The following is a 281,609-nucleotide window of genomic DNA, read 5'->3' as shown; positions in this document are numbered from 1 at the left end:
CACTTAACAGTCTGGTAAAATGACCCCTGTTAACCCCATAAAACATAGTAAACCGCAAACGTAATAAAAATTTGCAGCTTTTAATGTAATAATCCCATAAATGTAATAACTTTCCCACAAATGTAATAACAGTCGCCTACCACAAATGTAATACCTTAATTTTTCTACAGTCTGCTCCTAAACTCTCCATTTTTATCATTATCGTATCCAGTCATTTTATTTACATGGTTCAAACACAGGCTTCTATTAGAATATATAATATCCAGTTCATACTGAAGCTTTTTTAATAAAACTTTTACATCATTTCTGCCCGTTCTGTTTTGTTCCTCCACTTGTATTTGTACTTAAACACCTATTAAAGGTAGGGTAGGAGATGTTTTCCCGGAGCATGTTTTACTATATTGTTTAAAATCCCCTTCACACCCCGATTGCAACCAATTAATTAAATGCTCTAACACAAAAATAAAAAATTTTAGTCACCTGTGGAATGGACAGGACTGAAAAAACACCATCCAATCATTTTAAGCGGCCCACCGAAGTGATTGAATGGTGATTATGTCTATCAAATTCAACTGCTATTTGTCCCTCCCCCCTTCCCCCTCTGCGAGTACGATCAATACAATGGAGGCGTGGCTTTGGGGGAAGTCTGAAGAAAGGGGTTTGGACTTTTGAATTGTGTATTTTCAAAATGTAGCTTGCTCAAACTGTTTTTCCAGGATCTTCTACCCTACATTCAATCTGCAATTAGTACCATGTGGTGTAACTGCAACATTTGATCATTCTAAAAAAGCAAGTATCCAACAGACAAAAATAGATAGGAAGAAAAAAAAAGATGAGTGAATAGTCATGCATGCATTACTTAAATGTATGTGATGTACTACTTTATTACATTTGTGGGAAGGTATTAAAATCTTTTAAACTGAAGATTTTACCATCCCACAAAATGTAATAAAATGTAATAAATCATGTCTGTTTATGGGTTAGCAAGATAACTCAAAAAGTTATGGATGGATTTAGATGAAATTTGCAGGAAATGTTGATACAGGCACAAGGAACAAATGATTAAATTTTGGTGGTGATTGCGGGGGATAGGGGGGAGCGGAGTTTTTGTTTGTTTGTCTGTTAGCAAGATAACTCAAAAAGTTATGGACAGATTTGAATGAAATTTTTAGGAAATGTTGATACTGGCACAAGGAACAAATGATTACATTTTGGTGGTGATTGGGTTGGGGGGGCAGACGGGGGGGCAGGATGGGACTGATTGAGATGAAATTTTCAGGAAATGTTGATACTGGCACATGGAAGACATGATGAAAATTTGGTGGTGATGGGGGGGTGGGGTGGGGGGAGCTGATCTGCCTTGGCGGAGGTCTGCGCTGTCCGAGTGCTTTTCTAGTTATCCATCCATCCATCCATCCATCCATTATCTTCCACTTTATCCGGGGCCGGGTCACAGGGGCAACAATCTAAGCAGGGATGCCCAGACTTCCCTCTCCCCAGACTCCTCCTCCAGCTCTTCCGGGGGGACCCCGAGGTGTTCCCAGGCCAGCCTAGAGACATAGTCTCTCCAACATGTCCTGGGTCTTTCCTGAGGTCTCCTCCCGGTGGGACATGCCCAGAGCACCTCCCCAGGGAGGTGTCCAGGAGGCATCCGAAACAGATGCCCGAGCCACCTCAGCTGGCCCTCCGATTGATTCGCCACCCACCAATGGAACCTTAGAGGCCGGATGCAATGTGGATTGGGCGGCAGTCAACGGCAGGGGGCTTGATGACCCGATCCCCGGACACAGAATCTAACTTTTCTAGTTATGTTTGAAATAATTATTACATTTGTGGGGTTATTACATTAAAAGCTGCAAATTTGTATTATTTTTGTGGGGAGTTATTACATTTGTAACCCCCCCACCCCACCCCCTGGTAAAAATCACCTCTTCAGCTGTAATTAAAACCTGCAGACTCTTCTGTTAGGCTCATCATTTGAAACTACACGATACAGACAATTATTCCTCCTAAACAGATGTCTACCCAGCAGTCATCCCATTATTTAGCTTCAACGTAGGCTCCTCAAACGAAGCTGCATGCGTCACATCGGAAACGGCTGACTCTCCGTTCCAAACAGCCGGTGAGTACATATACTGGATCCACCCTCCAAACAGCAGATGAGGTGTGCAGCACCAGCCCAGACGCTTTTAGTTCTGCAGAAACTTTCTGTGATGAGCGTCAATCGAACGCATAAGCTGACAGGTGTGACTGTGGTAACTTCTAGAAGTCCTTCAGAAGTAATCGTCAAATGGAAACTTTCTATGGGATCCAGACCTGGAGCCTGTAGGTTGAGATTCTTGTACTTTTCTGTCATCAAAGCCTCTCCTCTGCTGTCTCTGATGTTCCCTATATAGCCCATACTCCAGTGGGATCTGCTCTATAGTCATCACAGTGTGTATGGGAAGTACAGACTATAACCACACACACACACACACATACACACTCACAGGAATGACATGAAATTCCTCAGAAATCCATGGGAGGATGGGTGTGAACAACGGCCTCAGTGAGTCAGAAGAAACCACAGGGGTAGACTTGACATTTACTGATTAAAAAAAAAGAGGAAGTTGAGAATAAACACACAGTTGAACACAATACAGAGAGCAAAGTTAACACCTGTTCACATTCAGACGGCTGCTTCCTTGTGAACGTCAGAACAAAGCCGGGTGCCTTTCCTCATTCCTAAAGTTCACAGTCAGTTAAAGTCAATGAGAAGGTCAGGGACATCTCTGTCTAGGAAAGTGTTTCTGACATTTGGCCTGAAGTGAATGGAGTGCTGCAGATAATGTCAGCCATGACAGCAGATGTGCTGATAAGCTGGTTTCAGGTAAGACTTTAAACTTCCTTGAAGAAAAACTCTTGTCTCGTCTCCTCAGACCGCTCTTTTGACCCCGTCTACATCAATTGATTTTTTATTTTTTTCTGCAGCTACAGTCACCACCTGTCAAAAGGTAATGTCAGGACAGGTTTTATGGTAGCTAAAATATTAAAGTGCTCGATACCACAGAGACTGCACGAGTTTTCAGACTGTGCTTTGCAGTGTTGTGAACTTTCCCTTTGAAATGTAGTAGAATAGTAGTTATTAGCCTGTACTTACTCCCATTGTACTGAGTAATGGTACTATTTTATTTACTTTATCATAGATGGGCGAAGTCAAGGGAAGGTTAACATCTGGCCAAAAAAATTTAATTACAATACTCTAAACCAAACTTATATTTTTGGGTAGGGAATTACTTATATTTTCAGGAAAATGTATTCTGAGATGAGAAAAAATTTGTGGAAAAAAAACCCGAGATTTATGAGTTTGAATGTTTGGAAAGTGATAAAGTTTTCTGCCATCATTCTGAGTACATTTTATAAACTCTCATAAATAAACTAAATTTATTCCAAATACATTGATCTTTGACTATTATATTATTTATGTCAGTTAAATAAGACTCATAAACCTGACAACAGCAGAGATCACTGATAATTCTCAAACTTATGTTGTTGTGAAATGTATGATTTCCAGCCCTGACAGGGTTTAGTCCAACAACAGGACCAGTCATCTAGGCATGGTGACTTTACTAAGCAGCCATTTTTGACCAGAAAGTAAAAAATTTGAGGAGTTTTATGAATGTGAATGTTTGGAACATGACAAAGTTTTCTGCCATCATTCTGGGTTCATTTAATAAACTCTCATAAATAAACTAAATTTATTCCAAATGCATTGATATTTGACTATTATATTATTTATGTCATATTCTAAACACAGTTTAAAATTAATAAATGCATATATTTATGCAAAATACATTTGAATATAATGTTAACATTGTTTGTACATTGTAAATATCATTTAAAAAATGTATATGATATTGATAATTGATATAAAAATGTTTAATTTGATATTTACTTTTGTTGTCCATCTGTGACGCTGCCATTTGTCAAAACTCTTGCTATTTAGATATGATCAAGTATTTTTTTCTTCTAACCAATTATTAGGCTGTAAAATAGAAGGTTTAAGGTATATACTGGATACATTTTAGGATGAAAATGTCATAGGAACTTGATTCTTGCCAAAAATAGACGTTAATTTTAATCCGTATGTGACGCAGTAGTTTTTTATATTTTTCTTTTAAAAATATTTGAAACTAAATTTTGCCCTTTGAGTATGTTTAAGATGACATTTAGAGTTTAAATTATGTGTAATATTTGTCTTAGACTTGTCTGCTTCAAAAGTTATGAATCAACAAGTAGCAGGCTGTCCATCTGTGACGCCCTTGACCTCACCCAGTTTCCTTTCCTAACAAATGTTGTAAACTGGGTGATAAGTCCTAAAACTGCAGTTTTAACCCATAAAGATCCAAACATCCACCGTCGACCAAAAGCATCTACTGATCTAAACTGTTCATCCACTAAATCTATCAATCCACGTTAATAATTGGCGTAAAATGCAGTTTTTCATCTTTCAATGGTCATCAGATATGACCCATTTGGACGTTCAGAGGGTCCATAGTGAACGTGGATTAATTGATTCACCAGTAAAACCCATGGAGTTTGATCAATGACGCCTGTTTAGACTGGCTTTTAACCCTTAGTGCTGAGTAGGTTTGACTTTGACTTTACTCTGGGTGTTTATGAACATCTACATGGTCAGTCAGTTAAACATAGGAAAACAGATGATTTTCACTGGATAAAATGCAAAATTGAGAGGAAAATATTATAATAAATAGTGATAAATCCCTTAGGAAAGGTTAAATTGAGAGGAAAATTCATTCGGGAACTGACACAAAAGTCACACCGGGTCCTTATGGGTTAAATAAGACTCAAACTCAAACTTATGTTGTTGTGAAATGTAAGATTTCCAGCCCTGACAGGGTTTAGTCCAACAACAGGACCCTCTCATCTGGGCATGGTGACTTTACTAAGCAGCCATTTTTGACCAGAAAGTTAAAAATAAAAAAACATCTTGATCCTCAAAGTTATTTCAGCCCTTTTAATCCAGATACCACTGCATATTTAGTCTGAACAGTATCAGTGGGTGACACAGGAGAGGATTTTCACTCCTGTCCCATCCCACTCCCATAAAAATACTCCTGTCCCCAGACACAAACTAAAACAGGAATTCATGTCCCGTCCCAGTCTTAGAATGATTCCCATCGTGATGTTGTGTTGTGCTTTGTTTTCTTAGAGTGAGAACAGTCATTTTATTTCATTATTCACATTAGAAAAGAGTAATTATTCCCACTTTTTTCCTGTTGTGTCCCAAAATTTCATTCATGTTTTCCCACTATTAAGTACTACTACTAGAATCAGGAAAGCAGCTGACCTTTGTCTTATCTTTTTTGGGCTGTTCATTTATTTTCTTAGTGCAAATGATATGTCATAAAATAAAACGTCATCTATTTTGAAAATAACTAGTTAGCACAGCCATTAGGGAACCGGAAAAATAGGGTGATGTAGAGTAGAATTCACACTTTAACCAGCAATGAATGACAATGATATGAAAAAGTTAGACATAGACAAACTTTATTGATCCACAAGGGGAATTACTTGGTCACAATAGTTCAGTTACATATAAAAACACTGTTGAAAAAACACTAGGGAAAAAAAGGCAAGTAAGTGTGAAGAGATAAAATCAATAAATCATATAAATAGAACAGACTAATAAAGCAAAAATAAACAACATTTGCATACAAACCTACAGGAAATGAAATATTATGTTACTTTATATTACTATTTGCTTTATATTTAAATAAGTATTACTAATTTCACATAGCAACGCTGTCGGGCAGAAAGCTCCTATGTCCAAAATGGTTATTTTTCAGGAAACTGGAAAAAACGATGTATATTCTAATTAAATCAATGAAGTTAAGAGATATAGTCACAAGCCATTTTCAACACTTTTCATTGGTTAAATATTTATAAAACTAGCCAACATGAAGACTGACCAATAGAATCATTCTATGACAAAAAAAAAAAAAAAAAAGACAAAAAGTGGACTTACGAGGTTTCCACCCGACAGCAATAATATGTAAAAAGATAGTGGATGCAGAGCTGGGAAGAAGCAGGCTGTTGCTTAAATTCTATATACAAACTTCAAATCGAAAAGAATATTGTGAAATGTAATCGTATTCGTGTCTGTAATGTAAAGGTTCCAACATGATATATGACTTTTAATTGGCATGTTATCTGTATGCATTATAAGCTTTCTGCATGTATGTTCATGCCACGTCAAATACCACATGACTAGTGGGTTGAGGTTAGGGTTAGGGTTAACGGTTATGGTAAACCGGAGATCTTGGCGTTCAATGACACACAATCAAATGGCGTTGAATAACATCTGAAAGGATGAAAATGCATACGTACAGCACGCCACATGCCACAAGAACTGGCGTGACACACAACGCAATTTCATGAGATCAGTGTGAAAGGTTCAGTGTCATCATATGTTTACATGAAACTTGTGTTGGAGTGTTTTATGTATTGTCGTCCATTCGTCGACATTAACCTCCAGTTTCAACTCTGACCAGGAATAAAAGCTGAGAATGAACAAAACAAACTCAGTCTGTGAAGCAGACCTGCCTTAGGTGAGGGTGTCTTCGCCTTCACCACTAATGTCACTAAATATTACACTGAACCTTTACATAACACGGAGTATCTACAAATTATTAGTCCACCTTTGTTTTCTTCAATTTCTTGTTCATTTTAATGCCTGGTACAACTAAAGGTATATTTGTTTGGCAAGGCAAGGCGAGTTTATTTGTATAGCACATTTCAGCAACAAGGCAATTCAAGGTGCTTCACACAGGACATTGAAATAAAAGAAACAAAACATTTAAAACATTACAAAAAAAACATGTAAAGGGTGATTAAAAACAGCAAGTAAGAAAACAACACATAAAATTAAAAAAAAAAAAAAAATAGAATAAAATAAAATAAAAATAAAAACACACACATATTAAAGTAAGAGTTGCAGTGCAGAGTTTCAAAGAGAATATAAAATTTAAAAAGTCAAAAGCCTTTTAGTCAAAGGCAGCAGTGAACAGGTGAGTCTTTAACCTTGACTTCAAAGAACTCAGACTCTCAGCAGACCTGATATTTTCTGGCAGTTTGTTCCAGATATACGGAGCATAGAAACTGAACGCTGATTCTCCATGTTTAGTTCTGACTTTGGGAACACAGAGCAGACCTGCACCAGACGACCTGAGTGGTCTGGATGGTTCATACTGGACTAGAAGGTCTCTGATGCATTTTGGGCCTAAACCATTCAGTGCTTTATATGCTAGTAAGAGAATTTTAAAGTCTTTTCTCTGAGAGACAGGGAGCCAGTGTAGAGACCTCAGAACTGGACTGATGTGGTCCACTCTCTTGGTCTTAGTTTGGACAAATATAATGATTGTGCTGCCCCCTGGTGGACACAGATAATTCAGTTTGGGTTCGTGCTTTTTGTCTGTTCAGAGCTACCGTAGTTGCTAAACCGCTACAGAAGTCTTGTCAGTTGGGTTACAGTTACAGACCAGCTACCTGTTTTTTGGCCCTACAAACACATCTGTCTGTAAGTATTGGGATATATTAAGATGTTAAAACACTGTACTTAGTCGGTTGAGGCTCTTTGTGTTGTTTAATACTTTGTTTTTGTGCATTAACGGAAGACGCTAATAGCGTTAGCATACCTATGGGATTTTCCATGTATTTTATCATCGTGCTAATTGCTATCATTAACCGCCGTTTTTTTTTTTTTTGTATTTTGGAACTGTAGCTCATTATAGGTGAATGTTGTGTATGAATTACATATGGAAAGCACTAATAGATTATGTTGTAATGTTCTACACGTTTTTTGCACACACAAAATGAAAGTATGCATGATTGTAACATACATTTTGTTTTTGTGTGAACAGTTTTACAGTCATCAAGTAAATATCCAGAACAGCTAGAGGCTTCCTGGGTGTTTTTCTTCGAAGAACTGTTAGCTATCTGTACAGCTAGTTCACAAACACTAGTGAAGACAGAATAATGATAACAACAAAAATAGCTCAGAACAGTTTAATTTCAGAGTTGATATCTATCCATTTTCCATGTTTTCTTGATAATAACCAAAATCATTTCAGTTCTTACATCAATAGCTTTGACATTGTACTGACAAAAACAGTGCTTTTAGGCATTCCGTGTTTTCTTTTCTGTCTGTTTTAGTCACATGATACACACAGGAGTTAGTACTTGATTGCATAACCATTGTTTTTGATGATTTTTGATGGTCTAATAATTTTTTCTGTGACTGTACATACAGGTGTATGTATACAGTGTGTATTTATTTTATAGTACTATATGTTTTATATTTAAATAATAAGTATTATTAATTTCACATAGGATCGCTGTCAGGTGGAAAGCTCTTATGTCCAAAATGGTTATTTTTCAGGAAACTGGAAAAACACTGCATATGTTCCGCTCCGGCCTAGGGGTTTACCAGGGCGAACATAATATGCTCACTTTTGTCCCCTCCCAGCTCCCAAGCACACAAGTCGGTCAAAAAAACTAAAGTTCACAATATTAATTTTTAACAACTAAAAAAGGGTTAGGGAAGGGTGCGGCTAAAACAACAAACAAAAGTCTTCAAAGTTCAAAACTAAATTTCCTAACCAAAAATAAATGCAAGAAATAAAATTCAGCAAACTAACCTAAACTCCCTAACCAAAAACAGGAGAAAAGGTGAAAATAAAAGAGCCTACCTCCCCTACCAGAAAAAGGATCAAATTTACCAAAAATGCTATTTACAACTGTGTAAAATATCAAATTAACCACACACGAACACATGACGACTGACGAACACACACGCAGGAAACTCGTTTGGAAACTGGCAGGAGGCAAGAGAGAGAACAAACTGGAGGATCAGTGCCATTTTTGAAGGGGCCGGACAATCACACTCCACCAATCAGCAGCTTCCTACAAAGAACAAGATGGACACAAAAAGGACACAGCACACCCACAGGACTGGGGAGAACACACACACGAAACAGAAAACATATATACATAAATAGACATAAAGTATGACCTAGGGTCATAACACATATTCCAATTAAATCAATCGAGTTAAGAGATGTAGTCATGAGCCATTTTCAACCCTTTTCATTGTTTAAAAATCTGTAAAACCATTAGGCCAACATGAAGACTGACCAATAGAATTATTTTATGACAAAAAAAAAAAGGACCAAAAATGGACTTACGAGGTTTCCACCTTTTGATGGTCTAATAATTTTTTCTGCCACTGTAGTTAACTCCACACACCGGTACTGTATATCCTTTGTGTTCGATTTGTTTAACAGAATTAATTAACATATGTTTTAATCAGTGCCATAAATGAACTTCATACAGTCAATGTTTTTCAACATGTTTGAGAACTTTAGATATTTGCTTCATAAATCAACATCAAGCAGCATAAACTTAAACACTAAACGGTCTGATGTGTTTCCAGTGTATGTGCTGCCTTTAAACTCCCTTGTGTTCCTTTTGAAGCCAAATCATTTTGGAAGCCAACACTGTACAGGCTATCTTTCTGTTTGCTAAAGAACACAATATAATACTTACACAAATCATAAATTCTATTCAGTATAAAATGCAAAAGCTTTCAGACAACATAGAATTCATCTTGTTTTCAGCGTCCTCGCCTCAGTTTTCTAGTCTTTCAACATAAATGTAATGTCACTGAACACAATCTGCTGCCGTGACCTCTTGTATTCACTTATTAAAGAAGAAAAAACACACCCTAACATATGTTATTCCCATTATCTTGGACAGTTTGGTCTAGATATGTTTCCATGGAAAAGACTCAGTATGTGCCAAACGCTGACGAATGCCAAGACTTTTATCTCGATATCATCAATTACAGTCTGGAGCTGCTCAACTGAGTTTAAAGGCTCTATGAAAACATATGTTCAGGTCAAAACCCTGCGTGGTTCAAATTATAACAAACAATTATATAATCCTGAAGAATCATTTTCATTTTTGCCCTAAATTTTATGGAAGTTTGGCTGCTTGTGTGGCCAGAAAGGACCAGACTTCAGCCCTTTAACAGATGAAATATTTACAGTTAGAGGCATTTTTTACTCCAGAAGAAGCACAGATACTTAAGGCTTGATCTTCCAAAGTAGAGGCACTGATTCAATATGTTTAATAAAAGTGAAATGTACAGGCTCTGAAATGTACTTAAATAATGTAAAAACCCAAATTATGTAAAAGTAGAAGCACTGATTCAACATGTTTAATAAAAGTGAAACGTACAGGCTCTGAAATGTACTTAAATAATGTAAAAATCCAAATTATGTAAAAGTAGAAGCACTGATTCAACATGTTTAATAAAAGTGAAACATACAGGCTCTGAAATGTACTTAAATAATGTAAAAACTCAGACTGTATAAAAGTTGAACTACTGATTCAACTTGTTAATTAACTAAAAGTGAAACATACAGGCTGATGATAAATGAAGATAAATGAAACAGAATCTCATATTATAATAAAGTAAAGATGATAAAACCATAATGATGAGAGTGAAATGAAAAATACACTGAAATTAGTAAACAAATGAACTAAAAACAAACTTTAAAAAAAAACATATGACACCATTTTCCCTCCCAAAAACATTGTTTTTGGTTGTTACCTACTTGCCTTTTCTGAAAATGTACAAAGTAGTAACTACAAATATTAGTGTTAAAAGGGAGGGACTAAAAGTGCAGATACCTTAAAACTCTACTTTAGTACAATAAGAAAGTATTTGTACTCGTGTTTCACATCTGAGTTACAGGATTAGAGGAACTGTCCAGATGTTTTGTGAAATTATTTGTCAAATCTTTATTATTATATTAACCCATAAAGACCCAGTGTTACTTTTATGGCAGTTCCTAAATGAATTTTTCTCTCTATTGAGCCTTTCTTAAACTGGAGCCTTTATTGGTTCTTCTGAACAACCCAATTTTTTTTTTTTTTTCAAGTATCAATTTCCATGTATGAGTTTCAGTTTTGTATCATATTTGATACATCAGGTCTCAAGGCTCAAATATTATTATTTTTGAACAAACAAAAACATAATATAACACAAACATGTCTAACAAATTGGTAATTCCTTTTCAAAACTGGCAAAGTTCTGCCTCCTTCCTCATTAATAACATCTTGTAGTGCCACTGGAAAGGCCTCTGGTGAATGACCCCTCCACCCCCACCCCCAGTGGATTATCTGTGTATTACATGTATTTAATTGTATACATCAGGTTTAAAAAAAAAAAAAAAAAAATCACATTGATCATGTAGAGGGCTTCAAACCTCAAGTATCAAATATGATACATTTGGCGTTATAGGGTTAAGTGATTTATTATAATTTTATGCTCTGTATTTTGCATTTTTTTCAATGAAAATCAGGTATTTTTCTATATTTAACTCACTGATCATGTAGACATCATGTTGATAAAAGCTCAGATTAAAGTTGAGGATTATTATATCAGAAACAGAAAAAAAATGAAGAAAAAGTGAATAATTCAGTAAAATCTCTCATTAACTGAACATAAACCCAGTGTGTCCATTCACTGTCATTGATCCAACTCCATTGGTTTTACTGGTGAATCAATGTTGTAGAAGATGATGGTGTTTCCATGGTAACTATGAAGGCTCTGAACGTCCAAAGGGGTCATATGTGATGACCATAAAAGATGACAAACTGCATTATACACCAATTATTTACACAGATTGATAGAATAAATCGATCAATAGCTATTAAACATTGTATATCACTGAATGATTTTGGTCACCGGTGAACATTTGGGTCTTTATGGGTTATGTAGCCTCATTTTTGACACTAATGAAACATCTCTTACCTGTTCTTGTCTCTGTGTAAACACACCACAACTCTTATCACATGATGCCGTGTTTGTCACGTGCTCTGGACGCCTGAGGTCATCCACCTTGTTAAGTGTTACCCTAAAGTTCAACACAACAGGCGTGTAAGTTGAAGAAAACCTAAGCATGTCATTAAAGTCTGCGGGCTGATCCAGAGGGTGTCCTCGTAGCTGATGAGGTCACGTCACATGGTGTTTATAGAGATGAGATGGGGTGTGTTGAGAGCCAAGACGCTTGCATCATCATTTTCTGCCGCACGCAGCCTTGGCATGAGCATGCATATGTACACAAATATACACAAATAGCAACAGGGATATGGACTATGTACATACTTTAAACCACATTTCAGTTGTGTTTTCTAAAGTAATCCCTCTGGCTTTAAGCACTGTTCTGCAAAATTGAGTAATTTGCAGCGCCTTGTTCACTAAAACCTGCTTTGTTTGGCTGTGTCTTGTTTTCCAAAATGAGTTAAGGCAGTTTCAAGCACGGCTGTTACATTAAGGAATACATTTGGTGCAAAATGATGAGTATCTTTTGCTTTTTGTCTTTGCAGAAAGTGGAAGAACCTGTCTGTGCCTGGAGCATTATGGTAATATGAGTGTGTTGACTGTTCTGATAAGACAGGGGTGTCAAACTCATTTTAGTTCACGGGCCACATTAAGCCAAATTTGATCTGAAGTGGGCCGGACCAGTGAAATAATAACATAATAATATATAAATAATGTCAACTCCAAACTTTCTTCTATGTTTTAGAGCAAAAAAAGTAAAATTATGTGATGAAAATGTTTCCATCTACCAACTATCCTTTAAAACAATGTGAATAACATGATCAAACTGAAATTTCTTAAGAAAACTAAGTGCAATTTTAACAATACTATTTCTGTTTATCATTTACACATGTACATTACAACTTACAGATCACAGTAGATCGACAAATACACAAAACATTTAATAACAGGCAGAATGTTGTTAAAATTATACTTCAGACATTTCCAAATGTTCATATTTGTTGAGGTTATTTGTGTTTTTGTGAAATGATAATTTGTTTTAGCATAGATACAGTAAAATGACATGAACATTTTTACATTTACAAAGAGAAAAATTTGGAGTTGTGAGTATTTATAGATTATTATGATTGTATTTTACTGATCCGACCCACTTAAGATTAAATTGGTCTGAATGTGGAACCTGAACTAAAAGGATTCATGTCTTAGTGTAATTTTTGCATTTCACACATTCATCCCAGGGGCCAGACTGGACCCTGTGGCGGGCCGGATTTGGCCCCCGGGCCACGTGTTTGACACCTGTGTGATAAGAGAACGCTACTGTCCTGGGTAGTGTTGTATCAGAGTCATAAATTGGAAATGAAAAACCTACTCGAAGCCAAAGCGGCAAATGATGTTAGGTTCAATTGTACGGATCCAAAAGAGATAATTCAGATATTTATAAATCACTCCCATTGGATCAATTATATTAAAAAGACGTCTAACACCATTGGCTTTTAGAAGCTCACTGGTGCTTTTTTCATTCTCCTTTTCATAACCTTCTGCCCTCAATTGTTCCCTCAAATCAGCACATAAAACACCAGTCTGTTTTAATCTTAAGTCGGCGTGCCCCCCCGTGTCCATCTCTACGTCTCCTCTCAGGTGTCATGACCACGGCGGCGTCTCCAAATGACACCACTTGCCCCGCGGACAATAAAGAGCAAATTGAACTTGCAAAATAAAATTGGATCTTTGGCTCTTTGTGTTACCCCAGAGGCCTTTGCTCATTGAATGGTTAAATTACTGCTTTTGACTGTTATCTGGCAGCAGAAGATAAGGAGAGGAGGATGAGTGGTGGGCAGCGACGGAGGACAGAAGACAAATACGATGACAAGTGCGAGTAGTTATAACAGGGTCCAAGCGCCCCCATGCAGTTTGGACCTGAAACTAGACGCAAGTCTTGTTTGTCAAACTGAACACCCACAGTCAAAGCTGAAAAATGTGCCTAGAATCTAAAATAAAGTCCTAAAGGAGACAAGGCAGCTTTAATGTAGGCATTGTCTCCTCATATTCATTCATTCATTTATTTGTTTTAAGCAGAAGAAAAAAAATGTGTACAAGGAACTAATATCCTAGCAAATGCATGAATAAATAAAGATGATCATGACAAAATAGCAATTGCCATGTACACTAGTAATAACAAAATCAATTCAATATGTACTGCTCAAAAAGGAATGGGAAGAGGAGATATAAGTATATAGGTCTCATCATCATCTACTGCATATACAGTCGTGGAAAAAAATATTAGACCATCAAAAGTCATCAAAAACAATGGTTATGCAATCAAGTTCTAACTCCTGTGTGTGTCATGTGACTAAAACAGACAGAAAAGAAAACATGGAATGCCTGAAAGCACTGTTTTTGTCAGTACAATGACATAGCTACTGATGTAAGAACTGAAGTGATTTTGGTTATTATCAAGAAAACACGGAAAATGGATAGATATCAGCTCTGAAATTACACTACTATGAGCTATTTTTGTTGTTATCATTATATTTGTCCAAACAAATGTACCTTTAGTTGTACCAGGCATTAGATTGATCAAGAAATTGAAGAAAACAAGGGTGGTCGAATAATTTTTTTCTGTGACTGTATAATGTCTAAAAATTACCACCGGTAGCTATTATGAAAGGCTTTACAGCACCCCCTAGAGGTGTATTCTTACGAAATTTGGATGTCATATGGAGGTTTTCTGGCGAACTTATGTAAATCAAACAAAGAGGCAAAAATAGTAAAGATATCTGTTCATTATGAGGTTATGAAGAATCACTATGTAACGCGTAGTTCCAGTTCTTGGTGTTGATTGGCTGAGTTAGTCGTAGTAGTGGCAGTAGTAGTAATGGTAGTAGTAGTAGTAGTAGTCGTGGTAGTAGTAGTAGTAGTAGTAATGGTAGTAGTAGTAGTAGCAGTAGTAGCAGTAGTAGTAGTAGTAGTGGTAGTAGTGGTAGTAGTAATAGCAGTAGCAGTAGTAGCAGTAGTAATAGCAGTAGTAGTAGTAGTAGTAGCAGTAGTAGTAGCAGTAGCAGTAGTAGTAGTAGTAGTAGCAGTAGTAATAGTAGTAGTAGCAGCAGTAGTAGTAGTAGTAGTAGTAGTAGTAGCAGCAGTAGTTGCGGTAGTAACATATCCATTGTTCCATATACAATGCGATCAAAAGGGTTTAGGCTGAAGTTCAGACTTATTTTGCATAACCCTATTAACAATTAACATGTTTCCACATGAAAACAAACAAACTGAAAATTTTCAATGTAATCATTGCTAAATATACAACAGAAGAGAATATATATTTAATTTCATTCAGGTAAGTCATGTCCTTATCTCAACTACCAACAGTTGCTTCATAAACACCTGTTACTACATTATATCAGTATTACTGCAGCTTTAAAATGTTAGTTTTGGTTTACTGCAAGGGTTAAACTGTCAGTAAAATGAAAGTAAAGAGCTGAACATATCAAGATGCAAAGCTACGACTTCAACTGCCCTAATTTACATTATGTCATGGCTGTGTTATTTTTCTATAATCATTACCCCACCCACCAAAGGGGGCGGGGGGGGGCAAGGGCTATTGTTTTTGGTTCAGTTTGTTTCTTTGGGTAACACTCTAGCAGCAAAACTATTGGTTAAATTCATACCAGATTTTGTGTATAGATTGCCAGTGACCCAGAATAGATTACATTTTGGGAAAAGTAGGTCAAAGTTAACATTTTTTATGAATTTGTAATATGAGGGTTCGTTGGTGGTTAATGGTTTGTTCTTTATAAAATGAGACAGCAGGACGGAGACAGATTTCTTCTTAAACAGTGCTTTACTTTTCACACACGACAGCTATCGCCATAACACTTCCTGACACATATCCTCACATGACTGAGCTAACCAATCAGGAGCTAGCAGTATTTAGATCAGTAAATGTAAGTAATTTAGAATTCAACAGATTCAACAGATTATTGTAGCTGCTTGTATACAGCAAATGAGAATAATAAATAAATGTGTAACGGAAAAGTTTTAGCATATCTGTGTGTGGTGTTAAAGTATGGAATAGATTGAGGGAGGAGCACAAGGAATGTTCAAACATAAGACAATTCAAAAACACTTATAAGAAAATGTTTTTCACAAGATATAGGGATGAGGGTTATTAATTGTCACCATATGTGCACTGTTGTTTATGTATATATTTCCTTCCTTGAGTTAGTTATTATATGTTTATTTATTTGCCAGCACAACTAAGAAAGGCATTGGAAAAAAGATTATATGTGTATTTGTATGTTGTGTATATGTACAAACGTATGTATGTGTATATGGATGAATGAGTGTGTATGTTTGTGTGTGTGAATAGATATATAAATATAGAAGAGTAATGTAAATGGGAGAAGGATTATATATTATTAATAATATTGTAGGGAGAGGGGGTGGGATTAAATAAGTTGCACTTCTTCCCACCCCTTTTCGGGCATGTAAATGGAACTATTGTGCTTTTCTTCTGTCTAAGATTGTTATGATTCTTGATATTTGTATTATTATGTATGTTTTGCTAGTGCGTATATGTTAAATTTCATTGCATGTTTGGAATAAATCACAAATCACAAAATGTGAAAATAATAATTCTGCTAACAAAAATGTAAATAGTTAATTAGGTAAACAATGTCAATATATTTTTAACAAATACAGAAATTAACTTATTCCCTGTAATTTACTTCACTGTTAAACCTTACATTTCTTCAACATAAATTACCTTAACTTCTGAGCCTTATAAATTTTTCAAATCTTTTTTTCTCCATTTACTTATAATGGGCAAAATTTAAAATGTCTGTAGCAGCAAAGCTATTGGTTGAATTCATACTAAATGGTTTAAAGATTGCCAGTGACCCAGAATAGATGTCATTACATTTTGGGAAAAGTAGCTCAAAGTTCAAATTTTTTATGAATTTTTTTTTTTTTTTTTTTTTACCTTTTTTTCTCCCATTTACTTATAATGGGCGAGATTTCACATGTCTATAAAAACATCAATTTTGTATATATAGAAGCAATTGATATGCTGACATCAGCACACACATAGACATGATGACATCAGCTGGATCGATGCCAAAATAATCTACAATATGTGCTAGGGGTGGGGTTGGTTGTGCCTGGCACCACTTGTTGTCATATATTATTGTGGATTATAAAACGAATATATGTTTGCACTTTGTGTCGCACATTTAAGTGTTACACAGCAAGTGGACATGATTGTGCCGTGTGTATTGTTTCTGTGTTAACACAAATTAATGAAAAGAAACTCAAGATTTGTTGAGACTTTAAGAGGCATTGCGTTGCATCTAATGAGTTAATAATTTTTTTTATGATAATTTGTTTATTTTTTTAACCTTTGAACTTGTGCAGAGGAAGTTATCTCCCTCTTGATTGTGCAGCCACTGAGGTGTGTATTTATATTTATGCACAAATGAATAATGTAAAATTTCTCTATCTGTTCTGACAGTGATTTGGAGACTTCAATAAATCCATCAGTGTGTCGAACAGTGGTATTTCCTGGAGGGTAAGAAAGCGACTTAAAGTTAATAACTGTGTTTCCATAAAATGTCAAAGAAAATTGGATGTGAACTTTTCAGAGGTCAAAAAAAGCTAATTATTTACGAATTATGTGGAACGAAGCAAATAATCTAAGCTGCATTGTATCATCAGCAGGTGGTGCTGTAGGCTACATTATACTTGGTTATAATAAACAACATAGAAGAAGTAGAACACAAACAACTAAGATGTCTTTTACACAGATGAGACTGAGGAATAATGTGGTCTAATGTGGTGTTAAATGCATCAGAATATTTGAAAAAGGTGTTTCCATTTTTCCTTTCTTGTGAAAAACTGTAAAAAAAAAAAAAAAAAGTAAGCACAAAACGTTTTTTGCAAAGTTTGGTAAGGTTTTTGAGTTTTGCAACAAATCAGGCAGAAGTGCACATCAAATATGTATTTTTAACTCCTTAACCCCTGAGACGTTATTCCAGGTAAAGGTGTTGCTGTGAATTGTCATCTGTTTCAGTGTCATAAAAGCTGCTGTGAGTATGTGCTTGTGTTCCTTTTCTTTAGTGGTTTTGTTTTACTGTGTGTTTTAGGGTCAAAACAGGTGGAATAACAGAAAAAGACAGACGAATTGAAGTTTGACAGGTTTTGACTAAATAAGGCACTGGAATGTACGTCAATAAGAGATTTAAGATGTTGAACTCGAACTGTGAAGTGGAACACACTGAACAACCAGTATTTGAATTTTAGCCCATTTTTACTTTTTTCTAAATCAGTCCAGCTGCTTTTTGACACCTGGTTGAACTCCAAAAAACAGTTTCACAGTCAGAACTTGGTAAAAACACAGTAAAAAAAAAAAAAAAATAAAGGAAAATCACCACAACAAACAACAGTAAAAATAAAAAAGCACAAGGAAAACGGTGTTAAAAAAAAAAAAAAAAGCCCAAACCGTCTATTTTTACAGTGAGTCGGTCTCACTTACCACTCTGTTTTACTCCCCATTACACAGGTAGCGGGGGTTGCACTGAGCATGCTCAGATGTCTATGGAAAGAACAAGGTCTATTCTATCGGCACATTTTGAAATTTTTTCTAATGAGCAAACGGTTGAATTTTTATGAATATTTGATATAAATCATACATTCAGAATGCTCACCACAGACACGTCAGGGGTTAAAGGGTTAAGAAATAGAACAGCATGTCGGAGCTAGCTGCTTAGTATGTTAAGTTGAAGTCTCTACAATACAATATGTTAAGAGCTTGGACACAATATTAAAACTGTAAAAACCAAAATCCTCCGTGCAGTATTAATATCATCCGAACTAAATCCAGATTCTAATACCATTAATTCTGCCATTACACTAGTAAAATGCATCTTTCCTCAATAAAACAGCCGGTACCCAGTAAAAAGACATAAGTATTCATGGAAACCATCGGGTCTATTTGCTCTGTGCATCTGTAGAACTGCACCGACTATTCTGCTAAATTCAACTAAAGTTTACTATGAATGCACTGCTGCGTTTTTTTAAGGCTGTGTGTTCATTTTATGAAACTCCCAGGTATGTGTAATAACTGTTCTATCAAACCAATAAACCACTAGAGGCTGTGATTTACAGTGACTTTACCACGACTAAGAGGATTTAACAACATCCTTTGGCTGTGGAATCATCAGTGTAAACCTCAACCGCTCTGTATTGCTATATTTGACACTGGGTTTGTCCCTCTACCTTCAAAATTCACAGTCATGCTTGTGAAAGGGTTTTTTTTTTTTAATGACTTGCATTTTTATTAACTTTTTCCAAACATATCACATCATCACACATTAAATACTAACATTAGAGAATTGGTAAATTAACCACCCGTAACCAGAAGGGGTCTTCTTATCGATATTGTGGCTTTTATCCCACACACATTGAGTATCCATGTATATAATATATACACCATAAATATCTTCACAGAGCTGTCTAATCATAATATACACACATACATACATAAGGTATGTGATCGTTGTCTTTTCCGTGTGAATCCTCTTAGCCTTTAGTCTTTGAGATCTAAAGATTCCAAGTATTTGCTCCATTTCAAATGATATGTTTCTGTCTTGTCCTGCATTCTATATACATTCTTTCATACTTTTACAACTTCCATCATCCACTTCTGGAACAGGGGTTCTCCATATTTCTTCCAGTTGTTAAAGGGGGTTTTATATACTTATTTTGCAATTTTGTGAAAAAAGGACACTTCACTTTTGTGTTTGTCTTCAGTTTAGTTTAGTTGCTATAACCAGTCTTAGGCCTAATTCCAGTTCATCCTTTGGTCCTCCCCCTTACCCCTACCCCTTGGCCCTTGCACTTGGCACTACCCCTTGAAACAGAGCTGCAACCGGTAGGGGTTGAAACATTCCCCAATGAAATGGGACAACCCTTCGAGACCTGTTACGTCATCAACAGTCATCGATGCTGCTAGTAACAGATGCGAAAACTTTGTTTCTGAAAGTATTCACCATTTTACCATTAGTAGCTGTAACCCTCTTTGTTCCATGGGCTTCGGTCAACTTTTTATGACTATAAACTATAAACCACAGAAATGCGATATATAACACATTTAAATGGCATTAAATGGTCGATCAAATGATTAAGTTGTTTACGAAGAAAATAGGTACATTTGTGTGTTTCTTGAATCACCCTGCTGCACTTTTTGGCTGTGTTTACCTCCATCTTGCCAATAATTTCAACCAAATTATGGGAAATTTCTCCTACTCCTCCATTCGTAGTGTGGTCCTGGAAAATCTCCGATTCGAGGGCAATACAGCCTTCCCCAGATTTCCTTTTCTTTTTTGTCAGACAGATGGAAAAAGAGTTAATTCTTTTACCTTGACATGTTTCGGCTACAACATGTAGCCTTCCTCAGAAGGGTCACTTGTTGTTCCTGTGATGTGTCGTCAGCTGTTTTATCCTGGTTTTCCAGGCAACAGGGGGCGATTACGCCCCCTACTGCCCGGCATCCCACAGAGGACTGAATCCCAGGTGTGGGATAAGGTGTAGAATCCCTCATCCCTGTTCATGGACCTCGGGGTCCATTTTCTGATTTCTATGGCCTCCCCGATCCATCGGTGGTATTTGTTGGTTTCAGAGCTAGACTACTGCAACAACACATCATCAGTAGGGTAAAACTAACCTGTCCACAACGGTCTAATTTGTTGGTTTCAGAGCGAACAAAAACGAAAAGGAAATCTGTATAAGTTCTAGTAGACAGTATGAACCTAAGTGGACTATACAGCCCTCCGCCGTAGCCCTTCCCCTCTGTCTAATCGAGAATCTGGACAACACTACCCCATCACATGTACACGCAAAACGAAGGGGTAGGGCCAAGGGGTTAACTGGGATTCAGCCTTACTGTCAGAATAACAAAATGGAAGAAGAAAAAATGTCAGTAAAAACAGTAGAACGCTAAAACATGCAGAAAATGACTCGTAAAGTGTGTGTTTCAACATTTCCAATACTGTATTCGACAATGAAAATCTAAGAAGTTCAGGAGACGAGGAGGGTAATGCAGATTTAGAGACTCCAGTCAATCCTTTCTAATGGCAAAGGTGACTTTTAGTGTAACATACCTATCATTCAGCTGTCTGGCTGCTACGATGGAGATGGATTTAGTTTGTGCAGGCTAATGGTGTGTGGCTCCATTACTGAGTCTTTTTCCCAGTGAGTTGTTCTAAAATCTGAAGAATTGAGTACACCCCTGAGTATTAACTTTGATGCAGGATCGGCTCTTCTTCTGAAAACCCCGCTTTCACTCCTACAGAGCTGCTGCCTGTGGGCAAAGTGAAATTAAATGTTTCTACAGAGTTGGTTGAATGCTTGATAACAGGGAAGGGAAAATAAAAAAGACTGACTACATTGTATACCACAGACATGAAATGTTTGTATTAAACACTGTTTTCTTTGTTCTCTGCAGTGAACATCTGTAAGATATTACAAAATTCATACTTCTTGTGTCTTCTCAATTGCTGTTTGCTTTAATAGGGTTATTTGTTATATCTTTACTTCAACCCATAAAGACCCAAACATCCACTGGCGACCAAAAGCATCTACTGATCTAAAGTATTTTATATCTACTGATCTATTTATCCTATTAAAACATGTAAATAATTGGTGTAAAATACAGTTCGTCATCTTTTCATGGTCATCTGATATGACCCATTTGGATGTTCAGAGGTTCCATAGTTACCGTGGAAACACTGTCATCTTCTACAACATTGATTCACCAGTAAAACCCCTTGGAGTTTGATCAATGACCTTTGTTTTACATTCAGTTATTGATATTTTTGCTGAAAAAGTCACTTTTTCTTCAATTTTCTCTACTTTGATATATAACTTTTGAATTTACACTGAGTTTTCATGAACATTTAAATTAAATATAGGAAATTAAATACTGGAAAATACATGATTTACAGTGAGAAGTGTAGAATACAGTGTATAATATTGTAATAAGTAGTGACAAATTGCTTAAGAAAGGTTAAATCGAGAGAAAAATTCTTTTTGGGGCTGCCACAGAAGTAGTCCTGGGTCTTTATAGGTTAAAGGGGCAATAAATGAACAATTTATAATCACAACTACTAACAGCAGGAGAAGTCATGCAACAGAAAGCAATCATTTTCTGACTAAACACAAGATCGTAGTGTTTAAGTCATTGTCACATCACTGTCTTAGGGTAACTGTAGCTATTGGAGAAGTGGTTCGGTTCACTAAATAACCAACAATTTTGTAAAAACTGTTGGTTTCATAACAACAACACAACCTCTGTGATCTTTAACATTTTATCCATATACTAGTGTAACGTGAGGGTTCGTTGGTGGTTAATGGTTTATTCTTTATAAAATGAGACAGCAGATTTCTACTTGAAGAGTGCTTTACTTTTCACACATGGCCGCTACCGCCACAACACTTTGTGACACATATCCTCACATGACTGAACTAGCCAATCAGGAGCTAGCAGTACTTAGATCGGTAAATGTAAGTGATTTAGAAAGGCAGATTCAACAGATTCTTTTAGCTACTTGTATACAACAAATGAGAATAATAAAGTGTAAATGTGTAAATAATGATTCTGCAAACAAAAATGTAAACAGTTAACTGGGTAAACACTGTCAATATATATTTTTAACAAATACATGAATTAACTTATTCCCTGTAATATGAATTTACTTCACTGTTAAACCTTACATTTCTTCAACATAAATTACCTTAACCCTTTGGGGTCCATGGTCACGGCCCCGTGACTGAATCACATGACATTTTCAACACATCGTAGCGTTGCAAGTCGGTCACATAGATGACTGGGGCCAATTCCATTCGAAAGTGCAGACTTGAAACACTCTCCCACTTTTTATTTGCTGTCGATAGAGCAAATACGACCGGAGATATGTCACCGTGAGTAAAAGTAGGAAAATGAGGTGGGGGGATGCTATATTTCTGACTATATCTTTGTAATTTTTTGTCCTTTCTCAAAGTGGAAAAAAACAGGCCAAATCTGCGACTTCTAGTACACAGACTGTATTAGCATTGCAGGTAAAGGTGACGATGACCGGGGAGGGTGAGAAAACGGAGAAAATGCCAATGTAAAGACATATGCTTTTATGTCAAATATTTGAGAGTATAGTTTTAATTTACTACAATTTTGATTGTCTATACCTAATATTTTGAACCAATAGTCACTTTTAAAGTCTTTGAAAAGGTTCGTTAAGCATCTTTGTGTTATTTATGTAATAAATTATATACATTTTTCAAATCGGATTTTATAGTAGGTTAAAGTGAAAAAATAATACACAGATGATATAGATGAAGTTGTGCTGAAAAAAAAAAGATACCAAACATGGGTATAATAAACATTTCTTTATATAGTATATAAAGGGAAAATCAAAACTACTCAAAAACGGCCAAAATAGGCTCAGACCTCTAAGGGTTAACTTCTGAGCCTTACCCTAGCAAAACATGACGTCCCCTGATGGGATCTAACATTAACAAACTGATCGTTTTACGAATTTTACAAGTTAATGTTTTAAATTTTGCAACAGTTGAGGCCCATTTACAGCAGCTCTGGAGTCTATCATGAACCAAACAGACATGCGTTCCTGTTTATATCGTCAAAACAAAAGGTAAAATAATAAAACTTGCACCTTCACCACAGGCTAAGAAATCCCTTCCACAAGACTAATTCTCTGCCATCCGTACACTCTGAGCACTTTCAGTCACCCCCCTCCTTCTGGTACTCTATAAACCCATTGTCCATCCCCTCCCCCCTGTTTCTTCACCATGCTGTCAGCCCCCAACAACAACAGACTCATCCAGATCACACATAAACCTGCTAAAATCATAGGACTCCCCACCCCTCCAACCTCTCAGACCTCAATAGCACAGCCACCGCACGCAGAGCACACACCATCACATGTGACCCCCGTCATCCCCTTAATCCATATTTCATACTGCTTCTTCCTGGTCACCGCCACAGGTCAATAAACGGAAAAAAGTTAAATTCAGCAGAAGTTTCATTCTGAATGCAATAACAGAACTGAACAAATCATTAAAGAGACTGTAATGTGTTAGTTGGACCTGTGTGGTGGTGGGTATATGGTGGTGGAATGGTTGTCTTTGCTGCTTTGGGTGAGTATATGGTGTGAAATGACTGTTTTTGGGTTGTGTTATGTCATATGTTTTGTGAGTGATGTGCTGTATTGTTGTGGCTGAATGGTTTTAACAATTTTCCTGTGAAGATCAAATAAACCTATCTATCTATCTATCTATCTATCTATCTATCTATCTATCTATCTATCTATCTATCTATCTATCTATCTATCTATCTATCTATCTATCTATCTGTCTGTCTGTCTGTCTGTCTGTCTGTCTGTCTGTCTGTCTGTCTGTCTGTCTGTCTGTCTGTCTCATAAACATTAAACAGTAGTTCCTTTATGTTTTGTGCTGACAGGAAATTGATACAATTGGCTCACATAATGGAGATAATTAGCTGCAGGTTCACTGTTACGCTTTCATCCACCTTGAAAACAGATTGTGATGTATTGTCTTTAGTTTAAATGTCTTTACCCACAGTGACCAAAACCACCAATGAATCAATGCTACATCTCCACAGACTCACTGTTTACACACATCTGGAATATTCTCTCATTCAGATAGCTCTTTCAAACAAAAAACCTTGCTGTCTAATGTGCACATGTTGCATCAGCTGATAGTTTACATTATAGCTCTGTTAGCTTAGCTCTGATTTTAGACAGAAAACAGCCACAGTTAAAAACACCAATCACTTGTTTTCCCTATGGTTTGTGTTGTCAGTAGCTGAACTAAAGAGCTGTTTGTTATCGTCCAAACAAGGTCAGAACTGCCATAGTTTAATCTGAACTGTGGATCAGCAAACTGTAAACTAAGCAAAGATAATAACATCCCATAACAACCTTATACCTTCATAAGCTTCATAATCTAACTCAGTGTTTCCCAACCTTTTTGAGCCACGGCACATTAGAAAAATCAGAAGGCACACCACTAAACAAAAATGTCACAAAAAGTATATTTATTGAAATATAATGCAAATCTGGTCTCAGTTTACTTACTCAGTGTGAAACCTGGGCCTGTTTAGTTGAACACAAAGCTGATATTCTTGCAGTAACTGAAGAAAGACACACACAAATCTTCCGCAACAGTGCTGAGTCTGTCTTTTTTTCATCTGTATATCAGTCATGCTTACAGCCACCTTGCATAGATAGGTTGTGGAGAAAGGGAATGGGGGGGGTGCATGGGTGACATTGTCGTGGAGCATTTGGAACAAGAAAGCTGAGAGCGATGTGTCAGTGACCCCCCGGATGGACCCCCAGTTTACAGTTTGAGGTCCTTCATATAATAGTAATGGGAGGCATATCCCCCCCGCCCCAACCTGATACCCAAGGTTCACAGGTAAACCGCTAATCCACACATCACTAGTGACGGGGGCGTCATCAACAGCATGCACCGCATCGGGGCTGGTTCACTTTCACTTTTATTTTTAAAAGGGAAACATTTAGACTGTTGTTGTAGAGTGGATCATTGGTGCATGCGGTCGTATGTATCTGTATCACACTACTTGCTTACAGTACCAGTCAGGTGAAATTGCATAATCTTCCACAGCACATCTGATGATTTCTCACAGCACACTTATGTGCCACGACAAACTAGTTAGAAAACATTGATCTAACTCACCAGTGAAGAGGAACTGCAGTGTGTCGTTATTATTTTATTTAACCACTACAAACCAGCAGACTCAAGGATATAGTGACTCACTACTCCCTCTAGTGGTCGTATACATTAACGGTGACACTTATCGCAGCTGTGAATAAATTCACTTCATATCACTGAAATAAAATGTACTGACATCTTTAACTCTTTTTTACAAAATATTCTAATAATAATTTTGGATTTTTAAACATATTTTAAAGTAGAAATACTACATATAGCTCCTTTAAAACACTCAGAAATCACCTCAAACGTTGTATTTATTTCGCACCCACAAATATCGCTCATATACAGGGTGGGGAAGCAAAATTTACAAAATTTTGAGGCAGGGATTGAAAGACAGTGTATGACCAATTAGTTTATTGAAAGTCATGAGAATTTATTTGTCACAAGAAAATTTACATAATAGAAAATGTTTTTATTCTATGTGTCCTCCTTCTTTCTCAATAACTGCCTTCACACGCTTCCTGAAACTTGCGCAAGTGTTCCTCAAATATTTGGGTGACAACTTCTCCCATTCTTCTTTAATAATACCTTCCAGACTTTCTCGTAATAATTTTGCTCATAGTCATTCTCTTCTTTCCATTATAAACAGTCTTTATGGACACTCCAACTATTTTTGAAATCTCCTTTGGTGTGACGAGTGCATTCAGCAAATCACACACTCTTTGACGTTTGCTTTCCTGATTACTCATATGGGCAAAAGTTTCTGAAAAGGTATGGATAATAGTGTTAGGTATGATTATGACATCAATATATGTTTGGCTTCAAAACAATTGACGTAGTGCCTGCTGAGAAAAAACAATTAAATGTTCATTGGAAATTTTGCTTCCCCACCCTGTATGTTGTTTTGTTAGAGGGTAGAAACCTGTATATTCTGGTGTTAAAATATGAGGACAGATTGATTTTAAGACATTACTATGAAGTAGTTTGTCCCTCCTCAGGGACCTCTTAAAAGCCTGGGGCCCCATGCCGCTGTCTGTCTGGTCCATTCACAAACTGCACCTCTGTGGAAACTATGACAGTCAACAGTATAAATAGTGTATTGTCTCTACAGCTGTTTTTAATGCCACTCAGTTATGCCTATTATTATTTCCACAAGTGACACGTCCAACTATCTTCTTTTACATCTTAACAGTGACTGTTGTCTTTCTGCTCTATTCAGGTCCGCTGTTCTATAAATAAGAAAAAAAAAAGAGGCAAAGTCAAACTTTTTTGGTCATTATGGACAATAGATGCCATATTTCCTTCTAATTTAATTAAAGTTAAATAAAATAAGGATAATTGAAACTCCATCTTCTTTCATAAAATGCATTAAGCTAATTAAATATTGATTTTTTTTTTTCTTTTTGGATTTGAACTGAGCATGTCATTAGTTCAACACCGTGCTTTTTATGAGTAGTGTACAATTCAAAACAGAGACTCGCGTTATAAAGAGTGCGAAGGAGTAGTGATTGATCAGAATCTGAAACTCATTAATTGTGGCTGGCAGGGCAGTGAGATGATGGATGGTTAATATCTGCTTCAAATCTAATTAAAAAGGCTGTCTTTGGCACTTTGTTTGACTGGTCCCAGGCTTCACACTTAAAAATGAACAAAAAACAGTCAAAAAAATGATGTCAGTGTGAGCCGCTATAAGAAAACCTCTTTGGTGGGATATTTTAAAGAAGTGACAAGGCTGTCTGTTCCAGCAGGGACTGAAAGGCTTTGTGGATAATTCCTCTAATCTGACAGATCTTCTACAGTAATCACATGAAGTATTTTGACAACCATTGTCCCAGAATGACTCATTGTAAGAGAAACACAGTTATGCCCTACGGAGTGCATAATAGCAGAAAAAAATGGGTTCTGCTTCACACTGGTTTCTCTGTGAAAGGTTATTTGTATTTTCACGCAACAAAAGATCTTGATTACAGCAGGTATGCTCACAACGCACTCACAATGCTTTGAGACTTAAATGAACCTGTGAACTACTGTGAATCAACTGCAAAGAAAACATCTTAATTGTAATTTTAAACAAATTGTTAGATTACACAAAGCGAGCCACTTATTTTACTTCATTTGGACAAATGCAACATTGTCATTACGTTATTATTGTATGTAAGTGTGACTGAATACTGCTGCCAATCACTCTGCAATTATATGAACACTATATATATGTATATCTCCTTTATTTAACCAGGTAAAAAAGCCTCATTGGGATTGCAAGTCTGTTTTTCAAGAGTGACCTGGCCAACAAAAGCAGCATAACACACAGTTTCTGACAAGACAAGACATAATCAACACATAATACAAAAAACTTACGATCAGTAGCTACAAAACAATCATTTGTGCAAGTTTAAAAACAGTTACATTGACCAAGCTCATTGATTTCACACTCCTTTAAAATAGCTTTAAATTCACCTATAGCACAGGTGTCAAACATGCGGCCCGGGGGCCAAATGCGGCCCGCCAAAGGGTTCAGTTCGGCCCTCGGGATGAATTTGTGAAATGCAAAAATTACAGATATTAACAATCCTTTTAGTTCACGTTCCACATTCAGACCAATTCAATCTCAAGTGGGCAGGATTCAGTAAAATGCTATCATAATAACATTTAAATAATGACAACTCCAAATTTTTCTCTTTGTAAATGTAAATATTTTCATGTATTTACACTAAAACAAAGTATAATTTCACAAAAAAAAAAAAAAATTGAATAACCTGAACAACTATGAACAACCTGAAATGTCTTAAGAGAAGTAAGTACAGTTTTAACAATATTCTGCCTGTTATTAAATGTTTTGTGTATTTGTGGATCCACTGTGATCTGTAAGTTATAATGTATATGTGGAAATGATAAACTGAAGCAGAATATTGTTAAAATTACACTTATTGTTTGAAAGGATAGATTGTAGATGTAAACCTTTTCATAATGTAATTTGACTTTTTTTGCTCTAAAACATAGAGAAAAGTTTGGAGTTGATTTTCTTTATGTATTATTATATTTTTATTTTACTGGTTCGGCCCACTGCAGATCAAATGTAGCTGAATGTGGCCCCTGAACTAAAATGAGTTTGACACCCCTGACCTATAGTAACAGATAGATAGATTTAGGTTGTTTTGCAGGACAGTCCACACGGGGGGGGGGGGCAGCATATTGAAATACAGTCGTCCCCATCTCTGTTCTGGCTCTAGGAACCACCATCAGTATGTTTTTCTGCGAAAACAGAGCATACTATTGGGACAATTGATAACTAGATTGAAGGTACTAGTTATTGGCGTTAGGTGCATGGCCTATAAAGGTACAGATCCACTTTTATGTTCTATTATTATTAAGTCAGGAGCTTAAAATAGCCATGGCTTTGAAAATGCAGCGTGAACAGTGCAGACTTTGAAAAGTAATTGCTTTACATTCCCATGAAATGGAATTTAGTCCTTTACTATCTTGTGCCAAATGTCACCTATACAGCAGTACTGGGTCCAACTGTGTGTGTTTTAGAGCTCATCTGATGGTTTAGTCACCAATGCTGATGGAGCGGGTCTACATGTTTGTTTATGACCACAACTCAAACACTAATTGAACTAAGATGATCAAACTTGACATCATGATTGACGATGAACTGACCAGGTCATCTATAAATTCAGGTCAAAAGGTCAAGTTCACAGGATCAGAGAATTCCTTCAAACCAGTGCACCGACAGTGTAATATGCACTATACTTGTACTATAATAATTAATTAATTCATTTTCTGAACCCGCTTTATCCTCACTAGGGTCACGGGGGTCACTGGAGCCTATCCCAGCTACTTATGGGTGAAGGTGGGGTACACCCTGGACATGTCACCACTTCATCTCAGGGCTGACATATAGAGACAAACAATCATTCTCAAATTCCCATCTATGGGCAGTTTAGATTAACCTATCAGTGCATGTCTTTGGATGGTGGGAGGAAGCCTGAGTAGGCGGAGAGAACCCACGCAGACAAGAGCAGAACATGCAAACTCCACCCAGAAAGGTCCCACCCCTATAATAATAATATGATAATTTATATGGATATAAATATTTGTATGTTATACTTTAGAACAGGGGTGTCAAACTTGTGGCTCAGGGGCCAAATCTGGCCCCCCAAAGGGTCCAATCTGGCTCCTGGGATGAATTTATGAAATGCAAAAATTACGCTGACGATATTAACAATCATTTTAGTTCAGGTTCCACATTCAGACTAATTCAATCTCAAGTTTGTCAGACCAGTAAAATACTATCATAATAACGTATAAATACTCACAAGTCCACAGTTTTGTCTTTGTAAATGCAAACATATTCATGTAATTTGACTGTTTTTACACTACAACAAACTATTATTTCACAAAAAATGTCAATAACCTCAACAAATATGGACAACCTGAAATGTCTTAAGTGCAATTTTATCAATATCCTGTCTGTTACTAAATGTTTTGTGTGTTTGTAGATTCACTGTGATCTATAAGTAGTATGTACATGGAGCCATAATATTGTTGAAATTGCACTTATTTTTCAGAAGAAATTGTAGTTCATGTTATTGACATTGTTTTAAAGGATAGTTTGTAGATGTGAACATTTTCATCATGTAATCTTACTTTTTTCACTCTAAAACAGGGGTGTCAAACTCCTGTTAGTTCAGGGGCCACATACAACCGAATATGACCTGCAGTGGGCCGCATGATTAAAATAATAACACAATAATACAAAAATAATATCAATTCCAAAATTTGTATGTCTAATTTCTATGTTTTAGAGTGAAAAAAGTAAAATTATATGATCAAAATTTTTACATCCTTTAAAAAAATGTGGAAAAACATGAACAAACATGACCAAAATGAAATTTATTAAGGAAAAAAGTGCAATTTTGACAATTTATGCCATTATTTGGCCTCAGCTTCTCATTTTCACATGTTGATTACAACGTACAGATCACAGTGGATCTACAAATGCACAAAACATTTAATAACAGATAGAATATTGGTAAAATTACTCTTAATTCTCTTAAGACATTTCAGGTTGTTCAAATTTGTTCAGGTTTTTCACATTTTTTGTAAGAGGCTAGTTTGTAAATGTTAACATTTTTGTGTAATTTTACTTTTTTTTTTACACTAAAAGAAAGAGAAAAATTTGTGGTTTTCATTATTTATAGGTTATTATGATAGTATTTTACTGGTCTGACCCACTTTAGATGGAATTGACCTAAAATTATTTTGAAATCCTTGATTGTTAATATCTTCAGTGTGATTTTTGCATTTCACAAATTCATCCCGTGGGCTGGACTGGACCCATTGGCGGGCTGGATTTGGCCCCCGGGCTGCATGTTTGACACCCCTGCTCTAAAACATAGAGGAAAGTTTGGAGTTGACATTTTTTATATATTATTATCTTGTTATTTCACTGGTCCGGCCCACTTCAAATCAAATTCAGCTGAATGTGGCCCCTGAACTAAAATGAACTGCTTTAGAAAATAGATTTGAATCTAATAAAGGAATGTGGATTTGATATTCCAGGTACCAGACATGGGTCAGCTCCTCTTTTCAGTACAGTTCAGGTAAATTTGAGTCCAGTGAACGGCTTTCTTACATTTTTGTGCGCCTTCCAGTTATGAGTTGTTCACTGGGTTATTATGGGTTATCATTCCACAGGTGGAGTTGACCAATCAGAGCAGACTGGGCTTCATGTGAGGTAGATTCCTTCTTTTTTTAAAATTTTTTTTTAATGTTTTTAGGAAATGTAAAAAGCACAGAGGCTCTAGTCTTCTTACTAGGGCTGTATGTTATGTAACAGTATTGTAATTACAAACTGTTTATATTGTAACTAACTAAATCCATTTAGACGTACTTTCTATTCCAACAGTGTGTGTATCAAATGAAATTGGTTAGGGGTCACATTTAAGAGTTATTCTATCAAATACTTCAATCAATACCAGATTTAAGGTCTAGATGTTTTCTTATTTCACACTACTTTAAGATGATTATGAAGAAGTGTTACACTTGGCCGGGTTCAATCATGTGAAATGTGCATGAGGAGTCCATGCATTTATTTCCTCCCTTGACAAGCAAAGCCTGAACAGAAGGTTTCATATACACACACGTCCACCTCCCTGAATGCGTCTCACAGTAAAGACAGAAACAACCCTAATGAGACAAAATCCACCATGTACTGTTTGATAGTCACTTGGAAAAAAAGACTTACACAAGAAAACCTCACATGAGACAGAAATGGGAGCAAACATACAACTCAAACACACACCGTCAAGAGGCACACACATTTTGATGTAATGCATTCATGGCAGATAAACCACAAAAGACATGTTTTTCTTTCTTGTGAGCTCTCATGCAGCTCTGTAGGCAGCGTCTGATGTGTGTGTTTCGTACTTCACACTGCGCAGAGTAAACAACAAACCACATGAATTCAGTGTTTGATTAGTGCAGCAGAGGGACGTAGGAAAAAATATCTATACAGACTGTATCGGGGAGTGTGTGTGAGTGTATGGCAGCCATCTGGCCATGTGTGGAGATGAGAGGCAGCCGGTGGTTTGGAGCGAAGGATCCCTTGCACCGTTCCATTCCTCTATCGTCACATCTCCGTGTTTACCCGGCTCACCATGGGGACTGAGGCACCTCGTTCTCCCTAATCCAAGCAGCCTGCGCAGCTCCTCGTCTAACGTCACTGCCTGGAAGGATGTTTATGTTTTCTAAGACTTTAGGAGGAGGGACGGGGTCAAAGGAGCAGGAATGCCAGGTAGACGTCTGACAGAGAATCCTTCCTCTAGTGTTTTAATGAAGAAAAAGAACACTAATTGTACCTCAGAGAAGAACCAGCGCAAATTAACCTCTGAACTCCATGGATTCTTTAATGGGTTTGTTCAGATCTGTACCCAACCTCTGCATTTAACCCATGTATGTCTCTGCGAAGTTGAACTTCTACATTTAACTAACTTGACTTTTGTTCCGCACAAAATCTAACTTTTTATTTATTAATTTTTTAATGCAACCTTTATTTAACCCATAAAGACCCAGAGCTACTTTTGAGGCAGTTCCAAAATGATTTTTTTTCTCTATTTAGCCTTTCTTAAGTGATTTATCAGCATTTATTATAATATTATCCTCTGCATTTTGCATTATTTAACTGAAAATCCGGTATTTTCCTACATATAATTCACTGATCGTGTAAATGTTCAGAAAAACTCTGATTAAAGTTGAGGGTTATTATATTTAAAACAGAGAAAGCTGAAGAAAAAGTGACTTTTGAAATAAAATATATCTTTAACTGAACACAATTTAAGTGTCAGTGATCCAAGTCCATGGGTTTTACTGGTGAATCAATGTTGTAGAACAAAGGTGTCAAACATGCGGCCTGGGGGCCAAATCCAGCCCGTGAAAGGGTCCAGTCTGGCCCGCAGGATGAATTTGTGAAATGCAAAAACTACACTGAAGATATGAACAATCAGTGATGTCAAAATCATTTTAATTCAGGTTCCACATACAGATCAATATGATCTCAAGTGGGTCAGATCGATAAAATACGATTATAATAAGTTATAAATAATGACAACTACAAATTTTTCCTTTGCCTTAGTGTAAAAAAGTAAAATTACATGAAAATGTTGACATAAACAAACTATCCTTTACAAAAAATGTGAATAGCCTGAACAAATATGAACAACCTGAAAATGTCTTAAGAGAAGCACAGTATATGCAATTTTACCAATATTGTGCCAGTTATTAAATGTTTTGTGTTTTTGTAATTGTAATGTAAGTTGTAATGCACATGTGTAAATAATAAACTGATACATTGAGGCAGAATATTACTAAAATTGCACTTGTTTTTCTTAAGACATTTCAAGTTGTTCATATTATTCCGATTTTTATGGAAACTTCATAGATGTAAACATTATTATCATATAAATTTATGCTTTTCGCTGTTATTATTTTACTGGTTACATGAGATCATATTAGGAGGAATGTGGCCCCTGAACTAAAATGGGTTTGACACCCCTGTTGTAGAAGATGACAGTGTTTCCACGGTAACTACAGAGCCTCTGAACGTCTAAATGGGTCATATCTGATGACCATGAAATTATGATAACTTGTATTTTACATCAATTCCATGTATTGATAAGATTAGTGGATCAACAGGTATCACTGGTCACCAGTGGCTCTTTGGGTCTTTAAGGGTTAATCAGGTTGGTTCCATTGAAATGGGGGATCTCTTCTTTAAGGTAGACCAGGCCAAGACAGCAGTGATACAGTCACATAATTACAGTTTACATTAATAAAAGCATGTGCAAACAGAAAAAAAACATATACAGTCAGTCGAAACATTTACAGACCAACAGTCTTGTTTCCAGAGATTTAACCCATAAAGACTCAAACAGTAACTGGAGACTAAAATTATCTACTGATATAATATGTTTAATAACTTCTGATCCATTTGTTCTATCAAAACATGTAAATAATTGGTGTAAAAAAAATACAGTTTGTCATCTTTTCATGGTCATCAGATATGACCCATTTGGACGTTCAGACGCTTCATAGTGAATGTGGAAACACCGTCATCTTCTACAACATTGATTCACCAGTAAAACCCATGGAGTTGGATCAATGACAGTGGATGCAGACACTTAGTTTATGTTTAGTTATTCATATTTTTGCTGAAAAAGTCACTTTTTTTGTCAGTTTTCTCTGTTTCTGATATTATAACCCTCAAGTTTAATCTGAGCCTCTATGAGCATTTACATGATCAGGAAATAAAATATCGGAAAATACATGATTTTCACAGAAAAAATGCAAAATTTGGGGATAATATCACAATAAATGGTAATAAATCATTTAAGAAAGGTTAATCCTGGAGGAAAATCCATTTGGGAACTGCCACAAAAGTAGCTTATGCTTTATGGGTTAAAATCAGTCAAAGGTAACAGTGTTTGTAGATGGAGCTCAGACTGAAGCTTCTTCCAGGCATCATGAGCTGAAAACTTAAAAGATTTCTTATATAAACTTGTGTTGAAAATAAATAAATAAAAAATAAATAAATAATGGTATATTCATCACATTTAAATTACATTTTGTGGCTGTAGCTAAAGAAAAATATTGATGCTGGTGTCAATAAAAGATTATAATCTACTTTTAGAAATAGTAGTACTAATAGAATTTTATGGTGGAATAATTAATGAATTTACTTGCAACAAAATAGAGTAATTTACTTGCTTTTCTGTAAGGAGAAAAAAAGTACAATAATAACTAGAAGCACTCGGAGAGCGCAGACCTCCACCAAGGCTGATCAGTGGCGCCCCCCGTGGGGCCCCCCCACCCCCGATCACCACCAAAATTTAATCATTTCTTCCTTATCCCATTTCCAACAAACCCTGAAAATTTCATCCAAATCTGTCCATAACTTTTTGAGTTATGTTGCACACTAACGGACAGACAAACAAACAAACAAACAAACAAACCCTGGCAAAAACATAACCTCCTTGGCGGAGGTAAATATGCATTTATCAAAAGTAAAAAAATCAAGTTGAATCAAAGTAAGGAACCTTGTCTAGCTTTTATAAAAACAGTTTTTAATTTGTTTCAGTAATTATTATTGCATTGGTTTACATAAATATGTTCACTAATCTTAAATCAAAATTATGGTTTAACCAAAACACGAATAGAATTAGAGAAAAAAACAATAATTTTAGCTGTAATAAATTAGTTTCTCATTTTCTTCTGCATAATAATCACACAAACTCTGTCTGATCTATTACAATCCCTCAGTCAAAGGCACTGACACAGAAATTAACCTCGAATGAATGTTTTTAATAACGGTGTAAACTCACACTGCATGTGGAGTACATGCAAACTCCACACAGAAAAAACCCTGGTTCAACTGGAAATCACTCTCCAAACCTTTATATGAGACGACAGTGTTAACTACCTTACCCTATTACCCAAAGCAACAAAAACACACACAAAAATTAATTTCAGATGATTTATCACTAATAAAAACAGTTGTGAATATAATATTCCATTTCTGCACTTAGATTCCCCTACATTTCTCACTCTGTTGAACTTAAAGGTACTTTAAATCAATCTCAGGAGCATTTGTTTCATTGGATTAATCCCACTCACATTAAAAATTTCTAAGAAAACACAGCTGCTGCAGACGATTATCCAAGTGAGACCAAATGATTAACAATAAAAATCCCAAAACTGAACATTTAACCTCCAAAAAAGACTATGATGAGTAATCTCCTTTGGTCTTTGTTGCATTGACTCTTCATTTCCACAGTCCTTACTTCCAAAATATTCCAGCGCATTCATCAGAGGAACTATATTTGGTAACTTTTCCACCACTGTTCCTTTACTAAAGATTCCTGTCCTATAACGCATGTCGGAAACTTCAAGCCACACAAGTCAAACCTGGAGGATGTTCTAGTCTCTGCGGTGTGTAGTGCATCCAAAAGCTAACCTCAGCATTGTATTGAGCAATGGCTGTTGATCTTTCAACATATTTATTAGGCAATCATTCTTCAAGCTGTTACTGGGACTGGCAGTGCTGCACAAGCCCTGACATGATTTACTGTTTTTGTCTTTTTTATCAGTGCAAATCTGCAACCAGCCTCTGTGCCTCCAGAGACTGGGCTGCCTGAATTCCCAAACTCACTGGCAGGAAATGCCCTTTTAACCCTCTCAGCTTGTGGGTCCATGTGTGTTTGCATCAGTTTTCCCGCGTTGGCCACCGTGTCTTTTTCAACCTGGAAACAGTGACTCATGGTGTAGCTGTGGAAGTGTTTGCTCTAGTAGGGGTGCACAGTGGTACAGTTGTGAATTAAAGACTATTACAGACTAGACCACTGTTTCCACTGCTTCTTACTCACAGCTACAGCAGCAGAATAAACCATTCAACCCAGAGGTGTCAAACTCCTTTTAGTTCAGGGGCCATATTCAGCTAAATTTGATCTGAAGTGGACCGGACCAGAAAAAGAATAACATAATAACCTATAAATAATGACAATTCCTAATTTTTGTCTTTGTTTTAGTGTAAAAAAAACCCCATTAAATTATGAAAATACTTACTTTTATAAACTACCCCCCCCTCCCCAAAAAAAAAAAACTGAAAAAATTGAAATTTAAATTAAAAAACAAAAGAAAATTTAGTGCGATTTTAACAATACTATTCTTCAACTTCTCATTTGTCCATGTGCATTATGGGTCAGATCTACAAAGACACTAAACACTGAGGAACAGGCAGAAAAGTTGTTAAAATCGTGCTTAATTTTCTGTAGACATTCCAGGTTGTTCATATTTCTTCAGGTTATTCACATTTTAGTGTTACAGGATAGTTTGTAAATGTAAATATTTTCATAATTTAATGTTATTTTTTATACTAAAACAAAGAAAAAAAAATTAAGTTGTTAATTCTAGATTTTTTGTTTTTTGGCTTAACTGAAGATTTTTTTTACTTAATTGAAGATTTTTTTTTTGGCTTAATTGAAGAATTTTTTTTACTTAATTGAAGATTTTTTTTTTTGGCTTAGTTCAAGATTGTTTTTAACTTAATTGAAGATTTTTTTTGTTAATTCAAGATTTTTTTTTACTTAATTGAAGTTTTTTTTTTGGCTTAATTCAAGATTTTTTTTACTTAATTTAAGATTTTTTTTTTGTTTAATTCAAGATTTTTTTTTACTTAATTGAAGATTTTTTTTTTTTTTGGCTTAATTCAAGATTTTTTCCTTAATACAAGCTAAATATTTTGCTTAATTCAATTCAAGACTGTGGAATTTTGGCAAAAACATCCCCTGATTTAACTCTGTAACCCCTGATGTGTCTGTGCTGAGTGCTCTGTATGTATGATTTAATTTAAATATTCATTAAAATTTAACTGTTTACTCAATAGGAAATATTTCAAAATATGCTGATAGAATAGACCTTGTGCTTTTCACAGACATCTGAACATGCTCAGTGTTTGTCCCCACTGTCTGTATAATTGGGGGAAAAACACAAAGCAGTGAGTGAGTTTGGACTTCTTTTTTTTTTTTACACCTTTTTCCCTGTGGTTTTTTTGTTTTTACTGTTGTTTTCAGTGTTGTTTCCTTTATTTTTTTTTTTTTACTGTGTTTTTACAAGTTTTGACCGTTTAACTGCATTTCAGAGTTCAATCAGGTGTCAAAAAGTAGCTGCCCTGATTAAAGAAAAAAAAAAAAAAAAAAAGCTCCAAAACTAAACCTACTGGGCCTAAATTCAAATACTTGTTGTTGTTCAGTGTGTTCCAGTTCACACTTCATTTTAAACATCCTAAGGCCGTGTCCACACGAAACCACATCTTTTCTTATCCGATCTTTTTCTTTGTTGTTTTCAAAAAAGTGCTCCGTAAACACTGAGTCATTTCAGGAAATATCAGCGTCCACATGAAACCACTGAAAATGACAGAAAATGATGTAGTACAAATGCCAGGCCTGTAACTCCAAGCTGGACTGACTGTACATATCCTGACCAAGGAAAATCAAATCCTCACTTTGTGCAGGAATCTACACCTGGCTTTTCTGCCTCCGTCCATAATAATATACATTATATAGACTAAATGTTGTCTAAAATTAACGTTTATTTGCAACATAATATAGCAAACTATTACATGATCAAAAACAAATTAATTTTAGCCAGAAAAAATGTCTCCGTTTTGAATGTCTGGGGTTGCCAGAAATTTGGGATCTTAAAATGGGGTCACAAGGCAAAAAAAAACAAAAAAACCACAGTTCTACCAGGTCTGATCCAATATTTCCTCCTGGTTGCCCCTCTTTGCAGTAGATCCAAGAGCATGTAGTGCATGTTGTTAGCTATGGTTGGTTGTTATCTCTGCCAGGAGGTATTGTATCACTTTGCTTTGTGTGTTTGTTTGTTAGCATCTTTACGGGAAAACTATTCCAACCATCTTTACCATATTTTACCCACAGATAGGCCTTGGCCCTGGGACCAACCCATTAAATTTTGGGCCAAGTAGGCCAAAGTTCAAGGTCACAGCAAGGTCACAAAATCTCAAATTTTCCCTATCTCTCATCATTGAGCAATTTTCCAAAAGTCATAAAAAATTCAAAAGGACTCCGATTAGCCTCCAATTTGATCCACCTGTAGCTTATAACAATATCTTGTATCTGGCACAAAATTGTCCACATCCACTGTGGAATGTGGACTCTGTGGGCATTTCAATTTAACATTGAAAATCCCATTTACGACACATTTTTCATTATAACTCAACAAATGTTGATTGGAATTTAATAGAATTTGACATACACATACCGGTACCAAGCTTCAACTTTTTCTGCTGTATGGAACAACCTTGAAACTGTTTAATTTACAAAGAAATAGTCGATCCACACATGCACACCGTTTGGGGTGCTAGGCGGAGGTTTGCGTTCTCTGAACACTTGTTGCTCATTGTAATGAAAGAGTAGGCGAAGATTTGGATTCAATAGTTCCATTAAGTTCAACAGCTGTTGTAGCACAGGCACTACTTTGTAGTCTGCTGTTGTTGTTATTGTTGTGAAGTGGCGTCTTGCTTCCGGGGTGAAAGGTTAGAGAGGTGAGGCTATGAAATTATCATTTTAGAAAAACTGCGGTTTGGTTGTACAGACGAAGGCGCGAAATCGGTGTTTTCAAATGTATCCACTTTGGGACCTGGTTTCAAAAAGTTGTGGTTTCAGTGACTGAAAATGCTGGTTTCCTGTGGACAGAAGGCCTATCCAATACAAAACTTTTGCAGATGTGACTGAAACCGTCTTTGTATGAACAGGGCCTAGGAGTCTGATGCAGTGCCTTATTTAGTCAAATCAAATTAAAGTTTATTTATACCCCTTAACAACAACAAAGTGCTTAACATCTAAAAGCATGATTAAATTATAAGACAGAAACAGGTTAGTCCTTTCAAACTTCAATTGCTCTTTTAGTCTTTTTCTGTTCTTCCACCCTGTTTTGACCCTAAAATACACAGTAAAACAAAACCACTGACGAAAATGAACATGAGCACATACTGTACTCACAGGAGCTTTTATGACACTGAAACAGATGCAAATTCACACCATCACTGAAATAATGTCTCAGGGGTTAAAGGGTTAACTCCATATTTACTCTCGTTGTAGAAGTCTGCAGAAATCAAAGCGGATAATCCGAAAGTAAGGGTGAAAAGAAGTGTCTCGGAAGACGTAAAAACATCTTTCAAATCGAAATTCTTCAAGTGAACTATTTCCACATGCTCTACCAGATGGCTGAGCAGCTTGCTATAGAGTGGAATCACAACGCCAGACCGACTGTAATACGATCTCATGGAAGCCGTCGAAATAAGGAACATTCAAAGGAACATCACTCATTCAATTATTGTGGCCTCAGCTGCCAAGTTGATATTTCTTCACAGGCTGGGATTATAGACTGGGTCGTCCTGCTGGAGCTTTATAGGTTGTTACTAAGATGGTAAATAAAAGTCATGCCTGAAAAAGTGAATGAGGTCTGCTATCGATATAGCTGGGCTTATGTGCTTACAATAACAGCTGAAGTGTAAAGAGAAACATGCTTTTGCAGGTATATGCACTTCAATCGATTTTTTTTTTTTTTTTTTGCATTTATTCTCTATATTGTAACACAAATCTATACATTTAAAAGGAATCATTAATTGTTTTTAGGTGCATTCTCATCATGAATTTCAACCTAAAATGAACGGGACAATAACACAAAGAAATTACAATCCCCTGACGACAAACATAACAAAATGAAAACATAAAATGATGGAACGGACATGAAAGAGAGGCCGGACCACAGAGAAAAGCCTTCATAATATTTCACATTGTGTCGCTGACATTGACACGTACAGTTGTAGCAACGTTAACTCATAAAGACCCAGTGCTACTTTTGTGTCAGTTCCCAAATGAATTTTCCTCTAGGATTAACCTTTCTACCATTTATTAGAATATTACCCTCTGTATTTTGCTTTTTTTTTGTTGTTGTGAAAATCATGTATTTTTCTATATTTAATTTATTGATCATGTAGATGTTCACAGAAGCTCAGATTAAAGTTGAGAATTATTACGTGAAAAAAATAATAAGAAGAAAACTGAAAAAAATGGACTTTTTAAGCAAAAATATCAATAGCTGATCACAAAAATAAGCATCTACATCCACTGTCATTGATCCAACTCCATGGGTTTTACTGGTGAATCAATGTTGTAGAAGATGACGGTGTTTCCATGGTAACTGTGGAGCCTCTGAACATCCAAATGAGTCATATCTGATGAACACACTACAATGACAATACCTCACAAAGGACATATACTTAACATAAGTCATAGTGTTCAGCCAGGGTCAAAGTGCAATATATACTTAGCTCTACTGTTTTTTTTTTGTTTTTTTTTCTCGGTTGGTGACATGTCTGTTTTTATACTGTATATATATTTACACTTCCTTTCTTCTTTAAACTTTTGCACTATGCATCACCAGAGAGTTGTCACTTACAATTTCGTTGTACATATGTATAATGACAATAAAGGCATTCTATTCTATTCTATTCTATTCTATTCTATTCTATTCTATTCTATTCTATTCTATTCTATTCTATTCTATTCTAATCATGAAAAGATGACAAACTGTATTTTACACCAATTATTTACATGTATTGATAGGATTAATGGATCAACAGGCATTAAACATACTAGATCAGTAGATACTTTTGGTGGATGTTTGGGCCTTTATGAGTTAATATTCATTATTTTCCATAAATCATTTCTTTTAAAAGTCATTGCAAAATATTATTAATATGCCAGTTAACTTTGCACAGAAACAGCTATTAGAAATGTCCTTCAAAAAGCCTTGTTTTTATTTACATACTTGAGTGCATCTGCTTTTACAAGAGTCTGTTTTGTTTTTTTTGTTTTGTTTTTTTTTTTAACTAAATTATCTGCATTTGCACTTCAGTAAACCATGTTGTCACTAATGTTTCAAGACCAGATAAGTCTGCATTCTCTTTTGATTATAGTCCTGTTGTCTATCAGCCACAAATGAATCGGTTTATCCTTAATCATGCATCTGTTACCTTGGCCGGTGTTGTACAACTAGTCCTGTGTTTATCATGACAAATAACCCTGTCTTAAACGCTCATCATTTTCCTCTGCGACACGTTGATGATCGACGGTGAAACCCAGAGGCAAAGAAACAGAAGCGCACGCAAGTTGAACTATCTCAGACGAGGCGCTTGTGTCCAAGTGTTCTGAAAATGAAGACGGAGCTTATAAAAGAAGCCAAATCTATCAGGAGACGAATTAGAGCTCTGTGGGGAATTTGGATGACTCACCGAGCAAAACATTAGACACAATCACACACACAATTCCTCTATCTGTGTATGTGTGTGTGTGTGTGTGTGTGTGTGTGTGGATTCCCTGGGAACAGATTTTATTTTGGCATATCTGCAGAGACAAACGATGGCAGTCAAACAGCAGTTTAGGACAGTCATGAACACCGACGCCTCCCACACATGCAGCAGTCAGCTGTTGGAGTCTGTTCACGTAGTCGTTCAGAGTTAAGCAGTTCCTTTATTATGACCTTGGGGAAATAGCCTGGATGTGTTCAGTACGTGTGCACAGAAATGAGAGGCACTTTAAAGTCTGAGTCAAAAACCAATCATCTGCCACCAGTATACAGGGTGGGGAAGCAAAATTGACAATATTTTGAGGCAGGGATTGAAAGACAGTGTAGGACCAATTAGTTTATTGAAAGTCATGAGAATTTATTTGCCACAAGAAAATGTACATAATAGAAAATGTTTTTATTCTACTGTATGTGTCCTCCTCCTTTCTCAATAACTGCCTTCACACGCTTCCTGAAACTTGCACAAGTGTTCCTCAAATATTCGGGTGACAACTTCTCCCATTCTTCTTTAATAGTATCTTCCAGACTTTCTCGTAATAGTTTTGCTCATAGTCATTCTCTTCTTTACATTATAAACAGTCTTTATGGACACTCCAACTATTTTTGAAATCTCCTTTGGTGTGACGAGTGCATTCAGCAAATCACACACTCTTTGACGTTTGCTTTCCTGATTACTCATATGGGCAAAAGTTTCTGAAAAGGTATGGATAATAGTGTTAGGTATGATTATGACATCAATATATGTTTGGTTTCAAAACAATTGACGTAGTGCCTGCTGAGAAATAACAACTTAATGTTCATTGTACATTTTGCTTCCCCACCCTGTATATATATTTCATTTAGTTGCTGTCAGGTAGAAATCTCGTAAGTCCATTTTTGGTGTTTTTTTCGTCATAAAATGATTCTTTTGGTTAGTCTTCATGTTGGTTTTATAAATATTTAACCAGTGAAAAGTGTTGAAAACGACTTGTGTCTCCATCTCCATTCATTTATTTAGAATATACATTGTTTTTCCAGTTTTCTGATAAATAACCATTTTGGACATAAGAGGTTTCCGCCAGACAGCGATGCTATGTGAAATGAATAATACTTATTATTTAAATATAAAGTAAATAGTAATATAAAGTAACATAATATTTCATTTCTTGTAGATTTGTACATATGCATATCTTGTATTTTTTTCTGCTTTATTAGTGTATTTATTACCTCCGCTGGAAGGTATTGTGATCGCTTTGCTTTGTGTGTTTTTGTGTGTTTGCATGTTTGTTTGCGTGTTTGTTAGCAAGATAACTCAAAAGTTATGGACGGATTTTCGGGAAATTTTCAGGAAATGTTGATACTGGCACAAGGAAGAAAAGACAACAGATCTGTCTTGGCGGAGGTCTGCGCTCTCTGAGTGCCTTTCTTGTTTTATTTATTGCTTTTATCTCTTCACACTTGCCCCTTTTTTTTGCTAGTGTTTTTTCAACAGTGTTTTTGTATGCACCCGAGCTATTGTGACCAAGTAATTTTTCCCTTATGGATCAATAAAGTTTGTCTTTTTCATATCATTGTCATTAATTGCTGGTTGAAAAGTGAATTATACACTATGTCACCCTATAGAAATATTTAACCAAAGAAAAGTGCTGAAAACGATTTGTGTCTGTGTCTCTAAACTCCATTCATTTATTTAGAATATACATCGTTTTTCCAGTTTCCTGATAAATAACCATTTTGGACATAAGAGGTTTACACCCGACAGCGATGCTGTGTGAAATGAATAATACTTATTATTTAAATATAATGTAAATAGTAATATAAAGTATAATTTAATATTTCATTTCCTGTAGATTTGTACATATGCAAATCTTGTATTTTTTCTGCTTTAATTGTGTATTCTTTTCATGTCATTTATTGTTTTTATCTCTTCACACTTGCCTTTCCTTTTTTTTGCTAGTGTTTTTTCAGCAGTGTGTTTGTGTGCATCTGAGCTATTGTGACCAAGCAATTTCCCTTGTCATTTCATTTCATTCATTTGTTTGTTTATTTCGAGCATTTACAGAATACATGCAAATTCAAAATTCCAAAATCATTCATCTATACTCAAAAAGGAGTGGGAAGAACAAAAATGTGTTTAATCCCACCCCCATTCTCATCATCAAATAACTTAACATAATAACATGTGGATCAATAAAGTTTGTCTTTTTCATATCATTGTCATTCATTGCTGGTTAAAAAGTGAATTATACACAATGTCACCCTATAGAAATATTTAACCAATGAAAAATGTTGAAAATGGCTTGTGTCTATGTCTCTTAACTCCATTCTTTTATTTAGAATATACATTGTTTTTTGCAGTTTCCTGAAAAATAGCTGTTTTGGACACAAGAGTTTTACGCCTGACACTGACAATTTACTTGTTTACACTGTAGAAAGACTTTAGTATTTCATTTTTATTCTGAATGCCATTAACATCCTCAATTCCACTAAGTGACCACAACAATAATAACATGGACTGCCTGAATATAGTGTGTTTTATATGTATCCTATTTGCACTGTATTTAAATGAGTTTTCATTTGTTTACTTGAATTTTTCTTTTTTTTTTTTTATTCTTCTTGACATTTTTATCTTGATTTTATCTCATATTTTAGTACTGGATGTGGTACGTTGGAGAACCAGAGACAATTTTCCACCCTGGACTATTCTATTCTATTCTATTCTATTCTATTCTATTCTATTCTATTCTATTCTATTCTATTCTATTCTATTCTATTCTATTCTAGTGCATCTATATTCTGTTCTATTGTATTGTATTGTATTCTACTCTACTCTAAACAGATTTAATCAAGTTTTTGATTCACAGAGACAGTAATAACATAAATCCTAACTTTTAATCTACTGATAAGCACTTCTGATGCTATTCTTAATGAGTCCAATGTCCACAGGTTAACAGAACAGTTTTAATTTCATTTTAATTGTCAAAAGCTCAGTTACTTGCTAAACAATCCTGCAACTTATGTGGCGTTTTTGTGAATTAATTTTCCTTGTATATTCCATATACGAAGGTCATTTGCACACTGAATTTCCTATATGTAATACTCTACTAATTGTAGACAGTAAGTGAAATTATGTAATATATATGTATATACAGTATTTTCAACCCTATCAATCTCTTAGAATACAGGAATGATTTAGTATATTACCACTGACACATTTATTTCTGGTACTTTAGAGAGAATATTTGTACAGAGCACTTATTCACAGACATGTTGCATATGGTCTAATATATAGTCTAAGAATATAAAATGTATTAGTATATCAATTAAGAGTTTCATTACAAGGACAAATGGTGTATTACTCTATATAACAATAAAACCCTGGCATCCTTTGTACATATACAAATTTTGCTAAAGATATTTATTAGGTGTTGACATAAATAAACGTAGATTATGAGCAATAAACATGAAAGAAATGGAAGACTTTTTTTCTTCTACCCTGTTTTTTTTTTTTTTTGTATTTCCAAAACATGACTTTGAATTATGAGCTCATACAAACACTGAAATGTTTGTATCATGCAATGATCCTCTAGTGACTAGAGAATTCAACGAACTTTCATTCTCTGATTGATTTGATTAATGTTTTATTTAGTTTTTACTTTTCACTCAGCTTCAATATTATTCAAATCATCCCAAAACACAGATATGCTTTGAAAATGCAAGAAGCTTTGAACACGAGGAGTAATCAATCAAATTAACCAAAGAGTGAATTTCAGACACAGGTCCATGTTTTTCAGTGCAAATTTATGACATGATGGTGAGAATCACAACATTACAGGCTGAAAATGTGGACAATTTGGATGTTTGGAAGAAAACGAATTTATCTTTTAAACATTTTGAAGTTTGGAAATCCATCTCAAAGGTCAAACAAAACCTAAACCTATGTACAGGTATGTCAGATGTATGTATGAATATCACCTTATAGGTAATATCATTGTTGATATAGAGGCATATATAATAAATTAATGACTTATTTTGTTGTGTATGAGCTGCTTAGATGCACTTCCTTGAGTGGAGTGGATAAGTGAAATGCATCTGTATTCATTTATGTAATAGAAGCCATTGCAAATAAACAATAATAAAAAAAAAAGATTTAAGGGACAAATTGTGCTACTGAATATTTGCCATAAAAACTTTTTTTATAAGCATGTTTCTGCCTTTGTGAATCTTATTACATCATATATGACAAATTGACCACCAGATATGTAAACCCTGCATGTTATACCCTAAATTTCCATTGATAAAGCACTGTTTACAAACAATTTCCACCAAATACTGAGACACAAACTAGTGGGAAAAAAAAAAAAAATCACCAGAATGCAGGACAAGTCATTTATCAAAATGTCACAGATGACAGATAATACAACTAAATATTTGCCATAATAACTATGTCTATAAGTATGTATCTCCATCTATGCAACGAATAACAGATATCTAAATCCTGCACGTTATACCATCATGCCACCGATAAAGCACTAGTATTAAAAAAACAAAAAAAATAAATTAAAAATCCACCGTATCCTAAGATACCAGCTGATGTGTGTTAGGGGGCGGGGTCACCAGAATGCAGGAAATTAAGTGTTTCACACTAATGTCCAATGTGCCAAAGCAAAATGTGTTATAGCTATCATTCTAGATTGTGTATTGAGCTACAACAATGAAGACCCTGGTGCTAAAAGTACTGAAGTCACATTTTTGGACAATTCAAGCTTAACATATAAACAGTATTTGTTTGGATATGTCCACCTTATACATATTTTTAAGAGGCTTTTTTTTGTGATTTTAGTACTTTTAACACCAGGGTCTTCAAATACACTTCAATGAGTGAAGTGCATGTTGTATTATTTTATGTCATTTAATCAATAATAATAAAGAAATAGTAAAATTAATAATAATAATAATAATAAATAACGATAATGAGAACAACAACAATAATAAGTGTTCTGATTTTAAATCTAAAGTTGGTAGAGAAAAAGTACACCTTTCTTGATATGAGGGCATAATTAGTAAATTAATGATTTATTTTATTATATTTATAATGTTGTTAGTGGGTAAATGAATTGCATTGTATATTTTTATGTCATACAAGTCATTTTATTAATGAAAAAAAAAAAAACAAGATATGGTAAGTGCTCTGATTTGTATGGAAGAGGATTATGACCACTGGGGAAAAAAAATTAAAATTAAGGTCTGATATTTTACCATTATTATTATTATTATTATTATTATTATTATTATTATTATTATTATTATTATGAGAAAAAAAGTCAGAGTTCTGAGATTAAAGCCAGCATTCTGAGAAAAAAAAGGCAGAATTCTTGGATTAAAGTCAAAATTCTCAAATTAAAATCAGAATTTTGAGAAAAATGTCTGAATCCTGAGATTAAAGTCAGAATTCTGAGAAAAAAAAAAAAATCAGAATTCTGGGATTAAAGTCAAAATTCTGAGATTAACATTAAAATTGTCAAATTAAAATTAGAATTCTGAGAAAAAAGTCAGAATTCTTAGATTAAAGTCAGAATTCTGATTTAAAAAAGGTCAGAATTTTGAGATTAAAATCAGAAGTCTGAGATTGAAGTCGAATTCTGAAAAAAAAAGGCAGAATTCTTAGATTAAAGTCAGCATTCTGAGAGAAAAAAAAGGCAGAATTCTGGGATTAAAGTCAAAATTCTGAGATTGGAGTCAAAATTCTCTGATTAAAATCAGAATTCTGAGAAAAAAGTCAGAATTTTGAGATTTCAAGTCGGAATTCTAAGATTAAAGACAGAATTCTGAGAAAAAAAATCAGAATTCTGGGACTAAAATCAAAATTCTGACATTAACATCAAAATTCTCAAATTAAAATCAGAATTCTGAGAAAAAAAGTCAGAATTCATAGATTAAAGTCAGAACTCTGATTTTTAAAAAAAGTCAGAATTCTGAAATTAAAATCAGAATTCGGAGATTAAAATCAGAATTCGAGAGATTAAAGTCAGAATTCTGAGGAAAAAAAAGTCAAAATTCTGAGAAAAAACCTCAGAATCCTAACATTTTTCTCAGAATAATAATAATTAAAAAAAAACAAAACATACTGGACCTTATTATTATTATTATTATTATTATTATTATTATTTTGTCTCCAGTGTCCCTTATCCTCTTCCGTACATCTGCAGTGTATAAACCTGTCCATCATAACACCACAGATGACACATAGTGCTACTAAATGTTTACCATAATAACCCTGTCTGTCCTAAACACTGCTCTTTTCTGTCTAGTGTTTTTTTTTTTTTCTTTTCTTCCACTTCTCTCACAGCCGTACCATGCGGACGTGAACCGCAGTACGTGGTCGTGTGACTGTCAGTGATTGGCGACTGTGTGTGTGTGTGTGTGTGTGTGTGTGTGGGAACCTGCTACTGGTTTGTGCTCCACTCTCTCTCTCTCTCTCTCTCTCTCTCTCTCTCTCTCTCTCTCTCTCTCTCTCTTTCAGATCCACGCACACTCGGTCTGTCTCTCCGCACAAACGCGGCCGTGGGGTAAACAAACTCCTCTTCTCCGCCGCCTACGAACCAGTAACAGTCGCAGAAGTCAAACCGACGCGATGATGAACGCGAAATGTTCCCGATAAACCGGAGCGAACAGTTTATACTAAGGAAGAAGCTGCAGAAAGTGGGTGAAGTGTGACAGCTGGAGAAATTAACCCACGGATTGGAGCGCCACACGTGGAAAGCATCGCTCAAAACTCATCGGTGAGTAAGACTGCATTTTTTTTTTTTTTTTTTTTAAGGAAATATTTGAATATTACTAGTGTTTCTAAGTTACAAAGTAGTTTTTTGTGGTCATTGCTGTTATTGCGTCAACAAATCCAACCCTATTGCGGTGGATTTGGAACAAGTGCGCACGGATCAGTTAGTGAACGCACACTTTTGCGCCCTAAAACTTCCTAATATTTATTCATTTACCAGTTTGTTTATTTACATGTTAATTTAATCATGGACACAAACGTAGTTGACGCAAAACTTTACGCACATTCACTCTGATATGCGTCAAAAAAACAAACAACTTTATTGTTCCAAAGTGGACTAGTACGGGTTAATTTGTCTCATTTCACCTATAGTTCCCCTTCTGGTTCTGTCCTTCAGACTTAAATATGTCAAACGCCGCAGAAGTGCAAATATTTTGACGGAATTCCAGTCAGTCCAAACATTTGGCACCTTTGGATCCTGCTGAAATAGCTGTAGGCTGCTCTTCATCATCCCAGTCATCATCATCATATGCGTCTGTTCTAGGTCCAACTTGTGATGCTGTTTTGGTTGCATTAACATTCATTTTCTGCACTTGGTTCCTCACTGCGTTTTGATTGTATTTTACCCTTTAAGCCTAAAATGATCTGCCTGGACTTTTTTTTTTTTTTTTTGGCTATAAAAAGGTTAGAAAATATGTTGTGAGGCAGTCTGTATTGAGCCCATTTTTCCTGTGCCCTTTTTTTTTTTCCAGATATCTCAAAATCTGTCAATCATTTACTATTTACTGCATGTTATAATTCTGCTAAAACAGCTTCTTCTTCAGCATCTAGTACAGGCATGAGTGAAATTACCGTAATGACCCAATAAAACCTGTAAAGCACGTCTCAGGTTTCAGAAACTGTTGGAGTTCGTCCAGTTGCTCAAACACAGATAGAGTTACAGCCATCCAAACTGTGTATGTGCAGGTGTGTCAGGGGTGACACGTCAGGTTTTAAAGAGTTAAGCCTCAAATTGGTCCGCTTGGACTTCCTTTTTTTATTATTATTAATATTATTTTGATTATAAAAAGGTTAGAAAAAGTGCTGTGAGTGAGTCCATTTGCCCATTTTTCCAGGGCATTTTTTCCCCCCAGATCTTTCAAAATCTATCAATCATTTACAATTTGCTGCTTGTTATAATACTGCTAAAATGGTTTCTTGTCCAGCTTCTTGTACAGGCATGATTGAAATTACCGTAATGATCCAATGAAACCTATAAAGCACAATGTCTCAGGTTTCAGGAACCGTTGGAATTCTTCCAGTTGCTCAAACAGTGATAGAGTTACAGCCATCCAACCTGTATATGTGCAGGTGTGTCAGCGATGACACATCAGGTTTGAAAGCGTTAAGCCTCAAATGATCAGCCTTGACCATCTTTTTTTATGATAATTAGTTTAACTATAAAAAGGTTAGAAAATATTTTGTGAGTGAGTCTGTTTTGAGCCCATTTTTCCTGACCACTTTTTTTTCACATCTTGCAAAATCTGTCAATCATTTACAATTTACTGCATGTTATAATCCTGTTAAAATGGCTTCTTCTTCAGCTTCTAGTACAGGTGTGTCTGTGAAATTACCGTAATGACCCAATAAAGCACAATGTCTCAGGTTTCAGAAACTGTTGGAATTCTTCCAATCGCAATCGCACGAACAGTGATAGGGTTACAGCCATCCAAACTGTATATGTGCACGTGTGTCAGCGATGACACGTCAGGTTTTAAAGAGTTAAGCCTGAAATGATCAGCCTTGACCTTCTTTTTTAATTATTATTTTGACTATAAAAAGATTAGAAAATATGCTATGAGCAAGTCTGTTTGCCCATTTTCCAGATCTTTCAAAATCTAGTAATCATTTACAATTTACTGCTTGTACTGCTAAATATACTTATTATATTATATTATATATACTATATGCTATGTTATACTGCTAAAACAGATTCCTCTGTAGCTTCTAGTACAGGCATGACTGAAATTTCCATAATGAGCCAATAAAGCCTCTAAAGTGCCACATCTCAGGTTTCAGAAACCGTTGGAGTTCTTCCAATTGCTCAAACAGTGATAGAGTTACAGCCATCCAAACTACACATGTGCAGGTGTGTCAGTGATGACACATCAGGTTTTAAAGAGTTAAGCCCAAAATGATCAGCCTTGACCTTCTTTTTTAATTCTTATTGTTTTGACTATAAAAAGGTTAGAAAATATGCTGTGAGTCCGTTTGCCCATTTTTCCAGAGCACTTTTTTCCGGATCTTTCAAAATCTATCAGTCATTTACAATTTACTGCATGTTATAATTCTGCTAAAACAGCTTCTTCTTTAGCGTCTAGTACAGGTGAAATTTGTGCAGGTGTGTCAGTGATGACACGTCAGGTTTTAAAGAGTTAACCCTCATAGATCTAAACATCTTGCTTGGCCTGCCATCCCATTTTCCTAGTGTATTCAGTACTGAGGAAATGGTCTGGAACTGCTCCATTCACTGTGAATTATGCCTGATCTATTTTATACTGGACCAATCACAAGTCTTGGGGGCGGGTGTTTCGTAATGCGTCATACAAACAGACTTCTTTTTGTCGCGAGCCAAAGTCAGTTCCAAGTCCGCAAATCTCTTTACAACTGTTGTTGCTTGTTTGATTCAAAAATAAGGATTGAATTACAGATTACACCCTGTCTGTGTTTCTCAATAAGAAATCCATCTGGAATAATGAGGCTTGAATCCTAATATGAAGGCGGGACTAACAGGACAATCACAGATAAAGACCTATGTGACGAAAAACTTGAGAATACAGGGTGTAATCCGTAATTCAATTCTTATTTTTGAATCAAACAACCGACAACAGTTGTAAAGAGATTTGCAGACTTAGAACTGACTCTGACTCGTGACAAAAAAAAGCCGGTGTGTATGACGCATTGTGAAACACCCGCATCCAAGACTTGTGATTGGTCAGTATAGAATACACTGGGCATAATTCACAGTGAATGGAGTAGTTCCAGACCGTTTAATTAGTATTGAATACACTGAGAAAACCAGACTACTAAACATCCACCAGTGACCAAAAGCATGTAGTGATCTAAAATGTTTAATAACTGCTGATCCACTAATCCTGTCAATACTTGGAAACACTTGAGGTAAAATGCAGTTTCTCAGCTTTTCATGGTCATCAGAACATTGAACGTTGATTCACCAGTCAAACCCATGTAGTTTGGCAAATGACAGTGGCTGGAGATGCTTGTTTTTATGTTCAGTTAATGATACATTTTGCTGAAAAAGTCCCTTTTTATTCAGTTTTCTCTGTTTTGATGTAATAACCTTTGAATTTACTCTGAGCTTTATTGAACATCTACGTACATGACCAGGGAATACAGTTTAGGAAAATACATGATTTTTACTCATAATATTACAATAAATGCAGGATAAATCACTTAGGAATGGTTAAATGTGGAGACAATTTATTTGGAAGCTTCTACAAAAAAACTGTTGTTGTAGATCTTCAAGGGTTAAAGCAATCAGAAGGGTTTATCCAGGTGAGAATGAATTATATAAAGAGAGCATCTTTGCAATATTTATATTATTAATATAAGGCAAAGCAAGGAAAATTTGTTTATATAGCACCATTCATACACAAGGTGATTCAAAGTGCTTTACAAAGGCATAAAATGACATTAAAATCATAGAGAATAAAACATTAAACGAAAGGAAAGTGCAGAAAAGATAAAAAAAAAAAAAAACAATAATAATAAAGAACAGGAGTTCAAACAACAGCTAAAAACAGTCTTGGCTAAAATTAAGAATTCAGTAATAAGAAACATTAGCTATAGAAGGGGAATAACCTATCCTCTGAAGTGTTCCAGCCTTGTTTTTGAAATTACAGTAGCCTTGTTGGGTTTATCTCCATGGTGTCCACACATGTTGAGGAACCGTGCCCACCTCCTCTGAAGTTTAAGCTTGTAATCTACAAAAATGTTTGGTATGGCTACTTATGAGCGCTGGAGCAGAGTTGGCTTAAGGCATAAGCAAACCCAAGCATCTGTTCAGAGGGAGCCTTTGGGAGTGGCTCCAAAATGAACAAATTACACATTTCAGTCTTGGTGTCCTCAGGTAAGAAAACAAAAACACACACCGCAAAAGTGTAATGTTTTTGAGAAGTGTCAGATTTTTTGGCTGGGTGATACGTAGCAATTAACATACTGACTCAAACCATGAATGTTGTAAAAGCTTAAACATAAACAAAAGTGAAAATACAGTCTGTGTTTACGAGTCCTGTACTCTGGATTCTACAGGGTTATTCCAAAAGAATGAACCGATTTCATTACGCAGTATTTTAACCCTTAGGGGTCTGAGCCTTTTTTTGACCGTTTTTGAGTACTTTTGATTTTGCCTTTATATACTATATAGAGAAATGTTTACTATACTCATGTTTGGTATCTTTTTTTTCAGCACAACTTCATCTATCTCATCTGTCTATTATTTTTTCAGTTTAACCTACTATATCAACACAAAAGGCTAAAAAACACACAAAAAATATAAAATCCGATTTGAAAAATGTATGTAATTTATTACATAAATAAAACAAAGATGCTTAACGAACCTTTTCAAAGACTTTAAAAGTGACTATTGGTTCCAAATATTAGGTATATACAATTAAAATTGTAATAAATGAAAATTATATTCAAATATTTGACATAAAAGCATATCTTTACATAGGCGTTTTCTCCGGTTTTCTCATCCCCACCCACCCACCGCCCCACCCCTGGTCCTCCCGGTTTCTGCATCAGGATCAGGTGGGGGTCATTCTCACCTTTACCTGTAATGCTAATGCAGTCTAGGGATTAGAATTCGCAGATTCGGACAGTTTTTTCTGTTTTGAAAAAGGATAAAAAAAATGACGAAGATATGGTCAGAAATATAACACCCCCCCACTTCATTTTCATACTTTTACTCACGGTGTCATATCTCCGGTTGTATGTGCTCTATGAACATCAAATAAAAAGCGGGAGAGTGTTTAGAGTCCACACTTTCGAATGCAATTGTCCCCAGTAGTGTACGTGACCAACTTCCAACGCTACGAAGTGTTGAATATGTCATGTGATTCAGTCACTTGCCGGTGACCGTGGACCCCTAAGGGTTAATAAGGAAAAGCAATAGAAAACTCCAGCCAAGTCACAAGTATTCTACTCACAATCAACTTTTATTTCCAGTCTTACAAGTGTTCAATGGGTCCACCACCTGCAGCACAATCAATATCTATGCGATAAAAAAATTCCTCCTAGACGCGCATCAGCATATCACGATCCACTGAGTAGATTGCTGTTGTTATTCGATGTTTAACCCTTTCATGCATTAATTATGAGAACCTTAGTTAAGATTTTTTCTTGAGAGTTTTTATTCCTCCATAGGCATGAATAAAACAATGTGATCAAGGTTTTTTTTTTTTTTTCATGGAGTTACAAAAATGTCAATGCATTTAATTTTTGAAGTAACGAAACGTGTTTAAAACCCAATATCAGAAAGTGATTTGAAAACAATGAAATAAAATAAAATCTGATGTTTTCTCACATTTTAACATATTCTAATGCTAGTTATTACTCTTTTCATGGAGAAAATATGCAAAAAAACCCACTTTTTTTTCTAACAGATAACAACTGATTTCCACTCAAACATGTTAGTGCAGATCAGGTTTATCTAGAACAGTGCAGTTACTGTAATGGTCTGAATGGCAGTGTGTTATTATGGGATGGCGCATAAGTGTCCACTGTGTTGGCTGATATGGAACTAAAACAACAAATCCCATGAATATACAAGAGAACAGCTGGAGAAGAACTGTCCACTGGAGTGACCACTGTGCATGAAAGGGTTAAGGTCATTGAGGTTAGTGGGTAGCGGTGGGACATAAACGTGTCCCCACAAGAAAAAAATTACACACTGTGGGGTCTGGGGATCTCGCAGGCCAAGCACATAGACCAAGGTCTTGGGCCCCCTTTAGACCAACCCATCGCTGTGGCACGTTTTCATTTAAAAAAGCTCAAACTTAGAAAACTCCTGTTTCAAATGATCTTTGACTCATTCCAGGACAATGCTTAATGTGTCATGAAATCGGTTCATTCTTTTTGAATGACCCTGTGGTTTCCGTGTTACCTTGGAGTCCTTTTCCATCATTTTTCACTGTTTTTGTAACTATTTTTTGCTGCAATTCCCACTCGTTATTTGTTTCACTGTTTTTATAATTGCTTGGTCTAAGTCTGCTAAAGCCAAAGATAAGGAAAGGTGGTAGTTTTTAATAGTGGGTATCTCTCTGCAGAGCAATTACATCACGTCTCCAGACCTGTATATCTGTGACAGGTTCGGACCTGGCAGCTCAGATTAGCAGCCAGTCTCCTAATCCTACCCCTGTGCCTCCCATTTGCTTTAACTCACCGTCCTATGTTAAAATATTGCCTCTTCCTATGCAGAAATCCATCGTCTAATTTGCTCTAGTGCGCCATAAAAGATAAGCTTATACCTTATTCCTCATACTTCAGTGTCCAATTACAGTCAGCATAATGTAAAGTGTGGAGCTGGCTGCCTCCCTGAGTGTCCACCGCCTCAGCTCATTCTTCTGCTGGAGAGGACAGATACTCTTGAAGGCTCGACACCGAAACGCTTTTGTTTTTCTAGTGGCTCGTGTAATGAAAAGAGGAACAAAAACTGCCTGACTAGCAAAACAAACAAAATGACACTGACTTTGTGAGCAATTTGAATCACTCAGGCTGCAGTCCCCTTCCCTGCATTACAGAGGTTATTCTTCTGCAATACACATCTCTATGGTAATGCGTTATAATACACAACTGGCCCTGCCCATATGAAGACGGTTTCGGTCGTATCCCCAAAAGTTTTGTATCGGATAAGCCTTTCGTCCATAGGAAACCGCTGTTTTCAGTCACTGAAACTGAACTCAGAGTGGATAAATTTGAAAACGCCGGTTCTACGTCTTCGTCTGTACGACCAAACTGCAACTTTTCTAAAATGATGTCATAGCCCCACCTCTGTACCCTTTCACCCCAGAAGCAAGACGCCACTTCACAACAACAACAATAATGGCGGACTACAGAGTAGTGCTCGTGCTACAGCAATTATTGGGTTTATTGGACATATTGAATCAAAATTTTCGGCTACTCTTTCATTACAATGAGCTGGGGTGCTGTAAAGGGTGTGGGGGGGGTGAACATGACAAACTCATGGGGCCCATAGAGGGGCCCCAGTGGATATAGGGATATAGGTTAGAAATGAAAATTTCGTGTAAGCTCCGGTGTACAGCAGAGTCATAGAAGCCAGGAGTCAGATGTCCAAAGCATGATAAGTTTAACTTTTGGTTTTCGCCAGTTACAGTAGTTACGGCAGTTACGTAACATGACCCCCCCACCCGCTCCAACAGGTACTTCCTTGTACTGTTTAGCTTTTAGGGGGCCCACAATTGCTATGCGGTGCCCCAGACAATAAAAAAACAACCTAACAATTTTCACCACATGCTCTTGCATCTACTCTTGCTCTTGGAGAGGGGCAACCAAAATGCAAAAAAAAAAAAAGTCTCTGTTTTGAATGTCTGGGGTCCCCAGAAATTTGTGATGTTAAAATGGGGTCACAAGCCAAAAAAGGTTGGGAATCACTGAAATATTGGATCAGACCAAGGTTATAATAGTTTTGGACTTTTAATTATAGTTTAGTTTTATTTAGTTTTGACTATTCTTTCTCTAATTCAGTTAGTTTTAATTAGTTTTTAGAGCAGGTTTGCTAGTTTTTATTAGTTATCGTTTTTTTTCTGAATGCTTAGTTTTAGTTTAGTTTAGTTTTAGTATTAGTTTCAGTTTTTTCATATATTTTATCTTCCTTGCCGTCCTATTCAAAGAAATAAGTGAGGTTACCCTGGACACTTAATTTGGGGGTCAGGTCAGGGCGGCTCTGACTGAGCACAGACACAAACATATGTACAGTACCATGGATAAATTCCCTTTAGCAGGTTGAAGGGGGTAAAGTAGGTGGGGGTGTGATCCATACACAACGTCACTTACGTGAAAACGAAACTGAAACTTTCCATACTTTCACTGTTGGCCTCCTGACTTCTATACCTCTCTTATACTGTTGATCTTACACAAAATTTTCACGTTCTATCCTATTTTAACATTTTCAAAGACGAAAACTAAGGGAATTTTATACATCATTTTTATACGTTTTAGTTAGTTTTGTAAGCACACAATACAGTTTCAGTTAGTTATCGTTTTTTTCTTTTAATTTGAGTTTTTATTCATGTCAGTTAACAAAAATGTTTTTTCAATTTTAGTTTTCGTCATTTCGTTCGTTTTCGTTAACGGTAATAACCTTGGATCAGACCCGGTAGAACCAAGCAAGGTTCATGCGCATGCTCTACGTCTTCTCTGTTTTTTGCCAGAGCATTACAACGCCACATACAGGCCTGGCATTTGTACTACATTGTTTTCAGTAGTTTCGTGTGGATGCAGATATTTCCTGAAACGACTCTATGTTTATGGAGCACTTTTTTGAAAACGACCGTGTGGACACAGCCTAAGCTCGCTCCTTTTTGTCATGTTTACATCAGTTTTTGTGCTGCACGCTGACATTGTTTCTCCTGTGCATCCATCCTTATCCTTATGCAAACTCTCTTACATTGTTAATATATCACGCCACTGCTCCAGTATAGAACTGATTCACTGTGGTAATGAGCCATGCACTTGTGTTGGAGACATCTATTGGTAAGTGCTCTATGTTTGCTTTTCTCCTGTTTATCCACCACGCTTTGGTCCCTCCCAAATGTTTTACTGCTGTAAGGTGCTGGGCTATAAAGAATGAGCTCATTTGGGGGCCTGTCATGTCATTCATTGATCCATGGTTGGCCCATGCCTCGGTGGCACCATATAACCTTCACTAGTGGCTGAGTCACCCAGGGAAATGAACTGGACCTTCTATATATTTCCCTTTTGAGGCAAAAGAGTGAGATTATACCTATTCATCTTACTGCCTTGATGAAAAGTGACCATTATGCAATACAGATAATAAAAAATACAGGATATCTAGAACATATCAATAAACTACTGTTACTCTCACATACACTCAAATTAAAGGATTTGGTAGAAATGAAAACGGCACAAATATTAGACAAAGGAAGAAATAAATGACTTCCAAGTAACATACAGAAATTATTCACAGATAGAGAGGGTGGTTATGACAGACAGAAGCTAAATATAAAACATTTCACTAGAACAAATTGTAAAAAGACGTGTATTTCATGTTGGGGAGTTTTTTGTGGAATGGATTGGATCTAAATATCAAACAGTGTGGAAAACAGAAAATTTAAAAAGATGTATAAAAACCTTATTTTCCAGAGATATAGTAATAATGAACATGAGTGCAACAGTAATAGTTATTGATGGTACGTAATCATTTATTCTCTTTTTTTTGTAATTTAACCCTTTCATGCATGAATTATGAGAACCTTAGTTGAGTTTTGTTTTTTTTGTTTTTTTTAATGTTTTTATTCCTCCTTAGGCATGAAAAAAACAATGAGATTGAGGTTTTTTTTCAGAGATTTACAAAAATGTCCACTCAGCTACACCATGAATTTTATTCTTGAAGCAAAGAAACATGTATTTAAAACCCAATATCATAAAGTGATATGAAAGCAGTGAAATGAAACCATGTTTAATGCAGCTAACCTGATGTTTTCTCACATTTTAGCATATTCTAATACTAGTTATTACTCACTTCATGGAGATAATATGCAAAAAATAACAATTAACAATTGTTTTCCACTCAAGAACCAATCAAGAACAGCAAAGTTACAGTAATAGTTTGAATTGCAGTTTATGAGATGATGCATTAGTGTCCACTGTGTTGGTTGATATGGAACTAAAACAACTAAATCCATGAATATACAAGAGAACAGCTGTTGAATAGCTGTCCACTGTAGTGACCACTATACATGAAAGGGTTAATGACTGACCTATTCTTTGATATGGACTGTATACACTAGCTAATTAGCCAAGTCATGTAAAATTGGGATAGGACAATATAAGATCGGCTTCTTCCTACTCATTTTTGGACATTAAGTATTGTTAAACAGCCACAATGAAATTGTTATACATTTGTGTGGTATTTATTTTCTTTTTTGGTTGATTTATTTCAATATATTGGATGTATATATATACCCTATATTTGAGTTAAATCTGGAATTTGTTTTGTCTACTTATATTCAAAATAAAGTCTATCTATATTTAGTTTTATATCTTAAAACCCCAGAGTGATGCATTCTTCTGTATTTTATTGGACATAATCAAAATGCCATCATTGATTTATCTGAGTTAATCAATAAATTAATCAACTGGAAACAATCAGCAAGTAATCCGATAATCGATTCAAGTCTCAGTGCAAACATAAGTTCTCCCCTTATGTCTGCGGATCAGTTCTAGTCCTGAAAACACTTATAAAGAGCGCTGACTCAGTCCTCTTTGACAACCACCCTTCTTGCAATTTCTTGTCTCGTGACACTATAACGCACACATTTAACATCGTGGTTTGGGCAAGTCACACATAACGACTTTCAGTTTTGCTTCGAGAACTTGCTGTGTCTCTGCGAAGCAAATGAATAAAAAAAAGACAGCTTTCCACATGAATTTGTCAAAAGAGGAAGCCCAAAATTCAATATAACCCAGACCTGTGTAATGTGAGACAATAAGTGCTAACATTATTTTAGTGGTGAATGATGTATTGTGATAAATAAACAGACAAACCTCATAGTCACAATCAGATTTGTGTCAGTTAAGGGTTCAGTGTGTAGGGTTTTAGAGGGGTCAGTTTGGAGAAATTCACAAATATTCATTAAGTGCTATCACCTACAGTGTGGGGAAGCAAAATTTACAATGAACATTTAGTTGTTTTTTCTCAGCAGGCACTACGTCAATTGTTTTGAAACCAAACATAATCATACCTAACACTATTATCCATACCTTTTCAGAAACTTTTGCCCATATGAGTAATCAGGAAAGCAAACGTCAAAGAGTGTGGGATTTGCTGAATGCACTCGTCACACCAAAGGAGATTTCAAAAATAGTTGGAGTGTCCATAAAGACTGTTTATAATGGAAAGAAGAGAATGACTATGAGCAAAACTATTACGAGAAAGTCTGGAAGATACTATTAAAGAAGAATGGGAGAAGTTGTCACCCGAATATTTGAGGAACACTTGCGCAAGTTTCAGGAAGCGTGTGAAGGCAGTTATTGAGAAAGAAGGAGGACACATAGAATAAAAACATTTTCTATTATGTCAATTTTCTTGTGGCAAATAAATTCTCATGACTTTCAATAAACTAATTGGTCATACACTATCTTTCAATCCCTTTCAATGAAAATATTGTAAATTTTGCTTCCCCACCCTGTAAAATGAAGGCTTGTCACCTTTTAGTTCCATTAGGATAAGCCATTTACATCTACAACTGGAATAACCTAAATTTTAGGTGTTTACAGTAACTCAGATTAGACAGAACTGAACTGAGCGAGTCATTTTTCATGTTCTTACTTCCTGTAGGTTCTAGGGGTCAGTATCAATTATTAGTATTCAATAAGATCAATCATCAGTATTCATTTGGAGTAAAAATATAAATGATGGTGTCATCTGTTTGAATGACTCCAATATGAAACTTCTTGAAATGCCTGTAAACTGACTGTCAAACGGAATATATTAAGTGACTATTTCAACTAGATTTATAGTCAGTTGTTACAGTGAACAAGAGGGATTATGGGTAATTAGTGGTAGTAAGTAAATAAATGTTCCTGTCGCAGCTTTCGTGGACTATTACTGCTGATATTTAACCGATCAGATATTCAATCAGTGCTGTCAGTGGGACGTCAATCAAGACCAACAAGACTATTATATTTATTTACTTGTATGTGTCATGTGGGATTTAGTCATCTGTCGTTCATGATGACGTGTCCATCCATAGCAGATCCTCCTACCCATGTGTAAGTGGAAGATGGGTAAGGAATATTGTATTAGTTACCATCAGCAGCCTTGTTACAAACTAAACCTGTAACCTTAGGGAAGGGGGTGTCTGATCGGGCCTTCATCTGATTGCATCATCAGTTTATCAGGGCTCCTGCTGATAGGTCAAATATTGAAATCATATTGAATGTAAAGGGGTCTTTCCATGAAACTGGGTTTATTTTGGTATCTGGTACTTTTCCAGCTTTTTAGACCCAATAATAAAAGACAAATTTAGACACATATCCCCTCAGGATGTGCCTAATGATGACCTCAGATAAATGCAAAAAAATGATACTCTTGCTCTGAGCCATCCCAAAATTAATGAGTAATTTTTAATAAAATATTAGGACCAAACATAGGACCAAAAATGGGACAGGAAAAGCTACCTAGGTGCATTTTATCTTGAAAATATCGCTTCAAATGATCTTATATACCGATATAAATAAAGACACTGTGTTAAATGTGACGATCCTAGTGGTTTTTCTGATCCAGACATGCAGGTTTCGTGTGTAACCCATCGTGTCCACTTGCATTACATATACAGGGTGTCCCATAAGTTTCCATACATAGGAGACATAATACATATGGTTCTAACATGTATTTCTTTATATTTCTTCTTTATAGTTCTTCAGCAGTGGAGGACACGCATTGAAATGTGTTCCCGACAAAATGGCAGTCATATAGAGCATATTATATAAATAAAAATGGTTTATGTCAAGAAACGTTTATTTTTCCTATGTGTGGAGACTTATGGGACACCCTGTAGAACCTGCCCATTTAAACATGTAAATTGCAAGTGATTTTGCAACAGAGGTCATTTTTGTGAAACACTCTACCTTGCATATTTACTTCAATTCCCAAAATGTACCTGTGAGAGAATTTAAGATATAAAAAAAAAATAGTAGCATGTAATTTTCGTGTCCTTTTTACTGTGTTACATGAAGATTTTTACATAAAAATATTCTAAAAACTAAATAAAATGTGTTATATTTGAAAAATACTTTTTATCCTCCAAAGTGCTTCCAAACCTGCTTCATAACATTAGTCTACATATTGTCTGAATTTTTAGCCCCTCTGTCCTGCTTTTAGGGACCAGTTTTATAGACGCACCCAAATACCTGGCAGGTTATTTTATTTATTTATTTATTTGTTTATTTTTCATTACTATTCAGACTATTTTGTGACGTGTTTAGCATTTGTTAGCTATTAGCAATGGTCCATATTGCAACACTGATGTGAATGTAATTTAATCATTAACATTATTGTCAACAAATAAGCTGTTCTTCGTAAATACACATGTTTTAAAAGCCTTTGATTTAATCACAGTGCAGCAGATTTGACAAAGTAAAGCATATTTGAGGATCCCCGTTGGTTTTTGTTGGCAGAAAACTGGGCTGATGACTGTGTTTGGTCTGGTGGAGGGATTTACTTGGAGAAAACTTGGACAGCTCCATCATGGCTGAAATCTTACAATAAGCTGCCTGACCCTTGTACTTGTTTTTTTTTTTATTTTTTTTTTAAATTTAGTATATCAATGACATTTAAACAACTTTTGTGGGCTCTCTAGGTTATTTCACAGAAGGTTATTTGATCCGCCTCTTTGATTCCCCAAGTGACATTTTGGAATAACATATTGTTGAGATACTAGTAAAAAATCTTCTTATTTCCTGAACTGACCTGTGTTTTTCCTTTATGAAATAACCACAAGAGTGAGTTTTTCCTCAGCAAGACCTGGACTGTGCACAACATAATTCTTGGAGTTATTTTTCAGAACATTCAAGGCCGGTCGACTATACATGTGCAGTTTTTTTGTTTTTATTTGTGGTGCAATGCTTCACTGAGGTAGGATTAGAATTAGAAACAGCACAGACAGGCAATGTGGAACAAAAACAGCAGGGTAGACGGTGTAATCTCCCCATTATTTCACGAGAGGTAACATTGACCATCTGTGCATGTGGCAGTGGTGAATACTGTTCAGTCCAGGTGGATGTGATGAAGATGTATGTCCTGTGGAAGCGTTGAATGTAAAATCAAGGTCTAATACCACAGACACTATGATCTATAAAAGAGGCCAAGTCTTTTATTTGTTTTATTTCTTTCACACACCTTTGAGAGTAGTCTGGGATAGGCTGTTTTGTCTTAGAAATGATTCGATCAAGTCTAAGTTGATTACCTTTGTGGTTAATATGTTGTTGTTTTTTTTTTTTTTAAATCACTGCATGATAAATTCAGAGATTTGTCAAACATAATACATGTTAAAAAATAGATGCGGAAAATGTGAACAGACTTCGACATCTAATATTTTATTTTGATTTGGAGATTTTAAACATGGCAACAATGCAGCCTTTTTGTTTTTTTCATGAACTTTTTGAGATTTCACATTGCAAATACAGGCTTTAAATAATCGTGGATTGCATAGAATGGACATCCTGTAACAACAACAATGACCAGCTGATGGTTTTTCATCATTTTTTTGTTCAACATGTTTTGGCGCAGGTCAAAAATGGTGTTTCCATATTACACTGGGGCTTTTTGGAGTTGGTGTTTCATGACTATTAATCACATAGGCCAGTGGTTTTCAACCTTGGGGTCGCCTGAAATTTCTAGCAATTGCTAAAAGTAAAAATAAGCTTACTAATGAAAAATATATGGTAAATTGAGAGAGGCAATCCCAATCCATAAAAGACATGACAAACTCTGAAGCTGAAACTGAAGCACTGTGGTACTGTTAATCTTTCAAATGTTCATTGTGGTCAGTTTCAGATGCTGCAGCTCTTTCATAATTCATAGTTTGAGTTCTTGTTTGTTCAGTATTCATTGTCAGCCTTTTTTTTTTTTTTTTTTTTTTTTTCCTGTAATGTTTTCAGTCAGTGAAGATGAACTTCCCCACGGGGACCAATAAATTAAATCTATCTTGTAAATCCAAGCTGGACTGACTGTACATATCCTGACCAAGGAAAATCAAATTCTCTCTTTGTGCAGTAATCTACACCTGGCTTTTCTGCTTCCGTCCATAATAATATACATTATATAGACTAAATGTCGTTTAAAATTAATGTTTATTTGCAACATAGTATAGCAAACTATTACATGATCAAAAACAAATTAATTTTAGCAAAAAAATTGTCTCCATTTTGAATGTCTGGGGTCACCAGAAATTTGTGATGTTAAAATGGGGTCACAAGACAAAAAAGGTTGGGAATTACTGACATAAGCTGTTGTGACCTCATTTGGTCCATTGGATTTCTCTATCCTCCTGAGACCCAGGAAAGTGACACTTTTAGCTTTTTTACATTAAACAATTGTCTTGATTGGAAACTGCATAATGCAACAGTTTTTTTTTCCAGATACATTTTTAAAAATAATTTTTATGAATTAATTTATTTTTAATGGAATGTCCTTTGCAATGGACATTTTTTTTTTTTTTTTAGTAAAACTGTCAAACTCTTGTCCCCTACAGAGGACAAAAATGCATTGCTGGGTCTCAGGAGGATATTGAACTAAAAATCTTTCTAATCTTGTGTTTTGCACCGTTGCTTTGGCAAAGCATCTCTGTTATCATGCTTATTGCAAGAAATAAGTTGTTTTTCTAAAGACTTAATAAACTGGCTTAAATAAACTGGCTAGTCAAGCAACAACCCAAGGTGTTTTTGTTTTTGCCTTTGTAGCTAAAATCTATTTTCCGCTGTTCCTGTATACCACTAGTCCTGCATAGCCAAACCTATCACTGAAACAGCGCTGCCATTCTGGAGTTGGGGTAAAAACTCTTTGGCTTCTTTGTCCTTCTTTATACAGTCGCGAAAAAAAAATTATTAGACCATCAAAAGTCATCAAAAACAACAGTTATGCAATCAAGTACTAACTCCTGTGTGTATCATGTGACTAAAACAGACAGAAAAGAAAACATGGAATGACTAAAAGCGCTGTTTTTGTCAGTACAATGCCACAGATATTGATGTAAGAACTGAAGTGATTTTGGTTATTATCAAGAAAACATGGAAAATGTCTAGATATCAGCTCTGAAATGAAACTCTTATGAGCTAATTTTGTTGTTATCATTATATTTGTCCAAACAAATGTACCTTTAGTTGTACCAGGCATTAAAATGAACAAGAAATTGAAGAAAACAAGGGTGGTCTAATAATTTTTTCTGTATATAAACTACTTGACGTCACTGGTATAACTGAAGGCTGCAGTGATGGTGCCTTTTGCAAAATTGTGTTTTTTGAGGGAAAACGTGGATCGGTGGAACATCTGCATATGGACAAGCAAACCGTGATATTAAAATGACTAAATCTGTGCACATAAAAGCATGTCTTACTATTGTCAGTGTCTAGTTTCACCTCAGACCGTCTTGTTTTTCCTTTTTGTAGCATAAAGGACATGTAGAAATGGTAACGTGTAGATGTACATTTCTTGGCTTCTGTGCCTTTCTGCTGCTTCTTCTTCCTCCGTGGTCTTGCCTCCAGCGTTTCAGAGTAGAGTATTGCTTATTTTTTCATCATTTTTAAACTTAATTTTATATCCCTGTGCTGTTTTTTTTATCATTCAAAATTGACTTGGCGGCTTATAACTCATTTTTTTCTGTGTTGTGACAAAGTCAGTACACATATTTATTACTGCTTCATATGGACTTTAAACTTTTCCTCTCTCTGCTTCTGTGCTTTTAGTAGATGTTATTTACACACCATTGCGGGGCACCTGTGTGTTTACTGAATGTGTTTAAGGCCTGTAGCTTTCAGTTTTTATTTCCTTCTAGAGCAAATTAAAGACAGGGGTCGCTTTTCCATTGACCCTCAAATTGCGCAAATATAACTTGCGCATAAAAATTTACCTAATGGAAAAACGACAATTTTACCAGAAGTCTCATTTTTCGATTAAAAGTTTTTGTGCTGGGAAGAGGTGGTTTTTCGAGTGTAGCGCAAATGGTATATCAAGCAAAACTGCAATGGAAAGCCCTTTTTTCGCAACTAGAGTCAGATGAATTAAAAAAATGGATGTTGACGTACGTTACAACAAGCAAAGAAGAAACATGTCGCGGTATGTGTGGACGCACCAGGAAAATCAATCATTTTTAGCTTACCGGCTGACAAGCTGTAAGCTATTGTCGTTATGCGGCGTACGTTGTCGTCTGTCATCGTTGTCTGTCGTCTGTTGCAAAACTTTCAATCGTCTTCTTCTCCGAAACTACAATTACGATTGACTTCAAACTTAGAGTACAGCTTCTTTATGATGATGTCAACAAAAGTTAGTGAAATTATTTGGATCTGGATCTGATTCTGGATTTGGTGCCACTTTGAAAAATTTTCCCATTATATCAGATAGGAAGTGGATTGATACAATAAATCAGTAAGTATCAATGATATCAAGTTGGAATTTGAATTTTTTACAGATCTGATTGGAATATGACCAAAACATGGGCTATTTCTGTAATATAATAAATGCACAGAACTGGGTGATAATAAATGACATCTGGATACATTTCCTAAAGCTTTTCATTTGGCCGATAAGCTACAGGGCCATTGGTCCTATTTTTTTTTAAATTTAGTACGAGATAGAGTGGTAATATATAATAATAATGAATATATCTGTAAATCAACACCATAATTACGTTCCTCGCCATGTTTATGGAATGACTTCTCGTGTCATCTCACAATAATAAATAAACAAATCATGGGATTTGTGATTTAATGGAAGAACCGACAATACGCACTTCTGTTTTTTCAACATTTAGTGAATATCGGTAAAGTTTTGCACAGATGTCCAATGGAAAAGCGACTAGTGTTATAGATGTACACCTTCACTTTGGTACGATAAGGTCCGTATCGTTCCCGTCAGTGGATTTTGTTTCTTTCACTGCCTTCTTCTTCTGCTATGGTGGCGAGAGCTCCTATGGGTCTATAATCGGAGACAGAACAGCAGCAATGTGTTGATGCTAGAATAAGTGGTTGTGCAGCTAAACTCAAGACCACAGTCCAACAAGGTCCCATGAGAGCTGTGAGCACCGACTGAGCAGATTTTCCATTTAAGACACTGAGCCAAAAGGAAAGCAAAGGTATGAGCAGGAGTAGTGCTGCTCCTTTTGGCTGCTTTGGCAAAACACAAACCATAGTAAATGAAATGTTTTTTAAAGGGGCTCTGCTTTGGAAATGGGGTGATAAGCAGCTGTAAAATATGTGTGTTTTGTTTTTGCTGCCACAGTAGCTCCTTGGCACACTCGGATAGACCCACTCAGCCCCGCACTGTGAGCATTGCGTAATACAGCTGAAAGTCAAGCTGTAAGTTGTGCATTGTAGCTGGCTACATTTCAATGCCTAGAGGCTGCTGTCTACAGCCGCCTCCTCTTCCTCTGCCTTGTGTTCCTTCTCACATTCTCCGACCCCCCCCCCCCCATCCCTCCTTCCCTGTCATGCTTCAGTGGGCCACTTGAGGGGCGATATATATGCTCCCCCTTTGCCTGGCGACAGCTTACAGGGGGATGTGGCTAGTCTTCCCTCTCAGCTGGAGGAAAAGAGTGGCAAGTAGGGAGAGATGATGTTAAGGATTTAACCAGAGAAGACACTCCAGCGGACATGGTGTTACTAGAGAGAAGAGGAACCAGTGACTTTTCAACAATGATTCTCTAGGCTTTATGTTCTGTGTCGTAGCATCAAGTAAGACAAAGAAGAGGATCAAAAGTGAGGACAAGTCTGACCCCATATTGAGCAGGGAGGGGAACAGAGAACTGGTTCCTTAGTCTGCTTCCTTAATGATTCTGTTTATTGGTTCCACAACATCGTCTTAGCAAATGTGTCACACATCATTTCCATATTTTGGTTCAGACGCACTCTTAACCCTGTAAAGCCTGAACCATTAAATCATTGACAGAAAATTCCAGTTCTTTGAAACCGGAGCCTTTACTGGTCCTTCTGAACAACCCCCAGTTTTTTTTTTTTTTTCAAATATCAATTTCCATGTTTGATTTTCAATTTTGTATCATATTTGATACATCAGGTCTCAATGCTCAAATATTATTTTTGAACAAACTAAAACATAATATAACACAAGCATGTCTAACAAATTGATAATTCCTTTTCAAAATTGTCAAAGTTCTGCCTCCTTCCTCATTAATGACAATCTTGTAGTGTCACTGGAAAGGCCTCTGGTGAATGAATTCCTCCCCCTGGTGGATTATGCGTGTATTGCATGTATCTAATTGTATACATCAGGTTTTTCAAGAGAAAAACATTATCACATTGATCATGCAGAGGGCTTCAAAACTCATGTATAAAATATGATATGTTGGGCGTTATAGGGTTAAGTATGTTTTTATTTCACCAGTAAAGATGACACTAGGACCATTTGCAACAGTTACAGAGCTTCCATTCCAAGAAGTCAAAAGGGTTCAAAGGATTCAAAAGAATTCGAAGTGTTTTATTGCCATGTGTACAGTAAAGAAACAGGTTTCCCTGTACAATGAAAGTCTCAGTTTGCCATCCACACTGAATGCCAAAAGAGTTTAAGATAGGTATAAAAGTATATGACCGATGAATGAATGAATATTTTGAGTGTTGTATACTTATGTGTCCGGCCCATATAGGCTTATAAGACACTACTGACTTCAAAACAGGAAGATGACCAACATATAACAATTACATCAAAGAAGTTTATTTTAGTTCAGGATACAGAATTTTTTGTCTGAGTTTCCATGCCTTCCCCAAAAATCTTGCCAAACAGTGGCGATTTCTCATAGACTGCAAGGGAAGCTCGGCTTCCCCTAAAATTACGAAAATTAAATGGTTAAATATGTTCGGTTGCGTTGACATTTTATTGACTACAAATGTGTTAGAACACGTTCATCTCACAGATGAGTTCGTTCAGAATCAGCTTTATCACAAATCAACAGACTCGATGTTGTTCACTTCTCATACATTCCCGTTGCGCTGTTTTCTCATACGATCTCTGCTCAGTGCATTTGTCCGTAGAAGCTCAGCGTCCATGCACTTCAATGGGACTGAGTGGAACAGTTTTTTTTCATTGCCTCAAAACTGGACGGTAATTGGATAAATGCCACGATGTTGTCCCGCCCCCGGACGCCGGGCGTCTCTGGGGGTGAATGGAGCTGTGGGTGGAGCTCGGCCGGGTTGGACGCCAGAATCCCACAAGCTGATTGGAGGATCAGTCGAAAGGCTGAATCTTGTTTGATTGACAGGTATTTTCAGATCTCCTCCTTCACTGACACAGTTCAGTTTAATACCGTCACACATTCTGCTGTGAAATTGAGAGAAAAACCGCTACGAAATTACTCGTTCATTTCTTGCACTGTAAATAAAACACACTCATTGTCCTTCCTTGTTTCAATTTAACATAATTTCAGAGTTTTCTTGTTTCAGTTACATAATTTAATCATTTCTTGTTCGAGTTTAATATCATTTTGTAGATAGTTAAATCAATCAAACTGTCGGCTAGGTCGGAGTGAAAGGAGCATCTCTTGTTTAAAAAGGCTGAAGTCTTACACCCACAACACAATGGGCCAAGGCCGTCTGAGCAGCCCAGCTCTGCTGGACATTGAGAGGACACTGGTCCAGTCCCTGGAAAAGACGCCTACTTGGTACGATAAGGTCACTGACCATTTTCTTAAAAGGGAACGGAGGGCCGAATGTATGTTTAAATAACTTGACAATTTTTTTTTTGATGTAAGCTGACAATGAGCTTCCCCTGTCTGAAAGACGAGCAGCTGCCACTGTTGCCAAACTATACATTTCATTGTCAAATAACGAACTCAACATATCCCCATCAAGCATCCAAAACAAATCAGGCTTTTTACATTGAGTATAGGTATAAAAATTTAAATACAATAATTTAACTAGGAAATTATAATGACCAAAAAAAGTGGCTTTTAAAAAAAAATGGCATGCAAAAGAAAAAGAGCATAAAACATATAAAAAAAACTTAACCACTATTACTAAGAGACAAATATATATTTGCATAAATGTGCAACATCTGGGTAACTGTGTACACTGTCAGGTAAATAGTGTACAGCATGTGCAAACCTGCCTGAGATAAGTGAGATGTTAAATGTGCAAGGGAAAAATACCTCAAACATGGAGAAATAATTAACCACGTAGCATCCAGTTAAACTGCATGAATATAACGTCTTTGATTGGCTGTGTAGTGAAGGTGGTGGGACTGTGGAAGAGACACTGTTAATGTTTAGCACCATTTCACTGTATTAATCTGCTTTCACTGTTGTTTATGAATAATCTCTCACTCTCCTTTAACTACTCCTTTCATAACCTGTCTGAGTTTTGTGTGAATAAAATGCAAAATAGTAGTGCATATTTGACACTAAAGAGTCATTTGTGCTAGAGTTTATTCCCTAATTCAATGAGAATACAGAATCGAATCGACAAGTGATATTGATAATGAAACCAGAATCCTATTCCTTTATCGGGTATTTCCCATACTTTTATTTAACTACATGTGTAGGTTGGTTGATTCCCAATCCTACAAAAGAACCACACTATGGAAATCTATGACACAACTGCTGATGTGAAAACATTCTGATAATATTCTGAGGACTTCACGTCTTAGTCTGTTGAGCGCTGTACTGTTTGTGCACTTTGATGTTCTGCTGGTACACCCAGTACAGGTCTTGCAGTTCTTATTAAAGGTCAGTACAGCACTTCAAAGCAGAGTTCTGCACAGATTTTAGAACCCTGCCTCTATTACAACGACAAAAAAAACCTTTCATGCGTTTGATGAAGAGCAAAACATTGCATGATTGGGAATGTAAAAATCCATTTCCTAATCAAAGAGTTGGGATCTTACACATTTTTGTCATTCCACAGAAAGGCATATTTATTAGCCTTTTTAATTACTTTCCGCAAAATCTTGGCACACGTTTTTGTTTACAGTGAAGTCTCGCTGAAAGAGCCACAGAGAAATGACATATAATTAGACTATAAACTGTCTCATACATACATACATGATGAAACTGCAAAACAAAATTAAAAAGAAAAATACTATGAAGCCAAACAGCTGGCTCTATTAACCCTTTACAGGACACTAGAAATACTATGAAATTCAACCATAGTGTGTTATTGGAGGACATAATAAGGCTTTATTACTTTTTTTTTTTATTGTCATAGAAAATCAAGGTCGATGAAGTTACCATATGTGGTTCCTTGCATGAATGTGGCAAAATGAATAAATAAATCCAAGACATACATATAAAAAATACAAGAAAAACATGTATATTAGAACATTAGAACCTCACTTTTAGAACATTCCAACAATGTAAGTGCTGTTCCACACACCTGTCAACATCCACATTATCATTTATTTTGAGATTGCACCTACTCACATGTATTTTGGATTGATTTAAATAATTTTATAAACACCAAAATTGACCCTTCATGTAATTTCAACTTTCAACATGTTTTATTTGGCCTTTCACAAATTGATAAAATAAATCCAGCAAAAAACTATATTATCAACCTTATAGTCATATTTGCCAAATGTCACATCCATTGAACTAAAATTGCACACCAGCATCCGAACATTATTGTTTTTAAAGCCCTTTTTTCCAATTATTTAGACAATTTAAAGAACATTATAAACTCTAAAGCTAATAAAATCAAAAAACTATGTCAAGTATATCATCTCATTTAATTTGTATAATTTCTATTTTATACCTCAACCTTTTTTTTTAGACTTAGATTTGTTTCTATATATTTGAAATGTAAAATATATTGTGAAATGTGAATTTTTCTGTCCTACTTCATTGTATATTATTATGTATATATACTGTTCAATTGTTCATTGTAAAAAAAAACAACAACAACATCCACATTATCCCTTTGAACATCTTTCCTTACATTAGTACCATTACTTCATGGTACCTAACAAAGCAGGTCCACTCACTGTTCATGCAGAGGTGGACCTTACAGACCCTGTAGACCACATTGGACCTGAGATTGTTGACTCACTGTCCTCACTGGAACTGTTGATGTCACTGTCTTGTAATATGTATGTAAGTGACCAAAAATAGTCACTTGCCTGATAAAGGGTTAACACTGACTCCACAGGGGCACTGGTATTTGACAGGGCTATAACCAACACACACTTGCATCATGGGGAAGGAACTATTGTGACAAATAGCATCACTTACTGTTATTTTTAAAGTAGGACACAGTTAGAGCAGATGTTTAGTCTAAAAAACAGATTCAGTATGGATGAAAAGTCAAAGCAGGAAGACTGTCTGCTTACACTGAAATGTATATACACAAAAAAATGTTATTTATGTTTGTGGAAAGTTGAAGATGTATTTTAAAGGGACATGCCAACATAAAGCTGTGATACTGTGAGCTCTGATTGTCTGAATATGTTAATAGTTGGTCAGACATAGTTATGGTTAGTGATGTCCTGATCTGGATTTTTTTGCTTCCGATCCGATTTTTTTTAGGATTAGTTTTGCCAATACCGATCCGATACCAACTTTTTACAATGAAATTTTGATTTAAATTTGGAGTCATTTTTTATAGGTTATTATGCTATTATTACCTCCACCAAGGCGGTTATGTTTTCATCAGGGTTTGTCAGTTTGTTTGTCTGTTAGCAAGATCACTCAAAAAGTTATGGCCAGATTTTTTTTTACATTTTCAGGAAATGTTGATACTGGCACAAGGAAGAAATTATTACATTTTGGTGGTGATGGGGGGGGGGTTGCTTTGGCGGAAGTCTGCGCTCTCCATGTGCTTTTCTAGTTTTACTTCAGATCACAAGTGGGCTGAATTTGGAACCTGAACTAAAACAAGTACGACACCTTTTACTCTTAATAACTTTTGTATAATTTTTGCACTTTCCAAATTCATACTGTGGGACAAATTAGAGCCTTTGGCAGGCCAGTTTTGTTTGTATGTTGTGTTTGCCACTGCTGTAGTACGTCTATGGACTGGTCCATCCAGGTATTATATGGGGGTGTGTTCCGTGCCATATGTTAGTAATGAGTGGATCAGCAGGTTACTCATGGGTTGGGTTGGGACGGGTCAAAAGGATGTCAATTTATTTGTGGAGCGAGTTGGGTTGGGTCAAATAACTCCACAAAAGCCCAGCAGGTTGAAAAAAACCCACTCGTGCATCACTACCGTACGTACCTCAGAATGAGTACGCACAGACCTTAAAGTGAAAATGAAACTTTTAGACGCTTTACTACACAGGTGTCAAACATGCGGCCCGGGGGTCAAATATGGCCCGTGAAAAGGTCCATTCTGGCCTGGGGGATGAATTTGTAAAATGCAAAAACTACACTGAAGATATGAACAATCAGTGATGTCAAAATCATTTTAATTCAGGTTCCACACACAGATCAATATGATCTCAAGTGGGTCAGACCAGTAAAATAAAATTATAATAACTTACAGGGTGGGGAAGCAAAATTGACAATGAACATTTAGTTGTTTTTTCTCAGCAGACACAGTTGTTTTGAAACCAAACATATATTGATGTCATAATCATACCTAACACTATTATCCATACCTTTTCAGAAACTTTTGCCCATATGAGTAATCAGGAAAGCAAACGTCAAAGAGTGTGTGATTTGCTGAATGCACTCGTCACACCGAAGGAGATTTCAAAAATAGTTGGAGTGTCCATAAAGACTGTTTATAATGGAAAGAAGAGAATGACTATGAGCAAAACTATTACGAGAAAGTCTGGAAGATACTATTAAAGAAGAATGGGAGAAGTTGTCACCCGAATATTTGAGGAACACTTGTGCAAGTTTCAGGAAGCGTGTGAAGGCAGTTATTGAGAAAGAAGGAGGACACATAGAATAAAAACATTTTCTATTATGTCAATTTTCTTGTGGCAAATAAATTCTCATGACTTTCAATAAACTAATTGGTCATACACTGTCTTTCAATCCTTGCCTCAAAATATTGCAAATTTTGCTTCTCCACCCTGTATAAATAATGACAACTACAAATTTTTTCTTTGCCTTAGTGTAAAAAAAGTAAAATTACATGAAAATGTTTACATTAACAAACTATCTTTTACAAAAAATGTGAATAACCTGAACAAATATGAACAACCTGAAAATGTCTTAAGAGAAGCACAGTATATGCAATTTTACCAATATTGTGCCAGTTACTAAATGTTTTGTGTATTTGTAATTGTAATGCAAGTTGTAACGCACATGTGTAAATGATAAACTGATAAACTGAGGCAGAATATTATTAAAATTGCACTTGTTTTTCTTAAGACATTTCAAGTTGTTCATATTATTCAGATTTTTTACAGAAACTTTGTAGACGTAAACATTATTATCATATAAATTTATGTTTTTCGCTGTTATTATTTTACTGGTCCGGCCCACATGAGATCATATTAGGAGGAATGTGGCCCCTGAACTAAAATGAGTTTGACACCCCTGCTTTACTAATTCCTCTAAGCCTCCCGCTGTTGTGCAGTTTTTCCCTACCTTCAGAAACTTTAACTTGAGGGGGCAGGACATTTGTTTACCCCTCCACAGAACCGTGCCCAATATCGTGACTAAATCCAATCCGATCTGATCTTCTAAAAAATGCCAGATTAGCAGCCGATACCAATCTTTAGATCGGATCGGTACATCCCTACTAATGGGCCTTTACACACCAGGGAATAAACAACCCAAATGTGTGAAGTGCATGCCAACTCATAATTCACAACAAACCTGATCTTACCAGGCAGTAACAGTTGCAGCACTTGTTGAATAAAAGATGAGAATATAGTGACACCAGCCAACACAACAGACAGATGAACAGGTTCAGTATCAGCTCATCGGCTGCATCTGTAGTCCGTGTGTTTCCAGTTTTTTGTATCTGATCCAGTGTTTTACTCCTCTGGAACAGAATGTCCAGGTATGAAGTCCAAACAGTATTTGATTCATATGATGTTCACGTTGCAGAAACTCTTGATAGTCTGCTTGTTTGATGCTGCTCCACAAGGTGTCCTTCACTTTATCATCTCACAGTGTCGGTTTCTGCATAAATGATCAGTTGGAGTTTTTATTCGGTGCTGTACCTTGGAAAAACTGACCTTGTTCCGATAAATGAAAACCAGTTTTTTTGCTGCATATTACTTACAGTCTGTGGGAAAGATCTCATGATACAGTGTTACTAAAAGAACATAATGATGTGCAAATTAATTTCACAAATATAAAAAAATACCCTGTGTGTGAGGACCTGTCATTACTCTAGTCCACAGGTGTCAAACATGCGGCCCGGGGGCCAAATCCGGCCCGCCAAAGGGTCCAGTCTGGCCCTTGGGATGAATTTGTGAAATGCAAAAATTACACTAAGATATTAACAATCATTTTAGTTCAGGTTCCACATTCAGACTAATTCGATCTCAAGTGGGCAGGACCAGTAAAATACTATCATAAAAACATATAAACAATGACAAGTCCAAATTGTTCTTTTTGTAAATGTAAATATTTTCATGTGTACAAGGTGGGGAAGCAAAATTTACAATATTTTGAGGCAAGGATTGAAAGACAGTGTATGACCAATTAGTTTATTGAAAGTCATGAGAATTTATTTGCCACAAGAAAATTGACATAATAGAAAATGTTTTTATTCTGTGTGTCCTCCTTCTTTCTCAATAACTGCCTTCACACGCTTCCTGAAACTTGTGCAAGTGTTCCTCAAACTAACTGAATTGATTTCTTTGAGCACTTTTAAGTCCAAACTGAGAGTTCTTGAGGCCAATTCCATATCTTGCACTTGCTTTTCTTAATCTGCCTGTACATGCAATTTTTATCATCTGTTTTTGTCGAGTGTGTGTGTATGTTGTATGTATTCTTGTAACTATGTGTTGCGTTGCTGCTGCCTATCTTGGCCAGGACACCCTTGTAAAAGAGGTTCTTAATCTCAATGGGACATTTCCTGGTTAAATAAAGGTTAAAAAAAAAAAAAAAAAAAAATATTCGGGTGACAACTTCTCCCATTCTTCTTTAATAGTATCTTCCAGACTTTGTCGTAATAGTTTTGCTCATAGTCATTCTCTTCTTTCCATTATAAACAGTCTTTATGGACACTCCAACTATTTTTGAAATCTCCTTTGGTGTGACGAGTGCGTTCAGCGAATCACACTCTTTGACGTTTGCTTTCCTGATTACTCATATGGGCAAAAGTTTCTGAAAAGGTATGGATAATAGTGTTAGGTATGATTATGACATCAATATATGTTTGGTTTCAAAACAATTGACGTAGTGCCTGCTGAGAAAAAACAACTAAATGTTCATTGTAAATACACTAAAACAAAAAATGTGAATAACCTGAACAAATATGAACCTGAAATGTCTTAAGAGAAGTACGATTTTAACAATATTCTTCCTGTTACTCAATGTTTTGTATGCTTGTAGATCCACTGTGATTTGTAAGTTATAATATACATGTGTAAATAATAAACTGAGGCAGAATATTGGTAAAATTACACTTATTTTTTAAGTTTGTTCATGTTATTCGCATCTTTTGAAAGGATAGTTTGTTTTGTAGATGTAAAGCTTTTCATCATGTAAATGTACTTTTTTTGCTCTAAAACATAGACGAAAATTTGGAGTTGACATTATTTATATATTATTATGTTATTGTTTTACTGGTTCAGCCCACTTCAGATCAAATTTGGCTGAATGTGGCCCCTGAACTAAAATGAGTTTGACACCCCTGCTCTAGTCCATCATAGGAGATACATACTGATTAACATGTGTAATGTAGAGGAGGAAAATACTTTTAGTTTGTCCTACCTCTGATCATGGACAGTATAAAGTCCATAGTTTTTACACTGCTTTTATATTTCTATACTTTTATACTGCTTATATCTTTGACTTTTTTTTTGATTGTATCTTTTCAGCTTTATGCTTCCACTCTGACAGACCTCTGCATAATAAATCATATGTACCTGAATGTGTACAAATAGCAAATAAATCTATCTATCTCTGACAATATAAATCCACTGTAAATAATATCTACACAAACATATATTTCTCTGTACACATCTACCCAGTTATTCATCTTTATCTTAACTATTCTCAACCCGTTGTTGTCCTTGTCTCTATTTGAATGTTTGTTTATATTAGGTCTATGTTTAAGTGTGTTAGGGTTTATGCTGGAATTGTACCTCGTGGGCAAAGAAAAACCAAAGCCAAATTCCGTGTATGTGGTCATGTACTTGGCCAATAAAGCGGATTCTGATTCTCTACCTACCTACCCACCCCCATCGCCAAGACTACATTCCGTACCCTGGGTGACAGATCCTTTGCCATTGCCGCTCCAACCCTCTGGAACTTCCTACCCCTTCACATCCAGAACTCTGACACACTCACCTCATTCAAAAGCCGATTCACATCCCACCTCTTCAGATCAACCTACGACAACTGACCGCCTGTTCCACCTTCATCCACCTTCATCCACCTTCATCCACCCTTCTCTCATGGGTTTTCTTTTCTGTATCTGTCTCTGCTTTTCTGCTTGAGTGTTTGTTCTTTATTGGTCCTTTTGTATTAGTTCTGTATCTGTTCCATAACTGTATTTGCCCTTTTGTTGTGTGTTTGTTCCTTGGCTGCTTATTGTAAAGTGTCTTTAAGTACCTAGAAAAACACTATAAAAAACCAATTATCTATCTACAGGGGTTGGACAAAATAATGGAAACACCTAACATTGTGGCATCATAGAAGGTGCTTCCATTATTTTGTCCAACCCCTGTATCTCTGTCTGTCTGTCTGTCTGTGGTGATTTCTCATAGACTGCAAGGGAAGCTCGGCTTCCCCTAAAATAAAAAAAATTAAATGGTCAAATATGTGCGGTTGTGTTGACATTTCATTGACTACAAATGTGTTAGAACGCGTTCATCTCACAGACGAGTTCGTTCAGAATCAGCTTTATCACAAATCAACGGAGTCGATGTTGTTCACTTCTCATACATTACCGTTGCGCTGTTTTCTCATTCGATCTCTGCTCAGTGCATTTGCCCGTAGACTCCGGGCGTCTGTGGGCTTCAATGGGACTGAGTGGAACAGTTTTTTTCATTGACTCAAAACTGGACAGTAATTGGATAAATGCCACGATGTTGTCCCGCCCCCGGACGCCCGGTGTCTCTAGGGGTGAATAGAGCTGTGGGCGGAGCTTGGCCGGGCTGGACGCCAGAATCCCACGTGCTGATTGGAGGATCAGTTGAAAGGCTGAATCCCGTTTGATTGACAGCTATTTTGAGATCTACTCCTTCACTGACACAGTTCAGTTTAATACCGTCGCACATTCTGCCGTGAAATCGAGAGAGAAACCACTGTGAAATTACTTGTTCATTTCTCGTACTGTAAATAAAACACACTCATTGTCCTTCCTTGTTTCAATTTAACATAATTCCAACGTTTTCTTGTTTACTTGGTACAATAAGGTCACTGACCATTTTCTTAAAAAGGAACGGAGAGACGAATTTATGTTTAAATAACTTGGCCATTTTTTTTAAGCCAACAATGAGCTTCCCCTATCTATCTGTCTGTCTGTCTGTCTGTCTGTCTGTCTGTCTGTCTGTCTGTCTGTCTGTCTGTCTGTCTGTGTCCGTCCGTCCGTCCGTCCGTCCGTCCGTCGCTATCTTTGTTGAATACAGTGTACTTTTTGTGAAACTTCTCTTTTGTAGGTGATTGTTGCAGGGGTAATGATTTAACAAATTTGTCAGCCTCCTCAGTGCAGTACAGTCATTATTTGGGGCTGTAATCTAATTAAGTGTAAAGCCACAACCAACCACTGTCTTAGAAACGAGCATTGAGCCGACACGCTCATCAAACATGGAACAATAAGGGCTTTATAGAAGTACTACTTACTGCTGAGGTATTTATTGGAGTGCAGTATATTCCAGTAGTGTTGTTTTGTACACTGCTGTTGAAGTGTTTCTTCCAGCCTGATGTAATCTTACTTGACCACTGGTCGACAAAGGCAGTCTTTCAGCTACAAAGTTTGGGGGTGGAGAAGTTGGCTTATGCATGTTTTACTGTCCATGCAGACCTTTTATATGTGCAGATTGACTTTTATGATAAACAATAAATTACTTTTTTTTTTTCTCTACTTTCTAGCTTCTTCTGCTTAGAACTTGCGCCGCTGTGAGAAAACAACTTCTTATTTGTCGTCTGTTGTGTATTAGCATGCGGGTTCGATGAAGGCATTGTTTTTCAGTCTGGCATGCTTTGCTTTCGCAGTGGAGTAATTCATCCCCTGGTTGAGACTGACAGATAGATTGGCTCATAAGCAGGAGGGTGGCTTGTGCGGTATGTGGTTGTCAGCACTTGTGTATCTGGAAATGAATGTGTGTGGCTGAGAAACGGTTAAGTTCCAGAGTCCTCATGAGAGCATTAGAGCCTAATTAACCCACTTCTCTATGGATGGATCCTACATTAAACAGAGTTTGGCTAACTAAGCAAAGTGTTTTCTTGACACCATCGGGCATAGTTCTTTCTGCGTTGTTGCTGCTATATTCCTAAATAGTAACAAATAAATACCCCGGGGTATGGTGTAATAATAGAAACATGATTGCTGTCTTGCATCAGTTATGCTTACCAGTACTCCTTAATAGGGGCTGGAGTTGGCCAGTTTCTATTTGAACACTGGTAAAAGCAGATGTACTGGAGGAAAGAACAGCTGTCACTTTCCATTCGTCCTGCTCCTCCTGTCTTTACCTCCAGATTCTGTATAATATTTGCAAAAGTGAGTGTGTGTGCTTGTACGTTTGGACACTGAGGGGATGATTCGATTCAGGCTGAATCAATTTGGAGACAAAAAAATCTACTCAACTCTGGATCTGAGGCTAATTTGTCCTGCTCTGTTTGACACTTTAGCCTGAAGGGGAACTTTTTTGTGCTGTTCATTTGCATATCAATATGTTTTTCAAAATGTTGTTTTTGCCATGAGAAATTTCACTAGTGTGTGAATTTTACATGACAACAATGCAGCCTTTTTCTTTTTTGTCCTTGAAGTTTTTGAAATTTCACACTGCAAATACAGGATTTAAAGGGGTCATATTTTGCTAAACCCACTTTTATTAGTCTTTGGTTCATTTATTTGTGTATTTGGACCCTAATAGTTCATAAAGTTTGAATTTGAACCCTCCAGGTGCTACAAAGCTATCTTTAGATTCATTTTGGCAAAAATGGAGTGGATTTCTACAACCTGTTTTAATTCCTGCTTCATTTGTTACGTCTATAACTAGTTACATCACAACATTTGCACATATAAGGTCAAGACTTCCGACGAACATTTCTCCAAGTACGACATAATTGTTTGTCAGCAGCAGCGGTTGTAGTCCATACTGAAAATATGTCCAAACTTTGAGCCCATTACCTAAAATGTTCAGTTGTTGGTTGAACGGGACAGAGCAGCACAGCCAACAACCTGGAGAGGGGTGGGGTCATGTGCATTTAAAGGGCCAGCGCTCAAAATGATGTGTCATTACTCAGAAATAGCGTTGAAGATAGATCTGTAGAGTTTAATTAATGAAGAATTCCGACCCAAGCATAGCATTTACAGTTTATTTTTTTTAAACATTCCACAGGGAAATGTTTTAAAATGCAGAATTCCATTTAAATAAGCAAAATATCATGGATTGCATAGAATGGACATTCTGTAACAACAACAATGACCAGCTGATGGTTTTGACTGAACATCCTCTATTCCTGTATTGTATGATATACAGTGTTGAGAATAACGACGTTAATAATAATGGCGTTACTAACGATATTATTTTCCAGTAACGGGTAATCTAATGAATTACTATTTGAAACGTTACAACGCCTTTACCGTTACTGGCAGTAAAATGCGGTGTGTTACTTTGCACTGATATCTAACAGTTGTTATCCGTCCTGGCTCACTCAGCCAGGCATGAGAGGTGTGATGTTCACGGACGAGTTGAATCTTTTGAATGGCTCTGTTAAATAATAAGAATCGATTCGTTGCGAACTGTTCTTATATTCAAATTGTCCACACTGCCTTCATGTGTCACCTGTGTGCCACATGAGTCTGAGCTACCTTCACATGAACGATTAATGACATCTCCGAATTTGAGTTGCCCGCAGCACACCCTATTCACTTGAATGCAGCTATGTGCGCAGTTTAACTTAGGGGAGGAGTTATCAGTGACAGTCTGACTGACTGGACTGAAGACATTTACCACTGTATCAGGGAGGAGCGACTGAAAAAAGTGGAGATGTGGGATTAAGGTGGCCATACACTGTGCAATTTTAGAGACGATTTCTCACTTGTGCGACTCTTTCTGGGATCGGGCCAGATGTGCCTCTAATCGTGTGTCATGCTTCATGCAGTGTACATGGGGTAAGGAGAAGCCATTAACACCTCACGACCACCTGACGACCAGCAATCGTATGTTCGCAAGGAAAACAGACCTGCTTGAAATCCTGCTCGCTCCTTGTGAGGGTATCGCACTGTCAAAGCAGTGCCACGAGCCAATGTGCCTCAAATTCTCACACTGTGCATGCGCAAACAGTAGCTGGCTATTGGCCTAGTGCAGTTTAGCTTTTGCAGCTTACCTCTAGTTCCAGCCGTAGGATTGACAGCCCATACTGTCCACGTCTGGCCAACCAATTCCTGTACCAAACACGCTGTCATTTTTTCTTCTTTTTTGATTCCCCACAGATAATGACACATTACCAAAGCAGCTCGTTGGTTTTTGTTTAGCACTACCATTTCGTGACTCACGCCAATACACAATCGTCTATGCACTTTTATGGATTCCTTTGTATTTTGAATGAATGAATGTTTATTTCAGTTAAATACAAAATACAAAACACATACATATTAAAAAAAACAACAAAACAAAACACCTACATATTAAAAAAACAAACAAACATAAAATTAACACATTTTGTAACTGAAAAAGGAAGAAGCTGAAGCTGGAGGCTTATTTCTGCTTCTCCTAAAATTTTAACATTGTATTTCCGGATACAACACTTGAACGTGTGGTGCGTCCTCTGGTGTATGGTCCAACAGTGTGAGCAGTCAGGTCGCATATGAGCATCGGTCCGTACAGTGTGACAACATGAATCATGAGCCTGACTTTACGATTGATTCGCACAGTTTGAGATGGAGCTGCGTGCAACGATCAAAATAATCACACAGTGTATGGCCGCCTTTCACTGGAGGAGCATCCTCTTCCTATAAATGCAGATATGCACTTATGTGGTGGAAAAGCCGGGCCCTGGTGGACCCCAGCCTCATCACAGTTATGGTGTAGAAACTCCATTTTGTGGGAACATGGGTTCCATCTGAATGAGTATTCTGTAAGACAGGACTGATATTATCAGACAGAAGTCGCCTCAAAACGCAGAAGTGAGATCACTTGTCTTCCTTAACACAAATTTGCCAAAGGATAAGAAGGAGAGGCAGTAGAATCCTCAAAGGATGACACTGCTTTGTTATTTCAGGGACATCTTTAATTTGGTTCACACGCTAATAAATATGAAGTTAAATGAAGTACCCGTCTGTGCTGTTCTACTCAATGCAACTGGCTGGTGAAACACGCTCAAAAATCAGTTTTCTTTTACATATTTGGAGGTTTTTCAAAAAAGTAACGCAATAAGTACTTTCCCTGGTTACTAATTACATTTCTGAAGGAGTAATTCCGTTACTAATTCAGTTACTTTTTTTGGGTAAGTAACTAGTAACTATAACTAATTACTTTTTTAAAAAGTAATTTGCCCAACACTGGTGATATAGGACACACAATTACACTGTTGTCCATAAAGTAAAAATATTTTTAGTTTTCAGACATATTCCTCCTTTTATTCCTCTATTTGACCTGGTGCGGTGATTAAATACTGAGTCCCAGCTCCATTTTACCTATCAATAATAAATATCATTATCACAATCATTTTATGAGAGGAGATAAAAATGTTTTATTCCAACTTTATGGGCAATAATATATAAAGACCTTGAAATGAGGGACACACTGTCTAACAACTGGGTTATTGGGATAATGAGGAACTAATGTTAACATATTAATTACATCCAGGAGATCATTTGTGTTCATTGTGTGGTTTTGAACCTAAACCAGTGACTAACACATTTTTCTCAGATGGACATGAAAAACCCAGTATTCATTTGATCAGTTCAGCACTTATAAAAGCTTTATTTTTTGGGAAGGAGAGAGGTGTGACACTTTGTATTGTTCTTTCCCGTCCTGTACTAATATCAGTATCTCTCAACCCTACAGTTATTGTCTGATTTCACACTGAACTGGAGGGATTCTAAATACTGAAAACTAGTAAATGATGAAATATTGTTGTCTGATTTGATTGTTGACAGGTTATTATTTATGACGTGTAAACAGTCAAATAGTGCTGTGGGCAGGACATTACTTTCAGGTACTTTAGAGCGCTGACTACAGGCAAAATCCAAAGCCCAAAGTAGTACATTTTCACATAGATGTTATTATTGGATATTGGATAAAAGTACATGAGGTGAAATTGGAATATCAGATGACAACCCCCAGTGTTAGCTAGCTCGTAGGTCCTCTGTGAGGGAGATGAAACTGAAAAAAGTGTGTTACTGGATGCAGAATTAGGTAAAATGTTCACTTGATTATGGTTTCATGGGGGTTTTAGATTAGATTAGATTAGAGATTAGATAGAACTTTATTGATCTGTTGGACAGAGCCCTCTGGAAATTGAGGTTCCAATAGCAGCACAACAACCAAATGTACATATATAAGAAATGTTACAAGAAAGTAGTAATAATAAAAAAATACATATAAAAACAGTGGTGAAAATACAAAAACAAAACAAAAAAAACCATTAGAAAGTACTAGTAGAAACAAGAAATAACAAAGTAGTAATAATAAAGTAGTAGTAATAATAATAAATAGCTAATTGTATCCTTGAAATCAAGTTTCGGGGATATAACGGTTTTACCCCAAACGCCACCACTGGATATTTTTCATGTGAACGTGATAACTTGGACAGATTTGGTTGGATTTTTTTCTACCTAGCTAACCAACAAAGGGGACCCCTAGTGGAAGAACCCTATTGATCTCAGCTTCTCTATGAATATTATAAGTCATCCAAATGGGGGCGCTTTAGTTGAAAATCCTTTTTTTTTTTTGGACATAAATCAAGCAATAGTAGGCAGATTGAGTTCAAATTTGGTTCATATTGGTCGTCTTACAAATGTGCATTTTCTGGCTACCATCCAGGGTTCATATGGTGTCATTTCATTCACTAGGTGGAGTTTTGTGGGGAAAAATTGGTTCTCTGACCATTATTCTGTGACTATCAGGTCAATGTAGCTCAAACTGAGTTCATATTGATCAATAATTATCGTGGATAAATTTATATATAGCAGAGGATTGGGGGGATTTCGGGGATCAACCCTTGCTGTCGACCTTTGTTATATTGCAATATTATATGAATATACAGTTGTGGAAAAAATTATTAGACCACCCCTTGTTTTCTTCAATTTCTTGTTCATTTTAATGCCTGGTACAACTAAAGGTGCTTTTATCTGGACAAATATAATGATAACAATAATAGCTCATAATAGTTTAATTTCAGAGCTGATGATATCTAGCCATTTTCCATGGTTTTCTTGCTAATAACCAAAATCACTTAAGTTCTTACATCAGTATCTATGACGTACAGCCCTGGCGGAGGTCTGCGCTCTCTGGTTGCTTTTCTAGTTTTGATGACTTTTGTTGGTCTTATAATCTTTTCAGCGACTGTATATGTATGTATGTATGTATGTATGTATGTATGTATGTCTATATGTGTGTGTATATATCAGGGGTGTCAAACTCATTTTAGATCAGGGGCCACATTCAGCTCAATTTGACGTCAAGTGGGCCAGACCAGTAAAATAATAACATAATACCCTGTAAATGACAACTTTTTTTTCTTTATTTTAGTGCAATATAAAAAATTGACATTTACAAACTATACTTTCACAAAAAAAGATATGGTTAACCTGAAGAAAACTGAAATTTTGTAAGAAAAATAAGTGCAATTTTAACAATATTGTGCTTCAAGTTATCATTTATACATGTATATAACACACAATGTTACCCGAACATTTGGTTACAGGCAGAATATTGTTAAAATTTAACAACTTTTAGAGTAAGTTTCTACAATATTATGTCTCAGTTTATTATTAACAAAACTTACAGATCACAGTGGATCTACAAATACACAAAACATTCAGTAACAGGTAGAATATTGTTAAAATTGTATGTAATTTTCTTTAGACATTTCAGATTATTCACATTTTATTGTTAAAGGATGGTTTCATAGTGTAATGTTATTTTTTTTCCCACATTAAACCAAGAAGAAAATTTCTACTTGTCATTATTTATAGATTATTATGTTATGATTTTACTTGACATCACACAGGTCTGTATCTGGCTCCTGAACTAAAATGAGTTCATAATTTTTGCATTTTACAAATTCATCCCATAGGCCACATTGGACCCTTTGGCGGGCCAGTTTTGGCCCACGGGCCGCATGTTTGACACCCCTGGTATATATAGTTTGATAATCACAGTATGAAAATTATGATAATGATAACGGTAATAGTAGTTGTAACAACGATATATAAGTAATAACTAATATAAGTATATAAGTAATTGTAATATTAATAATAATAAGCAATAAGAAAAGGCAAGGCAAGTTTATTTGTATAGCACATTTCAGCAACAAGGCAATTCAAGATGCTTCACACAGGACATCGAAATACAACGACAGGAAAAAAGAAACACATTTAAAACATTATAAAAGAAACATGTAAAAGGTGATTAAAAACAGTAAGTAAGAAAACAACTCGTAAAATAAAAAAATAAAATAAAATAAAAACACACACTAGAAAGTAAGAATTGCAGTACAGAGTTTTGAAAGATAATATAAAATTTAAAAAGTCAAAAGCCTTTTAGTCAAAGGCAGCAGTGAACAGGTGAGTCTTTAACCTGGACTTAAAAGAACTCAGACTCTCAGCAGACCTGATATTTTCTGGTAGTTTGTTCCAGATATATGGAGCATAGAAACTGAACGCTGATTCTCCATGTTTAGTTCTGACTTTGGGAACACAGAGCAGACCTGCACCAGACGACCTGAGTGGTCTGGATGGTTCATACTGGACTAGAAGGTCTGATGCATTTTGGGCCTAAACCATTCAGTGCTTTATATGCTAACAAGAGAATTTTAAAGTCTATTCTCTGAGAGACAGGGAGCCAGTGTAGAGACCTCAGAACTGGACTGATGTGGTCCACTCTTTTGGTCTTAGTGAGGACTGGAGCAGCAGGATTCTGGATCAGCTGCAGTCGTCGGATAGACTTTTTAGGCAGACCAGCGAAGATACTGTTACAGTAGTTAACTCGACAAAAGATAAATGCATGGACAAGTTTTTCAAGGTCCTGCTGCGACATCAGTCCTTTAATCCTAGAAATGTTCTTGAGGTGATAGTGAGCTGACTTTGTAATTGTTTGTATGTGGTTTGTAAAATTCAGATCTAAATAAATAAATTGATATCAACAAACAAACATTGCACACTGGATACAATAAACAACATTACACATCCTAACCTACCCAGTCCCTGTCCTCATATTTTCAACGCTCTCTGTTTTCTTTTTTCGTCAGGGGTGCGTCTCGTCCTTTCCCACTTTACCCTTTGGCCAGCTGTTGACTCCTGCCGACTTCAGAGATGAGCGCCAAGTCAGCCATCAACAAGGAGGTCTTCATACCCCATGATGAGAAGATGCTGGCTGCTGTGCAGGTGAAGCGGAGGACCAAGAAGAAGATCCCCTTCCTGGCCACCGGTGGACAGGGCGACTACATGACCTTCATCTGTCTCTCAGGTTAGACTTTTCCCTTCTCTTCACGTCGAAGCCAATTCCCGCTATAATGCTGACGCTGATGGGCATGTTTACATTTCCCCAATGAAATAACATGCTTAACCAGTTTACCGCCGCGCTTAAGGTCAAACCTTTTTTAAACCAATTAGATCGACTCAGAAATAGAATAATTATTTTACCACAACATCAGCTTTCAATGACTTTGATTTTTCCTCTTGAAACTGAAATATTGTTTGTTAATTGAATTAGCTATGCGTGTTATTCATGAGGAGAAATGAGCGCGTTATTAATTTCGGGGCTCGCAGAACTGCTTATGAAGATCAATGACATTTCATAATCCTACTATTTTAATATGTGTTAAATTCTGCGTTGGCAGTGGCAGATTACATCACTAAGAGTTGAATTTACTTCATGATGACTCGGCTTAAAAAGTCATCAGTGCAGCTCTTTGTGTATGATAAGATCTAATTCCAGGGTTGCTCATTAGTTGTCGACATATACATTAAAGCCAACTATGTCAAGTGAAATCACAATATAACCATGTCTTCATAAAAAAAAATGACACTTCAAGTCATGATGTGATTTTTTTTTTTTTTTTTTTTTTTTCTGCTCCTTGTAATTCCAGTCTTGTCGTATAAGCTGTAGTCTTTACCTTGGCACCCCTACTGAGCTCTGTAACTTCAGAACCTATTAAAGCTACTGGATGTACTGGCTGCTCCGTCTGCAACACATAATTAAAATCCATCAAATATCTGATCTTGTAGCAGCCTTGAAATTATTGTTGTCATGGATATAACAGAATATATTTCATAGACATACATGGCACGGATAGATCAAAGAATATGTTTCAGTCCTATCAGTCCTTTCTTTGGAAAAATTCCTCCCTTTTATTCTTTTTTTGCCTCATTTTTTGTGCAAATTATAGACAAGTGTTTTTCGGGGTTTTCTGTCTGTCAAATTCTGATGAATGTTTTAGGAGCAGCACTCATTTGGACTTAGTTTTTATTAGATTTTCTTTTTTTCAGTACAATACAATGTATACATTTAAGTACAGTTCAATTACTTTCTTTTCCTTTTTCACTAGTGATGTCCCGATCTGGATTTTTTTTGCTTCCGATCTGATTTTTTTAGGATTAGTTTTGCTGATACCAATCTGATACGGACTTTTCCACTGGAATTTTGATTTAAATTTGGAGTCATCTATAGGTTATTATGCGATTATTTTACTTGAGATCACAGTCCGTGTGTTTACATGACAACTTTTATTCCTGGTTTAAACTGAATAAAGGTTAGATCCTATTTAAGATGCCCATGTAAACACCTTATTCCAGTTGAAAAAGAAAAAGAAAAAGATGCTGAGCGTTCCGGGGGTGGGACAACATTGTGGGATTTATCCAATTACCGTCCAGTTTTGAGTCAATGAAAAAAACTGTTCCACTCAGTCCCATTGAAGTGCATGGACGCTGAGCATCTACAGGTAAATGCACTGAGCAGAGATCGTATGAGAAGACAGCGCAATGGGAATGTATGAGAAGTGAACAACATCGAGTCTGTTGGTTTGTGATAAAGCTGATTCTGAACGAACTCATTTGTGAGATGAACGTGTTCTAACACATTTGTAGTCAATGAAATGTCAACACAACCGTACATATTTAACCATTTAATTTTCGTAATTTTAGGGGAAGTTGAGCTTCCTTTGCAGTCTTTCAGAAATTGCCTCTGGTGTATTCCCACAAACCTCCACAGGCAACATATGATGGAAATGAAAGAAAACAATAAGAATCAGAGCAAACAAATAATGTCCACTTCCAAAACTAAGGCTGTAGGTATAAATCTTAGTCAGAGGCAGAACGACAACACCTTGATTAACAACACAGAGTTTTGCATCACCGACTACAAAAGTACTCAGATAGCACAGACCTCCACCAAGGCAGACCAGCCCCCCCCCCCCCCCCCAACACCACCAAAATTTCATCATTTTTTCCTTGTGCAAGTATCAACATTTCCTGAAAATTTCATGAAAATCTGTCCATAATTTTTGAGTTATCTTGCTAACAGACAAACAAACAAACAAACAAACAGACAGGCAAACCCCGATGAAAACATAACCTCTGCCATTACACTTGGCGGAGTTAATAAATATTATTTCAGCAACAAAGGTGACATAGGTTCCCATCTTTTAGTAAAGGTTGTTTTGTGAAGCCTTAGTGAGAATGTGATCTGCTCCATTTGATAAATATCCCCAACTTTTTGAATCCATGTATTATATGAAGGAGGTTCTGGTTTCATCCAGCTGATGGTTATAGACTTTAGTTTTAGTTTAGTTTCAGTTCATTTCAGACACAAACATAATACAAAACATAGAAAAAAAAACAAAAATAAAAAATAGAATAATAGACAGAAGAGCGACTGATGTGCCTGAAAGGGAGTAGGAAGAAGCCACTGCTTATCCAGTCCTACCCCCAATATATTCAGGAGGTATTTATTTATCTGCCTTTCTATCCAGACCTTTGGGTATTACTCCCAGTACTGCCACTGTGAAGCTTTATGGGGAACAGAACTCATTTGGACTTGAAGATGAATTAGGATTTTGTGTTAAAAGGTTAAAAATATCACCTCAAAAACACCTTTTTGATCATAAATCAAGAAGTCCTATGGTAAACCTGACTACCAGTACCTGATCAATACTGGAAACCTGATGGAAATCTGAATAATGTGTTTTAGATTCAGGTCAGCTGTTGTCTTCATCTTGTTTTTCTACTTGATGTTCATTCTTTGTTGTGGACTTTTCATGCTCTCCCTGTCCTCTCTGTGTATTGCGTCCATCCATTGTCCATCCATCATCTAAAGACATGCACCTGAGGTTAACTGATCGATCTAATCCCCCCCCCCCCCAGGTGTGAATGTGAGAATAAGTGGTTGTCCAGGGTGTACCCCACTTTCATCCATTGGTAGCTGGGATAGACTCCAGCATCTCCGCGACCCTCTGAGGAATAAGTGGTTTAGAAAACGAATGAATGAATCTAGCTGCATTTAGCTAATGTTAGCTTGATCAATTGAATGATTCATATAAAATATATTCGAATTTGATAAATGGAATTTTATTTGACTTGTAAAGCCAAAGAAATCTTGCTGTCGCTGAAACTAACACAAGTGTTCACACATTCATAGAACACATTGAGGTTCTGGTTTGAATCATGCAGTGATAATGAAAATATTTCACACAAATGTCTGTCCATGATAAAGTGATGACATTTCATTTCTAAAAGGTCAAATATCAGCGTCACAGTGACATCATAATCTTGTGTAAAGACACTTACAGCTTCTGTCAGTTAGTCAACATCATACTTCTATGTAAAAACAGTCTAAGTGAATGCAGCATGGCTTTCATATGAAATAACTTAAAATTTAAGTCATTTAATGTGAAAAATATGCATGTGAAAAAATAGTTCTCATTGCACTGCCATGTATAATCATGTAAGTCTTAAATAATCATACAGGGCAGTACAATGAGAACTAATTTTTAATGTTTCTGCTAGTGCTGGGGAGCGATTAAAATGTTTAATTGCGTGAATTTCTGTGATTAATCACGATTAATCGCATAGTTATATGGGGGGGGTTTGCTGGCATCAACAGCGTGTATTGCCTTTAAGTGATATTTCAGACTTGAAGTACTCCGGTCATCAAAAATAATTCCACATTGCAGTGCTTCCAAACAACTGTGTCCTTCTCAACCCCACTATCTGAAGACATTTAAAATGAAAATGTCCATGGAACAGACCGGTACTTCCCTCCATGTTTATGTCCACACCAGTTTATTTCCGGTTTTGAGTGATTGACAGGAGTCTTAAACCCACTAATAAGTACTAATACTAATAAGCCCAATAATATGTGATGTTCAGTTGTTAAAAGTAAGCAAAGAGGGCCCTCCAGTGGTTGGAATAAGTTGCACTAACGTATGTTTTGTACTTGCGGTGTTACCGTAGTCAGTTCGGACATAAGAAGGAACTAACAGATACGTTTCTTTCACTCTGTTTGTATGGCCCCAAAAACGTTTGCCTGTGAGTATTTTATTTTCAAATATCTCTGATGTGAACCTTTGTTGCTGGATAAAAAGACGTTGTAAATCTTAAAGTAATCTGTAAATGCTAATCATTAGCGTGTCTATGGATTTTCCCATTCAAGTTAGCATCGAGCTAGCAATCTTTATCCCATTCATTTAAATGTATAATGCCGTGTAAATGTACTAAGGCAATGAACAGAACTCAGACATATTTTGTATGTATCTTGTAGTTTTACAGTAAGTCTCAAGTAAAAGATTTGGACAGACAGCGTCCAGCTTTTCTTGGTAAACCTGTTTTCTATCTGCCGAGCTAATCGCTACACGCACACAAGCAGGGGCAGAAGAATATGAGTTAGAATAAAACGGCATTAACTTGAGATAAAAAAAAATTGTCAGCGTTATTTAATGAATGCGTTAACGCGGTAATAACGCGTTAACTTGCCCAGCCCTAGTTTCTGCACATACCTGAATATAGATTACCGCTTGAACGTTTTCTGTAATTCTGTTTTAGTTATCTGTTTTATAATCTTTGCCTTTCTGTTCTGTGAAGCTTCAGTATTTTTCCCATTACAGCTGGAAGACATTTCTAATATACAGTATTAAACTCCATTTGTCACATGAGTAACATGTCAACACTGGCCGGGGGCATGTTGATGACTCTACACTGATTCAGGTTATGTCTTTCTAACAACATCCGAGTGTGAGGAAGGAGGACACGTGTGCAATACCATGTGTTGGCAGGCAGGCACCCTGCTGAGGTGTCCTTGAGCAATCATAATACCAGTTCTCAGGACTGCTCTTCAGATTAGAGGCTGCTGAATTGTGTATTTACCAAAATGTCAAAAACATACCCATCGCAACTTTCCACAGCCCAAGGTCATGTCTGCGGCTTGTTTTGTCTGAACTATATTCCGCAGCTCCAGAAGTATTTATTTTGTATTGAATGGAAGGACTGAAACCTGAAGGCTGAACTGTTTTTTACTCAGAAATACTCATCTTATACAACTTTGATACTAAAGAAAAGTGCCTTTGTCGCTAATGTGACAGTGTCAGCTACAGTTTCTCTCAAATTCAGTTAAATTACTCTGGATTTGTGTTAATATTACTCTTCCTATTGGCAGTGATGGAAGCACATACCTATGTTTGCCACTTATTTTTCACCCTATTTACCAACATGATGTTCAATAATGTACCCTGAAGACCCAGTTTAGATCTGGACCCAGTTGTTCCCTTTGTCATCTATTTGGTTTTCAACTTTTTAATCACATCAAATCTTGAAAATAGGTTGTCTTGGTCTGGACCAAACCTTGAGCATGGGTTTTTGGTAGCATTAACATGTCTGGAGTATCTTTTATGACATGAAATTAAACTTTAAAAGTGGTCAAACTGATGCTAATGAAATATGATTGATTTGTTTAACTATTATAGTGATAAAGTAGAGGGAGTGGAAATGAGGCTTCTGATTAACCTGTCAGCTGTACAGATCATGGGCCAGTCCTGTGTTGTGTTGAAAATCTGGCACAAAGGTAGAGGTAGATGATAAATCAGCCGGCTGATATATCAGGCTGATATATTGATTTTTTTTTTTCTTTTTTTCCAATATTGGCAGTTGCCCTTAATTTTTTTTTTTGAAAGCTAATATTTGAACTTTAGTAAAAATCTTATGAGATATTTGATCAGGCACCTGTGTGGGCAGCACTTGAAGTCCAGTAAATGTTAAAAGAGTACTATGTGTATGTGTATGAGTTCTGAAAAACAGTGTTTTCCTACCATGCACCATGGTCATGGAATAATCTTCAAAAAATTGTAAAACTACATACATTAATTTCTGTTAATGATTTTAAAAGTATCATGGAGAATGCAGTAAAGAAGGAATATCACTGTTTTTCTCGATGCCATTATGGTTGAATAGTTGTTATTGTGTTTTATTGTTCATTGTGTATCATTTATGTGTTTTATGTTTGGACTTTGTATGGCTGCTACCTTGGCCAGGTCTCCCCTGCAAAAGAGATTACTAATCTCAATGGGACTTCCTGGTTAGATAAAGATAAAATAAAAAAAATATAAAATATAATGAATAACTTAATTTATATTGCTGCAAAAATTTTAATTATCTGAGTGTTTTGATTGTATTTCATGGTCAATGTGCTTTTAAAAAAAAAACTGACCTTAAATATCGGCCTTAAAAATCAGCTCTAGATATCCTAACCAAATTTTTAAACATCGGCATCGACCTCTACACTAAAGTAAAATAGAGTAATTGATTCTGGTTAGGAAAACGTGGGACTTCCAATTGGGATTGATCTTGATCCGGGTTAAACATTTATTTTTCTTAACAGTTTTGATTTTGTTTCATGTATTGTGCCAAAATACAGAAAACTCAGGCATTATGAAATGATTCGGCTGACATTTTAGTGGATTTACTTGGGTTTAAAAAACCTGTGTATACATGTTAATGGTAGGTGTAGAAGCAGCATTCGTTCACTACTTTATATAAACATTTACAGTAACTGCCACACATCCCAGTGGGAATGCTCATTATTTTACACTGCAGGATGCAGACTTTCAGGTCCGTTGTTTTGTCTGAGTTCTGTGTGTTCGTGTAAGCCCAGCCTTTGGTTGATCTCCTAAACGTCATAAATCCCCAGTGATAGACCGAGGGCCAGGCAATTTAAAGTGCCCTAAAGTTGCCGCCAGTTTAGGATTTATGCTCGAGAACTCTGCAAGTTGGATACAGCGGATGATGACAGAGTGGTCATGTGGGAAAGCCTAATGTTGGACTGTGTGACATGAGGACTGTGGGGTGTCTTTACATCCTTACTTCATTTACTTTTTACATCCCTCAGTTGAATGGAACTGTTTTCTGTTCCAGTCTGTGGAGGATAGAAGAAGGAGTGAAGGTTATTCATGTTTTAAATGAAAAGCTAATGGCCATTCATTCACAGGCATCATAACACTTTTTCTTTTTCTGCACCAAAAAGCCTTTTGTTGAATCCCTGTTGATGTAGAGATACATTTTATGTCTTTCTAACGGTAGTGGTGTATTATGTTCTGTATGTGCTAATGGATGTTGCGTAATTTGATCAAAACAAGTCAAGAAAGTGCAGATTTTTTTCCTCCATCACTGCACTGAGCGCCCAGTTCCCCAGTTCATTAGTTAAAAGTTGTCTGTCTTCCTTATTGTAACCGTCCCCTGACTGAGCTGCTGTTTTCTATCACATGTGGGAGCACAGTAGTGAAGGCAAGCACTGTATACTTGACTTGGTCATGTGGCATTTCATTAAACCAGCCAAGCATTGTTCCCAGTGTGTGTTTGTGTGTGGACTGTACAGCAGAATGTGGAGTGTGAAATCAGCCTGTGTGTCCCAGTGCATTTAACAGACAAGGCTGATGGGTTTGAGCTTCTGTGTGACTGGGTAAAAGCATGCGTGGATCTGTATGAATATAAAGGTGGGGGGATGGGTATTTGCTGACAGCGTCATGGTTACAGTGGCAGATAGTTGAGGCCTGAGGGCCATACAGTGGTGGTGTTATGTAAGCGGTGGTATGTCACAGCAAAAGGAAACCTACAGTATGAAGGGAGGTAGTGGAGGAACAGCCACGGGCTCCTCACTCTGAAGCCGAGCAGGGTGCCAGGATTAAACACCAGGCCAACATTTCTGCTCTCATTCCCGGACCATATGCTCAGCAAAGCAACCGTTGTGGACATTTTGTGACTTTCTCTGAAAATAGCCTCATTTCAGTGTCAAAAATGGTGTTATTTATTTAACAGTACTGTTCAAATAATTTCTCAATTCTGATTCATTTTAGAAACTAGAAAAGCTCTCGGAGAGCGCAGACCTCCACCAAAGTAGATCAGCCCCCCCCCCCCCCCCCCCTATCACCACCAAAATTTAATCATTTGTTCCTTGTGCCAGTATCAACATTTCCTGAAAATTTCATCCAAATTCGTCCATAACTTTTTGAGTTATTGTGCTAACAGACAAACAACACCTCCCCACACACGTCACCCCCCATCACCACCAAAATTGTATTATTTGTTCCTTGTGCCAGTATCAACATTTCCTGAAAATTTAATCAACCCCCCCATTACTACCAATATTTACCTCCGCCAAGGAGGTTATGTTTTTGCCAGGGTTTGTTTGTTTGTCTGTTTGTTTGTTTGTTTGTCTGTCCGTTAGTGTGCAACATAACTCAAAAAGTTATGGACAGATTTGGATGAAATTTTCAGGGTTTGTTGGAAATGGGATAAGGAAGAAATGATTAAATTTTGGTGGTGATCGGGGGTGGGGGGGCCCACGGGGGGGGCCACTGATCAGCCTTGGCGGAGGTCTGCACTCTCCGAGCGCTTCTAGTTAATTATTTGTTCCTTCTGCCAGTATCAAAATTTCCTGAAAATTTCATCAAATCCCATCACCACCAAAATTGAATCATTTGTTCCTTGTGCCAGTATCAACATGTCCTGAAAATTTAATTCAAATTCATCCATAACTTTCTGAGTTATCATGCTAAGAAACAGACAAACAACACCCCCCCCCCCACATCACTCCCCATCACCACCAAAATTGAATCATTTGTTCCCTTTGCCAGTATCAACATTTCCTGAAAATGTAATCAAACCCCCCCCCCCCCCCATTACTACCAACATGTAATAATTTGTTCCTTGTGCCAGTATCAACATTTCCTGAAAATTTCATCCAAATCCGTCCTTAACTTTTTGAGTTATCGTGCTAAGAGACAAACATGCCCCCCCCCCACGTCACCCACCCATCACCACCAAAATTTAATTATTTGTTCCTTGTGCCGGTATCAACATTTCCTGAAAATTTCATCCAAATTCATTCAGAACTTTTTGAGTTATCATGCTAACAGACAGACAAACAACCCCCCCCCCCCCCCCCCCCCCCCCCGTCACCCCCCATCACCACCAAAATTTAATCATTTGTTCCTTGTGCCAATATCAACATTTTCTGAAAATTTCATCCAAATCCATCCATAACTTTTTGAGTTATCATGCTAAGAGACAGACAAACAAACAAAACCCCCGACCCACGTCACCCCCCCATCACCACCAAAATGTAATGATTTGTTCCTTGTGCCAATATCAACATTTCCTGAAAATGTAATCAACCCCCCCCATTGCTACCAACATTTAATCATTTGTTCCTTGTGCCAGTGTCAGCATTTCCTGAAAATTACATCCAATTTTGTCCATAACTTTATGAGTTATCTTGCGAACAGACAGACAAACAAAATACCCCTCCCCAACGTCACCCCCCCCCATCACCACCAACATTTAATCATTTGTTCCTTGTGCCAGTGTCAACATTTCCTGAAAATTTCATCCAAATCCATCTATAACCCTTTGCGTTATCTTGCTAACAGACAAACAGACAGACAAACCCAGATGAAAACATAACCTCTGCTGTTCCTTGGTGGAAGTAAAAATATATTTATTTACTCTGTGTGATTAAGATGACATTTAACTCCACTTAACTCCTGAACCGTTTGTGTTATGCATAACATTCAAGCAGCATTGGAAAGCTGAGAACCTGAGCTTTCCAACACTATATAACCCTTTATGGCAGGAATGTGGAGCCACTTTTACACAGAGATCCTGTAAAAAAAAGGCGAGATGGTGATCCCACCTGTTTTCCACCATTGACCGATTTCTACGTCACAAAATACTCCAACACAAATCCTGCTGTTTGAAAAATTACCCACACATTTGAAAAATGCACAGCTGGATTATTGACATGAAGTGCTTCTTGTATCATGTATTAAGAAATGGTCCAGTGGATCTCAGTCAAACATGTATATTAAATGTAAAATGTGCAGATTAACACCAGTATGACTAAATATGGCAGTGGTTCCCATCTTTTTTGACTCATGACCCCCATTTTAACATCACCAATTTTGGTGAACCCAGACATTCAAAACAGAGACTTTTTTTTTTTTTCTAAAATGTATTTGTTTTTGATCATCTAATAGTTTGCTATACTATATTGCAAATAAACGTTAATTTTACATGACTTTTAGTCTATATAATGTATATTATTATGGATGGAGGCAGAAAAGCCAGGTGTAGATTACTGCACAAAGTCCAGCTTGGATTTACAAGGCTGATAATTAATACTGAACAAATAATAACTCAAACTATGAATTATGAAAGAGCTACAGCATCTGAAACCGACCACAATGAACATTTGACAGATAAACAGTACCACAGTGCTTCAGTTTCAGCTTCAGAATTTGTTGTGTCTTTTATGGATTATGATTGTCTCTGTCAACTCAGCATATTTTTTATTAGTAAGGGGTTTTTTTTCTATTTTTATCAATTACTAGAAATTTCAGACGACCCCACGTCGGGTCTTGACCCCAAGGTTGACAAACACTGAAATATGGATTCTGTCAATAATCACATATTACAATACTGATAAACAGAATTACTTTAGGCCAGTGTTTTTCAACCTTGGGGTCGGGACCCCATGTGGGGTCGCCTGGAATTCAAATGGGATCGCCTGAAATTTCTAGTAACTGATTAAAAAAAACAACCTAAAAAATAAATGGTGAATTGAGAGAGACAATAATAAAAAATAACAGACATGACAAACTCTGAAGCTGGAACTATACATATCTTGACCAAGGGAAATAAAATTCTCACTTTGTGCAGTAATCTACACCTGGCTTTTCTGCCTCCATCCATAATAATATACATTATATAGACTAAATGTCGTCTGAAATTATTGTTTATTTGCAATATCATATAGCAAACTATTACATGATCAAAAACAAATTAGTTTTAGAAAAAAAAAAAAAAAAAAAAAAAGTCTGTTTTGAATGTCTGGGGTCGCCAGAAATTTGTGATGTTAAAATAGGGTCACAAGCCAAAAAAAGGCTGGGGAACCACTGATTTAGGTTAATCAGTCACACAGCATGTAATTAATTACATCATGTTAACCTGTCATTTCAGTTATTGGTGAGTTTGACTGGTTGAACTCTTTTTTTGTTGTTGAACTTATAGCTGTTTTTTGTAGTTAGAGTCAATCAGTGGAACAAAAGGAGTGGACAGTTGCCACTTTTTGTTTCAGAATCACTTACAGCAACAGGAAAACATGCCCCAGTCTGTTCACAGAGCTAACTGCTGTTTGTCCAGGGTGAAGAAAAAAAAAAAAAAAAAAAAAAAGTGGAAGTCTGTTGGCTGTCAGCAAAACATGTTATAAATATAAATATAGTAAAACTCCCTTTGGTAAATAATCTGATGTTCACCATGCTGCTGTTCACTCCCACTTTGTATCTTCAGTCCAGTGAATGCTTCATGCCTGGACCGTGGTGTGATTTCTTGGATGTCTTTGATCCTATACATGTTCACACAGAAAGGTATGCTGACGCTTTCACAACATCATCAGGGGTCTTGATGACTTAGGAGTGTGCTGGAGCAAAGCCAGAAGCTCGACACGGGCCGAGTTGGTTTGTGAGCGTTCTCTTTGATCACTGGGCTTCGTGCGGTGCCTTTATGGCTGGACTTCAGGGCTGAAAAACTGGACCGCCCACAGAATATTTGGCAGGGAAGATGTGAGGCCAGTGGAACAAGATAAGACTCTGAAGTTTCACTGGAGTACGCTATTAGTCTTCATGCTTGTGATTTCATTTTTTTTTCCCTAATTAAGTTGGAAAGTATGCTCTCCCATCCCATTTCTCCTTTGAGCTGTCTGTTTTCATGTTTTTTTAGCTTAACTTTAGACCCTGGTTATGTGTGTTGGTGAAAAGTATATGGAACTATACAAAGTGACAGCTCTGACAGATTTTGTGAGGGGAAAAAAAAAAGGGCAGTGAATCCTGTGTTAGTCTCTAAAACACAGGTGTCAAACATGCGGCCCGGGGGCCAAATCAAGCCCACCAAAGGGTCCAGTCCGGCCCGTGGGATTAATTTGTGAAATGTAAAAATTGCACTGAAGATATTAATCATTTTAGTTCAGGTTCCACATACAGACCAATTTAATCTCAAGCGGGTCGGATCAGTAAAATACTATCATACTAACCTATAAATCAGTGGTTCCCAAACTTTTTTGGCTTGTGACCCCATTTTAGCATCACATATTTCTGGCGACCCCAGACTTTCAAAACAGAGACATTTTTTTATGCTGAAATTAATTTTATTTTCCTTGGTCAGGATATGTACAGTCAGTCCAGCTCGTATTTACAAGGCTGCCAATTAAACTGAACAAACAATACTCAAAATGTGAATTATGAAAGAGCTTCAGCATCTTAACCGTTAGTGGTCAGAGCCTATTTTGGCTGTTTTTGAGTTCTTTTGATTTTGTCTTTATATACTATATAAAGAAATGTTTACTATACCCATGTTTAGTATCTCCTTTTTCAGCGCAACTTCATCTATCTCATCTGTCTATTATTTTTTCACTTTAACCTACTATATCAACACAAAAGGCCAAAAAACACACAAAAAATATAAAATCCGATTTGAAAAATGTATATGATTTATTGCATAAATGACGCAAAGATGCTTAATGAGCATTTTCAAAGACTTTAAAAGTGAATATTGGTTCCACATATTAAGTATATAAAATCAAATTGTAATAAATTAAAAATATACTCAAATATTTGACCTAAAAGCAGATCTTTACATAGGCGTTTTCTCCGGTTTTCACCAATCAATTACTAGAAATTTCAGGCGACCCCATTTGAATTCCAGGCGACCCCACGTGGGGTCCCGACCCCAAGGTTGAAAAACACTGCTATACATACTCACAACTCCAAATGTTTCTCTTCTAAATGTAAATGTAAAAATTTTTGTCATTTTACTGTATTTACACAAACAATCATTTCACAAAAAAACATGAATAACCTGAACAAATATGAGAAAATTTGAAATATCTGAAGTGTAAGTTTACCAATATTCTGCCTCTTTATTAAATGTTTTGTGTGTTGATCCACTGTGATCTGTAAATTGTAATTTCCATGTGTAAATGATAAACTGAGACATAATATTGTTGAAATTGTACTTAGTTTTCTTAAGAATTTCAGTTTGTTTATGTTATTCACATTGTTTTAAAGGATAGTTGGTAGATGCAAACATTGTCATCGCATAATTTTACTTTTTTTTGCTCTAAAACATAGACGAAAATTTGGAGTTGACATTATTTATATATTATTATGTTATTATTTCACTGGTCCGGCCCACTGCAGATCAAATTTGGCTGAATGTGGCCCCTGAACTAAAATGAGTTTGACACCCCTGCTCTAAAACATATCATGGGGTACAATCCTATGGAAATTCACAGCCTAACTTTGCTGAATAATGTAAAGCAAATCCTCCCCACACTTTTCTGTGACCAACACACACTTTGTATGTTTGGGTACATGTTTTCCCTCTGCTAGTATGCAAATTTGCATGTGGGAAGCAGGTAGGCATACATGTTTGTTGGTCTATTTATGAAGTATGTGGTTATGCAGGCATGTTCCAGTGTGGGTTGGATTACATGTTTAATTCTGTGTAGGCTCCATAGTATGCATATAGTATGCTGAGTCTTTTTGTGCATTTATCTGTTAGCAGGGTTTGATGAAAGACAGTTGATCTGATATATTTATTTTATTTTATTTTATTGGTTTATGTTATAGGGACCATGCACATTTATGAACATTGCTTTATAAATGTGTTAATATACTGTGTAAAGATGCCAGAATTAGTAAAAATAACTACTTTTCATCTGCAGTCCCTAGGTAGATGACAGAAATAAGACATAAAACAGCCAACATTAGTATATCACTCGTTCGCTATAAATTAAAAGATGAAAAAATACAAATACTGATGATATAGGCATCATCAAAACAAATAAATGAATAGACATAACATGATCCCAGGGGCATTAGCCTATACATTCACCTCTGTACTTTCATACAACTAAACGGAGACAGAGTAAGGGTGACGAAATGTATGTATTATATGTCTTATGGCAATAGAATATACATAAATCATGTCATATATTCTTGGTTTATATTGTTTTTTTGCATAACATACACTTTACTGCTATGTGTTTTGTAATTTCTTCATCCTTCCTGCTCAGAGGGGAAGCTAAGACACAATGAAAAGATCAAATAATCAAATATGATGGAGAACACTGGGTTTATTTGAACCACAGCTTAATATGTACTTAATTTTGTTCCACTGAATTCACAATTACTGAATCATATGTTGCTACCCCAAATTCTAGTCATTACTCACCCCTGTGATCTCACATTGTGAATAATCTTAATTTAGCCTTGACTTTGTTTTTAGATGAATCATATAGTTTAAATTACGTAAATAGACTAGAAAAGCACTCAGCAGACTAGAAAAACACCCCCCATCACCACCAAAATTTACTCAGTTGTTCTTTGTGCCAGTATCAACATTTCTTGAAAATTTCATCAAAATCCATCCATAATATTTTGAGTTATCTTGCTAACAGACAAACAAACACACCCTGATGAAAACATAGCCTCTGCCGTTCCTCGGTGGAGGTCATAAATAAGACATGATGGGGCAGTGGATAGCACAGCAAGAAGGTCCTGGGTTCGATTCCAACACCAGTTGATGGGGGTGGGACCTTTCTGTGTGGAGTTTGCGTGTTCTCCCTGTGTCTGTGTGGGTTCTCTTTGGGTACCCACCCAAAGATTTAACCAAAGATGGGTTAATCAGTTAATCTAATGCCACGTTTCCACTGCGTGGTACCGGCTCAACTAGACTCGACTCGGCTCTGCCTTTTTGCGTTTCCATTACGAAAAAGGACCTGGAATCTGGTACCCGGTACTAGTTTTTTGGTATCACCTCCACTGAGGTTCCAGGCAATACTAAACCGTGACGTATAAACACTGCAGACCACTGATTGGTCAGACAGTTTCTCTGTGTCCCACTGTTTTACAAAAAACAGATGCGGAAGTGGACAGTAAATATAGCGGTACATTAATCCACATGATAACAGCCCAAAACTACACCATGGTCAGTCGAGGAGATTCAGTCTTTGGTGGCCAACATAAAAATTCAGACGAGACAACACGCAACGAGCGAGTTTATCAGCAACTTTCTGAGCAGACGACACGGAAATAACGCGCCGCATCACTATGACGTCCAGGTACTATAAAGTCTGTAGTATCTTGTAATGGTAACGGTCTGCAGGAATACGAGTCGAGTTGAGCTGGTTCCACGTAGTGGAAACGCAGCATTAATTGCCCATAGGTGTGAATGTGAGTGTGATTGTTTACTGGCAACATGTCCAGGATAGAGCCCAATTATAGCGTATCACCAATTAATCAACATCGGCCAATATGTAGCCGATATATTGCTTATCCCTTATCGCGATATATTGCTTGCTGCTTATCCCCCCACCCTGGTCCGACCCCCCCGCCCCAGTGAAAATCACGGATCGCTGCCCTCATCTTATGAAGTATGCACCCCCCCACACACACCCATGTCCGTGCACTTCCTGTCTACCTCACGGTTTCATTCTGCCAGCAGGCCTGGGTGTTAATAGTGTAGGGGAGACTGGGGACAGTTGTAACACGGGTCAGTTGTAACTCTTGCAATTGCTCCAATCAGGAACAACTTAGGACTCACCTAATTCAATCTGCACATGCTCAGTTTAGTCCTTAGTCCACATAAGAAGTTGTAGTGCCATGAAGCAGACACATCAAAATTTGTGAGTGAAAACATAATTGTGTGGTAAGTCATATTTTTTGCTCTAATTATTTTAGTGATTGCATAGTTTGCATTTGAAAGTTGTGTAAATTATATTTGTGAGATAAACAAAGATTTATGCAACTGTTTATCCACCTGTCCACAATTATCTAATATTAGATGATTATTATATCCTGTGTAGATCAGTGTTCTTATTTCATATATTGGTCAATATATCGGTTATCGGCCAATATTGGATATCAGCCGATATATTGGATCTCGGCTTTTTTTAGCCCCCAATATCGGTATCAGCATCGGCCCCAAAAATCCCATATCGGTCGGGCTCTAGTCCAGGATGTACCCTGCCTTCACCCAGAAGTAGCTGGGATAGGCTCCAGCGACCCTAGTGAGGGTAAAAGCGGGTTCAGGAAATGATTGAATGAAATAGATAAATAACAGCACTGTCCATGTGTTCTTACTTTACTAATATTAATATTAAACGGGCTAGTATTTTTTATAGTGGTTGTGGTATAATGGTTCGGTTGTAGCATCCGTTATGCTAGCCTAATGAATGTATTTAAATCAGTTTATTGGGATTCTTTAGAGTCTGTCAGCACTAAAAGCACTTGGTTAGTCCACTTTAACTGTCAGTAAAAGGAAATGATGTTAGATATTTCAGATGTTTTAGATTATTTCACCACAGTAACTTGGAGGTCTGCTAGTGAACAGACAGTAAGTCTGGTTTCACACAGATACTTTGCTTAAAAAAAATTGGTGCAAATGACAATATTAATCTCTTATGTTATTGTCTTTTCAATTCACAATGACGCTGTAGTGAGATGAATTCGACTATGGTTGGTCACTAATGTCAATGAGAAACACTAGAAAATTTAGACTTGCCTTTCTGCTTGTCTTAATTTTATGATATTGGTCCTAAATAAACCAAAAATCTAGTGTTTATTCAAATAAAAATAAGACATCTCATTGCCTCAGCCCTTTAGAAACCAATGATCTTTTTGCCAGATTGTCCTCCTCTAATGTGTACAGCTTCTTTTTTTTTTAAAACAAGATAAAGCAGACAGGATCTGCTGCATATGATGATAAATAGGGTTATCTGATTTGAGTCATTTCAGTTGTAGCAGTGACTTACTGCAGCTCTATATCACAATCCCTCCCATCTGTCATGTTCTAATGTGGCAGCAGTGAGCCTTTGTTGGAAGGACAACGATCTCTTATTTCTCATCACAGAAACGCATTCACATTAAAAGAGCTTTGTCCAAGACACTGTTGAGGATAAATTCCACAGTCTGTGTTTTCCACTTTGTAGTGTACTCCATTCATCATCAGCAGCCTTGTTCCTATTGATTAGTTTGTGAGATATATTGGTAAACAGCCCATGTAGGTCGCTGGAACTTTAATTCATGTTACTCTTTCAGAAAGTTATTGGTTATGACCTTGATTAGTTTCTGTGGTCATACACTTCCATATTTTTGGTGTGTTGCCAAGGTTTCAAATCAAAAGGAAAGGATGAAATAATTAAATAAGGTCCACACAACCTGTGAGCTCCCAAAAAATATTTATTCACCACAGTGACATTTCAAGCCTCAGCCCTTCATCAGACAAATCAAAAGGACAAAATAACAGATTCTTGTTCATAAGGAGGTGTTTTTTTCAAGGATAAGCAAAGTTGTTCTGTATAAACAGAGAGTCTGGAGAATACGAGTGCATGGTACTGCTGAAATAAACATCAGTTAAAGAGACTTAAAATGTTTCAAAACTTTACAGGGAGAGATATTTAGCCAGTAAACTTTGAGAATGAATGTGTTTAGTGTGTTTAACAATGTGACAGGACCACACTGTGCTTCTTTTTAAGGAATGGAGTTCTGTCAAGTGAAACGCCGAGTGCCCTGTAATTGGACATGGTGTTGAAATACTGTTTATATGAACAATGTAGCTTTGCAGGGGAAATAGTGGATTTTCAGCTGCCATTTTGTGAATTCTTATGCTAGATGCAGGGACGACTAAAAGTTTCCAGACAGTGACTCACTAAAAATATAAAAAAACATACGCCAAGGTACGAAAGGCTGTTGGAAGGCTGAACAGAGTGGGACGCAGGTGAGGAGGAAGATCTAATCAGTTCCTCCATAAAAATGAGATTATGTGGTCGCATAATTCAATGCATAATCAAGCAAATAATGCACATTAATGTGGGGATACGCATTTGTTCAAAAAGGGTGCATATTCACAGCAATAATAGTATATTTCCTTGCAAAATATGCGGGGCTCGCATGATTTCATAATCCCCGCATTTTTCTGTGTAGAGTTTAAAAATATTGCATTGTAACTTGATACAGGTAGTGATGTAATATGCAGCGCATAACATTGTCAGCTCACATGTCCACAGAGGGTAAAATAACCACAAGCCTCAGAAAAAAATCCTGCAAGATGATAAAAAATGCAACTCATTTGCCGACAAAAATATCTGCAAAAGACAGAGCAAACCAGTACCTGATGACCTGCAGGAAAGCAGGTCATACTATTTTCCACCTCATGTAACTGTATGTTGGAACATAAGACAAAATTGACACTGGAGCCGCTTTTCCAGCATGAAACATTTGAAAATGGTTTTAGCTGCAGTGATAATAATGTTATATGAACAAAAAGGCTCAAATAGTCTTGAAACAGATGGGCTGTTCTACCTCACTTATGTGAAGCAGGAAGGAATTATTTTATTTTTGACATTTGTGACTCAGGAATATTAAAGCCATGTTTGAGCCATGATTAGAAAATATAGAACTGAAACAGAACCAGCACTTTCTGTGATGTAGTGGATGCTTACTTCTTGTATGTTTGCTTATCATAGGATGTAATTAAACAGTTATTATTTAGTAGTAGCCTAGTTACAACAGGGTGTAGGAGAAGAATGTGTTTTTTTTTCATCAAAACACATGTATTTCAAGTTCACGCATATTTTCGCAACTTAGCACATTTTTTGCAAATTCCTGAAATTTCACATAAAATCACATAAAACGCCCACATATTCTATCACATAATCAAGTATTTTTACCCGCATTTTTCTGGAGGGACTGTCTAATGGAATAATGTAGATGTCAAGAATGGAGTCACATAGAGCTGCAACTAATGACAATTTTAATAATCAGTTAATCTGTAGATGTTTTTAATAACTAATCGATTCATCGGATAAACACAAAAGACTCCATTCTCAAAGATCGGTATTTAACGCAAAGCAATATAGGCTGCAGAGAAGCCACTAATGATCCCTGCAATGGCTTTGAGCTCATAGCGCAGTACCTAGACTTGCTGTAGTCGTCAACCAGCTCCGGTAGGTAATGTTAGTCTGGTGGCCGGTTAAACAGAGATGGATGAAAACATTAGAATTATGATGACTAGCTAGCAGACTAAAGTAACCATGACACGTAGGCTATGTTAAGCATAGTTTATGTTCCCAGTGGCCACATCACCCCGTTTGCCGAAAACGTAGTGCACCGTGGGATTTTTGCAAATTTTTTTCTCCATATTCAAGTTTTGTTACATTAGCAGTGCACTATGTTTTCGGGCAAACGGGGCTGCCGTGGCCACCGAGAACATAAACGGAGCCTCATCCATGCTGCTCTGTCTTTTCCTTTGTTATACTACACAGCGTGCGGGCATGCCTCAATACTAACGTGCTCAAGACCCAACGAATCGACTGCCGAATTCGTTGCTAACTCTTTTAAGAATCTATTTGGATAGATTTAATCGATTCATTGTTGCAGCACTAGAGTCACGTATGATGTTGTTCTTACTCTTATAAACCTAAACAACTGGTTGAGAGAGGATCCATCCTATCCTCTGTGTGCATTTCCAGCAACTCTCCTGCATATAAAGCTTGGACTTCAGATGAGCCTAAATCAAGGCACCTGGAGACACAAGTAAGTCCTGAGGTTCTTAGAGAGGAAGAGAGGAAGTGCCAACACTATGCCTATCCACCTACCAGCTTCACCACTGGATGCTGCCAAGGACTGTGAAATGTGGGCTGGTTTTGGGCCAGAGACTCATCTTCCCATTTGAATTTTAACAAATCTCTTGTCCAACTGGCTGGTGTGTCTTCATTGTGGAGCTGATTGTCGCCTGGGAGGAAAGAGTAGAAGACGCGTTTCAGCAGAAAAAGCTGATATGCTGACCTGGCAGCTGAAGATGAGGAGAAAAAAAGGCTGGAACGTTGAAGTTCTTCCACTCAAGGTGAGTTGCAGGGCTCCTGAGGGGAGTCGAAGTCAGAGGACCGGGCCAAAGGAAGGCAATTAAAGCACTTGAAAATGCCACAGAAAGGAGTAATCACTATCTGCGGCTCCCAGGTGACCATCTGGGGGACGAGCCACTAGACACATGTCCAGGTCTGACTGGCCTGGAGGTGTCCTGTGATAAAAGGCTGAAACACCCCGTTCAGGAAAGTATACCAAGTATAAATGTAGTACCCTGAGGTAGGTGTAGTCCTGAAATTTCTGTTCTATTTTGCTTTTGAATATGCACCGAAATTCATTAAGATTGATGCTTTTACTGCCAGATTTTCTTCACACACAGATGGACATGAATGAAAGAAAAAAAAAAAAAAAAAACGCCCTCAGTGCAGTATAATTAAAAGCATCACAAAGAAAAACAGCCTTTTTCTGTTTTAGTGGAGGAGAATGAGTAGTAATGTCTTTATGTTTGTGAAGTTCTGTCTTTGGAGACGCTTTTATTTGACATCTGCGCAAAACTTTACCGATATTTACTAAATGTCGAAAAAACAGAAGTGCGTAATGTCGGTTTTTCCATTTAGTCACAAATGCGATGATTTGTTTATTTATTATCACAATATGACACGAGAAGTCATTCCATAAACATGGCGACGAACAAAAATATGGTGTTGATTTACAAATATATTCATTATTATTATATATTACCCCTCTATCTCGTACTAAACTGGGTTTCCTGGTGTGTCCACCAAGGTTATTATCGGTAACGAAAACGAACGAAATGACGAAAACTAAAATTGAAAAAACATTTTCGTTAACTGAAATAAATAAAAACTCTAATTAAAAGAAAAAAAAAGATAATTAACTGAAACTGTATTGTGAGCTTACAAAACTAACTAAAACGTATAAAAATTATGGATAAAATTCCCTTCGTTTTTGTCTTTGTCAATGTCGGATTGAAATCAAATTGATTTATTTCGCTCCAGCAGTTTTAGCTAGCAGCACCATACGACACTTCACAGTCTGTCATGTCTGGTCACTGTGGTTTCCAGTCGTCTTCTGGTCCCCACTCTACCTGGAACATACAGACTAAAGCTGGGACACAGCAGCACAGTCCTGTCTGGGATTTACTTTAGTGATGAGTGGGGTCGGGTTTTTTTTTGTTTTTTGTCTCACTGTGTGTGCACGTGAGTGACAGAGCAGAGCTAAATGACAGCGTCAGTGTTGAACTAGCATCCAGGTAAAAACTGTAGAGTCTATCACCATGAAAAGGCCTTCCAAGCCTTGAACTGCACAGTTTAGAAGAGGAGAAAAGAGGAGGATGAAAACTAATCCAATTACAGAGGTATGGAATCTGTTAGAATGTTAAAAAACGTTTGATGTTACTAGCTACAGCTAGCTGAACTGAACTGGAGCAAATTTGGCTAATAATGGAACTGGAGATGATTAAGATATGAGATATCTGCTAAGGTGTGGTTTACTGATGATGAACTGGGTTATATATGTTTATAAGTGGTTTATATATGTTTCTATATGGTTTATATATGTTTGTATGTGGTTTACTACTGGTTAGCTGGTTTATATATGTTTCTATCTGGTTTACTGCTGGCTGCTTTGCGCATCTCCTCTCATGCTTTGCACATCTTCGCATTGTTTTCACGCAAGTGACGTTGTGTATGGATCGCACCCTCCCCAACCAGCTATCGGGAATTTATACGTTGTACTGTACATGTGTTTGTGTCTCTGCTCAGTCAACGAGCCACCCTAACCTGACCCCCAAATAAAGTGTCCAGAGTAACCCGCTGATTCGCGCTTCCCTAATTTCTTTGAACAGGATGGTGAGGAAGATAAAATATATGAAATAACTAAAACTAACGCTAAAACTAAACTAAACTAAAACTAAGCATTCAGGAAAAAAAACGATAACTAATAAAAACTAACAAACCTGCTCTAAAAACTAATGAAAACTAACTGAATTAGAGAAAAAAAAGTCAAAACTAATTAAAATAATTAAAAATCCAAAACTATTAGAACCTTGGTGTCCACACATACCGTGACATGTTTCTTCTTCTTCTTCGCTTGTTGTAACGTACGTCAACATCCGTTTTTTTAATTCACCTGACTCTAGTTGCAAAAAAAGGTCTTTCCATTGCAGTTTTGCGTTATATATCATTTGCGCTACGCTCGAAAAACCACGTCTTGCTAGCGCAAACATTTTTAATTGAAAAATGACACTTTTGCGAAATTGTCATTTTTCCATTAGGTAAATTTTTATGCCTGAGTAATATTTGCACAATTTGAGGGTCAGTGGAAAAGTGACTTGTGTCTTGTGTGCTCTATACCATCTCCATAGTACTTTAAAAAATATATATATATTCATTTTGTACAACAACAAATCAAACATAAGGACAAACAAAGAAACTAATTGTGCAGATGAGATCAGAAAACCCTGTGGGGCTTATAAAATTAATCTCACCTCATTACAGCATTAGTTTAGAGAATGACAATAGGAATAAAACAATAATATACAAAGTACAACAAGAAAAAGAGTATGTGTACGTGTGTGTAAGGGTAGGAGAGTGTGTGTATGAGAAATATTTAGATTTGTTGAATCAGATATGTCCTAAGCCTAAAATTAAACTAAGTAAGGTAGACTGAGATGTGATTTGAATATAATGTCGCGTTGCACATGTTCATTACAACGTACAGATCACAGTGGATCTACAAATGAACAAAACATTTAATAACAGACAGAATATTGGTAAAATTACTCTTAAATCTCTTCAGACATTTCAGGTTGTTCATATTTGTTCAGGTTTTTCACATTTTTTGTAAAAGGCTAGTCTGTAAATGTTAACTTTTTTTTTTGTAATTTTACCTTTTTTACACTAAAACAAAGAGAAAAATATGTGGTTTTCATTATTTATACTTTATTATGATAGTATTTTACTTTAGAAGGAACTGGACTAAATTTATTTTGACATTCTTGATTGTTAATATCTTCAGTGTAATTTTTGTATTTCACTAATTCATCCCACGAGCCGGATCGGACCCTTTGGGGGGCCGGATTTGACCCCTGGGCCGCATGTTTGACACCCCTGATATATACTATACTTCCTTGTGGCATATCACGAAGTTCAGCATAGCGTGGGTCATGTACTTTAAAGTTTGGCTTAACTTTTATGCTATAGCTAACTGATCTAAATCTAACTTTCTAAACATCTCAGGGAGTCTGGACAAATGTTTGTTAACAAGGTTTAGGCAGTGGGTTGTGGGTGTGTGGGTGGGCTGCGCTGCGTTGGGAGGAATGTAGTCTTTTGTGGGTTTTTTCACAGAGCTGGTGGAGCATAAGTGGCTGATGCTGACCTCCCAGTGTTTGCTGAGGGCAGAGACATCCAACCCACTCACACAGGACCAGATCCATCAGTATGACACTAATACCACGCTCTGATAAGACGTGCATGCGTATTCTCATGCATGTGTGTGTTCGTTTTGTAGGTCTTCCACCACTAAACTTCTTCGTGCTATGGCGGCTGTTATCTGGACTAATTATGTTTTGCAGTAGCACAACACCGAAACAAGAACTTTCCTCACCTCTCAGTCTCCTTCTCCTTATCACGTCGACCTCCTCCTCATCTGTTTGTTTCAAATCTGCTTTTGGACAAGATGAGGATCTAAAGAAAGGCTTAAAAGCTGGAGTGACCTGGGCTTATCTTAGGTGAGAGAGCTAAGACAGAGGGTTAGTGGTGCGGGAAGTGAAGGGGAGATGGCCAGATGAAGATTGTATGGAGGAAATGATATTCTATTGAAACTTTGGTATTGTAGAGAGAAAACAAATTTCCTCCACCTGATAACATCACTATATATATTTGTAAATTTATTTTTTTAATCCATAAAGACCCAGAGCTACTTTTGTCAATTTTTCTCTCTATTTCACCTTTCTTAAGTGAGTAAGTGTATTACCATTTATTATAATTATATCCTTTGTATTTTGCATTTTTCACTGTAAATCATGTATTTTACTATATTTAATTTCCTGTATTTGATTTGATTTTGATTTGAGTTTTGGAGTTTTTTTTTTTTTCCACTTTGACTGCAGTTGTAGTCTTTAATCAATACTCCTACTTTTATTGACTTTTATATTATTTTTTTTTTTACTCTAGTACAGTGCTTCCCAACATTTTTTGGCTTGTGACCCCATTTTAACATCACAAATTTCTGACGACCCCAAACATTTTTTTTGCTAAAATTAATTTGTTTTTGATCATGTAATAGTTTGCTATACTATGTTGCAAATAAAAAATTATTTTTAGATGACATTTAGTTTATATAATGTATATTATTATGGACGGAGGCAGAAAAGCCAGGTGTAGATTACTGCACAAAGTGAGAATTTGATTTTCCTTGGTCAGGATATGTACAGTCAGTCCAGCTTGGATTTACAAAGCTGACAATTAATACTGAACAAACAAGAACTAACACTATGAATTATGAAAGAGCTGCAGCATCTGAAACTGACCACAATGAACATTTGAAAGATAAACAGTACCACAGTGCTTCAGTTTCAGCTTCAGTTTGTCATATGTTTAATGGATTAGGATTGTCTCTGTCAACTCACCATATATTTTTTATTAGCACATTTTATGTCTTTTTTTTTTTTTTTTAATCAATTACTAGAAATTTCAGGTGACCCACTTGGAATTCCAGGTGACCCCACATGGGATCCTGACCCCAAGGTTGAAAAACACTGGGTTTGAGTTGATCCTTAGTCCTATTACCAGGTTTCAAAAGACACAAACAAATGCAAGTGAAGGAATAAAGGTGATAATTAAAATAAAATTAGCAGCACACATACAGAATGCAGTAAAAATGTGATAAAAACAGGAGCATTTCAGGCTTTTTTCCCCAATCTGCACAATATTAAACAACAAACAGCTTGTATTTACAAGGCTGGCAATTAATACTGAACAAACAATAACTCAAACTATGAATTATGAAAGAGCTGCAGCATCTGAAACTGACCACAATGAACATTTGACAGATAAACGGTACCACAGTGCTTCAGTTTGTCATGTCTTTTACGTATTGGGATTGTCTTTTATTAGTAAGGTTTTTTTTTTCTATTTTTATCAATTACTAGATATTTCAGGCGACTCTGTTTGAATTCCAGGCGACCCCACGTGGGGTCCTGACCCCTAGGTTGAAAAACACGGATTTAGATATTCATGAAAACTCAGTAATTCAATTTAATATATCAAAACAGAAAAAAATCTGAAGAAAAAGTTAGCTTTCCAGCAAATATGTCATAAACTGTACATAAACCAAGTGTCTCCATCCACTGTCATTGATCCAACTCTGTGGGTTTTTCCTGGGGATTCAATGTTGTAGAAGATGACGGTGTTTCCATGGTAACTACGGAGCCTCTGAACATCCAAATGGGTCATATCTGATGACAAACTGCATTTTACACCAATTATTTACATGTATTGATAGGATTAGTGGATCAACAGGTATTATCAGTAGATGCTTTCAGTTAAGGGTGGAGGTTTGGGATTGACATTTGTCCAGAAATATAATTTAATAACACTAACAGATGGAAAAGTACTACAGCAAAGTATGAAGTCTGAAAAGGATGAACTTCTAAATATTGCATAGGTTGTATTTTCTGACTTCCAGTGCAGAAAATATAAGACTATGTATTTCAACAAAGGAAAACCACATAGACACTAACATCTACTCATGTCAACTCCTCACTACGTTAAAGTGTGGTAGAGAAAAAATAAGGAAAAAATACCAGCAATACAGACGGACTAGTATTCTGATGGTAGTATGATAAGAATAACAAGGTTTTTCTTTGTCTCTGTGGAAATCCGATGCCTTCAAAGGTAGATTATTAGCTGAGGCTGCGCTCTCCAGGTAGAGACGTGACTTGCATGGAGTGAAATGTTTGCAGAGGTTAGTATATGAACTGTACTGGAACTGAGGGAGGAGTGATGTGAAAAAAGATTTGTTTTGTAGTTGTGTTTAAGATGTTCATCTTTACTGGTTTGTTTAACAAGCACATTCTACATTAATTCACATTGCTGTAAATGCACCAGAGTTAGTCCAGTGAATGTTTTTCATATGCAGTCCTTAAACATATGTTAAAATGTCACCCTAAAAGGTAGCACAAGGTTATAAACATACACTTTAAAAGGAGACAGTTAACTCTTGTGTTCATAGTTACCTTTTCTACTTGAATATCTAAATACTAAATGCACATGTGCACTGTTAGGCCCCTTCATTTTATTATTATTATTATTTTTTTTATTATTTATTCATTTATTTTCTTTGTATTGTAATTATAAATACTACTATGTGTGTATACATATATATGTATTTATGCATACTTTTTTTGTCTTGTTTCCTAGAAGTGCAGTTGGCTATGTGTACAAGCTTGTTAAAATCATTATTATTATCCATTTACTTATTTATTTATTTATGTTACTGTTTTCTTCTCTTTCTTTTTCTTCCTTTCATTAAATATTATTGATGCCCTTTTTTCTTTTCAAAAAAAAAAAGAGAACAGTGTATTTTGTGCCAATGACGTCCTGTATAATATCTTATGAGACTGTTCTGAATTTAAAAAAAATAATTCCAAAAAAAAAAGAGATAATTTAACAAGACAAGTGTTCAAATACAAAAGAATCTAATTAATTACACATCAGACATAGTGTTAAAATATACATTGCACTTTGACATGTTAGAAAAAATACAGCGGAAACAGTGATTTTAACCCAGAAAGACCCAGTGTTGCTTTTGTGTTAGCTCCCAAATGACTTTTTCTCTCTATTTAACCTTTCTAAAGCAATTTATCAGCTTTTATTGTAATATTATCCTCTGTGTTTTGTGTGTCTTTAATAAAAATCAAGCATTTTCCCATATTTAATTCATTGATCATGTAGATGTGCATAAAAACTCAGATTAAAGTTAAGTGTCATAATATCAGAAACGGAGAAAAATGAAGAAAATGTGACTTTTTCAGCCAAATGTATCATTAACTGAACATAAACCACTTACGGAGCCTCTGAACGTCCAAATGGGTCATATCTGATGACCATGAAAAGATGACAAACTGTATTTTACACCAATTATTTACATGTATTGATAGGATTAATAGATCACAAGTTACTAAACATTTTATATTGGTAGATGATGGAGTGTGGAGAAAGGGTGGGATTAAATAAGTTTTACTTCCTCCCACTCTTTTTTGAATGTGCAAATGAAGTCATGTATATGTAGAAGGTTTTTTTTTTGTTTTTTTTTTTGTTACCTCTGCCAAGTGAGACGGCGGAGGTTATGTTTTCATCGGGTCTGTCTGCCTGTTTGTCTGTTAGTAAGATAACTCAAAAATTTAAGGACGGATTTTGATGAAATTTTCAGAAAATGTTGATTCTGGCACAAGGAGCAAATGATTGAATTTTGGTGGTGATTGGGGGGGTACAGAGGGGGATTTTGATTACATTTTCAGGAAATGTTGATTCTTGCACAAGGAGCAAATTATTAAATTTTTGTGGTGATCGGGGCGGTACAGGGGGGTGTCAGATTTTGATGAAATTTTCAGGAAATGTTGATTCTGGCACAAGGAGCAAATGATTAAATTTTTGTGGTGATGCGGGGGGGGATTTGGATGAAATTTTCAGGAAATATTGATTCTGGCACAAGGAACAAATGATTGAATTTTGGTGGTGATTGGGGGGGTACGGGGGGGATTTTGATTATGTTTTCAGGAAATGTTGATTCTGGCACAATGAGCAAATGATTGAATTTTGGTGGTTATTGGGGGGGGGGGGGGGGGGGTATGAGGGGGTGGATTTCGATGAAATTTTCACGAAATGTCGATTCAGGCACAAGGAGCAAATGATTGGGGGGGGGCTGATCTGCCTTGGTGGATGTCTGTGCTCTCTGAGTGCTTTTCAAGTTTTCTTCCAAGACTTCTTAATACCTGCTTTATTTCTAAGGACTAAGTAAGATTACTTTGTCGTGTTGCATATTTGAAATTAACTAAACTAAACTTAAAAAAAAAAACAGACTTTGGTGGCCAGGGGTTGTTTGGGTCTTTATGGGTTAAAGACGTGGAGGCAGACAGTACGATCAGGTATGCGTGGTCTGTGATATCTCATTCAAGCTGCGCCCACACAAATGTCCACCCAGCAGGTGGATCAGGACAGATGAAAGGCTCAGGTGCTCCACAGGTGGACTGAGGTGTGTGCGCTGCTGTGCATACAAAGACCGTCCTCTGTTCAGACATAGACAGTCTGTGTTCACTGAAGCTTCAGAGGATGAGTGTGGGCTTTGTGTATGCATGTTGGGAAATCAGTCCATGCCCCAGTGCTTCTGGCAGCTCCCTTACAGTGCTCTGCTAAACCCAAGCCCCGTCGTCTACAACCCTCTTCCGTCAGCTCCTCCTTTTTTCCACCACTGTCCGACTCTGTCTGGTCAACATTTAACCAAACAGCCCTTTGCTTCACAGAACACTCCTGCAATTAAGCCGCCTAATCTCTTCACAAATTAACAATCATTCTGTTTACTGTTCATGTTTAGTTGATTTTTGTCTCACGTGTGTGTGTGTGTGTGTGTGTGTGTGTGTGTGTGTGTGTTCCAGTGAAAACAGTAGGATTGTTTCTTTCCAGCAGGAATCTGATGATTGGTGTGGTGGAATCAGAACGCAGTTGTTGGTTTGGAAGACACGCCTCAAATCCCTTTAGCACTTCTCTGTTTGGCTGATGTTGTTGCTGCCGCGCTCCTTCTTAGGACAAGACTGTTTATATTTACACTGGAGACACTGAGAAGATGAAGGATGTAATGAAACCAGGGACTGGGGAATTCCTCTGGTGTATGTATTTGGATTTGAGAGTATGTCTGACATAGGGAGTTATTTAGTTAGCTGTGGAGCTGATTTTTATTATTTTTATTGTTGTTGTGGTGTAGCTTTGAAGGTTAGTGAAGGCATAGAGTGTATCTATATACACTGAACAAAAATATAAATGCCACACTTTTGTTTTTGCTCCCATTTTTCATGAGCTGAACTCGACAATCGAAAACTTTTTCTACGAGCACAAAAGGCCTATTTCTCTCAAATATTGTTCATAAATTTGTCTAAATCTGTGTTAGTGAGCACTTCTCCTTTGTCCTTTGCTGAGATAATCCATCCATCTCACAGGTGTGGCATATCAAGATGCTGATTAGACAGCAGGATTATTGCACAGGTGTGACTTAGGCTGGCCACAATAAAAGGCCACTCTAAAATGTGCACTTTTACTGTATTGGGTGGTCCAGGGGGGTCAGAAAACCAGTCAGTATTTGGTGTGACCACCATTTTCCTCGCGCAGTCTTCTTCATGAATTCTCTGAAACACCTTTGGAGATGGCTTATGGTAGAGAAATGAACATTCAGTTCACAGGCAAAAGCTCTGGTGGAGATTCCTGAAGTCAGCATGCCAATTTCATATTCCCTCAAAACTTGTGACATCTGTGGTATTGTGCTGTGTGATAAAACTGCACATTTTGGAGTGGCCTTTTATTGTGGCCAGCCTAAGGCACACCTGTGCAAAAATCCTGCTGTCTAATCAGCATCTTAATATGCCACACCTGTGAGGTGGATGGATTATCTCAGCAAAGAAGAAGTGTTCACTAACACAAATTTAGACAGATTTGTGAACAGTATTTGAGAGAAATAAACCTTATGTGCATACAGAAAAAGATTTAGATCTTTGAGTTCAGCTCATGAAAAATGGGAGCAAAAACAAGTGTGGCATTTATATTTTTGTTCAGTGTACTTAGCACCTTTAAAAACGCACGGGTCAGAATAATATGTATATTTGGAGATATATTAAATTAATTGGTTTGGAGTTCCCTTCATATTAAAGAGGGAAGCATTGGTCATTAGAGCATGAATTGTGAACAAATTGTGATCAGCTTAACACGTTTATACAGTGCATTGAATACAGGGACTCAGAAATTGAAAGTGCCATCATTCAATATTAGGTGTGTCCACCTCCTGAAAATTGTAATAAATTAAAATTATACTCAAATATTTGACATAAAAACATATCTTTACATAGGCATTTTCTCCAGTTTTCTCCCCACTCACCAAACCCCCGGTCCTCCTGGTTTCCGCATCCAGTTCAGGTGGGGGTCATTCTCACCCTTACCTGCAATGCTAATGCAGTCTTGAAAAGGGCCAAAAAATGACAAATAAATGGTCAGAAATATAATGCCCGCCCACCTTATTTTCATACTTTTACTCATGTTTGTTTGCTCCGGTTTCAAACCATCATATCTCCGGCTGTGTTTACTCTATCAACATCAAATAAAAAGTGAGAGAGTGTTTTCAGTCCGCACTTTCGAATACAGTTGGTCTACATGTCCGACTTCTGATGCTACGACGTGTTGAATATATCATATGATCCAGTCATGGGGCCGTAACCGCGGACCCCTAAAAGTTAATCAAATCATATCAGTGTTTTCAATATTCTGTTCAGACTAAATTCAGTATCATTTTCATTTTTTTCTGAGGAGGGGTACACCCCACTGTTCAGCGTTCCCTGATATGACATTGAAGCTAATGCATAAAGAACTGATTCCCTGCTGGAGGTCCTCTCATAGGCCCAGCAGACCATTACATCAACCCAAGTAGGTGGGGTCCTTGTAACCTGAAAACACATGGCTACTCTTTTGTTTTTTGGCCTTCTCGCTGGTTGTTACATCGTTGTTGTTTTGACTGTTGTGGAAGCGTTGATGGCACAAGGCAGCGGGGAAAAGGCCAGGGGAAATGAGGTGATGTGGCCACTCAAGGATTATTGAGGAGGTGATTATTCAAGAGGAGGACCACACCACATATGTTTTTGATACTTTGTACTTCCACCATATGTATCGCATGACTAATGGAACAAAGAACGTGACGCCGCAATTCCCTACGTACCTGGACGAAGTCATCCTCTTGGTGTTTTCAGCTGTTGTTTGTAGAAATAAACCTTGTACCGCACGTGTGCAGTGTTAAAATGAAGAGGAATAAGGAGAAGAGGAAGAAGATGAAAGGGTTGTAATAAAAGAGCTCCGGCTTTATAAAAGTCAGCCATCCATATGATTGGCTAATGCTCCGTTCTTGTCAAACTGTGAGCTTTCACAACTAAACATTTAATAATTGACTCCCTCAGTCCAGCTGGCTTTATTTAAATGGTCTCTGGAGACATTAAAAACACAAACTCATTTAAATGATAAATGAGTCAAGAGGAAAAAAAAGCTTCTTTTCATTATTATTCTGATTTGTCTAATGAAGTCAATAGCCTTAATATATAGTAATTAATAGTATTAATATTAACTTTTTCTACTTTAAAGAGAACACACTGTTTTAAGTTTTAGTATTTTCAACCAGAGCATAATAATTTGATGGAACTTTTCATGCTCTCAAGAAAATTTTAATTGATTGTGACACTTCTAATCTCATGCTGCTGCAGTTTTGGCTACGTCAATACCAGGGTCAGAAGACAAAATAATCCTGGTAAATGTATGGAATTTTAATGTCCACTCTAAAGACTAGCATGTAGTAGATTAGCGATAGAAATGAGAACCTCTCAGTCTCACAGTGCATTCGTTTATTCATTCATTCATTTTCTGGCCTAGTCCTTTGTAGCATGACTGGGACAGATTCTAAGTCTGTGTTTAAACATACTTTATCAGTATTCCCAGTCCCCACACTACAATAATGGAAGGAAACTCACAATCCGAGTTGCTCTCCTGTTTTTTTTTTTTTTGTTTGTTTTTTTGTTTTGGGGTTTTTTTCCGTTTAACCTTTATTTAACCAGGAAAAATCCCATTGAGATTAAGAACCTCTTTTACAAGGGAGTCCTGGCCACGATAGGCAGCAGAAAATACAACACACAGTTACAAGAGTACACAGTTAACCCTGTAAAAGCCTGAACCATTAAATCATTGACAAAAAATTCTAGTTCTTTGAAACTGGAGCCTTTATTGGTCCTTCTGAACAACCAAAAAAAAAGTTTTCAAATATCAATTTCCATGTATGAGTTTCAGTTTTGTATCATATTTGATACATCAGGTCTCAATACTCAAATATTATTATTTTTGAACAAAAATAAAACAATATAACACAAACATGTCTAATAAATTGGTAATTCCTTCTCAAAAGTTCTGCCTCCTTCTTCATTAATGACAGTCTTGTAGTGTCACTGGAAAGGCCTCTGGTGGATGATTTCCTCCCCCCTGGTGGATTATCTGTGTATTCATTCATTCAGTCATTCATTCATTCATTTATTTGTTTTGAGCAGAAGAAAAAATCAAACATCTTTTGTGTACAAGGAGCTAATGGCAGAGCAAATGCATTAATAAACAAAGGTGATCAAGACAAAAACAGCAATATCCGTGTACACTAGCAATAACAAAATAAATTCAATATGTACTGCTCAAAAAGGAGTGGGAAGAAGAAAATTTATTAAATCCCACCCCCATCTCACATTTATACAACATAACACATGACTTTTGCTTCCTTAATGATATAATAACATTTTCCGTGTATTGCATTTATCTAATTGTACACATCAGGTTTTTTAAGCCAAAAAAAATATCACACTGATCATGTAGAGGGCTTCAAAACTCATGTATCAAATATGATACGTCTGGCGTTATAGGGTTAAAACAAATGTAACAGACACATTCAACAATAAACAGTTTGCAAAAATAACATTTGCAAGCAGATTAAGAAAAACAAGTGTAAGAAGGGCTGGGCGATATGGGGAAAAAAATTATATCACAATAATTTTTTTCATGTCAGACGATATTGATATGTATCATGATATAAATCAAATCACTATTTAGTCAAGCTTACATTTTTTTGTTACTCATAAGCTAGTTGTAAAGACATCAGAAGGTTATTTTTGATTTAAACCTGATTTATATTCTGTCACAGGTTGAACACAACAGATGTGCTGAAGAACATTATACAACGGTTTCAGATAAATAAAATGGGTACATTTACGATTTTTTTTTTAAATTATACATTCACATAAACATGCACTTAGACATAAGGAACCACACAACAACAACAACAACAAACCTACAGACCTATTAAATATAAAGAAGAGAAAACAAATTATACAACAAACCTACAGACCTGTTGAACACAAAAAAGAAAAAAACTATACAAATAAACCTGCAAACCTATTAAATACAAAAAGGATAAAAAAAAAAAATACAATAAACCTACTAAACAAAAAAGAGAGAAAAAAACCCAAATTATACAACAAACCTACAAATGTATTTAACACAAAAAACAACAAAAAACAACAACAAAAAAAAACAAAATAAATAATATCAACTCCTCTTTACAATGCTCACGAATGAATTCTACCGAAATTGTCTCATATTTCTATCGAGGAAAAGTTATATTGCGATATACATTGTTATCGTTTTATCGCCCAGCCGTAAGTGCATGTTATGGAGTCTGTAGTGTGTGGGCTCGGCCTGTGCAGCACCACTCATATACTGTGTCCTTATGTCCACTCTCAAAACGATTTTTTCAGCCCATTAATTCCAGCCCTTAATCTCGTCCGTATCCTCTTTACTGCATTTGGCTCTCTTTCAAGAAATACATTTGACCTAGACTTGGAGAGGCCAACTGTTGCCATCATAACAACGTCGTCCAAATCAATGTTCAGTTCTGCCTGCTCTCTAACTACTCTGTTCCTTCAAACTTTGAAGATGTTTGCCAAACGGTAGCGTATGTACTTGAAGGAGATTGTAAATGATTAAGCTGATTTAAATTTCCTCCATGGTCTCCTCTCAGTAAATATACACAGTGAAATGGAGTGTCCTTGGTTTTGTTCAAACAGTACACTTTAGAGGTGGGGATTAAAAGTACACAGGAGTTTCAGGTATATGTACTTCACTTGAGTATTTGTTTTTTCTGACAGTTCTTTTTTTTTTTTTTAATTTTATTTTATTTTTTTTTACTTCTTACTAGGGGTGTGTATCGGCAAGAATCTGGTGATACGATACAAATTACAATACTAGGATCACGATACGATATATGATATATATATATCGTGATACCGTTAAAAAGGCAATTTTTGTTTGTTTCTGTTTTTTTTATTATTTCCTTGAAGAATTGAATTTATTTTATTGTTTTTATTTGACAGCGGTTTATTCTTAATTATCAATTTTATTTATTTATTTATTTTGTTGTTTTTAATTGCATGGCTTTTTAATCTATCTTGTATTTTATTCTTTTATGTGTTTTTTTTATTCTTCTGTATAGCACTTTTTTCTTTTTTGTACAGTTTCAGTGTCTTTAAATCTATTTCTGCATTTTATTGTTCTATTTTGGTTTTAATTATTCTTCTGTACAGCACTTTGGTCCACTGCAGTTGTTTTAAAGTGCTTTATAAATAAAGTTGGATTGGATTGGAATTACACCAGAAATCTGCACAAATACTAAACCTATTTTTATTTGATCAGAACAGGATCTAATGCTATATCACAACATTTTCCTGTGTTAAAACTTAAATCATGTTTAGCAGACAATATTTTAAGATACTGTTCAAATGTTCATATTCTATTAGTTCATAACTAACATCATAACATTATTTTTATGCAATCCCAACAAAGGAAGTAACATTTTTTAAAAGAGTGTTAAATAATAATAGTAATAATAAATAAAAATATCCAGTATATAATAAAATATTGAAATAATAAAATAGAAACAAAATAGAAAAACAAAAATGAACCTCCACAATATCTGCATTTAAACAAATACCTAAAAATATCAATACAGTACTTTTTAATATCGATACAGTATTGTGAAATGAAATATCGCGATATATTGCAGAACCGATATTTTCTTACACCCCTACTCCTTACATTTTAACCCATAAAGACCCAAACATCCACCGGTGACCAGAAGTATCTACTGATCTAAACTGTTTAATAACTATTGATCCACTTATCCTATCAATACATGTAAATAATAACTTTGTCGTCTTTTCATGGTCATCAGATATGACCCATTTGGACGTTCAGAGTTACCATGACAACACCGTCATCTTCTACAACAATGATTCACCAGTAAAACCCATGGAGTTTCATCAGTGACAGTGGATTGAGATGCTTGTTTTTATGTTCAGTGATTGATATCTTTGCTGAAAGACTCACTTTTTTAGTTTTCTCTGTTTTAATATAATAGCTTTTAAATTTTTGTGAGTTTTCATGACCATCTAAATTAAATATAGGAAAATACATAATTTACAGTGAAAAATGCAAAATATAGAGGATAATGTTTGAATAAATGGTGATATATTGCTTAAGAAAGGTTAAATAGAGAGAAAAATTAATTTGGGAACTGAAACAAAAGCAGCGCTGGTCCTTTGTTATTTATTTATTTATTCATTTGTTTATTTATTTAGGGGTTAAACTTACTTGGTTTTACTTCACAGTAAAACCCATGGAGTTTGATCAATGACAGTGGATGGACACACTTGTTTTATATTCACTTAATGATATATTTTGCTGAAAAAGTCACATTTTCTTCAATTTTCTCTGTTTTTAATATAATAACCCTTAACTTTAACCTGAGCTTTTATGAACATTGACATGATCAGTGAATTAAATATAGGAAAATACATGATATCAACTGAGAAAAACACAAAATACAGATGATAAAATTATAATAAATCACTTCAGAAAGGTTAAATTTAGAGGAAAAATTCACATGGGAACTGCTGCAAAGTAGCACTGGGCCTTTATAGGTTAACATAAGTATCTTACATCTTGAGACTTATCTGCTGACAACAGGCATGCTACTTTATTACCTCCGCCAAGGAGGTTATGTTTTTGCCAGGGTTTGTTTGTTTGTCTGTTTGTCTGTCTGTCTGTTTGTCTGTCCGTTAGTGTGCAACATAACTCAAAAAGTTATGGACAGATTTGGATGAAATATTCAGGGTTTGTTGGAAATGGGATAAGGAAGAAATGATTAAATTTTGGTGGTGATCGGAGGTGGGGGGCCCACGGGGGGGGGGGCCACTGATCAACCTTGGCGGAGGTCTGCGCTCTCCGAGTGCTTCTAGTTGTTTTTATTTTGCATCATTGCGTGTCATTGCAAGACTGATTTTAATCTAAACAGACTGGGCAGTAAGACCTACACAAGAGGATCCATCAGTACATATCACACACAACAAACGGAACAAACTGAGCAATGTAACTGATGTAACAAGACAAAAACAACAGCAGATAAGGAGACTAGACTGCAGAGAAAAGACATGAGAAGTCGATTTTTTTTTTTTTAAGATTGAAGCCAATTTAATGTTCAGTATTTTCAGTGAGGTTTTTTTTTAAATTTTATTTGAAGTAAAACAGAAATAGTCTTCATATTATATGAACATGATGCAAGGTTGAGTTAGTTTCAGAACCTCTACTTTTTCACTTTACTGCAGTTGTAGGCTTTAATCAATACTCCTACTTCTATTGACTTTTACATTCTTTTTTTACTCCAGTATGTGTACTTGTGTAAAAAAAATATTGTGTACTTTCTCAGCTCATGTAGACATACAGTTGCAGAAAAAATTATTAGACCATCAAAAGTCATCAAAAACAATGGTTATCATCCTAATCTTCTCACTGCCCACACTCTGACTGCTGAGACTTTTTTCTTATGCCAGAGGTCCAGAATGTTGGTGGTATGTCCAGAAGGTTTGAGTCTTTTTTTTTGGGTCTGTTTTTTGTACTTGTGTATATTTCTTTTCTTCTTTTGGTGTTCTATTTGCCCATTTGATATGTTTATGTGGATGTGTTGGGGGGGGGGGGGGGCAAGTGAACTTTTGTGAGAAATGCTTTAATGATGTCAATGTTGTTAATATGGAAAAATGATAAAGTTGTACACCTTCAAATCCCTTTTAAAAACCCTCTTTTTTTAAGATTGCTTTTAATGTTTAACTGTTTCATATTTATATACCTGCCTTCTGCACTTGCTTTTAACTGTTTTTAATGTGTTTGGTTTCTGTTTTTTTTTATCTGCTGTGTGTAAAGTGTCTTTGAGTTCCATTAAGGCAAGGCAAGTTTATTTGTATAGCACATTTCAGCAACGAGGCAATTCAAGGTGCTTCACACAGGACATTGAAATACGACGACAAGAGAAAAAGAAACACATTTAAAACATTATAAAAGGAACATGTAAAAGGTGATGAAAAACAGCAAGTAAGAAAACAACACATAAAACCCAAAAATATTAAAGTAAGAGTTGCAGTGCAGAGTTTCGAAAGAGAATATAAAAGTAAAAAAGTAAAAAACCTTTTAGTCAAAGGCAGCAGTGAACAGGTGAGTCTTTAACCTTGACTTCAAAGAACTCAGACTCTCACACTCAGACCTGATATTTTCTGGTAATTTGTTCCAGATATACAGAACATAGAAACTGAACGCTGATTCTCCATGTTTAGTTCTGACTTTTGGAACACAGAGCAGACCTGCACCAGATGACCTGAGTGGTCTGGATGGTTCATACTGGACTAGAAGTATGAAGTATTAAAAGCGCTATACAAATAAATTTTATTATTATTATTATTATTATTATTATTATTATTATTATTATTATTATAACTTTTGAGTTATCTTGCTAACAGACAGACAAACTTAGATGAAAACATAACCTCCTTGTTGGAGGTAACAATGGTTATGCAATCAAGTCCTAACTCCTGTGTATATCATGTGACTAAAACAGACAGAAAAGAAAACATGGAATGCTTAAAAGCACTGTTTTTGTCAGTGCAATGCCATAGATATTGATGTAAGAACTAGGGCTGAACAATATGAACAAAATTTCATATCTCGATATTCATGTCAGATATCTCGATATCGATACAATTCGGTATGACTACAGGTTCGGTGAAAACCAAGCATTTTTCAGAAAAATACAAACATCATAATACATAAGAATGTGGAAAGTGCAGTTTTATTTAGAAGAACTCACTGCCAGTCATCAACATTAACATAAAGTACGAATAAATGAAATTTGTTGTGACTTCCAGAGCTGTACATGCAGGGTGAGCACGAGGGAAATCTATATCGTTGCTTTTTCGATAATATCTTAAACGTTCATATCTAGATATCAATACGATAACGATATATCTTTCAGTCCTAGTAAGAACTGAAGTGATTTTGGTTGTTATCAAGAAAACCATGGAAAATGTCTAGATATCAGCTCTTACATTAAACTCTTACAAGCTATTTTTGTTGTTATCATTATATTTGTCCAAACAAACGCACCTTTAGTTGTACCAGGCATTAAAATGAACAAGAAATTGAAGAAAACAATGGGTAGTCTAATCATTTTTTCTGCAACTGTATAGTATTCATTGACTTGGGGAATTAAAGGTATGATTGAACAGCTGTGAACATGACTCAGACTTTGAGCATGTTTGATCAGATATTAGTGTCCACTCTTAACCTGCTGTACTGTAATGCCTGTCTAAAATATTTAGGCCAAAGTTCAAATGGGTAAATGCATTACCACATTTACTGGCAAAACTCCACCTAAAAACAATGAGTTATTCAATTGTTCAACGTTTGAGCCTTGAAGCCTTTTTGTCTCACAACCCACTGCATTTCCTGACAGTTGAAAGAGTGGGGGGGGGGCGGGCGGAAACACAAGGCTCTGTGAGTTTTTAACTAATTTATGTACCTGTCTTAGAGTGACTGCACTGGTTTTATTTTTCAGCAAAGTTGATGATTAATACTATTAATGGAATTATTTTGGAAGGTTCTCCCCGTTGCGGTCAAATGTGTCTTTTTCAGAGCCAGATCAGGAATTTATTGTAAGCGGTGGAAATTTGTGATTACAGTAGCAACTTTAAACAGAAGCTATGAACTGACAAAATCTTTGTTACTTGAAAGCGACTGTTATATTGAGTAAATCTGTGTTGCGCAGTTCAACCTGCTCTCTGTTGGATGGAAATCAGTATGTAGGGACTTACCGAGTGTCTTCTGGCTGGAAAACTGACACTACACAATCATCCTGGCTTCATGCCTTTAGTGCAATTTGTCATCAGTTTGGCCAGAAAAAGTTAGCATCTGTAAAAGGTATCCAGCTCTATCCAAGTATATGATAGAAAAATGACGCCAGATGTACTTTATATTAGAGCGTAATGTAAAAATCTGCACAAATAATCTGTAGTTAATTATAGATTATCAGGCGTTTGCTTCATTTTCTTTTTGTGTTGAGGTAAAATATTTCTCTCTCACTAACAGAGATACAGTCAACCATTAAAATTATGGATTTTAATCGATAAAATGGCTGATTTGAATTTGGCTCCATCTCTTCTGTATTAATGTACAGGTGCAGCCTGTAAATGTGCTCTGTCAAAGCCCCTCTGTGACTCAACTTGTCATGAAAGACTTATTTCATGAGTCCAGACTTCAGATGAAACTGTTGAGCAGCAGGGAAGGAGTGCTGTCCAGTCCAGTCTAGTCCAGTCCAGTAAGTTGTGGTGTATATACCCACTCAGCCAAAGGGACTAGAAGGGGAGCAGACAGGGAGGGAGGGGGTGAGGGACAGAGAGACAGAGGAGGAAAGGGAGGGAAAGCACTCAAGGGTCCTAACCTCTGATAGTCTTTACTGGAAAGAAGGAGGGTTTGAAATGGAAAGGAAAAGCTGGAAAGCTGTCACTGTGAATCTAGTCCACTCACATTTTTGTAGCTGTCAGAGATCCTTTTTTTGTCCTGCAATATGGTAGAAAAAGAAAACAAATAAATGGTTACTATAGAATGAGTCAAATTAATGAAGTTGTAGTCAAACTGCCATTATTGTTTCTAGTTAGCAGCACAATTCTCTATTAACCCTTTATCGAGTAAGTGACTATTTTTGGTAATTTCCACAGACATTAACCCTTAGGGGTCTGAGCCTATTTTGGCCATTTTTGAGTACTTTTGATTTTGCCTTTAAAGAAATGTTTATTATACCCATGTTTGGTATCTTTTTTTTTTCAGCACAACTTCATCTATCTCATCTGCCTATTATTTTTTCACTTTAACATACTATATTAACACAAAAGGACAAAAAACACACAAAAACATATAAAATCTGATTTAAAAAACTTATATAACTTATTGCATAAATAGCACAAAGATGCTTAATAAACCTTTTCAAAGACTTTAATCCTTAGGGGTCTGAGCCTATTTTGGCTGTTTTTGAGTACTTTTGATTTTGCCTTTATATACTATATAAAGAAATGTTTATTATACCCATGTTTGGTATCTTTTCTTTTCAGCACAACTTCATCTATCTCATCTGTCTATTATTTTTTCACTTTAACATACTATATCAACACAAAAGGTCAAAAAACAGAAAAAATATAAAATCCAATTTGAAAAATGTATATAATTTATTGCATAAATAACACAAAGATGCTTAATGAATCTTTTCAAAGACTTGAAAAGTGAATATTGGTTCCAAATATTAGGTATATAAAATCAAAATTGGAATAAATTAAAACTATACTCAAATATTTGACATAAAAGCATCACTGTACATAGGTGTTTTCCACCGACCTCCTGGGTTCTGCATCCGGTTCATGTGGGGGTCGTCTTCACCCTTAACTGTAATGCTAATGCAGTTTGTGGATTAGAATCTGCAGATTCGGCCAGTTTTGTCTGTTTTGAAAAAGGACATAAAATGACACTTGCTTTATATCAATATGATAATGCTATATTACTTGTTTTCTCCGGGTTCAAACCGTCATATCTCCGGTTGTATTTCCTCTATCAACATTAAATGCCATTATCCCCAGTGGTCTACGTGACCGACTTCCGACGCTACGCCGTGTTAAATTTGTCATGTGATTTAGTCATGGGGCCATGACCATGGACCCCTAAGGGTTAAGTATGGGGTCAAGCCCATGCCTCAGTGAAGTCCAGAAGCCTGTTGGTTTTTATAACCCTATACAGTAGGGGTGTAACAGTGCAGTCGTTTGTATCAAACTGTTTCAGTTTGGGGCCTTTGATACAATACGGAGGTGTACTGATTGAATACATATGAAGAACGGAAACACTCAGGAAGCAGGGCGGACACAAACAGAACCCATGTGCAGGGTTATTCAGCAGTGGTGAATTCTCAGCGCCACTGCAAAAAAAGAAAACATGACAACAGAGAGTATAACAGAGGCACAGAAGCCGGGTCAGATGTTCAAAGCATGTTAAGTTTCACTTTCAGTTTTCGGTTTGTTGCAGCTTTGTGACACAAAAGAGTCCACAGGTTCCTTTATAGCAAAAAGGTTTTATTTTGTAACTCAATTTGGCAAAATCAAATGAACCTACTCCTGTTGTCCTTCACCATGACTCTGCTGCAGTGTTAATGTGAGGTCATGTTCACTGCACCTCAGGGAATACTGTGAGACATTCAAAAACACTCAGTAAATTACAGTGCTTGCCATAAACGAACACTGAACATTCAAAAATACAAAAATACACAACATGTGGGGTGCCTGTTAATGCACAAATGACTGAACACTATTGTGTAGAAATGTCCTGTGTCCCACAGGTAGTTAAGGAGCACACACCCCTACACCCCCCCCCACACACTGTTTTCCGAAAACGTTTTGAACTGAATACCCTTGTACCGAAAACGTACAGAACCGAAATTTTGTCCGTACAGTTACACCCCTACTATACAGTGATTCAGACAGATTTTATAGAAATTTTGAAGCTGTAAATAGTGAACAGGAGTGATTTTTGTCAGTTCTGACCTTAAAATAGTTGTTTTATTGCATGTGTTTACTTTTTAGCAAGTGCTGCTGGGATGTTTTAAGGCAAGAGGAAGTAGATGACTATGTCCAATAACACACTAAGGTTGAAATGTTAAATTTCAGAGTATTTCAGTGGGTGCCCTATGTAGAGTTTCCATGTGGATTTTCAGTATTGTCACTCAATACTACAAATACTGAGCTGGTTTTTTCTGTAATTAGCTGAGTTTCCACTCTGTTCTACAATTATTGGTGGTTACACAATATTATTTTAAGCATAGGGGCTTCAGCTGCAGGTATGTCTTCAATAGCTGTGTGATTCATTTGGAATTGTTGCAATATTATGGGATGTCCACAGTATGATAACTTTTCAAAAGTTTCCCTGATAGCCAGTGAGATAATTTACTCCCATGTGTTTTGTCTTGACTAGAGGGATAGTTTTTGTGCTTCATCTTCTCATTGAAGCTGTATTTTTTTATTTAATTGTTTTGAGTTTGCTCTCTGTATAACATGGCAGCATCGATAAATGGAGTCGATAAGTTCACAGGCTTATGCTTCCCTACACAGTAATAGGCTTTATATAAACTGTAGATCAGGTGAAGTGGAAGAGATTGTTGAGGCTGATATTTAAGGCCCTTTTTTTTTTTTTTTTTTTAAAGCACATTGACTGTAAAATACAATTGAAACACTCAGATAATTGTGATTTTTATGCAGCAATATAAACTAAATTCTTAATACACATACACATAGTACTCTTTTAACATTTATTGAACTTCAAGTGCTGCCCACACAGGTGCCTGGTCAAATATCTCATAACATTTTACTACTGATTAAATATCGGCTTTCAAAACAAATTAATCCTGATGGCTGATATTGAAAAAAATTAATATATCACCCTATGTCTAGAAGCGTCAACACATTATCGCTGTAATACTCTATGCCCCTCATATAAGATGTTTTGTTGAAGTTAAAGGGTTAATTTATTCCCAGTTGAAGTGTTGATGTGTCCTCCGCTGATTTACAATTCTTTTGATGACCAGGTGTCTTAATAGCTCAAGTGCTGCATAAATAAAATATCAGTTTATGCATGTCATGTGTAACTGCCCTTTGTCTATATCAGGGGTGTCAATCTCATTTTAGTTCAGGGGCCACATTCAGCCTAATTTGATCTCAAATGGGCCGAACCAGTAAAATAATAACAGTAAAAAAAGGAAAATTATATTATGATCAGGTTTCAGCCTACAATGTTTTCTTAAAAATCTGAATAATATGAACGACTTGAATTGTCTTCAGAAAAAGAAGTGAAATTTTACCAATATTCTGCCTCGTTTTATCGGTTTATCATTTACACATGTGCATTACAATCACACAAAACATTTAGTGACAGGCAGAATATTGGTAAAATTGCATTTACAGGGTGGGGAAGCAAAATTTACAATATTTTGAGGCAGGGATTGAAAGGCAGTGTATGACCAATTAGTTTATTGAAAGTCATGAGAATTTATTTGCCACAAGAAAATTGACATAATAGAAAATGTTTTTATTCTACGTGTCCTCCTTCTTTCTCAATAACTGCCTTCACACGCTTCCTGAAACTTGCGCAAGTGTTCCTCAAATATTCAGGTGACAACTTCTCCCATTCTTCTTTAATAGTATCTTCCAGACTTTCTGGTAATAGTTTTGCTCATAGTCATTCTCTTCTTTCCATTATAAACAGTCTTTATGGACACTCCAACTATTTTTGAAATCTCCTTTGGTGTGACGAGTGCATTCAGCAAATCACACACTCTTTGACGTTTGCTTTCCTGATTACTCATATGGGCAAAAGTTTCTGAAAAGGTATGGATAATAGTGTTAGGTATGATTATGACATCAATATATGTTTGGTTTCAAAACAATTGATGTAGTGCCTGCTGAGAAAAAACAACTAAATGTTCATTGTAAATTTTGCTTCCCCACCCTGTATTTTTCTTAAAACATTTCCTTTTGTTCATATTTGTTCAGATTATTTACATTTTTTGTAAAAGTATAATTTGATAATGTTAACATTTTCATGCAATTTAACTCTTTTATACCAAAAAAACAAAGAGAAAATTTGGGGTTGTCATTATTTATAGGTTATTTTGATAATATTTTACTTGTTCTGACCCACTTGAAATCTAATTGGACTGTATGTGTCTGTATGTGAAACCTAAATTAAAATGATTTTGACACCATTGATTATTAACATCTTCAGTGTAATTTTTTTGCATTTCACAAATTCATCCCGCGGGCCGAATTGGACCCTTTGGTGGGCCGGATTTGGCCCCCAGGCCACATGTTTGACACCTGTGGTCTATATCATGTTTATGCATCTGTTTGTATTTTTGCTTACTTTCTTTTCCGTCTTCTTCAAACTTTCCCCAGAAAAGACTCGTAAAACAGGAGCAGTATACAGTATAGCACTGGAGGAAGACTGTTTCTCCATTATTATTATTTTTTTTTTTTTTCTGTTTGTTTACTCTCTTTACTCATGCTGCAGTTGGATGTGTCTGAGTATCCTGCCAGCTCCTCCAAAACTATATCATGGGACAATTGAAGCTAAAAGCGTAGCGTATCTGAGCCAGCAAATACATATACGATATAAACAAAAAGCTGTGAGACTGGATCTCCACATGCTGGGATTTCTCCGCCTGGCTCAGACACCTCAAGGAGCAACGTGGATTTCTTCTTATTACTGAATATAGCTCGATTTAGTGTGATTCATTTTTCATTCTGGAAGTCCCGTTGCGTGAGATTGCCACAGAACACATCCTTTAACCCTTAGGAGTCCACAGTCACATGACATTTTCAACACATCATAGCGTTGGAAGTCGGTCACATAGACGACTGGGGCCAGTCGCATTCGAAAGTGCGGACTTGAAACACTCTCCCACTTTTTATTTAATGATGACAGAGCAAATACAGCCTGGAGCAAACAAACGTGAATAAAAGTATGAAAATGAGGTGGGGCGGGCGTTATATTTCTGACCATGTCTTTGGCATTTTTTGTCCTTTTTTTTTTTTCTTTTACTGGACCTGATGGTGGGGGGGGAGTAGACCCTCACAAGAAAATATCAACAATACAAACAAAAATAGGACCAATGGCCCTGTAGCTTACCGGCCAAATTAAAAGCTTTGGGAAATGTATCCAGATGCTATTTATTATCACCCAGTTCTGTGTATTTATTATATTATAGAAATAGACCATGTTTTGGTCATATTCCAATCAGATCTGTAAAAAAAATCAAATTCCAACTTGATATCATTGATACTTACTGATTTACAGGGTGGGGAAGCAAAATTTACAATGAACATTTAGTTGTTTTTTCTCAGCAGGCACTACGTCAATTGTTTTGAAACCAAACATATATTGATGTCATAATCATACCTAACACTATTATCCATACCTTTTCAGAAACTTTTGCCCATATGAGTAATCAGGAAAGCAAACGTCAAAGAGTGTGGGATTTGCTGAATGCACTCGTCACACCAAAGGAGATTTCAAAAATAGTTGGAGTGTCCATAAAGACTGTTTATAATGGAAAGAAGAGAATGACTATGAGCAAAACTATTACGAGAAAGTCTGGAAGATACTATTAAAGAAGAATGGGAGAAGTTGTCACCCGAATATTTGAGGAACACTTGCGCAAGTTTCAGGAAGCGTGTGAAGGCAGTTATTGAGAAAGAAGGAGGACACATAGAATAAAAACATTTTCTATTATGTCAATTTTCTTGTGGCAAATAAATTCTCATGACTTTCAATAAACTAATTGGTCATACACTGTCTTTCAATCCCTGCCTCAAAATATTGTAAATTTTGCTTCCACCCCCCTTTGCTTCCCCACCCCCCTTTATTGGATCAATCCACTTCCTATTTGTTACAATGGGAAAATTTTTCAAAGTCGCACCAAATCCAGAATCAGTTCCAGATCGAAATAATTTCAATACCTTGTGTTGGCATCATCATACAGAAGCTGTATACCAAGTTTGAAGTCAATCAGAACTGGAGTTTGGGAGAAAAAGACGATTGGAATTTTGTCCCCGTAAGAGCCCATGTTAAATTTTCTGTAAGTTCCCGGATCCAGAAGAAGATCCTGATCAGCATGTGGACATTATGTTTTGGTCATCTCCCCATCAGGGCTGGACTGTAGAAATTTACACTGGATATAATTTATATTTAATGAGTTATTGCATCGATCCACTTCCTATCTCTTATAATGGGGACATTTTTCAAAGTTGCAACAAATCCAGAATCAGATCCAGATCCAAATAATTTCACTTTTGTTGACATCATCATAAAGAAGCTGTATACCAAGTTTGAAGTCAATCGGAATTGTAGTTTCGGAGAAGAAGACAATTGAAATTTTTGTAACGGACGGCAGACGATGACAGACGCCGCATGACGACAATAGCTTACAGCGTGTCGGCCGGTAAGCTAATAAGATCCACGGTAAGATTTATAATGGTAACAATAACTAAAACCAGAACCGAGTAAACTGGGCAGAAGAGAAAGAAAACAAACATACAAACAAACAAAATTACAATAAAATAAAATACATAAGACCTATTAAATGACAAATATAAGAAAAGAAAGCATGAACAGAATATGATGAACAACGACTGCCTTTCTCAAAAGGGAAAAAACTGGCCAAAATCTACGAATTCTAACACACAGACTGCATTAGCATTACCTGAATCAGATGCAGAAACGCCTATGTAAAGATATGCTTTTATGTCAAATATTTGAGTATAGTTTAAATTTTTTAAATTTATTACAATTTTGATTTTATATACCTAATACTAGAAGCACTCGGAGAGTGCAGACCTCCGCCAAAGCTGATCAGTGGGCCCCCCCATGGGCCCCCCCACCCCCGATCACCCCCAAAAGTTAATCATTTCTTCCTTATCCCATTTCCAACAAACCCTGAAAATTTCATCAAAATCTGTCCTTAACTTTTTGAGTTATGTTGCACACTAACGGACAGACAAACAGATAGACAAACAAACCCTGGCAAAAACATAACCTCCTTGGCGGAGGTAATTAGGAACCAATATTCACTTTTAAAGGTTCGTTAAGCATCTTTGTGTTATTTCTGCAATAAATTCTATAAATTTTGATCCCATGTATGTCTGGTGATATTTTGGATCAGGTGACACGTACAAAACAAAATGATTTCAATGTATTTCTTAGTGTGTGTTAGGGATGTAACGATTACCGGTATAACGATAAACCGCGGTAAAATTGCTGACGGTTAGTATTACCGTTGAAATTCTAATTATCATGATAACCGTGTTTGATTACTGCACTTTTCTGGAGAAAACACCTATGTAAAGATATGTTTTTATGTCAAATATTTGAGTATAGTTTTAATTTATTACAATTTTGATTTTATATACCTAACATTAGGAACCAATATTCACTTTTAAAGGTTCGTTAAGCATCTTTGTGTTATTTATGCAATAAATTATATAAATTTTTCAAATCGGATTTTATATTTGTGTGTTTTTTGTCCTTTTGTGTTGATATAGTAGGTTAAAGTGAATAAAATAATAGGCCGATGAAATAGATGAAGTTGTGCTGAAAAAAAAGATACCAAACATGGGTATAGTAAACATTTCTTTATATAGGATGTGGGTCAAAACACAGTAATGTCCCGTCAGAGAGCGAACTTTGATTGATCGCCATTCCAACATTTATTTCAATATAAGCAGCTTCTTGTTTTGGATAATCCCTTATGGTCCAACTAAAGCAACATTAAATTTAAAAGTAAAAATGTGGGTCATTTAGCAATATTAATCTGTCAAATTGTCTTTAAATATCCTGTCAGAGAGATTTCGAATACCGTGTTTTGACCCACATAAAGGCAAAATCAAAAGTAACTCAAAAACAGCCAAAATAGGCTCAGACCCCAAAGGGTTAAATAAAAAAAACGAATGCACAAATTTCACTTTTTATATGTCAGCTGTTTGAGGAGTTACATAAGACCTTCTCCTGCAGTTGAATCATCCTGATTGTGAGTAAAATTAATATATACTGACAGTTAATCAGCATAGTTTTCCCGTAATCAAATGGAAAAAATACAGTGACACAAAATCAAGTTTATATTTCCATAGCTCAGGAAGAGGGACTGGCTCGGTAACTCCCTGGAAGTGATTTAAGTACTAAGCATTATTGATTAGACTCCTTTGCAGAAATGCCCTCACAACTTTCACAGTAAATATTTGTTTGGCTGTCCCACAAGCTCCGAGGATAAAGAACAAAACGGCATATGCTGACTTCTCCTGTGGGAAAGTAAACATTTTATATTAAGTTTCCCCCTGCCTCCGCTCATAAATAACTCGACTAAGTGGGAACCCTTAATCCTCCTATTCTGTCTGTGCTATTAATGGGTGTTGGAGATGCATCTATTTTTTTTTTTTTTTTTTTTTTTTCTTTCCTGGTCTTGAGTTACATCACAAACTGATACCTCGGCATTTTCAGACTCAAGGAAGAGATATTGCTGCCATAACTAATTTTAAAGAAGTAACTCAACCATTCACATTCCTGTTACTTCCTGTTCGGCTGAAATGTCTATATAAGGGTTTTCTCACAGGGAAGTTTTTATCAGTTAGTTTAGTTCATATATTCCCACTGATTATACCTGATTGTATAAATGACCCTGTTCAAATTTCTTAGTGTAATAATAATAATAATAATAATAATAATAATAATACATCACACTTATATAGGGCTTTTTTGGACACTCAAAGACGCTTCACAAACAAACAAAACAAAATAACAGAGAGAACAAAGGGGCTCAAGAAAATGATAGTGTCAGACAAATTGAAGTTAAAATGATTTATACTATGGTGGTTTAAAAGCTTGTACAGGCCTATTGGTATAAATATGTTAAAGACTGAAATTCCATTAATAGTAATTAATCCACATGATCACTTGCTCTCAAATCTGCCCCATAGACCAACTCCACTCTTGTTTTCTTTTTGTTTAATTATTTATACCTGACGAGTGTCATACCATCTAATATTATTGCTTCTATTTGTTTATTTATTTATTTTTTGTCAAATTGGGATGCCTCACCCAGGAATTTGTAGGGGGGGGGGGGGGGGGTATTGTATTTATGTTATGTTGAAAATGAAAAAGCATTGTTTTTTTTTTGTTTTTTTTCTTTTTTTGTATGACTGTCACTTTTCATTTATTTATTTATTTATTTATTTATTTTTACCTTGATTCCAATAAAAAGAACCTTGAAAAAAAAAAAAGGAGAAAAAAAGTAATCCATATGGTAGATAATGCAGCTTCCTGCCAACAGTACATTTACTATTTACAATTATTCCAGAACTATTTTTTTTTTTTTTAACCTTTATTTAATCAAGAAAAAAAGCTCAATGAGATTAAAAATCTCTTTTTCAAGAGTGTCCTGGCCAAGACAGCACTTACACAAAATAGAATTACAACCATATACCCACACTAAAAATACACATAAAACACAATAAAAGTCAGTTCTAGTCAGTAAGGTTGAAAAACATTCAAATAAGTACTGTGACATTTTGGAAGAATATTGACTGCATCTGAGTTAAATGGTATTTATTCCTTTAAAGACTTTATCTTCAGCATAGGCCAAAAAATGAATGAATGAGTGGATGAATAATTTGATTCCTATGTAACAGAATATGACTTAACTGGTGTTGATGGGTTTTAAATTTCATTCTAAGCTGCTAAACAGATAGTTTACCAACCTGACGCATATTAATAATAAGATAATAAGCAAGTCTGTGCCACATATATTTTCTGTATCTCATTTTTCCCCTTTCGTGAAGTGTTTGTTAGTTAAAGTAACAGTCAACACTACCAATTACCACTCTGCTGGAACACACTTGTCATTTTCTCTAGTCATGTATTTATTATAACTGTTAAAACACCTCATAAAGTGGCCATAAGTTGAAATTAAAATATTTTACCTGTTCTCATGAAATAATTGTGACAATGTGATTTATTCTTGTTAGATAGTGTGTAACTGGGACTCAGTTTGTAATCATTGCATCTGGTTAAAGGTGATGACTGTGTATAAATGGAAATAAAAAGAGGAATGTGTCTGAAAACAGAATTATTCAACTTTATGGACAACAGTGTACATTGCTAATAAATAGTTTAGTTAGAAAATATAATGATGCCAGAACAAAACAACCTGCATCCCATTGTCCTTCATGGAATACAGACGTTATTAGTTCAAGTAGTTAAAGCTGTTTGTTTTCTGGTGTAAGGTGCCAAAATATGTAATAGTGTGAAAAACATCTACTGTACCACCTTTACCTCATTTTAACTCACCTGATTTACTTTATTAACTTCATGTTGTAAAATGTATTCATTCCTCTTTGCATCTAAGTCCTGTTATTTATCCTGACTAATTTTCAAATGCTTTACCTAGAAATCCGTGGGACTGTTGATGTCAAACACCTTCTATCTGTGAGAGAACAAGGTTGATATAAAGGAGTGCGTCTTCCCTGTGACAGATTCCACATAGGGCATGTATTGTAGTCGAACTGATACCATCAGATGTAATGAATTCAGAGCTGTATCTGATTCCACAGCCATAGGCTCACTGAGTCTGATGATTCTTATATCATTTTAAAGCCGCTGCTATTGATTCTGAAGTGAGGCATGAAGATGTGCTGAGCCAGTGCCTCTGGAGTTAACTATATCAGTGTCTTTAAAGGAGAGTGGATTTATCTCCAACCCTAAAACAGGACAAATTTGCCTTCCAAGCAGATCTAAATCTAGCTGTAGTCTATAAAATAAAGTACAGTTGAATTAAATATAGTATAGTAGTCTACATTTTGTAAATCTTTTCTGCTGGATACAGTATGTTTGTAATTGGAGTTTAATCTGTAAAACTGAAAATGTGAAGAAGTGATTACTGTATTTTTTGGACTATAGAGCGCACCTGAATATAAGCCACACCCACCAAATTTTAAAAGAAAAAAAAAAAAGTATACATATATAGGCCGCACCTGACTATAAGCCACAGTGGTCCACATTGTAACGTGAGATATTTATACAGAAAGATGGTAAACAGAAAGATTATTTGAATATTTATTTCCATACCTTAGCTCAGTGGTTCCCAACCTTTTTTGGCTCGTGACCCCATTTTAGCATCACACATTTCTGGCGACCCCAGACTTTCAAAACAGACGTTTTTTTGCTGAAATTAATTTTATTTTCCTTGATCAGGATATGTACAGTCAGTCCAGCTTGTATTTACAAGGCTGATAATTAAAACTGAACAAACAAGAACTCAAAATGTGAATTATGAAAGAGCTGCAGCATCTTAACCCTTAGTGGTCTGAGCATATTTTGGCCGTTTTTGAGTTCTTTTGATTTTGCCTTTATATACTATATAAACAAATGTTTACTATACCCATGTTTAGTATCTTCTTTTTCAGCACAACTTCATCTATATCATCTATTATTTTTATCACTTTAACCTACTATATCAATACAAAAGGCCAAAAAACACACAAAAAAAATGTAAAATCTGACTTGAAAAATGTATATAATTTATTGCGTAAATAACACACAGGTGCTTTACGAACCTTTTCAAAGACTTTAAAAGTGAATATTGGTTTCCAATAATTAAGTATATAAAATCAAAATTGTAATAAATTAAAATATACTGAAATATTTGACCTAAAAGCAGATCTTCACATAGGTGTTTTCTCTGGTTTTCTCAAACGATGACTAGAAATTTCAGGCGACCCCATTTGAATTCCAGGTGACCCCACGTGGGTTCCCGACCCCAAGGTTGAAAAACACTGCCTTCCACTGCTTTTTTTCCAAACTGTGCCTGTAACACGGCAAGTAAAACGGCAGGAACACTCCTGGTTAAAAAACCCAGAAAAGTCAGTGATTGCTATCTTCATCTTCCTTCTGCTCAGTGAAACCACTGCAGTCGTCTTCTTCAGTGGTCAGAGTTGAACAGCCTCAGACAGGCTTCGTCACACACCGCTCAGTCTCTCTTTCGTTGTCTCTCTGTGTCACTTCCGTGCAGCAGCTCTATTTCCGTCTTAGACAGACCACATCGATTGGTTTTAACTTAAAAGCTGCATCATATGCATTTCTTCATGTGTTTTCCATGATGAGGGTTGTGCATGACGTGTGAAATGATTGTGTCGAAGTTGAGCTTAAAAAACTAGCATCTTCCTCTTCGCATCACCTCTTCCACCTGTCTGTCTCACTTTTGTGCTTCCAACTAGAGCGCCCCCTGGAGGCTGGTAGCCCGTAAAAATCTATAGATTAATCGCATCGTTGTATAGGCTGCAAGGTTATAATAGTTTTTGATTTTTCATTATAGTTATGTTTATTTAGTTTTGACTTTTTATTCTCTAATTCAGTTAGTTTTAATTGGTTTTTAGAGCAGGTTTGCTAGTTTTTATTAGTTTTCGTTATTTTCTAAATGCTTAGTTTTAGTTTAGTTTTAGTTTCTTTATATCTTTATCTTCTTCACCGTCGAATTCAATAAATCCCAGGACAGGACTCTGCTGCTTTTTCCCAACTGTAGTCTCCATGTTTCCAGGTAGAGTGGGGATGAGTTGAAGTCTAAACGACATGTGACAAGAAGTGACGGACCGTTAAATATCATATGGTGCCAACAGCTAAAATTGCTTGAGGGAAATAAATCGATTTTATATCAATCCGACATTGACAAAGACGAAAACGAAGGGAATTTTATCCATAATTTTTATCCGTTTTAGTTAGTTTTGTAAACACATAATACAGTTTCAGTTAGTTATCGTTTCTTTTTGTGAACAGTCTTATAAGATATTATACAAGACATCAACCATACAAAGTACACAGATTCTCTTTTTTTTTTAAAGAAAAAAAAAAGAAGAAAAAAAGGATAGTATAAGTAAATAAGTATGTAAAAAAGGATAGTAAAAATGATATTAACAAGCCTGTACATTTAGCCAACCACACTCTCAGGATATAAGACAAGGAAAAAAAAAAGGGAGATGCATAAATACAATTATTTGTATACACACAAGGCAAGGCATCATTCATAGTCATAATACAAAGAAAAGAAAAAAAAAATAACAGTGCACTTGTGCATTTAATGTTAAGATATTCAGGTACAGAAGGCAACCATGAACGTAAGAGTAGCACAGAAGAAAAAAAAAAAAAAAAACTTGAGGGGAGAGAGTTAGTACCATCTTCTATGTTCAGTCAAAGTCAGGTTTGCTAAGGTTATATTTGTAATCCAAGGCACCTGACAATTTTTAAATTTCTCTTGTTCAAGTCGTAAAGAAAATGTGAGTTTTTCCATCACAAAAATTTCTTGGATCACGGCTGTCCAGTTTTGGAGTGTAGGAGCTTCAGTACACATCTATTTCCTGGTGAGTGCTTTCTTAATTGTTTTTTTCTTTTAAGTATAGTTTTTACTTATTTCAGTAAACGAAAATGTTTTTACAATTCTAGTTTTCGTCATTTCGTTAGTTTTCGTTAACGATAATAACCTTGATGGGCTGCAGGGTTCAAAGCGTGAGAAAAAAGTAGCGTCTTATAGTCTGGAAAATACGGTAATTCAGCCCACAAATCCAATGAAACTTTTTGCACCTGCTGTAGGAGTAAAAGATTTGTGCTCCCTGTGCAACATTCAGTGGAGGCTAAATCTACATGAGCCAACACTAGTGTTTATCAATGCACTGTGCTTATGCAAGCGGGTAGGACAGAGTCCAGAACAGTGAATTAGATTCGTGACTTGACAGTCTTTCTCTAATCCCCCTCAGATGCCACAAGCGAGCCAGCCGTGGAGTGAAACTAGAAGGAAGAGCCGACAGAGGCAGAGCTGTTGGAGAATTCCCTCAGTGTGTTGTTCATTCAGCTCTAACAGATATGTGCACGGCTGTGGAAGACACTTTCCCAGTATGCATCTGGTTTTACACTGGCGGGTCGGCAGAGTCCTTTTTAGTCCTCCTTAAGGGGGCAGGCTGTGTGGGTACAGGTTGCATCCCAAGGTGGTCTGTGTAGTGATTGTTGTTTAGTTTTGGGGGGGTGGTTGTGTTTGTTTACTGCTTTGTGAACACAGCCTTCTGTGTTTGGTTGGATCAGGTCATTATGTGGATCAGCTTTGATGCAAACAGACAGCACTGAATCCACTGAGCTGGAGTAATTGGAGCTTGTGGGTAACATCAGACCCCCTTCTGGAAAAGCCACACTCATTACTACACACACATGCACACACACATTACTGCTTCCCATAATATCGCTGTTGTCTGATAACTGCCAGACAGTTGTGAGATTAGAATAAATGGCTTTTTTGGACAAAGATCTTTCTCAGTAACAAATGTTGTGGAGCGTCAGTAATGTCAGATTCCAGTCAGGTTAAAAAAAAAAAAAAAAAATAGAAAAGTGCTGACCTCCACCAAAACAAATCAGCCCCCCCATGCCTTTAACCCATAAAGACCCAAACAACCACTGGCCACCAAAATCTTTTTTTTTTTTTATGTTTACTGTAGTTTATTTTGAATATGCAACAAGATAAAGTAATCTCACTTAGTCCTTAGAAATAAAGCAGGTATTAAGAAGTCTTGGAAGAAAACTTGAAAAGCACTCAGAGAGCGCAGACACCCGCCAAGGCAGATCAGCCCCCCCCCCTCCACACCACCACCAAAATGTAATAATTTGCTCCCTGTGCTAGTATCAAGATTTTCTGGAAATTTCATCCAAATCCCCCCCGATCATCACCAAAATTTAATCATTTGCTCCTTGTGCCAGTAACAACATTTCCTGAAAATTTCATCAAAATCCGCCTCCCCATACACCCCCGATCCCCACCAAAATTTAATCATTTGTTCCTTGTGCCAGTATCAACATTTCCTGAAAATTTCCTGAAAATCTGTCCACAACTTTTTGAGTTATCTTGCTAACAGGAAACAGACAGACAGACAAGCCCTGATAAAAAACATAACCTCCGCCGTTACACTTGGTGGAGGTTAAAAAAAAAAAAAGACACTTGGATAAATTTCAGACTTAGTGGAGTCACAGACGGGACAGAAACATCTGCTAAAAATCCCAGTACTGACTGATAACTGTAGTTCCAGTGCAACATTTGACAGATGCATGTGAGCTGCGTAAAAAATCCCTGGAATGATGAGTGTTTAGTTTTGGAGAATCTCACATCCACTCTGTCTGTCTACTGCATGGTCTTCGTCTTACTTTGACTAGTGCTGGGTTTGGTCTGATATTGATTAACATAATCCTTCGTAGCTTCCAGTGTTTGAACAGGACAAAAGCGTCCAGAGTAAATGGATACCAGACTCGGCTCTAAGCCTTAGGTACTTAAATACTTTGGCTTTGACCTAATGCTGACCTGTTCCACATACACACAGTTCCATGATACATGATTGTTGGTACAGGGTTATTTACTGTAACTATTCCAATATAATATAATACATTGAAAATAAAACAAGTTGATTTAATCACTTTTCAAATTTGAGTCATGAAGTTTTCAGAAATGTATAAGAGTCAGTTTTATCTACTGTCTTCCCATAATTGGCAGGCATCTCCATGTCTGCTTAACACGATCAGTTCTGCTTTTCTCTTCCTGAACAAGATGTTCTCTAATCAAAGCATTTCATGAGTTTCAGGAAATGACTTGCCAAAAGAAATAATACAAAATTGAATGTGGCTTTTCCAAATAAACCTATCAGAACTGTGAAATGAAATGGAGAAGATCGTCAACACAAGACTGTTTGATTATAACCCCAGAGTAACAGTTTCTCATGAAAATGATTTTGGTACTTAAGAAAATCCTTAAACCATTAGTCGCTTTTCTATTGGACATCTGCGCAAAACTTTACCGATATTTACTAAATGTCGAAAAACAGAAGTGCGTAATTTTGGTTTTTCCATTAAATTACAAATGTGAGTGATTTGTTTATTTATTATCGCGAGATGACACGAGACGTCCATTCCATAAACATGGTGACGAACGTAAATATGGAGTTGATTTACAGATAAATTCATTATTATTATTAATATCACCCCTCTATCTTGTACTAAATTAAAAAAGTGATTGTGTTTCCTTGTGGGTCCACACATACCGCGACATGTTCTTCTTCTTTTGCGCTTGTTGTAATGTCATCTGTTTTTTAATTCTCCAGACTCTAGTTGTGAAAAAAGGTTTTTCCATTGCAGTTTTGCATGATATACCATTTGCACTATGCCTGAAAAACCGCCTCTTGCCAGCGCAAAAACTTCTAATCGAAAAATGAGACGTTTGGCGAAATTGTCGTAAATTTTTATGCGCAAGTTATATTTGTGTAATTCGAGGATCAACGAAAAAGCGACTACTGACAGCATGCTGAATTTTCATTGAAGTATTCTGTTTTTGTTGTATTTTTTACACAGTTTTCAATAAACCTTTGAAGGATAATGCATTTTCTGGGGGTATAATGAAAGCAAAGATGAACTTTACTTGACATTTCTCTTCTGTCCTCTATACAACCCATAATTTCAGCTGAAACACTAGGGGCTAAAGATGTAACTGTTCGAGCACAACTTGACTTTTATGGCTTCATCCTTCGCTCTCTGTCTGCGACGGCTCTTTAATCTAAGTGTTCATTCTCTACCTCTTCTGTCACATTGTTCTTTTTTCTTCACCTCTGTTATAGTTAATATTTATTGGTCTTAACCTGCACCTCCGCATCATGTGTGCATCGTATCTGTCAGATTGAAGTGTTTTCCTGCCTCAGTGCCAGTGATGGCTGTAACTGGAGCCCTTTATTATGACGGCGTTTTAGGGCCACATAAGAACATAAAAACACTTGTCGCTACGAGAATAAAGTTGTTATATTTAAAGAATAAAGTCATTATTTAACGAGAATAAAGTCGTAGTTTTAAAAAATCATTATTTAACAGGAATAAAGTGTTATATTTTGAGAATAAAGTTACTATTTAACGAGAATAAAGTCATAATATAATGAGAATAAAGTTGTTCCCACTCATTGAGTAATGTACACTAGAACTTGGAACTTTTTGTGAAGTTCTACTTTCATTTGGGTTTACACACGGCTAAATACTGAGCCCATCCTCCCATCAACAGTGCTGCTTCGCTTGTTGCCTTCAAAGTAAAACCAGAAACTCTTCAATGTTCAAAATATTATGACTTTAATCTCATAAAGTACAACTTATTCTTCTTAAATAATGAGTTTTTTTTTAAACTACAACTTTATTCTCATTAAATAATGACTTTTATTCTCGAAATATAATACTTATTCGTGTAGTGACCAGCGTTTTTTTTTTTCTTATGAGGCCCTAATACACCGTCGTACTTTATGTTTCTAGGTTGTGTGTACCAATCTTTCAACTCATATCCACAGGAATAACTTGTTGGAATTTCTTCAACTTTGGCACAAACTTTCACTTGGATTCAACAATGACCTGATTTAAAACATAGTGGTCAAAAAGGCAAAGTCACGGTGTCCCCACAAAGCACACGTCGCAGCCCATAACTCTGCAAGTTTTTGCCAAATACGATAAAATGTGGTGAAATAAGGAACACCTTAAGGGACTTTTTTCAGATTTGACATTAATGTTCACTTGGACCCAAATCTGGTCGTCAGTTCAAGACTGCTATTACCCTCACAGAACCATCTTTGTTCAAGATTTAATATGCGGTGTTTGAAAACATTTCACACAAATAGGTATTTGGGTAAAATAATAAGTGGTGACATGTTATTTTAACTCAACTTTGTTGTGAAATAATAATGTTTATCCAGATCACTTTTCTGTCTGATTGAACACAACATACTCGCACTATTTTCCCACTGAACTGGACTGGACTGGACGGGACTGGACTGGACTAGAATAGAATAGAATAGAATAGAATAGAATAGAATAGAATAGAATAGAATAGGGTTTATTTTCATGTGCATAGGTACATTGTGGTACAAACTCATTGGGAATTCTTGTTGTGTTTCTCCGAGTTAAAAACAAAAATAAGAAGGCTAAAAAACAGGCTAAAGTATAAACTATTCAAACATTTTAAGTACACAATAAGTTAAAAGTGCACATTATAGATGCCCATAGGTCCCAAAGGGCAACTTACTGTGTTCGCCCAGTGTAAAAAGTTCAGTGTTGCCCATATTGCACATTCTTAGTTGAGCTATAACAGGTTATACGATCACAAAAGGCTGACATTTGATCCCATGTGTGTCTGGTGATAGTTTTGGATTCAGGTGACATGTACAAACAAAATGATTTCAATGTATTTCTTAGTGTTGTGTTAGGGATGTAACGATTACCGGTATAACAATAAACCACGGTAAAATTGCAGATGGTGTAGTATTACCGTTGAAATTCTAATTATGATAACCATGTTTGATTACTGCACGTTTCTGGAGAAAACCCTATGTAAAGATCTGCTTTAGTCAATAGATGTGAGTGTAGTTTTAATTTATTACAATTTTGATTGTATATATCTAATATTAGAACCAATATTCACTTTTAAGATCTTGGAAAAGGGTCGTTAAGCATCTTTGTGTTAATTTATGCAATAAATTGTATACTTTTCAAATCAGATTTTATATATTTTTTGGGTTTCTGTCCTTTTATGTGTTTATAGTAGTTAAAGTGAAAAAATAATAGACAAATGATATAGATGAAGTTATGCTGAAAAAAAAAAGATCCCAAAACATGACATTTGTTTATATAGTATATAAAGGCAAAATCAAAAGGACTGAAAAACAGATAAAATAGGCTCAGACCACTAGGGGTAATATTTAAATGTTTTCTGCCAATAGTGCATATTATTTGTTATTTATGTTGCTATTATGTTATTGTGTTATTTGTTTTTTTTTTTCACACTATAACTTGGTTTAATTATTTCAGTGTGTGTAGTAGTACTTTTTAACATTTTGAGCACATATCAACAATACCGCAATAATAATGAGTAACCATGATCATTTTGGTCACAATAACCGTGACATGAAATGTTTCATATCGTACATCCCTAGTGTGTGTTTTGTTTGGAAAAATGCACATTTCAAGAGAATATAAGATCAGACTTTATTGATCCCACCTTGGGGAAATTGTAACAGTTTACAGCAGCAATATGCAATTTGAAAAATGTAACTGGCTGCATTTTTCTTAGCAAATAGACTACATCCTTTTAACTTATGGTTATTAACAGGGGCAGTGCACAATACAGACAGTAATTGTAGCAGAAATAGCTTAAAGCTCATTTTCATCTGTAGTCTGTGTACAAGGGTCAGGTGACATCACAACAGAAATGAAAACCTTCATGTTAAGATCAATGCATCCCAATAGAATATGATAGAAAAAAGCTGTAATACAGAACAACAGTTACTTCCCAGCCCGGCAGCATGAATGAGACCTAGTTTACCAACAGGAAACATGCCATTAACAATCCATAAAGTCAAAACGTTCATCAATAAAACCATTTCACCACATACTCAGTTACCAGTGGCTACTACATTCAGTCTCTGAGTTCAATGTCTGCACACTTCAGCATCCTTTACCCAGTTTTTCAGACTATATATTCTCAGTGGTAAGGAATTCTACATTTTTACAGCCTTAGCCAAAGTTAAGGCTAATAAGTGTGGGTGGTGGGTGGTCAGACACTTATTAACTTCCCGAAGAAAACTCAGTAAATACTATTAACTTTGTGCATTTTTTATGCTGTGTTTTTCTGCAATGTTCTAAGCTTATCTTTGGGAAAATGTTCCATATTTAAATCAATAATATAAATGATCCTGTCCATCACCCCTGTCAGTATTTTAGTTTTACAGCCACTCTTTGATCATCATTCAGTTTAGTACTCCAGCATTATGCTTCATACTTAAATAATGCGTTGACCTGAGTTGGTGGTTTATGTTTGCAGCTTTATGCAGAAACCATGATAGTGTTAGGCCTTTAGACTTCTAAGTGGTCTTGTTGACACCAAGCCAGAGCTCACGTCAGCGAATAAACACCGCAGCATTTCTACTCTGGCTTGGCTGCCAGGTGTGTGTGTAAATACAGTCTATTGGTTTTAGGGCTGCGGGCCTGTGGAATATGGAACGTTGCAGTATGTTAAAGAGTCTGTCAGGGACCCGGGGTCACTATGTTGAATAATGTTGTCCTCAAAAAATCAATTACAATTTCCATAAGTCAATTCGGCAGCACATAAGCCTCTATTTGCAGTGAGTATGCCTGCAAGCAACTATTACTTTCATTGTGGATTAACTGTTGGATTATTTTTGCATTTAATTGATTAGTTATTGGGTCTGTAAAATGTCTGAATATGGTGAAAAATGTTCTCAAGCCCAAAAATGACATGCTCCAATGTGTTTATTATGTTGTTCAGTTTAATGCATGGAAGAATAAAGAAAGAAGGAAATATTCACATTTAAGACTGGAATTAGAGAATTTTGAATCCCCTTAAAAACTCTCAGATCGATGAATCATTATTGAAATGGTGGTTGATAATTAAATAGCTGACAAATAATAGTTTATTGTAAATAGTAAAAATATGTAAATGCATGTGATATAAAATGTAAAAATAATGCAAAAATAGGCTTGAATGATTTAGTTATTATAATAAACATTACTACTTCTACTATTACTACACAGTTAAAAACAGAGTGTCAGTTTAACTCTTACAGAGTTGAATTTAACTCTTTTTCAGATAACATTTGGTCACTCAAAATTAGAGTAAAATTTACTCTATTTCCGGTGTCAAATTTTCAGAGTTAATTCTACTCAATTCAGTGTCAAAATTAACAATGAAATGTGTAAAATACTTAACATTGTGGTGTTTTCACACTATTGAGAGTAGTATGGCTATATATTACATAGATATGGTTATAGAGCCATTTTTTTCCTGAATGTAGTTATTAATATTAATGAATTAATATTGTAACAATGTAGAATTGCAGGAGTTCCCAAGTTGGGGGTCGTGAAATGCTTTCAGAATTTTCTTGAAGTAGTTTTTTGGGTAGTAATATTGATTATGTATTTATTGAAAATTGGCTCCACGGGTTTCAAATACTTCAAGAAGGGCTTTTACTTTGTAAGAGTAAAGACCTCCTCGCTTACGATACAGAGACAGTTTCTTAGCGTTCTGTTCTGCCTACAGGTTTGACTAATGATGTCACTTTAATCAAAAATAAACATAAAAAAGCCAATAAATGTTGTAAAACAGACTCATTAACCTAATACACATTAACACAAAATCCCCTTGAACCCTTCCACATAAAATAGAACACAATGAGTAAAATGTCCAGTATCCACAATGCAATGCAGCAGACTGGCACTAATCATCACTCTGTAGTGTTGAATTTTACACTGCATCTGTGCAGAACTTTACACTGACTTTTAAACTGTCCTGTTAGAGCTGGTTTACTCTCCATAGAGCTATAAATACTCTCTCTAGGTTAAAATAGCTTGACTCTGAAGTACTGACACTGCATTTTTTACTGTGTACTAGTGATGATGATGATGATGATGATGATGATATATTATGATACATTTACAGAAGACGAGAGACCAGTGATGGTGATTTTATTCATTGATGATGCAGACTACAACTGCTACTAAGAAAAGGGAATAACTCACACAAAACACAAATAAATTAGTATTATCTTTATGAAACTTGTTGTACAGATCATTATAACAGTACATTATATCTGCAGGGGCAACACTTGCACAGATGAACTTATCTTCATTACATTTGCCTATAATCCTAAACCGCTGGACAGGCAGATCAATGGGAAGTGCAGGAGGTCCTCTGTCATTTCTACCCAACAGTGTGTTACTGCTCTGTTCTTCTGTCACTACATATCAAAACCTCCCACTGACCAATTAGGCTTTGTTTTTGTTGTTGTCCGTCTACAGGGACCAGATCAGACATGTAAATGAATGCTCTGAAGCAGCAGAAAGTAGAAGCTAATGATTTGTGTGTTTACCTAACTTGGCCTCTGTGGCTGTTGATCGATCAGCGCAGAAGAAGAAACAAAAGTTCCCCATTCAAGTGCCAGTTAGCTTTCGTGCAAAAGCCATCGTTTTTCAATACAGATCTGTTGTAAAGTTTTTTTGATATAATGTAATTAGGGATGCACCAATACCACTTTTTTCGAACTACATTTGAGTACTTGCCGATACTGAGTACTGATATGAGTACTGATATTACAGTTCTTAGTTACTTTTGAAAATGTGCTTTATTGTCGTTGTCATTAGTCCTACTGGAACAAATGCTGCATTTCCACTATGTGGAACTGGCTTGACTCGGCTCAGCTCAACTCGACTCAGGTACCAGGTCCTATTCCTGGAGACCGTTTCCATTACAGGATACTACTGACTTTACAGTACCTGGACGTCATAGCGATGCGGCGCATTACTTCCATGTCGTCTGCTCAGAGAGTTGTTGATAAACTCGCTTGTTGCGTGTTGTCTCGTCAAGCTCATGCTGAATTTTTACGTCTGAACCTCCGCAACAAACCATGGTGTAGTTTTCAGGCTGTCATCATATGGATTAACCTACGGCTGTAATTACTGTCAACTTCCGCATCTGTTTTTTGTAAAACGGTGGGTCACAGAGACAACTCTCTGACCAATCAGTGGTCTGCAGTGTTTACGCGTCACATTTAGTATCTGGTCCCCAGTCTTGGAACCTCAGTGGAGGTGATACAAAAAACTAGTACCGGGTACCAGATTCCAGGCCCTTTTTTGTAATGGAAACGCAAAGGCCGAGTCGAGTCGAGTCGAGTCGAGACGATACCACATAGTGGAAACGCAGCAAAGTGCTTGCTACTGACATTTATGTGTTGGAATGAGTGTTCTCAATCAATCCACCAGGGCGCACCGCTGTTAATTAACCATACTGGACAAATACCACAAAGAAAAGTAAAGTTTTTTGATACGAAGAAGAAGAAAGTCAGTAATAACAAACATGGCAATGACAGAGGAGGTAATACTAATGTAGATGCTATGTTGATATTGATGAGGGCAGTTGTCATAAATATGCAGTCGTTTTTCACTAACTCACACAGTCACTCTTTGAACAGGTCCGCTACCTCCACGGTTCTCGGTGTTACTGCTCCGAATTCTACGTCGTGGTACCGCTGTTTATTTGAAAATATGCCACACTGCTGACATTACTCCTCCACCACATACCTGCTGCACTTACCTGTGAACGTCATGGGCCATATAAAGTGGTATCGCAACACTTTTATGAGTATGAGTAGAAGTACACACGCTCAGTATCGGACCGATATCCAATACTGGTATCAGCAGCGGGGCATCCCTAAATGTAATCAAGTTTACTGGAATGAAGATGGCTGCCCTCTTAGATGCTCTAACACAACTGTCTTCATGTAAGTCCTGATGTTTACAAGACTGAAGATAAATGATACTCAGTCTGTACATATTGAAAAAAAGTATCTATCTATCTATCTATCTATCTATCTATCTATCTATCTATCTATCTATCTATCATCTATCTAGCTATCTATCCATCTATCCATCTATCCATCTATCCTATCTCTATCTATCTATCTATACTATCTATCTATCTATCTATCATCATCCACTATCTATCCATCTATCTATCTAAAATCAAGAGAATATAAAACAAGACATATACTACCAAACACCAAATGAAGTCAAAATCCAACCTCAGAGGTCTTTATACATTATTCCACTTCTGTAGAGTATGATATATATATATATATATATAAAAGTTTTCCTAATCTCACTCTTAGAGTGTTGAATTTGAGGACTAAAAAAATGTAACGCAAACGTGACCTATAATTAAGACGACACGTAAGTTAATGTCGTAGTTTTCCAGGCAGTGTTGTGTAAATAAACCAAATGCAGTCTTGAGTCACGTCTTCCAGAGGCAGATAAAAATGAATGTGTGCACCTCCTTCACCAATATCCTTTCAAGCTGCTCTCTTGACAGAAGATAAAAGTTGGCCTGCATACGTCTGAGTACATATTTTAGGGCTTTTTGTTGACAATAAAAATGAGAACCAAGGGACAGCGGAGATAGAATGGGACCAGGAAGGTTGGTTTTAAATAAAGTACAAAGACTGAACAATGTAGTGGAACAGCTTTGTCATTGTGTGTATGGGAGATAGTCACCTTGAAGGATGTGAGGATGCAACTTTATTACTGACTGCCAAAGAAAAACTTTAATTTACATGAGAAGTCTGTCTGATGGAACATGATTTACTCTGACTTAATATACAGAGTGTGTTTCTAGTAGGTGACACTGATGTTTTCCATTACTGTGATTACATATGTCCTTTGTCTCACACTTTCATAATGAGCTAAAAATATTCTTGCACAATTAAAGCTGCGTATGACTTTCATCACCAATTTTTCATCAAATCTGTAAAACCCGAGTCGTAGCCTAAGTACCACTAATCCGTTGGGCGTTTTCGTACATTTGTCGCGACGTGCACTGTGGGAAGTGGAGTTCCACGCAAATTTATGAAAATGCCTGAGTGACCTACCAGCTCTGTTTGTAAACGAAGTGTTTACGGTGGAGTACACTTTGAAATTGAGATTCAGGTGCAAATGAACAGAAGTGCAGGACGCTGTAAGTGGGCTCCACCAATCGTCATTCACACACAGCCCCGCCCCTCAAGAATTCTGGGAACCTGCGAAGTCCCATCCCTAAGATGGGTATTGTGTTTTAAACCCCGGTAATTTTGGTGGAAACGCCCCAAGGTTTTTCAAAATCCCAGGTAAATGATAAAAGTTCCAGCTTTGGAAAAGGGCTTATTCACTCTGCTGGCATTAACCCTTTAACCCCTGATGTGCCTGTAGCGAGCGTTCTGAATGTGTGATTTATTTTAAATATTCGTAAAAATTCAACCGTTTGCTCAATAGGAAAAAATTCAAAATGTGCTGATAGAATAGACATTGTTCTTTCCATAGATATCTGAGCATGCTCAGTACACCTCCCACTGCCTGTGGAATGGGGGTAAAACCCAGAGCAGTGAGTGAGACCGATCACTATAAAAATAGATGATTTGGGCTTTTTTTTCCCACCGTTTTCCTTGTGGTTTTTTGTTTTTACTGTTGTTTGCAGTGTTAGGGTGATTTTCCTTTGTTTTTTTTTTTTATTTTGTTTTTTTTAACAGTGTTTTTATTGAGTTTTGACTGTGTAACTGCTTTGTGGAGTTCAACCAAGTGTTAAAAAGCAGCTGGACTAGAAAAAAAGAGCCCCAAAGCAAAACCTATTGGGCCAAAATTCAAATCCTTGTTGTTCAGTGTGTTCCAGTTCACAGTTCATATTAAACATCCTAAATCTCCTATTGAGTGCCTTATTTAGTGAAAACCTGTCAAACTTTTTCTGTTATTCCACCTGTTTCGATCCTAAAACACAGTAAAACAAAAACACTGAAGAAAAGGAACACAAGCACATACTCACAGCAGCTTTTATGACACTGAAACAGACACAATTAAAGGGTTAACATAAAACTGTGCCATCCGTCATCATTTTCATCTGCATCTACGTATAGTTTAAGTCATGGTGTTTTTTTAACCTTCTTTCTTCAGTTTTCCCTCACTGTCCAGCCACATTATGACCCCACTTTGCCCATGCTTACAGTGCAGTACTTGCTCCGACCTAGTGTTCCTGTGAGTGGCATGCATGTTAATTGTGGTAATGAAGGTCACCCAGAGGAGCAGCTGGAGTCCTTCTCTGTATCTACACACTCCCCACAGGGAAGTTGCTGCCCGGCATGAACCTCACCAGGACACCGAAAAACACCATATGCTCCCCACCCACCAGCTCACACCTTCCTTATGGCTCCCACTGAGATCTTCAGTCACAGAGCCTGCAGTCTTCCAGGATATCTGAGATAATATTAGGGATATTTGATACCACAAGCAAGTGGGTTGATAAAAGTGAACTCCAGATAAATAACACTGCATTAAAAGTTACACTGAGCCATTTTTCATTGTCAGAAGGAGTTGAAAGTTGAAGAAATAAAGGTTAACCCTTTATAGGGCACTCATTGAAATACTCTGAAATTCAAAATTTCAACCTTAGTGTGTTATTGGACATCATCATCTACCTTGTCTTACCATCAAACATCCGAGCAGGACTTAATAAAAAATAAATACATACAATGAAACAACTGTTACGAGGTCATAAACTGACAAAAATCAGTCATATTCACTGTTTGCAGTTTCAAAATTTCTATGACATCTCTTGGAATCATTGTTTAGTGTTGTAAAAACCAACATGCTTCAGATTGGCCTCATTTTTAAAATTTGCGGAAATTACCAAAAATAGTCACTTGCCCGATAAAAGGTTAAGAAAATGTAAGATGTTAATAATAATATGTAATAAGAAAATGTATATATTTACAAGTCATACTTTTGGTTTTATATATTGTGTTCTCAAGTATATAGACAACATGAGCATCTTGTCTGCTTCTTCTGAAGTGGGTAAAAAATGTAGATATAGTTTAAAGTCTTATATACTGTCACAAAAACACAAATATATAATCTTATAGTGGCGTATGATGTTCGTCACCAATTTTTCCACAAATCTGTAAAACCCAAGTGGTAGCCTAAGTATGATGAATCCGTTAGTCTTTCCGTGATTACTCACCTGAATCACTTCCCTCACGGTGAACAACTTCGAAGCGTAACTCCATCACTCCGTCTCATCTTCTTCCGTTTATCCGGGTCCAGGTCACGGGGGCAGCAGCCTCAACCAAGAAGCAGAGACCGCCCTCTCCCCAGCCACTTCCACCAGCTCATCCAGGGGAATCCCGAGGCATTCCCAGGCCAGAGATATAATCCCTCCAGTGTGTCCTGGGTCGGCCCCAAAGTCTCCTCCTGGACAGAGATGACTGAAACGCCTCCCCAGGGAGGCTTCCAGGAGGCATCCTCACTAGATGCCCAAACCACCTCAACTGGCTCCTCTAGACATGGAGGAGCAGTGGCTCTACTCCGAGTAGTACTCTACTCCGGCTCTGTCCGAGCTCCTCACTCTATCTCTGAAGCTGATCCCGGCCACCCTGCAGAGGAAACTCATTTCATTCACTTGTATCCGCGACCTCGTTCTTTCGGTCATTACCCAGAGCTCATGACCACAGGTGAGGGTCAGAACGTAGATCGACCAGTAAATCGAGAGCTTCGCCTTTCAGCTTAGCTCCCTCTTCACCACAATGTACCGGTTGCACCTTTTCAGAAATTTTGCTGTGAAGTGCATTGTGGGAATGGAAATCCCACACAGCCGCAGCAGCAACAAACACAGAAACGGCTTCATTGCTTCTTGCTACTGCAGCTGCGTGGAATTCTGAAAAGGCCCAAGTGATGGTTTGGTGTCAGTTTGGTATGTACACAGACTGCTTGTGATGGAGTCAGCTTCGAAGTTGTTCACCGTAAGGGAAGTGACTCAGGTGCGTAATAAAAATAGATTTGTGATACTTAGGGACGTAATGATTACCGGTATAATGATAAACCATGGTAAAATTGCCAACAGTTAGTATTACCGTTTAAATTCTAATTCTCGTGATAACAGTGTTTGATGACCACAGAAAACGCCTTTTATGTGAAATATTTGAGTATAGTTTTAATTTATTACAATTTTAATTTTCTATACCTAATATTTGGACCCAATATTCACTTTTAGAGTCTTTGAAAAGGTTCGGTAAGCATCTGTGTGTTATTTATGCAATAAATTATATACATTTTTCAAATCGGATTTTATATATTTTTTGTGTGTTTTCTGTCCTTTTGTGTTGATATAGTAGGTTAAAGTGAAAAAATAATAGACAGATGATATAAATGAAGTTGTGCTGAAAACAAAGATACCAAACATGGGTATAGTAAACATTTGTTTATATAGTATAGAAAGGCAAAATCAAAAGTACTCAAAAACAGCCAAAATAGGCTCAGACCCCTGAGGGTTAATATTTGAATGTTTCTGCCGACAGAAGGTGCATTGTGACAATTATTTAATTTTTTTTTTTTTTTTTTTCAAAATACAACTTAGTTAAATTATTTCAGTGTGTGTATAAGTACTTTTTGAACATTTTGAGCACAATTTCAACAATACCGCGATAATAATGATAACCGTGATAATATCGGTCACAATAACCGTGATATGAAATTTTCGTATCGTTACATCCCTAGTGATACTTTGACTATTACTCGGGTTTTACAGATTTGATGAAAAATTGGTAGTGAAAGTCATACGCTGCTTTAAGTAACTTACAGCCCTTTGCATAGACTCTAAGATTACATTCATACTGGCAGCCTTTGTGTTCAATTCAGATTTTACTTAGTTCTCGTTTTTTGGTCAGCTGCTAACATTTAATAAACTTGAGCAGTACAAGATTCTAGCGTGAGCAGGTCCTGATCCTGGACCTGGTCCTGGTCCTGATCTGACCTGCATCTGCAAAAAAAAGTGTCAACAAGATGTCATGAAGCACACCGTCACACCAAAAGTAGACACAAATACCACTGAAGTCCTCATTTACAGTGTGATTTGTACGTACATGTGGTGTGGAAGCCAAAGGATTTGAGCTCTGAGTGACGCAAAAGTTATATTTATATTTATAATCAGGACCACGTATGGAAATGACTCAAGTTGTGCTGTTCATACTGAGAAATCTACAGATCTGAGTCATATCTGAGTGAAAAAAAACCCTGATTTAGGCCAGCAGTCTGAAAGTGTGCTTGTGAAATGATGTCACATTCCTAATGGTAATAAAAATGGCTCAGCAGAGTGATGCCAACAGTTTTTATAAGAAAGAAAGTAATGCTGTGGAACTCGTTACAGGCGCTCTTATTGTCATACTTTCCATAGGCCAACAGGACAGCTGGTTTAGATTTGAGTTCTAATGTATTGATGTTTCTCTTGAGCATTTTACTGTAATTCCTGCACATTTTTATTGTGCATTTCATTTGTGGTTGAAACTAACAACTCCAAAATAAGCTGAGAGAGCGAGATAGAGTAAGTTGTTATAAAGGCTCCCATGTGACCAAAGATTTCAGAGTGTTCTTCTACTCCAAACAAAATAAGCCTATGCTCATGCACTTCACTTTAACCCATAAAGACCCAAACATCCGCCGTCGACCAAAACCATCTACAGATCTAAACTGTTTAATACCTGTTGATCCACTAATCCTATCAAAATATGTAAATAATTTGTGTAAAATACAGTTTGTCATCTTTTCATGGTCATCAGATATGACCCATTTGGACGTTCAGAGGCTCTGTAGTGAACGTGAAAACACTGTCATCTTCTACAACATTGTTTCACCATTAAAACCCACGGAGTTGGATCAATGACAGTGGATGGACACACTGGGTTTAAGTTCAGTTAACCCTATAACACCAAACGTATCATATTTGATACATGAGTTTTGAAACCCTCTGCATGATCATTGTGATAATTTTTATTTTGAAAAACCTGATGTATACAATTAGATACATGCAATACATGGATAATCCACCAGGGGGGAGGAATTACTTCACCAGAAGCCTTTCCAGTGACACTACAAATTAATGAGGAAGAAGGCAGAACTTTGCTAATTTTGAAAAGGAATTACCAATTTGTTAGACATGTTTGTGTTCTATTGTGTTTTTGTTTGTTCAAAAATAATAATATTTGAGCATTGAGACCCAATGTATCAAATATGATACAAAATCGAAACTCATACATGGAAATTGATATTTGAAAAAAAAATGTTTGGGGTTGTTCAGAAGAACCGATAAAAGTACTGGAATTTTCTGTCAATTTAATGGTTCAGGCTTTACAGGGTTAATGACATATTTTACTGAAAAAGTCACTATTTCTTCATTTTTTTGTGTTTTGATACATTAACCTTGGAATTTACTGTGAAGTTTTATAAACATCTATGTGGTCAGTCAATTAAATATAGGAAAATAGATGATTTCCACTGGAAAAAATGCCAAATTCAGAGGATTATGTTGTAATAAATGGTGATAAATCACTTAGGTAAGGTTAAATACAGAGAAATATTCATTTGCAAACTGGCACAGAAGTCACACTGTGTCCTTATGGGTTAATTCATGGGTTTCACTGTATAGACTGATGTTCATGCAGGTCAGGATGAAGGTTCTGAAATGAGATTTAAAAGGTAGATCTATGAGCAGAGTCACACAAATCCACTCCCACACGATAAAGGACTTTTACATTTAGTGCAGAATGAACAGTGTCTGCATATTCAGAGATCGTGATTTTTTTTTTTTTGTCTCTGGCAGGTGGAAGGGATGTCATTTTAAATTTTTTTCTCTTATAGAAAACCATATCAGACTCATAGTTATTCACAATCTAATACATTTATTAGGTCTTTTAACATGAGTGGAAGACCTCTTTAATGTAACTCTAGTCTAATTTCATCTGTTCTTTCAGACTATAAACTCTGAGCTACAGCTGAATGTGACACATATTCATGTCATTGTGTTGATAACTTCAATATAGTGTTGTAGTTTTTTTTTAGAAGCAGATGCTGATGCAGTGGAGAGCGTTAGCTGCATCTGTGCCTGTTCTAACAGCAGCAGTGCTTTAATAAACAGGAATACTTTATCAAACAAGCACTGAATCAAGTAAGAAAACTAGAGAATTTACTCTGACCAAGTTACTGTCACAGGTTAACTGATGATCTTATGATCACATTTGGTTCTGGGATGGAAATGAGAATGATCTATCTATCTATCGATCGATTGATCGATCGATCAATCGATCAATCTTTTGTTTTATCTGTCTATTGCTTTTTCTTTCTTTTGCTTTATATATCCATCACTTTCATTTGCTTTATCGATCGCTCTTTTGCTTTATCTGTGTATTGCTCTTTCTTTCTTTCTTTTGCTTTATCTATCTGTCTGTCTGTCTCTCTCTCTCTCTCTCTCTCTCTCTCTCTCTCTCTCTCTCTCTCTCTCTCACTCACTTCAGACATTTTGTTCCAGATAATACCTGATTGCCAATGTACAGTAAAGTATTAAAATGTCTTTTATACTCTAATAAAGCCACATTTCAATTATATAACGATCTAATCAGAGTGTCTCATAAATGTCTCAGATGTAAAATGTAAAAGATGCTCTTCCAAAAAGGCACTATTCTGAATATTTTCCAGCCTTAAAGGGGTCATATTGTGCTAAACCCATGTTTATTAGTCTTTGGTTCATTTATTTGTGTATTTGGACCCTAACTGTTCTTAAAGTTTGAATTTGAACCCTCCAGGTGCTGCAAAGCTATCTTTATATTCATTTTGGCAAAAATTGAGTGGATTTCTGCAACCTGTTTTAATTCCTGCTTAATTTGTTGTGTCTATAACTAGTTACGTCATGACATTTTCACATATAAGTTCAAGACTTCCGATGAACATTTCTCCGAGTACGACATAATTGTTTGTCAGCAGCAGTCCATTGTAGTCCATACTGAAAATATGTCCAAATTTCGAGCTGATTACCTGAAATGTTCAGGTGTTGATTGTACTAACAAACACAAGTGGCTGAACAGGACAGAAAGCACAGCCAACAACCTGGAGGGGGTGGGGCTTAAGTGGCTCATGCTTTTTAAGGGCCAAAACGACCTTTCTGGTGTCATTACTCAGAAAAAGGATGGAAGATGGACCTGTGGAGTTGAATGCATGAAGAATTCAGACCCAAGCATAGCATTTACAGCTTATGTAGACCACAGGGAAATGTTTTAAAATGCTTGATGATATGTATTTATCATGTGATATTTGCGGCAAAAGGTGTTTTTTGTTTTTTGTTGTTACTTTTAATTTGATTTATTTGAACTTTTCACTGAGACAAAATAAAAAACCTGAAGCTCCAGGTGATTTCACAAAATATACACCAGTACTTTAGTTACATCTAACCATAAATGAAACAAAACACTGTCCCGGAGCTAAAATAGTGGAGAACTGCAGGAACCATGAATTGGAACAAGTGTTCATTTTTGTCCATACATGGAAAGTCTTCTCACTAGAAAAAAGATCTAAAACCTGTCCTGAAAGCTGTTCTAAATTGCAAATGAACACACCCACACCTTCTCATTTCTCATGTTCTCAGATCTCTGCTCTGGCTTCTTGTTTCTCACAGACTAGACTTTAAAGCAGTCCTGCTGGTATCTCTTCAAGGCTAAACGTCACAGCACATCTCTGACATACAGTATTAGTGCCACATGAACCATCCTGGACTATGAGAATCTGAGGGAAAGACCTTCTGCTCGTACCTAGTGTCAGAGCTTAACAGGGAGAAGCAGCGTTTCAGTTTTATGTGATTAAAATCTGGAATACTCTCTAAGATGATATTAAACAAACCCCAACACTGACAATGTTTAAGTTCAAGCTGAAAACATGTCTTTTTAGCTCTGCATGTGGCAACTGAACTGGTTTTATCTGCACTCTTCTCTTTTTATTTTAACCATTTTAATTTTTTTAGTGTTATATTTGAAATTCTATATTTTACTGTATTTATAACTTGTCTTTTGTTTTCGTAAAGCACTTTGGATTCAAGGTTCAAGGTTATTTTATTTATACCCGTGGGTAGATTTGTTTTGTAGACAGAGTGATTGCATTTGACATTACAACAAAACACACACTGAACCTGTTAGGCAGGTACTTGAGGTCAAGACAAAAAGTGCTCAGTGTTCCACCATTCATCAGCATTACCATTCATGCACACTGGATTATCATGAATGTGAATATTTCTACACAAATAACTCCTTGTAGACTACTGTCACACATTTGCCTCAATATTTCACAGTTTTTGTTTTGAGCTGAGGTGAGGTGTGTAATGAGGAAACTTAAAAATGTCGTCAAATTGTGCGTTTAAAAGCACCAAATTTGATCTCAGTCGGCCTATTATTGCTTGGTTTATGTTCAAAAAACTGATTTTCAACTTGTGTGAGTCCCCATTTGGATGACTTATAATACTCACAGAGAAGGTGAAATTGATGAGGTTCCTCAACTAGGGCTTTAGCAATACACTAATCTCATGATACATGATATTCAGCTCACAATATGATATATCACGATATTTGGTCAACGATATGATTCGAAACGATCTGATACACTTGCATCATTTTCTGAAAGATTTTAAAGGGACAGAGAGATTTTGGTGACATCTTGTAAGTGACAGAGAGTCTACAGCTTGCAAATGCTGGACAAAATGAACCAAAGATGTGACGAGAAAATTAGTTAGATTTATTGAAACAGTGCAAACTGTGTCTTACAAGCCTTTGAAAAGTGCAGTATTACAAGTGAACAAAACTGACACAGTGTTTCCTGTGGAATTGATCTGTTGGTGTGGCGTGTGTTGTCTGGAGGGTGGGGTATATACATGCGGTTTGGGGGGTGGGGTGGGGGGGCTCGGCTGGTTTCCTACTTACAATATTACAGGGTACGGGCCGATGCGGACTGTGCCGCCTGTGGAAATGAAAGTAAAAGTTAACGCTCATTTTGCACTAATCCAACAGTGCTGATTTTTTTTTTTTTGTATGAAATGCATGGTGTGGTGGCAATGATGTGGCGCTGCGTTGCTGTCCTTCTTCTTTTTAATTCCGAAGTGCTCCCACACATCTGTTTTTAAGTATGAAGGTGCTGGATTTATATTCGCCACCATTCTTCTGAATCTCTTAGCTGTGACTGCGTAAGCAGGAAGAGAAAGACGTGGGCGTCTGTGTAAAGAGGCGGGGTGGCTATGGCTCAGATGGTAGAGGGGGTCGTACAAATAACCGAAGGGTTGGCGGTTCGAATCCCGCTTTGTCCTAGTCAGTCCGTTGTGTCCTTGGACAAGACACTTCACCCTCCTTGCCTCCATTACCACTCACACTGGTGTATGAATGTGTGAATGTTTGGTGGTGATCAGAGGGGCTGTTGGTGCACATTGGCAGCCACACTTCTATCAGTCTGCCCCAGGACAACTGTGGCTACATATGTAGTTTACCACCAACAGAGGGAGAATGTGACAGCGAATGAATAATGGGTCAATAATGTAAAGCGCTTTGAGTGACCAAAAAAGTGCTATATAAATCTAATCCATTATTATTATTATTATTATTATTATTATTATTATTATTATTATTATTATTATTAAAGACAGTATCTAGACGGTATCTTGCTAGAAATGCTCTACAGTGACATTAGCAGCTGGCTGACCTAATTGCTCTTCCTGCAAAGCAAACGGGGGAAATGAGCAGCGAGAAGAGTGCCAGACGGAAAACAGAGGATTTGAATGGAGCTTAATGTATCAATACTCGTGGCTTAAAAATCGATGCTTTCTGGGGGAAACAAAATATTGAGGTATAATTGCAGAATTGATAAAATCGCTCAGCCTTATCTTCCACTAGTGGTCCCCTATGTTGGTTATCAAGGGATAAGAAATCCAAACAAATCTGTCCTAGTTATCGCGTTCACATCTGCCGCCAGTCAGGTAAAACCATTATATCCCTGAAACTCCATACTGGGAATATAACTATTATTTCTTTTACGTAATTGTCACAGAGATCAGATGTAATGATAGGAGTTGCGCTGGTGCCATAATAGTGAACAGAAAACTGCAACTTTCTGCTCAAAATCTGTAATAAAATGGATGACGCCTTTTCCTGTCACTTTATTTGAGCTTGTGTTCAGAGCAGCATAAGACAGTCAGGTAGATTACAGTGAAGTGTGAGTCAGGTTTAAAGGTTAGACAGGATATGGACTGACACCGTGGCATCTGACTCTCTCCGGGCCGCTGTGTGTCTTAACAGACTTGGTGCCAGCGGGCTGCAGGGACTCCAGAGGTCTACTGTTGAGACCTCCTGTGTCAGGCACAGGGTGGGCTCTGCTCTGGTATTTCACTTGAAGGCCACAGTTAAACACCCCTGCAGGCCTTCCTGACAGCGCCGTATCGATGCACTGGCGGGATGTCGAACACACACACACACACACACACACGTCAAAGTGAAATACGAGTCTGAGGGATGGTCTCCGGAGGTTTATACTGGAGGGAAAGATGAAGTTGGAAAACGTAGCAGTTCTGACATTTCAGGTTGTGTGTTTTTCATATTTCATACCCATCAAGACAATGTTGAGGAAGGAAGGAAACGAAGGAGTGATATTACAGTTTGATATCATTCTCAGAACCCCCAGCTGTTTTCCTGCTACATGGAAAAATCATTCATAGCAAGAGCAGATGGAGCACCATTAACGGAGGGAACAAATGAAACTTTTCCTGTATGTTCATTATCCATCGGGGCAGAGTAACAGTCTGCGCCCTTCAATGACACGGTGTTTTTTTTGTGTGTGTGTGTGTGTGGGGGGGTGTTATAAAAGACCTGCAGGGGACGTATTCACTGTCTCCTCTCACTCGGTGCGCCACAGTGCAAACTCATACAGTCATTACATTGCAGCTCCTTCTGAATCATTAGGGATGAGCCTCAACTCCTGATATGACACATTATAGTTTTGTGAAAATGCTTGCGTGCTCGTAAACTCTGTCAGATGATGTGATTCGATGTGATCCATATCTGTCCAGTTTTAGAGGTCTGGTCAGCAGAGGAAACCCACAGTCCAGTATCAGTTTTATATCAGTATAATGTAATCAGGTATCAATACAGTTGTACATTTATGTCAGAAAAGTCGAGTAATTTGGGTCTTGTGGTTGTCTGCAGCTCTCTGGCCAGGCTAATCTTTTATTACCCCGCCCCCCAAAGGGAAGGCAAGGGGTATTGTTTTTGGTTTGGTTTGTTTGTTAACACTCTAGCAGCAAAACTATTGGTTGAATTCATACCAAATTGGGTTTAAAGATTGCTAGTAACCCAGAATAGATCTGATTATATTTTGGGAAAAGTAGGTCAAAGTCTCAAATTTTAATGAATTTTTAAAACCTTTTTTTTTTTTTTCCCCATTTACTTATAACGGGGAAAATTTCACACATATGTAGCAGCAAAACTATTGGTTGAATTCATACCAAATTTGGTTTATATATTGCTAGTGACCCAGAATAGTTGTGGATACATTTTTGGAAAAGTAGGCGAAAGTTCCAATTTTTAATGAAATTTAAAAAAAAAAAAATTTTTCTCCCATTTACTTACAATGGACGAAATTTCAAATGTCTATAAAAGCATCACTTTTGCTTCAATTTACTTCAAACTTGACACATATATAGGAGGAAATTGATATGCTGACATCAGCATAGACATAGACATGATGACATCAGCTGGATCGATACGGATATAAGCTACAATACGTGCGTGGGGTGGGGTTTGCTGTGCCTGGAACCACTTGTTTTTAAAGGTGGGGTCCGAGATGGTTTTCTGTAGCATTTTTTATTATATTCCTTAAAATCCCCTTCACACCCCGATTACAACTAATTAATTAAATGCTCTAACACAAAAAGTAAAAAAATCAGTCATCTGTGGAACGGGCACTACTGAAAAAACACCATCCAATCATTTTGAGCGCCCACTTGAAATGATTGAACGGTGATATGTCTATCAAACTCAACTGCCATTCACCCCTACGCCCTTCCCCCCTCTTCGCATTCCCAGAGGCTGGAGCCTTGTACAGGAAGCGTAGCCAGAGCTTGGCTATATTAGTTCTGTTAGGATGGAAAGTTCACCTGCAGACTGTTTTGTCACTAACATAAACCACTAGGAAATGTAACGTTAGTCACATAGGTCTGAACTGGGGCTGTTCTGGAAGACCAGGGGTGTTAGAGGAAACTGAGTGAGGTATGCATGGGTACGCCAGCCGGAGGCTCAGCCAGGGCTTTAGTCGGGGTTGGAGCCCGAGGCATACGGGACCGGAGCAGGGAACTTCAGCTGGTGTCGGAGACTGTTCGGCTGGACCGGATCGGACCGGACCGTAGACAGCATCAGAGCCCAACCCAGGTATGGAGCAGAGCAGAGCCGGCAAATTGTTGCTGTGCAGCGCTCGTGAACCCTCAGGAACGAGCATTGCGCGTGCCACCACTCTGGAGGCGAGGCTTTGGAGGGCCGTCTGAGGAAAGGGGTTTGGACTTTTGAACTGAGTATTTTCAAAATGTAGCTGCTCAAACCGTTCTTCCAAGATCTCAGACCCCACCTTTAAGAGACAAGACATTTTTTGACCTACTGCAAAGAATGTTTTATGTTGACTCAGACAGGTATTGGGCTGGTGAGACAAAGGTTTGTGTCTGTTTTTGTGTTTGTCAGACTCTAATATTCTTTACCTGATTCCTGGGTTGTGGGTTATGGATTTACCACTTCTGACCTGAAGACAGTCTGAGAATTCACAACTTTTTTTTTTTTTTTTTTTTTTTTTTTTAACTTCTATTTATTCAAGTTTTATGACAACTTTACAAACAACAACACATAAAAAACAGTAAAAATGATGCTACAAGACTGGTTTATGTAATATACACTTGTGCAACGTCACTAGCACACTGAGGTAGTACATAATGTTTGTACAATAGCTCATATCGTATCGTAAAATAAAACACATAAGTATGTAAATCAAGAATGTTATTTTTTTTACAATCTGGATCTGGAACCCCTCCACTGCTCTATGGCCCCCCCACAAATCCTGGGCCCCATGAATTTGTCACGTTTATACCCCATTTATGGCGCTCCAGTGCATGGGGATGTTCGTGAATTCTGAGACTGCTGACCGTTCGGTTCAGGTGAACGTTAGTGCCACTAATGTAGGATAGAGGTGTAAGAAAACTGTCACAGCCTGTCTGTTATTTACATTAGTTGGTTGTGTCCCCCCCCCCACCAATCCCCCCCAACATATCACACCCTGCTTAACCATACTGCCTTCCCGAACAACTGAATATTTTCGCATTCCCACAAACAGTGCAACTTTCACAACATTTTTGAAACATTTCATTCACAGTTACAGAGTTTTTCTTCTTAGTGGTTGTATTTTCCAGGATTCATTTTATTATTGAACAAATACAACGGGCTTGTTTATATCAAAATGTTAACTGAAATTGAAATCATATAGTTTAGAGCTGGAAAATATGCGTAAAAATGATGATATGGTCAAAATACTTACTTGCTTAATAATTATGGGAGTCAGTGTATGGTTTTTTTATTATGTGTGCACTTACCTCTAAATTTCATAGTCTTTGTAATAACTCAAGAAGGTCCCTGACTACATAATACAGGATGACCTCACTCTTTGTAAAATATACTGAGTGCAGCCAAATAAGACTCATGTTCCCAGCTGTGGTCTGTTAGATGGACAGTTTAATCGCACACACAGACCCTATTCTTGGACAGTATTTATTGTTTACATGTGTCTGCTGTAAAAGCGCTCATAAACTCCACGATACAGATCTACATTAGAGTTAGAAAGCCACGTGTCACATTGAACCTTTGTTTAATATATCACCCAACAAATCTCGCTCACCTAGTACGATTGTACGTGACCAGATCATCTCCTCTTTTTTTTTTTTTTTTTCTTTCCCATGACCTGCTCGTAGTATGTATTGAATTATTCATCTGCCTCTCCCACTCTGAATGTTCCTGACTAATGGATTTAAAACAAGAGCATATGCAGAAAGGCATAAACATCCTGCTGGAGTGTTTTTGTTTTTTTTTTTTTAATCAGCGTAAATTAAGAGAACATTATTGGACTCATGCTAGGAGAAATTATTTTGCAAACTCCTCAGTTGTTAATCATTTTCCCTTTGTATCACACAAACACTAATTGCACGCATCTGTCGCCATTGCATCATCTTTAACATGACGTTATATCATCTTTATTATGTTAACTTTGAATACGGACAGGGAATAAGTGAAGGAGTTTATTTCTAAGAGGTAAAGAATCACATCCCCTGGGTCACTATTAGTCTGGAAAATAAGAGGGGAACATAACCTCAAAATCAGAAACAGGACAACAACCTTAAAACGTATTTTGTTTATCTATTTCTGGTGTCAAATGTACAAAAATATTTTGTTTAGCAGTTATAATTGATAGTTATCATTACTGACTATTGGCCTTTACTCATTGATATGGCATAGAGCAGGGGTGTCAAACTCATTTTCTTCCTAATTTGATCTCAAGTGGGCCGGACCAGTACAATACTAGCATAATAACCTACAAATAATGACAACTTTTTCTCAGTTTTAGTACAATAAGGAACATTAAATTATGAAAATATTTACATTTACAAACTATCCTTGTACCAAAAATGTGAATGACCTAAAAAAAAAGGGAATTTTGTAAGAAAAATGTACAATTTTAATAATATTATGCCTCAGCTTATCATTTGTACATGTGCATTACACACAATTGATAATAGATATAATATTGTTAAAAATTTGGAGTTTGGAACTAAAATATGAACAATTTCTCAGTCAGTTTCTCATTTGCCCAGGTCACTATTCTTCTAGGTAGTTCTTCTAGGTTCAACTGGATTAGTTTTGCTCTTTTGAAGCTAAACAAGTCCAGTTGAACCTCAAAGAACTACCAAGGAAAATTGAGTTGTTTTTTTTTTCCATTATCTATAAGTTATTATGCTGTTCCTTTACTTTAGATCATATTGGTCTGAATGTGGAACCTAAATTAAAATGATTAATATCTTCCGTGTAATTTTTGCATTTCACAAATTCATCCCGTGGGCTGGTTTTGGCCCCCGGGCCGCATGTTTGACACCTGTGGCATAGGGATTAGAGGCAGAGAAGCCTACGTGAATGGATATGTGTATGTATCTAACAGTATATATATGTATTTGTATATGTAAGTGTATGTGCATGTGTATGTATATGTATGCACATATATGTGTATGATGATATATGTGTATGCATGTGTACATGTATGTATGTATGTATATATGTATATGTGTGTGTATATATTATATGTGTATGTACTGTATGTATATATGTGCATATTGGTTTAGACAAAGGGGTGAGAGCTAATAAGCTATGCTTCTTCTTGCTCCTTTTCGAATATGACTTTTTTTCTTTTTCTTTTTGTGTGTATTATTATTTTATGCTTCCTTGAATTTTCATTTCTATATTATGTTGTGCAAAGATGTCAATTAGTAGCAATCAGGAAGCTTGCATCGTTTCCATATTTGAAATAAATCAATAAAAAAAATAAAATAATAATAATAATAATGTGCTTTTTAACTGGGGCTATATTGCCCTTTTTTGAAGCTTCTGTGAAAGTATGGTCTGTTAAATGTCATTTACGACTCAGTTGACTGTCTGCGTGACCTTAATCCCTCCCGGTGCTAATTTTTGGGGGAGGTTCTTGCTGAGAAGTCATCATGAATCCTGTCAAAGTAGAGGAAGACAGATGAATGCTATTTACCATCTGTCCTTCATGGTAGACATGCTCCATCTACCATGCATCCAAAAAACCTGCTTTCAATCAAAAACTGCACTTAAACTAAATGATATTCATGGTAGTAGTGTTTTCTAAGCTGTAGCCTTGTCAGTCTGACCAGGCTTTTCCAGGGTCTCCTCAAGGATTATTAGTATTTAAATGGAGATGTAGGCACATATACGCTTTGGAATTCAGTTAATACCTGAATTGTTTTTGAAGTAATGTTACTTGAGTAGAATCGCCAGTATTTGTGAGATTTTTTTGTCTTGAATTCATTATGCCAACATTACATCGCTTCTTATTACTTCCTCCCTGTCATTTATTTATACAACTGTTAAAATGAGATTAGCTGTTACTTCAGAAGTGGCTGGAATAAGCATGTATAATGAACTTAACAAGCTTTTACAGCATAATCTCTGGAGCCTTTTGAAGGGCATTGAAGTACTTTACTGAAGGAATGACAGCATTTATGTAAATTCGGTCAGCTCAGGAAAAAAAAAATGTACAGAGAGAAGCTGAAAAGATTGAGGAGTGCACAAATTTTAGAGCCAAACAAGCTAAAAAGTGTCAAAATGTTAGAGAGAGAAGCTAAATTCAAACTAAATAGTGTGAAATTTTATGAGAAAATCTTAAAAAACTGGGAAAAGTCTGCAGATTTTAGCAGACTAGATGATGGTGAGGAGGACAATACTCGACAAAGACATTTGTTTTTGAAGCCTGGTAAAAACAAATGTCAGTTAAATTTTTAAAATACAATAGAATAGAATAGATCTTTATTGTCACTAGTCGCTTTTCCATTGACCTTCAAATTGCGCGAATATAACTTTAGCATAAAAATTTGCCTAATGGAAAAACGACAATTTTGCCAAAACTCTGAAACGTTTTTGCGCTGGCAAGAGGTGGTTTTTCGGGTAGCGCAATTAATATATCACGCAAAACTGCAATGGAAAGACCTTTTTCCGCAAATAGTCATGTGAATAAAATGGATGTTGATGGACGTTACAACAAGCGAAGAAGAAGAGTTTAAAAGAAATATGTCGCGATATGTGCGGACACACCAGGAAACCCAGTCATTTTTTAATTTAGTACAGGATAGAGGGGTAATATATAATTATAATAATGAATCTGTAAATCAACACGATATTTACGTTCATTGCCATGTTTATGGAATGACTTTTTGTGTCATCTTGTGATAATAAATAAACAAATCATCGTATTTGTGATTTAACGGAAAAAACGACTTTACGCACTTCTGTTTTTTCTGACATTTAGTAAATATTGGTAAAGTTTTGCGCAGATGTCCAATGGAAAAGTGACTACTGAGATTAATTTTGTGGGTGTGGTCTCATCTGGCCAAGCTCATGAATATTAATGAGCTCAGGCATTAATACGTCACATGACCAGTTTTTCTAATTAACCTGATTTCTCCGCTTATTTCTTTTCAGTAAATATCAGTAAAGTTTTGCACATATGTCCATTGTCAGACTGCTGAACTCAGATGGTGCACTGTAGCCCCTGACCCCCCCCCCCACCTCCATCATATACCCCTCCCTGCACGATGAACACTTTATACACTACCTCACACTCACAACATGAAGTACAATACAGGCCAGTGGCCAATCAGACTTCCTCCTTTTTGCACATGCACAAGTGTTTTTATACATAGGCCTTTTCTTTTTTTTATTATCGTATTTTTATTATTATACAAAAGTCTTTTTATGTACATATTGTTGAGACCCAGCAATGCATTTTTTTCCTCTGTAGTGGACAAACTTTTGACACTTTTACTTAAAAAAAAAAAAAAAGCTGTCCATTGCAAAGGACATTCCATAAATAAATAAATAAAAACAATTTTTTAAAAATGTGTCTGGAGAAAAAAAAAAAAAAAAACTGTTGCATTATGCAGTTTTCAATCAAGACAATTGTTTAATGTAAAAAAAAAAAAAAATCTAAAACTTTCACTTTCCTGGGTCTCAGGAGGATATAAATCTTATTGGGCTAAAATCTGGGACCTCGAGTACCAAATTTCGTGCCATCTCATGTGTAAATATGTGCTGGTATGACAATAAAAATCCTTGAATCCTTGAAAAGCGACTACAGTCACAGGAACAGTGAAAATCAGTTTAACAGCTCTGTTCTATTTAGCAGCAAAAAGGACTGTTTAAAACATATCACAAAAAATACTAAAGAAAAATGTAGGTATGTGCAAAAGCTCCAGAATAAAATATTAAATACACATGTGCGACTAAAGTACTACTAGAACTACTGAAATATACAAAGCTAATTCTATACTGCAGATGAGACATATGTACAACAAATAAGGATATATACCAGTAATATAAAAATATAACAAACTCCACAAACTTTACATTATTAGTAGCTGATGTAAAAAAAATTAATAGAATGTTGAGTAAAAAATGTCTTCAACGCATGCATCCATCATTTCAGCAGCGGCAAAATAATATATGTATATTGGAAATACTGCTGTCTTTCCAAGGAGAATCTGGTGCTTAGATAAGAAACAGAATGTAGAAAAAGCATCACATTTGTCATTACTAAGTATTGAGCAGGAGTTCATAGCAATACAGATCTTACACATGAAGTCATATCCAGTTTTCCAGATGGCGTCTAATCCCATTTGTATACATGTTGACAATAATAAATCTGGCCCTTATTCCTGACATGTGCAGTAGTACCGAATATAAAGAAGAAATGTACATAAATGCACATGCATCTGCGACATGTGACTGTTCTTTTTCACGTTTCAGGGCTAGGTTGTATTTTCCTCTCTGAAAGTGCTCTGACAAAGACACGCCAAAGCTTTTTTTTTTTTTCCGCCCTTAATCTTGTACAAGTAGACGGTGAATCAAAGCTGAAAGAGCAAAGTGCCCTGCAGCAAAGTACTACATATGAAATCATTTCCGTCGCTGCTGTAGGAGTCCCAAAAATATTTCTCAGTGAATTTACTCATCACTGTCGTAGAATGGAACTTTGATTCGGTTTTATTAACCCATAGTGCTACTTTTGTGGCAGTTCTCAAATGAATTTTTCTTTCTATTTAACAGTGATATTTTGTTTTGTTTTTTTTTTAAATGGAATTATGTATTTTAAAACATTTCCTTGTGGTCTACATAAACTGTAAATACTATGCTTGGGTCTGAATTCTTCATTAATTCAACTCCACAGGTCCATCTTCAACCCTATTTCTGAGTAATGACACCTGAAAGGTCATTTTGAGCGCTGGCCCTTTAAATGCACATGACCCCACCCCCTCCAGGTTGTTGATCATGCTTCTCTGTCCCATTCAGCCACTTGTGTTTGTTTGATTTGACTTATTTATTTCGAACATGCAAAAAATAAAAACAAAAACAAAATAAAACATTCAATATGGACAGAATCTATCTCCAAGCACATACAAGTCTGAATTTTGCATGGTCGAAAAGGAGTAGGAAGAAGTATGAACTTATTTAATCCTACAATACAACCAACAACTGAACATTTTAGGTAATCAGCTCAAAGTTTGGACATATTTTCAGTTTTTACTACAACCACTGTGTTTGACAAACAATTATGGTGTACATAACATGCTTTTTTTTTTTTTACTGTACATAATGTATTTTCCTGAATTTAATTTCCTCCATTTAATGTAGATGTTCATGAAAACTCAGAGTAAATTCAAAGGTTATTCTATCAAAACAGAGAAAACTGGAGAAAAGTTCACATTTTCAGCAAATATATCAGTAACTGAATGTAAAACAAGTGTCTCCACCCACTGTCAGTAGTCGCTTTTCCATTGGACATCTGCGCAAAACTTTACCGATATTTACTAAATGTCGAAAAAGCAGAAGTGCGTAATATCGTTTTTTTTCCATTAAATCACAAATGCGATGATTTGTTAATTTATTATCGTGAGATGACGCGAGAAGTCATTCCATAAACATGGCGACGAACATAAATATGATGTTGATTTACAGATATATTCATTATTATAATATATTACTCCTCTATCTCGTACTAAATTAAACAATGAATCCGTTGTGTCCACACATACCGTGACATGTTTCCTCTTCTTCTTTGCTTGTTGTAACATCCATCATCACCTTTTTTTTTAAAATTCACCTGACTCTAGTTGTAAAAAAAAGGTCTTTCCATTGCAGTTTTGCGTGATATACCATTTGCGCTACGCCCGAAAAACCACCTCTTGCCAATGCAAAAACTTGTAATCGAAAAATGAGATTTTTGGCTAAATTGTCATTTTTCCATTAGGTAAATTTTTATGCTCAAGTTATATTTGCACAATTTGAGGGTCAAATGGAAAAGCGACTAGTGATCAAACTCCATGGATTTTATTGGTGAATCAATGTTGTAGAAGATAACAGTGTTTCCATGGTAACAACGGAGCCTCTGAACGTCCAAATGAGTCATATCTGATGACCATGAAAAGATGACAAACTGTGTTTTACACCAATTATTTACATGTTTTGATAGAATTCATGGATCAGCAGGTATTAAACAGTTTTGATCGGTAGATGATTTCGGTCACCAGTGGATGTTTGGGTGTTTATGAGTTGAAATCCCTCTTGATATCTGTGAGTAGTGAGTTTTCTTGGATATTCTATGAAAGTTGTGCAATATTAATGTTTTCCTCCTTCCATATTAAATACAGACGGTGGTGCTGCCCTAAAAACCTTGGTTAAAAGAGAACAGATGGGCCAGGAAATGAGATCTGGAGACAAGCCTGAAATGTAATGCTTTGATTCATCATTAGATTTCACTTTTTAGGGCTTAAGGTGGAATCCACTGGAAATGACTCAACTATCTAATCCAACTCCGCCAGACGTTTTAGTTATCATGAACATTTAAGACAAAAAAAAGTATAATAGATGAATTAGTACAATAGTAGTCATTTAAATTCCAAGATTGCTAACTTCATAGACCTAAATATCAGGCCACCCAGACAGATGAATACAGTCGTCTTCACGGTTGATGAAAATTAAGGGGATGAAATTCCATCAGGTTGGCTGTAGTTAAGAAAGAAGAATTACATAATGAACAAGTGGACTAAATTTTCTGCAGCGCTGTCTCAGGGTTGTGATTAGACAGATGCTTTTGTGATTACCAGCATATTTAGCATCGTGTCAAAATATTATGGGTCTGGGCCGAAACACAGCGATATCGGAGCGGTCTTTGAAATACTATATGACCCAGGTTTAACTCACTGAAGGGGTTTGGTTTTGATTTGCCAATTTCTGTTCCATTCGCATCGGTTTAGGTCATCCTGAAGAGGTAAGTGTTGTGGAATGCGCCTTGTTTTGACTGTTTGAAATAGCTGTACATGATATTGCTTGATGATATCCAGATAAGGTTGTTAGAAGGTCTTCCTGTGTCAACTCTCACCAGAATATTGGCGCGTAAAAGCAAATTCTGTATGCGTTTTATCTTTTTCCACGAAAGACCTGTGAGATGGAATGACCTCACATGGACTTTTGTCTGTTTGTATGTATGCATTAGCAACAACCAGGGCCAGAGGAATGGTGTTTTTCTGTTGTCCATGTGTACTTCTACTTTAACCTCAGCTTCAACTTTATTTATTTGCATTTACAGAATGAGTATTTTGTCCAAGTGGTTGAAATGCAGAGGAGCTGCTGTTTCCCATGACTCTTTCTTATAGGTTTGGGTGAAATGTAACAAAGTATTTGTAATTCGTTACTGTACTTAAGTAAATTTTTACGTATCTGTACTTTGCTTAAGTAAAAATAATAATGCATACTTTTGATTTTACTAGGGATGTAACCATTACCGGTATAATGACACACCGCGGTAAATTTACTGACAGTTAGTATTACCGTTTAAATTCTAATTATCATGATAACCGTGTTTGATTACCGCACTTTTCTGGAGAAAATACCTATGTAAAGATCTGCTTTTATGTCAAATATTTGAGTATAGTTTTAATTTATTACAATTTTAATTTTCTATACCTAATATTTGGAACCAATATTCACTTTTAAAGTCTTTGAAAAGGTTCGTTAAGCATCTGTGTGTTATTTACGCAATAAATTATATACGTTTTTCATATCAGATTTTATATATTTTTTCTGTTTTTTGGCCTTTTATGTGTTTATAGTAGGTTAAAATAAAAAAATAATAGGCAGATGATATAGATGAAGTTGTGCTGAAAAAAAGATCCCAAACATGGGTATAGTAAACATTTGTTTATATAGTATATAAAGGCAAAATCAAAAGGACTGAAAAACAGACAAAATAGGCTCAGACCACTAAGGGTTAATATTTGAATGTTTCTGCAACAGAACGTACATTGTGTCAATTATTTTATGTCGTTTTGTTGTTGTTTTTTTTAAATACAACTTGGTTAAATTATTTCAGAGTGTGTATCGGTAGTTTTTGAACATTTTGAGCACAATTTCAACAATACCGTGATAATAATGATAACCGGGATCATTTTGGTCACAATAACGGTGATATGAAATTTTTATATTGTTACATCCCTAGATTTTACTGTTTTTTAACTTTATTACATTTCTACAACATCTACATTAGCTCTGCACGATATTGGAAAAAACTGACATTGTGATTTTTCTTTAACTCTGCGATATATATTGCGATATGAAAAAATACTCAGGAGGATATAATAGCTGTGTGGTGCCGACGTAAATGGTCAAACAAATTAGTTGTGTTTCCTCTCGTTGTGGTGACAGGTGCAAGGCACTGTCGACACAGAACATGTGTTTTAATATCATCCTTCTTGTAGCTGAAATAATTCCAGATAACTGACGTTGCTTTTCTTTTGGCACCAAGTCTTCGTTTTCAGTGATTTTCTCCTGTTCGTTGCTCATTTTTCAGTGTTGTTACCAGAGACTCCCTCCATGTGCAGGGGGCGTGGTCTGCTTCGGCAAACTGATGAAGAATGATTGTGGTAATGATTGTGTGGTACCCAGGTTGAAATTAGATGAGAACACATGTAGGTCATTTACCTCCTACATTGCAGAACCTGTGATGTGACTATTGCGCACACATACATCACAATGATGATGCTCAAATGATATATTGTGCAGCTCTAATCTACATCTATTTCTGCACCCCATACAAAGGGAAAGTGAAACTTAAGACACTTTACTAATTCCTTTATGTCTCCCACTGTTGTACACCTCATTTTTCTTTTCCCTATCTATGGAAAGTTTTATTTGAGGGGGCAGGATGTTTGTTGCCCCCCACCCCCCAGAATCAGGCCTGGATGACGTCCTGGTGTTCGCTCTGCCGCTAGATTCAGAAGTGTTGATAAGTAGTGTGTCAAACACGTGGCATTCCTGCAAATGAATTTCATGCTACCGTATGTGGACAAATGTTTGATCACATTGGAGGGATTTTCCCCCCTTTGAAGGAATGGAAGCTTTACAAGTGTTGCAAGTGGCCCTGGTGTCATGTTTTCGCGTGATGTATGGCCATACTTTGGAGCGTTTCTGCCTAGATGCTATGTTGGCTACATTTTAAACCGAAACAATGCAGCGTACATGTGACGTCATCACACATGCGCAATGAAGGTGGAATCGATAAGCAGAATCGATAAGCAGGCAGGCAAACGATTCCAAGGAACTGAACTACCGGGAACTGGTTCTCAAAAAGAATCGGTTCTTGATTCCCATCCCTAATAATTGGTTGTAATTATTACAGCAGTGTCATCAGCAGAGGTATGAGTCAGTTTATTTACATTCTTTATCAAAATGTTACAGCCCAGTCATTGAGACAACTCAGTATGTGAGTACTTTTACTTTACAAAAAATATACTTTAAAGTAATTAAGATTGTTGATGTAGTACTTCTACTTTAACTTGAGTATACATTTGGCAGGATATTTGTACTTTTACCTAAGTACTAACTTCAGTACTTCTTCCACCACAAGGTTATAATAGTTTTGGATTTTTCATTATAGTTTAATTTTATTTAGTTTTAACTTTTTTCTTCTCTAATTCAGTTAGTTTTAATTAGTTTTTAGAGCAAGTTTGCCAGTTTTTATTAGTTTATTTTCTAAATACTTAGTTTTAGTTTAGTTTTAGTTTTTTCATATCTTTTCTCTTCCTTGTCATCGTATTCAAATAAATCCGACAGGACTCTACTGCTTTTTCCCAACTTTAGTCTCCATGTTTCCAGGTAAAGTGGGGACCAGAAGACGACTGGAAACCACAAGTAGAACACAAGTGACGGACCTTTAAATATCATATGGTGCCAGCAGCTAAAATTGCTTGAGGGAGATAAATCGATTTCATATCAATCTGACGTTGACAAAGACGACAACGAAGGGAATTTTATCCGCAATTTTAATACATTTTAGTTTTGTAAGCACACGATACATTTTCAATGAGTTATTGTTTTTTTTTCCTTTAAATTATAGTTTTTATTTATTTCAGTTAACAAAAATGTTTTTGCAATTCTAGTTTTCGTCATTTCGTTAGTTTACGATAATGACCTTGCTCCACCAATACTTATGGGTGCCTTTATTATTGTAAATCATTCCAGGTTTTGTTGTTAGTTTATCTGTTCTGAAAACACAATAATACACAATTCTAAATAACTCATCTCAGTTGCCCTACTATGTTTCTCTAGTATATTGAAAAGAGAAGTTTAGATCAGTTAACATAATGAATACTATGTGTTAAGGTGCTAAAAATCTGTAATTTTCACCTAATATAAAACACAATCAGTCCAGGTTTTACATGACCAGTGGAGCCCCTTGTAGGTGGGTGGGTATTAAATCCATGCCGTAGTATCACAGTAACAGTCTAGTCCTAGCTCTGCTCACGAGTGTAATTAAATATTTCCTTGTATCTATGAGCTCTGGCTCTAGAGGAATGTCTGCTATGTGGGCCCGGGCCTGGGGTGAATAGCTGGGTTATTAAGTGGTCCACAGGGCTCCGGGTGATGGATGAGCTCAGGGGGGTCATAATGTGGTATACAGGCCTCACAAGAGACCCTGTGTTTCTTCTCTGTGGATGTGCACAGAAGCAGGAACTAAGATGAGCAAGAAAAACACAATGACCTGTCTGAGCGCACAGAGAAATGGGTTTCTTCGTTCGTGTGTTGATGATGATGATTTCTTGGGTTTTGCTTCGTAGAAACCTAAGACATAGTGCTCATCTTTTGTTGTGATGAAATGCAATGTCTGTCTGAAATTACCTCTATTTACAAACCTTCTTTCATGTGTACACTCATAAATCAGGCATATTTGAACTGCATATATTTTGAATATTTTCATCACGTAGAACACAGGTGTCAAACACGCGGTCCGTGGGCCAAAACCGGCCCTCCAAACGTTCCAATCTGGCCCGTGGCATGATTTTATGGACTGCAAAAATTACCGTGAAGATATTAACAGTCAAAGGTGTTGAACTGGTTTTAGCCCAATGTGATCTACAGTAAAATAACCCTTACAATAAAATGTGAACAACCTGAAAATTAAGTACAATTTTAACAATATTCTGTCTGTTACTAAATATTTTGTGGATTTGTAGATCCGATTTGTAAGTTGTGTTAATAAGTTGACACATAATATTGTAGACATTCTTATTTTAGTTACACATTCCAAACTTCACATTTTCAACAGTATTATGTTTGTGTAACATTGTGTGTAATGCACATGTACAAGTGATAAGTTGAGGCATAGTATTGTTAAAATTTAGCTTATTTTTCTTAAGAAATTACATTTTTTTCTGATTATTCACATCTTTTTTGTGAAAAGGTAGTTTATAAATGTAAATATTTTCATAATTTAATGTTTTTTAATGCACTAAAAAGGAAGAGAAAAACTTGGAGTTGTCATTATTTATAGGTTTTTATGCTATTATTTTAATGGTTTGGCCCACTGGAGATCAAATTGGGCTGAATGTGGCCCCTGAACTAAAATGAGTTTGACACCCCTGACGTAGAACATCAAGCCGTATTTTGCGATCACATGAAGAAGATGAAACCTTCCCAGAGCCAGCACTCATCACTCCTTTTACTTTTCCGTTCATCTTCTCCTCACCACAGCTCTGATTTTACCCTGATAGCTTGGCTCTTTTTTGCCATCCCATGAATCAACTCCTGAAATGACTCCTTCCTTCTTGGATATTAAGTTAAATGTCACAGTGATCAGTAGTGTCTGTATCTGGAGCTTCATCGCCCTGTTACCGCTCAGACACTCTGCCATGGTACAGTTTCTTTGCCAAGACTGAAATTTATAAGGTCAACGGTTCAGTGTTGAAACTATAGGGGATCTATTTACAGGATTGAAATATAACATTTATATTTATGTTTTTGTACAGTCGAATGGATGAAGGGATCGTTGTGTTCTTTTTACCTTAAAATGAAATCTTTATATCTGCAGAGGGAGTGTTTCTCGTGTAGCTCAGAATGAATGAACTTGTTTTTCACTGCCACAGAAGGATCTCTTTAGTATTGTAATCTGCAGCCTCGTCGCTACATATTTACTTGTTCTGAGGGATACGAATTAAATGAAAATACACCTTATGTGGTTAAATGAACGCGCCATTGAAGATGAAGAACATGGAGAACTGAAAAGATTTTTATTTAACAAATTTAAAGGTGCCGTGCCACACGTATTTCATTACTTTTGTGATAATGTCTGAAGTTCTACCATGAATAAATGCCTTGGTTACCAAGTTTCAAACCATTCTAACTAGAGCCCAAGCGATGTGGGATTTTTGGGGCTGATGCCGATACCGATATTGAGGGCGATTTAAAAAAAAAAAAAAAAAAAAAAAAAAGCCGATATCCATTATATCGGCCGATATCGATATTGGCAGCACACATACACACACATAGGAGCAGCAAGCAACAGAATCTCCACAGCAAAAAAGTTAATAAATCGGTTACATATTGGCCGATGTTGATTAATCAGTGATAAGCTATAATCAGACCAATCAATCAGCCGGCTGATTAATTGGTCGGGTTCTAATCCTAACCTGGTATAGAAAGCCTGCTGGAAGACTCAGCTCGATTTCCACCAGTTCTCATGAATATTCGACATGCTAATCTGCTTTACTCTGATTGGCTAACAGCTAGCCAATGAGAGTGTGGCTTTTTCAGCATCCTTTAACCTGCGCAACAAGTAGAGGAACTGGGGGAATGGAAAGTGAAACCTAACATGCTTTGAAAGTCCGACTTCCGGTTTCTATGCCTCTCTTGTACAACGGATCTTACATGAAATTTCCCCAACTTCTAACCTGTATCCACTGGAACCCCTCCACTGCTCTATGGACCCCCCGGGAATGCTGGGCCCCATGAATTTGTCATGTTTAACCCCCCCCCCTTATGGCACCCCAGCTTGCTGTATGTGAAAGCTGTCACTAGTCGCTTTTCCATTGACCCTCAAATTACACAAATATAACTTGCGCATAAAAATTTACCTAATTGAAAAACGACAATTTTGCCAAAAGTCTCATTTTTCAATTAAGTTTTTGCACTGGCAAGAGGTGGTTTTTCGGGCGCAACTGGTATATCATGCAAAACTGCAATGGAAAGACCTTTTTTTACAACTAGAGTCAGGTGAATTAAAAAAAGGGATGTTGACGGACGTTACAACAAGTGAAGAAGAAGAAGAAACATGTCGCGGTATGTGTGGACACACCAGGAAAACCAATCATTTTTTAATTTAGTACGAGATAGAGGGGTCATATATAATAATAATGAATATATCTGTAAATCAACACCATATTTACTTTCTTCACCATGTTTATGGAATGACTTCTCGTGTCATCTCACGATAATAAATAAACAAATCATCGCATTTGTAATTTAATGGAAAAAACGTCATTTCGCACTTCTGTTTTTTCAACGTTAAGCAAATATCTGTAGTTTTGCACAGATGTCCAAAGGAAAAGCGACTACTGAGCTACATGAATTCTGTGGGCGTGGTCTCATCTGGCCAAGCTCATGAATATTAATGAGCTCAGGCATTAATACGTCACACGACCAGTTTTTCTAATTAACCTGATTTCTCCACTTATTTCTTTTCAGTGTCAGTAGCAGACAGAGGAGGTAGTGGTTCATTTTCAAATTCACTACATAACACAAACACCTTTGGACCTAACATATTTAAAAAAAAAAAAAAAAACAATAAAAACGGTTTTGTGTGGCAGGGCACCTTTAACAAATTTAAGTAAACTAAATGAGCTATATGGAAGTGCCACACATGATTTCTTTGTAACTCAAGTAGTTATTTAATTTAGTTTTTACTGGTATGTTGTAACCCAGCTAAAAAAATAAGTTTGAATATTGTTTTGATACTTAGAGTGTGGACTGAAGCCAATCTGAAAGTTTCAGATTAAACATTTCACTTTAGAACAGACTTTTTTTTTTTGTGATAAGGATGAGATTTTGTATTGCTTTGATTTCTGATACATTCAAAGAAACTGTGATCTGAAACCAGAGTATTCATTTTATTCATTTGGCTGACGCACATGATTTGTCAAGCCTCCAGAATCCTTTTTAATGTGTTGTCCTTGGGTAAGGGTTATAATTGGACGGATAACGGATGTGACTGGAGGCAGAATACTGCTATGTTTGAAATAAAAAGCTCATTTGGGTTTGAGATTCTTGCTGTTAAAAGGAGGTATGGATGGAAGGCTTTTTTTTTTTTTTTTTTTTTTACTTTCTAAAGGACTTTTAAGACCTATTTACTTCTGAAGGTCAAGTGCGTTGAACAGTTTGAGTGAGATCTAGTTTTTATGCTTTTTACTTGATCATTCCAAAGTATGTGTTAATTTAAGGTCATTCACATTATACACATTCACTTTTTTTTTTACATCAGAATAGAATAGAATAGAATAGAATAGATCTTTATTGTCACTGTCACAGGATCAATGAAAATCAGTTCTGTTTAGCAGCACAAACAGTGCAAAAAGGACTATAAAAATATCTGACAAAAGACTGAAAATGTAGGCATGGGCAAAAAGCTACTGGATAAAATATTAACAAGAAACGTACTTGGAGAATGCAGACCTCCACCAAGACAGATCCGACCCCCCCGATCACCACCAAAATGTAATCGTTTGTTCCTTGTGCCAGTATCAACATTTCCTGAAAATTTCATGAAAATCCATCCATAACTTTTTGAGTTATCTTGCTAACAAACAAACAAACAAACAAACAAACAAACACGCAAACATGCAAACACACAAAGCAAAGTGATCACAATACCTCCTGGCAGAGGTAAATATGCATTTGCTGTAGTGCCGCCACCACTGACTAATTTTCTAACGATTAATCTTTCGACTATTTTTTTCAATTAGTTGACTTATCTAAACGACTAATTTAAAAAAAAAAAAATCAAGTGTTTTGTTTCAGTTTTGTTGTGTTCATTTTATTCTGAATACAACTTAAAGGCCAAAACATAAAATGTCACCTGTACTATGGCAAATGTAAACAATATAAATAATTTAAATATTACCAAACAAAAAATTACGAAGTGGGATGTTTTCCACATCCACAAAAATAAATAAATAAATAAATTGCTCAAAGTTATTCAAGCAGATAACTATGTCAAATAAAACAAAATATTAATACAATAGGCCCTGAAACTGGCTGCGGCAAAATAAATAGGTGGTCATTGGTAAAATGACGTGACGACTAAAAAAATTGCCGTCGACTAATTTTCATGGTCAGTTACATCGACTAATCATGGAGGCATTAATTTGCTACTAAAGTACTATAAAAACTATTGAAATATACAAAAGTTAACTCTATACTACAGATTTCAGATATGTACAACAGCTAAGGATATATATACAGGCAATATGAGCAACATTTGCATAAAGTAAATGTTGTTGGATAACACTGAGTATTGAAAACTGTCTTAATTTCTATTTGATACCAAATGTCAGTAGATCTCATCACTGTCAGTGGATGCAGTAGGTACAAGTGGTGTCACAGTACAGCATAGTGCAGTAAAATGTAGAAAAAGCAACCCCAAAAAAAATCCCAAATGTCAATGTCTTAGTTTCTTTTTATTTTGAACACAGTAGTGAAATTTGCTTTTTTGCTATTTGCAGCTGTCTGTGCAGAAACACAGCAGACACTAATGGAAGCTATTGGACAGGATGTATGAAATAAGGAATAAAAAACATCTTCTTATGCCGCTGGATCTCAGAATATGAAAAACAAATAAAGATGATTTTTGGTTTTATAGAATCCCAACGTCAAACATTGACATTAAACCTCTAACCACTGAGTCAGTCTCTACAGAACACACTGAGGCATCTGTATCCAGACCCTGTCATCTGTGTGTGATTCATCACATACTGTCACTAATCTAAGTAGTATTGTCTCCATATGACACAGACTGGAGCTACTGTCCATTAAAGACAGCACCTTTGTTTATAAAGGCATTTAATTAATGCTATATATGTACATATGAACCACATAAAGGTGTGGAACGCTGCTTACCTGTTTTTTTCACAGCTTCTGTAAATGTAGTTGAATTTATTTCCTTGTAAACATCCATAGAGGTTTGTAAAACTCACTTGTTTGAACCTGACCTGTTGTTGTTATTATTATCATTATTATTATTATTATTATTATTATTACTACTACTACATGTTACTGCCGACAATATGAGCCTCAGACAAAAAGACACGTTTGGTTAATTTTAATGGCTTATGTAGATGTGTGCTCTATTACAACACACTGTAAAGGATTATTATAGCCAGGACTGTTTGTTCATACAGATACCAAGATTGCATTCATCATAAGTTGGATGTTTTTGTAAACTAATAACTTCAGTTAACTTAGTGATGCTAGAATAGTATCCATCCAAATTCACATTGTACTTTTACTGGGAATGTTTAGCTCTCTCTTGTCTGTTTTTACCTGGTTTAAAGTAGTGATTTCCTATTTACCGCCACCAGCTGGATTGGAGTGTCACTACACTTGTCCAAATGGCTGTAGAGCAGGGGTGTCAAACTCTGGTCCTCGAGGGCCGGTATCCTGGATGTTTTAGGTATTTCCCTCTTCCATCACACCTGGAACCCATTACATCATTATCAGGCTTCTGCAGAACATGACGATGAGCTGATTATTAGTTGAACCAGGTTGGAAGAGGGAAATACTCAAAACATGCAGGATACCGGCCCTCGAGGATCGGAGTTTGACAACCCTGCGTAGAGCATCTGTATCAGTATGAATGACAGATGTACAGTTGCATAAAAAATTATTAGAACATCCCTTGTTTTCTTTAATTTCTTGTTCATTTTAATCCCTGGTACAACTAAAGGTACATTTGTTTGGACAAATATAACAAGAAAAGCACTCGGAGAGTGCAGACCTCCGTCAAGACAGATCTGCCCCCCCCCCCCCGATCACCACCAAAATTTAATCGTTTCTTGCTTGTATCAAGTATCAGCATTTCCTGAAAATTTCATGAAAATCCGTCCATAAGTTGCTTGCTTGCTAACACACAAAAAAACAAACATGCACGCATACAAAGTAGAGCGATCACAATACCTTCTGGCGGAGGTAATGATATCAACAAAAGTAGCTCATAAGAGTCTGATTTCAGAGCTGATATCTATCCATTTTCCATGTTTTCTTGATAATAACCAAAATCACTTCAGTTCTTACATCAATATCTATGGCATTGTACTGACAAAAACAGTGCTTTTAGGCATTCCATGTTTCTTTTCTGTCTGTTTTAGTCACATGATACACACAGGAGTTGTTACTGGATTGCAAAACCATTGTTTTTGATGGTCTAATAATTGTTTTCCGTGTCTGTATTTGTCCTATTCATCATGCCTGCACCGTTTACCAAACCATGTAATGTACAAATACAGGTACCATCACATCCATGGTAGGTACAGATAACTTTAATTCACATTTATTAAAGCTTTTATGTTACCAGACAAGGTCAAATTGTGGTAAAAAAGCCTTTTTTAAAATTGTTGTTAAAGTGTTTTTAATTAAAAGAAAAATTCCAAAGTGCTGGAAAATGAAGCAAAAAGTGGAATCAGTCAAGTTAAACCACTTTGAGGTGAATATGTTAATGCTTTTTAAAGGTACCCATAGGATGTTACAGGCTTTTTTGGAGAATTGTTGCTTGATTTCACATCATCTGCTATAAAAACGTTTTGGGTGATTTCTTTATTTATTCTTCCTTGAAGGAAAGTTCTACCAGTGAGAGTCAAATGCTTTTCTGAGTTTTCTAGGTAATCTCACCAAAAAGAAAAGGCTCAAGGTTAGAAAACCTCGAACATGTTTTATTTATGAATGAAGTGAACTAGACGGGTATAGTACAAAGCAGCAGAAACTGTCAAAACAACACAAAATGATAAAGTAGTAACGTACACAGGGCAGTCATATCAGTAACAGTGAAACCTTGTGTTCTTTATGGTGCCATAATATTGGATGTTTTTTCTGCTGCGATTGTTGAAGCTTATGGGAAACTATAACAATTAGAGATAAGTTGTTGTGACTGGAAAAGAATAGCAAAGCTGAGAGAATTCACAGTGATTGTTGGAATTGCTTTATGCTATTGTTTGTATTAAGTATTCCTAAAAGTCATGCCCAAGAACTAGCATAGAAGTTTTTTTTTTTTCAACTTTATTGAAAATATGTAGGTATACAAGACATATAAATTTTGAACAAACATCAAGATGTCAAAAGGAAAAAGCATCTAAACAAATAAATTAAAATAATACAAAGATTTAGAAACACGAGAATACAAGAATAGACAAGTAACACTAATAAAGACTTAAAATACACAGCTCTAAGAAAATAAATAAATACATCAGAGAGTAAGTTTAGTCCATTTTAAAGAATTCTTTATAAATTGCCTGGGTGTTAGTGCTTTTTTTTTTGTTACAGATAAATTCCAGTGATTTTATATATTTCTCAAATTCCATCAGAAAGACTTTAAAATTTGGGCATATTTTGGTGTATTTATTTTTGTGTATATGAAATTTTCCAAATAAATTAGATTAACAATAAATTCTAAATTCCAAATGTCATGTTCAAAATATGTAATTACATTTTGAGATGTTATAGGTATTTTTTTCATTACTTTTAGATATGATATAGTTTTCAATTTTAGACCAGAAGTCAGAAGAGTCCACACAAAGAAAGAATAAGTGTAAAGTAGTTTCAGGATAAGATTACTAGCATAGAGGTAGTGTTTGTATTTGTATCAAATATCTGATCATCCAACCACACTGATGACAGAATCTCTTATTATATACATATGTGTTAACCCTTAGAGGTCTGAGCCTATTTTGGCTGTTTTTGAGAACTTTTGATTTTGCCTTTATACTATATAAAGAAATGTTTATTACACCCATGTTTGGTATCTTTTTTCAGCACAACTTCATCTATCTCATCTGCCTATTTTTATTTTTTTTTTCACTTTAGCCTACTATATCAACACAAAAAGACAAAAAACTCACAAAGAATATAAAATCCGATTTGAAAAATGTATATAATTTATTGTAAAAATAACACAAAGATGCTTAACAAATCTTTTCAAAGACTTTAAAAGTGAATATTGGGTCCAAATATTAGGTATACAGGGTGGGGAAGCAAAATTTACAATATTTTGAGGCAGGGATTGAAAGACAGTGTATGACCAATTAGTTTATTGAAAGTCATGAGAATTTATTTGCCACAAGAAAATTGACATAATAGAAAATGTTTTTATTCTATGTGTCCTCCTTCTTTCTCAATAACTGCCTTCACACGCTTCCTGAAACTTGCACAAGTGTTCCTCAAATATTCGGGTGACAACTTCTCCCATTCTTCTTTAATAGTATCTTCCAGACTTTCTCGTAATAGTTTTGCTCATAGTCATTCTCTTCTTTCCATTATAAACAGTCTTTATGGACACTCCAACTATTTTTGAAATCTCCTTTGGTGTGACGAGTGCATTCAGCAAATCACACACTCTTTGACGTTTGCTTTCCTGATTACTCATATGGGCAAAAGTTTCTGAAAAGGTATGGATAATAGTGTTAGGTATGATTATGACATCAATATATGTTTGGTTTCAAAACAATTGACGTAGTGCCTGCTGAGAAAAAACAACTAAATGTTCATTGTAAATTTTGCTTCCCCACCCTGTAGAAAATCAAAACTGTAATAAATTAAAACTATACTCAAATATTTGACATAAAAGCATATCTTTACATATCGTTGGCTTCCTGATAAAACCTGCTATGTGACTTTTGGCAAATTTTACAGGAGAAACAAAAAAACTGTTTATATAACAGGAAACTGAAATATGACAAAAAAACATATCTGTTCCATTAATGTTGGTACTTATGATGGAATGTAAACAACTTTCACAGGAGACTGGAATTTGAAGCAATAATAGGGGAGATAGCAGGTGTTTATTCCCAACCAAGAATGTCGCTTAGCAGGTTTTATCAGGAAGCCAACGATAGACGTTTTCTCACCCCCACCCCGGTCCTCCCAGGTTCCACATCTGGTTCAGGTGGGGGTCATTGTCACCCTTACCTGTAATGCTAATGTAGTCTGTGGATTACAATCAGCAGATTCCTCCAGTTTTTTTGAAAAAGGACAAAAAATGACAAAAATATGGTCAGAAATATAATGCTTGCTTTATATCGCTTTAACCCTTTCATGCATAGTGGTCACTACAGTGGACAGTTATTCTACAGCTGTTCTCTTGTATATTCATGGATTTTGTTTTAGTTCCATATCAGCCAACACAGTGGACACTTATGCACCATCCCAAACACTGACATTTAGACCATTACCGTAACTTGGCTGTTCTTGATAAACCTGATCTGCAGTGACATGTTTTAGTGTAAATCAATTGTTATTTGTTAGACAAAAAGTTTTTTTTTTTGCATATTATCTCCATGAAGTGAGTAATTACTAGCATTAGAATATGTTAAAATGCGAGAAAACATCAGATTAGCAGCATTAAAATGTTTTTATTTCATTGTTTTCATCTCACTTTCTGATATTGGGTTGTAAACATGTTTCTTTACTTCAAAAATTGAATGCAAGGACATTATGTAACTCCATGAAAAGAAAAAAAAAAACTCGATCACATTGTTTTTTTCATGCCTAAGGAGGAATAAAAACACTCAAGAAAAAAATTTTGACTAAGGTTTTCATAATTCATGCATGAAAGAGTTAATAACGCTATATTGTTTGTTTGCTCCGGTTTCAAACCATCATATCTCTGGTTGTATTTACTCTATCGACATCCAATAAAAAGTGGGAGAGTGTTTCAAGTCCGCACTTTCAAATGCAATTGTCCCCAGTGGTCTACGTGACCGACTTCCGACGCTACGACGTGTTGAAAATGTCATGTGATGCAGTCACAGGGTCGTGACTGTGGACCCCTAAGAGTTAATGTCCTAATGTAATGGTGTCTGTCTGAACCAAGCTGATCAGTGTTCCGTAGCTGTTATTGTCTAGGATATACGACCTTGTTTTCACTATTAGTGCCAAGCCACTGCATGGACTCCATCATGCTTGAGCAGGCCTTGTACACAGAGCTTACTGTGTTTTCCAACCTGTGAATAGACTGTAGAAGCCTTTGTTACGGGGGTCTTGTCGCCAGTCTAGCCAGTGCTGTGGTTAATTCTAGTGACAGCCTCTCTGTGAAGATAACAGTGTGTTCCAGCTCAAGTAGAGTGGGAGCAGCTTTAAAATAGACTTGTAATCATAGACTGAGACAGAGAAAAGTGTTCCACGTACCCTCGTTTGACAGCTTCGGTAACAAGACCAAAAATTCAACCTGCAGGGTAAACTGTTATATTGGATGTTTACCTTGTGATGAATATCCTCGATACCAAACAACAAACCATTTTCTAAACCGTAAATTACGTAGGCCATCATTTTAGGTTACTGTTATTACCTCGGAAATTGGATCATGAAGCGTTGGCTAAGCCATCATGTGTAGTCAGTTTGTCGTTTTGCACTTCTTGCCTCTGCTTTCGAATGGTTGCACAGTTTTAGTTCGCTCTCTCTCTCTCTGTAAGACGCTGGCCAGGTTCCAGACCTCGCTTCTCAGGTGTCTTTTGTGTCATGCAAATGAGATTACCATGGAAACTGTGTCTCCTTAATGCTGGAGTACTGAGCCAGTTGACTGCTGACTGAAGAGGTCTGATTTGTCAGGAGATCCTGAACCCACCTGGTTGAGATAAAGATTGTGAAACGCTACTCTGATGCAGAACAGATGGCAGTCGGACGGTTTAAACAAACTTTCAACATTTATGTATGACTAACACTAATGTACTCCAAAACTTTTAATTTAAATGAAAAAGTGTTGAGTAATGCTCACAGACTGCCAGCTCAAGATGGAGTAGACTTCTGACATTCACTGACAGATCTGTCTATGTTTCATTTTCCAGCTGTGCCAGAGGTTCAGACAGATCCACCAAACTGTATCTGGATCCACCTGACTGTGTCTAAGATGGACGTGGCTGCAGTATACAGTGGTGTGCAAAAATATTACAACACTTGTCAAATCTTAAGAAACTGATGGTTTATTTTTTTCCCAGAGCCTGAATTTCACTTTTTTGCCATTGCAAAAGGTTAATGCAAAGGTACTGAGAATATTTCACCTACAAATTTATCAGTCCAGTCCTTTTTTTTAAAAATTTCTCTAATATTTAGTGTGTCGACCTTGACGGAACAGAGCATGTGCAGAATGCAATACTTGGCAGAGTTCAATGACTTAAAGGAGTGATATATTGCTTTTTTAAATGGAATTATGCATTTTAAATCATTTCTCTGTGGTCTACATAAACTGTAAATGCTCTGCTTGGGTCTGAATTCTTCATTAATTCAACTCCACAGGTCCATCTTCAACCCTATTTCTGAGTAATGACACCAGAAAGGTCATTTTGAGCGCTGGCCCTTTAAATGCACATGAGCCACTTCACACCCCACCCCCTCCAGGTTGTTGATCGTGCTTTCTGTCCAGTTCAGCCACTTGTGTTCGTTAATACAACCAACAACTGAACATTTTAGGTAACTGGCGCAAAGTTTGAACATATTTTCAGTTTTTACTACAACCACTGCTGCTGACAAACAATTATGGCGTACTCTGAGAAATGTTCTTCAGAAGTCTTGACCTTATATGTGCAAATGTCTTTAGTTAGTTAGTTAGTTACAGGACAGTGTGTATTGGCATTAGTTACAAAGAACAAGATGCATGCACTAGATTTAGCAGAGAAGCTAATTTCCATCTGTTGTCCTGGACAAACGGCTAACATAACAAACATCACTTAGATTACAAAGTCATAATATACAGGAAGAAAACTGTTAAACATGACAGATATCTGAAAGTCTGCTCAGATTGAACGGCTTCAGCCAAATACATAAAACAAGGCTTACATTCTAAAAATACGCGAACTTTCCTAGAACAAGAATAAGACATAAAAGATAGAACGAGAAGGAGAGAAGAGGAGAAAGAGGAAAAAAGAGAGCAAGAAGAATAGATAAATAAATAAATAAATAAATAGATAAATAAGCTAATTGTGCAATTGCAAGCCAGACATAGCCAGACGTAACTACCGTACTTTCCGGGCTATAAGCCACACCTGACTATAAGCCGCAGGTGTCCACATTGTGACATGAGATATTTGCACAGAAAGATGGTAAACACAAAGATTTTTTGAATATTAACTTCCATACCTTAACTGCTTTTTTCCAAACAGTGCCTGTTACACGGCAGTAACACAACTGGTTCAAAAACCCAGAAAAGTCATTGATCTCTATCTTCATCTTCCTTCTGCTCATTGAAACCACTGCAGTCGTCTTCTTCAGTGTTGGAGTTGAACAGCCTCAAAGGCTCCGTCACACACCTTCTACGTCTCTCCTCCGTTGTTGCTCAGTGGCACTTCCGTGCTGCAGCTCTATTTCCTTCTTAGACAGACACATCGATTGCTTTTAACTTAAAAGCTGCAAAATATGCATTTCTTCGTGTGTTTTCCATGATGAGGGTTTGTGTATGACACGCAGAATGATTGTTCAAAGTTAAGATTTAAACTTCTCATCTTCGCATCACCTTTTCCACCTGTCTCACGTTTGCGCTTCCTGCTAGAGCGCCCCCTGGTGGCCATTAGCCCGTATAAATCTATACTCGAGCTGCATAGCTGTATCAGCCGCAGGGTTCAAAATGAGAAAAAAGTAGCGGCTTATAGTCCGGAAAGTACCGTAGTTATAAAATGTAACAAATTAAGAAGGAATTAAAACAGGTTGTAGAAATCCACTCGATTTTTGCCAAAATGAATCTAAAGATAGCTTTGCAGCACCTGGAGGGTTCAAATTCAAACTTTTTGAACTATTAGGGTCCAAATACACAAATAAATGTACCGAAGACTAATAAAAGTGAGTTTAGCAAAATATGACCCCTTTAAGAGTGATTCTTAATGCAATGTATCACAAATGCATGGGGTGAACAAAAACTTTTTCCATATACAACCAAAACCATATCCCCTTAACAGTATCTGAGTAATACAGTACAGCACTAGTGAATCCTTCATATTCATGTAACGCTGACATAAACACATATAGGTCCGTTTTCCTATGGTGTTGTGCATATGTAGTCCTCTGTCCTTGAGTAAGTTGTTGCACTTCTTCTTCTTCTTGTTGAACTCTGGGCCATTCCAAAGGCAGCATGTGTACTTTATATCAGATAAGGTTCCTTGTTATTCTCTGGTTTTGGATTTTCATATCTTCGTTCAGATACCTCAGACTGTTGATGCTTATCATATTTCTGGCTTGTGGATGAAGATTTCAGATTGTCTTTGTTGACACAAGGATTGAGTTGTATTACGTAAGAGAGAGGAAGTAATTAACCTCATGCCAAGCCGGTGGTCCGTACCCATGTTCTGTCTGAGGAGCTAAAATATTTTTGCACACATTCCACTTTTTTATGCTTTTTAACGTGTTGGTTTTATAATTTACTCACTTCTAAATGCATTCATATATGATAACCTGCACGATTTGCACAAAGTCATTTTTACCATCAGTGCTTGAAGTCTTCTTCCAATTCCACCTTCATAAACACAACTAAGATAATATTTCCATGAGGGAAGCTGATACTGAGAATGTTTTCTCTGTAGTGTCCACTGTGTGTGAATGGTACAGTACGAGTTTTCTTTATGGCTGCAGCTCTTGCTCTCATAGCCAAGCACAACAAGGGACTGATCCACAGGAGGAAATGAGAGCATGTCACCATCAGAGCATGAGAAAGGAGCAGGACAGGAACCCGAGCATGGCCTTCCTCTGACAGCCAACCCACACACAAACAATAGCTGTGGCAGCCTGCAGACGCTGAGGGTTTTCCTTGTTTTTAGACTTTTACGGAACCAAACGGTCATGGCTCAGTTTATTTTATTTTATACTTTTTCAGTGTGTTATTGGAATCATTATTATTTTTTTGTAATTCACTTTTTATTGGTTTTTCTTTCCCTTCAGCCATCCAACATCCCACAGTGATACAACAGAATATAGTTACAAGAAAATATATCCATAAAAATATGATAATCAAATGTAAAAAAAAAAAAAAAAAAAAAAAGCAAACAAGAAAAAACAGCAAAAAAAAAAAAAAAACACACAAAAACACACATTCAACAAAAAAACAAACAAAAAGAATTACAAAAACCATAGAATACTGACAGTACTGTCGACATTTCTGGTGTCATTACTCAGAAATAGGGTTGAAGATGGATCTGTGGAGTTGAATTAATGAAGTATTCAGACCCAAGCATAGCATTTACAGTTTATGTAGAGCACAGGGAAATGTTTTGATTTGATTCGATTAATTCATTTATTTTGAACATGCAAAGAAACAAAATAAAACAAAATAAAACAAATTAAGACAAAAACAAAATAACATTTAAACGGACAGAATCTATCTCCAAGCACACACAAGTCTGAATTTTGCATTGTCGAAAAGGAGTGGGAGGAAGTATAAACTTATTTAATCCTACCCCTCAGTGCTTTTACACCTTTATCACTAACTTAATACAGGAATCACATAATACTATTTTCCTAATTTTAGCATTCAGCCACAACAAATCCATATGCAGTAACTGAATATTTCACAACAAAATGTTCATGGCAGTACAGTCATACAGACAGACTCAACAATTCAACCATTTTCTTCAATAATTACAGCAGATTTATCAATACAAGATCATCCATAAACAAACAGGCCTCATTGTCATTTTTAAATACTGTACCTCTCAAGAATCAATTATGTTTTTTTAAACTGAATTATGTTTGATATTTGTTTTATCTCCACACACAATTTGTACCATAATTTTATTCCACAGATGGTGATACAGAAACCTTTTTACGTAGTGCGTACTTTATGAATCTTTAAATTAAATTTTCCCTGTAAATCATAGACTCCCTCTCTTTCACAAAACATTTCTTGAATATTGCCAGTAGGGATGGGAATCGAGAATCTGTTCTTTTTGAGAACCGGTTCCCAGTAGCTCGATTCCTTGGAATCGTTTGCCTGCCTGCTTAACGATTCTGCTTATCGATTCTGCCTTCGTTGTGCATGCGCTATGACGTCACACGTACGCTGCATTGTTTTGGTCAGAACGTAACCAACATGGCGTTGAGGTAGAAACGGTCCAAAAATACGACACCAGGTCCAAACAGACGACACAACACCAGGTCCACTTGAACACTTACAAAGCTTCCATGTCTTCAAAAGGGTGGAATCCCTTCAGTATCCTCAAACATTTGTCCACAGCATGTGATCCATTTACAGGAATGTCACATATTTGATACTCTACTTAGTAACACTTGTGAATGTAGCAGCAGAGTGAACGCCGGGCCCAGTTCCAGTTCCGGTGCGGGCAACAAACATCGTAACTCCTCAAATATAAGTTTCCGAAGGAAGGGGAAAGGAAATGAGCAGCACAACAACGGGAGACAAGCCGAGCCGAACCGGTTCCACGTAGTAGAAATGCAGCAATAGAGGAATTAGTAAAGAGTCTTTAGTTTCGCTTTCACTGTGCCGCCCCCCCCCCCCCCCCCCCTCCGAAATGGCCCGGCGTCATCTGTTATTATTTGTACATATTGTATATGTTAGATTTTCTGTGGAGAGATGGAAATATAAAAGACAGTTAATGCAAACACACCCGTTTGTACTCTTTTATTCCCTCTCCCAATGAGAATCGATAAGGAATTGGATCGATAAGCAATATCGATAATGGAATCGGAATCGTTAAATTCTTAATGATTCCCATCCCTAATTGCCAGGCAGTAAGTTATTCTTTGCTTTATACATTATTTGAATAGTTTTCCACTCCACATGGTTTTAAAATGCATAATTCCTTTTAAAACTAGAAAAGCACTCAGAGAGCGCAGACCTCCACCAAGGCAGATCAGCCCCCCCACCCTAATGACAACATAACCTCTGCCGTTCCTTGGCGGAGGTAAAAAGCAAAATATCACTCCTTTAAGGCTGCATCAATCCTAGGTCTAGTGTCATTGACAGACAGCAGTAATGTTTATCTTGTTTAGAGGCTTCTGTCTGGTGATGTTACAGCTCAGTCACAGCGTCTGACTGCAGCTACCCTCTGTTTATCTGCTGGGATATGTGTAAAATACCCATCTGTATTCCTACACTTCATTTCAGTTTATTACTTTTATGTGTGAAGCATTTTATAAAGTGCATTTTGATGTCTGTGCTATAAATGAAATGACTGATTATCTTTTTTACATCATATCATAACAGTTTACAGATATATGCTCCAAATGAATTATATGACTGTAGTAAATAGTTTTGCCCTTCATCATCTGTCGCTACAGTTAAGGGTTAGGGCAGTGTTTCCCAACCTTTTTTAACTCATGACCCCATTTTAACATCACAAATTTCTGACAACCCCAGATATTAAAACTGAGACTTTTTTTTTTTGGCTAAAATTAATTTGTTTTTGATCATGTAATAGTTTGCTATACTATGTTGCAAATAAACATTAATTTTAGATGACATTTAGTCTATATCAGGGGTGTCAAACATGCGGCCCGGGGGCCAAATGCGGCCCGCCAATGGGTCCAGTTTGGCCCCTGGGATGTTTTTGCCAAGTGCAAAAATTCCACAGTCTTGAACTGAATTAAGCAAAACAATTTTAGCTTGAATTAAGGAAAAAAAATCTTCAATTAAGCCCCCAAAAAATCTTGAATTAAGTAAAAAAAATAAATAATTCAATTAAGCCAAAAAAAATCTCAAATTTAGCAAAAAAATCTTGAATTAAGCCAAAAAAAATCCTCAATTAAGGAAAAAAAAAATCTTCAATTAAGCCAAAAAAAATCTAGAATTAACAACTTATTTTTTTTCTTTGTTTTAGTGCAAAAAATAACATTAAATTATGAAAATATTTACATTTACAAACTATCCTGTAACAATAAAATGTGAATAAGCTGAACAAATATGAACAACCTGAAATGTCTAAAGAAAATTAAGCACAATTTTAACATTTTTTCTGCCTGTTCCTCAGTGTTTAGTGTCTTTGTAGATCTGATCCATACTGCACATGGACAAACGATAAGTTGAGGAATAATATTGTTAAAATTGCACTAAATTTTCTTACATTTTTAAATTTAAATTTCAGTTTCTTCAGGTTTTTTTTTTTTGTGATAGTTTATAAAAGTAAGTATTTTTATAATTTAATGGGTTTTTTACACTAAAACAAAGACAAAAATTTGGATTTGTATTTTTTTATAGATTATTATGTTATTATTTTTCTGGTGTGGCCCACTTCAGATCAAATTTAGCTGAATATGGCCCCTGAACTAAAATGAGTTTGACACCCCTGGTCTATATAATGTATATTATTATGGACGGAGGCAGAAAAGCCAGGTGTAGATTACTGCACAAAGAGAATTTTATTTTCCTTGGTCAGGATATGTACAGTCAGTCCAGCTGTGATTTACAAGGCTGACAATTAATACTGAACAAACAAGAACTCAAACTATGAATTATGAAAGAGCTGCAGCATCTGAAACTGACCACAATGAACATTTGACAGATAAACAGTACCACAGTGCTTCAGTTTCAGCTTCACAGTTTGTCATGTCTTTAATGGATTGGGATTGTCTTTTTCAACTCACCATATATTTTTTATTAGTAAGTTTTTTTTCATTTATTTATTTATTTATTTTTAATCAATTACTAGAAATTTCAGGCGATCCCACGTGGGATCCCGACCCCAAGGTTGAAAACCACTGGATTAGGGTTTATCCGTAGTCCTTTTACCAGGTTTCAAAAGACACAAACAAATGCAAGTGAAGGAATGAAGGTAATAATTAAAATAAAATTAGCAGCAGATATACAGAATGCAGTAAAAATGTAATAAAAACAGGAGGATTTCAGTCTTTTATCCCCAATCTGCACAATATTAAACAACAAACTGCTTATATTTGTCTTAATTTATCTCATGCATGTCTTTCTTTTTCCTTTAACACTTTCTGAAGACTCACTGATTGAATTTACTTTGAGAGCAACAAGGGTTCGCTTTAGGAGATTATAATATTCTCAAATGTTCTACTTGATTTCTATTCCAATAACACTAGCTTCTCTAACATTGAGTAATTGTTTAATATTCAAGGGAGCAAACTATGTGAAGGTAAGTGTCAGTGGCTGAGTATGAAATTGATTTGAGAGCTTTAGAGGTGTCTGGCTGTTTGATTAAGACCACAGTGTTGATGGGACTGTTTAGCTCCGTGGCCTTGAGTCGTCTGGTCTCTTTTACTTATGTCAGTAGGTCTCGGCGTAATGTCATCGCGTTACTAAATAAAGGGAAGCAATAACAGCTAATCGGAGCTACGACATCTGAGCCGACTGGGATGTTTGTATGTCTCATGTGGACCCTGTTACTCCGGTATTTTATGAGCGATGTTCTAATCTTGGAGTCAGTGCGATTGTTTTGAAAGCAGCCTGTGATGTGACTGTGATTATGCTGGGATATGTCAGCCGGTGCTTGTCATGTGGAGGGTTGTACTCATACATAATCATTGTTATTCATCCGTGCATGGTTTACAGTTAGGTGCAAAAATGTACCTCTGAGCCAGTCACAAGTGGGTGCTGTAATGTAATTATGTATTCATGTTTTATCTATGTATAGCGGCTAAACTGATCCGGCTTTTTTCTTAACCCATAAAGACCCGGTGCTACTTTAGTGGCAGTTCTCAGATGAATTTTTTACTTTATTTAACCTTTCTGAAGTGATTTATCACCGTTTATTATAATATTATCCTCTATATTTTGCATTTTTCACTGTAAATCATGTATTTTGCTATGTTTTATTTAGATATTCATTAAAATTTAGAGTTAATTCAAAGGTGATTATATCAAAACAGAAAAAAAAAAACCTGAAGAAAAAGGGAATTTTGCAGCAAATTTATCATCAATTAAATATAAACCAAGTGTGTGCATTCACTGTCATTGATCCAACTCCATGGGTTTTACTGGTGAATCAATGTGGTAGAAGATGACGGTGTTTCCACGGTAACTACGGAGCCTCTGAACGTCCAAATTGGTCATATCTGACGACCATGAAAAGCTGACAAACTGTACTTTATACCAATTATTTACATGTATTGATAGGATTAGTGTATCAACAGGTATTAAACACTTTAGATCAGTGGATGGTTTTGGTCAACGGTGGATTTTTGGGTCTTTACGGGTTAAGACAGGGGTGTCAAACTCATTTTAGTTCAGTTCCACATTCAGCCCAATTTGATCTCAAGTGGGCCAGACCAGTAGTGAAAAAAGGACAATTATATTATGATCAGGTTTACATCTCCAAAGTTTCCTTAAAAATCTGAATAACATGAACAACTTCAATTGTCTTAAGAAAAACAAGTGCAATTTTCCAAATATTCTGCCTCGTTTTATCGGTTTATCATTTACACATGTGCATTACAATCGCACAAAACCTTTAGGAACAGGCAGAATATTGGTAAAATTGCGTTTACTTTTCTTAAGACATTTCTGTTTGTTCATATTTGTTCAGGTTATTCACATTATTGTAAAAGTATAGTTTGGTAATGTAAATATTTTCATGTAATTTTACTTCTTTACACCAAAAAAAACAAAGAGAAAATTTGGGGTTGTCATTATTTCTAGGTTATTATGATAATATTTTACTGGTCTGACAAACTTGAAATCTAACTGGACTGTATGTGTCTGTATGTGGAACCTGAATTAAAATGATTTTGACACCACTGATGGTTAATATCTTCAGTGTAATTTTTGCATTTCACAAATTCATCCCACGGGCTGGATTGGACCCTTTGGCGGACCGGATTTGGCCCCCGGGCCGCATGTTTGACACCTGTGGATTAAGAGTTGATAATTACAATTTAGAGGATTTTTTTTTTGTATTTGTCTGATTTTTGTGGATGCTCACAGTCACCGTTCACAAATGATAGAAAAATTATGTGTCCTTTGTATATCTTATCCTTTTTATGTCAAGAAGATATGATATTCTTTTTTTCTGCTTTTTCTTAAGATATGATATCCTTGTCTTAAGATGTCATCCTGTATGCCACAGGTGTCAAACATACAAAACCAGCCCTCCAAAGGGTCCAGTCTGGCATGTGGGATAAATTTGTGAAATGCAAAAATTATACAGAAGATATTAACAATCAAGGATGTTAAAATAATTTTAATTCGGTAGCCATATACAGACCAATATGATTTAAAGTAGATCAGACCAGTAAAATACTAGCATAACTATATATAAATAATGACAGCTCCAACGTTTTTTCTTTGTAAATGTAAACATGTTCATGTCAAGGTCAAGGCAGACGTCCATCCTCCAGGAGTCTGGGTCTGCTCCAGGTTTCTGCCTGTTTAGAAGGAAGTTTTTCCTTCCACTGTCACCAGTCACTAGTGTTTGCTCCTGGAGGATTCTGTTGGGTTTCTGTACATTGGCTTAGAGCAGGGTTGTCAAACTCATTTTAGTTCAGGGGCCACATTCTGCTAAATTTGATCTGAAGTGGACCGAACCAGTAAAATACTAATAACATAATAATATATAAATAATGTCAACTCCAAATTTTTCTCTATGTTTAAGAGTGAAAAAAGTAAAATTACATTATGAAAAGGTTTACATCTACAAACTATCCTTTCAGACAATGTGAATAACATGAACAAACTGAAAAAATAAGTGTAATTTTAACAATATTCTGCCTCAGTTTATCGCTTACACATGTACATTATAACTTCCAGGTTACAGTGGATCTGCAACTACACAAAATATTTAGTAACAAGCAGAATATTGTTAAAATTATACTTACTTCTCTTAAGACATTTCAGGTTGTTCATATTTGTTCATGTTATTCAGATTTTTTGTGAAATTATACTTTGTTTTAGTGTAAATACATGAAAATATTTACATTTACAAAGAGAACAATTTGGAGTAGTCATTATTTCTATGTTTTTATGATAGTATTTTACTGGTCCTGCCCACTTTAGATTGAACTGGTCTGAATGTGGAACCTGAACCAAAAGGATTGTTAATATCTTAGTGTAATTTTTGCATTTGACACATTCATCCCAAGGGCCAGACTGGACCTTTTGGTGGGCCGGATTTGGCCCCCGGGCCGCATGTTTGACACCTGTGGCTTAGAGTCTGGTTTTCACCAACTCGATATGTAAAGTGTCCTGAGATAACTTTTGTTATGATTTGGTGCTATATAAATAAAATTTGATTGATTGATTTGATGTCATTTTACTTTTTTTTTTTTTTTTTTTTTACACTAAAACTATCCTTTGAAACAACCAAAAAATATGAATGTCCTGAACAAATTTGAAAAACCTGAAATGTGCAATTTTAACAATATTCTACTAAATGTTTGTGTATTTGTAGATCCACTGTGATCTGTAGGTTGTAATACACATGTGTAGATGATAAACTGAGGCATAATATTGTTAAAATTGCAGTTTTCTTTAGACATTTCAGGTTTTTCATGTTATTTAGATTAAGGATACTTTGTAGATGTAAACACTTTCATAATGTACTTCAACCTTTTTCTCTGTTTTTTACTAGTCCGGCCCACTTCAGATCATATCGGGCTGAATGTGACCCCTGAACTAAGATGACTTTGACACCCCTGCTGTTCGTTAACGGTCATCCTGTGTTTCATGTGTCTGATGGATGCAGTAAGCGTTTTGGTATAAAAGTGTTTTCCTTTTGGATGCTTGGCAGAGATCTGTCCTCACACCCTGACTGTCCTTGGTGGCTGCGTGAGCTCTTATCTCTGCACAAATAATAATGCATTTCTTCTTTGAGCACCGTGTCTGAGAACATCCCACATAAGCAACATTTCTTCAAACTTGAATAGAATTTTATTGCTAAAGGTTAAAATATTTTTACCTAAAACTTCAGAAATCATTTAGAGAATAGTCCTTGTTAGACTCCTTTGTAAGTTTAGAGAGTTTATTTCTTACTGGAGAGGATTGATTTGATTCTACTTGTCAATACAGCGATACTTCATTTTCATCTGTGAAGTTCTTTCATTAAATTCCTTAAAAGTTTCCATCCCAAATATGAGAGGACAGACATAAATGTGAAGTGACACTGGGCTGGTTGGTGGAGGCGTATGGCTGCAGGGTTCTAATTCTAGTTGTCTGTTTTAATTGTGTTTATTGTTGTGCTGTAGCCGACAGACAGAGTTAATAAAGTGAAGTCCAGTTATGAAAGACATGGGTCAAATATTTGTGTGTGTGTTTTTGTTAAAGGTGCGGGAGACTTTCGTGACCAATTTTTCATCAAATCTGTCAAACCTCAGTCATATCCTCAGTATCACGAATCTGTAAGTCTTTCTATGATCACTCACCTGAATCTGTTGCATTACGGTGAACAATTTCGAAGTGAACCATAAACAAACCATGTGTTTACAAACAGCCGGGAGGTAACTCGGGAATCTTTGGAATTTTGTCGCGACGTGTATTGTGGGAGAGGGAGGTTCGCGCAACCATATGATATTACATGGATGAAACAAACACGACGCGGAAACGGCTGAAACGCGGAAACAGCTGGAGGAATATGCATAGTCTGAAGGGAGCTCCTGCCATTTCCGCATCGTGTCTGTAGCAACTGCCGCTGCCAGATAGTGGCGCAACAAAATTCCGAAGATGCCCGAGTTGCGTCCCGGCTCTGTTTGTAAACATATGGTTTGTTTATGGTGGATGGCACTAAAATTGTTCACTGTAGCGCAAGAGATTCAAGTGAGTAATCACAGAAAGACTTATAGATTCATGATACTTAGGATATGAGTGAGGTTTTACAGATTTGATGAAAAATTGGTCACGAAAGTCTGCCACACCTTTAAAACACATTCATCTTCATAATGATTTAGTATCACTATTTTTTTTACATCATGCTTGGTATTGATGTCGATGGACTAATACACATCCTTGTTTTCTTCAATTTCTTGTTCATTTTAATGCCTGGTACAACTAAAGGTACATTTGTTTGGACAAATATAATGATAACAACAAAAATAGCTCATAAGAGTTTAATTTCAGAGCTGATATCTAGACATTTTCCATGTTTTCTTGATAATAACCAAAATCACTTCAGTTCTTACATCAATATCTATGGCATTGTCCTGACAAAAACAGTGCTTTTAGGCATTCCATGTTTTCTTTTCTGTCTGTTTTAGTCACGTGATACACACAGGAGTTAGTACTTGATTACATAACCATTGTTTTTGAGGACTTTAAATGGTCTAATAATTTTTTCCGCAACTTTTGGGGGTTTGGGAGAGGTTCTGGAAAATTGACCAGATGTTTTATGCTGTTCCTCTGTCTCACTTCGTCTGTTTCATCAGTTCTGTGCATGTTAACATGGCCTCTGTAAAAACTAGACTAGGGAGTCTCGCCAGAAAAACAGGATTATGCGATCAGATAATTCAATGCATCATCAAGCAAATAGCGCACATTATGTGGGGTCTGCATTTTTTCAAAAAGGGTGCATATTTGCCACAATAATAACACATTTCTGCACAAAATATGCGAAACGTGACTTCATAATCCTTGCATTTTTCCGTATTAAGTTGAAAAAATAGTGCATTGTAACTTCATTTGGGTAGTGATGTAATATGTGACATGCAGCATCATCAGCTCACGCGTCCACAGAAGGTAAACTAATAATAATAATAATACATTTTATTTATAAGCACCTTTCAAGACACCCAAGGACACTGTACAACAAGATAAAACAATCCATAAAATACAAAGAAATAAACAGATTAAAAGAAATAATTACTATATCTAGAAATGAAGTTGTAGAATGGAGAGTAGAGCTTATGGCGGGGTAGGCTATTCTGAAAAGGTGAGTTTTGAGTCTGGATTTGAATGTGGGGAGAGAATCATAGTCATGGATGGAACTAACTGCAAACTGCAAGATGCTGAAAAATGCAGCTCATTTGCCGATAAAAATATCTGCAAAAAACAGATCAAACCAGTACCTGATGACCTGCAGGAAAGCAGGTCGTACTATTTTCCACCCCATGCAACTGTACGTTGGAACATAAGAGAAAATCGATGCCGAAGATACTTTTCTAGCACGAAACATTTGAAAACGGTTTTAGCTGCAGCGATAATGATGATCTATGAACACAGAGGCTCTAATAGCCTTGAAACAGATGGGCTGTTCTACCTCACTTTTGTGAAGCAGGAAGGAATTATTTTATTTTTGACATTTGTGACTCAGGAATGTTAAAGCCATGTTTGAGCCATGATTAGAAAATAAAGAACTAAAACAGAATCAGCACTTTCTGTGACGTAGTGTATCCTTACTTGTTTGCTTATCATAGGATGTAATTAGACATTTTTCATTCAATAGTAGTCTAGTTAGAATAGGATGTGGGAGAAGAATCCGTTTTTTTGTTGTTGTTTTTTTTCATCAAAATGCATGTTTTTCCAGTTCCCGCATATTTTTGCAACTTCATGGCTTTTTTTCAAATTCCCACATTTTAACACATAAAATAAAAAATGAATGTGAATAGGATTTCACAGCGATCTGGGTACACTGGTGTCTACTCATCCACCCTGGTCTAAAAAAAAAAATTGAATAAAATTGAAAGTTTTCTTTGCTTGGTTGTAGAAGTTTCCTGTTGTATTGTAATCTTTGTGCACTAGTGGCTTTAGGTTTATACATCACAGCTGTTCAGGTGTCAGACTAAACTATGACTGGCTCCAAACTTTCTCCATTCAATGGATTTTGAGAAAATCTTCCGCACAAAATCACAGATTAGAGGTGGACTTTGAGCCATTTATTACACATGCATACTTGTAGCTTCTGAAATAAGATGGCGTTGAACTTTTCACTGATTAAAATGATAAACTGCAGTTAAATTAGAAGGTAAATAACACGTCATTGTGTCAAGATAGTAAAAATAGCCATTAATGTATACGGGAGAAGAAAGTCTAATGCCAAGAATGAAAGGTGATTTCTGTTAAATTACCTTTTATACTTAACCCTTCATGCATAGTGGTCACTCCAGTGGACAGATATTCCACAACTGTTGTCTTGTATATTCATGGGTTTTGTTGTTTTAGTTCCATATCAGCCAACACAGTGGACTCTTACGCGTCCTCCCAAACACTGCAGTTCATACAATTATTGTAACTTTGCTGCTCATGATAAACCTGATCTGCACTAACATGTTTTAGTGTAAATCAGTTGCTACTTGTTATTAGACTGTAATTAACAGTTTTCTGAAAGAAAAGGTTTTATTTGTTTTTGTTGTTTTTTTTTTTTTGCATATCCTCCTGGGACCCAGCAATGCATTTTGTCCTCTGTAGGGGACAAAAGTTTGACAGTTTTACTTTAAAAAAAAATGCAGTGTATTACAAAGGACATTCCATTAAAAAAAACAATCAATAAATAAAAATTATTTTAAAAATGTGTCTGAAAAAACTGTTGCATTATGCAGTTTCCAATCAAGACAATGTTTTAATGTAAAAAAGCTAAAACTGTCAAATTCCTGGGTCTCAGGGGGATTTTATCTCCATGAAATGAGTAATAACTAATATTAGAGTATGATCAAATGTGAGAAAACATTAGCGATTTAGCAATTAAATTTGTTTGGCATTTATGTGGCATTAAAAATGTCTATATGTCATAGTTTTCACACAGTATATCGCTTTCTGATGATGAGTTTTAAATATATGTTTCTTTGCTTTAAAAATGAAATGCATGGTGTCCAGCTGAGAGGACCTTTTTGTGACTCCATGAAAAATAGGTTCATAAAACAATTCATTTGCATTGTTTTGTTTTTTCATGCCTAAAGAGGAATAAAAACACTCAGGAAAAAAATATTGACTAAGGTTCACATAATTCATGCATGAAAGGGTTAATATAAGTTTTTTATCTCTAAACTACCAGTTCTCCTTTCATCAAGTCAGAGCAAAAAAAAAAAATCCTATTTCTACTCTCACTTATTGAATTTGTGCAAAATAGTGGTTCTGTGCTATAGTCTATCTTCTGCCACGAACCTCACATAGACACATTCTTCTCACTGAATTAAATGACCTTAGTTTCCAGACTTCTATCTTCCACAGTGATTCATTACATCTAGCCGTCGCTGTCTTTATGAAATATTCTGTTTTGTGGACCTTCCATTAGCCTACTGTGTGGCTCCAGACACATCTGATCATCTGTTTGTCATGGTTGTGTCTGTTCCAATAAAAATATGCTTGCAAAGAAAAGATTAGAAAGGACCGGCGGCTAATCCGTCAGTGTTGTATTGTGTGTGTCTGACTGTGTTCCTGTGTGAGACCTTCGAGCAGTGTCTCAAGTATTAACTGCAGCTGTCTAAATGGATACACCAAACATACCCAGGCAGCCCTCCCTTCAGGGGAGCGCGCTTTGAGTGATTCACCTGATGAAACATTCAGCCCTACCTATGTTTTTAAGATGACTGACAAGAGGGCGGGACAAAAACAACAAATTACAACATGGCATGCAGACACCGGTGGATTTCTGAGAAAAGCAAAGTGAAGAGGATCAGCAGAGAAACGGACCCAGACGTTTCCCTCTTTCTGAGATGACACAATGGCAGATGTGGGAGAGCGGAAGTTCACTGTCAGGGTTAGAAAAGCAACACAGGAGCATGTTGCCCCCGAAAAAAGGACAAAAGGGATTCGGTATCAAGCCACACATGCAGCCAGCCGTCCTGACACATGACTGAACTGTGATCCTCATCTGTAAACAGGTGGTGCTGCTGATCTGTGCCGAGGAAAACACTCACAACGGGAAGAACATCTACGCTAAGACAGTATGAGAAGGGCAAGTTGAGGACAAAGGGATACTGATGCCGGAGTGGGGTTTCTGCCTTATTAGATTTTTTTTTATATATCTCTTATGATATTTTTATCAGATTTTCATTTGTCTTTGTTTTTATGACGGTTGTATTTTGTTGTTCTTAGCCCGCTTTGCACCCTCTGTTATCACTGTTTTTATTTACTTATTTATATCCTTGTTTTATGATTCATGTACGGCACTTTGACCAGCTGTAAAGTTCTTAAAGTGCTTTATAAAGAAAGTTGGTATAGTATAGTATAGTATAGTATTGTGTAGTATGGTATATATAGTATGGTATGTATAGTATACGTAGTATGGTATGGTATAGTATGTATAGTTTAGTATGGTATGTATAGTGTAGTACGAGGGCTGTTCAACAAGTTCATGGCCTCACCCAGAAATACTGGTTGTTATAATACAGGATGTTACATTCTTTCGTGATGGGATAGTGATGCTTGAACATCGATGGACCAAGTGCATTGCTGTAAATGGAGATTATGTTGAAAAATAAAATATAAATTATTAGTCTGTGTTGTTCTGTTCTGGGTGAGGCCATGAACTTATTGAACGGCCCTCGTATAGTATGGTATGTATAGTATAGTATAGTATAGTGTGGTATGGTATGTATAGTGTAGTATAGTATGGTATGTATAGTATAGTATAGTGTAGTGTAGTATGGTATGGTATGTATAGTATAGTATAGTATAGTATAGTATAATGTGGTATGGTATAGTATAGTACGGTATGGTATGTATAGTATAGTATAGTATGTATAGTATAGTATGGTATGTATAGTATAGTATAGTATAGTGTGGTATGGTATAGTATGTATAGTATAGTATAGTATGGTATGTATAGTATAGTATAGTATGTATAGTATAGTATGGTATGTATAGTGTAGTATAGTATGTATAGTATAGTATGTTATGTATAGTGTAGTATAGTATGGTATGCATAGTATAGTATAGTATGGTATGTATAGTATAGTACGGTATGGTATGTATAGTATAGAATAGTATAGTATAGTATGGTAGTGCATAAACAGACACATAATAATATATGTCACAATTATTTTTATTCTTCTTAATTCTCCATTAGATCTCGGAAATATAACAAATTAATTTTATTAAGATAAATACATAGATTTTTTTTTTACTGAAAGGTATGAAAAATTATTAGCAAAATTGAGATCATTCAACTGGAGACTTTTCTTGCTCAATGAAAATTCAATATGCAACTTGTTTGCGTCTTGTAATATATTAGCTGTGAATGTAATTCAGTCATAACTTGTGAGATTAGAGTATGTGATTTTTTTACCTCACCCCCTTGAAAGGGGGACAAGGGGCATTGTTTTTGGTTTGTTTGTTTGTTAACACTCTAGCAGTAAAACTATTGGTTGAATTCATACTAAATTGGGTTTATAGACTGCCAGTGACCCAGAATAGATGTGATTACATTTTGGGAAAAATAGGTCAAAGTTATCTTTTTTTTTTCAGGAAATTATTTATTTATTTTGTACCCATTTTCTCTTATAATGGGTGAAATTTCAAAAGCTGTAAAACATCCGTTCTATTTCAATTTACTTCAGACTTGGCACATATATAGAGGCAATTCATATGCTGACATCAGCACATGCATAGACATGATGACATCAGCTGGATCAATAACAAATAAGCTACAATACGTGCAGGGGGCGGGGTTTGTTGTGTTATTATCTCATTAAATACTACATCTTCCTAGAAAAGTGTGAAAATTCTGCTTAAAGTCACCCCATGTCACAAGAAGTTGATGCATTTTATTTCCTGTTAAGGTAATCATACAGTACATCTGGAAAGTATTCTCAGAGCTACACTTTTTAATGTTTTTTTTTTACATTTTACATTTGCCGCTAAAAATGCCGAACAAGACTATAGCTAAACTTTGTCATCGGTGATGTTGGCAAGTTCATGTTCTGTTTTACATCAAGCCCCTGAACATAGCTGTCAAAAGAGCTGAAAAAAGTGCAAATCCAGCAAATTCGATGCGGGGTACATTTACATTAACCCATAAAGACCCAGTACTACTTTTGTGTCAGTTCCCAAATGAATTTTTAACTTTTTTCAAGTGATTAATCATCATTTATTATAGTATTATCTTCAGTATTTTGCATTTTTTTCAGTCAAAATCAGGTATTTTCCATTCACAATGCATGCGAGGGGTTGGGTTTGTTACGTTTGTTGTTATGTGAACTAAAATGCCCAAAAATTAGAGTGTGAAGATATAAAAAAAATGATCAAACCTACCTTTCCTTTGTCATGTTTTAACACAAGAATATGGTTGAAACTTTAAAGGGGTAAGAAACTTTGTACTTTACTGGTCTCAATCAGTATTTCATTGTGTAATATTTGCAAAATCACAGTTTAATAGTTCGATTTTTAGACTTTCTAAAGTTAGAATGGTTGTTTGTTGTGTGTTCTCAGAGTGGAGCCAGGCTTTTAGAAATACTCCAAAAATTTCTATTAAAACTGATGTTACTCTGAAAGTGTTAATAACTAGCACACCATATTTACCACAAATCCATCCACATTTGTCTTCTTTTACAGTGTGATAACCAAAGTGTAGTTACTTACATAATTTGTAATAATAATAGTAAGTGTGAGCCTCAAAATGACAAGAAACTCAGATTGGCCCATTCCTATTTTTCCTCCATTTTCCACCAATTGTATTACAGTTATATCAGCACTAGCAGATGAGTCTCCTTTCCGTCACAGTGAAAAGATTTTAATTCATGGTACCGCTTGCGACTGAGAGGTCCTTATTTAAGGGATTTCCCAAAGCCAAATCTCAGTCTCCACCAAAGTGGTTCAGCCAATCATAATCAACCATCACTATCTGCTTTATAACAGGCCATGCAGTCGTATACCAAGAAACACAAAGAATATGCCGAACAACAGACCGACACGCTTTATTTGAGTGATTTCTTTACCATTTGTTATGCAATCAGGTGTTACAGTTGATGAGGTTCAATTATGACCAATAATCTTAATGAAACTTAATGTAATGCAACTATTTTGCCGTTGTTATTACATCTTTCTCTTCAGAGGCACTTCTTCTGTACGTGAATGTGCTGTAATTTGTTACCTGTTTATATTTAGTCAGCAGTACAGTGGAACAGATACATCACCTATTTAAAGAGTAATGTGTTGTGTCCAGTGTTGTGTGAAAACACTCAGCAATTTACTCTTTGCAGGAACAATAGAGCAAAGTGTTTATGTTCTTCAAAGCAGTGGTGTGGAAAGTTTTTTTTTTTTTTTTTTTTTTTCTGGAACACAACAGGGGTTCATTGTACACTGCACTGTATGCAAGATTCCTGAGCAGGAAAAGTCAGAGATGTTAAATCCATTCTTACTGGACTGGAAGAAAGGCTGCAGCTTTTCATAGGGAAGTTTCATCATCATTGTTTTTGGCTCCATGAACTGCTCATTGTTAATGGATCCTTTTGTTTTGCCGCCCACTAAAGGAAGTGTGTGACTTTTTCTTGACTCCAGTGTTCCTTTGGTGACCTAGGGTTTTATTTAAAGAGGTCATAGTTCTGCTAAACCCACTTTTATTAGTCTTTGGTACATTTATTTACATTTGTTGTTGTTGTTGTTGTTGTGTTTTTTCTTTTTTTAAATATTAGCGGAACTATTAGGGTCTTTTAGTCTGCATTGGTATTTATTGATTATTTATTGTTGATTATTTAAATGCATTTACAGAAAAATTTTACAGCAAAATTTACAATATTTTGAGGCAGGGATTGAAAGACAGTGTATGACCAATTAGTTTATTGAAAGTCATGAGAATTTATTTGCCACAAGAAAATTGACATAATAGAAAATGTTTTTATTCTGTGTGTCCTCCTTCTTTCTCAATAACTGCCTTCACACGCTTCCTGAAACTTGCGCAAGTGTTCCTCAAATATTCAGGTGACAACTTCTCCCATTCTTCTTTAATGGTATCTTCCAGACTTTGTCGTAATAGTTTTGCTCATAGTCATTCTCTTCTTTACATTATAAACAGTCTTTATGGACACTCCAACTACTTTTCAAATCTCCTTTGGTGTGACGAGTGCATTCAGCAAATCACACACTCTTTGACGTTTGCTTTCCTGATTACTCATATGGGCAAAAGTTTCTGAAAAGGTATGGATAATAGTGTTAGGTATGATTATGACATCAATATATGTTTGGTTTCAAAACAATTGACGTAGTGCCTGCTGAGAAAAAATAACTAAATGTTCATTGTAAATTGTGCTTCCCCACCCTGTATTTATATTCATTCATTCATTTTCTGAACCCGCTTTATCCTCACTAGGGTCATGGGGGTTGCTTGGAGCCTATCCCAGCTACATAGGGGCGAAAGCGGGGTACACCCTGGACAAGTCGCCAGTTCATCACAGGGCTGAACATATAGAGACAAACAATCACTCTCACATTCACACCTATGGGCCATTTAGATTAACCAATTAACCTATCAGTGCATGTCTTTGGATGGTGGGAGGAAGCCGGAGTACCCGGAAAGAACCCACGCAGACACGGGGAGAACATGCAAACTCCACACAGAAAGGTCCCACCCCCCGTCGACTGGTGTTGGAATCGAGCATTTATTTATAGTTGCTTTCAATAGTCCTGTATTTGTGCACTGATTTATTTATATTTGTCACATTGCACTTTGGATGTGGGCTGATGTCTGTGGTAAGCTGCAAATGAATTGCCCGTGTGGGATAAATAAAGTTTTCTGAATCTGAATCTTATTTGTGTATTTGGGGACCCTAATAGTTTAAAAAGTTTGAATTTGAATAGAGCTGTACAATATATCGTTTGAGCATCGTCATCGCAATGTACGTATGCGCAGCAGTCGCATCGCAGGTCCTTAAATGTAGGAGGCAAATGAACTCTACGTGTTCTCATCTAATTTCAGCCTGGGTACCTGACACACACTGCACACAGCGATCCACCAATCACAATCGTTCTTAATCAATTTGCCGAAGCAGACCACGCCCCTTCACATGGAGTGAGTCGCTGGTAACAACACTGAAAAATGAGCAATGAACAAGAAAATCACCGAAAACGAAGACTTGGGGCCAAAAAGAAAAGCAACGTCAGTTACCTGGAATTATTTCAGCTACAAGAAGGATGATATTGAAACATGTTCTGTGTTGACAGTGCCTTGCAATTGTTGCCACAACGAGAGGAAACACAACTAATTTGTTTGACCATTTACGTTGACGCCACATAGCTATTATGTCCTCCTGAGTATTTTTTTCATATCGCAATACTGTTTATATCACAGCCCTGCGATGAACTGGCAACATGTCCAGGGTGTACCCTGCCTTCGTCCATAAGTAGCTGGGATAGGCTCCACGTGACCCCCGTGACCCTAGTGAGGCTAAAGCAGGTTCAGAAAATGAATGAATGTATATCACAGGGTTAAAAAAAAATCTCAATGTACAATATCGTGCAGCCCTCCAGGTGCTGCAAAGCTATGTTTATATTCATTCTGGCAAAAATTGAGTGGATTTCTACAACCCCTTTCAATTTCTTATTAATTCCTATGTTTTATAACTAGTTACCTCTGCCAGGAGGTATTGGGATCACTTTGCTTTGTGTGTTTGTGTGTTTGTTCGCAAGATAACTCAAAAAGTAATGGACAGATTTTCATGAAATTTTTAGGAAATGTTGATACTGGCACAAGGAGCAAATGATTAAATTTTGGTGTGATCGGGTGGGGGGGGGGGGGGGGGGGCAGATCTGTCTTGGCGGAGGTCTGTGCCCTCTGAGTGCTTTTGTAGTTATGTCACGACATTTGCACATATAAGGTCAAGACTTCCAACGCACATTTCTCCGAGAACGACATAATTGTTTGTCAGCAGCAGCAGTTGTAGTCCATACTGAAAATATGTCCAAACTTTGAGCTGATCACCTAATGGCGGAGTGGCTAATTGGGAGGTTTGGGAGGATTCCCAATGGGCTAGCTCATGTCAATCTGGACTTTAGGAAAAATATTTTTGACTCTTATCTGTCGCTTTTCTTGTCTTCTTCTTGCATTCATTCTCCATTCATCTGACAGCACAGCCCCTACATCGCAGTAGATTCAATGGGTTCTACCATCTGAGGGAATTCTTCCCTCCCAAATGTTTTAGCTGGTTTGGCCCATGAGTCGTCTTTTCTGGAGCAGAAGCATGAATCAGTCAGTGGTGATGGAGGGCAGGAAGAGGCCAAGTTAAAGAAACATGACGAGTTTAGCGTAAACCTGATGGATTAACCTACCAGTGCCCTTGGTGCTGCACCCCACCCCCACCCTGAAAAAGAGGCCCACTCCGCCCCTGCAGTTACCTAAAATGTTCACCCGTTGGTTGTAGGGCTGAAAGATATATCGTTATCGTATCGATATCGAGATATGAACATTCAAGATGTTAATATCGAAAAAGCAACGATATAGATTTCCTCTGCGCTCGCCCTGCATGTACAGCTCTGGAAGTCACAACAAATTAAATTTATTTGTACTTTATGTTAATGTTGATGACTGGCAGTGAGTTCTTATAAATAAAACTGCACTTTCCACATTCTTTTGTATTATGATGTTTGTATTTTTCTGAAAAATGCTTGGTTTTCACCGAACCCGTAGTCATATCGTATCATATTGATATCGAGATATCTGGCATGAATATCAAGATGTGAAATTTTGTCCATATTGTTCAGCCCTAGTTGGTTGTATATATTTTGCCAAACCCACTTTTATTAGTCTTTGGTTCATTTATTTGTGTATTTGGACCCTAATAGTTCATAAAGGTTGAATTTGAACCCTCCAGGTGCTGCAAAGCTATCCTTAGATTCATTTTGTCAAAAATAGAGTGGATTTCTGCAACCCATTTCAATTCCTTCTTAATTTATGTTTTATAACTAGTTACATCATGACATTTGCACATATAAGGTCAAGACTTCTGACGAACATTTCTCCGAGTGCGACATAATTGTTTGTCAGCAGCAGCAGTTGTAGTAAAAACTGAAAATATGTCCAAACTTTGAGCCGATTACCTAAAATGTTCAGTTGTTGGTTGAATGGGACAGAGCAGTACAGCTAATGACCTGGAGGGGGTGGGGCACGAAGTAGCTCATTTGCATTTAAAGGGCCAGCGCTCAAGAATGACCTTTCTGGTGTCATTATTCAGAAATAGTGTTGAAGATGGACCTGTGGAGTTGAATTAATGAAGAATTCAGACCCAAGCATAGCATTTACAGTTTATGTAGACCACAGGGAAATGTTTGAAAATGCATAATTCCATTTAAAAAAGCAAAATATCACTCATTTAAAGAAAAAATCAGCAGAAAAAAAGCTGAAAAAGGCATTTGGGAAAAAAACAAACAAACATTTGTATGCACACCTGGAGGCAATGTTCCCTTTATAACCCATAATCCATATGGAAGTGTGCACATGTAGATCAGCCTCATGTTCTTTCCTCTCCACACCCACATTAAACCAAAGGTCAATACAAAGCACCTCATGAATGTACATGCATAGAGATGAGCCAGCCTGTGTCACTGCTGTGTTTATGTGTTTACAGCTATCACACTGACTGCTTCTCATTCCTCAGGCTGAGAAGTAATTCAGAAGTTTGATAGGTGACCATGACTTTGGTTTTGTTACCCTGAACTTGACCTGCCGTATCAGTAGAGCTCCCGAGGACATGGAGTGTAAAGATTGTTTGATTGCACGGATAAACCCGCTCGTCAGGAGATGTTTTGTTGACAGGGTGAAACACTTAATGTGAAAAAGGTTCAGATTCTACCCGGTGTCAAAATTCTGCACCACACCGGCCTTCTGCTCTTTACTGTGGGGAAATGGGATGGTGAAAGAGCGGTGATGAAATATGCAGTAGAATTTGATGTGAAATTTTAGTTGGCTTGTATATTTTACAGCTGACAGCTCCTTGGGAATATTAATGCTGCATGAGGACAAATATCCCCGCTGATATAAAGGTTTATTATATAGCGGATCCATCAGTAACATGGCATCGAAGTGACTTACACATGGAAGATTCTTACATCATGTGCTAGTGTTTAGTTTGTGTTGTGTTTTTTTTTTTTTTTTAAATCCATGTCTGAGATAAAAAAATAAAAAAAAAACTATCTTGGTTGCATATCACACCCTCTACACTGTTTTCTATGTAGAAGAAATACTTTGCATGCTTCAAAACAGTGTTCTACTGTTATCTGCAGATGGGAAATCTATTGTAAATCAGGTGTAGAGATTAGATTAGATTAGATTAGATCAGATCAGATTGCATTACATTACATTAGACAGATTAGACAAGATTATATTATGTTATATTAGGTTAGGTTAGATCAAGTTATGTTAGATTACATTAGATAGATTAGATAAGATAAAAATAGATTAGATTAGATAGATCAGATTATATTAGATTTCATTAGATAGATTAGACAATATTATATTAGGTTAGGTTAGATTGTTATATTAGATTACATTAGATAGATTAGATTACATTACATTAGATAGATCATATTAGATTACATTAGATAGATTAGACAAGATTATATTAGATAAGGTTAGATCAAGTTATATTAGATTACATTAGATAGATCAGATTAGATTACATTACATTAGATAGATTAGATTAGATTAGATGGATCAGATTAGATTACATTAGATCAGATTAGATAGATCAGATTAGATTAGATTACATTACATTAGATAGATTAGACCAGATTAGATTAGATAAGGTTAGGTTAGATCAAGATATATTAGATTACATTAGATAGATCAGATTAGATTACATTAGATAAATCAGATTAGATTACATTACATTACATTAGATAGATCAGATTAGATTACATAAAATAGATCAGATTACATTAGATTACATTAGATGGATCAGATTAGATTACATTAGATAGATCAGATTAGATTACATAAAATAGATCAGATTACATTAGATTACATTAGATAGATCAGATTAGATTACATTAGATAGATCCGATTACATTAGATTACATTAGATAGATCAGATAAGATTACATTACATAGATCAGATTAGATTACATAAAATAGATCAGATTACATTAGATTACATTAGATAGATCAGATTAGATTACATTAGATAGATCAGATTAGATTAGATAGATCAGATTAGATTACATTAGATAGATCAGATTAGATTACATTAGATAGATCAGATTAGATTAGATAGATCAGATTAGATTACATTAGATAGATCAGATTAGATTACATTAGATAGATCAGATTAGATTAGATTACATTAGATAGATCAGATTAGATTAGATAGATCAGATTAGATTAGATTACATTAGATAGATCAGATTAGATTACATAAAATAGATCAGATTACATTAGATTACATTAGATAGATCAGATTAGATTACATAAAATAGATCAGATTACATTAGATAGATCAGATTACATTAGATTTGATTAGGTAGAACTTTATTGATCCTCCAGTTCAGTTTCAGTTTATTGTTATTGCCATAAAAAGACAACAAGATGTCACTGGACCACCTGACAGTTGTCATCACACCCCAGTGCAGCCGGTGCTAAAGCTTGTCCCTAAAGTGCACTATGTGGATCCCCCACATGTTTACAGTATGATCCCTACACATCCTTTGGGCCGAGCCCTCAGGATATTGAGGTTCCAAAAGCAGCACAAACATCGAATTTACACACAAGAAACACCACAAGAAAAAAACAAAAGCAGTGCAATAACTATAAAAAACGGTAGTGAAAAATTGCAATTGCACATTGGAAAGTACCAGTAGAAACAAGTGACAAGGTAGTAATAATAATAATAAGTATCTTATTATGTTATAATATTATAGTATGCACAATATATAATTATTAGACCACCCCTTGTTTTCTTCTTGTTCATTTTAATGCCTGGTACAACTACAGGTACATTTGTTTGGACAAATATAATGATAACAACTAAAATAGCTCATAAGAGTTTAGTTTCAGAGCTGATATCCAGACATTTTCCATGTTTTCTTGATAATAACCAAAATCACTTCAGTTCTTACATCAATATCTGTGGCATTGTACTGACAAAAACAGCGCTTTTAGGCATTCCATGTTTTCTTTTCTGTCTGTTTTAGTCACATGATACACACAGGAGTTAGTACTTGATTGCATAACCATTGTTTTTAATGACGTTTAATGGTCTAATAATTTTTTCCGCAACTGTATATATAGTTTAATAATCACAGAATAGAATTACTAGTAGAAACAAGTGGCAAGCAGTAAATAAAAATATGATAATAATAATAATAATAATAATAATAATAATAATAATAATAATAATAATGGATTGGATTTATATAGTGCTTTTCTACACACCCAAAGCGCTTTACATTATTGACCCATTATTCATTCGCTATCACTAATAGTAACTCATTATTCATTCATTCATTCATTCATTCATTTTCTGAACCTGCTTTATCCTCACTAGGGTCTTTATAACCTGTTTCCATGTTGTTATAAGTTCATTTTAAGTATGTTTCTTCATTCTTTGCTTATCAGTGGTTTTATTTCAGTCACTTTTTGTCAAATAAATATGCGCATAGACGTCACCACCCTGACATGTAGGTGAAGGTACAGGTCTGAACTTCATTTTACAGCTGAGACATGCCACCAAATCGACTCTCACATTCACACCTAGAGTCATATCTGTGGGTGGAGGTCCTAGAACATCCACAGATGCAGAACTCTGGCCACAGTTCACCACCTCACCATCTGCAATGCCAGTTTCCTGTCTCCAAACTTCCTAAAGTTCAGCACAGGTCACTTTGTATACAGGTGCGCAGATTTTCCTGTCAGATTTGTTTTATCGATCCCAAGGTTTCCCTGAAAAGTGGCGTACCGCTTTGTGCATTATTATTCAACACTGGAATCAGTAAATCAGGCCCCTGTCTGTTTGACCTGATTTAAACTCTCTTAATATACAGTAATCGAAGCAGTATGAGTTACAAATGACTGCACACCAGCAGCCCTTTGTCCTAAATGATGCATTTCCTGGCTCTCAGTGTGTATTGTTTACAATTGGTACATGAATCCTAAGTGATGTTTTTTTTATTTATTTTTTTTATTTCAACAGTGACAAATAAGAAACCGGCTCACTTATCCATCACCAAGGTGAAGCAGTTCCAAGGTTCCTCAGCCTTCGTTAAAAGGTCACAGTGGACGATCGACCAGCTACGACAGGTCAATGGCATCGATCCCAACAAAGTACGTTATTTCTGCTTCTCTGCATTTATTCATCACATTCTGCCACATTTGTAACATTATTACCATGAATATTAACAGTGTTCCTCAAAGGTCAGTCCTTTTTTTTTATGACTTGAACTTTATTAACTTTTTCTTTTTTAAAATAAAAAAAAATAGAAGATATACATTTCCATAACTTAAGACAGTTATCAATGCAAGTACACTGACAAAACATAAAATAATGAAGACAATGCCAACAATGCACATATGCATGAAAGGTCAGTCTTTTTTTTTTTTTTTTTAAACTTTATTTATGGAGTTTTTCATTATTTATAGAACTTCTCAACATTTAACAAATATAACACTCATAATTTGAAGTCATAATACAAAAATTGACACCAGACATGATAAACAAACAGAACCCATAGGAAAAAAAAAAGGCAGTACAAACAAAATATGCATAACAAGACAGTCAAGACAGTGCATTCTGGTACATGTAACCCTTGTGTAGTGTTTGGGTCTGTCGGACCCGTTTTTTTTGTGTTTTTTTTTTAAGAATTATAAGTAATATTTTTTAAATGAATTTTTTTCCTCTCATATCTTGATTATATTACATTTTATTAAAAAATATATAAATAAATAAAAACGAGTAGCACTTTAATTCATAAATGTGATCTATCAAAGGCAAAAGGCAAATATTAAACATATATGCTTTTTATATTACTTGTAATTGGGATGATGTAAACATTTGCTGAATATTTTAAGATAAAATTGTTTGATTATGTTGAATTAAAAACCCACAAATTCAACAGGTCCACCAGACCCACGAATACTGACTGAAATAGCAAAAATATGAACACCACACAAGGGTTAAAGAAAGAAAATAAATAATTAAACTAACAGGTTAATCACAATATAAACTAAATAAATTTAAATGTATTTACTGTTCCAGGTACAGTTTCACATAGTGTAAAACAGGCTCCCATGTTTTGTTTAATTTGTTGAGGTCAGTCTTTTTTTTTTGTTTTAAACTTTATTTATAGAGCTTTTCAACATTTATAGAACTTCTCAGCGGTTAACAAATATAACACATATAATTTCAAGTGATGTGTTCATAATACAAAAATTGACACCAGTCATGATAAACAGAACCCATAGAATGAGTGAATGAATGAATGAACGAATGAATAAATAAATAAATAAAGGCAATACAAACAAAACACGCACAACAAGACAGTGCATTCTGGTACATTGAAGAAAAGAAAATAAATAAATAAACAGGTCAGTCATAATATAAACAACTAAAATGTATGTACAGTTCTAGGTAGCATATTCACATAGTGGAAAACAGGCTCCCATGTTTTATAAAATTTGTTGAGGTCAGTCCTTTTTTTTATTTATTTATTTTTTAATTTTTTTTATTACTATTTATAGAGCTTTTCAACATTTAACAAATACAACACTTATAATTTAAAGTGATGTGTTCATACTACAAAAATTGACACCGGACATGATAAACAGAACTCAGAAAAAAAAACAAAAACATTACAAACAAAACACACATAACAAGACAGTCAAGGAAAGAAAATAAATAAATAAATAAACAGGTCAATCACAGTATAAACAACTAAAATGTATTCACAGTTCCAGGTAACATATTCACCTAGTGTAAAACAAGCTCCCATATTTTGTTTTTGAGACTTTGTCTAAGATTTTTAATAGACAGATCCCTCCAGACCCAATAACAGTAATGTTAGGTGTGGAACCAGCAGGAATGGACCTTAGGACTAAACAGAGTTGTTTAGAGGTTTGTGACACTACTGTCCAGACGCCTTATTCTGTTAAACTGGAAGAACAAAAATCCTCAGACTCCTCAGGCTCTGCTGAAAGAAATTATGCAACACTTACATTTGGAGAAAATCCAATTTTCACAAAAAGATAATGTAAAGTTATTTTATTAAATTTGGCAGCCCTTTATAGATTACTTTAATATTAAGTAAGTAGGCAGACCCCCCCCACCCTTTTTATCTATCTATCTATCTATCTATCTATCTATCTATCTATCTATCTATCTATCTATCTATCTATCTATCTATCTATCTATCTATCTATCTATCTATCTATCTATCTATCTATCTATCTATCTAGTCTGTCTGTCTGTCTGTCTGTCTGTCTGTCTGTCTGTCTGTCTGTCTGTCTGTGTGTGTGTGTGTGTGTGTGTGTGTGTGTGTGTGTGTGTGTGTAAATGTGAGTGCAGATGTAGTGTTCTTGTTCTCACATCACATACACTACAAACAAAAAGTTAAGGATATTTCTCTTTTTTTGTCATTTTTTTGGTCATTTTTGCCATTTGTAAATAAAACTATGTCTGTCATTTAAAAAAATATGTTTCAATTCACACACAAAAAAGTAAAAAGCACTGTGCAAGAATCCCAACTGAAAAAAATGGCCCCAAAATTAAAGATATCCTTAACTTTTTGTTTATAGTGTATATTAGATACTATATATGACTTTTTTTATATTGTCATTGTTCTAATTTCAATAAAAACAGTTTAAATAAAAAATATTGTTGAGGTCAGTCCTTTTTTTTTGTGTTTTTTTTTTTTTTTTTTTTGCCTCTATGCTCACTTGTGTTCTGTTATTCTTTCTAGGACTGTCCAGAGTTTGACCTGATGTTCGATAATGCTTTTGACCAATGGGTGGCCAGTTCAGCGGGAGAAAAGGGCACCTTTGTCCAGATTCTTCACCACACCTGCCAGCGCTATAGCTCAGCCCGGAAACCGGAGTTTGTCAACTGTCAGTCCAAACTGCTGGGGGGTAAGACGCTTTGACACTGCTGTGCCTTGGCTCTCCTTTCTAAACTCTGTCCTCCTGGGCTGGATGCAGTAACCCTGCACTAACAGACTTACTGCTGTCATATTGTGCTGTAAACCAGCCTGGATTTGATTATTCATGATGACATCCGGCACCTGGTGTGTATGAAAATTCATGTTGTTCTTTGTACACAGCATCTGTTAATCTCTCTGGTGAAGTGAGGTCAATAAGGATGTCTCACCAAATGCATCGACTGTGACTCAAAGCATCAGAGTCAGATAGCTGCTTTTACAGCACTTTAATATCTTTAATTAATCCTCTCTGATATATATGATGTTAACGTATTTTACTGTGTGCGTCAGCTGTAAACCTGTTATTTTCACTTGGTTTGCTTCCTCATGTCAAACTCATTTTAGTTCAGTTCCACATTCAGCCTAATATGATATAAAGTGGGCAGGACCAGTAAAATAATATAAATAATAGGATAAGAACTTATAAATAATGTCAACTCCAAAGTTTTTTTCTATGTTTTGAGTGAAAAAAAGTCACATTCCGTAATGAAAATGTTTCCATCTATGAACCGTACTTGAACATAACATGAACAAATACAAACCTGAAAATTCTCACGAAAAATAAGTGCAATCTTAATATTACGCCGCAGTTTATCATCTATACATATGCATCACAACTTACAGATCACAGTGGATTTACAAATACACAAAACATTTAGTAAGAGGCAGAATATTGTTACAGTTCCACATATTTCTCTTAAGAAATTTCAGGTTATTCACATTTTTTGTAAAAGGCTAGTCTGTAAATGTAAACATTTTTGTATAATTTCACTTTTTTATACATAACAACAAAGAGAAAAAAATTTAGTTTTCATTATTTATAGGTTATTATGATAGTATTTTACTGATCTGACCCACTTGAGATTGAATTGACCTAAAATGATTTGAACATCCTTGATCGTTAATATCTTCAGTATAATTTCTGAATTTCACAAATTCATCCCAGGGGCCAGATTGGACCCTTTGGCGGGCCGGTTTTGGCCCCCGGGCTGCATGTTTGACACCTGTGCTCTAAAATAACACTTAAACATCACAGTATGACAATCCCTTAATTATTCCTTGATACTGATTTAAGTGAATTAAATTGTGGAAGAACAGCCCAGAGAAAGCTAACTCATGGGTCCGATCAAGCGGTAACACATGGACACATTTCATGTTCAACAGTCTCTGTCATGTAAGCAGAGTAACTTACATGTATGCATTATACATATTTGAGTAGGTATTTATAAGCACTTTAACATTATGTAGAACACAATTTGGGGAGTTCAAATTTTAAGGTGAAAAATGTCAAATTACTGCTCAGTAACACGTGGATTTGAATCGGACATCAATTTTTTAAGCTTTACGCAAACGTTCAAAACATGCACTTCTCAACAGAAATTGATATCAAGTAGGACAAAACCTTTTAGATCTTATGTTCAACTAGAAAAGCACTTGGAGATCGCAGACCTCCGCCAAGGCAGACCAGCCCCCCCCATCACCACCAAAATTTAATCATTTGTTCCTTGTGCCAGTATCAACATTTCCTGAAAATTTCATCCAAATCCGTCATAACTTTTTGAGTTATCTTGCTAACAGACAGACAAACAGACAAACAAACCCCGATGAAAACATAATTTAGGAGTAAAATATTATAAAGTCTGTGTTTTATTGACGTGAGAATATGGTAACACATGGACATGCTGCCATAGTAACACATGAATGACTCTTTACCATTGTATGCTTCACCCAAAATGCCTTTTTTTTAAAACAACAAGCCAGATATAATCACAATGCTTTATAGAATGTGTTTAATACTAACACAGTGTTATTTACAACTTGTGGTGGTCTGTACTGATATAGGTAAATTACATTAACTAAATTAAATTAAATATAGTCATTTCTCAGTAACAGTTCACAGATAGTCTTTTTAAATGTGACCAGTGGATGAATTCACAAACTTCATCATTCAGAATTTTAATTTGTCAAAGTAATAGACAGTCTTTTGTATATCTTTTTGTTAATTTAATGCTGCCTAGCAGAAGGTTCAGAACTTCTGTACCGTGTAAGTGGTATTTTAAATAGGATAACAATTCCATAAAATAGAGATCTTCAGCTAAAAAATGAGCCCACTTGATAAATGATAATAATAATAATAATAATAATAGATATTAATTATAGATATTAGTAATAATAATGATAGATATTAATACTTTTTTTCTCTCTCTTTCTTTTTCATCAGTCTTTCTTTTTCAATCATCAGTTACTACAGCTTGTTTGTAACAGTTAGAAGTTATACTATGTAATTTGCATTGTCCCTATCACATAAACTTAATAAACAATAATAATAATAATAATAATAATAATAATAATAATAATAATAATAATAGATAAAATAATGGATAATAATAATAATAATAATAATAATAATAATAATAATAATAATAATAATAATAATACATTTCATTTATAAGGCACTTTTCCTTCAGTGAATCTCAGAGTGCTACAGTAGAAAAGGACAGATCCCCAAAAAAACCCATAAATATCAACAATTCTAAATGATGCGTGCAAATTTACTTGTTCATGTGGACTCCCTTTCGCTTGATCGGACCCTCATCCCAAAAACCCCTTTAATGTCCCTGCCAATTAATAAGTGAACAGAGGTAATCGAACATGTCATTAGCTCAGTCAAGTCCCAAATGTTCAAATGTTAATGCTAAACCTCATAATGGGCCATTTCCTGGCTGTACATGGTGCGTTTGTTACCCAGGAGGTGGACGGCTCTGATGCAGGTTGATGCTTACCTCCTCAAGTGAAAACGCCAGTAGAAAATACAACATCCCGTGCAGCTTAATCAGATATTGATCTGTTTACCCCCAAGCTTCATCTTTAAGCACCATTCAACCTGTTGTATTATTCATGGAATTATTTATGGAAACAAATCCCTAACCCTGTGCCCTGCAGGGTGTCCATCTGCCCCACACAGAGCAACTGGTGAAAACATTACAGTTATCCTGGCTGTTATTAAACCACAGGCTGGTGAGAGGGTCTAATATGCTCTTTGGAAAAGCCTCACATGTTATGCAGTGACACAAGACAAGATTTGTAAACAGATTGGGTAGTGTTGTCAAAAGTGTTCATATCAGCCAGTAATTAGCATAATGAGCATCAAGAAATTCTTACTTTCAACTTTAGAGATTGATTTTTGATACTGAATGAAAAAACAAACAAACCGATGCTTATGTGTGGTTTGACACTTTTCTTCATGATTACAACATGACAAACACCGACCAAGTAGCTCAACTACTACTGCAACTGTTTTCATTGTTAATCAATCAGTTTTCTCAATTTCTCAATTAACCCATAAAGACCCAGGGCTACTTTTGTACTTCCTAAATAAAATTTTTCTCTGTATTTAACCTTTAAGTGATTTATCACCATTTATTGTAATATTATCCTCTTTATTTTATGTTTCCCAGTGAAAATCTGGTATTTTCCTACATTTAATTCACAAATCATGTAGATGTTCATAAAATATTAGATTAAACTTGTGGATTATTATGTAAAAAAAAACAGAAAGTGACTTTTTTTTAGCAAAGTTATGAATAACTGAACATCAAAACAAGAATCTACATCCACTGACATTAATTAAACTCCATGGTTTTACGGGTGAATCAATGTTGTAGAACATGACAGTGTTTCCACAGTAACTACAGAGCCTCTGAATGTCCTAATGAGTCATATCTGATGACCATGAAAAGATGAAAAACTGTATTTTACACCAATTATTTACATGTATTGATAGGATTAATGGATGAACAGGTATTAAACAGTGTACATCAGTAGATGGTTTTGGTCGACAGTGGATGTTTGGGTCTTTATGTGTGAATTACTTTGTCTATAAAATGTCAGAAATTGGTGAAAACCTATTTCCCCAAGCCAAAGATAACATCCTCAGATGTTTGACTGTCATAGAAAAAGCTGGAATCACATAAGTTCTCCTTTCTCTTTAACCCATAAAGACCCAAACATCCACTGTCGACCAAAAGCATCTACTGATATAAACTGTTTAATACCTGTTGATTCATTAATCCTATCAATACAAGCAAATAATTGGTGTAAAATACAGTTTGTCATCTTTTCATAGTCATCAGATATGACCCATTTGGATGTTCAGAGGCTCCGTAGTGAATGTGGAAACACCATCATCTTCTACAACATTGATTCAACAGTAGAACCCATGGAGTTGGATCAATGACAGTGGATGGAGATGCTGGATTTATGTTCAGTTAATGATAGATTTTACTGAAAAATTATGTTTTTCTTCAGTTTTTTCTTTTTTGACACAATAACCTTTGAATTTACCCTCAGGTTTCATGAGCATCTAAATTAAGTACAGGAAATCAAACATAGGAAAATACATGATTTACAGTGAAAAATTAAAAATACATAGGATAATAATATGATAAATGGTGATTAATCCTTAAGAAAGGTTGAATACAGAGAAAAAAATAAGTTGGGAACTGTCACAAAATTAGCACTGGGTTTTTATGGGTTAAGAAAAAAGCAGGATCACATTAGCCACTATACATAGATAAAACATGAATACATAATTATATGACTTACATAATACTATTGTATTTGTTCATGACTTTCATAGATGACAACCAGTTGATTTGTTGCTGTAAGCAGAACATTGAAGAAAAACTGAGGAAAACAATTTTGATAAAATGTTTGTTCAACATCAAAATGTTTATGATGTTGAAACATTTTCTAAGTGTTCCACTGTGAACAAAATCAACCCTAAAGAAAAGAGAAATGCTACCCAGCACGTTTTTATAGTGTATTTGGCTAAACCTGCATCACTGTAAATTTTATCGTCACTTACAATGAGTTAATGCTATACACGATAAATAACAGCACTATTAAACACTGTTAGATTGCCTTTGTTTCTTTTCTTACCGTATTTTTATGGAATCTTCTCATTGATACTAAAACTTCCTGTTGCCTCCAACGTTCTCTTAACGCCCCGACCTCACTCCTACTCTGAAAACCTTGTCCATATTTATCTCATTTAAGCTGACCCCGGTGCACACTAGTTCCTGTGTGTGTGGGTTGGTAGTTGGTGAGGTCCCACAGGCCAATGCACACTGGGTTCTGTAGTGTAGGATGGATTATAGGATGTACATATTGAATATTAACCACATGCCTCCAGTTGGTCAGATTGTATAACTATAGTAACCATAGATATAACACTGGGTTACAAAAAAATGTTTTTTTGCAAGTTGTCTAGGTTTTTTCAACTGAATTAGGACCATTTTGCACCGCTAAATCCAAAAATGACATCTGTTTTTCTCAATCACGTCAGATTTTTTTGCTAATTTGATTTTGAAACATTTGATCTTCTCACAAAATATAATAATTAATACCAAAATAAGATTGGTAAGCACACTTCATGAAACTTGTGACTTGATTCCTGTTAGGTACAATGGTGTATTCACCGCAGATGTAGCAGAATACGTCAGGCTTATTTTTGCAACATCTTCTAGTCGAAGCCATTTCATTCACCTGTAATATTAAAAAAAAACATTAATCATAAATTGGCAAAAGTAAAATCTCCAGAACTCGTTTATTGCAAGAAATATGAAAGAATTTTGTATCATATGATGTGAAAATGCCCATAAATGTAAGCAAAAATGTTAAAAAGCCAATATGTAGCATAGTTCAGAAAGTTGACCTGATTGAGCAAAATTAATGTGATTTTTGGATTCAGCACACCAAAATTATCCTAAATCAGCTCAAAAAACTTAAACAGTAAATTTGTTGTTGACCAGTGTAATCAGCTTTTGATATATATAAGTGCATATATCCTCAGAATCTGCCTGTAATTATAGGCATATCTGTGGTTTTATAGACCCAGGTGCTGATTTATGTATTAATTTTACGGTGTTAGATGCAATGAGCCAAATATTTGATGATAAACTGCTGAGTCTGAGAGGAAGCTGTACTTTATGCGATAATCTACAAAGGTGACGGTTTGACGTGTATATTGTGACAAAGCAAACAGAGGAGACGCCAGCCGCCTGCCAACTCTGTCGTCTTCAGTTTAAGTCTCACACCAGTGCAAAACAAAAATCATGACGCTGCTCAGGTGTGGGACCATAACTGTGGGGGACTCATTCTGCAGAACAGTTCCTGGATGCAGCCCCTCTGAGAAGACAGGAAGTGTCAGGAGTTATTTATACAGAATGATGAATGGAAGCACTAATAGGAACCATTTTGAAAGCACTCTAATGAGAATGTGCTGCCACTCAGGTCAGTGAAGATGACACATGTGGGTCATTCTACAGGAATGTCCAAAGGGGAGGGGGCTCTGTCTAACACTTGGATTTAGACCAGTGGCTGTACAGTATGAATGCACACGAGTAAATAGAGAGAAGACAGAGAATGGGACCAGAATTAATCCAAGAAATAAACAGGACTGACTCAGTATTTTTTAGAGAGAAGTATGTTTTTTGGTTTTTTTTGGAACTACCACCTGCAGCCTTCAGTGTATTACTCTTCAAGATAATACTTATGTACTGGCCTCATTTCAGAGCTGAAGTTTCTTGGTCATACCAGCTGATCTAAAAGCGTTGTATGAAATAATGAAGAAAATAGGAGCTGAAAGAAAACTGTAAATTTAGATTTGTGTTAATTTTTTAGATCCTCTGAAAGTAGTCAAAAGAAAGTCAAAAAACGTAAGATAAGATATACTTTTTTGATTCTCCAAGGGGGAAATTCAAATGTACAGCAGCATAAAACAATATGCATCAAATACAAAATAAAAATAAAAATAGAAAAATGTGTTAAAGTGACTAAAAATTGCAAAAAATAGTAATAATAAAAAGTGGTGTACCAGGCACAACAAACAGCGCCCCTCAAATGTATTGCAGCTTATTTTGGCATTGATCCAGCTAATGTCATCATATGAACTGCCTCTATATACGTGCCAAGTTTGAATCAAATTGAAACAAAATTGATGTTTTTATAGACATTTGAAATTTCACCCATTATAAGTAAGTGGGAGAAAAAGAAAAAATTTAGAACTTTTACCTACTTTTCCCAAAATGTAATGGCATCTATTCTGGGTCACTGGTAATCTATAAACTCAATTTGGTATGAACTCAACCAATAGTTTTTGCTGCTCCAGACATGTGAAATTTTGCCCATGATAAGTTTATAAGTAAATGGGGTGGGGGTGGGTGGGTGGGTTTAAATATTTATTTAAAAAATTGAAACTTTGACCTATTTTTTCCAAGTGTAATGACATCTATTCTGGGTCACTGGCAATCTATAAACCCAGTTTAGTATGAATTTAACCAATAGTTTTGCTGCTACAGACATTTTAAATTTTGCCTGTTATAAGTAAATGGGGAAAAAAAGATAAAAAAAAAAAATCTTAAAAAAATGTATGTTTTGACCTACTTTTCCCAAAATGTAATCATATCTATTCTGGGTTACTGGCAATCCATAAACCCAATATGGTATGAATTCAATCAATAGTCTTGCTGCTAGAGTGTTAACAAACAAAGAAACAAACCAAAGCAAAAATAATACCCCTTCCCTCCCCTTTATGGTGGGGGGGTGGGGGGTAATAATAAAGCACCAAGTGTGCATTAGGTGACATTGATCTTAAGTGATATAAGTGTGATTTTTATGCAGAAGTAAAACGTTTCTCTTATGCAGTGACACCAGTGACACAAAACCAGGATTACATCACTTTGGCAACATGTCATGTACATCCTGTATTTCATGATGTATAAACAACTGTACTTTAAATGGTATTAAAACAAACATTTTTAAACCTTGAAATACAGCACTTAACATCTTTACAGGAAAATAATGTTAAATTCATCATTTAAGAAGGTGTAATTGCTGCCACAACTGTACTTTTCAGAGTTTTTTCCCCCAATGTAATGTTTCTAAAAGGGTAAAGAAGACATAAATGTTTTTATAGAATGCCCCCGTACAATTATATTAACCGTTTCATGCATGAATTATGAGAACCTAATTAAGATATTTTTTTTTCCTAAGTGTTTTTATTCCTCTTTAGGCATGAAAAAAACAATGCAATTGAACATTTTGTTATCAACCTATTTTTCATGGTGTTTGAAAAATGTCCACTCAGCTGGACACCACACATTTAATTTTTGAAGCAAAGAAACATGTATTTACTGGCATACTGTGTGAAAACTATGAATGATTTTTTTTTTTTTTTTTAAATGCTGCTAATCTGATGTTTTTGGATGTCACATTTGAACATACTCTAATACTAGTTATTAATCACTTTATGGAGATAATATGCAAAAAAACAACCTTTAGTTAAAAAAAACAAAAAAAAAACAACAACTGTTAAATAAAGTCTAATAATAATAACAAGCACTTGATTTCCACTAAAACATGTTAGTGAAGATGAGGTTTATCAAGAACAGTAAAGTTACAGTAATGGTATAAATGTCAGTGTATGGGATGATCCACTGTGTTGGCTGATATGAAACTAAAACAATAAAATCCATGAATATATAAGAGAACAGCTTTGAATAACTGTCCACTGGAGTGACCACTGTGCATGAAAGGGTTAATAAATTCCTAGGGTTATAAGTGCAATGCCAACATTTGTTTTCGCTGAGCTTTAATTTTGCAAAGTTTTTTTTCCTGCAGTTATTAACACAGTCCTGTCAATCTGGTGGTGAATGATAAGAAAACATATAGAAACACAAAGATAGATGCATGGATTGTGTGAAGGATGCTGTTAACATGTAAACATATGCAAACAATGTAAGAAAAATACTCATGGGAGGGAAAATCTTAAATTAATCTGACAATTAGACTTTATAATGAGCACAGTGTGAGATAAAAATCTGTTTCATGCAGAATCTAACTCTAAATTATCCAGCTTCAGTTGTATGTCTCATAGTTATATGCAGGTGAAACAGAACAGAACTTTGGGTTTTCTAGTTGAGGCAGTAGATCAGCTGATACTGCAGGGTTTTAGGGTTTCGTCAGAACTCTATGGGGTTCACAAGTTCATGTTTTTGATCTTTGATGAGGCAAGTAATTGGACTTGAAATAAAAGCAGTCGATTTGTTAATTACCTTGTTATCGGTGCTGTTTTGGACTGCTGCCTTCACTGTTACACCCATTTCCAAAAGTCCCACCTGAGCTTCTCCGTCTCGTTGGCTTGTGTTCATGACTTGCATCTAGATGCTTTAATCCCTCTGCATGGGGCGAGGCTGTTTTCCATCACGTTTTTTCCAATAAGCTTTGTGTAAATGTCACTCTAAGAAAGGAGCTCTGTTAGTGTAGTCACCTGTAGGCAGGTAGAAGCAGGTGTAGTGTGTATGAATGTGGACTGGGTTTAAAGGGTTTTCCCCAAGTGTGAAGTGTGTGACGCTCTAATCCTTTAATATAAAACTCCCATTGTAACCGAGTCCATGAGTTGACTTAGGGCTGGGCATTATCACCAAAATGATTTTTTTTTTCCAGTCTTATGGACAATTCACAAAAAATAGTTGATAATAGATTAATGGATTAAAACAAAACATGATTCAGAAAAACATTCAATAAAAAGTTACATTTTTCAAACAAATGCACAATTCTGTTCCAAGTCTCTTCCATGTCACTTTACTTTTCTTTGATATTATTATTTTTGTTTTAAATCATCTTGGTCATGTTCACTGCAGACACCTCCAAGGAGTACATCAATGGTTTAAACTTTTATTTAAATTTATTCATTGTAAGAATATATTTATTGTTGACTTGTTAGGCACAAAACTCAAAACCTTTTTAAATTCCTCTCTATTAATCATTTTGTATTCTTTTATTCATGCGTTTTTAAGATCATTTTAATCCAATAAAATGTGAAAAATGTAAAATATAGGAATTGTTGGCATTTTTCATGTCCTTCATAAACAAAACTTGAATGAATTAATACAGGGTGACACCAAAAAACGGGAACTTTTTAACAATCCAATAAAACCAAGAGTGATGGAAGAAAAATATTTTATTCATAGTAATTGAAACCTTAAACCATGCCATTTAAGAAACAATGATGGAATTTTCATTTTTTAAAAATTCCTTCCTGTAGATGGCGTCCTCCTGTACGAATGCATTCTTGAAATCTGCTGTTGAGATTCCTCACTGACCGCTGCAACATCTCAGCTGGGATACTGTGAATTTCATCCTGAATTCTCTGTTTTAACTCATCCAGAGTTCTTGGTCGAGTCGTGTACACTTTACTCTTGAGATAGCCCCACAAGAAAAAATGACAAACGGACAAATCTGGCGATCTAGGGGGCCAGGGAACGTTACCGAATCTTGAGATCACACGGTTACCGAACAATTCTCGCACAGCCGCCAATGGTTACTATGGTTACCAAAAAAATGGGAATTTTTGAAGTGCGTATTGGCAGACATGAGCAAGTGGCAGCACTGTGAGACAGTGACCTTGAGCAAGTAAACACACCCCCATTTTAGTAACCATTGGCGGCTGTGCGAGAATTGTTCGGTAACCGTGTGATCTCAAGATTCGGTAACGTTCCCTGGCCCCCTAGATCGCCAGATTTGTCCGTTTGTCATTTTTTCTTGTGGGGCTATCGCAACAGTAAAGTGTACACGACTCGACCAAGAACTCTGGATGAGTTAAAACAGAGAATTCAGGATGAAATTCACAGTATCCCAGCTGAGATGTTGCAGCGGTCAATGAGGAATCTCAACAGCAGATTTCAAGAATGCATTCGTACAGGAGGACGCCGTCTACAGGAAGTAATTTTTAAAAAATGAAAATTCCATCATTGTTTCTTAAATGGCATGGTTTAAGGTTTCAATTACTATGAATAAAATATTTTTCTTCTATCACTCTTGGTTTTATTGGATTGTTAAAAAGTTCCCGTTTTTTTGTGTCACCCTGTATATTTGATACAATGCCCAGCCTTAACTTAACCTGTATTTGTACTAAGTTGATGTTATTAAAGTCTAATCAGTTTGACAGTTTTCATAACTAGTGATTTGATGATTAAAAATCCTAACTAATTTGAAAAAAAAAACAAAGATGACACTTACAAATCTGACCATGACTTTCAATATGTTTTTCATCACAGAAGACCAACCTGTAGATTCAGTCATTTTTCGTTGCAAAGTGTTTTTGAACAGAATGAGGAAAGACGTGGTTGCACATCACAGTCATCTTCTAAGACGAGGTAAGATAGTAATGCAGTACACGGAATACTACTGACAAATACCTTCCAAAAAGTGTTAAGTACTCTCAGAACCTAACACAGTTTATACAAACAATGAGAAGTTCTGGAATATAATGGTACTTTTCCACCTACATGGAACTGGAACGACTTTAACGCTTCTGGCATCAGGTAATTTGCTTTTCCACTGGTGACATGCTGTCATTGTTATTGTCTACCACAGGGACACACTATCAGATTATTATGATGTTGTCTTCAATGTGACAAACACCAGAGCAGTTGAAGTGTGAAATTTAGTCTTCAGATTTAGTTTTCTGTTTTATGGTGTTTTTGCCCAATATGGAGCCCTTAATAAACGATGGTTTTGTAATCCTGACAGATATGATGCATTATCTAATCCTAACTTGATCAGTTTATATCAATAAAGGTTATGCGTCTAATCTGATAAGGGGGGGTAAACATGACAAATTCATAGGGCCCAGCATTTTTGGGGGACCCACAGACTAGAGGAGGGGGTCCAGTGGAGACAGGCTAGAAGGTGGGAAAATTTCGTGTAAGGTCCGCTGTTTAAGAGAAGCATAGAAGTCAGGAATTGGACGTTGAAAGCATGGTAAGTTTCAGTTTAGTTTATCACGCCAGCGCAAAGTGATGTTATGTATGGACCCCACCCACCCACCCCCCGCTCCGACAGATTGACAAGATACTGAATTTTATGAAAGAGCTCACAACATTTAGCTTTCATGGAGCCAACAGTTGGTAGCGCATAACACTTGGAAAAGTCGTACAATTTAATCTAAACTGAAACTCGGTAGATCTGCAAAACAAGTAAGTATACAGGGTGGGGAAGCAAAATTTACAATGAACATTGAGTTGTTTTTTTCTCAGCAGGCACTACGTCAATTGTTTTGAAACCAAACATATATTGATGTCATAATCATACCTAACACTATTATCCATACCTTTTCAGAAACTTTTGCCCATATGAGTAATCAGGAAAGCAAACATCAAAGAGTGTGTGATTTGCTGAATGCACTCGTCACACCAAAGGAGATTTCAAAAATAGTTGGAGTGTCCATAAAGACTGTTTATAATGGAAAGAAGAGAATGACTATGAGCGAAACTATTACCAGAAAGTCTGGAAGATACTATTAAAGAAGAATGGGAGAAGTTGTCACCCCAATATTTGAGGAACACTTGCGCAAGTTTCAGGAAGCGTGTGAAGGCAGTTATTGAGAAAGAAGGAGGACACATAGAATAAAAACATTTTCTATTATGTCAATTTTCTTGTGGCAAATAAATTCTCATGACTTTCAATAAACTAATTGGTCATACACTGTCTTTCAATCCCTGCCTCAAAATATTGTAAATTTTGCTTCCCCACCCTGTAGTTAGTGACGACACAGTAAAAAACAGAGTGTCAATTTAACTCTTAGAGAGATGAATTTAACTGTTTCAGATAACGTGATCCCACTCAAAATTTGAGTAAAATTTACTCTATGGCCAGTGTCTAATTTTCAGTTAATTCTACTGAATTCAGTATCAAAATTAACAATGAAATATGTAAAAATATAACAACTGTGGTGTTTCCACACTGTTAAGAGTAATATGATTACACTTTATAGAGCTATTTTTACACCAGATTTAGTTTAAAAATGACTCTATAATATTTTAATATTTATTCCTCTGCATTCTGCTGTTATTTTCATCATCATTTTACACCCTACACTAATACTGAAACAGCGTAGAATTGCAGGGGTCCCCAAGGTTGGGGTCATGAAGAGCGTAAGTTTGCTCTGTGGGTGTCAATCACCTTAGGACATACTTTTCCTATGAAAGAGCAAAGTCCTCCCACTTGTAATACAATTATAGCTCCATAACGACGATCAGGTTCGTCATTGTCCTGCCTACAGGTTTGACTAATGGTGTCACATTAATTAAAAAATAAACATAAAAAAGCCATTAACATTGTAAAGCAGACACATTAACCTAAATAAAAATTGAACCCTTGCACATAAAATAGAACACAATGAGTAAAATGTCCAGTACCCACAATGCAATGCGGCAGACTGGCACTAATCATCACTCTGTAGAGTTGAATTTTACACTGCATCTGTGCAGACTTTTAACTCTACTGTTAGAGCTGGTTTACTCTCCATAGAGCTATAAATACTCTATCTAGGTTAAAATAGCTTGACGCTGAAATATGGACACTAGATTTTTTATAGTGTACAGGTACTAAACTGTTGGCTTTGCTCAGTTTATGTTGTGTAGTGATGATAAAGATAATTCTGCAGGTTTCCATCTGGTTTAGTTGGAAGTTAAAATTAGATAATGTGCTCAACTTTGGGAAAACCAACACTCAAGTTGAGTTGGTAACATGCGTGAGAAAGAATGTCCCCTAAAGACAGAATTTAATACCTTTAAACCAAATAAATGTGTCTATTCAAGACTGTTATGTACATATTCTTTGTACAGGGTGGGTTAAAAGGAACTAGCATTAGAAATTGGTTATAGAATTTTTAGTATCACTGAAGTCATGACGAAAACATTTTTTAAACAGACAAAACTCATGGGGATTTCTTATTGTCTTATTTCTTATTTCTTACAAGGTTGTTCATTCTATTCCTGGCCATTTGAGGAAACTGGTCGCCACTAGTGCTTACGTTGAAATATGATTTACTTTCATTTTCCCATGTAATAAAAAAACATGTGTCATTTGTTTCAATAAATTTGTAATAGGAATATGGATTTTATCACCAATTTTTAATGCTTAGTTCAGTGTTTTTCAACTGTGGGGTCGGGATCCCACGTGGAGTTGCCTGGGATTCAAATATGGTTGCCTGAAATTTCTAGTAATTGTTAAAAAAAAAAAGCCCAAAAAACTTACTAATAGAAAAATCTATGCTGAGTTGACAGAGACAATCCCAATCCATAAAAGACATGACAAACTGAAGCTGAAACTGAAGCACTGTGGTACTGTTTATCTGTCAAATGTTCATTGTGGTCAGTTTCAGATGCTGCAGCTCTTTCATAATTCATAGTTAGAGTTCTTGTTTGTTCAGTATTAATTGTCAGCCTTGTAAATCCAAGCTGGACTGACTGTACATATCCTGACCAAGGAAAATAAAATTCTCACTTTGTGTAGCAAGATTATAATAGTTTTGAATTTTTCATTATAGTTTAGTTTTATTTAGTTTTGACTTTTTTTTCTCTAATTCAGTTAGTTTTAATTTGTTTTTAGAGCAGGTTTGCTAGTTTTTAATAGTTTTCATTTTTTTCCTAAATGCTTAGTTTTAGTTTAGTTTTAGTTTTAATTTTAGTTTTTTTTATATCTTTTATCTTCTTCGCCGTCGTATTCACATAAATCCCAGACAGGACTCTGCTGCTGTATCCCAACTTTAGTCTCCATGTTGTCAGGTAGAGTGGGGACCAGAAAACAACTGTAAACAACAAGTGACAAGAAGTGACGGGCCGTGAAGTGTCATATGGTGCTGCTAGCTAAAATGGCTAGAGCAAAATAAATTGCTTTCGTATCTATCCGACATTGACGAAGACGAAAACGAAGGGAATTTTATCCATAATTTTTATACGTTTTAGTTAGTTTTGTAAGCACACAATACAGTTTCCGTTAATTATTGTTTTTTTCTTTTAATTACAGTTTTTATTTATTTCAGTTAACAAAAATGTTTTTTTAATTCTAGTTTTCGTCATTTCGTTAGTTTTCGTTCACGATAATAACTAACCTTGTTGTGCTATAATCCACACTTGGCTTTTCTGCCTCCGTCCATAATAATATACATTATATAGACTAAATGTCATCTAAAATTAATGTTTATTTGTAACATAGTATAGCAAACTATTACATGATCAAAAACAAATTAATTTTAGCAAATAAAAAAAGTCTGGGGTCACCAGAAATTTGTGATGTTAAAATGGGGTCAGGAGCCAAAAAATGTTAACAACTATTCTAGTTCCTTTTCACTCCCCCTGTAGTTTTCTCTGCATAATTCCCATAAACACCACTAAACAGAATTGAAAAGACATTTATTTTTGCGCTGAAGGGGTCTGAATCTGAGCTGTTCTTCTATTTTTTCGAGGACCGAGCGGCTTGTGTTGCCATTTTATGGATTCCTTGTCGTGAACATTTCCACCACACAGCTCCCAGTGAACACAAGGTCAACACTCGCTGATTTGTCATAGTGGGGGGTTGAGTACACGCTGAAAGGGATGTTAAGTTTACATCCAAAGGTCATGTGAGTTATGTGCACTGTCCTTCAGTCAGACTGTGGACAGAGTCACTGACTAATATTGTTGGAGTTGATGTTTGATTTGCTAATACAAGTGTAGCCCAATAGTAGAGGATGCTTCCCTAATGGCTCCTCTGTATTATTTGTCACTGGATAACATTTCCCAAGGTAAGTACAGACTGTTATGAAGGAAATGAAGGCTGTTTAATGCATTGTGTGATGCTGACATTTATCTGCTGATTAAAGCCCACAGACTAGACAGTTCATGAATACCTAGTAGCCACTTTTTTGTCGGTGTCAGCACAGCTCGGAGGTACATTTAGGACAGAATGTTCCGTGTTTGTCCCCATTAGTGCCTCACCACCGAAGCCTTTTTAACCAGTATGACAGTGACTAAACTAAAGGCCAGCCGAGCAAGCCTGACCAAGCAAGACATCCCATGAATGGAAAAGAATGTTAGGGGCAATGTAACCTCTGCTGCGTAGTCTGAGTGTTAAACCAAAGGGTTGAAGGAGTCATCCACTCCAAAAAAAAAAAAAAAAAGTGTCTGTAGGTCACATAGTACAGTATGCACATTAGAAATAACCTAAAAAAAACCTATACATGTAAAAGATACAGTGTACTTTGTTAGGATTGGTTGAGTAAAAGTATAACGCCCCGTGTTTTGCATTGTAAAGAGGAGTTGATAATATTATTTATCTTGGTTTTTTTCTATATTTGTGTTTAATAGGTTTGTAGGTTTGTTGTATAATTTTTTTTGTTTTGTGTTTTGAATTGTGTCTGTGTGATTCTATATGTCTAAGTACATGTTTATGTAAATGTATAATTTAAAATAGGGAAAAAAAAAAAAAAGCCGTAGGTCACATAGTACAGTATGCACATTAGAAATAACCTAAAATACTTTGTGTTATGTTTTTTTGTTTGTTTGTTTGTTTGTTTGTTTTCCTCTTTTTTGTGTTTAATAGGTTTGTAGTTTTGTTGTATAATTTTTTTTTGTATTGTGTCTGTGTGGTTCCATATGTCTAAGTACATGTTTATGTAAATGTATAATTTAAAATAGAAAAAAAAAAAAAAAAAGCTGTAGCTCACATAGTACAGTACACACATTAGAAATAACCTAAAAATACATTGTGGTATGTTTTTTTTTTTTTTGTTTTTGTTTTTTTCCCCTCTTTTTTGTGTTTAATAGATTTGTAGTTTCGTTGTATAATTTTTTTTGTATTGTGTCTATGTAGTTCCATATGTCTAAGTACATGTTTATGTAAATGTATAATTTAAAATAGAATCAAAAAAAAAAAAAAAAAACGTAGGTCACACAGTACAGTATGCACATTAGAAATAACCTCAAAAAATACTTTGTGGTATGTTTTTTTTTTTTTTCCTTTTTTTGTGTTTAATAGGTTTGTAGGTTGTTTGTAAGATTCTTTTGTTTTGTTCTGTTTTTTTGTATTGTGTCTGTGTGGTTCCACATGTCTAAGTACATATTTATGTAAATGTATAATTTAAAATAGTAAAAAAAACACAAAAAAAAGCCATAGGTCACATAGTACAGTATGCACATTAGAAATAACCTAAAAATACTGTGCATATAAAAGATACTGTGTACTTTGTTAGGATTGGTTGTGTAAAAGTATAACGCCCCATGTTCTGCATTGTAAAGAGGAGCTGATAATATTATTTATCTTGTTGTCATTTTTTTGTTTTTTTCTTTTTTTGTGTTTAATAGGTTTGTAGGTTTGTTGGATATTTTTTTTGTACTGTGTCTGTGTGATTCCTTTTATCTAAGTACATGTTTATGTAAATGTAAACTTTAAAATAAAAAAAAAAAGCAGTAGTTGACATAGTACAGTATGCACATTAGAAATAACCTAAAAATACTGTACATGTAAAAGATACAGTGTACATTGTTAGGACTGGTTGTGTAAAAGTATAACACCTCATGTTTTGCATTGTAAAGAGGAGTTGATATTATTTATCTTGTTTTGTTGTGTTTTTTTTGTTTTTTTGTTTTTTTTAAATTTTTTGTGTTTAAGAGGTTTGTAGGTTTATAATTTGTTTTGTTTTGTTTGTATTGTGTCTGTGTGGTTCCTTATGTCTAAGTACATGTTTATGTAATGTATAATTAAAAAAAAAAAAAAAAAAAAGCCGCAGGTCACACAGTACAGTACGCACATTAGAAATAAACTAAATACACTTTACTTGTAAAAGATACAGTGTACTTTGTTAGGATTGGTTGTGTAAAAGTATAACACGCCATGTTTTACATAGGAGAATATATGTAAATGAGTTGAAGACTATGGCTGCGGGTCCTGGATGCTGTAGCGCTGTACTGTATAGGGTATGCAATACAGAGAGGAGACGGATAATCGGAGACGGAGGGAAAAAATTAAAATGTTCTTGTTAAATGTGATGGGAGTGTAAGTACAAAGAAAAGGAAATGGAGTAAGTATGGAGATAATGTGGGCAAAGTGATTGGATAAATGGAAGTTGTGTGCCAGTATTGCTGGGGGGATGTGCCCTTCCTGCTTGAACCTCTGCTATAGTTTCATTATGCCGCTGCGGGTAATGTCTAGATTTGCATTAATTAAACTACAGTGGGGGTTTATCTTTCAGCAGGAGCAGCAGCAGAGTTGTGGCTCTAGGCCCCTGCCACGTCTATTACATTGGGAAAATTCCTGATTTTTCTCTTTTGCTTCATTTTATACATCACTTCTTCTTCAATGCATAGTTCAACGTTGGCACCGAGGGCTTTATTCAGTCTAAATGCGCCATTCTGGTTTTTAATGTATAGGGATCTAATCCATGCAAACTACCGTGCAAAGCCACAAAAAGCTGAACGCTAAGTACATAAGAAGGATGCAAAATGTGAAAATCAGAAAACTGGCAAATATACCTAACTAGTGCAGAATGAGAAGATGCAACACTATGCCTTATCTTTTGCCTTCATACATTGTTCTTTTAGTCACATATTTATCATGGAACTTAATTCCCGTACTAGGTCTTCTTCATTGTGCTGCTTTGACGTGGAAAACTGAAGACATATTTGGCTGTCAGTTATGAAAATGTATTTATTCTGTGTACAGTTCACTTCATAAGGGCTTGAAACCAGACTGTAGCAGCTAATGTCATGTATAATGTTATAGGATGGATGTACAGTATTAAAGGTTCAGTATTTAAGATCTAGTGCTGAGGATTCGGTTTGTAATCCACTGAATACTCCTTACCTCACCCTCCTTTATGGTGACGCTTTAAGGTAAAATATGTAACACTACTCATTGCCCCACCCCCGAAGGGGAGGCAAGGGGTATTGGTTTTGGTTCGGTTTGTTTGTTTCTTTGATTGTTTACACTGTAGCAGCAAAAGTATTGGTTGAATTCATATCAAATTGGGTTTATAGATTGCCAGTGACACAGAATAGATGTGGTTACATTTTGGGAAAATTAGGTCAAACTTCAGATTTTTAAAGAATTTTTAAAATCCCCCCCCCCCCCCCCCCCATTAACTTATAATGGGTGAAATTTCAAATGTCTGTAGCAGCAAAACTATTGGTTGAATTGATACCGAATTGAGTTTATAGATTGCCAGTGACACAGAATAGATGTGGTTACATTTTGGGAAAAGTTGGTCAAAGTTTCAATTTTTTATGAATTAAAAAAAAAAAAAAAAAAAAAATCCTCCCATTTACTTATAATGGGCAAAATTTCTAATTTGTATAAAAATATCAATTTTGTTTCAATTTACTTCAAACTTGACACATATGTAGAGGCAATTAATACGCTGACATAAGCACACACATAGACATGATGACATCAGCTGGATTGTTACAAAAATAAGCTACAATATGTGTGAGGGGCGGGGTTTGTTGTGCCTGGCACCACTTGTTTCTTATTAATTTGAGTAATTATGCGAACTAAAATAATAAAAAATAGAGTAGGAAGATGTAAAAATGATCAAACCTACCTTTACTTTGTCGTGATATGCTGCCATCAGCACATGCATAGACATGATGACATCAGCTGGATTGACATAAAAATAAGCTACAATATGTGCGAGGGGCGGAGTTTGTTGTGCCTGGAACCACTTTTTTGTTCTGCGCTGTTCAGCAAGAAGGAAGAGTAGTTAATAAAGTAATTATTGCTCAACAATCAAATCAAAATAATTAAAATAAATAAATAAATGAAAATATAAATATATCTGAAGGTGCTCTGCCATGAAAGGTAAAAGGACAAGTTTGTTTTAGTATTTTGGTTAGTACAGGGTGGGGAAGCAAAATTTACAATGAACATTTAGTTGTTTTTTTCTCAGCAGGCACTACGTCAGTTGTTTTGAAACCAAACATATATTGATGTCATAATCATACCTAACACTATTATCCATACCTTTTCAGAAACTTTTGCCCATATGAGTAATCAGGAAAGCAAACGTCAAAGAGTGTGTGATTTGCTGAATGCACTCGTCACACCAAAGGAGATTTGAAAAATAGTTGGAGTGTCCATAAAGACTGTTTATAATGGAAAGAAGAGAATGACGATGAGCAAAACTATTACGAGAAAGTCTGGAAGTGGAGGAAGCAACAAAAAACGTACCAAAGCTTTTATTAAAGCTCTCAAATCCAAAATCCTAAAGGATCCAACCAAATCCATCCAGATACCAGGTATTGCCATGGCTTAAAGCAAACTACCCAGACGGAAATTATGTATGGACACAGGATGGTGCTCCAGCCCACACAGCTAGAAAAATACAAGATTTCTGCAAATCCAACTTTAGCAACTTTTGGGAATCATGTTTATGGCTGCCTTCTAGCCCAGATCTAAACCCTCTGGATTATGCTATGTGGGGCGTTTTTGAACATGCTACCAATAGAACATCACACAGCAATGTCAACTTTCTTAAAGATACTATTAAAGAAGAATGGGAGAAGTTGTCACCCGAATATTTGAGGAACACTTGCGCAAGTTTCAGGAAGCGTGTGAAGGCAGTTATTGAGAAAGAAGGAGGACACATAGAATAAAAACATTTTCTATTCTGTAAATTTTCTTGTGGCAAATAAATTCTCATGACTTTCAATAAACTAATTGGTCATACACTGTCTTTCAATCCCTGCCTCAAAATATTGTAAATTTTGCTTCCCCACCCTGTAAGTATTCATAATGTTTTAAATATGCTGAAGTAAGTTACTATTAAACATATGTAACTACCATGTCACTTAGCAGCAATAAAACACTATTCATTCATTTAATATGAATTGAAGAGATATGAGATTAAAGTTAGTTTCCAGTTGAGAGTGAAAATGCAGGAAAAAAAAAAAGATCTTTCAATGTTGCCAGTTGTCAAAATAGCAGATACTGGGAACAGAAGCTCTAGGTTGAAAATAACACAATTACTGGGTATTTCAGAGTGAAGAATCTGTGGATATCTCTGGATATGTAGGCATAGCTGTGAATATGATTGGGATCACTCATGTACTGTATATCCTTGACAGAGTTCTTCATATGACTCTTCAGTTGACTAAAACCCTCTGGCAGGATCAGGTTAATGAGGAAAATGTTCAATAGAACTTGTTGAAGTTCAGATAAGTATGTGCTTGCTAATACATAAAAGGAATTATTGTTAAGCGCTTTCACCCTTCAAACACCCACACATATCATAGCCCACAGCATCATCACTACGGTGGTACAATCATGTACGCTGCCAAACAGAAAATATCCAATGCACTGAGGCTTGTACTGTTTGCACGGGGTTTTGCTATGTAGGGATGTTTGTTCTTGACATCCAATATAATCAGTCCCATATGCTTTAACAGTACATGTGACTTGGCTGTCAGCATCTTGTGAAGTTAATCTGGCATGTTTCTGTTGATAACCATCAGCCTGTTTCCTCAGCGCTGCACTGCGGCTTCTAATCTTCTGCATGTACAAGAGCTGAAGTGAAGGAGTTAACTTCAGATGATCTTCCCCACTTGTTATTTTCATGTTTAACACTTAATACGTGAACGTCGTGTTGCCAAAAATCTGTTTTTGCTCACCCCCTAACGTTAATGAATCCCAAGCTGAGAATGTCTATTTTGTCAGACAAATATGTGGTGATGTTGACGGAAAACACTTTAAAAATCATAATCTGGCAGAAAACAAATGCAAAATTTCAGATCATGCATCGCCTCAGGAAACAAAACTACTTCTCCAAACATGACACTTCGGAATGAATGACACAAATACCGACGTGTCTACAAACAGGAACAAGAACAGAGATATTCACGAAGGCATCTTTAAAGCAGCGTATGACTGAATTTTATTTTTTATTTTATTTTTATTTTAAGACTTTTCCTGCATTAAACTAAACCCAGATATTTGCTCCTAATCCCTGCCAGTGCCTCAGCCTAACCATGAACAATATCTCACAAAGGAATAGTTCCATACTCAATTAAAACACTAACGTTTCATTCTCAACACATCCATAATTTGTGCTTTAAAGGTGTGATATTTTGCTATTTCAAAACATTTCCCTGTGGTCTACATAAACTGTAAATGCTATGCTTGGGTTTGAATTCTTCATTAATTCAACTCCACAGGTCCATCTTCAACCCTATTTCTGAGTAATGACACCAGAAAGGTGGTTTTGAGCGCTGGCCCTTTAAATGCACATGAGCCACTTCACACCCCACCCTCTCCAGGTTGTTGACTGTGCTGTTCTGTCCCGTTCAGCCACTTATGTTCGTTAATACAACTAACAACTGAACATTTTAGGTGATCGGTTCGAAGTTTGGACATATTTTCAGTTTTTACGACGACCGCTGCTGCTGACAAACAGTTATGTCATACATAACAAATTGAGACGGAATTGAAACGGAATGAATATAAAGATAGCTTTGCAGCACCTGAAGTAGGAATGCAAATTATTGATTAATTCATTAATCGTTAGTTGGTTGCCCTTATTGATCGATTAACGATTAATTGATAAGCGGCGATTTTCCTGAGAACCTGAATTTCTTTTTCAATACAGTCTATAAGAATAAAAGCTAAATATTTTTTATACACTTCATGAAAAAAACATGTCATATTCCTTAATGATTGATTTATTGAACCATTGGATACAGTCAGTGCTTCCTGTGGAATTCATCTGTTGATGTGGCGTGTGTAATGGGGGGATGCATGTACATGCATTTTGCCGGTGGGTGGGGGGGTGCACGTGCCTGCATTTTGTCAGGGGGGGTACTCGCACACACGCAGTACGGTAAATGCTATGCTGGGGTCTGATATCTTCATTAATTCAACTCCACAGGTCCATCTTCAACCCTATTTCTGAGTAATGACACCAGAAAGGTTGTTTTGAGCACTATCCCTTTAAATGTAAATGAGCCACTTCACGCCCCGCCCCCTCCAGGTTGTTGATCGTGCTTTCTGTCCCATTCTGCCACTTGTGTTCGTTAATACAACCAACAAGTGAACATTTTAGGTAATCGGCTCGAAGTTTGGAGATATTTTCAGTGTGGACTACAACCGCTGCTGCTGACAATTATGTCGTACATAACAAATTGAGACGGAATTGAAACGGAATGAATATAAAGATAGCTTTGCAGCACCTGAAGTGGGAATGCAAATTATTGATTAATTCATTAATCGTTAGTTGGTTGCCCTTATTGATCGATTAACGATTAATCGATAAGCTGTGATTTTCCTGAGAACCTGAATTTCTTTTTCAATATGGTCTATAACAATAAAAGCTAAATATTGTTTATACACTTCATGAAAAAAACATGTCATATTCCTTAATGACTGATTTATTGAACCATTGGATACAGTCAGTGTTTCCTGTGGAATTCATCTGTTGATGTGGCGTGTGTAATGGGGGGATGCACGCACATGCGTTTTGCCGGTGGGTGGGGGGGGGGGGGCACGTGCGTGTGTTTCGTCGGGGGGGTGGGGGGTGGGGGTGCTCGCATGCGCGCAGTACGGTAAATGCTCTGCTTGGGTCAGAGTTCTTCATTAATTCAACTCCACAGGTCCATCTTTGGGTTTCTGTAAATTGGCTTAGAGTCTGGTTTTGACCAACTCTATATATAAAGTGTCATGAGATAGCTTTTTTTGTTGTGATCTGGCGCTATATAAATAAAATTTGATTGATTGAGTGATTTGATTGGTTTTCCCCTGTAAGTTACTTTGGAAAAAAGCGTCTGCCAAATGCCTAAATATAAACATCTTCAACCCTATTTCTGAGTAATGACACCAGAAAGGTTGTTTTGAGCACTATCCCTTCAACCTCCAGGTTGTTGATCGTGCTTTCTGTCCCGTTTAGCCACTTGTGTTCATTAATACAACCAACAACTGAACATTTTAGGTAATCGGCTCGAAGTTTGGATATATTTTCAGTGTGGACTACAACCGCTGCTGCTGACAAACAATTATGTCGTACTCAGAGAAATTTTCATCACAAGTCTTGACCTTATATGTGCAAATGCTGTAACTAGTTACAGACGTAACGAATTAAGCAGGAATTAAAACAGGTTGTAGAAATCCACTCGATTTTTTCCAATATGAATATACAGATAGCTTTGCAGCGCCTGGAGGGTTCAAATTCAAAGTTTTTGAACTTTTAGGGTCCATAAATACACAAATAAATGAACCAAAGACTAATAAAAGTGGGTTTAGCAAAATATGACCCCTTTAAGAAAAATTAAATTGAGAGAAAAATTAATTTGGGAAGTGCCACAAAAATAGCACTGGGTCTACCACACTAATAAGCCCAGTGTCAGCAGGATCTCAGTGACATGATGGAGAAGAAAGCATCAGAAGCTTCTGGAGTTCCTTGACTTTTTCAGTTCTTTGAGGCAGTTAAAGCATCTGTTGAACCTGCCCAGTCACAGATGTCAGGTCTGGACATCTGAAGGTGAGAACTCCCTCCACTTGGTGTTTACGTAGAGTGGGTCGTGGTTGTTGCGGTTGATGTTTTGAGAAATCACACCCTGTTAGAAAGTACGACATCTGAAAAACCCGACCAAAGTGCAGTAAAAATATTGTGCTTTGTGAACTGTTGCGTTACGATCCTCCCCGACTGTAGATAAAGCGGTAAAATCCACCGCCCACTGCATTTTTCAGAAAGGTGTGTCCCAGCTGTATGAGGTCGAGCCTTATACTTTTGGGTGTTCTTATTAAATAGCAGAACAGTTGTTGCCCTCACTAATAACTGATGACGGAGTGGATAAACACTCGACGTCTCCCAGAAGACACTAAGACTCCCAGTTTAAATGAGAGCAATGGCACCACCTTAAAAAATCTCCTCCTACGCATTTCATTGAGCCTCTGATGCTGCAGCCTCCTCCAGAATGTCTCCTCCTCGCCTGTCTTGTAATTACAGCGTCCAGAGGGGGAGCCCACGCCACAGCCGACCGCAGATCTTTGAGAATGGAGAAGAAAGGCGGCAGAGAAAGGAAATAGTGTGCTGACAAACAGAAGGGAGATGTTTGACGGCCAGGTGTGGACAGGCTGAGAGGGTGGGGGTTATACTGAGGATGATAGGAGTATTACTCCCCTGACTCCCCTGGAGGAGAACAGAATCAAAAGGAAACTGTTTTTCTAGTGAGCGCCTGAAGTTCCTAAAAGAAACCTATTTTTCCAGAAACAAGCAAATAAGGAATTAATTTTATAATGATGAAATTAACAATTAAAAACTCTTGAGTACTTCATATAAATGCAGCAAATCATAGCATTCAAAGAGAAACAAAGAATGAGGAAAATAATGCTGAAATAACTGAAGGATAAGACAATCAAGTACAGTGATCCCTTATTTTTCGCGGTTAATGGGGACCGGCGCCCCCCGCGAAAATCGAAAATCCGCGAACTGGAGCCGGAGCCCCCCGAGCCTATCCTAGACCTAGGTACATGTATGTATTCATCTATAAATAGTATTTAAGTACTGCAAATGTAATAATTACAAAATAAATGAGATATATATATATATAAAAGAAAACAATGATTAGTACATGTATACCTGCATATATATAGATCGGATACATGTACATGTACGTACTGTAAAACATCTGAAAGAAAAGAATGATTAATAACACAAGAAAATGTCAGTCGGACATGTACATGTACATGCACAAAAATATATACATAAATTTAATGTACATGTATACAAATGATAATACATACTACATGTATAAATTACATAAAAGAAATTACACATAAATAAATATATTTTATGAATAAGTAAACAAAACACACACACGTGCATACGTACTAACAGCTGATACGTACTCTCTCCTCTCTTCATTCGTGACGCTTATCCATCGTATACATATACACGAACACACACACATCTACTCCCAGCTCTCTTTTCCTCTCATACGCACAAGAAACGAATCAGTTCTCTCTCTCTCTCTCTTTGGTCTCGAGCATCAACACACACAAACAGACGTACATGGGCATGCATGAACTGACATTTCTACATTTTCTCTCTCTCTCTCTCTCTCTTTTAACATTTTTATATAAAATAACACTTACAAAAAATCCGCGAATAACTAAAACCGCGGAACTTAAAGCACGAATTGGCAAGGGATCACTGTAAGTATTCATGAGATAACTTTTTGTTATGATTTGGCACTATATAAATAAAATTTGTTTGATTGATTGATTGATCGATATTTTGGTTTTGGCCCAAGCTCATCAGAACGCTCATTTGCAATGTATAATCACAACCGAAACAGAACACTTCGAAACATTTAGAAAAAAAACTGCCAGTCAGTGTCTGCACATACTCTCAATTTTTGTGAATCTGAAATATTTTTAAAGGGGTCATATTTTGCTAAACCCACTTTTATTAGTCTTTGGTACATTTTTTATATATTTAGGGACACTAATAGTTCCAAAAGTTTGAATTTGAACTCTCCAGGTGCTGCAAACTGGGGCGCCGATAAGGGGGGGGGGCATGACAAATTCATGGGGCCCAACATTTGTGGGGGGAGGCCCATAGAGCAGTGAAGGGTGTCTGGTGGATACAGGGTAGAATTTGGTAAAATTTTGTGTATAAGAGCCGCTGTATAAGAGAGGCACAGAAGTCGGGATTTGGACGTTAAAAATATGTTAAGTTTCAGTTTCGTTTTCACGCTGGCGTAAGTGACGTTATGCGTGGACCGCACCCCCACATACATTTCCTCCTCGCTCTGACAGATTGACAAGATACTGAATTTTATGAAAGGGTCCACAATTGGTAGCGGCACCCCTGGCTGCAAAGTTATCTTGATATAAATTCCTGCAAAAATCGAGTGGATTTCTACAACCCATTTCAATTCCTTCTTAATTTGTTATGTTTTATAACTAGTTACATCACAACATTTGGACATATAAGGTCATGTCTCCGAGTACGACATAATTGTTTATCAACAGCAGCGGTTGTAGGAAAAACAGAAAATATGTCCAAACTTCGAGCCAATTACCTAAAATGTTCAGTTGTTGGTTGAATGGGACAGAACAGCTTGGTCAACAACCTGGAGGGGGTGGAGCATGAAGTGGCTCATTTGCATTTAAAGGGCCAGCGCTCAAAACAACCTTTTTTCAGACCCAAGCATAGCATTTACAGTTTATGTAGATGACAGTTTGAAAATAGGAAAATATCACTCCTTTAAAGCAAAAATTATAGACGCGTTGAGAGTGAAAGGTTAGCGTTTTAATCGAGTACGGAACTATTTATTTGTGAGATATTGTTCGTGGTTAGGTTTAGGCACTTGGAAGGATAAGGAGCAAATATCTGGGTTTAGTTTAATGCAGGAAAAGTCTTCAAATATGTGTTAAAAATGACTGCAAATGAATACGCTGACCTATTGTCTAAATATCAGTATCTGTTTGGATTTGCCTTTTTGGCTGCCAGTGGCCTATCTGGAAATTAGATTAGAGCTGCCATGATTCCAACTTAATATCATGAATTGCATAAATATACACGCCACTTTTAATTGGCATGTTATCTGTATACATTATAAGCTTTCTGCATGTATGTTTACGCTGCGTCAAATAACACGCAATTAGTGGTTAGGGTTAGCGGTTACGGATCTGTAAACTGGAGATCTTGGCGTAAATTGACACACGATCAAATGGCTGTGGCTCAGGTGGTAGAGCGGGTTGTCCAATAACCGAAGGGTTGGCGGTTCGAATCCCGCTCTGTCCTAGTTAGTCCATTGTGTCCTTGTGCAAGACACTTCACCCTCCTTGCCTCCAGTACTACTCACACTGGTGTATGAATGTTTGGTGGTGGTCGGAGGGGCCGTAGGCACAAAATGGCAGCCACGCTTCTGTCAGACTGTCCCAGGACAGCTGTGGCTACAGATGTAGTTTACCACCACCAGAGGGAGAATGTGAGAGCGAATGAATAATGGGTCAATAATGTAAAGCGCTTTGGGTGTCTAGAAAGGCGCTATATAAATCCAATCCATTATTATTATTATTATTATTATTATTATTATTAATAAAACGCGAAAGTATGAAAATGCATATGTATAGCACACCAAATGCCATAAGAACTAGCGTGACTTTTTAAAGTGCTATATAAATAAATAAATAAATAAAGCTTTACTTACTTACATACAATGTGATTTCATGAGATCAGTCTAATGATTCACTATTTAGTCTATTATCAACTATTAAGTCAATCTGTTCCTATACTGATAAAGAAATTCACTCATTTGTTTTAATTTTTAGAGCATAAGTAAATCCTCCGATTCCAGCTGCAGTCACAGAAAAAATTCTTAGACCACCCTTGTTTTCTTCAATTTCTTGTTCATTTTAATGCCTGGTACAACTAAAGGTACATTTGTTTGGACAAATATAATGATACCAACTAAAATAGCTCATAAGAGTTTAATTTCAGAGTTGATATCTATCCATTTTCCATGTTTTCTTGATAATAACCAAAATCACTTCAGTTCTTACATCAGTAGCTATGGCATTGTACTGACAAAAACAGTGCTTTTAGGCATTCCATGTTTTCTTTTCTGTCTGTTTTAGTCACATGATACACACAGGAGTTAGTACTTAATTGCATAACCATTGTTTTTAATGACTTTTGATGGTTTAAATTTTTTTTTTCTGCGACTGTACTTAGGTTTTAGTGTTTTCCTTTACTCTTCAGTGACAGTAAAATGAATATCTATCTGTTGCCTCTGGACCAAACAACACATTTGACATTATCTTGAGCTTGGGCAAATACCGATCAACCCTTTTTCAGTATTTTCTGACATTTTATAGAACAAACAAATAACTAATTGGTCAAAGAAGTAATCCCGGACAGACTGACAGTAGTAGGAGGTTTTCTGTTTACAGCAGAATCACAGCCTCTGTCTGGAGCTGCACTCTGTTCTCTTCTGTTTCTGCACAGGTCCAGTTCAGTAACCACCAAGCACCTCTCAAAGTGTCTGAATCTCCAGTGGCCTGTGTTGTGTGTTGAAGTGTGCTCTTCTCTGAACCATAGTGGATATTATTCCCATTATATGTATCCATGGTTTGCAGAAACGTACAATGGCAACATTTTTTTCCTGTTGATTGGGCGGCTGCACACAGACACTTATGAGTCATTACTATTTTAGAGCTGTATCATTTATGCATGCTTAAGTGCTGCGGAATAGCAATCACATTAGGTTTGAATTGTATTCTATGGCTGGACCAGATGTGTCCGTCATGAGCTGTGTGATTCATTTAACCTAATATCCGGAACATTGACTACGCCGTTACATGTTCATTACCCACATGTTTTTGTTAGCATGTGTTTCCATTTGCTTGTGTGTGCGTCGGTATGGGTGTGAACATCAACTGTATCGTCTGTGTACAAGACACAAGCACATAAAGTTCTTTGACTTCATCAAGTTAACTTCTTTTGAAGGAACACCAGCTGGTCTCACCATCTGCTTTTGGGCTGTCACATAACCCACTGCAGTAGAGCCGGCCCAATTATCTGTCACTCAACCTACCTGCGTTGATGCCACGGGACAAACTCACTATATAGCAGTTTCCTGTGGGAGACGATCGTATAAGGCTTGTCATGTCTTAATACAGTCAGAACCTTCCAGCTTTTCTGTCGGTGCCTTCAGCTCAAAGTTATTACTGTGTATCTGAGGATATAGACCTTGGAAATTGAATCTAGCTTATCTTCCCACTGGATGGTTTTTTGTGTGTGTCCTTCATTCCTCTTGACTTTTTTTTTTTCAATTGAGAACAGGCAAAGACCAAACTAAGTATGCTTGACCTTGCTGTAGAGGATTTGGTGGTCAGTACCAATTCTGTAACTCTACAAAAAAGAACTAACCTTATCAGAGCTGCAAGCTCCATTTTTAAACCAGCTGTATCTTGTGTTGCACAGGCATTGAAGCACTACATGAGTAATACAGGGTGTATAAAAAAAACTATACATATTGAAAAATTGCCCTCAGTTCCGCATTTGATAATATTGGGAATTTTCTTTTATGGACATCAGTAGGTAGGAGATTGGTGGATATTTGTCCTGTTAGGGTTAACCCTAACCCTAACTTGGCCTGTCCTCAGTGACATTTTCAGGCCTAAACAAGTTGAATTAACTTCGAAAGGCAGGAACAGCTGCCATGGGTAAAGAAATGAAATTGACATGGTGGCCAAAGTGTTAATGCTGTAACCTGGTAATTTTGTGGAAAACAAGACAGATGCCCATTATCCCCTCCCATGAGCTTTGATTGGATTTAAATCCCACTGCTACTTCACATAAACCAGTTTTAACTTGGATTACACAATTTGCCCCTGCTCACTCATGCATGAAAATCTGGGTCTGTAAATTTGGACGAATATCCACCAATCCCCTACCTACCAACATCCACAAAAGAAAATTCCAAAAACTATCCAATGTGGAACTGGGGGTAATTTTTCAAATTGTGTAGTTTTTGTGACACACCTTGTATAAAGACTTACACACAAAATCTGAACAACTGATTTTAAAGGTACGTAATAATTCGTTCACATATTAGAAATCAAATTAATAAAATTTTTAATGAATATTTTACTATATATATATATATATATATATATATATATATATATACCAACAGGGGTTGGACAAAATAATGGAAACACCTAACATTGTGGCATCATAGAAGGTGTTTCCATTATTTTGTCCAACCCCTGTATATATACAGGGTGCGGAAGCAAAATTTACAATGAACATTTAGTTGTTTTTTCTCAGCAGGCACTACGTCAATTGTTTTGAAACCAAACATATATTGATGTCATAATCATACCTAACACTATTATCCATACCTTTTCAGAAACTTTTGCCCATATGAGTAATCATGAAAGCAAACGTCAAGGAGTGTGTGATTTGCTGAATGCACTCGTCACACCAAAGGAGATTTGAAAAATAGTTGGAGTGTCCATAAAGACTGTTTATAATGGAAAGAAGAGAATGACTATGAGCAAAACTATTACAAGAAAGTCTGGAAGATACTATTAAAGAAGAATGGGAGAAGTTGTCACCCGAATATTTGAGGAAGTTTCAGGAAGCGTGTGAAGGCAGTTATTGAGAAAGAAGGAGGACACATAGAATAAAAACGTTTTCTATTATGTCAATTTTCTTGTGGCAAATAAATTCTCATGACTTTCAATAAACTAATTGGTCATACACTGTCTTTCAATCCCTGCCTCAAAATATTGTAAATTTTGCTTCCCCACCCTATATATATATATATATATATATATATATGTATATATATATATATATATATATATATATATATATATATATATAGGAGATGAGGGTTTCAGCTCTGGCACTAAGAATAAATTATATAAATCTTTTAACAACCAGCAAAGAGACTGTCTGAATGTATCAATACCAAGAAATACTCATTAAGGTAAAGAATATCTGTCCAGATGAATGAGCCATTTATATCCACAGAGGGAAGGAGTCCTCTTCACAGACTCATGAACTCACTCCACCATGCTCCACGACAGTTTTTTTTTTTTTTAATTTTATTTTATACAGTAGCTCAGAAGGGAGTTGTTTTATTGCTTTATGGGCTGGAATCCAGTTTTAAAGGAGCTATATGTAGTATTTCTGCTTTAAAAGCCTTACAGTCTCTAGAAAATAAGAGTGTGAGTGTTGGGTTGGTGTATCTTTTGGTAATTGGATTTTCTTTTCAGAAACAAAAGAAAAACTAGTGGTTAATTAATTTTACAAATGATGGGTTTGTATGAATCTTCCAGTTGGTGCAAAATCTGGAGTTTGTAGACATTCGTGGAGGGAGCATGTCTGCGATGTCCAGATTTTATGTGAACTGGAAGATTTGTACGAGCCCATCATTCGTAAGAATCTTTGTGATCTAGCCATTAGCACTCTTTCCTTGAAAATCACAACATCCAGTCTCAGAAGATGAAAAAAAAAAAAAAAACTGCTGTTTTTTGGTCCGTTTTTCCATTTCCCTCCAGGTAGTAACTTTTTTGTTGTTAGAAAGAGAAAATGAAAATCAATCCATTTTTTAAATTTGGTTTGTCTGTTTTGACACTGAAAAAGAAAAATGCCTTGAAATTCAATTTTAATTAATTTCTTTTAACCGGTTAGGTGGTCTGTGATTTTTTTTTTTTTTTTTTTTTTTTTTTTTGGTTTTTTGTTTTTATGATAAAGTGGTCCTTTGTGTGAAAAAATTTGAGAACCTCTGGTATATATGTACTATGTCATGTTAAGTTTACCCGTCATGGTTCAGACTAAACCATAACCTTGTGACCTTTTTTTAAACCAATCAAAACATACATTTAGTCACTACTGACAATGTAAACCAAGGAAAATAGATGTGATTTTTGGTTTAAATGTAGCAGTTTTGTCACTAAATGCAGAGCTAAGCTAGCAGAGCTTAACTATTGGCTGAAGCAGCACCTTAAAACTATCTGAAAGCAGTGTTTTTTGACTGTCTATCTGAGTTTTAATCAAAAGGAGTTGACACCCCAATGAAGATGAGCTACACACCTGATTCAGTGAGTGATAAAATCTGTGTAATGCTAATTTAGTGGTTGTTCTGGTTCAAGTCCCCCTTGCTATTGATAACTGAATTAATATTTGAGTATCATTACCACTTATAACCCCTTTAATGTTCATTGCCACACCTTCTGTTTGTTTGGACAAGATAATTAATCTTCTTAACTAAAAAGCCCAGAATTGGCGAACCAAACATTGGCTCAAACAAGGATTTTTCACATTTTTTGCAGTTTTTGGGGGTGTTCAGATCATTGAAATCTGCAGCTTCACCTCTAAATATCATGTCATCCTTTAAAGAAGCAATAACTGAGATTATTTATTGACCTCACACCAGCAAAAACCAAAGGTACCCTAATGATCAGCACCGTTTCACTATAATACAGACATTCCAAACAGACTAGCTTCAGTAAAGTGACAGATTGAACCCCACCACGGCACATTGTTCCAATATTGCACATAAAGAGCAGCAGAATGAATGTCGATCTGAGTTCAGTTGTTAGCCTTGTGCGTAACAGCAGCGGCGGCAGCAGCACACGACGTGGGGTAGATTAATGACTTGTCAAAGGGAACATCCGGGGGGCTGCCACCGCTATCTGAAGATGTGTTGTCTGTCTTATATCCACTACTGGGTCTCCAGGGTGGTCCACACAAGCAAGCATTCAGACTGTCTTTATTACACAGTAGTTTAGAAAGGAGGAAGGGAACCATAAAATGTGATGAAATACAGCGTTGAATGTCACCAGGAACGACACTTCTTCCTAAAAAGACACATAAAACCCGACGCTGCATGGTGCTGAGTTGCTTATACTCATGATTGTTAAGTATAAAATCATTCCGTGGGGATGGTAGATGTGTTTTTGTTTTGTTATTGATTCTTTTGTTATTAGGGGTGTTAGAAAATATCGGTTCTATAATATTTCATTTCACAATACTGTATCGATATTAAAAAGTACTGTAATGATATTTTTAGGCATTTATTCAAATGCAGATATGGCAGAGGTTTATATTTGTTTTTTGGTTTTCTTTATTGTTTATATCTTATTTATTATTATGTAACACTCTTTTATTAAATAATGTTAGTTCCTTTGTTGGGATTGCACAAAAATAATGTTCTGATGTTAGTTATGAACTAATAGAATATGAACATTTGAACAGGATCTTAAAATGTAATGTCTGTAAAACATAATTTAAGTTTTAACACAGGAAAATTTTGTGATATAGCTTTAGATCCTGTTGTGATCAAACAAAAATGTGTTTAGTATTTGTGCATATTTCTGGTGTAATTCAATTCTTCCAGGAAATAATAATTCTAAAAAAAGAAACAAAAAATTGCCTTTTTAACAGTATCATGATATATCATGATATATTGTATCGTGATTCTAGCATTGTGATTTGTATCGTATTGACAGATTCTTGCCGATACACAGCCCTATTTGTTATAATGACAATGCTCATTGATGTACACGTTTAGATTATTGTAAGTGGTGTGTCAGGTGAAAAGGATAGGCAAAAAAATAAGCTTCTGCGTCTGGCCTATTCCTTTTTTTGGTTTTTGTGTTTATTGTGGTTGTTGTACTGTGTGAGGTAATTACTGAGTAAACCAAAAATAAACCATTCATTCATTCATTGTTGAGGTTATATTTCAGTTGAATCTAAACTGAATTATTTTCTGTGTTTTGTTGAATGTGCTCATTTCAGTTTGAAGAAGCCGTCTCCCATATTGCAGCTGATACAGGCCAATTTTTGTGTTTTTGTCTTTTTTTTTTCTATTTGCTGTTTGTCAGATAATCACAATTTTTTCTTTTCTTTGTCTTTTCTCTCCTTTTTTTCTTCTTCGCCCTGCTTTGCTGTGTCTGTCGGCCTTCCCACTCTTATCTGCAGGTAACAGTATACTCCACTCGGCTGCAGACAGTGTGACAAGTGCTGTACAGAAGGCGAGCCAGGCTCTGAACGAGCGCGGCGAGCGATTAGGACGGGCTGAGGATAGAACTGCAGACATGATGAACAGCGCTGAACAGTTTGCTGTCACTGCACATAAGGTGAGGCAATATGTTAGCAAGATACATTATGGTTCATAACCTCAGGTGGGCTTTGCCTTGTGTATTTATTTTCATAAAACACAATGTACACTATGTTTAGGGGCATCATATTTTACAAAAAATGAAATTCATATTTATGATTCAAACTTCGCAGCAAAAAGACCCACGTTTTTACACAAACGTGAGGTTTTTAAATAATTGCTTCTGTTTTTCAGAGAGCAGAATTCTGTTTTGTAAACATAATGGTCTTTCTGCTTCCCTCATTTACTCACTCTTGTGGTTCTCTATAGGATATTTCATCATCCTGAAAATCTCTTGTAAATCAATAAAAACTAACTGCATGTCGCTTAATGAAACTATAATCTCTTGAAAAACTATTTATGGCTTTCTAATGAGTGTCTGATGATGATAGCATTATAGAGGGTATGAACTGATGCCACCTTCCACCCAGTACACATCCATCAGTTGGACTTCTGCAACACAATTTAGTATGAAAACTATAAAACCAGGACAATTAGAAACAAGTGGTGCCAGGCACAACAAACCCCGCCCCTCGCACTTATTGTAGCTTATTTTGGCATCGATCCAGCTGATGTCATCATGTCTATGTGTGTGATGTCAGCATATCACAAGTAAATTGAAACAAAATTGATGTTTTTATACATATTTGAAATTTTGCCCATTATGAGTAAATAAGAGAAAAAAAAAACCTTTTGAAAAATTCATAAAAAATGTGTGAACTTTGACTTACTTTTCCCAAAATGTAACCATATCTATTCTGGGTCACTGGCAATCTATAAACCCAATATAGTATGAATTCAACCAACAGTTTTGCTGCTACGGACATTTGAAATTCCGGCCATCATAACTAAATGGGGAAAAAAAGATTTTAAAAATTCACAAAAATTTGAAGTTTGACCTAATTTTCCCGAATGTAATCAGATCTATTCTGGGTCACTGGCAATCTATAAACCCAATTTGATATGAATTCAACCAGTGGTTTTGCTGCTAGAGTGGTAACAAACAAAGAAACAAACCGAACCAAAAATAATACCCCTTTCCTCCCCTTCGGGGGTTCAGGGTAATAATTTACTTCAGTTAAAGTTTATTCAGTATTAATCTTTACATCTTAGTATTCAGGCCACCTGATTGAAATGCAGAATAAATACAAATCAAATTCTGAAACTGCACAAGATTTGGTTGCTTAATTTTACTTTTTACTTGAAGTTCAAACCAACAGTAGCTAAGTTACAGTATATGCAGCTACTAGTTATGCAGCTAAAACATCAGCGATAGTGCTGTTGTAGTGACTATGATAAAAACAAATGTTGCACAGTGCATGTTTCAAACATGTTAAAAAGGCAACAAGCTACTTTCAAGTTTAGTCAACTTGGGACATTAAATAATCATTTTTATCAGTAATTAAATAAAAAATGTATACCGTATGTCCCAAAAAAAAAATTTACAATCGGACTTTCCACATTGGTAACTTTCAAAATAATTAAACAATCTAGATGCTATTTCAGGGTATGAAACTATAACTTGTTACCTACATTTTGCAGAAAACCCCATTTAATTTGATTTAGTGGTCCTGGAGAAATGTGGATCTTTGTATAGCATGTCATGGGTTTGTTTCTTCTTTCCTCGGGGCATCCTGATTAAACCTTTCTCTAAACTCCTCCCTTATGCTGTCAAGATTGTGGTTTGTTTCAGTGTACCTGAACACAATGAATGATGAATGCTCTCTGAACAGGAGTTAGTTGCTGACCAACCATACCGAATTTGTAGTTTGAGAACTGGATAGATAAGAATAGAGGGTATGCACATATGTCACATCCCCCCCTGGGCCACGCCCCTCTAAGTCAGACTGAGTGGCAAAAACCAACCTGCTCAACATGACGGAGTATAGCAGTAAACACAGCCAGACCAGGAAAATGTGAAATATGAAATTAAATTAAGGACAATTGGACTGGACATGGATCTGTACGAGTTACAAAAGAACAAGTGGTCCACGAAGATTGACATGTGGACAGAAATGGAGTATCCTGACGTCCAGGGTGGAGGGGATCATCGCTATTTTTACCTGAAACAAATATACGCGGTTTCATCATTACTGACAACCAGGGTCCAAAACCAGAGCCCAGAACCAGCTGATCCAAAGTCCATTTACAGTAGACCATGTACTGACCCCAGTGAATATATGCATGATCTACTGGGACTGAGTCTAGTTCAGATCAAGTACTTTATCCAACACAGATACTACTGCTGTGGACCAGCAGGGCACCACTGGATTCTGGGAAATTAAGAGATTTTTACCACCTGTTTTTAAATTACGACATTATTCTTGTAATATTATGGCTTTATTTTCGGAATATGACAACTTTAATCTCATAAACGAATAACATGAGTTTTTTTTTATAACTACGACTTTATTCTCATAACATTGTGATTCTTTTTGTATTCGACTTTATTCTCATAAAATTACGGGTTTTATATCGATGTTTTATGACTCTATACTCGTAGTAACAAGTGTTTTTATTTCTTATGTGGCCCTAATACTCCGTCGTAGCTTTATTCTTCAGTTCCCCCATATTTGAAAAACTAGGTTAGCCTCAGTTTCAGCTAGTTTACTAATCATGTAGGAGCACAAGGTTCAGAATCACAAAATGAAGACAAAAACCATGAAAGATCTGATCATGAAACCAAGAGCTTTACTAAGAAGTAACATTAGCCAAAACAATACGTCATTTAAGGTATGATTTTACCCAAAAATACAGCATAAATAAATGTTACCTGACACCAAATGGGATCCACAAATCTAGGTTTGGTTTCCTGGATTTGTGGATCCATCTATGTCTCTTTTCTTTGTCTTTCAGTGTCTGTAAAACGCTAGCTCTGCTTTTCAAACCTGTTCATACAATCAATCGCTCAGCAGCTCTTCCCCATTTTTTTATTAAATATTGTCCTTCAGTTTAGACAGTATTGAAGCCAACGCTGTCACTCATCTCCCTCTTTCTGCCACTCAGTGAGCGGAACCGCGGTGACTTCAGCTAGCGGTGACGTCACGTGCATACCCTCTATCAAAGTGAAATGCTTGTCAACAGATGTTAGCTTCTTAGGGAACAAATGCAAAATAGTAATTGAGAGATCAGTACATCTTTCAACAACAAAACCTCACATGAGTACACACCGCTGATATAATGTTATGCACAGAAGTTGCATTCATTTGTTAGTTGCCCTGTCAGTTCTGAGTAAAATATTTTCATTCATATGGATGTCAAACTTGGAAGAAACAAACCCATGACATACTTTACAAAGATCCACATTTCTCCGTGACTACTGAACCAAATTAAATGGCGTTTTCTGCAAGATGTAGGTAACAAGTTATAGTTTCATACCCTGAAATAGCATTTAGATTGTTTAATTATTTTGAAAGCTATCAATGCGGAAAGTCCGATTGTAATTTTTTTGGGGGGGACATACGATAGTGTGTGTTTTTGGCTGTTAGCTTATCAGCGCCAAAATGACACTAGTGCGAACGATAATGATAAAATTAATACGTGAATGTCATCTCAGCTGCAGGATAGACCAGTCTTTTCTCCTTTTTATTTGTTTTTCTATCCATTGCAGTCGTTTGAATAGCACCTCTCAGTGAATGTAATCGCAGTGACTTCAGCAGGCTGACATCTTGTTCACACCCTCTATAGTCGTCTTCTTAATAGCACAATATATAATGCATAGGTTTGGTTTAGCAGCTTGGCTTCTTCTGTCAAATCCGGCTGCCCTGTTATTCTGTGAGGAATATAGACATATAATACACAGATATATTCCAGTTCAAACAGAATGTCGATGATTCTATGAGTAAAACCTTCCACTATCCATTGAACTGACTATTCTGAAGAACGCCTAAAGCCATACTGCTGAGGGTTGTAGAATTGAAAGACATTTGCAGAACCTTCCATTGCTGTCTTGCTGCTCACAGAGGAGCTTCCTTATAGGAGTGAATTTAAAACAGCAGAGAAAATACATTTAATAGATGTGCTTTAGAGGTTTCAGGCAGATTGATTGCAGAACCCCCATGAAGAATCATTCATTTTCTGCCTTCTCATTTCACTCGCTGCTATTAGCGTTCATATTATTTGCTTTATTGCTTTTCATTTGTCTTGCGCATTATCTAGATTTATACTGTTGCATGTCTGAAGTCCTCTGTTAAAGCCACATGACACTGTAGCCTCACAGAGAGAATTAACAAGACCTTCTGCAGTTTATTCATTAACGTTTCTGTGTGGTGTGAAGATGACTCGACACGCATTTGAGTTTTCCTATTCCAGACAAATCAAATCATCTGCATGTTGTGCATGTGGCGTACTAACTGCATGCAGTGTCGTTACAGAGGGTCACCTTGGCTCTTTTTTTTTTTTTGTTTTTTTTCATCAGTGTGCTTCAGCAATTCAGTTTCTGTGTCTCATTTTGTGACAGGAGCCAATTTAGCTGCACTACTCAGGTTTAATCACAGTCCTTTTGTGTGCTGCTCTACTGCCCCCTCTTGATCTATCAGTAGATTAAATTTCTCTCGATGCAATATAGCAGGGGTGTCAAACTCATTTGAGTTCAGGGGTCGTATTTAGCCCAATTTGATCTCAAGCGGGCCAGACCAGAAAAATAATGACTTAATAACCTATAAATAATGACAAATCCAAGTTTTTCTTTTTGTTTTAGTACAAAAAAAACCAAAACAATTAAATTATGAAAATGTTTACATTTTACAAAAAAGATGTGAATAACCTGAAAAACAGAAATTTCTTTTGTGCAATTAGTGCAATTTTAACAATATTATACCTTGACTTTTTATTTATACATGTACATTACACACAGTGTTACATGAATATTTGGTAACAGGCAGAATATTGTTAAAATTTTGGAGTTCGGAACTAAAATTTGAACAATTTCTACAATATTCCATCTCTTATTATTAACACAACTCCATCTATAAATGCACAAAACATTTAGTAACAGGCAGAATATTGTTAAAATTGCACATTTCGGGTTGTTCATCTTTGTTTTTATTTATGTATTTATTTGCGTTTTATTGTGAAAGAATAGTTTTGTAAATGTAAATATTTTCACAGTGTAATGTTTTGTTTTGTTTTTTTCACTTAAATTTTTTCCACATAATTTTTCACAAAGAAATTTGTCGTTGTCATTATTTATGGGTTATTGTGTTGTTATTTTTACTGTAGATCTCATTGGTCTGTATGTGGAACCTGAACCAAAATGATTTGGACAACCTTGACTGTTCAGGTTAATTTTTGCACTTTCATCCTGCGGGCTGGAATGGAACGTTTGGCGGGCCAGATTTGGCCCCTGGGCCACATGTTTGACACCTGTGATCTACAGGGTGTATCAAAAAAAAACTATACATTTTGAAAAATTACCCCCAGTTCTGTATTTGATAATTTGGAATTTTCTTTTATGGACATTGGTAGGTAGGGGATTGGTGGATATTTGTCCAAATTTACAGACCCAGGTTTTCATGCATGAGTGAGCAGGGGCAACTTGTACAATCCAAGTTAGGGTTAACTCTAACCCTAACCCTAACTTGGCCTGTCCTCAGTGACATTTTCAGGCCTAAACAAGTTGAATTAACTTTGAAAGGCAGGAACAGCTGCCATGGGTAAAGAAATGAAACTGACATGGTGGCTAAAGTGTTAATGCTGTAACCTGGTAATTTTGTGGAAAACAAGATGGATGCCCATTGTCTCCTCCCATGACCTTTGATTGGATTTAAATCCCACTGCTACTTCGCACAAACCAGTTTTAACTTAGATTGCACAATTTGCCCCTGCTCACTCATGCATGAAAACCTGGGTCTGTAAATTTGGACAAATATCCACCAATCCCCTACCTACCGACGCCCACAAAAGAAAATTCCAAAAATTATCAAATGCAGAACTGGGTGTAAAATTTTCAAAATGTATAGTTTTTTTTATAGAATAGAATAGAATAGAACAGAATAGAATGCCTTTATTGTCATTATACATATGTACAATGAAATTAAAAGCGACAACAACAACAAGCGTAGTGCAAAACAGTTTAAAAGAAAAGTGTAAATATATATACAGAATAAAAACAAGCATGTCAACCAACCAAGAAATGCTTCAGATAAATATAATCAACTCTGACCCTGGCTGAACACTGAGGATATATGTTAAATATATCTCCTTATTTGAGGTATTGCCACCATTATGTGTTCAGTACCCATATTGCAGTTGGATAAAACGTGCTGTTAAATCTGGAGGTGCAGGCCTGGATGGATGTGTACCTCTAACATCATATTCCACCTATAACATCATATTCCATAATCAATAATAGTATGTATGCGTGTGAGGAATGTACCCGTCCTTCTGACTTAACACCTACTGAGGTTGATTAGATTGGTGGCCCCGGTCATCTCTCCAATAAGCCTCCAGTGAAGCTCATTAGAACCCTTTATAATGAGATTAATGAAGCTGCGGGTTGATCCTGTTAAAAATAAACAGACCAAAGGCCTGTATCACGAAGCAGGATTTAGGGGTTAGTGAGGTCACCGCTGGGTTACACCATAGGGTTCCAGTGTCATGAAAATGGTTCACGTTGTACCACTGTTACTGTGGATAAGATATGATGAACACCTGACCTGCTTTGAGAAGAAGAAGCTTTGTCATTCTACATGATACAATGAAAGTTTGTTCAGCAGCAATTTCTTGTAGCAGTGACCGTATCAAGTGTCTTACATATAAAATAAATATGCCTGTATAAAAATATATTAAGAAGTATTAAATCAGAAATGTGCTAAAAGAGCAGTTATTGGGTCATTCCATATATTTTCATCAAGTGGTCCCCACCTGACCCTCTCAGATTTTTCTAAATTTTAACATACTTCTAGTACATTATATATGATGGAAAAATCCAAAATTTCAAGGCTTAATTGTAATAGTTCCAAAGTTATGACCATTTGAAGTAGGTAGGGGGTACCTTAAAATTACGACCAAAATTAAGACTTGAAATTTTCGGCTATTTTCAGGCTTCTATAACTTCTGAACAACAAGAGCTAGAGGTCGGAAATTTTCAGAATCATTTCACAGGAATCTATAGTCCTAAGAAATGTGAAAATATTTACTTAAAATCTATAATTGCATGTTACAGAGAATGATAAAGTTGAGATTTTATCCATCGCTAACTTCTAAAATGCTACATTTGGCCACTCATTACACAAAAACTAATCATCATATTCATTAGAAATTTTATGTGCTATATCTTGGCTACATAGGGAATGGATCTGTGTAAAATGAAGGTCCTATGTTATGTTATGTATGATATATGAACAGCTTAAAATCAAAAATATCAGTCCGACCTTCGGATTCAAAGGTCAGTATCAGCATGTGGGATAGGTAGTATCACAAAATAAAAGACACCATGTGGAAGTACAGGAATTGACCTACATTTTGACACCAAGCACAAGTTGCTTCTATAAATCCCATATTTTAGCCAAAAACGTCCATATTTAATTTGAACATTTAACGTAGAAGGATTCATAGAAGCAAGTTGTGCTTGGTGTCAAAATTTAGGTCAATTCCTGTACTTTCACATGGTGTCTTTTACTCATACATTTTGACACCAAGCACAACTTGAAATTTTGGATTTTCCCATCATATAGAATGTTCTATAAGTATGTAAAAATTTAGAAACATCTGAGAGGGTCAGGTGGGAAATTTTCTTAAAATCTTTTGATTTCATATGGAGTGACCCTATTACAAATGTAACCAATAAATGTATCAGATATGTAGTGCAAAGGAGCAGTTATTGGGATGGTCCAGATTGGCGGAGCAAGTTTTGGGCAAAGTATTCAACTAGAAACCCCACTGGATCTGGGTGGATTTTTGTTGAGAATGATAATAGAAATAGATGTGTTCATGATAAAGGCCCCAGGACTCCTCATACTTTCCCCAATAACTGTAGCATTCCTGCTTTGTGGTCCAGTTTTGCCTACATTTCCATGTTTCATTTACTTCCTTCTTGCTTTTGATTATTTTTTTTGCATGCTTTGCATACTTTCTGCTTTACATATTCACCAACATATCTGCTTACATTTCTACTTTTTTTTTTTTTTTTTTTTTTAAGTGAGCGGTACATAACAAAATGTGAAAGACATGACAACAAATAAGACAAGACAAAAACAGATACTAATTACATATTCATCATTATACATTTGTGTGTGTGAGTGAGAGAGAAATGAAAGAAAAAACAAAGGAGTTAATAACAATAAATGATAATAAAAGAAGGGAAGAAAAAGAAAAAATCATTATCATTAACAACAGTGGTAATTACGGAAGTGGATTAGGGCCACTGGAAAAAAAAAGGTCAATTTTTTTGGTTTTTTTATTATTAATATTCTGAGAAAAAAGTAACAACTGTGAGAAAAAAAAGTCAGAATTCTGAGATTAAAGTCAGAATTCTGAGATCAAAGTCAGAATTCCGAGATCAAAGTCAGAATTCTGAGAAAAAAGTCAGAATTCCAAGATTAAAGTCAGAATTCTGAGAAAAAAGTCAGAATTCCAAGATTAAAGTCAGAATTCTGAGATCAAAGTCAGAATTATGAGAAAAAAGTTACAATTATGAGAAAAAAAGTCAGAATTCCGAGATTAAAGTCAGAATTCCGAGAATACAGTCAGAATTCCGAGAATACAGTCAGAATTCTGAGATCAAAGTCAGAATTCCGAGATCAAAGTCAGAATTCCGAGATCAAAGTCAGAATTATGAGAAAAAAGTCAGAATTATGAGATTAAAGTCAGAATTCCGAGAATACAGTCAGAATTCCGAGATTAAAGTCAGAATTCCGAGAAAAAAGTCCAAATTCTGAGATTAACGTCAGAATTCTGAGAAAAAAGACAGAATTCTACTTTTTTCTTAGAATTCTGACGTTAATCTCGGAATTCTGACTGTATTCTTGGAATTCTGACTTTAATCTCAGAATTCTGACTTTTTGTCTCAGAAGAATAATAAAAAAAAAAAATTGGACCTTTTTATTTTTTTTTCTTCCCAGTGGCCCTAATCCTCTTCTGTAGGTAATAATAGTGATGATATTAGCACAATAAATCATAATGAACAAAAATACATACCTAAATAACCAATAATACTAATACTACTGTGACAAACTGGTCATCTGCCTACATTTCTATTTCCTGTCTTCCTCATGCCTTATGTTTTATGTCAGAGTTATCAATAGCTTTTTTTCTGGTACAAACTGTTCTCACATTACTGTCTTCACCCCCCCCACCCTAATTTTTCTACAGCTTGCCATGAAGCACAAGTGTTAGACCACTGCCAAAACCCGACTGGGCTGGGGGTCACCGATCGCCATTCGATGTACAGAAGGATTTCAGATTTTATTCTTTTTAAAAGTTTTTAATATGATTACGATTTGTTAACAATGTTAACATTTTAATGTTTTGGGTTATTGTATTCTGGTGCATCTCGTTCCTATTGACGGTCACACAGCGAGCAGAGGGATGGATGAGAGGTAAACAACGCTATATCACAGTGTCAGCAGAATGTTTTATGCTTCTGTTTGCCAAAAAAACTAAGCCACAGCCATGACTGTATTTGATAACCACCGACCCTTCAACATTTCATATGTTAATGCATTAATGTAGGTGCACACAGGTGTTCCCATGTGTCACTACAAACAGCTTGAGTCACATTATTAAGAGTTATTTATAAGCAGTGCAGTCTGATTCATGTAGGTACAGCACATATATACCTGAAATAAACATGTTCAGGTTAGTGGGACTGAGGAAATACCATACTGTCATATGGTGTCAGTACTAAAATCAAAGGTTCATCACAGGGCTGGACCATAGTCTCTAAACTAAGGCTACGTTCACACATCAGGTCTTAATGCACAATTCCAATTTTTTTGTCAAATCCAATTTTTTTGTGTGCTTGTTCATATTACAAATTAAATGCGACTTCCATCAGTTCTCAGTATGAACTGAATGCGACCCTAAAGTGACCCGCATGCGCAAAAGAGGTCCTGACGTAATACGTGACCACGCAGGCACCAACTGTGTTTACGGAAGTAAATATGGAGGTATCTCGTATCGGCGTGTGTGGCACTGATAAAGTTTCTCTACAACCAAAGTCAGCACCATTACGGTCAAATAATTTTAAGTGGAAGATTAAAAAAGAGGAGAGCCAGGTTTTTTGCTATGCTTTTGTGGTGCAATGGCTGCTACGTCTGTACAACGGAGTATTTGGAGGCGGAGTCAGGAGTGGTGGGATAGTGATGTTAGCAGCTTCACTGACACAGACTTCATTCATAATTTTCAAAAGACAAGAAGAACGTTTAAAAATATCTGTGACCGCCTCTCTGTAAGACTCTCACGACAAGACACTCATCTCCAGCGACCTACATCTGTTTGCAAGCGTGTTGCAGTCAGGCTGTACTGGCATTTCAGTGATGTAAAGGTCGGATAAATGTGACCTGGCCACTAAGACTGAAGTCGCATTGCAAAATATCCAAAATGTATCAGATTTAGGACCACATATGAAAGTGGCCTGGTTGGATTTGAAAAAAAATCGGATTTGTGCCGTTCAAACTGTCTTTAACAGGTCAGATACAGGTCAAATAACAGCAAAAAATCAGATTTGGGCCACATTTGGCTGCAGTCCAGTGGCGGCTGCTCGTCTTTCAGAGAGGGGAAGCTCATTGTCAGCTTACATCAAAAAAAATGTCAAGATATTTAAACATAAATTCGGCCCTCTGTTCCTTTTTAAGAAAATGGTCAGTCACCTTATCGTACGAACTAAACAAGAAAACGCTGAAATTATGTTAAATTGAAACAAGGAAGTACAATGAGTGTGTTTTATTTACAGTGCAAGAAATGAACAAGTAATTTCGTAGTGGTTTCTCTGATTTCACAGCAGAATGTGTGACGGTATTAAACTGAACTGTCAGTGAAGGAGGAGATCTGAAAATAGTTGTCAATCAAATGGGATACAGCCTTTCGACTGATCCTCCAATCAGCACGTGGGATTCTGGCGTCCAGCCCGGCCGAGCTCCGCCCACAGCTCCATTCACCCCCAGAGACGCCGGGCGTCCGGGGGCGGGACAACATCGTAACATTTATCCGATTACCGTCCAGTTCTGAGGCAATGAAAAAAAACTGTTCCACTCAGTGCCATTGAAGTGCATGGACGCTGAGCGTCTACGGGCAAATGCACTGAGCAGAGATCGTATGAGAAAACAGCGCAACAGGACTGTATGAGAAGTGAACAACATTGAGTCCGTTGATTTGTGATAAAGCTGATTCTGAACGAACTCATCTGTGAGATGAACGTGTTCTAACACATTTGTAGTCAAAGAAATGTCAACACAACCGAACGTATTCGACCATTTAATTTTTGTAATTTTAGGGGAAGCCGAGCTTCCCTTGCAGTCTATGAGAAATCGGCTCTGGTGCAGTCTGAACGTAGCCTTAGTTACTATAATATTTATGTTAAGCTTTCAGGTTTGACTACCTATTCCACACCAGAAATGAACACAACACCAGTGGACAGTCTGTACTGCAGCTGTATGTGTCTTCTGCAGTTTTGTCAGACACAGTCACTACTGGGAACTTCATGGTGCATTCAGGTACACCTTATAAACCCGTAAATCTTCACTATGATTTAAGGCAGAATGTGTGTGCAGATACTAACTTGGTGGAGTACACCTTGGAAATTCAAGAAATCTATATCCTCCTGAGACCCAGCAGTGCATTTTTATCCTCTACAGGGGACGAAAGTTTGACAGTTTTAATAAAAAAAAGATGTAAATTGCAAAGAATGTTCTATTAAAAATAAAAAAAATAAATAAAAATAGTTTCAAAAATGTATCTGAAAAAACTGTTGCATTATGCAGTTTCCAATCAAGACAACTGTTTAATGTAAAAAAGGTAAAATGCTCACTTTCTGGGTCTCAGGAGGATATCTGTAAGATTAATCTGAGAGAATGAAAATTCAAACCCCATATTAATATTAAAAATGTTAACTAATGAACCGTCTTTCCCTACACATTAGAAATACATCATGATGCAAATCAATATTGATGAAAAACACAGTTGCTATGGTAGAAAATACAGTTTTTACAGTATTGCCCAGCCTTAGTCTGAGACGCTTGTGTGCTTTTGTGTAATTGGTGTTTCAGTCGGTTTGTGTTTGGAGCTAGTCATTTGTCGATACATCATACACTGTAATTATACTTTTCTTTTTTCTTTTGTTCAGACATGGTATAGTTGGAGATGTTACCTGCTTGAAAGTTTCTTCGACTATACCTTGTCTGAACAAAAGAAAAAAGAAAAGTATAATTAACAGAAGACAAACTGAACGTCATTAGCCACATCATACCCTGTCCAGCCCAAAAAACAGTCAAACACTAGTATCTTATTGGACCACCTTCAGCTGTGATTACGGCTTGCATCGGCGGTGGCATCATTTCGATCCAGAGGTGCATTATTTTTTTAGCCAAGATCTTTTATGGACGATGGGAAAGTCGAACCACTGCACAAAGTCTTGCCCATCCCATTCCACAGAGTCTCTGTAGTGTTCAGGTCTGGACTCTGTGGAGGCCAGTCCATGCTCAGTGAACCACTGGTTCCCAGTTTGAGCCTGATGAATCCTGGCGTTGTCATTTTGGAACAGTGTGTCGTTCAGTATATTCAGGTTCTGCTGACTTCATTCTGTGGGCAGATAATGTTACTGAACCTAGATCTGACCAACTGAACCAACCCCAGACCATAAGACCACCCCCACAGGCTTGTACTGTAGGCACTAGGCATGATGGGTAACCACTTCATCTGCCTCTCTTCTCACCCTGATAAGCATCCATCACTGTGGAACAGGGTCAGTCTGGACTCCTCAGACCACATGACCTTCTTCCATTGCTTCAGAGTCCAGTCTTTATGCTTCCTAGCAAACTGAAGCCTTTTTTTCTGATTAACCTCACAGATAAGTGGTTTTCTTAAGGCTACACAGCTGTTTAGTTTAATCCCTTGAGTTCTACTGTTGGTTTTTTTTTTAATGGTTTTATTTCACCAGATGTCTAAGTGATTGCCCATCACAATCATTCAAGATTTTTTCCAACCACATTTCTTCCTCGAGATAATTTTCACTTGTTCCATTGGCAGATTTTTTGCATGAATTAAGCAAAAAAAAATGTTTAACTAGAAAAGCACTTGGAGAGTGCAGACCTCCGACACCCCCCCAATCACCACCAAAATTTAATCATTTATTCCTTGTGTCAGTATCAACATTTCCTGAAAATTTCATCCAAATCCCTCCATAACTTTTTGAGTTATCTTGCTAACAGACAAACAAACAAACAAACCCTGATGAAAACATAACCTCCATTGTTCCTTGGCAGAGATAATTAAGCAAAAAAAAAATAATCTTGAATTAAGCAAGAAAAATCTCGAAGGAAGCAAAAAAATCTTGAATGAAGCAAAAAAAAATCTTGAAATAAGCAAAAAAAAAAATAAAAATCGTGAATTAGGCAAAAAAAAAAAATCTGCCAATGGAACAAGTGAAAATTATCTTGGTAAGATTTCTTGAAATAATATTTTCCAGATCTATTGTCTAAAAATAAGTTTTTATATCTCACTGAAAAGTTCCTCTTTAGGTGATTCTGTCTTTTTTTAAGTGTGATGAGATATTTTGACTAGAAATGAGAAAAATACACTTGGTAAGACTGCGATTTTTGCAGTGCATAAGCTCTGGTTGAATCTCAGTGCAGAGGCTGGGAAATATATACAGTGTCCCAAAAAAATGTATACACACTTTAAATAATTGTAAAGTAGGTGTTTATTAAAATTCATTTAATTTTCAAAATGTAATAGAATATACAAACATAATTTTGTTTTTTCGTCACCGCCTGTTCTCAAACTGACGTCCGTTCTGGTGCAAACACTGCTGACAACGCCAAGCAATGGAATCGCACACATCGCAAAACAATTCCCCTGATATTTGTGTGCATTCACGTTCAATGGCTGCTCTCAATTCAGCGACTGTTGCAGGTCTCGTAGCGTAGACTTTGTCTTTTAGGTATTCCCAATAAAACAGTTCCATCAGCTTCAAACTTCTCTGTAATTCGAGTGATGGTAACTCACATTGGTTGTTCTTTTTGAAAGTCCTTCTTAAATTGTCTTTGCACTTCAACTGCGTTTTCACACTTCCAGTAGCATTTTAGAGTGAATTTCCTTTTTTCAAAGTTTAGTCTGGCTACCATCATTAACCCTTTCATGCAAGAATTATTAGAACCTTTTGTCGAGATCTTTTCTTGAGTGTTTTTATTCCTCATTAGGCATGAAAAAACAATGCAATTGAGTTTTGTTTTTTTTTTCATGAATTTACAAAAATGTCCACTTGCATTTTATTCTTGAAGCACAGAAACATGTATTTAAAACCCGATATCAGAAAGTGATATGAAAACAATGACATAAAAACATTTTTATTGCTACTAATCTGATGTTTTCCCACATTTTAACATACTCTAATACTAGTTAGGACTCACTGGATTGATTGATTTGATTGTTTGATGTATTTATTTCGAATATGAATGACAAAACAGAAGAAAATAAATAAACAAAACACTTACACATAAGACATATAATACATATTTGAAAAGGAGTGAGAAGAAGCATAACTTATAAAATCCCACTCCTCTTTAAATAATTAATAACAGTAATAATCTTCCTAGTTCATGGAGATAATATACAAAAAAAAAAAAAAAAAACCTGTTAATTACAATCTAATAATTAACAATTGATTTAAAGTCAAACATGTTACTGCAGATCAGATTTATCAAGAACAGCAAAGTTACAGCAATGGTATGAATGGCAGTGGTTCGCAATCTTTTTCTGTCAGGCCCCCCTTTGGAGGACGAAAAAATCTCCAGCCCCCACCCCCCACCCCCCAGCAACATTGTAACAGTGGTGCAATTCTAACTTTTATTGAAAGAAACGTCAGTATTCTAACAATACTTTTTGCTTTTCCTTGAATAATTTGTTGTTCAAATTAAAAATAACTTAGATTTTTGCTTGAACAATACAAAAAAACTCAACCAGACTGCTCCGAGACAATTCATTCATTATCTGAACGTGCTTTAACCTCACTAGAGTCATGGGGGTCGCTTGGAGCCTATCCCACCTAACCTATTTTTCCAAATAAAAATTGGAAATGCACAATTATCTTACAACTATGACAATAAAGTTACTTTTTTTTAGAACAACAAACAAATTTTGGTAATAAAGATGAACATTTTAACAATATCAGTGGCTGCAATGAGCCTGTTTCCATTGCACATCTCATAAACATTTAAGTGCAAACTGTACAAACTGTGCAAAAACACAAACATTCCACATGTGTCTTTTCCAGTCCAGTCCTTGTCCGTTGTCCAAACCTAAACTCTTTGTCTAGTTTCATGACAGATCGCCATGGCAGTAGATTTGTTTGTTGTACGTCCCTAAAATGAGTCCAAGGTGTTCCAACACTAAAACATCAGTTCCACCTGCTACATGTTCTAACCTGAAGGAGAAAAATAAAACAAACACCCAGGAGAGATCCCATGCCCCCCTGGCACACCTTTCGCGCCCCCCACACTTTGAGAAACACTGGTGTATGGGATGGTGCGTAAGTGTCCACTGTGTCGGCTGATTATGAAACTAAAACAACAAAACCTGTGAATATGTAAGGGTCATTCCACCTCAATTCAATGGGTTTAGAAAAAAATTCCTGCTCGACCATCTTGGATTTGCTTCAAATTTTTACCATGTGAAGTTCAACCATGAAAACTAGCCCAGCCAAAATTTCAGACCGATATATCAAATGTATCCAAAGAAAAAAATTCTTGAAGGTACCCCCCCCCCTTGCCGTTTTTGGTGCATTTCGCGATCGTCTTAAAATGCAGCAAAGTTTAAAGTGCAATATCTCAGTAAGTTTTCTAGCTAAATGCATGAAATTTTCAGTAAAGGAAGACTACCACATATAGATTGCATATGTCTATTCTCAATAACATAGTCTTTATTGGGACTGTGGTATGACCTTGTGAAATTTGGAAAATAAACTTGAAACTTTTACAAACCCCTATATTTACTGACCGATTAAACACAAACCAAAAATGATATATTGCAAATCATTACACATCCTTTTACATAACTATCTAGAGTAATCAGATCAGCATTTATTAATGGGTATGATCCTTTTTTGTTGTTGTTTTTGTCATATTAAAATCGCAAAATAATATTTTTTATTAATTTTCACTTTCAAATACCACAGGTATGACAAGGGGTACCAACCAAAAGAACTTTTTTTTCTGAAAGACCATCACATATGCTTACAAAATGTAAAATTTCATGATGGTTCTAGGATTCTAACCTAAATGCACCAAAAACGGCAAGAGGGGTACCGTGTTCATGAATTTTTTTCTTCAAATGTATTTGATATATCAGTCTGAAATTTTGGCTGAGGTGTTTTTTAGTGTTGAACTTTATATGGTAAAAAATTTCAAGCAAATCTAAGATGGTCGAGCAGGAGGCACTTGTTGAATTGAGGTGGTAAGAGAACAGCTGGAGAATAACTGTCCACTGGAGTGAACACTATGCGTGAAAGGGTTAATTCCATTGGGTTTAATGTGCAAAGAAAAAACAAACAATTGCTTTATCAGCTGCTAAAGTGTGTATACATTTTTTTGGGACACCCTGTATGTGTGCTGAAACTTTAAGACTAGTGGTGACCTGAGCCTTTTGTACATCCTGCACATGTAAATAAATCATAGAAACAGCTCATTATCTTAAAAATGAAGTGAATTCTTGTCAACAAATGACCAGCCTCCAAAACAACCCAGACCAAGGTCATGAAAACACATGAGCACATGTCGTAAATCTTACATAGCGGACCTTTTTGAATTTTAACTTCATTTTCTGGACACCACACTCTTCTGTCCATCATTTCAGAATTTTTCACAGCAGTATTATATTATATTATATTATTTAAGAAAATCCACCAGAATGACTAGAGTGACTGTGAAAAACCCCAGTCCTCTGTTAGACTTGCTCTATCACACAAAAACAACCAAATGTACAAGGAATACAGTTGCCAACAAATACGAACGTTTACTTGAAGAACTCTGTTTTGAAGATAAGCTTTTACATTCTAATAATTTATGTTAAGGCAAGTGAGCAATTCCATAAACCAGCTTCTGCATTGTAAAAAGCAAAATGTATAATTCTTCTAGTACTATTATCAGTGTCTGTAGAGTTAATTTATCCCGTGAATATGGGATGTTTCAAAATTACTCCTGGCTGTATTCTAACTTGAATTATTCTGTAGTCGAAACCTGTGCTTTTTGTATAATTTGAATTAATCTTTCTAATGACGTATACAGATAGATGAGAAACTAAAAGTCTCACATAGCAGCAGCAGTGGGTCGTAGTTTATTATTATAATTTTTTGTGTCATCGCTCTCACACAGTCTGTAACTTAGGCTTCCTCATCGCCACCCTCACTTTGGAGATGTATTTGATTCTTTTCTATTTTGACTTTTTCTAACTCATAATGTTACAATGCACTGATAACTTTATCTTGCAGAACACTGTTGAGTAATGAAACGTTCCAGTTGCCTAACTCTTTAGTGTGCTTTTCTTCCTCTAACACTTTGGATGTTTATTGTTTTAATAAAAAAAAAACAAAAAAAAAACAATGACTTTCGTTCATTCTCAGTGTCCTTTTTATAACCAGCTTTAATAGTTCCATCAAACAATGGGATATAAAAAAAAAAAATTGGTATATTTATCTGTATTTGTGTGTTTTATTCATATGGATGCATCCTGCTTATAAAGCTGCCAAAAAGCGGACAACGTCTGGAAAATTTGTCATGTCATTTTTAAGTGCGTATACACTGTTCCTACCTGTTATCCTGTAAAATATGATCAACACAAGTCAAATTCACACTTTTTTATTAGTGCCTTTGCTGTAACATTACTGCAGTTGTCAATTCAGTCTTTATATTGTCTTGATATGTGCAACCCAGGGTAACACTGCCTCAGAGGATCAACGACGAAAAAAGTGTCTTGAACTAAAGTCACTGGTGAATGAAATATTTGATAGTTTATTTATAGTACAAATATTGCCGAAATCATTCTGTTGAGGTAAGACGGCGAGTCATTTTTTTGGTGAACTCGGCTCATGGAAACACCTATTTTATCTAATTTAAGATGATTACTTGTAAATTAGAGTAGTTGCATTATCTGCATGCTCACGTTGTTGAAACAGCAAAGTTTAACTGTCTATAGTGTATGCAGTCCCTCCAGGATTTCGCAGGATTTTTTTTTTTTATTATTGTGACCTAAAATGTCTGATTTTGTGGCAGCTTTTCCAAAAATTGCAGTGAAAGTTGCAATGATTTGAGGCTTCTTTTATTAAAGTCACAGGAACATGGGCATTTGCAAATGACCTAGAACAGTTTTTTTTGTGTTTTTAGCCTTAAAAAGCACCAGGAAGTAATGATTTTAAACAAAACAGGCTTTTTTTCATTCATTCATTCATTCATTCATTCATTTGTTTTAAGCAGAAGAAACATTTAAACATTTTTTGTGTACAAGGAACTAATATCAGAGCAAATACATTAATAAAGATGATCAAGACAAAATAACAATTGCCATGTACACTAGTAATAACAAAATAAATTCAATCTGTACTGCTCAAAAAGGAGTGGGAAGAAGAAAACTGATTAAATCCCACCCCCATCTCACATTTATACAACACAACACATGACTTTGGCTTCCTTAATGATATAGTAGTATATTTAGGGTTAGGGTTAGATGGGTTACACGCACACACACACACACACACACAGGTCAGCCAAACTTGGGTTGCTTTCTATCTAACACATAAGAGTAAACATTAATATTAACACCAAGTTTAATGACTATTTTCGTTTGTGAGCTTGTTTTTTAACTCCACACACAGACTTGCACTCACACTCCCTCATGCACACACACACACACACACACACGCACACACACACACACACACACACACACGCACACGCACAATCCACAGACAGGAAAGCATGCCTCCACAGGTTCTTTCTTCTTCTCTTCTATTGCCTTACAGAGTATATCTGCGCTAACCTTGACCCTTTCAGCTCCTGCTGTTGTTCTGGATCCAACAGCCTCTGTCGTTGGGACTTGTCTGGTCTTTCCTCTTCCAGTTTCAGCCGTTCTCCTGCATATTTTGTGGTTTAAAAGTGTCTGTGGAGCGGCTACTTTCGTTCGTGTTCCACCACAATATTGCAGACAGTGCAGAACAGTATACTTTCGCTTTTGTGTAACACATCTGGAAACTGACTTGCACGAACTTTAGCAGTGATATTTGTCGGTAAATATGAGTGTTTTGAATCGCACATGTCTTCATCTTCTCAACCGTCAACAAGGAAGTGAGTATGATGACGTACATGTCACGTAGACAGGGGTGGGCAAAAGGGGGCTAAGGTGATTAGTCAAATTTGCGGAAAATTCGCGGTGATTGGATGAAATTCCATTAATAGTTGCAATCGCAACATCGCAAATTCCTAGAGGGACTGTATATGTTTTCACTTAAATGTTAATGAAGACTTTTTTGACACACGAAGACATTTTTATATTTGAGTTTTGTGCAAATTCAACAAATACTGTGTGTACACCTAAAAGTAATAAACATCCTACTTCTCCAATAATTTACCAACATTGGTGATGTTTATTTTTATTTTTTTTAACAAGGAAAATCCCATGACTTAATGCTTATTTTTCCACATTTCTCTCCAGCTCAAATACTGTAACAAGTGTTTCAATCAGAATAAAGTTGACCTCTTCAGTTGTTCTGCAGTGATTTAACCCATAAAGACCCAAACATCCACAGGTGGCCAAAATCATCTACTGATCTAAACTCTTTAATACCTGTTGATCCACTAATTCTATCAATATGTGTAAATAATTGTTGTAAAATGCAGTTTATCATCCTTTCATGGTCACCACATATGACCCATTTGGACGTTCAGAGGCTCTGTCGTTACCGTGGAAACACTGTCATCTTCTACAACATTAATTCACCAGTAAAACCCATGGAGTTGGATCAATGACAGTGGATGGACACACTTGTTTTATGTTTAGTTAATGATATATTTAGCTGAAAAATGATTTATTTTTTATTTTTTTTTTTTTTTCAGTTTTCTCTGTTTTGATCCAATAACCTCTGAATTTACTCAGGGTTTTCATGAACATCTAAATTAAGTATAGGAAAGTAAACATATAAACATAGTAAAATACATGATTTACAGTGAAAAGTGAAAAATACATTGGATAATATTATGATAAATCACTTAAGAAAGGTTAAATGGAGAGAAAAATTAATTTGGGAACTGTCACAAAATTAGCACTGGGTTTTTATGAGTAGAGCTGGATCAATGACAGTGGATGGAGATACTTGTTTTATCTTCAGTTAATTATATATTTTACTGAAATAGTTACTTTTTCTTCAGTTTGCTCTGTTTTTGATATAATAACCTTCAACTTTAATCAGAATTTTGATAAACATCTATATGATCAGTGAATTAAATGTAGGAAATCTACTTGATTTCCACATAAAAATACAAAATACAGAGGAGAATATTAGAAAAAAAATATGATAAATCAATTAAGAAAGTTTAAAAATAGAGAGAAAATTAGCTCTGGGGCTTTATGGGTTAAAGATATATTTTTACCTGCTACAGAATCGTCAATTCAAACAATCAATTCAGTAATCAATAACTCATTACTGATAAGACGGAGTATAGAATTGTGTTTTTATGTGGACCATCAGTGCAGGTCTGAGCATATACTGCCCCCATGTGGTGAACAGTGGAGCTTCAGTCTGCAGCAGTAATCTAATTAATTGAAGAAACGCTTATTAAACTCACTTTTTTGAGAATTTATGTGCACGTATGCCTTTGTGTGTGAGTTTTTATGCCTCATGTCTGTCTATCCCAGTCATGTAAATGTGATATCTCAGAAACATCCTTTTTCTCTAAAGCATTCCTTTGGACTCACATATGAACTGATCTGAATTACAGTCGCGGAAAAAATTATTAGACCATCAAAAGTCATAAAAAAAAATGGTTATGCAATTAAGTACTAACTTCTGTGTGTCTCATGTGACTAAAACAGACAGAAAAGAAAACATGGAATGCCTAAAAGCACTGTTTTTGTCAGTACAATGCCATAGATCAGGGGTGTCAAACATGCGGCCCGGGGGCCAAAACCGGCCCGCTAAAGGTTCTAGTGAGGCCTGTGGGGTGAATTTGCAAAGCGCAAAAATTACACTTAAGATATTCACAATCAAGGATGTCGGACTCATTTTAGTTCAGGTTCCACATACAGACCAATATGATCGCAACTAAAATAATAGCATAATAACCTATAAGTAATGACTCCAATTTTTTTAGTTTAATGTGAAAAATATAATATTGCATTACACCTCTAAATAATGACAACTCCAAATGTTTCTCTGTTTTAGTGTAAAAAGTTACATTAAATTATGAAACTATTAATATTTACAAACTATCCTGAATGTGAAAAACCTGAAACCTGAAAAGTGAAATTTTAACATTATTCTTCCTGTTATTAAATATTTTGTGCCTTTGTAGATCCAATCTGTAATATGCGTGTATAAGTGGTAAGTTGAGGTGTAACAATGTTAAAATTGCACTGATTTTTTTCAAGAAATTTCCGTTTTTTTTCAGGTTATTCACATCTTTTTTTTTTTTTTTTTTTTTGATAGTTTGTAAATGTACATATTTTCATAATTTAATTTTGATTGCGCCAAAACAAAGAGAAAAATTTGGAGTTGTCATTATTTACAGGTTGTTATGGTGTTGTTTTACTGGTCCGGCCCACTGGAGATCAATATGGGCTTAATGTGGCCCCTGAACTAAAATGAGTTTGACACCCCTGCCATAGATATTAATGTAAGAACTGAAGTGGTTTTGGTTATTATCAAGAAAACATGGAAAATGTTCTAGATATTAGCTCTGAAATTAAACTCTTATGAGCTATTTTTGTTGTTATCATTATCTTTGTCCAAACAAATGTACCTTTAGTTGTACCTGGCATTAAAATGAACAAGAAATTGAAGAAAACAAGGGTGGTCTAATAATTTTTTCCATAACTGTAATTTGTCCAATGTCACTATGATCTCACAAATCACATTTTTACTGTAATCCATGAATCCAATTTCACACCAGTGAGTATGGCACTAAAATTATAATACGTTGACAGTACATTTCCAAAAGTCAGCTTCATTATGACAGTATGATACTATATAAAAACACTTAAAGTGATGGTGAATTATCAGTCAGCACATACATGAATACAGCAGGGTTCCTGCGGGGTCTGAAAAAGTCTTGAGTTTAAAAATCTGCATTTAAAACCTTAAATCACAGGTGTCAAACACGCGGCCCGGGGGCCAAATCCGGCCCACCAAAGGGTCCAATCCGGCCCTTGGGATGAATTTGTGAAATATAAAAATTACATTGAAGATATTAACAATTAAGGATGTTCAATCTAAAGTGGGTCAGACCAGTAAAATACTATCATAATAACCTATAAATAATGAAAAGAAGCTATTTTTTGTTTTTGTTTTAGGGTCAAAAAAGTAAAATTACTCAAAAATGTTTACCTGTACAGACTAGCCTTTCACAAAAAAATATGAACAACCTAAACCAGGTGTGTCAAACTCATTTTAGTTCAGGGGCCATATTCAGCAAAATTTGATCTGAAGTGGGCCAGACCAGAAAAATAATAACATAATAACCTATAAATAATGACAACTCCAAATTTTTGTCTTTCTTTTAGTGCAAAAAAAAACCCCCATTAAATTATGAAAATACTTACTTTTATAAACTATCCAAAAAAAAATTTAAATTTAAAAAAAGTAAAGAAAACTTCATGCAATTTTAACAATATTATTCCTCACCTTCTCATTTGTCCATGTGCATTATGGATCGTATCTACAAAGACACTAAACACTGAGGAACAGGCAGAAAAGAGTTCAAATTGGGCTGAATTTTCTACAGACATTTCGGGTTGTTCATATTTGTTCAGGATATTCCCATTTTACTGGTACAGGATAGTTTGTAAATGTAAATATTTTCATAATTTAATGTTATTTTTTTGCACTAAAACAAAGAAAAAAAATTAAGTTGTTAATTCTAGATTTTTTTTTTTGGCTTAATTCAAGATTTTTTTACTTAATTGAAGATTTTTTTTTTTTTTTGGCTTAATTCAAAATTTTTTGCTAAATTTGAGATTTTTTTTGGCTGAACTGAAGATTTTTTTTTTTTTACTTAATTGAAGATTTTTTTTTTTTTTGCTTAATTGAAGATTTTTTTTTTACTTAATTGAAGATTTTTTTTTTTTTTTTTTTTTTTTTTTTGCTAAATTGAAGATCTTTTTCCTTAATTCAAGCTAAAAAAAATTTTTTGCTTAATTCAATTCAAGACTATGGAATTTTTGCACTTGGCAAAAACATCCCAGGGGCTGAAATGGACCCTTTGGCGGGCCGCATTTGGCCCCCGGGCCGTATGTTTGACACCCCTGACCTAAACTGTCTTAAGAGAAGTATGTCATATTTTAACAATTTTCTGCCTATTATTAAATGTTTTGTGTATTTGTAGATCCACATGTATAAATGATAAACTGAGGTGTAATATAGTTAAAATTACACTTATTTTCCTTAAGAATTTTCAGGTTCATATTTATTCATGTTATGTTCAAGTACAGATGTAAACATTGTCATTACGGAATTTTACTTTTTTCACTCAAAAACACTGAGAAAACTTTGGAGTTGATATTATTTATAAGTTCTTATCCTATTATTTACATTATTGTACTGGTTTGGCCTAGTTTAGATCTATTAGGCTGTATGTGGCCCCTGAACTAAAATGAGTTTGACACTCCTGCCTTATATGAAAGACACAAAAACAAACAAGTATTTAAATTCTTAACAATAATAATATTAAAACAAACACATTTTCTTACTATAAAACTCGTGCATTTCCATAGGAGGAAAAAACTGTAGTGATGTAGGACAAACTGCTGAGCCTGATCTCTAACCCAGATCAGCCAGTGGGCACAAATGAATCTTATCACAACATCTATGTTGCATCCTCCCCCCTTGCCGCCTTTTAATGGTGTTTTAATCTTTGAATTAATGATGCAGACCAACCTGATGAACACAAGGCCAGTTAATGTAGTGGCAGCACTGGACCACATGATCTACAGCTTTTAGTTCTTCAGAGGGGAAACTAAGTACCTCATAAAAAGCCCCCGTGCACGACTCTGCTGCCATTACTCACTCTGCCAACTCCTCTGAATCATTCCCTGCTACCTCCTAATCGTCCTGCCCTCCTCCTCTTTTACCTTCCAGCTCGGGTCAACGCAAAACGTCAAATCCCGTTCTTAAATTTAACCCATATTTCCTGCTGTCTTGATAATATGAGTAAATCTACGGCCGTTCCAGTTCCAGTTAAAGTACCTCAGTGCACCACAGGAGGGTGCCCTAGCCTTTAGCATCCCCCCGTCCCCTAGCATTAAAGCTCAGCGCTGTATTGACCCGTAGAACTGATTATTAGTGTGTAATTTTGGTGTAATGTATGTATTGACTGCAGGTTGAAGTCGTGAATTAAGGGCTGATTGAAAGCTGTTCAATATTGGTAATTGCTGCAGTGAATGTCTTAACAGGGTCTTGAGTTACAACAGGACGGAGCAAGTGGAAACCCAAGTAGTAAGACATGTTTCCTACCTGCACACAGAGCACATCGAAGTAACAGTGGTTTTGTTTTTACTTATAGCAACCAAATACATGTATTTATTTAGTCATAAATCACATAAATCCAGTAAAAAGTTGTTGCAAATGATAAAGCTGCATCAAAATATGAAATGTACATTTATTCTACTGTAAATATATTCAATTAGAACAGGAGTGTCAAACTCATTTTAGTTCACGGGTCAGATTCAGCTAAATTTGATCTGAAGTGGGCCAAACCAGTAAAATAATAATAACATAATAATATATCAATAATGTCAACTCCAAACTTTCCTTTATGTTTTAAAGCGAAGAAAGTAAATTTACATTATGAAAAGGTTTCCATCTACAAACTATCCTTTTAAAACTTGTGAATAACATGAACAAACTGAAAAAAATAAGTGTAATTTTAACAACATTCTGCCTCAGTTTATCATATACACATGTACATTATAACTTACAGATCACAGTGGATCTACAAATACACAAAACATTTACAAACAGGCAGAATTTTGTTAAAATTGTACTTAATTCTCTTAAGACATCACAGGTTATTCACTTTTTTTTTTTTTTCAAAATTATACTTTGTTTTATGGCTAAAATTTGCTTAGAGGTCTTATTTCTGTCTTTGTGCATAAGAAATCAATCTAAGTGAATCCCCAAAGGAACTTTGTGTTGGTAAATGCACGTTATGCAAATTTACAGGATTTCAGTTCTGTTCAACATGTTGATGGTCATATGAACTATGATTTCAGCTCAAAAATGTCCAATTTCATCACAATTAATGCTATATTTTCATGTCACAAGTGGCCAAGTTATATTTGAACTGAATTTACCTGAAAAACAAATATTCTGTTCTTTTAGATTCCCCAATTTTTCTTACAAGATTACATACTACATATCACATGTTTTATTTTTACAGGTTGCAATATGGAGTATGGTGCTGATCCATCCTGCTTATGTTACGCCAATACATACATTAAGAATGTCACACGTCACTTTTTAAATCAACAGTTTTCTAATAATAAGCATTTTTATAAAGAAATAACAATTCTATATTGTTATTTACTCTTTAGTCTGATGATAAATTATACAATAAATAATTCTGATCCTAGTTTTTGCACAGGGATCATTTGTGGAAACGGTGACATGGCTGCCGAGCATCAGTATGATGGGATCTGTAACAACCATGTCACATCCGTCCACTGCCACATTTTGTGTTTTTGTGTCAGCTGTTATTGTTTTAGATCCACAATACTAACATTTATGAATAAGAGGAGAATTAGCAATAGTAAGTATATAAGTTTATTACTAATAAAGTACTGGTACTGACCAGAGCATCATGGGTAATGTCACGTCCATCCACTGTTATGATCAGGTTTACGTCTACAAAGTTTCCTTAAAAATCTGAATAACATGAACAACTTGAATTGTCTTAAGAAAAACAAATGTAATTTTAACAACAGTCTGCCTCGGTTTATCAGTTTATCATTTACACATGTGCATTACAATCACACAAAACATTTAGTAACAGGCAGAATATTGGTCAAATTGCATTTACTTTTCTTAAGACATTTCTGTTTGTTCATATTTGTTCAGGTTATTCACATTTTATAAATATTTTCATGTAATTTAACTTTTTTTACACCAAAAAAAAAACACAGAGAATTTGGGATTGTCATTATTTATAGGTTATTCTGATAATATTTAACTGGTTCTGACCCACTTGAAATCTAAATGGACTGTATGTGTCTGTATGTGGAACCTGAATTAAAATGATTTTGACACCACTGATTGTTAATTTTGTCAGTGTAATTTTCGCATTTCACAAATTCATCCTTCGGGCCGGATTGAACCCTTTGGTGGGCCGGATTTGGTCCCTGAGCCGCATGTTTGACAACTGTGTTGTAGAAAGTTGGCATGTGGCTGGAGTTGTGTTCTGTTTCACCTTGAGAGGTACTACACACCGGCGTTCTTGTCGGCAGGGCAGTTGGTGTTCTCTGGAGGAGTGGCCCGGTGGCTGCATAAGTAAACGTCTGGCCAAGCGGCCTCGGGGCAGCTCCTTTCTAATCTGCCAACCTCCCCAAAGCTCAACAGGAGTAATTACAAGTTCCACCCAGAGGTGAGGAGACTGAATGAATTGGGACTGCACCTCTATTTCTCATTATCGCATACAAATCTCTGCAATGATTCCTGAGTAGTCCTATTAGTGAGGACTGGATTTGCCCCCAAGTCAAAGTTTAATAACTGTGGCAGGATATTGCCTCTGTCCCTGAGGCACAACTGGAAAGTACAATCCACAAAAATGTGTCTGGACAGGGATCCTGCAGCCGGAATCTGCCAAGTAAGAGTGAGTGTTACAAAACTTCTGCATACTTGGAATCAGCTCTACAGTAATGTCATGTAGTTGGAAGCAAAATGAGTGTTCTTACTTTTTATTTATAAGTATACACTTTATATATATTTACAGTAGAGTATGTCTGTATTATATATGAATTTTAGGTCACAGTTTACAGACTGTATTCAAATACACAGCAGGGCTAAAGAAACATTATCACCTGGATTTAATTTAAGATTCAAGAATGTTTGTTGTCATTATATGCACATAATGAAATTCTCGGCTAGATGAAAAAAAACATAAGACTCAAGAATAGAAGTGTTAGAAAATATTGGTTCTGCAATATATCGCGATATTTCATTTCACAATAGTTTAATGACATTAACCCTTTCATGCATAATGGTCACTACAGTGGACGGTTATTCTACAGCTGTTCTCTTATATACTTTATTGTATGCATATTTAATATGTATATTATATTTTTATATTTTGTTGTTTTAGTTTCATATCAGTCAACACTGTGGACGCTTATGCATCATCCCTAACACTGACATTCATATCATTTCTGTAACTTTGCTGTTCTTGATAAACCTGATCTGCACCAACATGTTTGAGTGTAAATCAGTTAATTGTTAGACTGTAATTAACAGTTTATTTTTTTAAACTGTTTTTTTTTGGTTTTTTTGCATATTATTTCCATAAAGTGAGTAATAACTAGTATTAGAATATGTTAAAATGTGAGAAAACATCAGATTAGCAGCATTAAACATGTCGTTATTTCATTGTTTTCATATCATTTTCTGATATTGGGTTTTAAATACTTGTTTCTTTGCTTCAAGAAAATAATACATGTTGTAGCATGGAAATTTTTGTAAATCCTTGAAAAAAAAACACAACTCAATTTTATTGTTTTTTTCATGCCTAAGGAGGAATAAAAACACTCAAAAAACCCCAAAAACTCAATTAAGGTTCTTATAATTCATGCATGAAAGGGTTAAAAAAGTACTCTATCGATATTTTTAGGTATTTATTCAAATGCAGATATTGTGGAGGTTCATTTTTGTTTTGTTTTTTATTTTTCTTTATTGTTTGTATCTTATTTATTATTTAACACTGTTTTATTAAATAATATTAGTTCCTTTGTTGGGACTGCACAAAAATAACGTTCTGATGTTAGTTCTGAACTAATAGAATATGAACATTTGAACAGGATCTTAAACTGTGATGTCTGTAAAATATAATTTCAGTTTGAACACAGGAACATTTTGTGATATAGCATTAGATCCTGTTGTGATCAAATAAAATGTGTTTAGTATTTGTGCAGATTTCTGGTGTAATTCAATTCGTCAAGGAAATAATCATTAAAAAAAAGCAACAAAAAAAATAGCCTTTTTAACAGTATCATGATATATCGTGATATATCGTGATCCCAGAACCGTGATTTGTATCATATCGCCAGATTCTTGTCAATACACACCCCTACTCAAGAATATGTACATCAGTATAAAAACACTAAAGAATATGTACATCAATATTATATCTACAGTATATCAGTCTTCAGAAATACATAATACCTGCACATGACCCTGTAGTGTGCATGTTACAACAGTTACTTTTCATTAGATAAACAGCAGCAGATTACCTCATAAACCCACAAACCCAAATCACCACGCTGAAAGTGACCGTTAATCAGTGTTTCATCTAACATAATCGACGTATTGCTTCTTATTCAAATCGATAGCAGAATCAGTTCAATTCAATTCAGTTTTATTTGTATAGCCCAATATCACAACAAGGTTATCTCAAAGGGCTTTACAGAGTCAGTTGGATGTAAACAACAACAGTCAAATAAACGGCAAGAAAATGAGCAATGTCCAGGGCATCCCCCGTCCTTAGACCCTCCTTCTCGGCAAGGAAAAACTCAAACCCAGTGGGAAAAGGGAGAAACCTCGGGGAGAACCACAGTGAAGGAGAGATCCACTCCCATGGACGGACAGGCTATAGATGCACCAGGACTGATGGACGTCCATTTGCAGATGTAGTTCCAGTCTGCAAGGATGCAGTAGGGTGGACACATGAGGGGTCCATCCCGCTGGATGAGACAGGCAGGAGCGAGGAGGCCCATCCACAGTGGTGAGGCCGAGGACGTCATCCAGACAGGTGGGGGAGGGGGTCGGGACACAGGTCAGGGCAGGACACAGATGGGTCACCGCAGATCCTGTCGTCATTGGCTCCCAAGCGGCTACAGCTGAAAAAGTAGCCACTCCCCCGGAGGGGAGTGGGGAAAGGGGACACCGGGTGAATAGTACTGCACAGACTAGGTTGGCTAAAAGAAAATATAAGTACAGACAAAAGTGGTACGTAGAACCAGAAACAGGTGATAGGACTCAGTGCCTGTACTTCCCCCAGCATTATTGCTCCTAGGGCAGCTTAGACTGAACTGTGGGTTCAGTCTGGTTTGAACTAGCCTGACCATAAGCTTTTTCAAACAGGAACGTTTTCAGCCTCACCTTAAATGTAGAGACTGTGTCGGCCTCTTTAATGTTAACTGGAAGCTGATTCCATA

At 36.1% G+C, this 281,609-nt stretch overlaps 1 protein-coding gene and 1 long non-coding RNA gene across 4 annotated transcripts; both read left to right on the top strand.

Moving 5' to 3' along the window:
- Window positions 1–48,606: 48,606 nt before the first annotated feature.
- stxbp6 (syntaxin binding protein 6 (amisyn)) lies at window positions 48,607–261,433 on the top strand. Of its 3 annotated transcripts, XM_030127515.1 has the most exons (9): window positions 64,480–64,490; window positions 67,444–67,450; window positions 81,976–81,980; window positions 86,579–86,796; window positions 214,344–214,474; window positions 217,105–217,270; window positions 228,459–228,557; window positions 251,657–251,814; window positions 261,147–261,433. In XM_030127515.1, exons 4-9 carry the CDS (start codon window positions 86,643–86,645, stop codon window positions 261,168–261,170), a joined length of 732 nt encoding a protein of 243 aa, XP_029983375.1. In that variant the 5' UTR covers window positions 64,480–64,490; window positions 67,444–67,450; window positions 81,976–81,980; window positions 86,579–86,642; the 3' UTR covers window positions 261,171–261,433. The 3 variants fall into 3 exon arrangements, with proteins under 3 accessions (XP_029983374.1, XP_029983376.1, XP_029983375.1); XM_030127514.1 differs by lacking the exons at window positions 64,480–64,490; window positions 67,444–67,450; window positions 81,976–81,980 and adding an exon at window positions 48,607–48,882; XM_030127516.1 differs by lacking the exons at window positions 64,480–64,490; window positions 67,444–67,450; window positions 81,976–81,980; window positions 228,459–228,557 and adding an exon at window positions 48,607–48,882.
- Window positions 261,434–268,474: 7,041 nt separating this feature from the next.
- LOC115414368 (uncharacterized) lies at window positions 268,475–271,611 on the top strand. Its single transcript, XR_003934610.1, has 2 exons — window positions 268,475–270,178; window positions 271,464–271,611. It is a non-coding gene; the product is annotated as an uncharacterized LOC115414368 (long non-coding RNA).
- Window positions 271,612–281,609: the final 9,998 nt, after the last annotated feature.

This window comes from Sphaeramia orbicularis, chromosome 22 (assembly GCF_902148855.1).
Source record: "Sphaeramia orbicularis chromosome 22, fSphaOr1.1, whole genome shotgun sequence".
Taxonomy (NCBI): domain Eukaryota; kingdom Metazoa; phylum Chordata; class Actinopteri; order Kurtiformes; family Apogonidae; genus Sphaeramia; species Sphaeramia orbicularis.
This window is presented reverse-complemented; position numbering and strand designations above follow the sequence as displayed.

Bases quoted from the DNA above. Each gene is read 5' to 3' on its own strand.
- stxbp6 (XM_030127514.1), top strand. From the start codon at position 86,643: ATGAGCGCCAAGTCAGCCATCAACAAGGAGGTCTTCATACCCCATGAT. The intron at 214,475-217,104 runs GTACGTTATTTC...TATTCTTTCTAG, and splicing joins ATGGCATCGATCCCAACAAA to GACTGTCCAGAGTTTGACCT. The intron at 251,815-261,146 runs GTGAGGCAATAT...ATTTTTCTACAG, and splicing joins TTGCTGTCACTGCACATAAG to CTTGCCATGAAGCACAAGTG.